The sequence below is a fragment of the Ceratotherium simum genome, chromosome 9, assembly GCF_057802395.1.
Source record: "Ceratotherium simum simum isolate JZ-2026a chromosome 9, ASM5780239v1, whole genome shotgun sequence".
Taxonomy (NCBI): domain Eukaryota; kingdom Metazoa; phylum Chordata; class Mammalia; order Perissodactyla; family Rhinocerotidae; genus Ceratotherium; species Ceratotherium simum.
This window is the reverse complement of record NC_141908.1, coordinates 31,743,300-32,031,657: the sequence shown is the minus strand read 5'-3', so window position 1 is coordinate 32,031,657 and position 288,358 is coordinate 31,743,300. Positions and strand designations below refer to the sequence as shown.

General features: G+C 39.2%; 2 protein-coding genes across 10 annotated transcripts; one reads left to right on the top strand and one right to left on the bottom strand.

The window, feature by feature from the left end:
• Positions 1-82,284: 82,284 nt before the first annotated feature.
• MMADHC (metabolism of cobalamin associated D) lies at positions 82,285-99,622 on the top strand. 5 transcript variants are annotated; one of them, XM_087435181.1, is made up of 9 exons: positions 82,285-82,413; positions 82,909-82,968; positions 85,702-85,741; positions 87,488-87,632; positions 89,987-90,204; positions 93,245-93,350; positions 93,946-94,076; positions 98,086-98,172; positions 99,100-99,622. In XM_087435181.1, coding segments are annotated over exons 2-9 (924 nt in total). In that variant the 5' UTR covers positions 82,285-82,413; positions 82,909-82,966; the 3' UTR covers positions 99,295-99,622. The 5 variants fall into 5 exon arrangements, with proteins under 5 accessions (XP_087291307.1, XP_087291309.1, XP_087291308.1 ...); XM_087435182.1 differs by having other exon boundaries at positions 82,350-82,476; XM_087435183.1 differs by lacking the exon at positions 85,702-85,741.
• A 66,959-nt stretch (positions 99,623-166,581) lies between these two features.
• LYPD6 (LY6/PLAUR domain containing 6) lies at positions 166,582-287,662 on the bottom strand. 5 transcript variants are annotated; one of them, XM_087435177.1, is made up of 7 exons: positions 287,477-287,662; positions 272,372-272,462; positions 261,560-261,613; positions 197,742-197,930; positions 190,177-190,275; positions 170,869-170,999; positions 166,582-169,540 (listed from the first exon to the last, which is right to left on the bottom strand). In XM_087435177.1, the coding sequence occupies exons 4-7, from the start codon at positions 197,857-197,859 to the stop codon at positions 169,373-169,375; spliced, it is 516 nt and encodes a 171-aa protein (XP_087291303.1). In that variant the 5' UTR covers positions 197,860-197,930; positions 261,560-261,613; positions 272,372-272,462; positions 287,477-287,662; the 3' UTR covers positions 166,582-169,372. The 5 variants fall into 5 exon arrangements, with proteins under 5 accessions (XP_087291303.1, XP_087291305.1, XP_087291304.1 ...); XM_087435179.1 differs by lacking the exon at positions 261,560-261,613; XM_087435178.1 differs by lacking the exon at positions 272,372-272,462.
• Positions 287,663-288,358: the final 696 nt, after the last annotated feature.

Sequence of the window (288,358 nt, the reverse complement as noted above, 5' to 3'; positions counted from 1 at the left end):
GTAACAGCACTCGTAAGACGTGTTGACCCTCTCTTCACCTGCCCAGCTTTTCCTTACAATCCAACATCAAATGGGATGCCAATTCTTTAAACAGCCCTTCCCTGACCTACATTCCAAATTAAATCTCCATTACACCCTCTCCTAGAAACAAGTACTCTTCCAACTCAGCTTTTAATACCAGGCATGATTACATACTTCTTAATGTATTTCTTTAAAGTCAGACCTCCCATTGGACTATTAGCCCCAGGTAGGAAGTGACTACCACACCCAGAATGTGCCCAGGATCCGACACTTAGTAGAGATTCAATATATCTCTGCCGAGGAAACAAATAGGAACTGAAGAACAGGAAAGTGGAACATGTGATTTTAAATTTCAAAACTAAAAATAACACCTAGCATCTCTTGAGAACTTTATAAGAAAGTAGTTTTACCACTTTTTTTCATTTATTCCTGATAAACTCATGTACAGTAGGTTATCATTATCCATTACTTATGAAAAGATTAAGAGAGTAAGTATCAAAAAATAAAGATAGTAAGTAAGTTTTCTAAAATATACAAATAATAAAAATGTAGATGCAAGTCTCAAAACCAAGTCTTCAGCTCTAAATCCAGGCCCAACTGTACTGCCTCCTTTAAGAAACTGGTTGAAAATGGATAATCTTACCTGAATCTGAGGACAAGAGAGTGCCAGACGGAGGGACAAGTTTCATATTCAAGCCCACAAGGAGGGTTTATGATAAATGACCTTTCTGACTAGATTTTCAGATGACTAACTAGCTAAGCAGAAAGCCTACATATTGAAACATTTGAGAAAACACTCTATAATCTTTGATAAATGTTTTTAACTTGCATACAAAAGTTCATAATTCAGATGATTTGGCCATCAACCTGGCAGACATTAAACATCAATAAATAAAAATTAAATTTTCCACTTCTGGGTTTTAGCCGATGGAAATTGCACACACATGCAATACACACATGCACATGTACGCACACACACATTACACACATACATACACACACCATAGAATGTATCAGAATTACTTTTCTATGAATTATCTTCTACAGAGCCACAAACAATATTCATCTAGCAAGAAGAATAGTTATAGCAAACAATTCCCAGAACCATGTAAGTAATAAAATTTTGTAAGCAAGCTTAAAATCATGTAGTGGGTGCCTCTAAAAAAGAGAAACCATTCAAAAAGCCAAAGAAGAGTCAACTCTGCTAAAGAAAAGTTAAGAACACAAAAAAATAACAAGCTGCCTATTTGTCCTCCTCTATTTTTTTCCTCCTTTATGTCCCAATTGATAATGATGATAATGATATATAGTCTGAGCAAAACTCAGAACTCTAGGGGCCCAGAAATACTGGGCAAATATGTTTTAATATTCTATGTTTGAACAAGAACAGCAACTATTTATTCCAAATAATATTTAGTCTCTTCACTCTCAGATGGGCTTTATTCTGATTTTACTTTAGATTAAAAAAGAGCTGCTCTTCACAAATAGAGAATGGGGAATCTCTCATGGCAACAGAAAAATTCCAAAGGAAAGTTTTTATCATTTAATTTCTGACAGAAGTAGTTGCAAGTTGACAACCATTATATTATTCCAGTATGAAACAATTTATCATGTGATTGATTTTCCCCAAAACACCTAAGAAATATCTGAGAAATTAAAAATTTTCATTGGAAACATCTTTCGAACACCCTAGGTACTGAATTTTCCATTTCCATTACTTAAATATAGTGTGTGTGTGTGTGTGTGTGTGTGTGTGTGTGTCTACTCATAAATGTAATAAAATGAGCTGCAACTCTAGAAGCTACAGAAAGAAATTATTTCTCTGGAGATGAGACATATCTCAAAAATGTTTCAATTAATACCAGACATAGTCTTATCATCTTTAATATTCCACAGATAGTCTATTTCATTCCTTATGGACTGGCATCTCTTCATAAGTGATATTTCCCATATGTCAGAGAGAAAAGCTCACGATGAAATGTTCATTGTTAGACTAGAGTTTCAACCATTTCTAGCTTCTTTTCTGGAAAAAAGGGGGGGCAGCACCAAGCTGAGGTCATTTGTGCAGAAGCCTTCTTTTTTCTAAGGTTTGATTGTTTTGCTTGCACTCAGTGTCGGCTGTGAACATCAGCAAAGTTTGGGGTCACTGAATTCTTAATATTTGAGAAATATTCAAGATTTTCAAAAATTTCATGGTGGTTACAATTGTACACAGTGAGAGATCAAAGGCCTTTGGGATTATTTTTCTTCTTAAAGGATTACTGTAAATTTAGATTCTCATTTGGTCCTGGAGAGAAGATTTTCTAGCAATCTCCATAGACTTCAATTTTGCCCCCAGGCTGCTGGGACCTCCAGGGAGATCAAGCAGAGTCAAATGAGACCTGTAGCTCTTCGATTAATTTTGAACTCAACATTACAGCTGCCCCCACCCTCACCCAAATCCCCTCAGCCCTAGGGAGCCAGGACACATTGACGAAGAGCCTATGAGGAATGGCAATCTTTCTCTTATGACATAGTTACATAAGGATGCTGTCTCATATCTGTGTGCCTCCAAAAATAAAAGGCACGAGATACTTGAACCACTAGGACATTCCCAAACTTGTATATCTAACTGGCCTAATATAGCCTTCCCTGTCCTGATAGTGAAATCATGTAGTACAGTCACAGGCTGTGGAAAAATGCCTTATCCCTTTTCATGCTGGGGCATTCCTTGAGGAAATCTCATCTAAAGAGGTTGTAGCTGGTTGTGTCTGGGGCAGATTCAGCCACATAACATTTCGGAGAGCCTGTCCTGGGGTGAGAGGCCAATTGGGGTCCTGTCCTGGGGTGAGAGGCCCATTCCCAGACAGGCTTTGCTCTCACCACTTCTCTGCCAGAACCTCTTAGGCTGTCCCAGCAGATCAGGTTATTCACCTCTAGAGGTAGTTTTGTAGGAGGGGAGGCCCAAATTGCAAAATAGGAACATTTTTTAATCTCTTCATGGTAAGAGTATGAAAAGAATGGAATAAAAGGATTTTCCTTAAAAACACTTATCAAAGAGTAGAAAATGATGGCATTGGCTCAAACCCAACTCTGAATAAAGACAACCCTCCATTTCCACTAACTGTCTCTAGGAAATGACAATCATCTGCTAGATACTCTGAAAATGATTGTACCTGGAGGATAAAGAAATATCAAATTAATTAAATAACTAAGAAATTATTATGAGATGTGACAAAGACAGATTTGAAGGGAAATTGAAAAAACACTCTTTATGTGGCATTGTACTACCCAGAAGTACAGTAAAAGTACATTTAGATATTTTGAAATTACACATTAATTAGCATATGTCTCTACCACTAAACTGTTAACGTGATGAATTCAGGGACTATGGCTACTGGGCTCACCACTGTACTACCAGTGTCAAGCAAAGTGGCACATAGTGGGCACTCAATAAACATTTGCTGAATAAATAAATAAATAAATCTATGTTACAAAAAGACTTGGTGTTCATAACAAGCACTGTAAGAATATAAATATTAAATATGTTTTATATTGCTTTTAGCATCAAACCCATTTTATTTCTTTATACTTATTTGAAAATTATTACGTATTGTGGCCGAGAGTTCTCTTCTTCTGGCCCCACTGTCAAACTATATCTCCCAGCCCCTCCTGCAGTTAGAAGAAATCTTTAGACTGAGTTCCAGCCAATGAAACGTAAGTAGAAGTGACCTTCTGGGGCAATGTAGTTAAGAGTGGATGTGCTTTCTCTACTTTCTCTTACTTTCCCTATATGTGTAGCTGAATGTGTAGGAGAATAAGGTCCTAGAAGATAGTGGAGCCACACAGGGGAATGAGCCTGGTTACCTGAGTGACCATGTGGAGCAGAGCCCAACACTGATTCACATCAGACTATAAAACAAAAGAAAAATAAACTATTATGTTAAGTCATTTAAACTTTGGGGCTGTTATAGCCATTAGCCTTTACTAACTAATATACATGGACTAGGAAGAGAAAGCTAATATTTACTAGGATGTTACATTCCCCCAAATATTCTAAAAAAAAAAAAAAAATTAATGTATTTAGTATAGAGCAGAAAGCAGAGAATATGAGTAATCTTAGAAAAGATGAAACCCAAGTATTTCTCTTCCTCAGCACTTGCCCCTACTTCAACCTCTTCCATTTTTACAGAATAAGTAAAAGGAATAAAATATTCTGAGAAAACGGAAGGATAAAAATTGTGGCAGTCTCAAATTTTCTCACTACAGATTTATACCATTGGGTTTTCTCATTATCTTCTAAGGCAAAATAGAATTCCTTTGCCTGAAAGTTTCTCTCACACCATTGCATTCATCAACCTGCCTTCATACTGACTTCACACCTGTAGTTAGAAATGGAAAGAATTTTCTTTTCTTTCAGGGTTTGTCCCATAAGAGCAAATATTTAATCAGCCCAAAGTTGAATTTGCGGCTCATGTGCCATTTTCAAATTCTAAGCACCATGCAAAATAGTTAAATTAGTTCCTTAAAATTGTCCTTACTCCAAAACTTGCCTTAAATTCCTTAAAGCTGTTCATGAAATAACATCTCCACAAACTAAGTAAGCTAAGAAATAAAAATTATACAGTTACATAATGTTGGAGACAAAATAGGATTACTCTAACATTACACAAATTATTACCTATCTTCTGTTTTCCCATCATTATAGGTTGATGACTTAAGAAAAAAATTAACATAAACCCAGATTTTGAAAATCCTTAGGCTGAAAAAGATTTAGTTTGGCTCAGGCATAGATACACCCGTATTCCCTTAGCCCCTTGGCACTATTCTCCTTATAAAGTAACCATCCTTCTCACTTTCCCTGTGGAAAACCAGATCTACAGTTCAGAAGCCACAAGCATATGGCTTGTGTATAAAGCCCCCGTATAATAAGTCATCTCCCACACTCAATACCTTAGGAAATAAAAAAAGAGAAAGTTATCACTCTCTTTTGTTTTGGGCCTATAGCTTGATTTAATTAAGTTTAATTGTCTTATTTTATTTTATTCTGGTCATGTGGCTAAGTATATATTATGACAGGAGTTGTATGCCACTATTTAGAAGATACCCTTAAATATCTTAAATAAAAGATTGACCAGTAATGGGCCCATTCTGTTAATGAAGTGATTATTATGGTCTAAAGCTATACTTGGGATTTAGAAAAATCTGAAAGATAAAATTTAAAGCTGAAAAGTAAATACAGTTGGCATACATGTCAAAATAATTAAACATCAACTTAAGAAATATAACAAGTTGAGAATATTCTTAGATATTCTCATATTTTGCTGATAATTCAATAGGACCAAATTCCTACCATTTTGGGGCAAAACAACATATTACCTGATAGACTAGCAAAATAACCATAATGTTTTCTCCCTAAATAAACCTTTCTATTTCAATCTCCATCCACAGTGTGCTCTGCTTTGGACCAGTGACCTTAAAAGGAAGCAGTATCTGCTGAGTTTTCCATTGCTGCTTCAGTTCATGGATAAATCACTCCAAGAATGGCATGAATATGTAGAGAATTCCTGGCATGTAACTTGCTGTATACACTTTTAAAACTTTTGGAAGGCTGGACCCAGAAGGCACATAAAATACCCTGAGAGCAGTGTTCTATTTGCTGTGGCCTAGAATTCACCCAAAATGTGATCATTATTTAGACACCACAGAAATTATGGTTAGTGAAACTGTATATAGATATTACCATTTCCCCTGGGAGTACAAACCATCCCCACTCCACTCCCTGCACACCCACACCCATCTTGAAAACATTCATGAGGATAAATTCCTCAGCCACTTAGATCAGGATTTAGTTCCCCCAGGTCAAGAATCCCTCAGCTAAAGAGATTATTGCATCTTCACCATTAGAGTACAGCACCATGGTGGGCTGGTTTTACTTGAAGGAGCAGAAAGTCAGAGGAATTCCTAAAGTATCAAAGCTACTGAAGTCTTCATATGTGTTTGGTTATTTGTTTGATCTTGTTTTTCCTAAAAACTTAACAACGAAGTACCTGTTCAGTCAGTGCTTATGTTGTGGTATTACATATGCACGTGGAGTATGAGGGAAATTTTTTTTCCTTGTTGAGTAAAATTCTGTGCTGGTGTCTAGAGGACTGCAGGAGTAAACCTATAAGGGGACACTCTGAGTCCAAGCCTGCTATGCTAGCCCCAATGTTGGTCCATTTCCCATAACTGGAACTATTCCATGACTTCTACTGCTTCCCAGATCCAATCTTGACCTGAAGAAAGGGGACTTAAGCAGCTCCGGTGCCACGTTCCACATTCCTGTCCACCATGTGGAAATACCCTTGTTTAAAATACCCTTGTTTAAAAAACCTAAAGAGATGTTCATGACATGTTGTTAAGCAAACAAAGCATATCATAAAACAACTTGTACAATATGATCCCATACCTGTAGACCAGATGTATTAGTTTGCTAGGGCTGCCGCAACAAAGTACCACAAATTGAGTGGTGTAAACAACAGAAATTTATTGTCTCGTAGCTCTGGAGGCTGGAAGTCCAAGACCAAGGTGTCGGCAGGGTTGGTTCCTTCTGAGAACTGTATGAGAGACTCTGTTCCGTGCCTCTTGCCTATCTTCCAGTTGTTTTCTGGCCATCTTCAGCATTCCTTGGCTTGTAAAAGCATCACCCTTATCTCTGCCTTTACCTTGCCAGAGTATTCTCCCTGTGTGCACGTCTCTGTGTTCAAATTTCCCCTTTTTCTGTGGACACCAGTTATATTGGATTAGGGCCCACTCTAATACCTTATCTTAACTATTACATCTGCAATGACTATTTCCAAATAAGGTCACATCCTGAGGTACTGAGAGTTAGGACTTCAACATATGAATTTTGAAAGGATACAATTCAACCCATTAAAACAAATGAAAACAAAAAGGTTCTATGTATTTGTATATGGTTATATGAGCACAGAGAAAGAGGTGGAAAGATACATAGGATACACAACTGTTAACTTTCATTAACCAGGTGTGGGATTAGCTGGGGTTAAGGAGCAGTTATTACTTACTTCATTATACATTTAATGTTGCATTATTGTTAGAATGAGTAGGTATTAATTTTGTAATTAAAAATCTAATAAATATTAAAATGAAAACAAAATAAGTAATAAAATATATTACTGGAAAGCAGAAAGTTTCTCAAATTGTTGCATATCTCCTCTTTCTTTTAATCCTTTTTTATAAAGCCTTAAAATAATGATTCTCTCTAAGAGCCCAGGATGCAGAAGCCATACACTGATGAAAATAGGGAAAATTTGGATATTAACAAAACCAACTGATAAAAAAGTAGGGACAAAAGCTAAACATAACTGATATGAGAATGATAGTTGTAATAACAGATTGTGTAAGTATAAAAATCATTGGTTTGAAGGGAAAGGAGAGAAAAAATTGAAATAAAGAAAAGGTATTCATGCATGAAAAGAGGAGTGCATTATAAAGATTGTTGCATGGAAACAAAGATCTGTTGATATGTTGGATGTGCTGGGGATAGAAAATGAAACAGAGAATGAGAACTCCAAGATAAAAATTAAAAGGCCTGGGGGCCGGCTGGGTGGCACAAGCGGTTAAGCGCCCGCACTCTGCTGTGGTGGCCCAGGCTTCACCAGTTCTGATCCCAGGCGCACACCGACGCACTGCTTGGCAAGCCATGCTGTGGCGGCATCCCATATAAAGTAGAGGAAGATGGGCACGGATGTTAGCCCAGGGCCAGTATTCCTCAGCAAAAAAAACAGGAGGATTGGCAGATGTTAGCGCAGGGTTGATCTCCTCACAAAAAAAAAAAAAAAAAAAAAAATTAAAAGGCCTGATCATAATGTGCTTTCCTTAATGTGAAAAGATAAATTTTGGAAGCACAATAAGGCCCCACCCCCCCAAGATATCCACGCCCTAATCACTCAAAACCTGTGAATATGTTACCTTTGTAGCAAAAGGACCTCGTGAGTGTCATTAGGAGTATAGACCTTGAGATAGGGAGATTATACTGGATTATCTGGGTGGGTCCAATCTAATCTCATCAGTACTCAAAGCAGAGAGTTTTTCTAAACTGAGTTAAAGGGAAGAGACAGAAGAAGGAAGGGAGATTCCAAGCAGGAGGACTCGACTCACAATTGCTGGCTTTGAAGATGGAGAAAGGGAGCCAAGAGCCAGGGAATATAAGTAGCCTCTAAAAGCTGGGAACGGCCCTCAACTGACGGCCCACAAGGAAAAGAGGATTTCATTCCTACAACCACAGGGAACTGAATTCTGCCAATAACTCAAATGAACGGAAAACAGATCCTCCTCTAGAATCTCCAGGAAGAACACAGCAACCTATCAACACCATGATTTTAGCCTGGTGAGACCCATATTGGACTTCCAATGTACAGAAATATAGGATAATGCACTTGTGTTGTTTAAGGCCAATAAGTTTACGGTAATTTGTTACGGTAGCAATAACAAACTAATACAATAAGAATTATAGGATCTATGATTATAAACATTTAAATGATGCCTTTTGAGTTTCCCCTCTGTTTAGTACATTATGTACTGTATCCCATTCAGCTCTTACTACAGGATTTCCTCCGTAGATTGTGTAATCCAACTGTCTCATCTTAAATATCAGTGAATTAAGGTCAGGGGAAGAAAAATATCTGTTAAATGTCATATGGCTCTTTGAAATCACAGGATTTTGATCTGGTACTATCAGTGGAGCAACAAGTGATATTTTTCTAGCAGTGGAGCCCTGCCTGATTCCCATCTCTCCTCCTGCTTTCAGGGAGGGACTGCTAGGAGTCAGCGGTGCTATCAGGGAATAAAGGAAAGTTATCAGGCCTCATGAAGATGGAGTCTGCCCCCTGAAAAGCCAGAGTGCAGGCTCTAACTGAAGGTTAACCAAAACAGAAAGGGAAGCCAAATTTTGAGGCAGGGCTGAGAAAACCCAAGTCAAATGGCACCTCCTTCTTGAAGTGGCTCCCCATCCTCTTCCCAGAGACTCCTTCCTCTGAATTCATACAGCACTTTCCCTCTAGCTCTGATGGCCTTACTAGTTGCTAGCTGGTGTTATAGTTGCTTGTGCACAGACCTAATCTCTGAATGTGGTTACTATTTAAACAATACCATGTGCCAGATACTTAGCTAAATGCTTCACCTGCATTATCTCATTTAATCTCCATAAACATCAATGTGATGGGTACTATAATTATTGACAATTTTGTAGACAAAGAGTTTGAAGTCAAACAGATCTCACAACTTACTCAAGGCCTCACAATTAATAAGTGGCAGAGCCAATATCCAAGACCTGCTGTCTGTCTCCAAGCCTGGACTCTTAACTTACAATAAAGCTCTTCAGGGATGAAATGGAGACTCCTATGTTTATTCACTGATTTATTCATTGCATCCCTGAAGCATAGCAAAGACTCAATAAATATTTGGAGAGTGGAAGAAAAGAGGCTATGAGTGGGAAAATGTCAGAAAGAAAAGTTTGACTAAGGAAGGTCACCACCTCCTTAAAATCTGGCTCACAGTCTCTCTCAAATACTAATTAGGAATAATTAGAGGTAAATGTTCCTGCACTTACATACCATTTACTGGGAAGTGCATTTACATGTTTATATTAATATATTCTAATTTTTATTTTTTTACTGCCAATGAACCAATCCGAAGGGCAAAAACAGAATAAGATGTGGAGTACTGTGACTTAGTAAAACGGCCAGAAGAAAGCGCATAGCCCTGAGTGCCTGCCGGCCAGTCTCCTCTCATTATCCCACAGCTCTGTCTCTGAAGCCCAGCAACCACTGCAGTCTGATCACAGGGAGACCAGACTGTCATGGCCTCAGCTGTGACTATAAGCACCTCGCCCAGGATACATCCTGAAGAGGAAGATGCTGATGCTGCAGGCAAAGTCATCATTGAATCCACAGGGTATTTTGCTCTAACTACACGTGTTCAACATGTCTACTTCCTGCTGGATTATAAATTCCATGACAGTAGGAGCAATATTGATTTGCGTCATCCTCAGTGTTTGGTTCAGAGCAAAGGCTCAATAACCTTTATTGAATGAATCCATAAATGAGTGAATATCTCTAGACCAGTGTCCAATGGATTAATTAGCAAGAAAACAGACCAGTGATTACATACAAAGGTTTCTGATTTGACTCAAACAATGAAACATATAATTTTCTACAATGATACTATATCAGTTTTGACTAAAAGATGAAGAAAATCCAAATAAAAGTCAGTTTAAGAAGTCAGGAAACTTATTATCTGATGTCACAAGAAGCTGGGAGGTAGTGTGGTTATGGGGTTGGTTATTTTGGCTCCTCAGTGATATCCTCAAGGTATCAGCTTCTTTCTGTTTGTGCACTCTGCCATCTTCAACTTGCTGCCTGGTCCTTTGGCTGGCTCCTCTGGTAATTACAAGACAGGTTCAGAGGATCCAGTGTCACCTGCTTACCCACCTTCAACCAGAGACAGATAAGCAACTGAACTTTCTCCTGCATCGATTCTAAAGATCAAAAACTCTTTCTCCCAAGCCCCTTCAGCTGAAGTACCCCCACTGGTCAGAATTACATCACATGTCCCATTCCTAACGTAACCACTGGTGAGGTGGAGGGACTTATCATGACAGGATTAGACTTATCAAGATCCACTCCCTGGGGATTGGACTGGGCTCAGCCTCTTCTGGTGGCCATGGCCATCTGACTGCTAAACCAAATTAATTCACCATGGCAAGAAAGAAGTAAAGGAAGTAGATGTTGAATACATTGCCATGAAGAGTTCCAGATTTAGGTAAGGACAAGTCTACATGGCCACCTTTCTGCATAGACATCTAATTGCCAGGTGGATTCCCCAAACCTTCCCTCACCATTCTGAAGGTCAGCAGCCACGTTTATAGCAGATACCTTCTTTTTTCTGGCATAAATTGTGTCATCAACAGAACTAGGAAACTGTGATTTCTTCTACTATAGGCTTCTCTCCTTTTTTAAGCATCAGATTCCAACCCTCCCTGGGCTCCATATTCCTGACCATTTAAGATCTAGTCTTGAATTCTGACCCATCATATATTTTGATGGGTAAAAATAAGCTTTAACTTACAAAAAAAAAAAAAACCTGGGTGACCCAGGAAACCTGTTGCAACAAACTGAATATTTGTGTCCCCCCAAAATTCATATGTTGAAATCGTAACCCCCAAAGTGATGGTATTAAGTATTAGATGAAGCCCTCATGAACAGAATTAGTGCCATTATAAAAGGACCCCAGAGATATCCTTCACCCTTCCACCACGTGAGGTTACATAGCAAAGACAGAGTCTAAGAAGCAGGCTCTCACCTGACTCCAAATCTGCCAGCACCTTGATCTTGGACTTCCCAGTCTCCAGAATTGAGAAATAAACTTCTGTTGTTTGTAAACTATCTAGTCTGTGGTATTTGTTATAGCAGCCTGAATGGCCTAATACACCTGTCTTTCCCAGAATTCATTGAACTAACCCCACAGAATGGGATTTGGAGGGGGGGATAAAGAGGTTCAATCCCATGTGACCTGCCCGCTGCTACTGGGATAAATAACATTATTCTTTACCCAGACTATTCCCTCTGAAAAATCATTCTTCTTGTTTATTTTTGAAGTCTTATATCCTCATCTTTGAGTAGATTACATGGCCCCAGCTAACTCCAAAGTTTGAAGTCTGCCCTTCTCACTTAGCAGCCGGCATAGCAATAACAGCAGCCAAAAACATCGATTGTGAATGATCCCTCAAAGACACTCAATCGTACTTTCACCTCTTCAGCTCTAATCGAGTTTGGATTTCTGCATGTTTTTCCTGCCTTGATGGTTTAGGATGAACTGTAACACAAGAGAAAAAAACTCAAGACGATTTCCATGCCATTTCTCAGGTCACAAATCCAGAGAAAGAGTGGATTGAGAAACTTGTGCCAAAAATTTAAAAATTAAATAATAATAATAATGAAAGTTTCAGAATTTCAACAGAGAGAGAGCAAAAATGTGTGTGCTCAGACTCGTATAGGATATATTAAATTTGGCGGTGTGTTGCAGAGACGTCTATGGGATAGGCAAACAGTCTGTCAGTCCCAATTACCTCTCGGGGCCTTGTTTTTGTTACTCCAGGCCCTCTGCTGTCTGGCATCGGCGCCCTGCATCAGCCAAGATCCTAGCCAGCCAAAGAAGATCGAGCGGCACGCCTTGCACTTGAGCTTGGGAACTGTCACTCTGTTTCTCTTTAGACTTGTGACAGGGTACGCCTCTCCAATGGGCTGTCAGTTTGATTCCTGACTTGCCAGAACAGCTGTGTGCGCAGAGGTCTTTAAAAAATCATAGAAGAGGATGTGATCTAGTCCAATAAGTGATGACAAAAGACAGCCATTGACCTAGGGAAAAAAAAAGAAAAGTTAGCAACCATTAAGTGACAAAATTAATTAAATCACATTGTGACCATAAACTGTGATGCAAAAAAGGAAAAAAAAAAAAGCATTCACAATCCAAACTCACAGATTAAAACTGTAAATGATCCATGCAGAAATGAACTTGAAATTAATTCTACTGGCTGAGTTAATGTGTTGAAAAAGCACGTTGAGTTGGTAGGTTCCTTTGGCTTTCATTACATCGAACACTATTGAAAACAAAAAGCTCTAATTGGTACCAACTCATCCTGTGAGCTGCAAAGCCAAGAATGTTTTGCTGTCCATGACATTTTTTCCAGGGATATCCTTTTACTTCAATTAAAGAGACATTTAAAAGATCAATCCAAGGATTAGCACCTGAGCATATTATTCTTACTGTTTTAATGTCAGGAGTGGAGAGCAAAGAGTTTACTTCACTATAACTATAAAGCTTTTTAAAACTCTGAGAGGAAAGGGAATAATTCCCATCATCGGACAGGGCAGTGATGAAGGTGTGGCCACAAACTCAACATCGTTTGATATGACCATGGCTTTGTTTTTCTGACCCACACACCAAAGGAGTTATTTCTTCAGTCTCCTCTCCCGAAATGGACATCACAACTCCCACTCCTCAGCCTTAAGTAATTCCCCACCCTGAAACGTGGGGCCCATTTGAGAATGCACAGAAAGAAACATGCCCTTCCATAAGAAATAGATAGTAATCTGTACAGTATGTCTGGGATGTCAGCTCCAAATTGTCAGGAAAAAAAGAGTAAGGCTGGAGACTATGCAGCCCCAGGATTCTCCAGAGAAAGTGGTCTGACTGCCAACAGTATGGCATAGAACTACCCAGAAACCCAGAACTCGGTTTGAGAGATCTGTAGTCTGTTTTGGCTTCTTGTAACAGCTACCATTATAACTGTTTGTATCCTTGTTGTGTGACTTTGGGCTAATTATGTTTAGGCTCTCTCTGACTCAGTGTCCTCATCTATAAAATGAGAAAAAGTAATAATACCTACATCAAAGGATTTTTGTGAAGAGTATGAGTTAATATACGTAAACCACTTATAACAGAGCCAGGTAAGCACTATGTAAGTATTAGCTTTTATTTTTAATCTGACAACATATAACTAGCTTAATCTTCTATTTTTTTACTCATTATTTATTTCCTGTTGTAAATGATGAAGAAATTTCTATCATTGCATCTCCTTATAACTGCCCTCTTTTCCCTTTGATCTTGGTTATTACATTCTTTATACCTTTAAATAATATACTTTTATAACACTGTGTAATATATTTGCATTTATAACATGATTTATCAGCTTTAAACAATACACACTGACCTCCCCAAAAGAAACTCAGAAAATATCTGTAGGATAATTTCAGACTCACTGGGCCCACTGTTAGATGGACTTGGGTCAACAGTCCATTTATCACCATGTGGTCCATATGTCCATATGGTCTCACTTTGCGTGGGGTACCACACTGGCATTCTGGGTCCTTCAGAGAATAGTATTACCTCAGAGCTGGCATCCAATAATCTCTTAATAATTTGAGCATCTCTGTTTATCATATGCATATTTATCCTGTTAAAGACAGGAGTTTTCTTTACGGGACTACAAAGTGGGGAGGGCCTTTCACAATAGCTACTTGTTTTCGGTATCTATGGCTATGTAATAAAAAAAAGCAAAATTTAGAAGCTTAAAAGAATAAATAGTTATTATCACTCACATTTCTGTAGTTTGAGTGGGCTCCAGTGGGTAGTTCTTGCTTAAACTCTCTCATGCATTGTAGTCAGATTGGGGTAGGGCTGGAGTTACCTAAAAGCTTGACTGGGTAGACCTCCACAATGGCTTTTTCATTCAGAGGCCTGAAACCTTGGTGGTCCTTGATCTTTTTCTCTCTCTTTGTGTTGCTTGGTTTTCATAGCATGGTGGTCTCAGTCACATTTCTTAATGTGGAAGTGGCTGGCTTCCAAGAGACAAGAAACAGAAGCTGCTAGGCCAGTTGAGAGAGATACCTGGAACTGGCACAGAGACACTTCTACCATATTCTATTGATCAAAGCAGTCACAGAGCCCAGATTTAAGGGGGCTGAGAAATAAACTCCATTTCTTTTCTTTTTTTTTTTTTTTTGTTGTTGTTGAGGAAGATTCACCCTGAGCTAAAATCTGTTGCAAATCCTTCTCTATTTTGTATGTGGGCCACTGCCGCAGCATGGCCACTGGCCAGCAGTGTAGGCCCTCACCCAGGAACTGAACCTGGGCCACTTAAGTGGAGAGTGCAGAACTTAACCACTAGGCCACCGAAGCTGGTCCTAAACTCCATTTCTTTATAGGGGAGTGTTCCCTTGATGGGGGGCACATCCCCTTGATGGGAGAAGTCACATTTCAGAAGACCATGTGGATTGGGAGATGTCTATAGTATCAAGCCTCTCCTTCATTCTAGGGGCTCTGGATTTGTGAACTTCCTCAGGAATGTGAATGGGCAAAGAAGCTATGACTCTTTTGGAGGCTAAATTCAAGCCTCAGCTGACCATATCTAAGGAGTTTTGAATCATACAAATAGGTTCTTAGTGGTTGCCATATCCAAGAATAATAAAATAGACAATGTTTTGGCAAGATTGATTAAGAATAAAAGACATGAGGGGCGGGCCTGGTGGCATAGCGGTTAAGTTCGCATGCTCCACTTCGGGGGCCCGGGGTTTGCAGGTTCGGATCCTGGGCACGGACCTACACACCACTTACCAAGCCATGCTATGGCAGTGCCCCACATAAAGTAGAGGAAGATGGGCACAGATGTTAGCCCAGGGCCACTTTTCCTCAGCAAAAAGAGGAGGATTGGCAACAGGTGTTAGCTCAAGGCTAATCTTCCTCACCAAAAAAGAAAAAAATAAAAGAGAAAAGACACATCAATGTTAGGAATAGAAAAGGGAGAATAATGACAGATGTAGTAAAGCTTTTTCAAATCACAAAGGGAATGCTATGAAAAAATTTCTGCCAATAAATTTGAAAACAGATAAAATAGAAAATTAACTGAAAAGCTATAACTTACTATTGCTAATTCAATAATAAAGAGAAAATCTTAATAGCCTTATAACCACTTAACAAATAGAATCAGTAATTAAAAATCTCCACTATTATCTCCCCCAAAACCTTGCCCCTTCTAGGCAAGTTCTACCACAACTTCAAAGAATAGATCGTTTTAATATTATACAAAATGTTTCAAAGAAATAGGAAGCAAAAAAAAAGGAAAGTTCCCAACTCATTCCATAAAGTTAAAAGCCTTGATATCAACAAGGTGTAAGACAATTCATGAAAGGAAAATCATGTACAAATCTCATTGTTGAATATAGATGTAAAACCCTGAATGGAATATTAGAAAACAATGCCAACAATGTCATAAAAAGCAATATATCATAACTAAATATTGTTCTAGGAATACATGGATTATTAAACTTTAGAAATTGTACTAATGTAATTTTCCACATTGACAGATTAAAAGAGAAAAATTATATAAGCCTCTCAAAAGGTGCAGAAAAGCATTCAATAAAATCTAATCAATCTCTTAGAAAACTAGGATTAGGGGACGCTTCCTCAATCTGATAAAGGGTACTTACTGCAAACCAGCAACACACACTGCATAAAGTACTCTCTTTACAGTTAGGAAATATATAAGTATTCTCTCTGTTACCATGCTGCCTCCACATTGAACTGGGTGCCCTGGCCAATACAGTAAAAGGAGAAAAAGAAATAAAATATATAAAATTGCAACAGAAGGAAAAAAACTGTCACTACTCACAGAAAATATAATTGACAACATAGAAAAAAACACAGATAATTAGAATTAATAACAAAGTTTAGCAAAGCAATGAGATGGCTATAAGATCAATATATAAAATTTTCCATAATTATATAGAACTTAAAATGTACATAATTTATAATCTAGTAATTAAACTTCTAGGTAACTCCCCTAAAGAAACTCTCACAAATATGTACAAGGGATCCATAAAGGATATTCAAAGTTCTGTCTATCAAGAGGGGAATAAACTATGACATTCATATAATGGAATATTATACAGCAGTTAAAATGAATAACTAGAGCCATATGCATCAACATGGATAAATCTCAAAACACGGCATTGCATGATAAAAGCAAGTTAGAAAAAAGTAGAGGTATGACCTTTGGCAAGTTAATCAACTTCTCTGTGACTCAGTTTCCTTGTCTGTAAAATGAGGATAATAATAGCAACCACCTTCTAAGGTTAAAGTGCGTAATATGCTTTAGAATAGTGCCTGAAAGACAGTAAGTGTTTGATAAGTGTTCACCGTTATGATGATGATAATGATGACAATGATGATGATGATAACATTTATATACTTTTTAAACATAAAAACAATTCTGTATATTGTTTATGGATGATACACTGTAAAATTACAAAATAGAAATGTCACAAAAATAGTTAATTCTGGAAAAAGGTGGGAGGAGAAAGAAGTGAAGTATCTATCTATATCAATATATTTATTTGTGAATAAGAGACATCTGAAGTAAATATAGCAAAAAGTTAACATATTTAAATCTGGGTGGTGGATGTGTGTGGTTTTGTTATATCATTTTCTGTATTTCTATATATATGAAATATTTCATGACAAAAATTCAAAGGAAAGGATTGGAATGAGATATCTCAAGATGTTGGTAGTAATACATCTGGGTTGTAGGATGGTGAGTGTCCTTTGTTTTCTTGCATAGAGTTTTCTTAATATTCCAAATTTTCTACAATGAGAATGTATCACTTTTTATAATCAGACAAAAAAAACAGAATCTTTTTAAAGCAAAGATATCATCCTTTTAACATTGAAGTCACCAGAGGTCTGCTTCATCTAAATTAATCTTCATTTAGATGTCCTCTAATCCAAACCAAATCTCTCTATATTAAAAATTGCATAACTTTAATAGTAGAGCATTTGATTTATTACATCAAAATTAATATTTACAAAATAAGCATCCCTTTCTTGCCTTTAGCCCTTAGAGTTATAATTCACAAATAATTTATGGATTTTTTCACCATCTTTCTTGTAATATAATGTCATTCTCTATAAATTTTACATTCCTGATACAAGAGTGGAAGAGGTGCTAAGATCTCTGGACGTATTTCTTAGAAAACCCACATAATGACACCACCACAGATCTTCTCTAACCTCCCCTATTTGATGTTTCATGTCTAAAATTGCATCTAATCTGAAAACAGAACTGATCTGCAGAGACCTTGTAATTTATCTTTTCCCATGATTACAATTTCTAATCTAACCAGCAGCAGTTCAAATTGAACTCTGATACAAATGATCAATAGCTGTGTGCAAACCATTAGATGTGCGAATATTAAATCATTTTTGGATAAGGGCTGTCCAAATGAAAAGCATATAATTACCATCTATTAACATACATTGAAGCAAGTAACGCAAAATGTAAAATGTGTCACATACAACCTATCAGAATTCCAATGACTATGATGCTAAGGTTATATCTTATATTTTATATATGGATTAATATCAAATTATGATTTATGTCTTGAGGTGTTTATTATCAATAATGTTGACCTTAGGCCACAAAACAGATAAATTTGTGAATAAACTACATTTAATTTCTGATTCCGTCCTTCTTTTTTTGTGTGTGTGTGCTCCTTACCATAAAAGTTTCCCTACCTACTTGTAGGAAGTAGCCATGGTCAGTCAGTGAAAGGATAATTAAATCAGTTTGATAGGAAAATAATTCCAAATATCCAGCTTACTTTTCATGTTTTCCTTGCAAATAAAAAGCCCATACAGTTGCAAAAGCATAAAATTATATAAAGAGTAGGACTCATAGAAAAATGAGTCCAACCTCCCACCTTTAGTGTCAGAGAGAACAGCAATGTATTTCTGCAAACATCCCGTGCTAACTCCTTCCAATATTAACAATGCCATCTTTGGAAATTTTTCTTTCTGAAAACCTAAATCCCTAGTGTTCTAAGGTAAACCTAGATAAGTAACCTTTTATGGCATGTTTCCCAGCCTCCCTTGCAGTTGGTTCTGTGACTGCACCCAGGACAGTGGATATAAGAAAGATGATGTAATCTACTTCCAGATCTGTCCTTCAAAACATTTCATGCAATCCTCCAGGCATCTCCTCATTGCTGTGGTGAGGCCACATGTTCCAGACGCCATAGCTAAGACGAAAGAGTATCACTCAGCTGCATGGACACTGCATGAACCAAAACTAAACTTTTATTATAGCAAGCCCCTGAGGTTTCTTAGTTTGCTTGTGACTACATCACAGCCTAGGCTATTCAGGTTCCGACACTTACTAAAGGTCTTTTCAGGTATGAGCATAATGAGAAAAAATTTCCAACATTCACTCCCGTTTCTGCCCCCTCCCACCCCCAGCCCAGGCCCTTCTTCTCATACAACAGTGCTATAATTCAGCATCAGCACCCTGTCTTCATGGTCCCTAGATTTTTTTCCTCCCTCCATACTTACACAGATTTAGCCCTTAGTCCTTCCTCATTTGTACTTATATCTCTCTGTTTTCTCAGGATCCTAAATTTTAGCTCTCAAACCCGGTTATCTCTCTTGGGCCAGAAGAAGTAGATTTGGGCTAGCTGTCCTCAGATGTCTGTGCATCTTTGCGTGGAGGGGACAATTCCCTCTTCCCATCATGCCCTGGGGATACGAACCCATCTTGTGAGAGGCATTATGTGTCTGTTTTTAACCTGGGCAGGACCTGAGGGTCAGAGAAGTTAGATCTTCTGCTTCAAAGAATTTCAGTCTTGTTGGGAAGCTCTCTTTTCTGGTCTTTTCAGGGCAGGGCTAAGGCTCTTATTTAAAGTCACTGCCTTTGCTTCTCCTATGATTGTTTCCCTGGCGAAGATGTTTCTAATGAAGCCCATTAAAAACACAGGGAAATCTAAATAATGTCACCTTCCAGTCCCCATTTTAGTGCTTTAACGCTCTGAGTGATTGTTTGATGAGATTTCCCCATTTCCTTTGCATTAGGGCTCCTTTCACTAACCTTTTTCTGAGTGATCATTTGATGAGATTTCCCCCGCTTTCTTTGCATTAAGCCTCCACTTCTTTTTTTTTTTTTTTTTATCTTTTTACACAGGAACCATTTCAACAAACCTGCCATGTAGAACTAGAGTCTTTCAAGCAAGATAAAGATTAGCCTGACCTTTCTTACATCAATTAATCAATATGGTTACACCACAGATTTACCTTTTAACCTTGGTGTTTCCACAGTGCAATATTAAAGCATGATTTGTGAGGTTGTTCCATTTTACACATGGTTAAGAACAACCCTCTGTCCGTGTACTTTGATAAAGTGTCAGAGCATAATGCAACACAGGAGGGAAAGGAGGCTTTGATTGTCTTCATCGAAAATGGCTTTGTAAATCTAAGATTGCAGCAGTAATACTAGCAAAGCTGGCTGATCGAAATTAACTGCTGGGCTCTGTTTGCAGATTCATGCTGCTGGAAAGGCTATTGTTGAGGAATGCTCTGAAGGGTGGAATCATTTGATCTGAATTTCAGATTGGAATATGACATCTGTTGCCAGTATCAACACCCTCTTCCCCATTGTTGAAGCTTATCCCCAAGAGAAATAAGAAGGGTTTCTTGCAGGACAATTGGTCCTGTCCAAAACATCCATAAGACGTTTGGTCCACACCAAAAGGTCCTTGATATTTGGCCCTGTCCAAAACCATCTGGCAAGGACCAAATATGCTCACACATTTTGGACAGGAGCAAATGTCAAGGACCTTTTGGAGTAGACCAAATGTCTTATGGACCAAATGTCTTATGGACATTTTAGTCACGACCAAACGTCTGCTAATTGAAGGGTTTGCTCCACTCTATCCTGAACCTACAACTGCCACTTTCCTTTCTGCCTTAGCCTGTTTCACAGGTGAGGAATTTAGAGAAGGCAAAGATGCTGAAGTATCTCTAAATATGATCAAGACCTTTCATTGAATCCACTTAACAGCAGAGAATACCATCATTGTGTCCTCTGTGAGGTCTTTATAGACAGAAAGATTTCCCCACTAGACCACAATGTGCTTAAGTGTGTGTCTCATAAAAGAACTGAAGAATCTCTTTTTGAACATGTCATCCATCCCTTTTGTTTTACAAAAGAGGAAATTGAGCCCCAGAAAATAACATGTTTTGACCCAGGTTCCACAGATATTTAGTGGTAGATTCAGACCTTAGAAGCCAGTACAGTTTCTCCCCCAAATGCCAAGTGCCACATTAGTTCTTAAGAATGCATTTAATTCCGTGATGATATTTGCAAACTTACCTCTTCCTCAGAAGCCAATAATAAAACTTCCTGTGGAGGTTGTACATTTCCTTGGGGCTGGCTGGCAGTGCTCTGTTTTCACCTGGCCATCTAGGTGTACCATCTTGAATTAGAAGAAAATTCAAATTACAGCTCTACCACTTACCATCTGTGTGACCTTTGGCAAGATATTTAACCTCTCTGTGCCCTAACATTCTCTTCAATAAAATAAAATACCTCATGGGGCTATTTGTAGGGTTGAAAAAATGAATATATATAAAGCACCTAAAACAGTATTCGGCACATAATAAACACCATATAGGTGTTAGCTCATATTATTCCTTCCATTCCTTTCTCAGATTCTTCAGTGAATCTAGGGCATCACTCTGTGGCTTTATGATATTTTGTTCCCTCATAAATCCTGTGTTTTACAATTCTTGACTCCCTTACAGTGAACATATTGTAGAGTTCCTTCAGTTCATTTTGAACACTCATATAGGGATTTTGAACATTCACATAGGGGGCATTTGGAAGAGGTGCCTTTTTTATATATATTAAAAGAAAAAACAAACCACCACCATCTATCATCGCATTCACATTCTGATTCTTTTGGGTGAGTCACAAAGACTTAAGCTATCTCATTACTGGGGCATGGTGCCAAAGGTTGTTGAATGAATTTCACTTTGCTTTCAACTTTTGAAGTATGGGAAGCACCATGGAAGGCCAAGTACCCTGTGATCAGTGCACAAAGTGAACTTTATTATGGATTCTGTGATGTTCCCAATGGCAACTCAATCATTGTTTCCTTTTAATAACAGAGCAGTACCTTTCTCTTGAACCTGGTTTGACCAATCATTAAAATGTGTCAGGTTTAGTCAAGAAATGCTCTTAGATAATGGGAGATCCCAGGCTCTCATCACAGATTTACGTTGACTATCTCTGTTTCCTTACATTTAGCTGAATGAAACTTCCTATTTTAAGGAAATCTCTTTAAACAGCATGCGCCTCTTAATAAAGTGCTGTTGATTCAAACATAAATTAATTTTTGATATGAAATTTGACATTATATGATGGTTTAAATATTACAGAAGAAGGGTAAAATTAAGTGTAAAATCATGTGGAGCCAAACATAGTTTAGACTTGCTCAGTTTCCAAGTTGAGGATAATTGTTCAAGGAATTAGCAGACCCTAAAGACATTACCTTCTCAGCAATGCCTGGACGCCATTATTTTTGGCAGGTGAGATGTGTATGAGTGTTTGTGTATGTGTTTGTGTGTGTGTGTGTGTGTAAATGGTGTAACCCAGATGGCAGAGCATAAATAATCATTTTGCAAACTGGTATAGAGTATATGGAAAGATAATACTACTCCATTGCTTTTCTTTGTGAGAAAATATGACAAGAATTTTGTTCAAAACAAAGCAGTAGCTGTGCATTGTTTAGGTAGTTTTTTTCAATAGTGACACACATTCATGAAGGGTTAGACTATCAATTCTGTTCAACATTCCCCAAGACAAACCTATCAAACATATTTTGCATAGTTTTCCCTATTTCGCACTGAGCCTTGAGGAGACATTGGCATTACACCCTGGCTACTCTGGCACTGACCATAGAGGGACAAAGACTGAAGGAGACAGAGGTCCAAGCTAGATACAAAAGTCAGGTGATGCCAAGCTTAGCTGCCATAACCTCTCCTGTGCTTTGTTTGGGATTCTGCCTAGAGGAGTGGTTTCACTCTTAGTTGAGATGAGGTTATCTTAGCAGAGGAGTTCTGAGAACAATGAGCTTCAGGTTTAAAAACAAAATTCAAGGATATTCTTATCAAGGTGATACACTGTTAATCCATTGGTTTTCTGCCAAATAGTGTCTCAAATGCCTCTTTGGGGATTTATTCTATTTTAGGAAGATGGCAGATATAAATATTTAAGTATGTGGAAACTTTGTCTTTGACCTGAGGAAGTTTACATTTTGTTTAGATAAGAGTCTTAGAAATGTGATTATTTTATAGAATGGATAGACACAGGAATGCAAAGAAAAGCTATAAAGTCACTTTTTTTCTTTAGTCTAATGGAGTTCTCAAAGATTAAAAGGCATGATAACCATTAGTGTGGGAGTGTGGAAATGGGCATTCTTATATATTGCTAGAGGGAGTATAAATTGGTCCTTTCCTTAAGGGAGGGAATTTGGCAATATATATTAAGAGCCAGAGAAGTGTATAAACACCAACCCATACATTCCACTTCTAAGGAATTCTACAAAGATATCATTGGCCAAGAGCACAAAGAGGTATATGTAAGACTCTACAGTTTATAAAAGTAAAAAATCGGAAACGATATAAGTATCCAATAATAACAGTTATTTTAATCAGGTACTTTTATACAATGGAATGCTATGTAGCTGATAGAAATGATTATGTAAACCTACATTTACCAATTTGGAAAGATATTTTTGAATGGTCATTGATTAAAAACAGCATATTATAAACCAAATTGTAACATGATACTCCTATATGATGAAAAAATAGAATATGGATAGGTATGAATTGAATATATGCAACAAAATGTAACTTGTGGTTGTCTTTGAATATTGACTATTCAGGCAATTTATTTTTATTTATAATTCCTGTTTCTACAATTAATATGCATTACTTGAGTATATGTTTTTTTAAAAAATAAAGAATGGGATATATTTTTGAAAGGAATTAATGGCATTTGAAGATGTAATGATGTCATCATATTTACTTCAATTTAGTGCAATGAAAATATTGTTTCATTCCATCTGATTTGTATGCCATCGTTATGAACTTTTTAAAACAAAGACTCTATCTTGGAGAAGGGAGCACTGCAGGGAGAAGGAGAGGGGGATGGAGAGATGAGAAGAGAGAGGGAGGGAATGACTGAATTTAATGCAACGGTGTTTTGCAGCTTCAAGCTGTCAGGTCTAAGTTGAACTCCCGGCTATTACTCTTAGATTTGCTTAAACCTGTAAAAACCAGTTTACTCCCTTAAGTTTCAAGATTTTTATCTGTAAATTGAGAGTTATAATAATATTCACAGGACTGTTATGAGAATTAAGTAAGAGGTGTAAGTCAAAGTGCCTTGCTCATAAAGGGTATGTGGTAAATGCCTACAGTGAGTGGGTATAGGTACTAGACACAGAGCTATGCACTTTATGTACATGATCACATTTGATCGTCACAACAACCCTATCTCACAGGCATTTTATCTCAATTTTTCAGAAGAGGAAATAGAGTTGTAGAGAATTTAGGGAACTTGTCCAAAGCCAGAGGGCTGGAAAGAGGCAGGTGGGGACTGCCATGAAACTGCCCCAAATGGATGCTCAATATTAGATAGCGACAAACCAACCCATCAGTCCTTCCGTCCCTCCCTTTCTTCCTCCCTCTTTCCCTCCCTTCTCTACTCCCTCACCCCTCTCTCTCTCCAGAAAAGAGAAAAGCAGATCACAAACTCAAAACGTATCCTGAAAAATACTGAGTTGTTCGAATTCTCCATGAAACTCATTCCACTCTATACGCTAGTCTTGAAAACATTCAGGTCCAGAGGAAAGAGGGCTGAAAGACAATATATGCTATCTCCTGTATATTCTTGTATAAACTTCCCTTTTTGAAGTTAATTTTTATGTTTTATTTTTCATCGCAAATTTAATCTGATCCTTATACCCACATACCTACTATATTTCCCTACAAACATATTCTCTAATACAGCCCAAAAGGATAACTTTCTGATTTTTCTTGTGTTTTTCTTTTTCAACTCAGCCTGTGCTATATTACAGTAGAATATCTCAAGTCTGTTTGGAAATAACGATACTTCTAGAATATAGAAATCTTAACTCCAAAATAACATGACTTAAAATAAAAGAATTGATTCAGATCAAATATTCTGTATGTGGTCTATCAACTTTTCGTTCCATTATAAATACTATGTAAATATATACATGCATATTCATAATTCAGTGCTTCAAAAGGGTTGTTATACATCAGACAAATGACCAAGAACAATCACAACTAGCAATGTACCCTGAACTATGGTTGTGCGATTACTGTGATAGTCCATTAGGATCAAAGTCATTCCATAAGAATTAAAAGAATCCATCTGGTCAACATGGTGCTATCAAACAGTTCTTCCCAGCCTACAAAGCCCACCATCACATGAACCACGGCAATGTGTGTTATTATAAAGATCAATTAAAATCCTTTTAGCACAATCTGTAGTTAGGTTGCTTCTGATATTTAAGCTTCTGGAGAAATATATTCTATTTTTCTTCTGTTACTTTACTCATGCCCTTTTTGCCACCTATAGATCCCACCCTACAATCCCTTAGAATTCCTGCACGTTAAAATTATACTCATCCTCTTCGCACATGCCATTCTTTCATGGAGCCTGTCCTGTTGTCTCATGAACCAGATTTCTTCCTCATCTGTACTCACATAGCAGCTTCTATCTCTTATGCCACTCATCGTATTCTACTTGCCTTATAGGACCACAATCCCTTAGCCGGAAATTTGGGAACTTTACAAAAATAATACCATAGCATGAACTGTCTATTACCCTGCTGAGCTCTACGTATTGCACAGTTTACATCCAGCACTGAGATGCTCAGTGGTTAAGAAATGACCTTATCAATAACACCATCTCCTTAACTGTACCCTCAGAAGGTTGCATTTTCACCTATGGCAAAAAGGAGCCTTCTTTATCCCAAAGCCAAAATCTCCAGTGTGAGGATAAAAGGCTTCTCCAGAGAAACTGCAATATGCTCAGAGGCCTGGAGTCAACCGCTTCTTCCAGCTAAACACTTGAGAAGAGCTTGTCTAAGTTGTGCATCAGGGGGCTATGAAATCCCTTAGATCATACGACTTCATACAACAAAATAAACATGAGGCAAAGAGCTCTGTTAAGTACCTAGATTAAGTCTTGCAACAATTGGCAAATCACTAATAACAGGCCTTTTATTTCTTTTGCAAGCGGTCAAAAATAGTGAATAATAGAATGCTAGGCTAAGTCTACTAACATCAAGTTCACGTGAGATCATTTAAAACAGGAGAAAATGATGCTTGAAAAGGTCCCTGATGAGATTTTGCTTTTTCCTAAGAGACTCTAGACAGCATTCTGCTGTAGCATTTTAAAAACCACTTTCCAAAATTGGGCATCCTCATTATCATGCATTACATTTGCACTCTCCACTTAGGTTGCTTTGAAAAAGAATGGCACCCTAGTTGTGTTTTTTACATTAAATGCACCTTCTCTTGCATTTGATCTCTCCCTTTGTGACAGTCATTTCATTTCATAGCAACTAAATTTCTTTGTCTCTATTTTACTGAATGTGTAGTTTTCAAATTATGCAGAGACAGCTGCCTTGGGTATTGTGGACAGAGAGAAACAGAGGGGCCTACTGCAGGGCCCAGCTTCACTGGCCCCCTCAACTAGCACCAAAGTATGTAAATAAGCACAGGGGCTTTGAGTTGGGTCATTTCCATCCAGGGCAAAACAGAGACACTGGAGAGTAGAGCCTGTTGGTGTTTATATTTACATTCTGGTTGTTTGCTTGTTTTAATTGAGCGAGATTATGTTGCAGACAGTATATTAATTTTGCCAGAGCTAAAAGGAGTGAGGTCATTCTATAAGCTCCTGTCTAATGTCACCTTTAGACAGGAGATGGTGGTACCTAAGAGTCAACTTCAGAGGCCAAAAACTAGACAGGAATTGGTGAATAAACACTGCACTCTGAGGAAACATAATTGTGACTAAAACATCTAATTCATAGTAATATGGGGCTATCTTAGAGTTTCAAACTCCTCTGTAACCAGCTTTATCGCGGGCCACAAAAAAATAGGCCTGTTTCATTGGCTCATCTAGAGCAAGAATTCATAGGAGAGAGGGGAAAATATATATGGAAGTCTTGTGTATATAGTAGTCCATTCAAATATGTTATATTAATATATTAAATAAAAATATCAAATGTACTACTATAATGGCACAATACTTTATAGTATTCATAAATAATATAACAGTGCCAACATATTTAGTAAACAAATATGGATGCAAATAGTTGGGATTGTGTTGGTATGCAAATATTCAGAAGTTAATTATCATTTATACCATAACTCATTCTAGAATATGAACTATAGTGACATTCCTCACCTACTTATGTCACCTTGTAAGAAAAGTCCAACAACATTAAAAAAAAAGCCACAAAGAAAGGAAACCGGCATTATCAACATATGTGGACAATTCATCTACTTGCATTAGCAGGCTCTGAGTTGCTGTGTTCTATAACATAGTACAGCAGTTGATTCATAAGTAATCAAGAAAAATTTAAATTATCCACTTTATATAAACACAGCTAAGAAGTCAAAAAAATGTCTAATACAACTTATGATCATTTCTATGAAATTATGAAAGCAAAACACAGCAAGGGGCCAATTTCACCTGGAAAATCCATTATTGTAGAACACCTCATTCTTCAATGATGTGTCATCATACTTATATTATTTTACATGTTTAAGATAAGTCAGGGGAATTCTGAGAGGCTAAGAGAAATGATCAGTGTAAGAAATTCTTAAGGAGAAGTGGAGTTTCAGGTTTTCAAATTAGGAAAGTGAAATCCTAAGAGTGCCCTTGAGGTGGATTTGAAGCAGGCACTTGGGTGTCGTCCACAGGCCTCTGAACCACTGGAGTCAACACGATCTTCCCTTTGAGAGACAGGCATCTGGGAGAGCGCTGATGCATGAGCCCCCCCTCCATCCTTGCTCTGGAACTGGAGGCAGGTGATTCCTTTCGTAACCAAAACACAGCTGACTGCTCCCCACCAGTGCCACACAGAGCTCCGGTCATCCATCACTTCTGCAGCAGAGCTCCAGACCAGAGAATCAGTAGGAAGAAAACTAGAGGCCCTGAGAGCATGTCCTGCTTTCTCCACTAGTTACTGCAGGAAAGAGGCAATTCCATGGTGAATTTACTAATTCATCCAGGTATTAGAAAATGGATCTCATACTATTCCCAAGTGGGAAGGAGAAAAAGAAAGGAATTAACAATGTTGTACTGAGTGTATACTATAATAACATTTATAATAATGGTTTTGACCATTCTCAGGTACTTTACATGGTTCTTTAAACTCATCATCTAATTTAATCTTTAAAATAACCCTCCAGGTAGGTATTATTTGTATCCACTTGACATAAGAAAACGGACACTTAGAGAGGTTAAGAATTTTTGCCCAAGATCACATAGCTAGTAAACAGGAAAATTAGGATGCAAACTAATTCGATCTGCCTGCAAAAGCCAGTGATAGTGAAATTACTCAGTAAATGGCAAGGTGAAGATGTGAGTCTCCAGTTTTCAGGTGTCTGCATTGCTCTCTTTCTTTGATACTTCAATGCCAGTATACTAGCTCCATTTCCTACAGGGCAGGCCTAGGAGTCCAACAATATTAGAATGGGAAGGACTCCTAAAGAGAAACAAGGGATCTCACCCTTTGAGGAGATCACAGTCCCCATTGAGAATCTGATGGGCATTATGGTCGCTGCCTCAGAAAAACATATGTAGATCAGTTCTGGTTATTCATTGTAGTTATGTTCTGTAAAGTCACCAGGAACACTGAATAAGTGAATACTGATAAGTGAATTCCTTGGGGAAATACAGGGTTATGTTCCTGTGAGCCTCTGGAAACATTATCAGCAACCAATCAATACATAACCTTGTTTACGTGTGTTTCTGTTTAAAGACACCTTATTTAATATCTATTGTTGATTCATTAACATTGAACTCACAGCCAGCAGCACTATAACTTATGCCAGATGAAGCTTTCTAACATACTTATTTTCTCCATAAGGCATATCACAGCCTTCTTGAACTTAGGAATACTAGACAACACTTTAGCACTATGGTTGGGGGCCATTTCAAACAGCTAAATCATCAATAAAAAGCACAAATATGTGAAAAACGTGGCACCAAAAAGACTGTGAAAAGGACACTTGTTTACAGTACAACAGCTGAAACAAGAAGGCAGAGTGATACCTTAATGACCTCAGCTGGGAGTGTGTTGGGCAGCTTCGAATTTTTCACTGTTCTGTGCATGTCTGAAAATGATTGTGAAAGCACTGTGAGTATTGATTTGGGGGTTACAAAAAATTTTACTGAGTAGGCAAATTCACGTATACAGAATTGATGAATAATGAGAATTGGCTGCTTGTATGTAAGGTTTCATATAATTCCATAGGATATATGGACTGTACCAAGGCCTCCCATCATCCCTTTCTAAATGCCAGATCTAGATCAATTCATTTTACATATAGGTTCCTGAATTTTGGGAGAACACTTGAGAATGAAAATGAGCTATAGTTTTGAATAATAAAGAAAATGTCAACAAGATTCCTAAAACAAGTGACCCATGAATATATATTAGTAAAATTGATTTGAAAAAAAAAAATGGACAAATAAGTTAAATTTTACTCTTATATGAAAGTCCAGGGAATGTACGATGTTTGCTTATTACTGTATTAACTCTTTAAAATCATAAACCTTACCTTCTCTTTATTGCTGCTCAGAGAAACCGAACTAGGTTCTGAATAATAGTTGATTTTGGTGATATGAGAAAGCAGAAACAACTGAATGCTTTTAACCTTGGTCTCTCAAACAATGCATTATTATACCAGTTAGCTGCTTATAATGGCGGCTTATAATCACTTATAACGGCAAACAGAACAAGTTTGCCATTATAAGTTCCAGAAACCTGACCATGAGCACATACTGACAAAGGACAATGTAGAATGCAAAGATGAAATTACTCACCCCAGGGTTCTCCAATCTCAGCAGACATAGGAATAGAGCGATAGAGGGTGCAGACACAGGTAAAAATAATTTTTAAATTTTTCTTGGGCCACATGTCTCTCTTTTTTGCCCCATTCCTCTTCTTCTCTCCATTCAAGTGTGCAAATGTATGCACACATACACATACAGTCATGCACTGCATAATGATATTTCTGTCAGCAATGGACTGAATATACAATGGTGGCATCAAAAGGTTAGTACCATACAGCCTAGGTGTGTAGTAGGCTATACCATCTAGGTTTGTGTAAGTACACTCTATGATGTCCGTACAACGATGAAATTGCCTAACGACCCATTTCTCAGAACGTATCACGTCATTAAGTGACGCATGACTGTACACACATGCACCCTATTCGTGCAGCACTAAGGAGGTCTGTCACCAATTTTACCTTCTGAAATCCTACCTATCCTTGAGTCCTAGCTGCCTCTGTGAAGCCTCTTTTACCCCTTAGCAATGCATAATTTCACCCTACTCTGACCATTTTAGTCTCCACATTATTGACCTTACTTTGTAAATGTTTTTGTGCTTGCCTTAAACCAAATACAGAACAGCAAGACTAAGGAGGGCAAGGCCAGTGTCTCATGCATCCTAATATATCTCAGAGGCCTGATATACTCACCACTGTACTTTAACTCCTAGCATAATGCCAATCACAGACAAAGTAGTCAATAAAGATCTTTTGGATGAATGAATAAGCGAATGAACAGGAATAAATAGACTACATAGTATGGTTATTCAGAAGGCATAAACAAGGCCAATAATAAAGACGAAAAGTTCCAGTCTGGTATAAATTCACTTGCATTTACAGCATCTTAGACTTATGTTTATAATCAAATTTCAATTGATGTGAACCTTAATTCATTCATTCAACATGTATTCAATATTTACTGAGTACCTGGTCTGGGCAAGGCTCTATGCTAGGAGTCACGATACAACAGTGAACAAAACAGGTATCAGGGCCCCTGCTTAAAATGTGGAGATGAACATGAAAACAGGCTTCAATCGGTGAGTATCAATGAATTCAAAACCACCTTCTTTGGGCTAGTCAAGAAACATTTTGATAAAACAGCGAGGAAATAAGTATCATGAAATAAAGTTATTTCACACTGGCTTTCCCTCAAGCCTTATCTGTAAGACACTGTGTAACACAGTACATGCCAGAGGGGAAATGAGAACACTCCACCTGAGAAATTTTCTGTGCCATTCTTTCAGCCTGAGCACTGTTTATCTTGAAAACTTACTGCTACTGGCCCTGCTCCAAGGCAAGCAATCCAATGATTCATTGAGGTTTTACTCTTTGGAGATCAGTTTTAAGCAGCAATGGCAAACATGCTGTCCCAATAAAAACATGTCTTAAGGAAAGAAAATTCCATATTTTTCTCCTAATAGACAGAAGTCTCATAAATTTTGGAGTCAAGAAATTCCTCTATTCAAGTGGCACTGTCCAGATTTCTTATAAACATGTTGTCTGAGATGGAAAACACAGACCTGCTCTTTAAAACTAAAATGTTATCCTAAATCTAGATTTCGATTTATGCTTAAAATATAATTTTGGAGTGAACAGAGAAAAAGAGCATTAATATTCCCATATTGAAGGCGACTGAGATAAATCAGGACAAGTGATGATTCGAGCTTCACTAGTCTTCCCTTAATGAGAATTTTCACAACTCTTCTCTGCCCTTATGCCCTTCCCTTGCAAACTGCATCGGCTGCTTAAGTTATAGGGTAAGACTCAAATGAATGGGCTGCCATAACCTAGTCTTCAAAAAATTAACAAATTGGATAGATTGAATCTTTTTATAGCAAGATAAAACAGATAAAATGTCAGACATAGACCTTCTTATAGTAAAGAGAGAAATGCCTTGTATTACCTATCACACTAAACCAAAGTACCAGTCTAAATAGTTCCATTTAATGGCAAAATGTTATCCAAACTTCCCTTATAAAAAAAATAATAAAATGAACAAAGTTCTATTAGATGTGGGATATAACAACAATTTTTTTAAAGTTTGATTTCCTTGTATAACATAAAAAATAAATTTTTTCCTCAATTAAATGAATTATAATATTTTAAGATTAAATTCCTTGGCATCATTTACATTCTAAAACTGAGTAAGAAATAGATGAAATAAAAATTTTCTGATTATTAATTTACTATTGTAAAATATGATCTATTTACATATTAAAGATCAATATTGTTGCATTTAATCACTTGAACCTATGAATCTACCAATGTATTTAGTTCAGACAGTCCTTTAGAGATAAATACCAGTCTATTTTCACTTACCTCGAAAATACGTATCCTACTTACATTGATAGTATGCATAATACGATCAAAGCTACATACATATTATGTAGTTATGGAAAATATTAGGAAAAATCAAGTTATTTGACTAAGAAAAGTATAAGATATAAGCTTTACTGGCAACTTTCAAGAACTCAAAATATTACTACACATAAAACAATGGTTCCCAAGCTCAAATATAAAATATTCTAGAAAGTTTCAACTTATCTCAAACACTATCCTAATATTCTCAAATCCAATCAAGATTAATGCATTTAACTTAAAGAAAAATATAAAGTCAGATGACACTTAATGCTGATGACAGAAAGGAAGAGAAAAGGAGAATAAAACAAAATCTCCTAAATGAATATAGATGTTAAAATGGTCTGAAGAAAGCCAAGAATCTCAAAGATACTTGGACTAGCTATCATGCATTTTTGTGGTGAACAGAACCAGAAAATGGGCCTGTTTGAAATGGAAGTTATTTATGAAAGTTTTCCTGACTGTGAGATTTGCCAAACTCACTACAAGTAAGGTGACAGAAGGAAGATTTTGCTAGAGAAAATTCAAAATTGGGTAATATCTCACTGGTATGAACTAACTGATACAGGATTCTGCTTGAAGGATAGGAAATGAATGAGATAGTCATTCAGGTTTCCTTTTAACTCTGCAAGTATATAGTAACACGTTCTTTGAGACAGCACAGAATGGCTGGCCATTCAGCTTTTTCAAGAATGGGTATACATAGGAATTGGGAAAAAATGCATTGAATTTCAGTTCTAAGATCTCCCTGATACTACTGTGTATTGTTTATTTAGGTTTTCCAGACACTATCTTTTTTACCACTCCATTTATATAAAAAGGGGGAAACCTGGTATCCAGATCTGAGGATTTCCTTTCAAAATTATATGGCCCAATTTTGGAAGATTTAAGATAATTTACTACTTTATGTGGCTAATATATGCTCAAAGATTCTAACTCCTTTTAGTAACAAGTTTAAAAATCATGTTTAAAGCAATGGGACCTTGCTCTCTTGTATTTTTGCCCCTATCTCTACTATTATGGCAACCGGTCATCTAATGATACTTGAACTGGTTTTCACTTAAACTGATCACACTTTAGGGATGGAGCATATGACAGATTATTGCTCACTACATAATGTTTATTCTTAGTAACATTCAATACTGTTTCATGCCCTCTCTGTAAACTTTGCTCCATTTTTCATCAATTTATTTTGATAAAATATAGAAAACTGTCCCAATGATTCATGTTATTCATTACCTTTATAAATTATTCAACAGAGAAATAACAAAAACTCTATGAAATTTAATCTAAATTGAACTAAACACATCAAAATTAATGAATAGTTCATCCTTGATTTTTATTGCGTTTATTCAATTGCTGCTTAATTAGAAAAATGCCATTATTCAGACTACAGATCCCTATCACTGTAAAAATCCATGAGACTCTACTATAAAACTATTATTAACTTTAGACCCAGTGATTGCTTTCCTCAAGCCAACAATAATGAAGACTAAATGAGTATTTCAATAAAATTGAAAGTTGGGTTATCCAAGATACAAACTTCAATGGGGCTACCAATAAATAAGCAAATGGTTTCCAAATTTTTCAGCCTTTAACTCCTTTCAGAACGACTCATTTTACATTGGTGGTTATTTGAAGGAAGATGATAGAAATTCAATTTAGTTACATATAAATTCCAAAGAGAAGAAAACGTATTAGGTCTGAGTTCCATTTCTGCCTGGGACTATAGAGAGAAACAAATGATGCAGGACCAAATCATTCAGTCATCATTATTTTGTGCAGACCATCTTAAAATTGCTTGGGCCATAGAACCCATAAGAACTTTGAGAAATAGGGCCATAGGAAGAATAGTATCAATAGAAATTAAGTTCACTTTTATACAGCTTGATTCATTTGCTCAGTCACATCAGCATGACTTATGCCCATTAAACTCAACAAATCAATTTTGTTCAGTTTACCCCATAACTTTGTAATCCTAGCAAAATTATAAAGTGTCATCTTAATGATAAGATCCCAATAAGAGTAGGTCACAAACCCCATATTCATATACTCATTCATATGATTATAATCTATTCTTAATAGAATGATTAAGCTCTTCTTCCTTGAAGTTCAGCAAATATTGTGCAGAAGCACAAGAAATTGGGACACTGGTATGGAATAGACCAAGTGAAGTATAAATCATATATGAAAATGTCAAATGTAGTCAGATCCATGTTTGGGGCCCATCTTTATAATAAGTACAGCAGGACCAGTCCCTATAACTCTGAAGTGTGTTGTGCAGCTATAACGCATTCTGCTGCATACCAGGCAGAACCTAAAATTTTGAGCCTCATACAATTTAAGTAAAGTCAACCAAAAGCACTTGTAAGCTACTATTACATCTAAGGCCAAAGAAGAGGCAAAAGCCAAACCAAGAAGATTTATCCAACCATGGTCTAGCTAAAATACCTGTTAACAACATACGAACAACCTGTAATTGTATATGTGAGAATCTACCCAAGGAGTGATCTCCCCTCTAGAAGTCTTGGGTGTCATTGACTGAAAAAAAAAGCATAATTTCAGGGCCGGCCCTGTGGCTTGGTGGTTAAGTGCGTGCGCTGCGATGCTGGTGGCCCGGGTTCGGATCCCGGGTGCGCATCGAGGCACCATTTCTCCGTTCATCCTGAGGCCGAGTCCCACATACAGCAACTAGAAGGATGTGCAGCTATGACACACAACTATCCACTGGGGCTTTGGGGGGAAAAAATAAAATAAATAAAATCTTTAAAAAAAAAAAAAAAAGCATAATTTCATTATTTCCCTTGTTTGGCTTTTGTTTGTTTTTCCTCTGTCATGGAGGCAGCAAAAACAAATAATTTGGGGGAGCCAGTTTGGCTTCCATAGCAGCTGCACCAGTCAGACACACCATGGCACATGATGAGATTGCCAAATGTTCATTGTTTAAATACGGCCCAATTTACTCGAGTCCAAGTTATAATTAGGTTTCTTCTTTGAATTTTAAAAGGAAAAAAGTGAAGACACAAACTCCTAATACATATAATTAAGACTAGCAGCCTTAACCTAACAGGTTTTTAGAGACACTCTCACTGTCACTCTAAACACAGGTTTCCCGCTGAGAGCATAATTACAGTTTTTGTTTCACTTCATACTGTCTACCTCCTAGAGAGCTAACACTGTTTGTTATTAAAAGAAGACCTTGTCATATCATGTTCACCTCTGCATATAATGTCTCTTGTTGTTGCTGCTTACCTTTTATCTACTCTTTTGGTGTAAAGAGGGGGAAAAAAAGGCTAATGAACTACAGAGACTTGGTAAATTTTAACAAGTTGGAGTTAATAGGATGTTTTTTCCCCTCTCCTTCTACCGAAAGGAGGCCTGTCTTCTCAATTTGACACACTTGCATTCTGTCCCCATGGCTGCCTTTTCTTTATTATGCCTATAAACCAGGCTGGAATGAAAAGCAAACCCACAGAATCCTAACCACCTAAGCTAGGAGGGTGGAAATTCCATTTCAAATTAAATAGCACAGTTTTAATCCATTAAACCTTTAGACTACATTTATATGTAACACCAAAGTGGTAGCCAAATCTTTTCTACTGATTGACAGCAAGTGCTTTGAACAGGTCTTGGGTAGCAAAGTGCAGTCAGTTTACAGAGATTCTATAAAACCGTACTGGTTTTTTTTTTTAAAAGAACTTGACCTACAGGGGACATTTATTGGTGCTCTGATAACTACATATTTCCAGACATTTAAATAGAATGGTAGCAAATGGATTTCTTCTTCCGCATATTTACCATCCTCAGTATTAAAGTCACTGTGCAGTATTGGCAGTTTTTTAAACCCACTTTGCATGTCTCACTAGGCTGTGACATCTCATTATGTGTTGTAACCTGCTCTGACAAGTCTGCATCAAAAAAGACTGCTTTGCAAGGTGGGATTTTTTTCACTATCATTTTTTAATCTATTAAAGCTATAATCTGAGAACGGAACACACAGTTGGTCACAAAACCATAAGACTTAAAAAGAAAAATATCACAAATAAGAATCTTGGATCAGACAGGATTCATTAATATCATTTTCTCCAAGGCACATTCAGCTATAATCATTGACTTGAGAGAAATAAAGTATTTTCAATGATGATCATATAGAGTTAAATTTGAGGGTTTTTTTAATATCCTGAAGCACGAACTTGACTATGCTTTTCGACCAGCTATGTTTCCTCTCTATAAGCCAGAAAGGTAAACTTCAACATTTTAATATATAGTAATGTAGTGGAATGGTAATGTAAATTATGAAAGACCCATAGAATGGAAAAATCAGAGAGTATTGAAAGGAAGGAAGTACATTAATATATACTAATTAAAAGAGTTCCAAGACAGTGAAAAGTGAAAAAAGCAAATTGCAGAATAATATATGCAGTGAAATTTTTTTTTTTTTTGGTGAGATCAGCCCTGTGCTAACATCTGCCAATCCTCCTCTTTTTTTTTTTTTTTTTTGCTGAGGAAGACTGGCCTTGGGCTAACATCCATGCCCATCTTCCTCCACTTTATATGGGATGCCGCCACAGCATGGCTTGCCAAGCAGTGCATCAGTGCGTGCCTGGGATCCGAACCGGTGAACCCCAGGCTGCCGCAGTGGAGCACACACACTTAACCACTTGCGCCACCGGGCCAGCCTATGTAGTGAAATTTTTAAAACACTCAAAACTACACTATTTACACACACAGCTATGTATGTTAATGCATATGTAAAAGAAGGTCTGGAAAGATACACACCATATTGATAACATTGGTTACCTCTGGTAGAGTGCATGAGATGAAGAGGCTGTATTAGTTTCCTGCTAACAAATTACCACAAACTTAATGGCTTTAAAAAACCATGAACTTATTATCTTATAGTTCTAGAGGTCAGAAGAATAGAAGAAAAAAGTCATACTTCCTCTGAATATTTTGTTCTTCTCTTTATTTTTTCTTACCCCTCCAAATTCCTATTCTTTCCCTTTCTACAGTCTTATTTCCTAGTTCTGCACCTGCATTACAAGATTCCATGCCCATATTACAAAGTTCAAGATCATATTTCAGGGGCCAGCCAGGTGGCATAGTGGTTAAGTTCATGCTCTCTGCTTCGGTGGCCCAGGGTTCACAGGTTCGGATCTTGGGCGCAGACCTAGGCACCGCTCATCAAGCCATGCTTTGGTAGGCGTCCCACATATAAAGTAGAGGAAGATGGGCACAGATCTCAGCCCAGGGCCAATCTTCCTCAGCAAAAAAAATATATATATCATATTTCATATCCTCCCCTGAAAATATTACCACAATTAGAATTGTGGCACAATTAGGCCAAGTATAACTGCACACAGGATAAAGAATATGTCTTAACACATCAAACAAATGTTAATTGAGCCCTTACTATGTGGAAGGAAATATGCAGAAAACCAGGGATATTGATATTAAAAGCCCACCTCTTGGAAATTTCACAATCTAGTGAAAAAGATAAATATGCAAAGAAATAATTACCATATCAGATGGGGTGGCATTACAGAAGTATGCACAATCGGCTATGAGAACTTGACAGAGAGAGAAATTAGTTCTACTTGAAGTGCCAGGTGATAATGGGGCAGGAGGAGGTGGTTAAAGAAGAATTCGTGGAGGAAGGCCTCTCTGACCTGGACCCCTCTGAATGTCTCCACATTTTCCATCCCATCCCATGGCCTGGGTTGTCAGCCCTCAGCTCTGCTGAAGGGTCACTCATCCCTGTAACCCTAGTCAACATGGCATGTCTGCTGATATTCAACTCATCTGCCTTCCAAACCCTCTCCACTCAGGATCATACAGGAATTTCTAGTTCTCATACACATAATACACAGAGACTCAGTGTCTTAGAAATGCTTAACTCCAGCAGTCTATCTATCCACGCTGCCCTACTGAGTTTACCAGGTGATAGAGGAACCTGACAGAAATTGAATCCCCGATTCCTAATCAAGAAGGGGGCAAAAGACCCCTTCTGTTCTTAGGCTTCCTCCCATTTATCTGGATGATTCTAATGGTGGAGGAAAAAAATAAGAATTCTGACATCTATCTTCCTCTACCTCTCTCTATCTGACTCCTCCTCTCTCTCTGTCTTTCCACCATAACTGTCTTCTATATTGGGCAGCAAGCATTTTGGCCAAGCTTTAATAGGCTTTAATCTTCTCCAGACTTTGGCAGAAACTATATCATCTGTCTTCTTGAATTGATTCTTAATACTATGCTAAAATTTTAAAGAATGTCTAAGGCTGGCAAGTAGGCCTTAGTAGCCTATTGCTTTGCTAAATACATCAAGTACCAGCTCCCTCCTGCTTTGTCTGTGGTGTAAAGCTTCCTGTATCCTTCTGAGGCAGAGAGCTGTAAGGCAACATGCTTTACTGGATGACGGATTGGTTCATGCAACCCTCATTTCAAATGCCTTCTAACTACGTTAGGTGTTGAAAAACTAAAATTCACATTTCCCAGACTCCCTTGCAGCTAGGGTTCTAGGTGAGATCTAGGGTCTGCCTATCTAATGCACTGGCACGCAAGTTTGTTACACACTGAGCTACATGGGGAGGGAGGTAGAGTGCAAGGCTGACAGGAACCATGGCAAAGAAAGCATGTTCTGGCACTGGCAGTTGTCAAAGTAGCTCTCTGATTTGGCAACTTCTTGATGGTAAACTACCAGAAGTGGTAGCCAGGCTAGGGTCAGCTTCCTAACGAAGCAAGGGCAGCAGCTCCCTGAGCAGCCAGAGGATTTTGAAATCATTCTTGAGAGTTGATTCACCCTGCCCAACAATCCTCTATGCTATCTTCTCACTTAAATCATTTGTGCTTAAACTAGGTAGACTGGATTCTATTTTCTACAACTAAGAATCCTGACGTGTGTGTGTGTGTGTGTGTGTGTGTGTGTGTGTGTGTGTGTGTGAAGTGGGGGGAATGTCAAATGCTTCAATTCAATATTGGAAAATATTGCCCTCCATCATGTCTAATTTGAGAGACTAGAGTGAGCCCAATATGCATTGGGTGATTGATGTTCTACTTCTGGGTAAGGTTAACAGTAAAAGATCATTCCTCAGGCACAGCATAATTTCTTTTTTCCAGCTTTTTCTTCTACCTGCCTCTATTCAAGTTTTACAGACTTTGTACTTACAGTCTCCATGAAGGGCCTCCTCACCTTATCAACTTTAGCCTGTTTTTTTGGGGGGTGGGGGGGGAGGTCGAGGGAGAAGACGGGAAGTAAGGCTAAGAGAATAGTTCTTGAGGCCTTTAATAGTTCTTGAGGCCTTTAGAAAGAGACACAAAGCCCTTCACTGCTCCCCAATTCTAGCCATTATCAGAGAGTTCTGAATAAACCTGACATTTTGTTTCCATTTGGGTCCTCGTGACTCTCCTCATGACTTAGAACTACAGGATGGACGGCTGAAGTGATTGATATCCACAAACTTCCACCACTCAAAGCTGGAACTCACCTTACAGATCATTTATTTCAAGGCCATGGTTTGTTGATGAAGATACTGATGTCCAAGGTTATAGAACCAACAACTGGAAGAGCCCAAACTAAAACTCAAATTTGCAGACTCTGAGTCCATTGTTTTTACCGCACCAGCTAAAGACTTGGGTAAATGAATTTAAGAAACTAAGTTCTAGCCAGTGGATTGAATTCTCTAGTTCTCCATCCAACCCACTTTACTCTTCTGTATATCCCTCCTGACTCTGGTAAGCACTTGGGTTTGTGAGTCTTGATTTAAAAGATTTCTACATAAAATATTTCAGTCAACAAAAACTTCCTTGGTCAAGCGAATCACTCATTCTCTATAATTAAATTTTGTAGTTTGATATTCCTAAAAGCAGAACCCACCTAGAAAGGGAGCTTGGAACAATGTAGAAAGGGTCTAAAAATATTTTTTAACATAATCTTGTATCTTTACCTATCCCAGCTTATAGTTTAAAAATGTACTGAGTTTGTTCTTATGGATAGACCACAACAAGAGCTCTCTAGAGCTGACATGCTTTTCCTACTGAACTGGGTGGGTAATGCCCCCCACTAGCAGAACTTGCCTTGTCTTCCATCTGGAATAGCACCACCAGTTTTGTCATCCCCAAAGGCACTATTCTGACACATCTCATTAATTTTTACAGGGCCTTGACCCATAAGAATAAATGGTCTATGCTTCAATGTCTAAGTATGCACATAAAGAGAATAGAGTTTAACTTAAGTGCTATATATGTAATATTGGGTCCAAGAAAATATATATATGCTGAAAAGATATAAATTTCTTGAGGTGGTTCTTTATTAAGCCTTCAAGCAAATACAGTGGAGCATAAGACACTCCAAATCTATTTGGAAGTAAAGTATAATACACTATCAAGTATTACTGCTAGTTTCTCATGCAGAGGGTCATTATTCCAGCCCATTTCGTGCTAGTGTATTTCTAGTTTATTTTAACTGTACTCATCTGTGGATGGGAAGCTCAAAAAGCAAGTGGATAAATAATTCAAAATCCTCTGCTCTATGAGAACATCAAATCCTAAAAATTTCCAAAAGTCAGAATACAATAAAGTTGGTTCTGTGGCCATAATTAAATAACTGTTCATGAGGGAAAATATAGCCAAACCACAATGATTCATATTAAAAACAGACACCAAAATTGAAAAAGAAAATACAGATATATTCATGAATCAGATCCTAGCTCCAAAATATTAACCATTTTTCCAAATAATCTCTTTTAACAAACTCTAACAACTATGCAAATCATTAGCACTTAGTACCTACACCCTTTCAGAATTTCACTTCTGGTAGAAGTGGTCAAGGAAAAAGTGAAATATAAAAGCTAACATTTATTGAGTTTTTGCTAAATGCTAAGTGCTTTACCTGAGGTATCAAATTTCATCATTATAAGAGCTATAATCATACCCATTTTGCTGATGATGGAAACAAGGCTTGGGATATTTAAGTGAACTGTCCAAGTCCACTCAGATAGTAAACAGTGAACCAAGTCTATCTTCTCCAGAGCCAACCTTGGAATCACTACTCTTGACTGCCACACTTGGGAGCAGCTTCATTCAATAGCATTCTTCCAAAAAATCCACTGTTTTAAGAAACATTCTGGTTTGCGGATTATCAGATTTGTCAGGAAAGACTAATGAAGTCTGAGTATTTTTGTATAGATAAACTACCAATGGGCATGCAAAATTCTTATTGTTTGTCTTCACTGAAAAAGGCACATAATAAGAGGCCTATGGGAGCAAAAGATGCTAGAAAAAGAGCTATAGAAGCCTGAGCCACTCCTCACACACCCAATATATTATTTATGAACCTCCAGAAAAACCAAGTGAAAAAGAGAAAGCAGGTATTTTTTCTACTGAAATTTTACTTAAGTTATCCATTTCCATATTTTACTTAAAAATAATGGACTAATAAGCATCAGTAAACATAGAATGCATTGCAGTCTATCTAGACATTTCCTCTCATGAGTGAAACTGACATGACAGGCCATAAGTCACAAAAACATGTTGAATTATAAAACAATTACCTCCATATCAACTTGTACCTCAGTAGAATAAATACACAACCACCATATTAGTCTTCTTCAGTTTGAGAAGACAGAAAGCCAGAAGTAAAGTAAATGAAGTAAAGAAGTGATGGTGAGGATTAGACAACGGCCTTGTCAGAGCCATCAGTCCTTCATAAAGCTTCATATGGGATATGGGACTATCCGTGGAGCAGGCCTAGATCTAGAGGTGTGTGATAACACAGAATATACTTGTGTCTGGGTCCAGACATGGGTAGTCATGATGGGAATCCAGGGAAGAAGTGAAGAATCGACACTAAGAAAGCAAAGATTGGGCCGGCCCCGTGGCTTAGCAGTTAAGTGCGTGCGCTCCGCTACTGGCGGCCCGGGTTCGGATCCGGGGCGCGCACCGACGCACCGCTTCTCCTGCCATGCTGAGGCCGCGTCCCACATGCAGCAACTAGAAGGATGTGCAACTGTGACATACAACTATCTACTGGGGCTTTGGGGGAAAAAAAAAGAGGAGGATTGGCAATAGATGTTAGCTCAGAGCCAGTCTTCCTCAGCAAAAAGAGGAGGATTAGCAGGGATGTTAGCTCAGGGCTGATCTTCCTCCCAAAAAAAAAAAAAAAAAAAGCAAAGATTAAGTAAGAGAAAAGCCCAAAGAATGTAAAGGGACATCCTGAGGTTAGGAGGCAAATCCCTTCATCTCCCACCATTCATGCTTTTTTAATCACTAATCTGGGTGTCCTAGTGCAGTGATTCTCAGAGCTGGCTACCCATTGGAACGACCTGGAGAGCTTTCTAAAATTATTGATCCTGTTCCCATACCCAAAACTTCTAACTTAATTGGTCTAGAGTGGGGAAATACCATCCTAGTACAATACCACCCTAGTAGATTCTCAACCCTGGCTGCACATTTGAAAGTTCTAGAGCTTTTACAAACGACCGTGCCTAAGGGCCGGCCCGGTGGCGCAAGTGGGTAAGTGCGCGCGCTCCGCTGCGGCGGCCCATGGTTCGCCGGTTCCGATCCTGGGCGCGCACCAACGCACCACTTGTCAAGCCACGCTGTGGCGGCGTCCCATATAAAGTGGAGGAGGATGGGCACGGACGTTAGCCCAGGGCCAATCTTCCTCAGCAAAAAGAGGAGGATTGGCAAGGCAAATGTTAGCTCAGGGCAGATCTTCCTCACAAAAAAAAAAAAAAACAAAAAACAAAACTACCGTGCCTAGGTCCCACCTCTCAGAGATTCCAATTAATTAATCTAAGGTGAGGTCCTGGCATCAGGTGTGTTTAACACTCCTAGCTGATTCTAATGTGAAGCCAGAGTTCAAAACCACTACCAATCCTCCAAAGCAGAGAGGTTCTATACTTTCTCTACTTTTTTCAAAACTACTTCCCCCAAAGCCACCCTTAACTATAACCATGTCTTTTACCCTACTTAGACTATGGGAGTCTGATATAAGCTCCATCATTTTTTCTCTTCTTCTTCCACTCTTCTATCACTTTGATTTTTCATCCAGAAATGTCTCTATCGTCTTAATCTCACCACCATCCTCATTTGGATTACTGAAGATAAAGATGATAAAACTATCTCCTCTTCTTTAGAGGACCTTTTCTTTCTGATCACAATCATGTGAAGTCTCTCTCACTTTAAAAGTAAAAACAAAAGACAAACAAAACAACCTTTCAGAAACTGTTAACTCTTGAGGCATCTCTCCATTGCTTTCCTTCCCTTGAAAGCCAAACTTCTTTTATAATAAGGTCTCCCTACGACCAGGATTGGTGTAGTGATTCCTGATGATCTCTAATAACTTTGAAAAGTGGGAAAATATGGAGGGAAATATTCTGTTCCAGAAACTCTAGTCAGATCCCAGAAGAAGGTCCCTCTAATTTGTATCAAGCAGAGTCAGAGGAGGAAATCCAACATTTTTGTACAAAAGGAGGGACTTTCGTGTATTATATAAGGACCAAGAATTGATATGAAAAGAAGATAAATTCTTGTAATAGTAAATTATAAAAGATTAGAAAGCAAATTTCAGGTATTTTTACACTACTAATATTGTATTATTTTGTCAAACTTGTTGCAATAACTCTAGTGTAAAACATGTACTCCAAGCTTGTAAATTTGGTTCAACAATAGCTAGGCACAAATGAGAGCGTAAATAAGGTAAGGGTTGAATTATTGGCCATTGTATAATACGACTTCAGAATGACTTTACTGGTAATTAAAGTAATTATATGACACAATTCAATAGTTTATGGGGGCACTAAAAATGACACACGTGTAAGTAGCCATATGGGTAAAAATGTCCATCACATGGGCTCAAAGTAAATAGGAGCAATGCCAAGGACTGGAGAAAGGATCTCACAAAGAAGTCCCCTCATCTCTCTTGAAAGAGGTAGCAATATCTCTGGTTCACTTGACTTGAATGTTAAATCAATGGACTTAAGAGAAGAAAGATACAAGATTGGCAATGCTTTAGTGACATTACTCTGCCCTATCTCATGCTGGCATTTAGAAAAAATTCAAGGTGTTACACCCTTTCTACCACCATTGTCATCAGCACTCTCAACACACTTACAGACAATTTCACTTCCAACAAGTAGAGCTCCAACAAGGGTCCAAGAGTGCGGAGGATCAAGTAAATCTTTGTCTGGAAAATGAAGAAAGTAAAAGTAACTCTTTCTCAAATATCTTTCCCTTTTCCTTTGGAAAGTTGATGGAAAAACTGAAGGGAATCCATAAGAAGAATAAAGAGAGCGGCTTAGGTGGCTCCACATTAGTCTGAGGGAAGGATTCCTTGAGGGCTCCTGCATGGTCCAATCCAGTTCACCAGGATAAAGAAGCAGACAGACTTGGCTAAACAGCAAGATTTGGGCACTTGCCTGAAGCAGACATGAATATACCACCCTGAAATCAAATGATTCCAATGGTTATTTTCAAGATTTATATATGTGAGGTATTATATATCTAAGTTATCAAGTAACAATTACCATTATCCCTTGAAGGCCAACATAATTCCTTGCTTATTAATTGCTTAATAATAATCTGTTGAAATGGAAGTTTTTGGCATTAGTTTGCTTGGTATGCCATAATTAGTAAAACCTGCTTTAAAAATTTGTGGAAGAATAAATGAAAATGCCCTTTGAATACTGCATAAATGCAAGATATTCCTACTTTATCTGGAATATGATAGTATAACAGCCCTACTGTACATCTCACCAGGTAGTGTGCCTGTCAATTCACCAAGCTTCATTAAGAAACTAACAGATGAGCAATGTAAAAAAACTGACATTTGGAAGATCTTGATCTTTGCCCTTTGGCTCCCTGCCCTCAGGCCCAAAGTGTGGCCCTTAAATCCATCTCCCCAAGAGACTACAGGAAATGCCTGTGTGGTCAAACTGGCTCTGCCATTGGTCTCATTCCAACCAAAGCTCATTAGTTTTACTTTTCCCTTTAGATTTGGGGGTTAGAGTTTTATTTGTTGCATAATAGAAGGCACTAGCAGCTTGTATTTTTCTTTACCCCTTGGCATTGAATCAGCAATTTATCCACCACATTTTCTTTAATGAGATTAAGTGGTGGTTCACTGTATGTCCTTAGACTTGGTTGTCATTCTAAACATTTATTAATTACTCTAATCATAATAACATACTGGCCAAGTATGTCTATGTCTCTATGTCTCCCATCAAGATAAAATAAAAATGAACTAGTGCTCTATCTTTAACTTTAAAATCTAGACCTGCACTGTCCAATATGGTAGCCTCTAGACACATGGCTATTGAGCACTTGAATTTGAGATGTGCTGTAAGTATAAGGTACACACCAGATTTCAAAGATTTAGTACCAAAAGGGAATTCAAAATACCTCAATAATTTTTTAAATTGATTAAGTGTTGAAAGATAATATTTTGGTTGTATTAAATAAAATAAAATATATTCTTAATAGTAATGCCAACTGTTTCTTTTTATTTTTTAATGTGATAACTAGAAAATTTAAAATTATATATGTGGTTTACATTATATTTCTACTGGACAGCATTGATCTAGATGCTCAAAGAATCCTTCTAGAGATTTTCATTCTTAATGATCCTGAATAATCTTGCTAATTTAATTAAGTCTAATTCACTCTTTTACAGGCTTGTTTAAAATGTGTATATTATCTTACTTCTAGAGTTGACAAGAATATAAAGGGTAAATTTTAAAAACTAATTAATGACCATTAATCACATTTAAATGGCACTGACCTTGGTCTTCCAAGAGCTTGGGAAGTCCTTTAAACACCTGCATTAATGGCTTTGTGTCATGCCGAGTGATACCAAGTGCTGAACCAGAAATGTTCTAATGCTATGCTAACCTAGAGGTGACTGCCTCGACCCGGAGCCCTACTGAGTAAAATAAACAGCGAGTGACACATAATAGCCCACACACTGATGTATGTATTGGGAAAATGTCATACCACTTTTTCCAAAACAATATCGTGAAATAGAATATAAGAAATTAGAAAAGAAGATCTCCTCCTATACTTGTGATTTATTCTCAAACTCAGCTTTCAATATGTCTACGTAGTGTAATGTATGCATGATGTATGACCACCTATTCACACATTAGAAGTATTTTTACAAACGGATGACCACTATATTTGTGGCCTATAAAAAGAAAATTTTCTTAAGGAAACTAAGAGAAATGAGAGATGAAAAGGCCTAGCATTAAAAAAAAGTTCATCAAGCACTGCTTTGTGTCACTGGTTTCATCCACTGAATTGAAAAGCAAGAATCATAAGAAAACAGCTTAACCACGAGAGAATAGCAATGCCCTTCTGATCTAGAATATACAGCAAGGGCTTTATTAAATATCATAGTCCAAAGGAAGTATAGGCCTAAGATGAGCCTTTGTGCAAAGGAAATAGAAGCCTGCAAAATGTCAGAGAGCGTGTGAGAGAGAGAGAGAGCTGATAAAGACTCAAAAAAAGAATAGCCGCATTAGGAAATTGTTCTGTATAATTTTTCTGCCCTTCACTAAGGAAGGACACTCTATAGCTGTGACAGGATACTCAAAAAGAGAGAAAATTATTTTTCTCCAAGACAGGCTTCTAATAACAGGAAATTTAATAAGACATCGTTTGATGGATTTAATAATGCAAAGATAGTAAAATAACTTAAAGATACACACGTTAAAAGAAAAAACTCACAAAGAAGGAAATGAAGAGATAACTAAAGACTCCTCAGCATTTATGTACAGAAGCACTTAGTATTATTCTATTTTAATTCATCTTTAAGCTTCCCATTTTCCAGATAGACAAACCAAAGCATTGAAATTAGTTGACTTGTCAAAATTAAAAATAGCCTGTGGAAGGACCAGAAATAGAAGCAACTTAATTTCCAATTGATTTTTTTTTTACTAATTTCCCAGGCAGTTCTTTCTCCCCACATCCTGACTATAAAATTGCTATTCTTAGAACAATATGAATGGCTTTTAAGAGTTCTAACATGAAGAAAATAATCTTAATAGAGAGTTCACTATATAGATGGTCCTTGAATCGAGTTCAATTTTTAAGACATTGCTCCACAAAATCATGCTAAACTCTTCTCTCAAACTGTGACTACTATTAAATAGTTAATGATACATCCTTTAAAACGTTTTATAAAATGTAAACAATCATATCCTACTGTAAAATAAAAATGGCATAGGGCTATATATAATATATTAAAGTTTTCTTTTTTTGGTATATCATAAACATTTCCTTTTCAGTACTTTTTTAATCTACATAGTTTGTCACTCTATGAATGTCCCACAGTTTCCTCAACCACCACATCAATGGCTATTTATTTAGGTTACATACAATTCTCACTATTACAAACAATACTACACTGCTATTCTTTAGCTTATATTTTGCAACTTATAAAGGAAATTCAGAAGAATAAATTCCTAGAGGTGGAATTTCTGAGTCAAAGATTATTACATTTTGGGGCCTTTTAGCATATGTTGCAGAAATTATTCTCCAAATCACTTGGACCAATTAATATTCTCACCAGAATTAAATGAGAGGGCCTGTTTTCCCATACCCTCACCAACACTGAGTGTTAATAATGGTCTTATTATTAACAAGACAATATTATTATTCCTGCTAAGAGAGGAAGAATATATTTCAATTTTTACTCCACTTGGATTTTTTTGACAAATCAAAGTGGAGAGTTTTTTTTTCTTTTTAAGTTTATCTTTTATTCTCCACCCTCTTGTTTAATTCATCTTTCCTGATGCTATCTGCGAAAAAGAGAATAATAATAGCAGTTCTCTGTCTTGAGACTTACTGGATATATTTGAAAACATTCATCTGATTCCAGGTATTGGTAAATATAATTCAATGCTGAATATACTGTGAATTCCAGCATTTTTTCTAACATCTTTGGTTTAGCTTTTCATCAAACAAAGAAGAAATCAGTCTTATTCTATATAATGTTCCCTACAAATAGGAAACATTTTAATTTGGCCTGTATTCAGCAAAAATGCAAAACTTTCAATATTATCCAATTTAAAATTTCAAATCACTATTTATATGATTTTCTCTTCAAACAATTTGTCTTTCATGAACATAAACTCAAACCCAAAGAGATTATTTTCGTAAATGTATACTTCAAAAAGAAATAAACAAAAAACAAGAGAAGTCCTTCAAGATTGCCATGGAAACTGACATTTCTACTGTGCATCTTAAGGGCAACATGTGAGAGCTTTAGTGAAGACTTTGAAGATTTAAAATGCATCAAATTAAAAACCACATCCATAAAAAAAAAAGAACTCCTCTGGCATCAATTCTGTCAACATTTCTTGGGAGAAGAAAATGATTTTTTTAAATATATGAATGCAGTTGGGGATAAAGATGTCTTCTTTTTAGAGACTATCTAGATATCTCACTGTTGGATGTTCATGTTAAGATAAAAGTAAAGCAAATTTGTGCCAGGGCACATGACAGGGAAGTGAGCTACAAACAGAAAATTTCCAAATTGCAAGAAATTGGAGTGCTCACCAAGTGTCATCAAGTCTTGAGGACTTGAAGGCAACTTAAAAGATATCTAGTTCAACCATTTATCCATCTAATACTTAAATCTTCCCCCTGGGAGACTGGTCAAATGTTCATTCACTCAATGTTTAAATACATGCAGTGATTTAAACATGCCCCTATTGGGGCAGCCCATTTAACTTCTAGGTAGCCATGATGATTTTTAAGTCCTTCTCAGCATGTCCTGCTGAAATCTTATACTTAATATTTATTGATCCTACGTATACACTGGCATTACATGGGAACTCTTGGTTGGCTAATTCTACATCCATTCCCAACCCCCTCTTCCTTTCACCTTCCACCATACAGGCAGTAAAACTAAATACTCGCTTTTTCTTGATAAAGCTACAACTGCTACTTGCAACCAAGAACCACAGACACTGGCCCTCACATTCCTGAACCGCTCAACAGTAGCAACCACCAACTTTCAGACTTCTTGTTACTTAAGAAAAGCAAACTCCATCAATCCTGAGGGATTTTAACTCAGGACTTCTGATGCTTGCTCCTGAAGACACGCTAATTTAACACACATACCATAGGGTCACAATGAAAGGTCAAATATTTATTCCACTTGATAACACCTCATATATTAACAGGAGAAAAATATTTTAATAAACTGGTACAGCTAGCCAGATTGAATATACTCTCACCTTCAAGCGTCAACAATCTAGAGTATATTATAATATTACAACAATTTAAAACTATTAAGTAGAATATATCCAAAAGTAAAAGAATTTAGTAAATGGAAGTTAGAGACCTTTGAATCCTGATGGAAGACCACTGAAGCAATTTATTCATTATTCCTGGTCAATTCCTTCTCTTTTCTATGTTCTCTTTCTATTCCCGTCTTACTTCACCTACAAGTTCACACTAAATCAAGATTTCCAAGCCCTGGAGAAGCCTGATAGAATGATCCAATTTGTTTTCTCTTCCTTTTTTTTTTCAAGTCTATCAACATATCAGTTTTCTGCAAATTACTTGCAGCCATAGCTTAATCTCAAAAAGGAGCACTGAATTTCCGCTTTCCCAGAATCACCAAATTTGAGCCTGAAGTTGCAATGTGATTTAGAGATACTGATCTGCTATAATCTTTTTAGGCTAATAGCAAAATGCCCCACCAGAAATATGTCTAAAACTTCAACCTATTTTTATAGCTTTACTTAATGCATATTACCAATAATGCTATAAAAGAATTAATATGAGTAATCTCTTGCAAGAATTAAAAAATACAATAGGATAAATCTGAATTTCTCCCATAATTTACACCCAACTCAACCCTTTTTAAGAAAAATATGATGATATTATTATAGAATTTTGATTTTATCAATTGCATTTCTGAATCAGTCAACAGGATCAATCATATATCTCCCATCTACTTCAAAGAAAACTTCTAAGGATGATTGTAGAGTAGTTAAGAAAATGAACTTTGGCAAAAGTAAGACCTGGGTTTGAATTTGGATTTTGCCCCTTATAAACTAACTGACTTGAGGCAAATTACTTAACCCACTTATAATCATCATCAGTAAAAGGAGAATAATTATACCTACCTCATAGGTTTATTATGGGGATAAATTTTAGATGTGTGTGTATGTGTGTATAAGCCACATATATATACGGCTTAGCATCACCACTAGCACAGTGTTCAATAAATGGTTAGCTATTATCATTCCTAAAAATGTATTGGTACCCTTTGGTATCCCTTAGACCGCAACCATACTACTCTCTTTTATACTATCCTTGTTCTCCCAAATTCTTTCTTTTGATTTGGTGGAATGATTCAAAATCATGAAATATCTAACATGAATATAAATTATTTTCATATTTATATAACTTCATTTTTTTTATCTCTGAACCATTTCCGATTCTTTTGTAGAAATAGAATCTATGTGGTTTGGCAAGAGGTTTTAAAAAGACAGAAAAGGTAAGGGGGTAGAAATAGAGCCCCCTAAAGTTAGATGCATGCTTAAGTTTGTTTTCTTCCAGGAGGATACCCTGAGACAAGGATTTGAGTGCAAATAGCTTTTTGGGGAAATGCTGGGAATAATGGTGTGGAAGTAAGGAAGGGATAACAAAGAAGGGTGCCTTATCAATCCAACTGCTACTGTAGGTGACTTGAGCTTAATCTCACTGAGGAAACTCTAGGAGCCAGTGCGAAACATACACCTTCAAATTATGGCACCCAAGGGGCAAGGGAGCTGGGGTATTTATACCCCAACTCCTGAGATCATTAGTTGAGGGCTGTTAATTCCCTGGCACTCTGGCCTACTGATCATAAATCACAGGCACAGTGGTTTTCTGTGGTGCTAAGGTAGAAGAAATTAGATGCTGAGATGCAAATACTGGGAGATGGAAGTCAGGAGGAGTCGACTGAATGAAGAGAAGGACAGGAGGAAGAGGGCACTGATGGTGTGTGCTTCAGGGCACCAAGCACCAAGTCAAACCAGAGGAACAGGAGCTAAAACCAAGTCATGTCTTGTGACAGGATCAATTCCAGAAGTAAAAATATTACACAAAAGGAATCTGAGAAGAGGAAGCAAAAGGCTAAAATTTTTGTGGGATAGAAAACCTGGCAGCCAAAAGAAAGCTGGAATTTTGGCTTTGTGGGTATGGTACACATCTTAGCCCAAATAATTTCATTTTGGTGTATCCTAGCAAGAAACTCATGGTGCTGTAAGTCCTTCTCTTAGCTACAAGGGCACACCTGGGCCTCTGGGTACACCTTTTTGATCTGGCTGGCCATTGTATAGAGCATGTGTACTTCTCAAAGCACATTCAGCCACACATTTCAGAGCCTTTGAAGAGGGAGTCCATTTTGGAACTCCTCCTCAGGCCCGATCTTTCCTCTCCGAGGGAAATTCAGAATCTCCAGACTCCAGAAGTCCTTTGGTGCCTGAAACTTACCTCACTGGCATGGCATTTTCTGCATTTTCCTGGCCTGCTGCACAGAATTTGTTGGGTGCTATCCTGCTCTGCAGTGGAGATCCAGAGAGAAGCCTGGGGCTGTGTGGGCTGAGGCCCAGAGTTTAGGTGGAAGTAGATCTAAAATTGTGAGGAAACCTGCAACATCTGACCTTTCCTTTCCTGACTTCTTCAGCAAACATTTATTAAGCACCTACTTTTCTTTCACTTCTATCTCTGGCAAAGCTACCATGGCAAGCGAGTCAGGAGCTGAAACCCCCTCTTATTGGGTCTGTCATATGGACTAAGGAGATCAAAGCGGTAGATTAGATTGTCATGATTAGATTGACACCTATTTTCCAATGTCTGAATACCACACTCTATCTCCACCCTACCACTGCCCCATTCCTGAGCAGCTTACCACAGGGGAATCTCAGTCAAATCCACCTGTGAGACAAGAGACGATGTGTACTCCTGGCAGCAAACATCAGTAGGGTCCTTCTCAGACACAAGGGATGTCATTATCATTAGAGGGGCTTTTTGATAGTTTATGTTGGGCTTCTTTGAGGTATGATTACACTTAGAGAATTTTAAGAACTTATTAAGACTTTTTGATATAAGAACTATGGGATTTGCTTATTCAGAGAAACTTTTCCTTGGGAGTTATGATCATTTATTCCATTAATGTTTCATTTTTTATAAAGTCCTGTTGATTTGATGTGTTAGAATAAAGATATCTCTCAAGGAGGCAATTCTCACTTCAAAAAAAAACAAAAAACAAAAAAATGGCTGCTGATCAATGTGGAGTGGTCCTTACAGATTAGCGTAAGAAAGAAATATGTTTGAAAGGCTATTTGAAATTAATCTGAGATCATTTTGAAAGGAAAATCAATTAAATAATATGTTTCTAGATACTTCCCTAAAATATATGAACTTTCCATTCTGTATAGTGGGATTTTTTTTTAAACTAGTTATATGAATGAACATCTTTGGAAATATAATTGAATCTTTACCCCTTTGGGGGTATCATTACCCTTGAAATATAAAGATAAAGCTGAGGATGGTTTTATTAACAAAAACTCAACTCTAAACTATCCACACTAATGAAGGAAAACACTGATTGAATGACTTTTTAAGTACACAAAGAAAAAAATAACTTACAGGTATTTCCAAGTGAGAACATGGAAACAAAGTAAGAAGGAAGGAAATAAACTAGGATGCTCAACTTTGCCTTCATTACATCAAGGAAACTAGTGCTATTTTAAAAAGGCAAATGATAGTCCCTTCTCAGGGCCTATTTGCTTCTAACTGCTTTCTAGGTTTACTCCCACTGGTTGCTTATGGGAAATTCAAAGTGGGTAGAATACAGTGAGCTTTTTTTTTTAATACTTTTAGGCAGGCCTTTACTTTCCTTACATTGGTAAGTTACCAATGACTCCATCATCCCCTATTATTCATAACCCCACCCTGATTTAAACGTTTATTTATTCAGCCTGGTCTCGGCAGGCATGTGATTGGGGACTCCTGTCCAACATTTCCCCCACCCAACCAAGCTATCGCTATCCCAGAACACTATCCCTCCATAATTCCACTCTCAAATAGCCCCCCTCATTTTCTCTCTGCCTCTCTAAATTCCACCTCTCCATAAAATCCATTCATATGACAACCCCTTCATGAAGGGGTTATCACATTTATTATTTATAAGCAGTAGTTTACTGGTAAGTGTTTAATAACTGGCTCTCCCTGGAAAAGAGGGGATCCTAGATTTGTAGTATTTGCCAATTTCTGTGGTGTAAATTCTCCTACCATAGCATGGCAAATTTCAAAACTTGGAGTTGAAAAGATGCCCACAATTTACTCCTGAGAGCTGACGAGAGCTGGCTCCAGCACACAATCATTTTATCAGACTAAAGGGTCCAATACTTTGTAACATTGTATCAAGGTATTGTGTTTTGAAGAGAGGTGGGATATTGTACTAGAAGCAGCACTGAGCAGAAGTAAAGAGAACTGGGGTCTAGCTCTAGCTCTGCCATTACCTAACTAGATGACTCTAAATCCCCTTAACCACTCCAGGCCTCAATTTTCTCATCTATAAAATAACAAGAGCACACTGAATAACCTTCTAATGCTAACAGGTCTATGATTCTATGTAACCCTTCATACGATCACGTCTTTTATCACCCACCTCAACTGAAATCTCCTTGAGAGTAGGCTATGCCATAACATATTATGTCCTCAACACACCAAGCACAGTGCCTTGCACTTAGCGGGTGCTTCACAAATAGTTTTTGAATAAATGATTTGCCTGGGTGACCCTGGAGGTAGCCTGGGTATATGATGGATTAAATGAAGAGAATGGGATATGGGATTGTATTAGCACAAGGAAAAAATAATCAAGTGATTCATTTGAAGAATAATTTTCTCGGTGAATACAGATATTTTCCAGCTTAGTAATAGATGCATGGGAAGTGCCATATTTAGCTGCACCCCATGTCTGCTCCTTTTCTCCCCTTCAGGGACCACCCTAAACAGGCATCAAGCTGTCCTGATCTGACAGTGCCTCCTAGTAGAAACTTCCTTTCTCCACCATCATTTTTCTACTCTCAAGATCACACTAGACTGTGTTTTTACCATTTTTCTTGCCATTTGTATTTCTCCTGTCATATATCTCTGACAGATTTATCTCAGAGAAAAGAGTCTTTTTTACCAATTTATTTCTTTCCATTTTTCTCAAAATACTACTTTGTGTGCATAAAGAACTTGGATTGGAGCACTATTATTAAGACTCATATAGCAAAATACAAGAAGACTAGACGTTTTGAAGTAAAATTGGACATTCAACAGAATGATAAATGAGATTCTATCTCAGCTTTGGCCAAGGCCCCCAAGACCTAGGTCTTATGTAACAGAGAGGTAAGAAGAGCCCTGTGCAGAATTGCTAAGATTATAGAACCACTTCTGCCAGCATGAATAATCTCCAACCAGTAAAATCTCTTGAATTGGAAGAACTGGAGAAGAAGAATCCTTTGGAGAGAGTTATTGGCAGTATGGTTGCCCCAAGAGAGAAAGACTACTTTTTTGCTTTAAGCCAAGTAAGAGCAAATTCAAGGGGATACTTGGCGAGTTTGACAAGTAACTTGCAGAGTTTAAGGGAGTTTAACTGATGGTATAAGATGCTGTGGCTAGACTGGCCTGAAGTAGCAATGCAGAGAGAAAGACAGGACTCAGGTTTTCTGTAGACTAGATGTGGGCCACACAGGAGGGGGCAAACCTAGATGCCTCTTGAAAGGACTGCTTGGAAGAAGAAAGTGACTCAAGAGATGGGTGGCCACCAGAAGTCCAGGACCTGACGACAATGTCGAAAGCAACCAGCTGCTTGAGGCCTCACCTATTTCACAGGAATTAGAGTTGTGGTTGAGGGTCCCAGAAGGGGAATCACCCTAAAAACACTCCATGAAAGAGTCAGCTTTGAACATCTATGAAGTCAAATCCAACCCACATCAGTAAGATCTTTGCTGCCCCTTTATCTCTCCTCTTCCATCCCACTCCAGCGCTGGAGGGGCCAGAAACCATAGCTAGAGACCGGCAGAGGAGGTGCCACTTCCTACACACACACACACACACACACAGTCCAGGCTTTCTAATCCTGGGTCAGACCTTGGTGTAGGATGGGAGAAAGTTTAAAAGGACAATAGGTTTAGATTATTATACTGAACTGTACTTTCTGAAACTTTAGAGTGACTAGAGAACCATTAATTATTAGAGAGTAACTTAAAAAGCTGTAAGTTTTCCTCGAATTTCATCCAAGAGCCAGGGGAAAAGCTATTCAACAGTATGTTAAAGAGACAGTGAAAAAAAAATAATGTTGCTTTAGGTGCAGACTCATTTTTCTAATGAGTCCAGCTTTCTTACTGTAATGTTGGCAGACTCAACAGTAAAGACTGCCCTCCAACTCTTAAACTCTTAAATGTTTCCAAAGCCACTCTAGAACACCTGGAGGCATTGGCTCACCTGCCCCTAACTAAACCATAAGCACCAGCTTTCCAAGAAAAGCAAAAGCTATTTCTTCTTCAATTCTGTTGTTCCTTTATTTTACCTAATTGCTAGTATTAAAACCGTTTTTTAATTGTTTTTCATTGAAAATACACATTGTATTTCTACTCCCCGACAGATTTTTAAGTCGGCTAGTCCTAGGATCTGAAACACTACTTATAGCATTCTTGATAAAGGAAAATGTGTGCATCGTTCCAAAATCGACGGTTGGGACCCCACCCATTTGGGGATTGAGTTTTCCCGCAATATGTCCATACTCCAGTAGGGACCGTCCATGTAAGAGTAAAATAAAAATCTTTATTCAAAATGATAATCTCTGCATAGCCCACATATACCCATCTCAAGTCTCTCAAAGGATGTAGATGTTTCCCCAGCAGGTCTGGCACGAGGATAAGAGAAACTCATTATTCTATCTGTATTAATTTGTCACAGTGTGTATGGTCATGTACCCAGCATAGAAATGGCACAAGGAAAGACTTCCAGGCTGACTGTCTCTTGGGGACCCCAGACATCATAAGTTGACAGAGTGAATGAAGATATATTCTAAAAATTATGAACGTGCCCATTATTTTCCTAGGAATAGCAGCCAAAACCAATAGCAAAAAAATGACCCAAAGCTGCCAGGATAGCAGGCATTCTTTACTACATTTCATACCAATTATTTCTTCTCACATGACAAGCAGGCATTAATTTCTAACCCCTGACCTATATTTCACATATCTGGGTTTCAGACCAAAAGAAACACTAACTATCATAAAAATGCTACGACAGCCTGCCACACAATGAGGAATCCCTTTAGGCTTCCAGCCAACAAGTTTGGATTGAATCTGCAAAACATTTATAAGGTGGAAAGGTGAGGTAGCAAAAAAAAGGATAATTGTCCTCCCTTCCTTGAGAGGTCTTATTTATCACAATATCTACCACATTCAGAGCGGTAGAAAGAAATGATGGAAATAATAATCTAGCATCTACTTGTCTCCTTGATGTCTCAGAAGCCAGTGTCCTTGGCTGCTTCCCCTCTTTTAAGCACATACTAATCACGCAAGTAAAACCTCCAAAAAAAAGATCTCCTGCCTCTTGAAATATCCCGAAGGCATGAGACGAGAACAGAGAATACTCCAGACAAAACTTTATGACAGAGTGTGGTTTTTGTGAATGGGATGTCATTGCCAAAAGCACTTATAGTTGCTGAGCAGGGATTTGAGTATGATGGTGCACATCCATTAAATGGTTCCCCAGGGACCCTAAAAAAGAAAATATCCAAAAGTGCCCAACATCTTCCCAGGGGTAGCTAACTACTACCCCTGTGAAAGTAGGGGAAAAATCTAACTCTGTGAAGACTCACAATGTGTTAAACTGAAAAAATGTAATGAAGATACATTCCCAGACCCCTAAAGCAAACCCCCAAATGCAAAGAAAAAACCAGATCACAAAACATTCTCAGATTACAGCCAAGTTCTCGATGGATATCAAGACCCAGAGAGATTAATTTAACTTTCTAGGGTAAGAGTAAGTCATGAAACAGGGGTTTTAAATGAAATTCTTTTTACCTCACAACCATACCAAGTGCTTAAACAATAAGTCATTGTCAAACTCCACTTGACAATGTTTCAGATTACAATTTTTGTTCCTGCACATAACACGAGAAACACAGGGAAAGGGGACAGGAGGCATAACTGCATTGTTATTCAAAGTAGAACTTCAGCATCTCTCTGTGCTTCATTCATTCCCTTCGTTCAATTATTCATTCACTCACAAATATGTATTGAGTAACTGTTACATTCCAGGTACAGTGCAAGTTGCCTAGGGCTGAAATTGTGAACAAGATAGACAAGACTCCTGTTTTCATGAAGAGGCAGAAGAGAGAGGACAATTGTACTTTGGGCAACAGACAAGCTCTAGCTGAGCCGAAGTCCAGAACCCACCCTCTGACATACTTGGTCAAGGCAGCCAACCTTTGTAAAAAGCAAGAATTCTAGTCTTGGCTCTGCCACTAACCTAATGTGTGACCTCAAACAAGTCATGAATGCTTTCTGGCCCCCAATTTGCCATCTGTAAAATGGAAACAATAGCACCTGTTTTAACATTTACTGTCTGTAGCTGAGATGCAAAGAAGATAAGTTTTACAAAGCACTGTACAAATCAAGTATCTAATTACAAATATTAGACAACACATGTAGCAAAAATACTCATTAAGAGTTAGCATTCTACTTGTGACCTAATTCAAGTCTAACAAAAAATACTGCTGTCAGAAATGAGAGCCAAAAGAGAGAAGTAAGTGGTGATTGTAAATAAACATTGACACAATGCATCCTGAACAACATACAATACTGAGTTCTGTACCACATCACAAGTTAGAACATAACAATGTTTCGCACAGTTTTATTTGAATTATTCACAATGTAAGAAAAATAATATGCATATTTTCCATCTAATACCTTCCAGAATTAAAGAAAAATAAGAGAAATAGACAAACAGGCTTTTTTTAAATAGATAAGTGTGTTTTCTTTAATGAACAAATAGGTTTATTTCAGTTAATATTCAATGACTCCAGGGAAATGAGTTAGAAGAATAGCCCAAGAGGTTGTTTTTGAGTTTTGGTGGGGTTTTTCCCCTTCTCCCTCACCTCTCCACCAAAAGAAAGGAGCAAGAAGAATCGTGAGCTGGGGTTTCATTTTCCTTTTCCCATAATTCAAACATATTTTTTCCAACTGAAAAGGGGGCAAGTACTTCTTCAGCTATGATCCAGAATGATCACTTTCAGCTTTAGAGAGGATGATTAAAAGCAAATAAATATACAGCGAATGTACAATTGTAGTCACATTGAGGGATTTTTTTTCTACATCTAAAACACAAAAATGAATCTAAATATTTTGAGCGGCTTTACCTCTAGACAGAAAACATATTTTTTTAATACAGGGAATATGCAAAAACTAACTCATAGATGGGTCTACTGGGTTCCTTATGGCAATGAGTACCTATAGGGGTGCCTATTTTTAGACAGTGAGGACAATAGGTTTGAATCCAAATCCACAGAGGATTCAAAAACTGCCATTGTGGGAGCAGTCAGTCAAAAAGATTGCCATGGAATGTTGAGTACAAGAGGCGTGGAAAATACACCGTAGCTTGTCAAGACCAGTTTCCCTGTCCGTGAGTCCTGGCACACATATATGGGAAAGCTCTGTCCCTTCTGCTAACAGATAGCTTGATGCCCCCACCTTTGGTGTGGTGGGGCCCACCTCGCCCAATAGCACACTTCCCATCAAGCAGAATATTAACTTGGCATGAGCTGATTTATCACCTAGTTATTGTAGGCATGGCATGGTAGCTACAAGGAGCAAACATTCTAATGCACTCTCACTCCAGGAAAGCATAGACAAGGCAGAAAGGGCAATTCCATTATAAGATTAAATACTTAATAACTTAGTGGGGTAAAGACTTAATACCAGCTCCTTGCTGGCAGAAGTAAAAGAAGGGCAGAAAAAACCCCAAAGAAGCAATGGGAAAACCACACAGCAAAAAAAAAAAACAGAATTTTGCCCGTTACAGAATGCAACTCTATACATCGGAAGAAAAACTGCAAATGAATAAGTTTTCAGTAAACGTCAAAAATCAAAAGCATCACTATAAAAATACTATAAAAACACAAGAAAAAGGAAGACTCTAGGCAGTTGGGCAATCACCAACTCACAGAAAATGTCTTATAGAAACATCGGCATGAAGAGAAACTACATCCTAACCAAAACCATCTGATGACTGAACTCTAGACGCCTTGTAAACAGGATCTTTGCCTTTATTTTTCTCTCCCAGCAGCTGACTGCAATTTTGATGGTTTAAATGAAAGCTGATATTTTTTTGTACAGATGAAACCTATATATTTGGTGTTCGCATTTCTGAAATCTTTCTTTAGCCGTATAAGGCTCCGATGGATATGGATACAAGTAACACTACACACACACACACACACACAAAACATTGATATACACTCATATATCCAGATCTTGAAGTAGAAACATACTTTCCCATGATACATAGCATAGAAGTCTCCTGTTATCCGCGAGGGATATATTCCAGTACCCCCCAGTAGATGCCTGAAACTGCAGATAGTACCAAACCCTATATATACCATGCTATTTTCTATACATATGTACCCATGATAAAGTTTAATTTATACATAAGGCACAGTAAGAGATTAACAACAATAATGAATAATAAAATACAACTATAACAATATACTGTAATAAAAATTATGTGAAAGTGGTCTCTCTCTCTCTCAAAATATCTTATTGTACTGTACTCATCATCCTTCTTGTGATGATATGAGATGATACAATGCACAGGTGATGAGATGAAGAAAAGTGAATGGTGTAGGCATTATGACGCAGCATTATTTTTGGACCTCGGTTGACCGAGGGTAACTGAAACCATGAAAGTGAAACCGCCAATAAGGGGGGACTACCAGATAATCCTTCACAGGGAGAATTATTTTTTTCCTTTTGGTTTATAAATATGGCACAGTCTTGTCAGATGTCTTATCTTCTTCAGCTGGTATCTCAGCTAAACAAAAAGGGAAGTTAAACATGATGTATCTGCACAAAATTTTAAATCTGCTGAATTCACCAAAGTTTACCCTGAGCCCAGCAGAGTGCATGACGCATAATAGGCACTGAGTACATTTTTGTTAAATGAATTAATTAAGATAGTAAGACCAATCAGCAAACCCATGATTTAATCGGTTTTAGTTTAATCATTTCTATAAACTAAAATAATTTCCATTTTAATATTTCTAGTTGTGAGCAAATAAAGAAAGATCCGTTTAGATTTCATAAATGTGTTAGGATTCCACACCTTTCTCTTCCCCAGCAGCAGCCAAGCCTCGGTCAATAATTGTATAGTGACATCTCAAGTCCTCATGTCTCAAGCTAACAAGTAAAACCAGCAGGGTAAGAAGCAAATTTATTAAGCATTATTTGAAGAATACTTAAAATATCATCTAAAAGTATTTTTCCTTCACCAATTTACCATTGGTGTGATCTGAAATTGCCACTATCAATCTGCTTATTGGACTCTAAGCATTCAAAGGCTCTTGTTAAAATGCAAATATGTTACAGGCACAACCTGAATTTTCTTACACCTTAACACAAGTGGGTTAAAATGCAGTTCTATTTAAAAGAATAATTTAAATGCTTCCGGCTTGTACACACACTTGTGTTAGGCCCTCAGGCCTTCAGCAACCCCCACCCCACTGCCTCATCCCCTACCCCCTGCAAATCCCTTTCCAATGTTTCTGGGTCTTCAGAGAGTATCTCAGACCTGCTCCTAAATAACCATATTCCTGCTGGTTCCTGAAACGACCTTAGATGGGGTCAGCCACCATTTCTGCAAGTACTCCAGTACTTTAATAGAGACCTCCAGAAATCAAATCTACACAAGGAAGTGTGTCACAGCAAAGAACATCTCACTTCCATTTTGATCCCAGGACTACAGAGTGTTCTTTTCTCTTTTTATCTATCTACCTGTCTATCTATCTATCTATCATCTATCTATCTATGTATGTATCTTTCCTCCCTCTCTGACTTCCCTTAAAATGTTAGTTAGGGTCCCTCTGCTCTCCACAGAGCTCACATACGTTCCCAGCAGGTCTGGGAGACAATTCTAGGCGACTTAAACCATAGTGCACACTGACCCGGCCCAGCCCTTGACAGCCAAGGCTCTCTGCCAAGAGCTCATCCAGCCTGACTCATCCAAGCTGGCTCCCAAGACATTCTTCAGTGTTTTTGCAAACGTGCTTCTGGCAAATGCAAGATAAAAATTTTGCCAAATGTGCCTGAGTTTCAGTCTCAGTTGAGACCACATCCTCATACGGAAAGATGAAGAGATAAATATTAACACTCTATCATCCACAAACATCTTCATGAGAATTAGATTCTTTTTCTCCAGCTTTATTGACATATAATTGACAAATAAAAATTGTATATGTTTAGGGGCCGGCCCAGTGGCGCAAGTGGTTAAGTGCGCGTGCTCCGCTGCAGCGGCCCGGGGTTCGCCGGTTCAGATCCCGGGCGCACACCGACGCACTGCTTGGCAAGCCATGCTGTGGCGGCGTCCCATATAAAGTGGAGGAAGATGGGCATGGATGTTAGTCCAGGGCCAGTCTTTCTCAGCAGAAAAAGAGGAGGATTGGCAGATGTTAGCACAGGGCTGACCTCCTCACAAAAAAAAAAAAAAAATTGTATATATTTAAGGTATACAACGTGATGATATATGTATACATTATGAAATGACTACCACAATCAAGTTAATTAACATATCCGTCACCTCACATACTTAGTATGTTTTGTGTGTGGCAAGAATACCTAAGATCTACTCTTAGCAACTTTCAATTATACCATATGGCATTATTAACTATAATCACCATGCTGCACATTAGATTCTCAGAATTAATTCTTCTTATTACTGAAAGTTTATACCCTTTGACCAACATCTCCTTATTTCCCTCACTCCCCAGCCCCTGGCAACCACCATTCTTTTCTCTGCTTCTATGAGTTTGACTTTTTTAGATTCCACATATAAGTGAGATTATATAGTATTTGTCTTTCTGTGTCTGGCTTATTTCACTTAGCATAGTGTTCTCTAGATTCTGAGACCAGCTGACCACTCAGCAGAGAACAGATCTCTGAATGATAGGACAAAGGAGATTCGATGAGAGGAGCAAAAGGGGACAGGGACATAAAGCCTAAAAAACTGAGAAGTTCTGCCCAGGGAGAAAAGTCCCAGAGCCAGGGGCCTTAGGGGCGCATGGCCATGGCAGCCTGAGAATATTGGGTACACAGCAGACAACACCTGAGTGCAAGGAGCTAAAATGGGAATGGAGGGACACCAGAGATCAACTAAATCAGGTCTCAGTGTTTCTGAGAGTCAGTCTTAGAATTAAATAATTATCTTTTCCAATGAAATTCCACGCAAAAGTTTTGTTTCACATATTTGTTATTGGTCTTCCCTGCATCTGGCTCTGTTCCATCTGCAGCCAGTCATAACATCAGTCTCTATGACACCAAACATCCAGCCATTTCAGCCACAATCAAAACTCCAGTCAACCAGCCAGCTGTTTTCTGTACATAACACCAAGCAATCAACTGGTCTAACTTCACACCAGAATGATGGAAAAGACCAGATGTTTTGGCATTATGTAAATGTTAAGTGCCAATTGAAAACAGGAGTGTTGGCTGTCATTTTACATACAATCTTAAAATGACCCACCTTACACTTTTCTCATGACTAGGCTATATACTCAACAAAGATCTAAGATGCACATATATAAACATGTGCATATGCACTGAAAATGCTAGTGAGTGAACATGTTACAGAACATGTCAGAGGGATGGGGGCAATAAATTATTTTACACAATCTAAATTTTATAAACTTTATTAAATGTGCCTGTTTCCTGCCAGTTTGTGCTCTTCCCTGGCCTGCCCTGCTCTGCCCTTGATCTCAGGGAACCACTCTTACAGCTCTTTGCTCTCTGGTTTCAGCATAAGGGAGACACCACTGGAAGATGATGGCAGGAAGAAGGGAATAACTAGGTAATTTTTCCCCTTCTTGCTCTGTCTCCAGAAGCTGCAGCTCTTGCTGGGTAGCCCCTCCTTCCACAGTTCTTGTTCCCATCGGAAGCCCCGTCTGTGGTCCCTCAAGCTCCTTCTGCATCATCTGCATAATCTCTTCTCTGGACTAAACTTCATCTACTGAGAGACCTAGAGTGACTTTTATTTTTCTGGCTGGACTCTGACTGATACACAGGATAATCTAGAAAAGTAAAGTATCTTCTCATCCTGGGGTTTCAAGGACAGCCTGAGGCCTATTAAAAAGCAGCCCAGGTGCTGAGTTCTACTCCTTTTCCTCTCCTCTCTCTGTCAAGCGTTCCAATTGGGAGGAAAAATAAGTAAATAAAAGTGATTTATCAAAGCTCAGCCCCACTCAAAGTCTCCTCCAGCGGTTCTTATGAGAACCCCCAAATCAAATGTTTGCAACACTTTCCAAAATCAGCGAACAATCCTTTCTGCTTGCCTCCACTCGCTCTATGTCTGCAAATATCTCCTTTTTTTAATTTTATTTTACTGTGGTACGAACACTTAACATGAAATTTGCTTTCTTAAAATTTTAAGTGTACAATACAGTACTGTTAACTATAGGCACAGCGTTGTACAGCAGCTCTCTAGAACTTATTCTTCTTGCATAAATGAAACTTTATGCCTGTTGATTAGTAATTTGCAATTTCCCCCTCCACCCTGCCCGAGCACCCAATAGTTCTCTCTCTGATTCTATGATTTTTTTTTTTTTTTGGTGAGGAATATTGGCCCTGAGCTAACATCTGTCACCAATCCTCCTCTTTTTGCTTCAGGAAGACTAGCCCTGAGCTAACATCTGTGCTAGTCTTCCCCAACTTTGTATGTGGGATGCCGCCACAGCCTGGCTTGATGAGCCATGTGTAGGTCCATGCCTGGGATCCAAACACACAAACGGCAGGCCACTGAAGCAGAGCACACAAACTCAACCACTATGCCATCAGGCCAGGCCCTCTGATTCTATGATTTTGACTACTAGATGCCTCACATAAGTGGAATCATGCAATATTTGTCCTTCTGTGACTGGTATTTCACATAGCATAATGTCCAATATTCATCCATGTTGTTGTATTTTTCAGAATTTCTTCTTTTTTTAAAGCTGACTAATTGTATGTATATATCACATTTTCTTTATCCATTCATGCATCAATGACATTTAGGTAGTTTCCACATCATGGCTATTGTGTAGTGCTTCAATGAATATGGGTGTGCTAATACCTCTTCAAGATCTTAATTTCAATTCTTTTGGATAAATACTCAGAAGTGGGATTGCTGGATCATATGGTAGTTCTATTTTTAATTTTTTGAGGAACTTCCATAGTGTTTTCCATAGCAGCTGCACCAGTTTTCATTCCCAACAGCCTAAAAGGGTTCCAATTTCTCTACATGCTCGCCAACACTTGTTGTCTTTTGCTTTTTTGATAACAGCCATCCTAACATGTGTGAGGTGTTATCTCATGGTTTTGATTTGCATTTCCCTGATGATAAGTGATATTGAGCATCTTTTCATATACTTGTTGGCCATTTGCATGTCTTCATTGGAGAAATGCCTATTCAAATCTTTAGCCCATTTTTAATTGGGCTGTTAAGGGGTTTTTTTCCTTTTGAGTTGTAGGAGTTCCTTATCTATTTTGGAAATTAACCCCTTGTCCAATAGACGATTTGCAAATATTTTCTCCCACTCTATAGGCTGCCTTTTCACTCTGTTGATTCTTTCCTTTGCTATACAGAAACTTTTTAGTTTTTTGTAGTCCCATTTGTCTATTTTGGCTTTTGTTGCCTGTGTTGTTGGTATCATGTCCAAAAAATCATTGCCAAGGCCAATGTCATCAAGCTTTCCCCCGATATATTCTTCTAGGAGTTTTACAGTTTCAGGTCTTACTTTTAAGTCATTAATCCATTATGAGTTGATTTTTGTATATGGTGTAAGATACGGGTCCAATTTCATTCTTTTGCATGTGGATATTCAGTTTTCCCAACACCATTTGCTGAAGAGATTATCCTTTCCTCATTGTGTATTTATCACACTCTTGTCAAAAGTTAGCTGATATATGCATGGATTTATTTCTGGAATCTATTCTCTTCCATTGGTCTACATGTCTTTCTTTATGCCAGTACTATACTGTTTTAATTACTGTAATTTTGTATTATATTATGAAATCAGGAAGTATGATATCTCCAGCTTTGTTCTTCTTTCTCAAGTTTGATTTGGTCAATCAGGGTCCTATATGGTTTCATAGGAATGTTTAAATTGTGTTTTTTATATATCTATAAAAGATGCCATTGGGATTCTGATAGGGATTGCATTGAATCTGAGCATCACTTTGGGTAATACAGACATTTTAACAATATTAAGTCTTCCAATCCATGAACATAGGATGTCTTTCCATTAGTTTGGCCTATTTTAATTTCTTTCATCAAATTTTTGCAGTTTTCAGTGTATAAGCCTTTCATCTCCCTAGTTAAGTTTATTCCTAAGTATTTTATTCTTTTTGTTGCTATTTTAAAGGGATTGTTTTCCTAGTTTCCTATTCAGATAGTTTGTTGTTGGTGTACAGAAATGCAACTGATTTTTGTATGTTGATTTTGTATCTTGAAACTTTACTAAATTTGTTTATAAGTTCTAACAATTTTTCTAATGGAGTCTTTAGAGTTTTATATATATAAGATCATGCCATTTGCAAACAGGGACAATTTAACTTCTTCCTTTCTGATTTGGATGCCTTTTATTCCTTTTTCTTGCCTAACTTCTCTGGCTAGGACTTCCAGTACTATGTTGAATAGAAGTGGTAAGAGTGGGCAACCTTGCCTTGTTCCTGGTCTTAGAGGAAAAACTTTCAGCTTTTCACTATTGAGTATGATGTTAGCTGTGGGCTTTTCATATACAGTCTTTATTATGTTTAGGTAATTTCCTTTTATTCCTAGTTTGTTGAGAGTTTTTATCATGAAAGGGTGTTGAAACACCCTGAAAGGCTTGGTCAAACACATTTTCTGCATCTATTGAGATGATCATGTGATTTTTAGCCTTTATTCTGTTAATATGGTGTATCACATTAATTGATTTTCATATGTTGAAATATCCTTGCTATTCAGAGATAAATCCCACTTGATCACGGTGTATGATCACTGTAATTTACTGTTGAATTCATTTTGGTAGTATTTTTTGAGGATTTTTGCATCTACATTTATTAGGGATATTGGCCTGTAGTTTTCTTTTCTTGTGATGTCTTTATCTAATTTTGGTATCAGAGTTATGCTGGTCTCATAAAATGAGGTTGGAAGTATTTCCCCCTCTTCAATATTTTGGAAGAGTTTGAGAAGCATTGGCATTAATTCTTCTTTAAACGTTTGGTAGAATTCACCAATGAGGCCACCAGGTCCTGGGTTTTTCTTTCTTGGAAGGTTTTTGACTACTGATTCAACCTCCATACTTGTTATTGATCTGTCCAGACCTTCTGTTTCTTCACGATTCAGCCTTGGTAGGTTTTATGTTTCTAGGAATTTATCCACTTTTCTAGGTTATCCAATTTGTTGGTGTATAAATTGTTCATAATAGTCTTTTAAAATCCTTTCTTCTGTGGCATGAGTTGTAATGTCTCTTCTTTCATTTCTGATTTTACTTATTTGAGCCTTCTCTCTTTTTTCTTAGGTAGTGTAGCTAAAGCTTTGTCAATTTTGTTCATCTTTTCCAAAAACTAGCTTACTTTCATTAATGTTTTCTATTTCTATTATTTTTCTATTCTCTATTTCATTTATTTGTGCTCAAATTTTTATTATCTCCTTCCTTCTGCTAACTTTGGGATTCGTTTGTTCTTCTTCTTCTACTTCCTTGACATGTAAAGTTAGGTTGTTTATTTGAGATCTTTCTTTTTGTTTAATGTAGGCTTATCACAATAGCTTCCCTTAGTACTGCTTTTGCTGCAACCCATAGGCTTCGGTATGTTGTGTTTTTGTTTGTCTCTAGATATTTTCTAATTTCCCTTTTGATCTCTTCTTTGACCTGTTGGTGGTTCAGGAGTATGTTGTTTAATTTCCAAATTTTTGTGAATTTTCCAAATTATATGCTTATATTTGAAGTGTCCAGAATATGCATATTCATAGAGATAAAAAGTTTATTAGTGGTTGTCGTGGGTTTTGGGGAAGAAATAATGGGGAGTGACTGGTAACAGGTATGTGGTTTGTTTTGGGGTTGATGAAAATGTTCTAAAACTAGATGATGATGATTGCACAACTTTGTGTATACACAATGAACACTGAATTATACAGTTTAAAAGGGTGAACTTCATGGTATGTGGACTATAGCTCAATAAAGCTGCTATGAAAAAAAATAAAATCCTCTGGGGGTTAATAAGAAAAGAGAAGGAGGTTTGGGTTAAATTGCTGAGACAATCTTATTTTTTAAAAATTTAATAGAGGAGGAAAAGCCATTAGAAGATACTGAATAGGATCAACCAGTGAAGTAGAAGAAAAAACAAAATAGTGTGGTATCATTGAGGCTGAGAGAAGAAAGTAAGTGTTTCAAGAATTAGGCAATGGTCAACTATGTCAAATGCTGCTGAGCAACTGAGTAAGATGAAGATAATAAAGTGACCATTAGGGCCGGCCCTGTGGCTTAGCGGTTGAGTGCGCGAGCTCCGCTGCTGGCGGCCCGGGTTCGGATCCCAGGCACGCACCGACGCACCACTTCGCATGGCCACATCCCACATACAGCAACTAGAAGGATGTGCAGCTATGACATACAACTATTTACTGGGGCTTTGGGGGGAAGTAAAATAAATAAATAAAATCTAAAAAATTAAAATAAAAAAATAAAAAAAATAAAGTGACCATTAGATTTGACAAGCAATATCAGTAAAAAATATACTTGACTTCTCTTTATGGTCTTTATTAATTTAGCCTATTATTTCAAACTACCAACAAATATTGCAATATATGGCAAAAAATATTGCCTTTAATTTGTCAGCTTCTTAAAATTTATAATTTTCTTGATCTAAATAAATATTTATTGTCATGCCTATAAAAAACTTAATAAAGGTTAGAAGAAAAATTGGGGATATATTCCAAAAATAGGACAAAAAGATAAATAATGGAAATAGGAAAGAAAAATAATAAAATTAGAAGAACAATACAAGGGGTCAAACATTTGAATAATAGGCATTCAGTAAGAAGAAAGGGAAAATGGAAAGGAGAAAGTAATCAAAGAAAGAATTCAAGAAAATTAACCAGAGTTGAAGGACATGAGTTTCCAGATTGAAAGGGCCCAGTGAGTGCTAAGCATAATAAATGAAATTAGGCCACATAACAAATGCCATCACTGTGAAATTTTAGCACACAGTGAGGAAAAGAACCAAACAATCCAATAAGGGTCCAGAAAGGAGGGAGAAAGGAATTTCACACAAATTTTCACAAATCACAATGACAGAGATCTTTTCAATTGCAACAGTGAAATAAGAGGAAAATGGAAGCATATCTTCAAAATTTTGAGGGGAAATTATTTGCAACCTGGAATTCTATATGAAGTAAAAATAACAACAGTATGTGAAGGTAGAATAAGGACACTTTTAGAAGTACAAAAATATGAGAAATTTTACTTGCCATGCAAGCCTTCTCAAAAAGCTACTAGAAAACAGGCTCTTCTGATAAAAGAGAGGAAACTAAGAAAGAGGAAGACATGGAAATCAGGAAACAAGAGATATAATACAGGAAAGAGAGGCTCATGAAGGAAAATCCCAGGATGACAGCTGTGCAACGGAGCCAGAGAGCCAACGGTCTAAGATCAGAGCAGGTGAAAGGTATCAGGAGACAATTCTTTAGGAAGATGAATCTGATAGAAACCTAAAGTGCCTGAAACTTTTGAGATAGTATTCCCATAATTGGGAGAAGAGTTTGGTTAGGATAACGATAGGATCACAGAAAACTAAAAGAATAAAAACAACAATAAAACTTGACACTTATTAACTTCAGGAAGAACAAAATGTTGTTCAGGAAAAGAAAATTGATCATGGTACACTACTTCACTCATCCATGAGTAACAATTACATAGTCACAAAAATATAAACCTTGATTACTGGCCTAATCAAACAGCCATCTTGGCAAGTGGGTGAGACCAGAAGTGGACTGAGTATGGTGAAGGCAAGTAGTTGAAAAGCATTAAATCGATATCTTCCAGAGTGGAAAGTCATAGTGTTAAAAATAATTTCCACTTAGGGGCCAGCCCGGTGGCGTAGCAGTTAAGTTCACACGCTCTACTTCAGCAGCCCAGGGTTCGCCAGTTCAGATCCCAGGCATGTACCTATGCACCGCTTGTCAAGCCATGCTGTGGTGGCATCCCATAAAAAGCAGAGGAAGATGGGCACGGATGTTAGCCCAGGGTCAATCTTCCTCAGCACAAAGAGGAGGATTGGCATCAAACGTTAGCTCAGGGCTAATCTTCCTCACACACACACACAAAAAATTATAAAATAAAAATAATAATTTCCACTTAAATGTCTCTTTTTATTGACTTTGTAAACGCTAATACTTTCTCTGTATCCTACAGTTACAGCACAATGGTGAGCATACAATAGATGCTAAAGAAAACATTTCATAGTAACGCAGTTGCCTAAGTGTTTATTTCCAGAGGGATTATATATTGACAGGCAGGCAATATGAAAATATTTGACCTTAATTTTATGTAGAAGTTTCAGAAGTAATTTAGGAGTGAAGAAAGTATTTTAAAAGTGTATGTTAAAAATTTGACTACGTTTTGCAATTCAGCTTATGGCATTCTCCTCGCAGAAGAACTATTCTCTAATATCATATATAAGAAAACATAAGATTTAAATATAATTAAAAGATTATATCACCTGTCCATGTTTTCTGGTGAGTGTTCAAGTAAAGTACATAAAGAAAAACAAGTCAGTATTAAAGCTATTGAAAATCTGGCTGTTCTTTCCATTTATGAGTATTTTTTTTTTATTAAACACACTAACATCTTCATGTTTACCTACATGCAAGCCTAGAATCCGACACTTAAGCATCAGGACCAGCTCACGGTAAGACTCTGTAGGAGCAGAGCCCACACACTGGAATTGAGTCCAATGGCTATCTGAGCCATTCCTGTTTCTCTATCATCAAATCTTTTGGAAACCTTTAGCTGTTCTCTCTCACTGCCCCTGTAGATTTCTAATTTGCTCCTTAGCAAACGAAAAGTCTTCAGAAATTTGAGAGAAAGAAAGTATAAGCCTAATCAAAAGAAGACTGATTACCTTCTTGACATTCTGTAAAAGAAGCAATAACATCTTAAGGAGCTAAAAAGCTTTCCTTATTCATGCATTTTTAAAATAAACCTGTAACTGAATCATTTGATTTTAACAGCTTCTTTGATTTAGAGGAGCAGATTCATTATAATTAGTATTTAGAGATTCACATCAAAGAGAAATTTATTAGGAATCACAGTTAAAATTTGCAATTAGCCAATATAAGAAAATTTTTCTATTAATCCTGAGATTTTTTTCTTTTGCAGAACATTTCAAAATGTTTATTTAACACTAATATATTGTAACTGGGGATTTGAACCATTTTTTAAAGACAGTTAAAACTGCCACAAAACAGAAAAATCTTCCCAAAATAATATTCCATGTAACATTGGAAAATCATAGCAAACTGAAGAAGCAAAGAATTTACATATTATTGGCTGGAAAAAATAGCTCAAAATGCACAATAATAGACAGTAATTTTATTTGAAAATTCAAGACACTTTAAAAGACTAATAAAAAGAAAATGTTAAAATTATAATCCTTTATAGAGTTTGAAGCTATATACATATATTCATGTGTGTGTACATTTATATCACTTCTGAATGATATTACTATGCTTGTAAAACTGCTGTGCTCTTTTTAAGGGAGATTTAGATATTAAATTTTGCACTGAATCTTTAGGGATTTATGCCAAAGCTGAAGCAACATACCAAAGCAAAATTCTAGGAGGACCTATTTCTAAAAAAAAATGAATTGAAAGGCAATAAAGTATTTATCCAGCAGGAAGTTAAGCAAATCTTCTAATTTGAAGTCAGAAGATTAAAGTTGCTTTTCATTTACCTATGCCAACACACAAATTATTAAGGCAGTTGGTATATTAGTTCTACTTTGGCCCTTACTGCCAATTGTCTGCCAGAGAGAAAGACCTCTTTGGACTTCAATTACTCCATCTGAAATAGGAACAGCAATACTTTCTAAAATTCTAAGACTTTGCAGACTTTGCAGAGACTGTAGAAGAAAAGGACTCTAAACGTCATGATATTGTTCCACTATACTTGATGCACAATTCAAAGAACTTTCTAATTCAGAGGATCTCTGTGATCCTTTTATTTATCATTGTTTGAGAATTACTGGACTACTCATATATGTGCTAGTCTAATGCATTTACTGGCTATTCTCTTCTATCATAAACTCTGGGGTGTTCATTTGGTCTTTAGCAGCAGTATGTCAGGAAGTAAGAATCACCTTCAAGCTCCATTAGTATATCCACAGACACTTTGCTTTAAGCCAAAATGGATTTAGCACCACTACCACCCCCTGTATTATAAACAACTGGAATCAGACAAAATATAGGAAACAATGGCTTACGGACATTAGAGCAAAGGCATTATAAGATCATGACCTTTGAGAGAAAGAAAACAGACAATGGGATCTCAAGAATCACCAGCTTACTTTCTAGAGGCAGCTTTAATGCAATAACACAGAGTGAAGCAGTCTCTCTGAGCTGAAGAAGCAGAGATTAGAATTTAGGTAAACCAAGAAAGGTAGAACTTGTGGAACATAGTACCACAGAGAAAGGAGCTGCATAAAGAAAGAACTCCAGAGATGTGCAGTGGGGTCCTCTTGAGACTTTGGCTTCTTATTTGTGCATGCATGAGAGGAAATGGCCCAAGGCTTGGGAAAGAACCACAAGAAAGAAGTAGCCAGAAAAACCCCTGTGGCTCACAGAAGGGTAAGAACAGTTTGTCTTCTTTCAAGCCAGAATGGAAAAAAAAAATACAGAGTATCAAGTAGAACCCTCAAAAGGATACTGCATATCAAAGCACAACATAATCGGATGCTGAAAACTAAGATAAAAAGAAAATCTTAAAACATCCAGGAAAATAAGATACATTGTGACACATTACGTACAGAACAATAAAGAGAATGACAGCATACTCTTCATCAAAAACTATGCAAGCCAAATGTATTGAAAAAATAAAACTGCCTACCTACAGCTCTTTACCAAGGGAAAATATCTTTCAGAAATAAATAAATATGCACTTCCAGATGAACAAAACTGAGAGTATTTATCGCCAACAGAACTGCACTCCAAAAATTTTAAAGGAAGTTTCTTACGCAGAGCTAAAATAAGACCAGATAGAAAGTTAAACTTTCACAGAGGATTGAGGAAAGCCAGAAATGATAAATATGTAGAAGAATGTAAAAGAAAATTTTCTCATTTTCTAAACTATCTTCAAAGTATAATTAGCTGTTTAAAGCAAAAATAATAACAGTATAGTTTGTGATTTATAGTATATATAGAAGTAAAACATATGACAACAATAGCACAAAAGATAAAGAGACAGAAGTGTACTGTTGTAAGGTTCTTATACTACACATGAAAATGTACAACATTTTTTGAAGGCAGACTGTGATAAGCTAAAGTTACGTATTGTCAACCCAAGAGAAACTAATAAAAAACAAAACAAGGAGGTAAAATCCAATAACGTAAATACAATGTATTTATAAAAAATAGTTCATTAATCTCAATAAAAGGAAGGATAACTGGAAAAAGGAACAAAGAAGAGGCAAGGCAAATAGAAAATAAACATCAAGGTGGCAGGTTTAAATCCAACCATATGAATAATGACATTAAATATAAATAGTCTAAACATTCCAATTAAAGGCAGATATTGCCATATTGAACCAAAATAATGATCATAAGAAACACTTTTTAAATATAAAGATATAGGTAGCTTAAAAGTAAAAGGATGGGAAAATATACACCATACTAACACTAATCAGAAGAAAAATCTGAATGGCAATATTAATATTAGACAAAGTATACTTCATAACATGGAATATTATCATGAATAAAGATAAATAAAGATCATAATAATAAAAGGAGTTAATTCATCAAGAAGACAGAACAATCCTAAATGTGTATGTACCTACTAAAAGAACTTCAAAATACAAAATGTAAAACTGACAGAACTGAAAGGATACATACACAAGTCTCAGTTACACTTGGAGATTGACACTCTCTTCCAGTTATTAATAGCATAAGGAGTCAGAAAGTCTGAAGGATATAGAAAATTTGAACAAAGCTACCAACTAACTTGCCTTAATTGATATTTATAAAACACTACACTCAACAACAGCAAAATACTCAAATTTTCCAAGCACACATTGAACACTAAAATAGATTATATTCAGGGCCATAAAATAACTTAATAAATTTAGGAGAACTGAAATCATATAATCAAAAGTATGTTCTACATCTACAAAAGAGTTCAACTAGAAATCAACAGGAAATATTTGGGAAATCCCGAAGTATTTGAACACTAAATATCACACTTCTAAATAACTCATGAATAAAGAAGAAATGACAAGGGAAAATAGAAAATATTTTGAACTGAGTAAAAATTAAAACACAACATATCAAAATTTATGGACTGCAGCTAAAGCAGAGTTTAGAGAGAGAATTAGAAAATGCTTATACTAGAAAAGAAGAAAGGTCTAAAATCAATCATCTAAGCTTCTACCTTGAGAAACTAGAAAAAGAATGGAAAATTAAACTCAAAGCAAGCATGGGGAAGGATATAATAAAGAGCAGAAATCAATGGTATTGAAAATAGAAAAACAATACAAAAACAATGAAACCAAAAACTATTACTAGGAGAAAAATCAATAAAATTGATGAATCTCTAGTCAGACTGATCAGAAAAAAAAAGAGAAGACCCATATTACCAATATTTGGAATGAAAAGGGACATCATTACAGATCCTAAAATATTAAAAGGAAGATGCCTGCCCCTGAAGAGTTTATAATCTAGTTGATAGGACAGGCTCTATGCACAGAAAACAATGAACAATCTTACACTAATATCAATCAATCACTTATCATATGCCAGGAAAAGTTCTAAGTACTCTATATAAATTAAGTTATTTAATATTCACAACCCTAATAGGTAAACACCATTATTAACCTCATTCTACAGAAATGAACCTTAGGCACTTGCCCAATGTAGATATGATAAAGGTAAATATGATAAGATAATTTAGTAATTCAGAATCGGAAGAAGAAATCAAGACCAGGAGGAGAAATAGGGATTGTACCGGCCCTGGGAATTTGTCATGGAAGACATAAGGCTCGAGCTAATTCTTGCAAGGTCTATGCTGAAGACTACCAAGTTTTTCACACTAGATGTCACAATCTAATACTATCAGAGATCTAGTACTTCAGCAGAGTAGTTTAAATCAATTCTTCAGCTGTTTCAATAAACATTATTGAACACCTACTATGTTCTAGGTGCTGGGATCACAGAGACAGACAAAAGATCAATATCTATTGAGTATGTATATACAATATGCAACAGACTGCCAGATGTCATTGGAGTATAGTTCTTACCCTCAGAAAGCTCACAATCTAGTGGTGTGTGTGTGTGTGTGTGTGTGTGTATGCGTGTGCATGTGTGTAAACCAACTAGAAAGAAACTGAGACTAGATTATAATCATGAGCTAACCCGAGCCATATTATACAAGTTTAGGAAAGCAGGAGATTAGTGTGAACTACTCAGCGACAGCTTCATGGAAGAGCTGCCTTGGAGCTGAATACTGAAAAACCAGTTGCATACGTATAGATAAAGGAGGCAGAAGGGGCAAACCAGCTGGTGATAACAAGAGAGAAGGACTCAGATGGGAATAAGCACAGTCTGCTTAGCTAAAGGTAGGTAATGCGAGAAGATAAAGCTGAGCATGTAAAGGGGACAAGAGTGATACCAACTGGGGCACGATTGTTGTTGTTGAGAACACAGGCCTGTTAAGTTTCATCCCCAAATTCTATCAAAATCATTCTGCTTTACTCAGGCAGGAGAAGGGGCAGAAATACAAGAGGGAATATACAGAATTCCCAAAACAATACAGAAAACGGTTTCAAAGATCCTTTGATACACATGTAACTTCTTTGGAACTGAAAAATGTCAACAAAAAATAAAATAGAGAAAAACTTTACCTGATCTAAGATTCTACTTATTTTTTAAAGTCAGAAGCTTCTTTAATAAGCAATTAATAAATATGCATCACTGAAGCCACCAAACATCATCAAACAGTATAGAAAATAGGAACCTTAGATCAAAGAGCAGTATAATCACTGATACTACTGTGGGCTGGGGAAGTGCCTGCTCTGCTCAAATGATAGTGCACTGGGCCTTCAGTGTGTCCAGGGGATATTCCCATTGCAATTTGTCAGCTGATTAGCAAATGTTCTTAGTGACAGGAACACACAGCCCAGGAATATAGCCTTACCCTCATGCATGGCTCTAATCACCTCAGTGCAATGTCCATCTCCTCTTCTGGCTCCCTCTAACGGCCCCAAACGCCAGTTAAACACCTTCACCCTCTCTGTACCTAAATTTGGACACAGGATCAAGTTTGGATGCCTGATCAGACTAATTAAGTACTTTGCAGAAGTGTGAAGTAATCAGTCCTAGAATGGAAGAAAAAAGAAGGAAATCCCTCGTGGTGAATCTGACATGGTTCCTGTCCCTATTGAAGTTTCATAAAATCACAGCCGAAAGAACATTCTACCATAAATTGAAGGGCTCTGTTAACAGCAGGAAACAAAACCTCATCTCACAACTCTTCCCCCACTAATTCAGCATATCCACCACAAATTCTAAAATTGTCACATGGCTGTATATCACCACCTAGTGTCCAGAGGCAGGACAACGTTAGCTGAGCCCACAGGTGACATTTTTCTGCACTTCCCATCCAAGGGCTTCCTGTCAGACTTGGCCCTTCACTGCATCAGGATTCCCAGTGTGATTCCTCATTCTACTTCAGGACATAACCATGAAAGTGTAACTAGAGATTTATTTTATTGTAGTTACACTCCCATTTTGTGGATTATCCTCAAGTACTCTGAAATTGCAAACTGTTCCGCAGGATCACTCTTTCTCCACACAGCATCCATCTGACTCCTACCTTTCCTTCTCCCTACTCTCCTCCATGATTGGGGTGTGGACTCTCTCTCTATAGTCTATACATTTTAATAGCATTAGTTGCTGCATGAAATATAATTGGGAAGAGAGGGCTGTACCAGAAATGCATCCGAATTGTTCACAACACCAACATCTGAGAGACTTTGGAACCATTTCATTTTGGAGATTCACCCTTTCCCTCCTTCTAGTTCCACAACCACACAGTGCAAGAAAGAGATGTTAATGAATAGGCAAAAATCAACTGAATAAGAGAATATAACAGAAACAAAATATAATTCTGAGGATTAATTACATAAGGGCCCATTTCCTTCCACGCAATCTTTAGAGTGTAAGCCCAAGTGAGCCACTTCTAGTCAGGAAGTGTGACAATTTTTGAAGATGTGAGCTTTCAGATAGCAACAATTCTCTCAAAGCATTTTTAGACCTACGTTCCTGTCTTTGCGTCAGACTTTCTCCACACCAGGCAAAATTGAAGATTTGACCAATTAGATGAGGTTGGGATGTAGAAACAAGAATATAGGACACTTTCTTAGTCTGCCTTGGACTTAGATTTGCCATATTGCCATACAATATTTAGGACATACTTATACTAAAAAAATATTCATTGTTTATCTGAAACTCCAATTTACCTGAGTGTTGTATATTTTATCGGGCAACCCTACTTGAGGTGGAACAAAAGACTTAGTTGGAAAAAATAACTAGGCTCCCAGCAGAACGTGAGTCATTTTGATAGACATGGAGCTTTGGTCAGGTTCCAAAGATCAATATCAAAGCAAAGGCCCAACATGGAAGCATTCAAATAGTACTTTGCATTTATTTAACACTTTAAAATTTATAAAGCATTTCACGTTTATTATATTATCTGGATCCTCCTCATGACAACCCTGATGTGGGTATTTTTATGACCACTCCAAGGCTCACAGATGTTAAGGAATTGTCATCATGATCCACAGGGAGCTGCATGGGAAAGCCACAATTTGAATTCAAGTCTCCAAATGTAGTGCAGTGTCTACAAATAAAGAAAATTTTCATGTGGACACTACATAAGACTTTCCATCCCCGAGCTGCAGATGGAAGTTAAATACCTGGCAAACCCGATATAAAACTAACATCAGGACACAAGGCCAGGAAAATGAAGATATTCTCAGAAAGAGTTGCTGAGCTGCCTTACATACTTTCAGACTGCAGAATCCAGTTTGATTTTTAACCACAAATATTCATTTTATTTCCCCAAGTACAGTGAGACATTACAACACTGTCATAGGTTTATACAAGTGTACCCCAAATCTCTAAATCTCCAACCACTGCTCTTTGTAAGCCCTTAATACGTCCTAGAGATCTTTAATAAAATCACAGGATAATCCAAATCTGTTTAACTTGGAGTTCATTTTCCCTGGATCTTTACATTTCAAATTTAGAAAATGTTCTCGTATTAATTCCTTTGGCTACCTATCAGGGTCGTTTTTAAACTATAGAGTAGTGACAGCTGGTGTTCACAGAGTGTATTGCACTTCTATCTAACACAGTTGCTATCTTTTACCTGTGGTTCTCAAATTCTAGTGTTCATAAAAATTCTCTGAGAAGCATGTTAAAATACAGATTCCTAAGCCCCTCATAGATTCTGATTCTATATATGTGGTGTACATTATGCCATCCCCTCTACTGCCGTACTTTTTCTATCTCCCGGTCAATCTCATTCAAAAGAACTTTATTGTGCATGTGGATCACTAGGGATCTTGTTAAAATAGAGATTCCGGGACAGTAGTTTTGGGATGGAGCCAGAGATTATGTATTTCTAACAAGCTCCCAAGTAGCTTTAAACCCTCATGTTAAACCTAAGCATTTCCACTTCTTTCTGCAGTTAGATCACCACAGGCTGAATCTTGAGTTTACAAAATGTGATTTGCAGATACTTCTCGCTCAGTGGTTAAATTGCTTTTGCCTAAATTTTCTCCTCACCCTGTTTTCTGCTCTATCTACATGTGTTGAGTTCCAAAAGATAGCCACAGTCACCTCGAGGAGAAATAGCTTAGAACAAAGCAGGCCAACATCTTCATGGTAGTCACGCCTATAAGAATGGAGTTCAGAGGAGTTCATTGATGATGATAATGATAATGTTGATGAAGATGATGAAGATGATATCACCTGACATTTATTGGACACCTTCTAAATGTGCTAAATCCATTGTGCTAAATTCTTTACATGGATTATCTCATATAATCCTCAAAATATCTATGAGGTAGATAATATTATTGTCTCCATTGTAACGATGAGGAGAGAGACAGAGAGAAGAGCAGATAGGTAATAGTTATACCTAGTATCATAATTAAAGTCCACTAATACACTGTATGAATCATATTCAAGCTAAAACCCAAAATATTAAATTGAGGGCTCCTCATTATGCCCTACAGACATATAACATTCACTCTACAACATTTCTCTATAACATTCACATATTGTCATCTAGCAACGGATAGCTAGGATATACAAGGGGTTTCCAGGAAAATCTTGAGTTTTCTAGAAATGACCAGAACATATGCCTAGTTTAACATATCAAATACTAAAAAGCTATTGCAGCATTGATACAGGCAACTTAAAAAGACGTATTCTCAACAGTTGAGTTATGTGACCAAGTCAAAGAATAAAAACCAAGTGTTCACATACTTTTATCCACATCCTTTACTTCTATTATCATCTTTCTTTTAAATGTTATTTTCTTGCAACCAGGTAACAGTTCCATGTAATAGTTCCATTTCTTAAAATAACACAGAATATTGCTTCCAAACTTCTAATTGTGCTTTAGATATGCTTGCCTGAGCAGAAAATAGCCCCTCTTGTCTCTTTTGGTTTTATAATCCTATTGTCTTTACAGAAAGAGCTAGCTGCAATACTTAGTGATGACTATATATTCCTCAATGTGCTTAAGTACGCATCCTTTGTCACTGAGAGTTAGTTTTTTCTAGAATAAAAGGAAGCCATATGTTTATCAAAAAGCATAATGTAGGTAGCTGTGAGAGTGAGATGAGAAAGAAAGCCCCAAGGATTACATATTAGCCTCTGAACAATCTCATAATCTGTTACTTTGATCAATCTTTATAGGTCTATGAAGGCTCTGCTTTGTCTCTGAAGAATAAAAACATCCAAGAGAGAGTGAAAGGAGGAAGGCAAAAGATAAGGGAAAACTGGATTAACAGTTGAGACAGCTACTCACCTCTCTCTCTTCTCCTTAGTTTTGTTGTCATGGAAGGAACAGAGATTTTGGAGCCAGACAAATCTGAGTTTGAATCTCATATTCATCACTACACGAAGCTGTGTGGCATCAGGCAGTTTACTTAGCCTCTATGAGTCCCAGTTTCTTCATTTATGAAGTGCAGACGCTACTACTCCCTCAGCTGAGTTGTTGAGTAGATAGATGTTATGGAGGTATGGAGCCTGGAAATAGAACAAAGAGCAGCTGTTACTAATGGTAGCTGGTTATTAAGGTCACCACTTCTTCATCTGTTCAACTTTCAATAAATATTTATTGATCACCTCTCCGTGGCAGAAATACAGTGAAGTCCCAGGCACGCAGTGAACAAATAGATAAAGTCTCTGTCCACAAGAGGTATATGTTTCATTCTTTGAATATCTACGGTAATCAAAACTCTGTTCCCCCACTACTCCAGTGAAACTCCTCTGGCAAAGTCACCATTGCCCTATTTATCAAATATGATGGACTGGTTTTGGTCCTCAATAAGACCTTTTAGTAGCATCTAAGTAATATTGAGCAATTATCTTCTTGATGTCTAGAATACTTCTCTCTCTCTCCAGATTTCCTTCCACCCTTTGCCTGAAACCTCTCAGTCTCCATTGCTAGTTTTTCTTCTTCTGTTACCCCTTTAATTAATATTTCCTAGTATTCTGACTTTTGCTCTTTTTCTTTTATACTTGACACTAGTGGTTCTTGATCTTTTCAGAGTCATGAACTCCTTTAAGAATCTGAAGAAGCTATGCACCCTCTCCCTAGGGGAAAAAAATGGATTTACTTACAAATATACAAAAATTTACATACATTTTCAGGAGTTGACCTTCCTCCCTTCTTGTAAAACCCATTGTTGACTCCAGGTTAAGGGGTTCCTATGGCTTTAACTATTACCCATATGTCACTGACCCTCAAATCTCTGTCTCCCACATAAACCACTTTCCTGAACAATAAGCCTACTTTCAAACAACTTGGTGACAACTCCATATGAATGTCCCTCAGGCATCTTAAAACTCAAGATATCCCAAGCCAAACACATTATCTAAAACCTGTTCTCCTCCTAGGAGACAATATCTACGGGAAAGAGAACACTATTTTCGATCCTAACAGACCTAGATTTAAATCCAGCCCTGGAAGCTTCAGTAATATATTTAACCTCTTTGTGCTTTAATTTCTTCATATTGAACCTGAGGAAAATAATACCTCCATTTTGTGGATTGTTATGAGAATTAAAATAGATAATGTGAAAATCTCTATCCAAGTGCTGCCACAGAGCGTACATTCCACAAACATTCATATTACTGGATTCCCAATCTCAGCACAAGCAACTCCTTTCACCAAGTATGCTATATCAAAAATTTAGGAGTCTTCTTTAATTTATCCCCTTTATCTCACATGCAACCAATAGACAGCTAAGCCATGTTGATTCCTAAACTTCCCTCTGCCCTTAGTTCAGGCTCTCATGTTCTTTCTCATGGATACAGCAATGTCTCCAATCCAGTTGATCCAGTTCCAGTCCCATACCCTTCCAACCTATCCTCTACACTGCAGCCAGAGGATCTTCCCAAGACACAAATCTGATAATGCCATGACTCTGCTTAAACCTGCCCAGTTGCTTCTCTTTGCTTGTGGGATTACATCTACCCTATTATTGCACTGAAGGCTGACTCTGATCTGGCTCGTGTCTACCTCCAACTTAATCCCTTGATTGCTTGTGGATCTCTCCAACTGCTCATAGTGTTTTGGATTCCATACCTCTATTCACACTGCTTCCTTTGCCTGCGACGTCCTCACCCCTCTACATCTTTTCTTGGCATTCAGGCAAACACCTACTCATCTTTCAAAACATAGTTGAAGCATCATATCGTCTGTGAAGTTATTCCTGACAGCCTCCTGCCACACCATTGATCACTGACTCCCTTTATTTCCCACCAGTTCCTGACAGATGATTTTCTATCATGGCAAAGATGAATAACATATGGTTCCTGGTCTCAAAAAGCTTACAGTCATCATTCAACTAGAAATCCTGTTATATAACCTGGACAAGTAAGCCAAATCTAAAGAGAAATTATGAAGCATGAAAAAATAATGAGTTGTAAGTAACTGCAAAAATCAACTAAGTGGTCCCTTCTCAGAAGCCTTCTGTGACTCCCAAGCTCTGAGCTCTGTGTGTATGTGTGTGTATTGCTATATAAGTGTTAGCTATATATACTCATTTAATCTTCACAAATAGTCTATGAGATGGGCACTATTATTATTCCCGTTTTAGAAGTGAGGAAACTAAAGCATAAAGAAACTAAGTAACCTGCCCAATATGACCCAACTATAAATAACAGTATGAATAAAGTATGAACTTCAGTAAATTTAAAAAATACAATTGATAAATAAAAATGATATACTATTTATAAATAAGTCTTTTGAAATATATATTTATTGAGCCTACTAAGGGCCTGGTACACAAAGAGAAAAACCTAAGTGCCCTATGCTCAAAAACAGTGATTCATGAAACATAAACAACTATGATACAAAGAACAGATTTTATCTCTTCGGGTGGGAGGAATCTATCAAATGGATCAACCAGTTAAAGAACGAAACGAAATGACCCGCCTAACCCAGCTCAGGAGCCCTCCTCTCTCCCCACTTCACCTTTTCTCCTCCCACATCGTGTGCCCAGGAGTATCCAATGGAAGGTCGGCTCTACGTAGCCTACTGTGCGCATGCGCATCATTGGTTCGGCACTCCTTCGCATCGATGCGCTCGGAAGCAACATCTTCAGCCTGGTCGCTGCCAGCTTTGTCGGTAGCCCCGCTACCGTCGCCGCCGCCATTTTGACGGCGGGAAGAGTCAGGGTCTGGGACAACTGGAGGCCGTGGGGGTGACTGGTACGATGGTTTCCGCCCGCATTAGCCCTTCCAATTTCGCCCGTCTTCGGGCCACAGCTCTCGGTATTGCCGCTATTCCCACAGGGCCCCTGTCGCTATCCCTAGTCGTTCTATCATTCTGTCTTGAGGCACTTTTTCGCTTCCTCATCCTTCAGCTCGGCTCCAACTTTTGCCTGGAGCTGTTGTCAGGCAGCCCTGACCTGTGTTAAAATACTTGCTTCGACCTCAGGCCTGTATCCTGGCCGCCGGCTCCCCTGTCCCCGCCGGGATCTGGGCCGAGCTGTCAGCGGGCACCGACCGGGGAGGGCTCGGAGCGTCACGGCCTCCTCGGGAGGGGTCTGCGGCCGGCGGCGAAATCGGGCCTCCGTGGGTGCGGGGGAGCGCGGACCTTGGCCCGTCGTGGGGGAGGAACACAGTAGCAGACGGTGGACGCCGCCCGAGCTGTCTGTTAGAGCTTAATCCGTCACCAGCCCGTTTTGTTCTCTCCTTTCCCAGGAATAACTTTGCAGAAGGAAAGATCTTTTGCGTCTGCCCTCTCCGCTAGCAATGGCCAATGTAAGTAAATTCGCCTCTTAAGAAGCAGTCTAGTGAAATAGTTTGGGAACTTATTAGGAAATGGAGGGACTGGCTTAATTATGATGGCGTTGGTGGTTTAATGTTTCTCGTGATTAGACTTAGTGTGTCAAAAATGTCAAGGGAAGCAGAGGGTGTGAAATTGTGTAGGTCTACCTTGAAGATAGTTTGAACACAAACGTTCGTTTCAGTACACTGTACTCATTTCTAGAAATTCAATTTTTAGAAATAAGTTCAGTGCCAGCATCCTTTCAATATTTTTAAAAGGCATTCTGTCAGTAAATACTTAGAATCTATTTCTAAGCCATTTTTTATTTCTTTGGTTAGCTAAACGGAAGGTTTTGTATCAGTTTGGGTATAAGAAGTAACGTTCCATATCCTACAAAATGGGAGCAAGAAATATTATTCACATAGACCAGAGATATTTATTGACTGTAACTGTCCACTGATTAGTAAGACATATCCTACCATAAGAAGTTCATATAATAGGGGACATAAGACATATATGAAAACAGCTACAATACAAGTTGAAAGTCATAATTTTTTTAAAGCTGCACAAAGGTGCAATGCAGATTCAGAGCTTTGTGGAGAGGGGAAAGTAGGGGTTTGGGATCATTTAATTGGAGAAGCATTTAACTTGAGTTTTGAAAAATGGATGGGATTTCAATAATCTGAGGTTTGGGTGGGAAGACCTGGAAGTATATTAAAAGACACCCTGCCTGAATGTAAGATGTGTGAAAGAGATTCCCGGGAGATAAGGTTGGTGGTGGAGTTGAGATCAAGTAATAGAAAGCCTTGAATGCCAAACTCAGTAATGTAGACTTTATTCTTTAAATTGTGGTGATTTAATCAGAGCTGTGTGTTAGGAAAATTAACATAGCAACAATTAGCCAGGATAGTATTCCTGCAGTTGAACATGATATAGTAACTAAGAATCTAATGATGTGACTATAGGGACAAGTCATAAAAGTAGACCACTAGTCTTGGCCACGTTTTAAGGTGAATTTTTCCCTAGCCATAACCTGCACAGAAAAATAATGTTGTAAAAGAAGTATGTGGTACTCTCAAAGTAGTGTTCTATTAATTAAATTAGAATGCTTATATTTGACCTGGCTTTGTTTTCATTTAAATCAATAAATTAGCTCAGTAGGGTGAATATTTTGAAAGGTACTTTATAAATCCTTTTATTGTTAGAAGTTCCTATGGTTAGAAATAAATTTTAATTTTAATATTCAAATATATTTTAAAAATTTTATGGTTATATGCACTGTAAATTCAGAATGGATGTTAGCAATGAAGTATGCAGATACGTGTGTCTTCAGCAGTTTCGTTAGCGTAGCAGAAATGTCCATGCTTCAGAGGCTAGATAGGTAAATTAAGAGGTGTTAGTGGGGACTTGGACAAAGTGGAATACTCATTTCTTATATAAAGGGAGCAGCCTTTCCTTAGCTACCGTGATTTATTGCTAACTAATGCCATTTAGGAATGTGAATCCAGTGCTGCCAGATCTTCTGAGGTTTCAGGAGCAGCCAAAAAACTGGACCTTTTGTGTGAAATCTCACAATTTCTCAATGTTGATATCCAATTCACATTTCTTGTAACACTGTATACCACACAAAAATGTCTGGATGGATATGGATGCATTTTGTATACGACCAGCTTTCGGTCTCTGGTATAGACCATATTTTTTCCTCACATGGCCAAAAGCAGGGCTTAGTCCTGAGACAGCACCTGAAAGACTGTTTCTCTTTATATACCAGTAAGAATTTCACAGTTAAATCTTAATAACCTGTCATCTTCCCAAGTCTAGAATTCTAGGTTTGTTTGAAATTAGCCATATATAAAATACTTATCCTCAAACGAAAATAAACTGGGTATTCTAATTTTTGCCTATTTATTAGCCGTTACTTTTAATTATTATATTCACCAGCTAACCCAATGTAGTAAAATCTGTCAAGTTTCCACAAAATATTCTACTTCCACAGTAAAGAATTTGAGAATCGTATAGGTTAAAGGGTAAAGTTTGAAACAAATTAGTACTGTCATCAGCTATCCCTTTCAGTGGGCAAATTAGATAATGGTTTATTTTGCCACTAAAATGAAACTTGGTAATTAGATTTTCCTAGACTGAAAACAAACTCGCATTTTATTATATAACTTTCGGTAAAAGTTTTACTATTAAGAAAAAATATCAAAATAGAATCTGGCACCCTTGGTTCTCAGAGTCTGAAATAATCATTAATAATACTAGGCAATTTCTAAAATAATTTGAATAATCTACTTTTCCTTCCGTTTTTGCTTGTGAAGTAATGTAAATGTGAAGGATCACAAATCATGTTTTAATAATCATACTTCAAATAATGTTAATAATGGTATATTGAATTATTATGCAAATTAACTAAAAATAATGCACATAAAGCACTTAGCCCAGGACCTGGGCCATCGTCACTAACATCTCTTGCTTATTTAATATTGTATACTTTGAATGAATATTGTCCGCTTCAGATAATCTGTTACTGAACCTCTTATTATTCTGAGCCTTTGCTCAAAATATTTTTGGAATTTAAAATTTTAAATTGCCTTTAGATCCTGAGGTGTATTCTGTTAAATGTCCTCAATTGCAAAGGTAAATTTATATTATAGAAACACCCAAAAGTCTGAGTTTGTCTAGAAGGTAAAAATCCTAGTAATTACCATTCTTGTCTTTTTGGGCAGGTTGGGTACAAACCCCAAGGGAAGATGCTTAAATATTCAGGTAGGCAAAATGTTCTGGAGACAGGCCTTGCACTTTGGAGACACGTGAAGGATGTTCTGTTTATCCAGGTCTTGAAGAAAGGGTTGGAATTTGCCAGCCCTAGAAGGAGAGAGAAAAGGGCATTTCAGCAGAAGAAATCTTGTGGCAGTATAAAAGAAGGCAGAGAAAGATGGGAAATGTTGGGTAGATATTTTTATGTGACTAAAGAGTAGAGGAAGGGAAGAGAAGCTAAAATTAGTAAGAAATTATGTCAGAAAGATAGAAAGACCAGTTAGGATGTTCTCTCATTCTTATAATGAGCAAGAAAGTCAGAAAGAACACATGAGTTGGATTTCAGATTACCATGTGAAAGGGATAAAGAGATTCAGAAGTATCAAATGGCTAGGCTATTTCAACATTCTGGTGACTAGTTTTCATACCACCTCTCTGACCCACTCCAGTCCATTCTCTACACTACCTTTAGCAGTACATTCCTTGAAACATTCCTTATCTTTATCAGTTTACTCTATTCCTCCCTGCCTATAGATTAAAATTCTGGCTTATTATCTTAATGTAACAGGCCCTTTACTGTCTGTGTAAATATAAAGCCTTTTATAGTTGCCCGTAAGTTAACTTTCAAGCCTGTTTTTTACTGTACTCCCTTAATATCCATCCTCACTGAACTGTCTCTCTTCTGAATATACCTTTTATGACTCTATACCTTTGTTCCTGAAAGTCAGTCATTGAAATGCCCCTTTCTCCAGCAAATTTATGCTTTTTCTTCAAAACCTAGTATATCCTCCATGAAACTTTTCACTACTCCCCCAAGGATTCCTTAATTGTTCAGATCTTTTAATAGCATTTCTCAGATGCTATAGTCTATGTTCTTATATCTTCTCCACTAAATTAGAGTTGGAATTTTTTTTTTAAACTAAAAGGTCAGATAGTAAGTATTTTAGGCTTTGTGGGCCATAGAGTCAATGTGCAACTACTTGACTCTGCCGTTACGGCGTGAAAGCAGCTGTAAACAAATATAAGCAAGTAGGTGCAGCTATGTTACAATAAAACTTCATTTACCAAAACAGAATGCAGGCTGTATTCAGCTGTAGTTTGCCAACCTCTGCATTAAATTATTCTGATCCAAGTATTTTGCTAAAAGCTTATGCATGAAAAATCGTTACACATTCATCCATTGTAACTGACTTCAAAATCTAGGAAAGGAGCATAGAAGCAGAAAATGTATCATAAATGTGTGTGCTAAAATGAAAAGTGGACATTGCTGTAAAACCAAGCAGAAAGATAAAGATGGCATGGGAGATCTAACTTAGCACAGTTTATAACAGTAAAAAAAGAGAAGAGTTAGAAAGTAAACAAGTTTTAGTCCTAGGAGAAGTTTTAAAATTTCTTTATTTTGAGGATAGAAGAATCTTACTAGTTGTGCTACCTTTTTAGTGTTATTGCTAAATAGGGCAACTTTTAGACATTCTTGTTCTCTCTAGTGTGGCACTCCTGATTTTAGCCTTTATTGGAAAAAGCATACGCTTTTACCAAAAGTAACTTATTGCTTATTTGTTTTTTTAATATTTGTGTTTATTTTTAAAATTATAAATATACGTAATGCTGGTCATATAGTAGGTGCTCAATAATAGTAGAACAAGTGTTAGTTTTAAAAGATACATTGCAGTGTGAAGATTTGACAGAGATTGTCTATGTACATGTAACATTTATATCCGAAACAAATGATTTTAATTTTTGTGTCATTCTTAGGTGCTCTGTAACAGAGCCAGACTGGTTTCCTATCTCCCAGGATTTTGCTCTTTAGTTAGAAGGGTTGTCAATCCCAAAGCCTTTTCAACTGCAGGATCTTCAGGTTCTGATGAGTCTCATGTGGCCACTACACCTCCAGATATATGTAAGTAAAAGCTATTGTATATAATTGTTTCAAAATATTTTGAGTTGTGTTTCCTGTGATAGTTCTTCTTGAGGTTTTACAGATTTTCTAAAGTTATGGTTATCCCGTTGAAAATAAAATCGGAGCTTTGCCTAAATATTTATATCAGAAAGCTTCAATATAAACAAGAATGAATGAATATTGGCTTCTAAAACTTATTTTCTTGAATTTTAGTTTCTTTCTGTCTTCAAATATACACAGTCCTCCCTGAAACAGATCTTCTTTTGATTCTATTAAACTGTGTTACTACTTCTTGCCATTCTTTGCTGAATTTCTTAAATGTAGCTGGCACCTTTTATTGTTAGTGTTTATTGAATCAGTAACAACATATAGCAGGTAATCTGCTTGTACTTTGTACTTTTGTACTTTGTAGTACTTATCTGTCAAGTCTGCTTCTTCTAGTCCATTTTACACACAACTATTGCGGTATGGTGTGTATGATTTTAGTATTGATCATACTAAAATATTTTAATCATGTCACTTCCTTGATAAACTTGGTTTATCAAGTTATCTTAGGTATCTCTCAGTGCTTTCAGTAGCAGTTCCCAAACTGTCCTCAAGCTATGAATCATTGTTAAAGCTCTAAAATTTTTTTTAAGTTCTATGGTTAGATAAGTTTGAGGAATGCCTTGTGCCATATTCCTATCTTGGAGGTTTATAATGCACACTGAAATATTAAGAGAGTGCTCTTAGAAACTTAACCTAATGTGTCCTAAAAGGATTACACATGGAATCCTTTTTTCATGCAACACATTACTTACAATGTAATGGAACTAAGTTCATTTGGGCATTCAAAGCCTTCCGTCTTGCCCTGGTTTTCTTTTACAATTCCGTCTCTGATTACTTCCCAGTTTACATCATCTGAAGGGTAAACATATATGTATCATAAATGAAAGATTTGTCATTCAGAATATGTAAATAGTTTGTGTCCTGAATATATGAAGAATTTTTGTAGATTGATAGGAAAAAGGCAACCCAGTAGAAAACCAAACAAAAGATTTTAAAATGGGTATTAACAGGCCATTCATGGCAGAGAAAACCTAAATGACCAGTAAACGTGAAAATGTGCTCAAATTCACTATTAATAAGGGATATTTATTTTCTTTAAAGACACTGTTAAATCTGAGTAGTCTTTAAAACTCATCTTGTTCAAAAATAGCTAATATGTTTTAGCTTATAACTCCAGTCAGTCATTAGTGGCTGTCTAGAGCCCTGTTACTCAATATGATCTGCAAACCAGTAGCATCAGCATCATGTGGGAGCTTGGTAGAAACGAAGAATCTTGAGCCCCACTCCGGACTTACTAAATCAGAATCTCAGATGATTATTAAATACTTAAGATTTAAGAAGTATTGGGCTAGAGTGTTTGGGTTGAGAATTATGAGTCAGTGTCTGGGTTCAGCAGGAAAGAGTTCCGTGATTGATGGGTGATGTCTGTCATAGTTGTGGAAAAGGGATACAGTGGCACTTAACGGTGTAGTGATGAGACAGCCTTATTGATTGACATGGCTCTTTTCAGTTGCTCAGTTCTGGCAGGGTATTAAAAATATTTATTTTTATTGCCAACTAATGTGTGCAACAGTTGTCCCTTCCTTTCTCTAAACCAAACTCCTACTCTTCGTATTTCTTTGCTTAATTTTCTACTTTATTTTTTTCTGGATCTTTTTAAATTTTTCACAAGTTAGGACATTTTTTAAGTTTTAAGTGAATAAAGTAATATGCTCTGTTCTTCTGTAAGTGTTTAATCCATATTAACTCATGTGGCTGATAAATAGGACTTTATGTCGCATTGGTTCATACAAGAATTTTTCCCAGACCATTAATGTTTTGTGCCACCAGGTAACAGCAGCTGAATGCCTCTCCCCAAGGGTAACCACTATTAAGTTTGTCTTCCCTTTTAGATCTTTTTTCTGTATTGAAAAACATAAATATAAGGATGTAAAATAAATGTTATACATGCTCTTCTTTGACTTAGCTTTTTCTTTTAATGTAATATGTCCTGGACTTCATCAGTATTAGTACATAAAGATTTACTATATTATTTTTACTGACTATCAAGTATTTGCGTAGTATGGATTCCAGTACTTTATTGAATACTTCCCCTAATTATGGACTTGTTTCTGAGCTGACAGCTGGTTGCAATGATTAGTGTTTTGGAAATGACATGAAACTAATTTATATTCACACAGGACAGCAAATCTGAAGATCTATCATTTGGGTAAAAAAATACATAATTGTAAGAAGAGTATTCTTTCACTCAACTAGTGCACTTAACTATTAAGGAGAAAATAATTTATTTTGTTGTACTTCTTCAGGTTCTCGAACAGTATGGCCTGATGAAACTATGGGACCATTTGGACCTCAAGATCAGAGATTCCAGCTTCCCGGAAACATAGGTTTTGATTGTCATCTCAATGGGACCGTGTCACAGAAGAAAAGCCAGGTTCATAAAACTTTGCCTGATGTTCTAGCAGAACCTTTATCAAGTGAAAGACATGAGTTTGTGATGGCACAATATGTGAATGAATTTCAGGTAAATTGTTAATATCATTTATTCTGTTTTTCTAATTATTAATGCTATATTAATTTCTGATTACTGTGAGCATATTACTTTCATTGAAAAAGTAAAAAAAAAAATATTTTAGTGCAATATATACAAAAACTACATATATAGCTTTTAAAAACTTGGCATCTTGCTATACATAGTCTTTGCCATATAATTTTTTTTACTTAACTTCAGATTACAGTCTCTTAGGTAATTAAATAATTCTTCAAAAATATTTTTTTAATAACTGGTTATTTCAAATATAGATAATTAAGTAATTTCTGTATTACTGGAAATTTGGACTCCCTGTTTTTTCATTTTTATAAATGGTAATCATAGTTTATATATGGACCAAATTCCGACTAGTTTTATACTCCTCTAGCGATTTAAAAACTTAAAATTTTGAGATCTCTGAAATTCCTCAGATACATTAAAAAAGGAAGACACGTAAATAGGTTTTTTAACCAAAAAGGAAGACTTAGAAGTAGGTTTTTTTAACAAGTTCTGAGAGATTTTTTTTAATGAATTTTTAAACTGGTATTGCATCATTGCTCACTCAAGTGAAAAGTTACATGTAATTTAGACCCCTTATCCTTATCATTTTTCACATTTCTACATAGTTTCAGGCTGAGTTTTTGATCAAAGCCATATTGTTAAAATCAACAACTTCTCGAAATTATTATGGGTTATGTCGGATAACCTAATGTTGGGACGCAGTTGACCTCCCCTGACTTTTTATCTCGGATAATTCCTTGTCAGTCTTTTTGGCTCCTCTTCTGTCTACCAATTACATGATATTTCCCATACATTTTTGTCCTTTACCTTCTCATTTGAATTACTCCCTGGTCACTTAATCCCTTGGCTTCCTCCCTGGGCTATTTTTTTTTTTTGGTAAGGAAGATGGCCCTGAGCTAACATCTGTTGCCAGTCCTCCTCTTTTTGCTTGAGGAAGATTGTCCCTGAGCTAACATCTGTGCCCACTTTCCTCTATTTTGTATGTGGGATGCCACCACAGCTTGGCTTGATGAACAGTGTGTAGTTCCGCACCCGGGATCTGAACCCTTGAACCCCGGGCCGCCGAAACAGAGCATGTGAACTTAACCACCGCACCACTGGGCTGGCCCCACATAGGCTATGTTTTTATAATTCCTAATTTAGTATTTCTGTTTCTGAGATTTCTGGTTCTATATTTCTGTCTGCCTGCTGAACATCTTTATCTGGATGTCTCACAAGTCCCCAGATTTTACATGTCTAATACTAAATTAGTCCTTTTTTCTCTCAAAACCTGTCCTTACTCCCATATTATCACTAGTACCAATGACTTAGTAATCCTCCCACTATCCCAAGATAAAAATTATCTTGCCAACCTTGACCACTTGCTCCATCATACTTCCGTAAGTAGTGACAAAATTGCATTGCTTCCATCTCTGAAGTAGCTGTTAAATTATTTGTGTCCTTTCAGTTCTCACTAATACTGCCAGTTGAAGGCCTCTTTCTCTTAACTGGATTCTTAGAGGCGTAGTATGATGGACTATGGAGATAGGATGAATCTGGGTTCAAAAGTTACCTCTGCCATTTACCTAATTTTGTGACCTTGAGAAAGTTACTTAACCTTTCTGACTGTTTCTTTATATGTAAAATGGGGGTAATAGTAATCCCTAGCCCACAAAGTTGCTATGAGGATTAAATGTGAAAATGTATAGAAAGCACTTAAATACACTAAGTAATCAATAACTGTCGGCTGTTACTGGTCTGTCATCTGCTCCTCCTCATTAGCATACATCCTCCACAGTAAGCCTAGCATTAGCTTTTTATTTCTGATCTGGCTATTCCTCATTGCTTATAGACTCAAGTCAAAAATTTTTAATGTGACATAAATGGCTTCCCACAATTTTGATCTTTTATCTTTCCCACCATAGCTCCCACTACTTCCTATTCCCTCTGCACTCTAATCACAGCATACTTTTCATTTTTTTAAATACACTATTCTCTTTGACCTTTGCATGCCTTTGCACTGTGATCTCTTGCTGGACTGTTTTTCGTCCTGAATTCCTAACCTATATTCCACCTCTTCTTTACCTATCAAACATACACATTAATTAACAGGTAAGTCAAATATGATTTCAACCTTTTCCTGATTTCTGCCAGTAAAGCATGTTTTTTCCCCATTTATACTGTCAGAAGACTTTCTTCATAACTCTGTAGCACTTTTCATGTTGGATTACATTTGTGCTATTTTTCTTCTACCAGCTGATATACCTAAGAATGACGACTGGGCTTTTTTTTTTTTTTTTTTTTTTTTTTTTGGTGAGGAAGATCAGCCCTGAGTCTTTTTGCTGAGGAAGATTGGCCCTGGGCTAACATCCGTGCCCATCTTCTTCTACTTTATATGGGACGCCGCCACAGCGTGGCTTGACAAGCAGTGCATCAGTGCCCGCTTGGGATCCCAACCTGCGAACCCCTGGCTGCCGCATCGGAGCACATGCACTTAACTGCTACGCCACCAGGCCAGCCCCGAGGAGTGGATATTTTTTACCATTATAGTGCCTGCTCTTGTCATAATATCTGATGTATAGTAGGTGGCTAGTAAATTTCAGTTGAATAAAAAGCCTCTAAGATCTTCCTGTAGGAGACTATATATTTAATCGTATTATTTTGTAAGTTAGTGTTATTATCCCCCTTTTACAGGTTACAGAACAAAAGAAAGGATACTTAGATATCACAAAATATCAGAAGAGGTAACATTGTAAGCACAATTATGGCAGTTTCCTTAGTTTCTTAGCCAACTTGTATCCGTGTCAAGTCTTAGACATTCATGGTTTTATTATTCTACTTTTTTTTAGAAGTTTCAAATCTCATATTCATCATAGAGAAAAGTTTGAGTATTAAAAAAACACTGACTGTTATCCCCACTGCCAGTTAGATTAGGATTATTAAAAAAACTTTCTAGGGAAGACAAGTTCATAACAGGCAAGACATTTTATTTGAACTCCAGATTATGTTTACTTATAATTCTTATTTCCCTTAGGGTAATGATGCACCTGTTGAACAAGAAATTAACAGGGCAGAAACTTACTTTGAAAGTGCCAAAGTAGAGTGTGCGATCCAAACATGTCCAGAATTGCTGCGAAGAGGTATGTTATGCTTTATACATTTTACAGTAATGCATATTAGATAATGTCACTAATTTTTTAATGTGTTTAATGTACTCCATAGGAATCATAATGCTTTTGTAACTTAATATTGTAATGTGTCTGGCTGGAAATGATTGCATGGCCAAGATAAAGGCTTTCAAATGTCTCCTGACATCTAACCTCAAGCTGCCATTAGACAAGAATAGTAGAATTTTTAATAACTTTTTCCCTAAAGTCCTTCCACTCCTGAGTGATTATTATAGATATAATTTGAGCTGATGTAGTTCTGAGAAAAATCGTACTAATAATAATCTTTTTTTTTCTTTGAAAGATACAAGACCAATAACATGTAATTCTCCTTACTCTTCAGAATTGTTGGCAGTAATATTTCAGTTCATCCAACAAGAGCAGGAGTAAACCAAAACTAAGTTCATTTCATCCTTTTCAAAAATAATAAGCATTTATAAACCTAACTCGGTACCACAATAATTTAATTTAATCATCATTTTTCTAAAGAAGTATTTTTATGCACTGTTTCTTCTTTAAAAAACAAATTATTTTCTCCCTGGAATTTTTATTCTTATTTCATTTATAGATTTTGAATCACTGTTTCCAGAAGTGGCCACCAACAAACTAATGATTCTGACTGTAACACAGAAAACTAAGAATGATATGACTGTTTGGAGTGAGGAGGTAGAAAATGAAAGAGAAATGCTCTTAGAAAAGGTAATTCTTTCAGTTGCTGACAATTTAATTTTATAATCTTATTTAAATACCAGTGAACCAGTGTTTTAAAATGATGGGTGTCTTTTCTAGCCTTTATTAATTCTCTGCTAACATATTTCAGTAGTAAAGGAGTTACATCTTTTCTGAGAATAAAAATGCCACAATTTTTTTTTTTAGTATCTTTGAAAAACTGAGACTCTTTCTGGTAATATCGCCTTTTTTTAAATTTATGTCTGTTTTAGGAAATTTGGAAAGTAGAGTAAAAAACAACAAAAAAGTAAAATTGTCTCTTCATAGCCATCTCTCTCTCTCCCTCTCTCTGATCCTCTTCTCTCCCTCCATATCTCTTTCTCTCTCTGTCTTTAAAGCATGTCAAGTAAAAAGTGAAAATTACCCCAACCTTCTTCAAGGAGTGAACCGTAACAGAGTACACAGTACAATAATAATATAATACTGTGTACTCACATTTTTTTTCCTGTCCTTTGCTTTTAACCAAAAGATATGTTTTGACACCTTTCCATAGCGTTACACATGGATATAGTTCATTCTTTATAAAGTTTGCATAGTATTACATTGCATGGGCAAACCACAGATTTTTTAAAGTATTTTAAAATTTCCTTAGTAATTTATAAGTTGAAAATCAAACTTCTGCTATTACAGGCTGTGAATTTTTATGCACACCCTCATATCTGTAGATTCCTATATAGGGCATTGCTGAGTCAAGGGATATATACATTTTATATTTTGATACATGTTGCCAATTTGCCCACCAAAAAAATTGTCCTAATGTAAATACTATCACCCTAGCCTACCCTGGATATTAGCATTTCTTTTCATATTTACCAACCTAAGCAATGAAAAGTGGTAACTTCAAGTCTTATATTTAAAAGTTATATAATTATTTCTGTTAGAGTTTGATATTGGGTTATATCAATTTCTTTGTCTACAAGATAGAAAGGAATATTCCTTTGCCTGTATGACAGGTTAAGATTACCTCACTTGGGCATCTTAGCTAACTATAGTTGAAAACATTCCTTTTACTAATTTCCATGCAGGATAATATTAGGAATTATTTTATATTTTCTTTAGGGTTAGCTGTATGGTTCTCTCCATTTGTAAAAAATAACTTATCGGGGCTGGCCCTGTGCCTAGTGGTTAAATTCGGCCTGCTCTGCTTCAGCGGCTTGAGTTTGGTTCCCAGGCCGGACATATACCACTCGTCAGCAGCCATGCTGTGGCGGCAACCCACATATAAAACAGAGGAAGATTGGCACAGATGTTAGCTCAGGGCGAATCTTCCTCAAGCAAAAAGAGGAAGATTGGCAACAGATGTTAGCTCAGGGCGAATCTTCCACAACAAAAAAAAAAATATATATATATATATATATATAATAATTTACATACTAAACAGTATTTTATGATAATGACTTCATGCTTAAATGTCCCACATATAGCTTTGCTAATAAATTTCATGTAGTAGTTAACAGTCATGAGCAAGTTATATACTAATTAACAAGGAACTTACAGAGAGGCATAAGACGTTGTCTCTGATTTTAAAGAGATCTGAATTTAGAGAGTTGAAATTTAAATAGGCAATAACTCGATAAACATTCTATTTACATATGAAGACATTGCTTAGGAAATATACACTTATCATCACTATCATTTAGTCACTAGACACTCACATGTGTGTTGCATTAGTGGTCCTAATTTTTGATCAATTAAAGATTCTGAGCCTCATTTGATCCTGACCTCAGTATAGTTGTAAGTCAGTTTTCTGAAATCAACTTCAGGGTTTTGAAATGTCCCAGCATGCCTTCTCATGTGATTTTTAATTTTATAATCACTGAAACTATTTTATTTTTTATGGAAAAATAACAGATTTTTCTATTTTAAATATGTTAGTGAATATTTTAGAACCATATGTATCTTACTGTTCAAGTAGATATTTTGTTTTATGGTTTAAATCTATTCTAGTTTTTTCCAGTAGATGTCAGTGTTTGCTGTTGATGAACAGAAATCTTAAGAGAAATACTTAAACTGATTTTTTTGTGTAATAATTTGGGATTCTTTTAGTTAATCTTTGCAAATATTTGATTGCATTATTTTCTTTTCCTTGTACTTTTTGTGTATGGCGCATCTGTTCATTAAATTGATATATATTCTAATGACTTTTCTAGGCTGTATTCAGTCATTTTCTTATTTTTAAGAGTTATGAGGATTAATGAAATACAGCAATTAAGTGTAATTTTGAGTATGAAGATAACCTAAAGAATACAGTATTATCTTAATGTTTTTCATTAGTTTACAGGAAAGTATTGGGAGAAAATAAGTTAGCTTAAGTTGTGTCCCTCTATAGCAGGGATCAGCAAACTTTCTGTAAAGAGCCAAATAGTAAATTTTCAGACTTTGTAGGTCGTACAGTCTCAACTATTCAGTTCGACCCTAAACAGGCATGCCTGTGTTCCAATGAAACTGTATTTACACAAACAGACAGCCAGCCAGATTTGGCCCTCGGGCTGTATGTAGCGGGCACACTCTGCTAGGCCTCGTGGAATCTTACCTTGTGTGTGAACAGTTCAGTCCTTGACTACCAAACCAGGGCAAATTGCTCTGTAGCCTAGTCAGGAGCCCCCTTTGTGCATCTTCCTCTTCTGCAGTACCTGGCCCCATAAATTCCAGATGCTTTGGCTATCCGGAACTCTTGCTTTCTACTTGCTCAGCTCAATGACACCATCACTTTGCTTGGGCTCTTCTTTGCCCTGCGACAAGAAGGTGTCTCCAGACAGAAAGCTGGAGCAAATAAGGGTATCGCCTCATTTGTTTCCCTTCTCTCAGAGATTACTGTTGTGTCTAACTGTTGTTTGGGTTCTAAAAACAGTTGCCTCATATATTTTGGTCAGTGTTATAGTTTTCAGCAGATGGCAAATTTGGTACTTGTTATGGCTGAAAGTGCCCTTTTTTTTTTTAAATTTATGGTCTGTCCTTTTTTTTAACATTCTAATCTGGTCTTAATATTTGTTACTGTCTTTTTCACTGCTTAGAGACTTCCAATAAAGCTAATAAAGACATCATAGGAATTAGGTTGATAAGGCAAGATTTCGAATAGGTGATACATGCATGTAGATGCAGTGTGTAATGATTATACACTATGCTAAAGATACAAAGGGATATATAGTGAAAAGTAAGTATCCCGTCCAGCCCTGTACCCCATCTGTCCAATTTTCTATTATTTTTATGTGCTTTTTCAGAAATATTTCATGACTATGTGAGTTGATAGATGTTTTTGAAGGATATACAAACAAGTATATGTTTTTAAACAACTTTCATTCAAACTAATGAATGGTTCAAATCTTTGCATTATGAATATTTTTTCTTACTGTATTTCTAATATCTCCATAATGATACCAAATAGCAACTAAAGTTTATAATTTGTGACAAATTTGGGAGTTAATAGCACAGAACCAATTAGAAATAGTTCCTAAAATAGGAAATAATTTAGAAGAAAAAATACACAATTTAGACTTCTTGAAAGAAATAAAAGTGTTATATGAACCATTAGTCTTTTGGACTAGTGAAAATAATCTTATGACTCTATGGTCTAATTTATCATCAGTTTTTTTGTTTTTTTTTTTTTTGGTGAGGAAGGTTGGCTGTGAGCTAACATCTGTTGCCAATCTTCCTCTTTTTGCTTGAGGAGGATTGTTCCTGAGCTAACATCTGTGCCAGTCTTCCTCTATTTTGTATGTGGGACACTGCCACAGCATGGCTTGATGAGCAGTGTGTAGGTCCACACCCAGGATCTGAATCCACGAACCCCGGGCCAGTGAAGCGGAGTGTGTGAACTTAACCACTATGCTACTGGGCTGGCCCCCGTTTTAATTTTTTATTGATCTTTATTGAGTTCTCTATCTGAAGCAAAAGATATTTATTCAAAAATTTATTAAAAAATAAAGCAATCTGTAGTACTGCTATCTTTAGCATATTATTTGTGTCTTTTTCTATGCAGTTCATCAGTGGTGCTAAGGAAATTTGCTACGCTCTTCGAGCTGAAGGCTATTGGGCTGACTTTATAGACCCATCATCTGGTTTGGCAGTGAGTAATTAAATACATTTTGAAAGCCAGATTATATAATTTGAAGTAGGAATGGCTTTTATTATAAAATTGTTTACAATTATAACCTTGGTAAAAATACATCATTTAAGACTTTTTTAAAACTTCACAATTTTACCCAGAGAAGTACCACTATGAGTCAGTTGCGTTTACAATTTCGAGGGACCTCTGTCACTCATAGTTAAGTTTCTCTGCCACTTTAAATTTTTTTTATTGAAAATAATAAAAACAGTTATTGTTTGCCACCCTCACTAGTAGACATTATTTGGTTTACATTGAATTAGTGTGTTTATTATTTATTAGTTAAAAATTAGAAACAATGGTTTGTTTAAGGACGAAACAGTTATTTTTAGAATTAAGAAAATATGGATGGTAAAAGAAATACTTAGAAAAGTAACTTTTTAGAAATCACATTTATAAAGTTACACTTTGAAGAAAACTGAACCACTGTTGTGGTCACACTTTAAATTCTGGCTGTATCTTTCAGTTACAAATAGTAATAAAATTTTGAATCTTAAGATAGGAATGTAAACTATTTCTTCTCAAAGTCAAGTAAGATAGAGTGTAGACTAGAAATAAAAAACTTACTCTTGGCTTTAGTTTCCTTATCTTGAAAATGATGAAGGTGAACCATAGATAATTGTCTGAGGTTTGTTCCATCTTTAAAGGTCGTTTAATGTTATGCATTTGGTTCTAAATAACATGAAATTTGCTAGATCGTTTCACTTGTGTTGGGGGAGAGGAGGTGTTAGGGCAGTTTAGGTGTTGCATGTGACCTTTGTATTTCTTCTTTGATTTTTTCAATATTTGGAGTTTTAGAATAGATATGTGCTCATGTTTGCATAGAAATTATTATTCCATTGTCTTTCTTACTAATGAAAATATGACTTCATTTTTTATTTTCTCCAGTTTTTTGGACCATATACAAACAGCACTCTTTTTGAAACAGATGAACGCTATCGACATTTAGGATTTTCTGTCGATGATCTTGGCTGCTGTAAAGTGATTCGTCATAGTCTCTGGGGTACTCATGTGGTTGTAGGAAGTATCTTCACTAATGCAACACCGGACAGTCATATTATGAAGAAATTAAGTGGAAACTAGCAGTAATGTCAATTTATTTGCTGTACTATTTGTACATAACATTTGGGTTGATCTATAAACACTGTCAAAAGGTTTAGTTTTTAAAATTGACTTATTTCTAGGTATTTATTCCACCTTTATGAATTAACAACTGGCAAGTGGTTTGTGATTTTAAATCTCAAATGTTCATTCATATTATTGAATGCATGTTGAACACATCCACATTGTACAGAATGTGGTAATTAACATGTAACCAGGGTATGATCTCATATTGTTATTTCTCCCCTTTATTGGAAAAACCTCAGTTTTAATTATTTTCTCCAAAAATAAATCACACATTTGGTTATGATGATATGTGTTTTTTCATTGCAGTATTTTTTTTTTTTTTTTAAAGATTTTATTTATTTATTTTCCCCCCAAAGCCCCAGTAGATAGTTGTATGTCATAGGTGCACATCCTTCTAGTTGCTGTATGTGGGACGCGGCCTCAGCACGGCCGGAGAAGCGGTGCGCCGGTGCACGCCGGGGATCCGAACCCGGCCCGCCAGCAGCAGAGCGCGCGCACTTAACCGCTAAGCCACGGGGCCGGCCCCATTGCAGTATTTTTAAAATCGTTCTTAAAGATTCCTAAAAAGCTACAACATTAATCTTTTTAAATTGCTTTTTTTTTTAAATAAGTGCCACTGAGAATTCTAGATTCAGTGTAGATTTAACTTTTAATTTTCTTTTTCTACATTACCTGTTAAGTGTTCTGGTACCAATTAAGTATTATTTTGAAATAATGTATGTGCAGGAAGAATACGAATAATACTACATCTTTCTGTATAAAAGCATATGAATTTCATCCTTATACATACTAAAAAAATAATTCTTAACTCCTGGGTTGAGACAGATAAAGGTTTATTTTCAGAAAAAACTGTGCCTCAGCTGCTAAATCATATTTCTCTGGTTTTAGCAATAGATGGAAATTGTATTCTGTGATACTTTACAGAAATGCTCATTTGTGACAGAGCTTGTTTTTACAGCACTTTAAAATTAAAAAGAATCATCTTTGATTTGTGAGGCTTTTGCCAATAGGAATAGAGACAAATTTCAAGAGAACAAGTAACTTCTACCAAATGAATTAATTGAAATGGATTTTTTCTGTATTTTTTTAATTAAGTGCATATTTTTAAAAGGAACACATGGAGATAACCAACTTTTTTGTTTAGTTCACAATTTGATTTAAAACTCTTTGCTTAGTTAACATGTAGCTTGATAATAAGTGATTCAAAGAGGAAGAGCTACAAAGTTTTCATTCATTATGAAAAAGATGAAGTAGTGATTTCCATAGCATTTTGAAAAAAATTTATTGAAGTATATATGCAGAAAAGTGCACATATCATAAGTGCTCAATAAATTTTCATCTCTGTAACCAGCACCCAGATCAAGACAGAACATTACTGGCCCTGCAGAGGCTCATCCTGCTCCCCTTCCAGGCACTTCCTCCCCTTGCTCCTCCCAAGGGCGACTGCTATCCTGATTTTCTACAGCATAAATTGGTTTTGTCTGTTTTGATGCTTTACATATATGAAACCATATATAATGTGTTCACTTTTGTGTCTGGCTTATTTCACTCAACAGTGTGAAATTAACCGTTTTTGTGCATAATTATAGATCACCTGTTTGCATAGCTTTTGCCTTCTCAATGATTCTGAACTAGGGCAGTTTTGCCCCTCAGGGGAAACTGGCAATGTCTGGAGATATTTTTTGATTGTCACAACTTGAGGGAGCGTGCTATAGGCATCAAGTAGATAGAGGCCAGGGAACCTGCTAAACATCCTACAATGCAAAAGACAGCTCCCACAAAAAAAGTTATTTGGTCCACTTCCTTGCATCACCCTCATTGTTTCTAATGTGCATATTGCTTATTCAGGCATTTCCTACCTTGCACCATTCTTTGAGCCAAGTTCCCTTAAAATTTCAACTTTTGGTTTAACAATTTTGAAGTGCCATCTACTGGTTGAAAAGGATACTTATGGCTGTGTATACTGTCTATGACTGTGTACTGTATTGTATGAGGGGTGGGGTACATGGTGGTGGGACTCCTTTTATCATCTTGCATTGTAACAGGATTTCCAGAAACAAAGAGCATGAGAAGCAGTAACTGCCAGTTGAAAATTTTTTTCTGAAATATTATAGCAAGATTCAGGTTTGGAAAATATAACCCAAGGGACTGTTGTTGATAATAGTAGAAAGAGGTGGACTATTATGTACTGCAGTAAGAAAACATTGCAGGTATCAATTTCATCATATTCACTTGATCAGGACCCTGTAAAGAAAGAATTTGTAAAATTTTCATCTTAAACATAGATTTGCTACCTTTTAAAATAAGGCTGATCCATTGAAATCGATATTATACCTGTCACTGAAAAATGTTTTTGTTGTGAAATTTGTATTTTGACAAGAACTTTAGGAATTATTGTGTAGAAGTTAAATACTGGAAAGGATCTTTCAGATCTTGTGACCCACATCCCTTGTTTTATAGTAGACAAACGGGAAGCATAGGAACCTGCCTCAGATCACACAGCTAGTGTTAAGACCCAGCGCTGGAACTTGGCTATGATTCCAATATATGTATATATTTCTATATTGGCTCTTCATGGTCATTATCAAGTTTATTAAGTGATTAAAAATATCAAAGAGTCACAGAATTTAAGCTGCAAGAACTTTTGAGTTAACTAATAGTGCTGCCACATTTCGTAGATTAAGAAACTTCAGAATTCATTCCATTGAACTCCGCATGTTCTGAATTTCTTTGAAAATTTACTGAAACATGCATCTAAAAGTTCAATTATAGATGCTATACTTCAAATAGTAGTTCTCTGGCTTAAAATTTAAAACCTTCACTTAGGCTTCTGTTACTTGTAACATCAATATAATCTTACATTTGAACAAAATTCTACTTTTAGTTCCAACTCTCTTTTCTCTTCTTATGACTGCTTCTTTTGTTGCTCCAAAGCAGGATTTATCCACTTTGACACTATTGACATTTTGAACCAGATAATTCTTTGTTGTGGGAGCTGTCCTGTGCATTGTAGGATCTTTAGCAGCATCATTGGCCTTTACTCTCTAGATGCCAATAGCAACCCCTGGTCATGATAAAAATATTCCCAGACATTGCCAAATCTCCCCTAGGGAACAAAATGTTTATCTGAAAAAAAGTTTAACCACGTGTCTTGTATTTTATCTGACAACCCTCTCCCTAGTTGAGAACCAGTGATTGAAGGCACCTTCTAACTCAGTGATCCTCAACATTGGCTGTACATTTGAATCACCTGGAAGGACATTTAAACATACTGATGATCAGGCCTCACACTCACAGGTTGATTTCATTAGTCTGATGAGGCTTGGGCATCAGTATTTTTTAAGTTTCCCAGGTGCTTCAGATGTGCATTTAGGGTTAAAACCATTAGTCACTTTGAAACTCAGTATATTAAAGAGGCATCTAAAGAAATGAGAGCAGGATATGATAGTGGATTTAATATATTAAGGAGATAAACAAATACGAAGGCTCTAATGTTCTGCATTAAGAAATGACCTAATTGGGCCCAAATCAATTCAAGGAGTCTTTCAAGGCCCACTTCCTCTGTGAAGCCTTTCCTAACTATTCCATCCCTCACTGATCTTTCCTTTCCCTTCATTTGTATAGCACTTGGTTTATACCACACAAGTTTACACTTAATTGTATACTTGTACACAATTCTTTTGTATTTTTTGTTGTCTTAAATTGTGCCTCCCATACCCGGAAAGTAGAAATCCAGTTCCCTACTAAACTTAAACACAGCACTAAACATACAGCAATAATCTTTGTTCTCATCTTCTCATTACTAGCCAGGATATTTTAAACTTTTTCATAAGTTTTCTTTGCCCTCCCCCCTTTATGTCAATAGAATATATACAAACTATAACTTACTTATCCAGAAGATTCAAATTCAGGCTTTGAGCATTTGACTTCCAATCATATTATTGAAAGTTATAATCACTTAAAACCATGTTGCTACTATAAAGCTATCATAAATTAAAACAGAGTAGTATTGGCACAAGGACAGACAAACTGACCAATGAACAGAAAAAGTCTAAGAAACAGACTTGCACATAAATGGTCACTTGATTTATGACAAATTTGACATGCAGTGCAGTGAGAAAAGGATGATCTTTTCAATATATATTGCTGGGTCAATGGATATTCATATAGGAAAAGAATATATTTTTACTTTTACCTTCCACCACACACAAAAATCACTTCCAAATTGGTTGCAAATCTAAATGTGAAAGATTAAACAAAGCTTTTAGGGGAAAAAAAGATCTTTGTGACTTTGGAGTAGGCAAGAATTTTTTTTAAATAGGACACAACACTGGGCATACAAGGGGGGGAATTGATTAACTGTATAATATTAAAATTAATAATTTTCAGTTCATCAAAAGGTGTCATGAGGGAGAAGGCAACCAACCGAGTTGAAGACATACATATCCAAAAATCCAGCAATATGCATATATGTATCCAATATATGCAAAGGACATGTATCCAAAATATATAAAGAACTTATAAAATCAGTAAGCAAAAAAACCGACAGAAAAATAAAAACGACAAACATGTACAAAGAAAGATATCTAAATGGCCAAAAAACACAGAAAGGTGCTCTACTTTCTTAATCATGAGAGATGCAAATTAAACCTACAATACCACAGCACTACATGTCCCTAGAATGGCTAAAATGAAAGAGAAGATACCAAGTGTTGACAGAGACATAGAGCAACTACAACTGTTGTGATGGAAAATGTAATGGTATAAATACTTTAGGAAACTTTGGCAGTTCTAAAGCTTAACATACCCTAGGACCTAGCAATTCCTCTCTGAGATATAGACTCAACAGAACTGCATATATCTGTTCGCCAAGGAACATGTACTCCTATAAGAGTCTATACTGGCACTATATATAAGAGCCAAAAGTAGGATACTACTAAAATGCTCATCAACACTAGAGTGGATATATCAATTGTGGCATACTCACATAATAGGATGCTATATAATAATGAAAATGAATGCTTTATGACTACTTGCAACAAAATGATGACACTAATAAACATAATGTTGTATGAAAGAAGCCAGACAGTTAAAAGAGTACACACTATAATTCCATTAATATGAAGTACAAAAACAAAACTGCTGGTGGAAGTCAGAATGATGCTTACCCTTGGGAGGGGAAAGGTAGTGACTGGAAGGACGGACAAGGGGGCTTCTGAGGTGTTGGTAACGTTCTTTTTTCTGGATTTGGGTGTTGGCTACATGGGTAATTTGGTTGTGTAAACTCAAGTTGTACACTTATGTGCACTGTTTTGTATGTATATTATACTTACATAAAAAGTTTTTAAAATACAACCAAATCTACTCTTAAAATAGTGATAGAATCTATTCAAAGATAACTGGGACCATGAAAAGACCCTTAAAAATGAATCTACTTTTTAAAAAAGGAAAAATTTATAGTTAACTCTGAGAAAATTTTTAGACCCTTAAAACTGAATCTGCTTTTTAAAAAAGGAATTAAAATTTATAGTTAACTCAGAAAATTTTTAAAGAAAATTATGGTTTTTCTTTTTAAATGTTTAGGTATGATTTCAACTGTAAATTAATTCTTAGATTAAACAAAGCATCAAGTTTGGAAAGCATTTCATTTTTCCTGTTGTATTAGACATATTTTACATTTTTTCTAACGTGATCTGTTTTGCCAAGAGCTTAAGGAGTTTTCCAAAAACCTCTTAATCCTTGGATATTTAAATCATTCTCTTTTAGAGTTCCTAGCGTTGAGTCATCCTTGTAGATTTTCTCTCTTTAATTATTAGTTGATCTAACAGTTTAATCATATTCAATTATTTCGTGAAATGTTTTATTTTTGTCACATTTGCAATTTTACTTAAGTGTATTTACATGAAATGCCGTAGTCATTAAATTTGCTTCCTTAAAATGAAAACAGGCTAAACAGATAAGGTTGCAATGCTGTAGTCTGCTTTGATCTTACTGTCCCATATAAAAATAGAGGCTCTAATTGTTTTAATTTTGTGTAAGATTATATTTAAGTTACAACTTCTTACATATTCTAATATAAAGAGCAATATTCCTGTATTTAAAATGAGTGGCAACTAATGATACAAAAATAAGCATTAAACTTTTTAAACACTGGTTTGTACTTTTAGCCTAGGCTGTTTTGCTATAAATTGAATTTTTAGTAGTTTTTGAATAGTAAAAAGCCATCCTTGTCACAAATTTCATGAAAAAGTGCCTGCCGAAGGTCCAGTTTTGCTATCGGAAGAATGCTTCAGCACGGTGCCTATAATACAGATGGTCAGTAATAGATGTTGTGAAATAAATGCTGACTAATTTAATGATGGTTCAGAACCATAATCCAGATTTGATGGGGTAAAACTGGAACTTGGTCTTTGTGTCCATTTTAATCCAAAATCCTTGTGTAGAGAGAGATCCTCAATTAGTTTCACATGAGTTCAACCTACTTTACAATTGCAGCACAATGGGAACAGTGTATTTAATGAAATATGCTTCTTATCTCCCAAATATTGCATGTTACATACTTATACTAAAGAGTTACTTGCTTTTTCAATCTGAAAAGTCAAATTTATCTGAGTGTCCTCTATTTTTATTTGCTAAATCTGGTGACCCTATGTGAATGACAACATTGCTATCAAACAATAGTTATTTTTAATGGTGAAATTGTAGAAGGACTTGAATACAATACCAAACTAAAAATTTTTAAACAAACATACTTACTAAAGTTGAAAAGAGTATACAAGCTTTGAGCACCCTGAAAAATCAGCATTTTTAGGATTAAACCAATGCCTCTGTGACTCATCATCCTTTTATTATTTCAGGTTTTTGCCTTTGAATGTTCGTGGTACTGTTCACTGATTGCTATTTTTTTTTTTATTTCTCCTATTTGTTTTAAAACTGGGATTAAATTATATCCTTAACATTAGAATCAACATTTTTTAGAAGAATTTTATTCTCCACATTCCTGTTTGATTACAGGACATGAGATCCATTTGTCATTTGCTTACAGAGCATATGATTCCGTTTACCCTTATTTAAAGTTATTTTTAAATAATACGAATTACATCTCTAATGTCACACAATCTGAATTGTAAATTACCAGGTTGGGAACTGGTCAAACTGAGTTAAATCACTAGTAGGGTCAAAAGGAAGACTTAGTTCTGGCCCTGAGTAAACAAGCTGGGAAAGAGAAAGGAAAACTATGTTTATTGCAGTGTAACTAAGTTAGAGTAATAAGATTTGTCCTGTGTTAAGCCCGGGTGAGTTAAAATACCTTCTCAGAGTCAGGTGGTCACTCATGGGAAATAAAGTAACTCTCTTGGGACACTGGGGTATGAATTAGTGACCTGGAAGAGGCAATTAATCTCAAATGGATGAGCACTTGGCTTTTAGATTGCTCTCTATTTATAGTTCCCTTAGAATCAAATGTAGATGAACCCACAGTGTAGTTTTATGCAGATAAGCCCAAAGCTCTACAGTGATTCAAGACGATAATGGGTCCAGGTGGCAAAAATCATTTTAGCATATTGAAAAAAACCGGAAAGTTGGTTAAAGAATCTACAATGGAGATACAGCTAATATTAAAATTGGGACTATCGAAAGCTTGATGGATTTTGTTATGGAAGTTTTGTTTATAACAGTTAACACAAGTTCCTCCAAGCAAGTTAGAAGTATGGCAATGAAGTGAAAAAGATGTAATATGCTATTTAGGGCTTTTAGAACTCCTGGCCTGCTTCTCAGATTAATCCTGTTTTCCATTTTAAAATTAAGTTTATTTTCACTGGCAAGTTAAAGGCTCTGTAGAAGCTTACTATAGCCACTTTTCTGACATTGTGATTATTATGAAGGATGACTGAAAAGCACTGAGATTAATTAATTCCATAAGTTATATGTAAAAATCAATCTCATTACTTTACAATCATTTCTGAAAGCAGATGTCTACCGTTGTTGGTACTGGACACTTTGGTCCCAACCAGCAGAAGGAGCTGTTGGAAATCCAGGATTGCCTTTAGCTGTTGGCCTTTCCACTATGCCCCTCCATTTCATAGTGCATATAACAAGCTGATGCTAATAATGAGTGTCCTTTCACATTCATACATACGAGCGCACACACACACACACGTATTTACACCGGTGAACAAAACAACTTCTAAGAGCAAAATAGCGATATATGTGAAGAACATTTATCTAATTTAAAATATTACATTAAAATTTATCCGCGATGTGAATATCTCAAATGGATAAGCATCCCTAATTTTGCACTTGAGACTGCCAACTTGATTCAACCCTCTGCTCAGAGATGTTTGAAAAGATAGACTGTAATGATACATTTGGCCAATAGGTGTCACCATCTCATTACCTAGAAATTCCTCAAATTTGGAACTTTGGTTTTGCAAAAAATTTGGGGCTTCTGATTTTGTAGAGAATATCCTACCTTATCAATTCTTCCAGTCTGAAATTTAAACTATTCTGTTTAGAAAGAAAGGTTGCTGTATATTGCTAAATGACTTTTTTCCTTCCCTTTTTTGTTTTTTTCTAATGCTATTACCCAGGTGCCATTATTTGGTCTATGAAACTAATTATATTATCTTTAAAATAGAAAGTGAATCTTCAGTGCAGTAAGTCTAATTGTTCAATAGTTATACACATCTTTTTTTTTTTCATTTTTTAAATTGTGAATTTCTGTGTAAAAGTATCAGTTTGTCACAGTGCAATCTAGTGGCTTGAAACACAAAAGATGGATGGGAAGAAGGACTCCTAGCTATTAATACTTAAAGAAAGGGGCAGCAGTGAGACCTGGTGTAAAGTGGTCAAATTTATCCTCACCAGCAAGAAAAGCCAAGAAATCCTGGAATTATCGGAATGCTGGGTATAGCCAAAAGATCTGATATGGCCTCAGATTTCAAATTAATTTCCAGTTTTCCTGCTCATTTTAAAAGTTCCAACCTGTTTAGGCTTCTGAAATTCTCAACATTACAACATGCCATGAAATATCATTGAGTTCAGATATCCAGACACTCATCAGGAAATCAAAGAGTGGTATGGCATCGTGGTTAGAAAATAATTGGCTTTGGAAAACACCTGGGTTTGGATCTTAGTTCTGCCATTTACAAGTTTTCCAACCTTGTACAAGTTATTTCCTGTCTCTGATAACACCCATCTCGTGGGAAGGTTGTCAGGGTTAGGGGAGATGACACATGCAAGTCATTTGTTACCATTTCCTACGGAAAAGATCAGTTAATTTTAGCTGCTATTATTATTTGATCTCTGAATGTATACAAATTTTATGGACATCTAAACAGTAAAAATTACCCCAAATATGTATTTCCCTGAAGATATATATAATACAGACCACTTCAAGAGGAGATATATTTGGCAGAACACTTTACTACTTAATAAAACCACAACTTTGGAGAAGAAAAAATAATAACAAAACAAACAATTCATAACATCCAAAACAAATATGTGGAATACTCCCACTAGCTGTTAATACATAGATAGTGTGTGAACTTAGGCAATCATGGGATTCACTGCTTGGGATTTAATCAGCCATTACACGCCCAGAGACATTTGCCAGAAAGTTTTATTGGCATTTTAAATAGTTTTCCTTTAGTTAGGCAGGCAGTACCTCAAAACCAGACATGCAAACCATGGATCCAACAGAATTCCACCTCAAAAATTTAGAAAGGTACGTACATACATAAACTGTGAGAAAAACAGATTTTTTAAGTATTAATATTTATAGTAACAGATGCTGTGCGTTTATAGAGCCAAGTGTTAAAATATCCTGCCCTGGTACAAAATTATTCCCTGTGTGGAGATTTTGCTAAGCCATTATAAAGGTCAAACTGTTCACATCTATTGTGATGACTTGATACATCAGGAAGAGATTAGAATTGACCGTTTTTTGCACAGACATTATCTCTTGAAATTTACGTAAGTATCTCATTTAATATTCACAGAAACAGTATGAGGTAAGTGATGGTATCTCCAATTCACAAGGAGGAAATTGAAACTCAGAAAAACATAAGAAATGATTTAAGGTCACAAAGCCTTAAGTAATGGACTAGGAACCCAAACTTAGTCTTTTTCATATGCAAGTCCCAATCTTTCATACCACATCGCCTTGTGAAAGTCATTGGTCAAGCTTCTCACTTTTGGAAATAGGTTTTGGGTATTTTGCTGGAGGAAGGGCTATTGATTATGAGGAAGTGATTTAAAGTGATTTTGAGAAATGATTATTTTTAGGTACCGAGAAGCATAAATGGAAAGACATGATGGTACAAGATTATATGGCAGGTGATTCAGAGTATGTTCTCCTGTCTTTGGAAACTAAGAGTTCAAGACACCTTTGAGCTCTGGTTTTAGAAAAAGAGCACTATTTTTAGACTGACTACTAAAATTTAGATGAAATTAAAATTGTTAATAAAGCAGTACCCAGCTTGATTCATGAATAAAGTGGAATATTTTTATTCATATATTATTTGATACAAGCATTTGCTTGTATGGTTTAGTGAGGATCAAGAATGTAGTAAATACCTTAACCAGAATTTTACTATTTATAAAATGATCATATGAGTGAATTAGAAAGAAAGAAAATTAGAAAGAAAAATAAAATACATATATTATTAAAATTTGATTATTTTGAAAAATATTTATCAAAATTTTTTTAAAATTTGTGATAGAATATATGTGCTTTTTATTAATGCTTTAAATTAATGCAGCAAGTATAATAGCTACTGTAATTTTGAATTAGTGATAACTATAAATGGTATTATGAGATGTCTGCAACAACCATAATGTGATAGGAAAAGATCTGTGTTTTCTATTGGTGACAAGTCACAGAAAGTGCTACTAACACTTGATTTGTTCCCTATATGTTCATAATGAAAAGAAATTCTAAATTTCAATTGAATGTTAGTGAAAATAAAAATGTAATTTTTCCCCAACCAAATTTATACTATGCATAGAACCCTTGGGGAATCCATGGACCCCCACGTTAAGAAAGGCTGTAACTAATGTTTTCTAAAAGTTTGTATCATTGATGATTATTCACTGTTACTGCATGCTTTGGTGCTTCTACTGTAATAATCCTTATTATATTTAAAGTAGGCTAAACTGCTGTAACAGATTGAGCTCATATGCATTTTGGTGTCTAACACCATGGAAGTCTTATTTCTCAGCCATATAACACTAAGGCAGGTGGCTCTCCTCCATAGGTAATTCAGGGACCCAGACTCCTTCCATCTGTGGCTGCATAGCTCCTAGGACCTTGCTGTTATCTAAATCCACTGATGGAAGGGGAAGAGAGTTTGAAGGAAGCACACCAGCTTCTTAAAAAGCTTTGGCCCAGAGGTGGCACAGATCATCACCACTCACATTGCTTTATTTTATCCTTTATTTTAACCAGTCACATGGCCCCATCTGGGCACCACTTCCTAGTAACAACTCTATACAAGGAATGGGAAACACAAAATTTGGGTGGACAGTTTGCTGTATCTACTACAATCATGTTTTCTCTTAGAGCTTTTATGAGATAGATTTGGAAGACAGTTTTCCTAATATTATACCATTCTTCACATTCCTGAGATGAATCCTACTTGGCTTTGGTGGATGGCTGTTTGTCTAAATTGTTGAGCTGGGTGAAAGGAAAGAAAAACCAACCAGCAGCTCTTGGTGTGTGAATGGGAGCGCCTAAGCCACAAAACTAGGAGTCATCTTTGAAGTGTCCTTCTCTTTCCTCCTCAAAGGTGATCTATCAATTACTGCCCCCTATTTATTTTACATCCTAAATGCCACTTAAATCAGGGCTGCCACTGCCTCTGCCTCTGCCTCACCTCAGCTCCTCGTAAATTCTCTCCCGGAAGACTTCTATAATAGCCTCCTAACTGAACGTCTGCCTCCAGTTTTGTCCCCCTCCCAAGGCCGTTGACCAATAGTCTCAAACTTCTAAAACTTCACACCCCTATGACTAAAAAAATTAAGCACACACCTCAGTACATGCACATTGATTTATTTATAAGTTCTGTATACTTAATTCTTTCACCATTATATGTATATCATAAAATAGTATAATATGGAGAGATTAAAACATAAATATAAATAGGAATTCTAAAATGATCTTTCCCATCCAATGGATTATGTATCACTCTGGGTTCTGTCAGGATAAGAGACACTACAAGTATTACAGGACTAAGGGGTTTAACATAAAAAATATGGCTTACCTAAATGAGGGAGAAGCTAAGTGAAGGCCTGTCTGCAAGAGGGTAGTCAGAAGATTGGGGAAATAGTCACCGCTTCACCTTCAAGTGGAAAAGCTGGAGTTCGCAGAAGTCTAAGCAGCAACAGGTCAGCAACAGTCTGACCACAAAAGAGGACTGTGAAATGGGAGCTCCTGCAGAGGTCTCAGGAAACTGCCGTGTGGGATCATCCCACGGACACCCACAACCTGCTGAGTATAACGGGTTTGCTTCACCTCTGCCTGATAAATTTCCGCAAGTTCCTCTCATCAGAAAACAAATGCATAACTACTGGGAAGGTAATTAAAGGGAAAGCCATTTCCCAGCCTTAGAAGAAACTAGACGTGGTGGTGCCAGTTGCAACAACCAATCCATCACATTGTACTTGGAACACAGCCACCTCAGGTTGGAGATTAATACCCTATTCTGGATTCAGAGTGATTTTTCTAAAATGCACCTGATTTTGTCTTACTCAAAAATCCTTCTGTAGCTTCCTTTTCATCCAGTAGTTTTTAATCATTTTAGCCTTTGTTCACATACTTATGTAGAAGCGTAAACAAATAAAATATAATTCTTAGGTTAAGCCTTGGTTGCACAGCGGGAAAGTTTTGGAAGCCTCTTCTGTTCCCTCATAATGCTGCACAGTGCCCCCTTAGTAGGGGAACTTCCAGAGCTCCATAGAACCTGTTTAGAAATCATTGCCCTAAACAGTGACATCCGAAGTAATTAGCACGGTGTATAAGGCCCTCCATCACCTACCTCTTACCTGCCTTTTCAGTTTAATCTTCTAATAGCCTTCAGGCCACCCTGCATGCTGGCATTCCCGATTTAATTCTTCATACCGTAAAGCTTTTCCTTGGCATATCTGCTCCCCTTTATTGGAATGCTTCTCCCACCTTGTCCATTAGGTATATTCTTATTCACAAATCATCACTACCTCCAGATAATTTTTCCTGACCCTAACAACCCCCTCCTTTGAGTACAACACAATACAAAGCAGGGCTCCAGAGTTGTTGTTTCCATGAACTGAGGAGGCATGGGTTGAGCTATCTCAGAAGAGCTTCTCTAAAATATACAATATTCATTATCCCCACTCCTCATTTCTGAATTCTGTAGGGACTTAGAAAAATATGGAGATAGTATACAGTTTTATTTTTGATGTACATTTAATAGTGTATAATTTTATGTGTGTATTTGTGTGTGTGTGTGTGATTTTCTCAAAACCAAGAGCCTTTCTGAAATTTCTCAGTGAACGTAAGATATTTTGCTTTTGCTGGAGAACAACCATTCCTTGACTGGTATTCATAAATTCAAACTACAGCCCTCAGAGTTCACTAACTGTCCTATGCTCTCCATCCAACTTTGTCGTCCACCATTTCCCTCTACAAATCTTTCTCTCCAGGCTGGACAGTCTTCTTACTGTCTCCCCAAACAACATGTTAGCTTTAACTTCCAGGCCTTTGCTCATACTGTTTCCTTTCTGGGAGCACCCTGTCCTCCTCCTCTGCATTTCCTATCTGCATCCTTTCCAATAAAGATCCAGCTCACAAACCACCTCTTCTAAATAGTCCATATTTTTCTCTTTAGCTGAACATCAGTACCAACATTTGACTGAACCATTTCATTTAGCAACTAATCCCACATTGCCTTGAATTATGATGTAATTCTTTAAAGTATTGTCTCTCTCTCCCACACAAACAAAAGAATCATGAGTCCTGAATTATCAAAGGTACAGCATTTTATATTTATGCACATGCTCTTCTGTAACTAGCCCATTGTTATACACATGACAGGTGCTCTACAAACACTTATTAAAAGGTAGTACATTTCAAAGCATGTTCAAGAACCAGGGAATAATGCAGTTTTGTTTTGATTGATTCATTCATTCAACCAAAAAAATTGATTTTTTATCTATTTGTCTGAATAAATGAACATTACTTTAAATAATGGGTTACAACACACATGAAACCAAGATTTGAATGTTAAACATAAGAATAGAATGGTAGTGGATCTGAACTGAATCGTAGCAGCCATTATGGCTACTGTGTAGGCAAGAACATTGGGTTGAAGGTTAGGAAACGTAGGTTTCAGCCCTGGATATCTCACAGGTGTCTTTGGGCAAATTGTGTTACCTCTCTGGGCTTCATTTTATACATTTCTAAAAGAACAGTGTTGAACTTGGTCATTTTTGTTATCCATTCCAGCCCTAAAAATTCATGTCATTTGTCTTTGGGGGAGGAGATGGAGATAAGAAAAAAATTCACAAGAATGACAAGAGGCATTGATGAAAATCTTTCCCCCTCCTCATATTAAGCAGAATAATGGTCCTGCCAAGATGTCCACATCCCAATCCCAGAATCTGCAAATTTGTTACACGGCAAGGGGGATTTACGGTTGCAGATGGAATTAAGGTCGCTAACCGGCTGACTTAAAATAAGGAGATTATCCTAGTGGGCCCAATGGAATCATAAGTGGCCTTTAAATGTGGAAGAAGGCGGTGGAAGAGTTGATGTCACATGATGCAGAGTCAGAAAGATTCAACCCCCTATTGCTGGCTTTGAACATGGAAGGCGGCCACGAGCCGAGGAATGCATTCAGCCTCTAGAAACCAGAAAAGGCAAGGAAGCAGATTGTCCCCCAGAGCCTCCAGAAGGAACCAGCCCTGCAGATGCCTTGATTTTAGTCCAGTGAGACCCATTTTGGACTTCTGACCTCCGGAATTGTAAGATAATAAAGCTGTATTGTTTTAAGCCACCAGGTTTGTGGTAATTTCTTGCAACAGCAATAGGAAACTATTGCACCTCCCTCCCAACAAAAAAGATGTTTAATAAGATAAAAAACTGTAAACTTTTCTGGTAAAGTAATATGTCAAAAAATAAATCCACGTGGCATATATGAAGTAGCAGCAGTCACTTTAGGGACCATCTGAAATCTTTATTTATTAAAAAGAAAGCAGAATGATTCAGCCACTTCTATACTTTATGAAGCACTCACTTTCATCTTCCTGGTCTCAGAAGATGTATTTGTTGGAGCATAATAAATTGTTACAGCGTAGCATTACCAACATGTATTTTTTTGTTGTTGTCTAGCAGTTTTAAAAATGATTCCTACTAATAATCTCCTGGTTGTAGAGACAAGTGACTTAGAAACCCTGAGGGTAATTAAATTAAGGGACCATTTACAACCATTTAGTCTACTCTCTTCATTTTAGAGATAAGTGATTGAGTCCCAGAAGTAAAGAGACTTGTCCAAAGTTACACAGTTTTTAGCAGAACGGAAAGTAAAACACAACTCCACCTGGTACTCTAGGCCAGTGACGCTGGCAGATGGTGAGCTCTAGGGAGAATGGGAGGGGATGAGAACCTCGAGAGGATGGGGTCCAGGCACACGTAGGAGTTTGGATTCAACCTAAGTGCAATAGGAAGCCATAAATCTGATGTATATTTTTAAATGCATAAATTTAATAATATTAATATACAAATTTAGTCTTGCAGGGATATAAGAGAGAAAGTAAAGAGACCAGTTGCAAGGTTGTTGCAGTAGTTGAGGTCAGAGGTGATGGCAGCTTGGATAAGGGTGGTAGCCCAGGTGATAAAGAAAAATGGAGGAATTCTGGACCTACTTTGGAGCTATAATCAATAGAACTTGCTGGTAGGTTGGATGTGTGGGTAAGGAAAAGAAAGGACTCAAAGATTATTCCCAAGTTTTGGCTTAATGGTATCATATACTGAAATGGGAAAACTCAAGGTGAAAAAAGCAGGAGTTCTACTGTATCCTCTTAAATTCAACCAATCAATTAAAAATCAATAAACTATTTCCTGATTCAGTCCTTAAGTATCTACTCAAGTGTGAAGCATTCTACTAGGAATAATGTGTATCCCCTCCTCTTATGTAACTTATGACTGAGGAAAGGGCTAGTTGGGGGAGGTGCTGGATAAGAGGAGTTCAAAGCCTTCCATGAGGGAAGGCAGGATAGGATTTTTCAAGAGAGAGTTACTTTGTAAAGTGCAAAAGAGTGTAAGTGAGAGGACTAAGGGAGAAAAAAAAAGTATAATAGAGGAAGTGTTATTTGACATAGGTCTTTTAGGAGAGAGAGATGGCATTCCAGGCAGAAGGAATTGTGTTCTCAAAGACAAGGCAGTGAGAAAGTTCAAAGCATGTCCAAATACTAGGGAATAGTACAGTTTGGTTCTGATTGATTGATTCAGTCATTCAACAAGTATTTTTTGAAAATTAGTATATACCAAGTATTATGTTACCATGAGGATTCAAAGATGTCTGAGATATAGCCCTCTCCCTCAGGAAGTTTACTGGCTGATAAGTGGTGTTGAATGAATTCAATGAACACGCGGGAAAGAGATATGAAAGAAAGAAGAGAGAGAAAGAAAACAAATACTTATTCATTCATACATTTTCTCATTCATTCAATACATATTTATCAAGGACCTACCACATGCATTGTTCTAGGACTTGCACATTGTCCTAGGACTTACATCCTGGCACAAAGGGATGTGCTTATGGAAGCACTAGGAAAAGATTAGTAAAGTCCATCTAGTTTTAATTTGAGGTGTGGTTGGGATTGTTCAGGGAAGACTTTACAAATAAGTCAACTTTTGCACTAGAGTAGTTGGAGTTCAGACCAAAATATTAGGCAATGACCGTACTATGGATGGTCCCTAATGTCCATCCAAGGAGTCTGGCTTAATTCATTTGGCATTGGGAAGTCCCTGTGGGATTTTTGACCACTCGAGTGACAGAATTAGAACTTTAATTTGGCTCTTATTAATTTGATGCAGGAAGAGCTACAATAAGGAGAAACAGGAAGAGACGGAGACGTTTTGAAAGACCCAGCAATTCCACTCTGAGGAATATACTCAAGAAAATTTAAAAAATATGTCCACACGAAAACCTGTACAGGAATGTTCACAGCAGCATCATTCATAATAGCCCAAAGTGGAAACAACTCAAATATCCATCCACTGGTGAATGGATAGAGAAATGTGGTATATCCATATAATGGAATATTAATCACCTGTAAAAAGGAATAAAGCACTAATTTATGCTACAACAAGGATGAACCTTGAAAATGTTATTCTAAATGAAAGAAGCCAGACACAAAAGGCTACATCTTACATGATTCTATGTATTTGAAGTGTATAGAATAGGCAAATCTGTAGAAACAGATGGTAGATTAATGGTTTCCAGGGGCTGAGGGGAGGGAGGAGTGGGGAGTGACTGTTAATTGGTTTGGGGTTTCTTTTTGGAACAATGAAATTGTTCTGAAATTAGACAGCGATGATGATTGCACAACTCTGTGAATATACCAATACCCACCGAATTGCACACTTTAAAAGCACAAATTTTATGGTATGTGAATTATATCTCAATAAATATGTTATTTTAAAAAGTGAGTGGCTTTAAGACTGGTGATACTGTTACCGGGATATAGAGGAGGAGCAGATTTGGGGGGAAGGTGAGTTTGGGACATTTTGAAAACATTTATAAAACATTTAGGTATAAATATCCATTATTGAAAATGTTCATTTCCAACTTTAAAAGAGGTATATTTGGGTATTGTCTGCACAGAAATGATTACTGGAATCCTACGAGTGGATAAATACTCTGAGTGAGAAAGTAAAAAGAAAAGAGTCCAAGAGAAAATCTTGAGAAATGTTATAGGAAGTCAGCAAGGGAGAGACTAGAATTCCAGAAAGATAAACTACTTGGAAAAAGTCCTGAGGAAAGAAGGAGCCGGGAACAAGTGAAGAACTGAAATATAAGGCCGGTGTGACAGAGCCCAGAGGTAACTCAGGAGAAAACATGAGACTGGCTGTCTGAGACATGAGTCGTCAGAGGTGAGTTTATATAAACCTTGTTTGCAGGACTAAGAATGCTTGGTCCTTAACCTACCAACAATATGGAAGCTATTAAACAGGGAGAGTCATGATAAGATTTGCATTTAAAAAAAATTACTCCAGCTATAGTGTGGAGAATGATTTGCAGAGGATTCAATCAAAATAATCCTGGTGGAAAATAAAAACTTGGACTAGGATGGTGATAGTGTAGTTAGAGAGATTTCAGAGAGATTTCTGAGATAAAATGATGACTTGGTGATGATTGAATATGGATGGTGAGGGAGAAGCAGGTGTCAAGGGATATGCCTTATTTTCTGGCTTGCTTTTATTGAATTGTGATGCCTTTAAATAAGATAGAAGAGGAATCCATTGTGAGAGGGAAATGGTGTTTGTCAAAATCCAAGCAGAGTTATTGAGAAGAAAGTTGTATATACAAGACTGCTGCCCAGTAGAGAGCTCTGAGCTGAAGAGAATAACTTAGGAGTCTTTATCGTATAGACAGTCACTGAAGTCAGGGAGTGAATGAGGTTGATCAGGGAGAGAATCGAGTAAGAAACAAACAGAACCAGTTTAGGACTACGAGACTGATGACCACAACGAACTTGTAGAACACCAACATTTAACGGTCAGATTGAAGAGAATGAGCCACTAAAAGAGAAAGCGAGATGGGTTGGTCAGAGAAACAGAAGGAACACCAGGATAATCCCATACCATGGAAACCAAGGAAAGAAGAGTGTTTCTAAGAGAAAGGGATGATCAGCAGACATGGATGGTTTGGATGCTGCTGAGAGATCAGTAAGGATAAGAACTGAGAAACGTTTATTGTGAAAATCTGATAAAATTCCATGGTGAAAATGTACCACAAATAAATTAAATTACAAAACCCAAATCTGGACCCAACCTTGGAATGAGGAGATGTGATCAGGTTGAACAGGGTTTGTAAATGTTAAAAGGAGTTCCTAATGATGATTAAGGAACGGAGACTTGGTGGCTTTCCAAGAAGTTCAGTAATTAGGCATGACTCAGCCACCCGGAGGGTGTTCCAGAGACGTACTTTCCAAACCTGTAGTCCCCTGGGTCCTCCCTCTCCAGAACCTCCATCCAAAGAGGACCAGGAATGTTGAAACAAGTTGAGAATTCCCCAAAATTTCTGGTAGTCCCTAAAATCAGGGAGGGAAAACACCACATCTGACTCACCAAATCCTTTGGTCGTGCAAAAAAACATACATATTTCTTAAATAGGTTTATCTTTCCCTTTCTCATATACCTCACTCCCACTCCCAGGACCTAAAATCTCATGCTCTAATTCCTGTTTGCTGAAGATACAATTGGTCAGTTTAGGGGGGTTTATCCAAAGATATGGCTAACAATACTAGCAATGAAAATTACAGGATTGTCCAACCATTTCTGCAAAATTTTCATAATCCAGTAATGACTTCAGTGTTGATGGTTATCAGTGACGTAGGATGGTGATTTTCTGTTATTTAAGGTAATTCAATCCAAGCAGAACATAAGCATTATAAAAATTTATACTTTCAGCTAGATCTATTTTACATGTATTTGAAAGCTAGCTATATTTAATCACTTTTTATTACATAAGCTAATGATGTGGATAATGTTGTTGACTTTTTATTCATCTCTTAATGGGTAGTTTCAGAGCTAAACCACGTAAGTGCCCTCCTACAGTGCTGCTAAATGATATGGTCAAAATCCTATAGGGAGATGACAAATCACTCATCAAGATCCACAACCCTAAGTTACAGGGAAGATAAAATGGAACTGAAAAGTATTTATGGGATCTCTTGCAATTGCTCAAGAAATATTAAAGTATCTTTCTTGTTGATTGCATGCAGCTTAAAAATATACTTTGGGTAAAAGCTAGGCTGCCTTCTTTTTCCAAGTGTCATTAACAACATTTAATTTTTGGGGTGTGTGTGCTTTCAGATTAATGTGCAGTCAGCCCTTCCTTTTTCAGAGGCCATAGCTTGGCTATCAGGTTTTTGGATTATACAGGCCCTCTGGTTCTCTTTCTCTTTTTCTTCTCTTCTTGTTTTCTGTTGCCTATTTCTCAGATGTGTCATCCTTGTTAGTAATTCCACTTGGCAAGGGAGCAGAGAAAGGAGCCAAAACTTGATCCCATTCATTTCACCTTTTGCTAACAGCAATGATAGAAGATTTATTACGAGAAGAGGTTGGAAGTATTGGCTGAAATGAAGTTCAGGGAATATGGTGTATTTCAATTACTTCTTCTCTCACTCTGATCTTTAGCCAAATAATCCAGTCCTGGGCATGCAGTCAGCTGTTCAAGTCTAATTATCTCAAGTGAGGGGATCCACATACCCTGCTCTCCCTCCTTTACCTGCTCTATCCACCCACCTTTGTCAGCAGGCCTACACATTGCTAACTCTACCTGAAGAAAGACAGCAGAGGCAAAGCCTGGCTGCCCGGTGCATTCACAGTGCTCTAAGAAGAGTAAGAAATTACAGCATCGAAGACACAGTATTTAGAAATGCCTTAGAATCACCCAGGGAGGGACTTGTTAAAATGCAGATTTTGACTCAGTAGGTCTGGAATGGGGCCTGAGATTCTGCATTTCTAACCAGCTCCCAGTGATGCTGCTGTTGCTGGTTCACAGACCCACAGATTTGAGTAGAAAAAGCTTAGAAAAACTGTGGTAGACCTTGATAAGCAATAAATAAGAATTCATTCTACTTTTACGTAAAGTTCAGGGTATAGGTAATAAAGATCCTCCATGGTGCATTTTTAATTAAATACAGAAAAATGTATTTTTTGTTATAAATCAGTGGGTTTCAAACATGTTTCCAGTTTAAAAAAATTTTATTTTATTGTAATGGGAACACTTAACATGAGATCTACCTCCTTAACAAATTTTTAAGTGTACAATGCAGTATTGTTAACTGTAGGTACAGTGTTGTACAGCTGATTTCTAGAACTTATTCATCTTCCTTAATTGAAACTGTATGCCCATTGATTAATAACTCCCTATCTCCCTCCCCTGGCCCCTGGCCACCACCATTCCACTCTTTGATTCTACAGTTTGACTATTTTAGATACTTCATGTAAGTGGAATTATGCAGACTTTGTCTTTCTGTGACTGGCTTATTTCACTTAGCATCATGTCCTCAAGGTTCATCCATGTCGTTACATATTCCAGAATTTCCTTCTTTTTTAAGGCTGAGTAGTATTCCATTGTATGTATATATCACTTCCAGCTTCACCTAGGGGAAGGAAGGTATTGGTTTATGAGTCTAACACCCCAACTTTTCCAAGGGGCTCCCCAGAGGACTGGCTTCTGTCTTGCCCATATTGGAGTTCTGACAGGTTCAGCAGAGTCTATCCACCTGGGAGAAAATGGAAATGGTGGCTTGGGCTGGTAGAGGCCATAGATCCTCATCCCTGCTCAGCACAGAGCTAGCAGACAAAAAATCTCAGCTCTCAGTTTCCCCCTGGGGAGAGAAAGAGTTGAGTGAAACATGTTTCCTTAAAAGCAGTAGAACTCCATTCTCAAAAGAAATATTCGATAAAACTTCGGTATATAAAACAGAGAAAGTGGCTGTATGAAGGGAGGATCCCCTAAACCCTGCCATTTAGCCTCTCTTTCAGTTTCCCTCAGCCATAAATATCTCGGTGGAACTCTACTTTCCAAAGGACACAGACAAAATACCATTTCTTTAGGCTACAATTTATATCTCCCGGCCAGTGCCCCAAGGTAGTATTCATTCATTCAGCACAGATTTATTGAATGCCTCCTATATGCCAGGCACAGAGTGGGGCTTATATTCTAGGGGGAAAGACCAACAATAAACAGGATGAATAAATATGTTATATAATACATTCAAAGGAGGTAAGAACTACAGAAGAAAATGGAGAGCAGAGTAGGAGGAATCAGGAGTCCTGGTGTGGGAGGGGCAGGTGCAAGTGTAAACAGGGTGATCAGAGGGGGCCTCATGGAGAAGGTGATATTCAAGCAAAGACTTCAGGGTGACCCAGTGCTACACTGATGGTGCATGAACTCATGGTAAAAGGTTGCTGCTGAGACCCATTCTCTGTGAGGCTGGCCTAGCGGCTATCTAAAAGCAATTCATGATGGGTAGCTGATCTAGCAGACCACTTGGCCTGGCCTGCATCTCAGATCACAAGGAGGCAGGAAGTCACACACTGGGTTTTGCACCCTATCGTCTTGCAGAGATCAATCAAGATTTTGGAGTCAGTATGAATTATTTATTCATTCATTTGTCAAACCACCACGTTGGGGACTCTGTACCAGGTACCCAGAATGCAGAGCTCAATCAGCTGAGGTCCTACCTGCTCCTCAAGATGCTTGCAATCTAGCCAGAGATGCACGTGCATGAGATGGCAATCCAAAACAATGTGCTAAGTGCAAGGTAAAGTTATGCACCTAGGCAATGAGAATTCAGAGGGCGTCAACCCAGGCCTGGGGTCACCGCAGGCTATCTGACATAAAGGATGAGCAGGCATTCAGTGATGGCAGCCCCCTCCTTCCTAACAAACCCACTGACTGAATAACTGCCTTCCACAAGTCTGAAACCCTTTATAAATATCAAGTTTTGATTCATGGGGTTTTTTTCCCAAATCGTTGTTAAGTGAAGTAAATTGTTACCTTCAGATATTCCTGGACTCCGCATTACTGAAATGTTTTTCTTCATTTATGGAGTAATTTATTTTGCTATACATTCATTGTTCATGACACTTCATCATGCTGAAATGCATTTTCTTGATTGTCTGTGGAGTTACCCAGGGGTAATAAATGTGTTGCTACGTTTTGTAGACTGAAAAATGTCTGCCGTGAACGAGCAATAGATAGAGGGCAGGCAGAAGGGGAGGGAGGGAAAAAGAGACACAGGTGCACAGAGAGAAAGGCGGCAAACAAACAGAAATAAGCCCGAGAGCAGGAAGAGGAAAAGCACATCTGTCCACATGATATAGCATGCAAGTGATGCTTATGTCCAAGTGATACGGCATCGCTCCTGCCGGGAAGGCCCGGGGCTCAGCCTGCTGGAGTCACCGCCAACACCTTTGTCCGAGACAAGGTGCCCAGAAGAGGAGCGGGATAAATGGCACAGTATCCCAGCACAGGGGGGGTTTTGCATTGTGGGGACCAGACTTTTCAACTCTGAGATCAAAGAGGAAATCTCAGAACGGAAACCAGATTTCAAAGATGTCACCAGAGCTCTGCAGATAGGCCAGCTCGATTCCCTTATTCTCACAGTCTCACCCTGGCTTCCAGGATGCCATGCAGACCTCCTCTGGCTGGGATCCTCCAGCATCGAGGTGCATGTGCTCCCAGGGGCTCAAGTGCGTTTTCCTGCTTGTAGGAAATGGCAACACTTTGCCCCAAGGGGCTAGCCCTCCGGCACAAAATCTTGGAGTGCTGGAGGGGGAGGGCTCCATGTGCCTTTTGCTCCCCTTTTCTCTCTACCTCCTGCTTCCTTCCCCACTCAGCCCTCTACTCCAAAAAGACACAGCAACCAAAAATAACTAGTGCACTTACGCTCAATCTTCTGAACATTAATTAATCACCACCCACCCCCTCAGGCTGGAGAAGCTTCATCACGATTATTCCAGGACTATCTTGTGACACAGATGGGCACACAGACAGTTCTTGAGCGCCACCCCCCCCTCCATTATCATAGATGTCTTTTTAGATCGGTGGTCATCAATCACAGAGCACTCCTCGGCATCTCCAAGCAGGCAGGCTCAAGCCAGGAATGCTGAAGAGAAACAATTGCCAGTTTTTAGGTCTGGCTCTACTTTAAATGCTTGTGGTTATAAAGGAACAAGCATAGTGGGCACAAGGGTCGCTCATCTCATTATTCTCTTTCTGATGGTAACATTGAGGGACAATTTGTAGAAAGGTATAGTTTGGAGAACTTTCCCCGGGTTACGTTACATTTTAGCAGCAGTCTCAAAAGATAACCCTCAAACATCCCTTGCTTCCCTTAATAGCCATTAGTGACATATTATCCATGAATTTATTCATACACTCTCAGTCCTACTAATTTTCTTGTAAGGAAACAAGTTCCTTGGGTTTACTATTGTGCAAAGTACTTCTTCCTTTTTTGTGAGTGTGCTAAATTGCTCTCTTTAATCCCTGCTTCCAGTATGTGGTGAATACATCTATGTACTATACCCTATAGGATTTGATTCATGTAAGTATTTATTTAATAAACATTTATTGAGCACTTTCTATTGAAGACTAAAAAGTTCTACTTTCTTTTGTTGTAGTTTACCTTCCCAGAGCTATATTTTTCTCTCCTTACCTACTTGTCCTTAACTGTGCCATCCTAGGTGGCATTACGTCTTTCTCAACGATCAGCAGCCAGCACCTCCCACAGGACCCCAGCTGTGGACTTCCATACTTTGATGCAAAGATAGGGTAATACTGTATGTTTTTTCCCACTGCTCCTGCTAATGATGGCCTACATTTTTTTGGTCTTTTGTTGCAACTCTATCTGTTTACTATATATTGTCACTAGTTGTTATTGGAATTGTTTGAAATTAACACCTTAGTATGTAGGTCTATATAACTCCTTTGAAGTACTTTTCCCCAGTGCCATTACCTTCCTCTTGCTCATACTGAAATGCATTTGACATTTTACAAACCACGTGCAAAATCTAGAAAGATCTCTCAGATTAGCATCTCACTGTCCTGAAGATTTCATCCTATTCTGCCATCTAAATTCAGGTCAACTCAAAACCAGCTACACTTTGTTCTTGATTTACCTATTAAGTATTGTATCAAATAAAAATTTAGCCTTACCAATAAGTTTTCAACCCCCATCAATAATCCATGATCATAGAAAACAAAGAAAGCTATGTTATCATTAAACCCATAAATAATTTATCAGCCTCATTCAAGCCCATAATTATAAGATCCTTCACTATTGAACTTTCTCATATTTATAATTTTTCATCTTCTTTGTCCCCGTCCTTTATCTTTCTATCAAAAGCACTGATAAAAATAGTAGAGATGTGAATAGCTGCCCGACTAAAGCCAAATCCTTTATAAGCAAAGCAGTTGAAGGTATCATTTTCTATTTTGGATGATTTCCGAGAGTGAAAGAGACTGCTAGCTACCCACCAAAATCCTTTTTCCTGGCACACACCTAGACTTCATTTTGCAGCATCCCTTCGGGTTCGGAGTGGCCACGTGACTGAGCTCTAGCTAACTTCTGTTGTATTGAGCCATTGAATGTTTGGGTCTATTTCTTATCTCAACTTAGTCTAACCTTACTAATAAGAGGCATTATCTCCCTTAGAGGCAGGTCTCTCTCAGCCAAAAGGGATGATATCCATGATCTAATAAGCAGATGTCCAGGCTGCCAAGTCATGAGCAGATTCCTAGAGAGAAAAGGACACTGCTACTTTACTATCGCCATCCCTAAGAGTCTGTGATTTTAAGAGATGGGAAGGAGTTTTATGTGGAAGCACAGGACTGTCTTCTGGTGGGTATTTCCCTGTGTCTAATTCACTGATTTTTCTCCCCAGGCTGCTTCCTTAATGGTTTCTATAACATACCAAGCTTCTGCTGAAGGAGAAACATCCAGGAAGTCAAGGCCACAATTCTGTGAGTTTTGGTAAATGCAAAGAGTCGTGTAACCATCATCACAATCAAGATATAGAACATTTCTATCTCCCCAAAAATTTCCCCCATGACTTTTTTTTTTTTTTTTTGAGGAAGATGAGCCCTGCGCTAACATCCGATGCCAATTCTCCTCTTTTTGCTGAGGAAAATTGGCCCTGGGCTAACATCCATGCCCATCTCCCTCTATTTTATATGGGATGCTGCCACGGCATGGCTTGACAAGCTGTGCGTCAGTGCACACCCGGGATCTAAACCTGTGAACCCAGGGCCACCCAAGCCAAGCGCGCGCACTTAACCACTACACCACCGGGCTGGTCCTGCCCCTATGACTTTTGTAACAATCTCCTCCCTGCACCCTCAGCCTCTTGCAGCCATTCTGTTTTTTCTAGAATGTCATGTAAGTGTAATCATTGAGTATGCATGTAGCCTTTTGGATATGGTGTCTTTCATTAACATAAAGCATGTAAACTTCACCCATCTTATGGCATGTATCGGTAATCTGTTCCTTCTTTATTACTGAATTATGTTCCGTCATATTGGCATATCACAGTTTGATTATCCATTCCCCAGTTGAGGGACATTGGGTTGTTGTCAGGTTTTGGCTATTATAAATAAAACTACTCTAAACATGTGTGTAGAGGATTTTGTGTGAAAAGAGGTTTCAATTCACTTGGGTAAATAACAAGGTGTGAGATTGCTGGATTGTGTGGGAAGTGTGTGTTTAACTTCATAAGAAATTGTCAAACTGTTTTCCAAAATGATTGTTCCATTTTGCATTCCGACCAGAGTTCTTGATTTTTAAAAATAATTTATCCATTCTAATAGTGCCATAGATTAAATTTGCCTGTTCCAAAACATCATATAAATGGAATCATTTGCCTGGCTTCTTTTGCTTAGCATAATATATACAAAATTCATCCGTGTTATTACAAGTACCAGCAGTTATTCTTTTTTACTGCTGAGTCATATTCCATTGTACGATATAGCTTGTTTGTTTATGCATTCTCCTGTTGATGGACATTAGGCTTGTTTCCAGTTTGGGGCTATTATGAATAAAGCTGCTATGGATATTCTTGTATTAGTCTTTTTATGGACATAAAGAGAAGGCTAACCTTCTCTTGGGTACATCTAGGAATGAAATTGCTAGGTTACAGAGTTTACCTTTATCAGAAACTTCTTCACCCAATTTTGTATTCTTTTTCTTAAAGAGATTCCTTGAAATTGTATATGCTTCAGGTCCCATAATGCTGAATCTGCCCTGCAAACAAGATTTCAATCAAGAGGCCAACATCACAGACAAATCCCCTTCAGTGAGTTAAGTCAGATAACATACGGCGATTGTAATAGTCATCAATCTTGTTTTCCCCTGGATGCAGCATCCTGCTTCCAGCGATAGCCAGCTCTCTCACAAGGACCTCAGGATGGACCTGGCTAGGCAGCTTAGGACCTGTGCCCTGCAGTCAGCACGTCTGTACATCCTCAGAGAAGGGGCAGTTGCCCAGGTAACTCAGGACCGTGATCCATCTTGGCTAACTCGCAGCTAATCAGATATCGCAATTAATAGATTTTGGGGCTTTGGTATATTTGGATCATGGCATTAGTTCTCCTACTTGATGTGTGTTGACAGAGGCCTGACAAATCATTAACATACGATTTGTGACCCAAGTTCTCTCAGTTGCCAGGAAATCCAGTGCCCTCCTGTTTGTCCATGGCAGTGGAAGATGCACTAAGCAAGGAATATGAGTACATGCTGAAAGGCCTACCTGTGCTGGCAAGCCTGTCCCCACCACCTCTGGGTGGAGAAGACTGGTCAACAGCTTAGCCTCAGCTAGAGGGTTCCTGCGCTTACCAGACACTAAACACTTCCCCATCCCTGGCCATGGTCTAACCCATAGCTCAGCTTATTTCCCAGCTTTCCTGGATCACTTTGCACACGGGTCATTTCAGAAAATGATCCAGTGATGAAAGACATGAAGTTCGCCTAGGGTTATTGCTGCCCCCTCTGCACAAAGAGAGCACTCACCCCACCGTGCTCTCTAAAGAACACACCTCTTATGCTCGGGGACCTGATTATAGTGGTCTGATTAACCCATCAGGGGCTCACATGGATTTTAGTCAATGCAGAGGTACCTGGGCACTAGCCTTTCAGCTAATCCTATCAAAGGTTGTAGGCTGGGGGTGGGATGAGATTACAAATCCAAACATATTTACTCAGATGTCTTTTTTAGCCCTGCACACGGCCAGGATTGCATTTGCATCTTGTAACAAAATCATAATTATCACAGGCCAACTTAGTTAGAAACCTAAGACCAGGATATTGAGAGAGAGAGAATGAAAGACAAAGAAAATGGATGGAGATTAAGTGAAAAAAAAAAACTCATGGGGAAAGCCTTCCAGCAGCAATCAGCTGAGAACAGCAGGTTTGTGTTCAGCCTATGTGGTTATTTTCTGATTAGGCTGGGTTGTCTGTCTAATCAGATTTTCTGCTCCCCTGTTATCCATCTTATTAGGCTCTTGCCACATGTGCAGCTGAGGGTTCCCCAGCAGTCACAAGATGGTTCAAAATAACGACCAACAAAGCCACTTTCTGTGGGATAGTATTTATTAGGTTTACTCTAAGTCAGGCCTTTCTGACTCTGAATAAGTAAAAGGATAGATTTTCTTTCTCTGGCATTTAAGTCTCATGAGGAGTCTAGTTTTCATACAAATCTAATAATGGAAATAGTTTCTTGATTAATCAAAAATCTCCTCTGGGTAGAACCTGATCTAGTAGGAGTCCCTCAACATAAATAAATATTACTCAAGGCCTGCTATGTGCCAACCACCAGGCCAGGCAGCGGACATAGAGTGTACAGAATATGTACAGTCTGTAATTGTTAGTGTTCATAGTCTGGGAGACTGTGACACAGAGGAGAAAATGATTTTCTTTCAGTGAAAAGTGCACAGGCCGAAGAGAGACAGGAAGTAATCTTTTCTGCTGTCCTTGCTCTGCCAGGGTGAAGTGACATTAGGGAAAATGGTTTTTTCCTAACAGCTAAGCAGGCATGGTGATCCCTGCCTGCCCAGTACCCGGATCAGAATACCTTGTGAAGTGTTTATGTAAAGAACTTTTGAAGATAAATTAAAATAACAAAAAGTCTTTATACAATCCTTCTATACTTTTATATTTGACTATTTGGGGCCATAGGAATGATGGGAACAATCTGTAAAACTAGCGTTTTAAAGAAAATGTATTAAAGTTTAAGACAACTGCATTACACAGTCATACACAGAGCAATCTTATTTCAGATTCCACGACAAGCAAAATATGGCTATTTAGCAGGGAAGGCAAAGTCTGCCCTATGGCTAAGAAGAATTGAAGTCCAAATCAAATGTGAGAAGAAGATTCACCTTCTCTTTTTTTTTTTTTGGTGAGGAAGATCAGCCCTGAGCTAACATCCATGCCAATCCCCTTCTTTTTTTGCTGAGGAAGACCGGCTCTGAGCTAACATCTATTGCCAATCCTCCTCCTTTTTTTTCCCCAAAGCCCCAGTAGATAGTTGTATGTCATAGTTGCACATCCTTCTAGTTGCTGTATGTGGGACGCGGCCTCAGCATGGCCGGAGAAGCGGTGCATCAGTGCTCGCCCGGGATCCGAACCCGGGCCGCCAGTAGCGGAGCGTGCACACTTAACCGCTAAGCCACAGGGCCGGCCCCCACCTTCTCTTTAAATGCCATCTACAGATGGTTTCTAGCGTGCCTTCAGCTGTTTTACAAAGTCGTATACTACACAAGGACTTTTTGAAGACCATGTATATGTCAAAGTGTTTAGAGACCCTTCTAAGAGGGATGATATACAAATATCCTCTACTTGCTACTAAATCTAACTATTACTATGACAAAATTTCTCATGATTAAAAAAGAAAAAAAATTCCTGTTTACACATGGGATTTTTTTGTTTCAGAATCTATGCTTCAGGCATAGAAATTTGCCTTATGTCCAGCATTTAAGAATGTGGACTCCAGGTCTGTTTAAAGTAGAATGGGAAAGGGACAGGCAGAGATGGCCAGAAGGTAATCTGCTTTGGAAATCAACCTTCCAGGAACGGCAAGTTCACGCACAGCAAAAAAGAATTCCGTAAGAGAGGGAGCGGTGGTCCCTGAAGCCAGGTTTCTGTTCCAGTATTTACACAGGTCAAGAGTTCAGAGAGTACTCTGCAAACTGGCAGGAAGTGGGCCTCACCTTCCTGTTGTGTAGAAACTGAGGGTGAGAGTCGGGGTGCAATGGGAAGATGAGTCCTAGAGGCATCCTCCTCTCACCACGCCTTCTCTTCTTGCCTGCATGACATGCAAACTGGCCTTCCAACCCCTGCCTTCTTAATTCTCATTGTCTCTGATTGCTGTCCCAGTCCCAAACTCTCCTGCCACCTGCTCCGGGACTCTCAGGCTTTCCAATTCAGGCAACACTTCCACTTCAGATCTCTCCACCCTCTCTCACTACTTCCTGTTTCTCTATTCTACTGCAAACAGCCTCCCGGGTTATCAAACTTTCTTCCATATATATTTTATACTAAAATCTGCCTTTCCCTTCATCCTCCATAACAGTAGAGAATCTCTCCAGTGGTACCACTCTCTCCATTTCTCCCGTTCTATACTCCATCACCAAGCCCTGAGCAGGGGTCAGCAAATTCCTTACAGCCACTTTAGGATAATCATCCCATTGCCTTTCCTCCTCAACTGTCTCCTTTGGTGGTCCCACCATCTAATTATGGGATCCTCTCACCAGCTGCTCCTCTAAGCCCCACCAGCTGCTCCACTAAGCATGGTGGTTCCCCCCATGCTTAGTGATGTCAGTCTAGGAATTAAAAATACCAAACTCAAACTGCCTATCAGATACTTGAACTCCTAGGCCAAACCCCCAGTGAGTGATCAGTCCATACTTGAACACCCTGGCCATAGGAAACACTGCAGCAGGAGTCATGCTTTCCATTCTTAAACAACTCTAGCTATGTGAAAATTCTTTAATAAGCTGAAATCTATATGTCTATAATTAATGTTACTGGTTCTAGTCCTGCCTTTTGAAGCTCTATAAAGGAAATTAAATTGCTTTTCTCATATGACAGCCCTTGGACCACTTAGAAACTTTTATCATATTCCTGCTAAGACTTCTCTACTCTAGGCTAACCAACTCCAGTGCCTTTAAATTTTCTGAATATAACACATTTTTTAGGTTTCTTCTCACATATAATTTCTCTCCCCCTGAACATTCCCCAGACTGTGCATGTGGCACACAGAACTGTACACATTGCTTTAAGTGTGATGAGATTGGTGGAACTACCTCCTCCCCTCCAGAGACAGTCTTTCCATGAATACAACCTAAAAGCTCATTAAGTTGTGTTGTAATGGTGGTGAGGATGACGGTGGTGATGGTGGTTGAGGTGGTGGTGGTGGTGGTGGTGGTGGTGGTGAGAATGATGGTGGTGGTGATGCTGGTGGTGGTGAGGATGATGGTGGTGGTGGTGGTGAGGATAATGGTGGTGATGGTGGTTGAGGCAGTGGTGGTAGTGGTGGTGGTGGTGATGGTGGTGGTGGTGAGGATGATGGTGGTGGTGATGCTGGTGGTGGTGAGGATGATGGTGATGGTGGTGGTGGTGGTGAGGATAATGGTGGTGATGGTGGTTGAGGTGATGGTGGTAGTGGTGGTGGTGGTGATGGTGGTGGTGGTGAGGATGATGGTGGTGGTGATGCTGGTGGTGGTGAGGATGATGGGGGTGGTGGTGGTGGTGGTGGTGAGGATGACGGTGGTGATGGTGGTTGAGGTGGTGGTGGTAGTGGTGGTGGTGGTGATGGTGGTGGTGGTGAGGATGATGGTGGTGGTGATGCTGGTGGTGGTGAGGATGATGGTGATGGTGGTGGTGGTGGTGGTGGTGAGGATGATGGTGAGGGTGATGGTGATGGTGGTGATAATGATGGTGGTGATGGTTTCAGTGATCATGTAATACTGTTGACTCATCACAATCAACTAATTAAAACTAGAAGCTTGTTTTGCTGCTACTAAGTCATATCTCTACCACCTTTTTTATGAGCTTTTGGCTTTTTGGACCAAGATGAAGACTACTGAGCTTTATCTTGGTAGATTTAAACCATCATTTCAACCCAATGAAGATCATTTTAGATCCTTTGTCAGTTTGTTTGCCATTCTTCCCAGCTCCAGTTCATCTGAAGATTAATGAACATGTCTTCTATATTTTTATGCAAGTTTCTGTTTAAATATGAATCAAACAGTGTTTTTAAGTTAGAGGCCTATGAAAAGACACTAAAGAGTGTCTTTCAGGGTAACATCTAGCTATTAACCAGCATCCTTTGGATACAATTGTTCAAGTCATCAATTTTAATGTACCTCATTTTTCTTCTATTTTGTCCCCAAAGCTATGCTGAAATTCAGCTGCTTTATATATATCATATTTCTCATTTTTATCAATTTAATAATCAGGACTCACACAAAAAAAGATTAATGTGATATGATTTCTTCAATAATATTTAGTAATCACCAGATTCTTTTCATATATAAGCTCTCCTCACCATCCTATTAATAAGTAATCCTAGAATCTTACTTAAAAATCTATGAAATTTCCACTGATCTGCAGAGAGGAGAATGCCTTATCCTCTTCATTTTGAGAACCAGAATCACACTTGCCCATCTCCAGTCTGTCAGCACCTCTCCTCCTCTCCACAATTCCCTCACTGGGGAAACAATCCATTCTTCCTTGGAACCTCAGGATTCATTGAAACCTCATGAAACAGATTTTACCCTGCCTTCTATTAGGGTTATTTATATACACATCTTATTCCCTCCACCCCCATACCCAAGATACTCATCTTTGATTATGAACTACTTGGCAACAAGGGATGTTGCTTATCTTTCTTGCTATCCCCTGAAGTGCCTTGCACTGTATATTTAAAGGTTGGAATTGAACTGAATTGCACAAAGGAAGAAAATTAGTTTGATCTATGCAGTCTCAAAATCATTTTTTGGTCAAATTGGATTCTTTTTATCTATCTTAATATCTGGTTTGTGCATAGTCGAATCAGTCTTGCAGTTAATCTGATGTGGTTGTTAAGATTACTGAAGACAGTAAATTCATTTTCCTGATCTGGTAATTTTTAATCATAGTCACAGCTACTCACACAGAAAAATAACACAGCAGATTAAATAGCAAACTAATAACAGAATGATGAATGGAATTATCCCTAGCTACAAAGGCTATTACAGATACTCTACAGTTTCTGCTAAATCATTCATTCAGTTTTGATCCAACACCCTTTTGTTAAGCAATAATAGTCACCAATTACTGAGTGCTTCCTATGGGCAACACACTTAACTAAGACAGAATAACATGGTGGGCTAAGAACATGGGGATGGGCTTGTCTCCTGGCCACACCAGGTACTGCTTGTGTGACCCTAAGTCAATTACTTCAACTGTAAAACAAGGTATAATAAGGGTTACTTATATCATTATTATTTAAACGTATCATCTCATCTCATCCTCACAACAACCCTGTGAGCCATTATTTTCTCCTACTTTACAAATTTGCATGGTACTGGGTGCTGGATGCTGTAGGATTTGTAGAAATGGCGATGTCGGAATCAGACATGGTCTAGCCTTGAAGGACTTCACAAGCCAGCAAAGAGGACTGAATTTTAAATAATTAACTATAATCAAAAGCAGAATAAAATATTTGCCATAGCAACATGAACGCAAAATGCTTGAGATCACAGAGGATTTAATGGCTTTATATGAAAGAGAGAATTTTTATTTGAAACTGGAGGGATGAAAATTATCTCCAAAATCATAGCAGAGGTTAAGGGCAATCCAGAATGAGGGAGCCACATAAGCAAAGAACGGCAGAATGAAAGAGCATTAGGGGGACAGCACGAGCCAGAGTGTTTCTCAACCTGCTGGAGGGAAGAATCATTTCTGAGTGGCCTGACCAGAATTATTTTGCAATATGCAATATATCAGCTAGAAAATATTAGAGTACACTGCATGTAGAAAAATGAAGATGTATTTTGTGAAACTTTTTTCAGTGCTATGTATCAATATTGGGTTACAATATAAAATTTATTTCTTATTATGGGTTATGGTCTAAGAAGTTTGAAGCCCCCCCATCTAGAGAGGTTGGGAGCTAAGTTGTGGAGAGAGATGTAGTGTGAGTATGAGGCTGGTATTCTAGGAAAATAGCGAGCAGCATGTATTTGTCTGAGGTGAGAGAGGTGAGAGATGGAAGAACAGAGGCAAGTTGGAGAAGCCACAGCAGTACACTGCAGCACATCCCAACTTGATGTTAAGTAAGCCTATTCCGGGGGTTATTAGTAGGTAGAGGGAGAGAAAAGTCTTCTCATGTGCAAATATAGTCATTTAACATGTAGACAGAGGTGGGTTTACTATAAGGTTATTAAAACCAGAGCTTCAGAGACTTTTATTTTCACTAATTCCTTCCAAGCTTCTGTTCTGATTTTGCATTCATAATTTTGGGTTCTTTTTCTTAAAGAAGTCCTTCAAATTGTATAAGCTTCAGGATCCACCAAACCTAGATCTTCCATAGCTTGTATAAAAATTTGAACAGGCATCTTTTTAATAAAACAGGGCTCCTTAGAGACTTTAAGATACTAATGTGCATTTTGAATCCCCCTGAGATAATTTTATATCTTCTCCTCTTTTCTCACACTCCCACGTCTCTTTCTTAACTCTCACTCTCAGCACTCACACTTCATATTTCATGGGCAAAATGGAAGCCATTTGATGCAAACTCACTCGTCTTTGCATCAACAAACCTACCAAATTGCTGTCAAAATATATACTACTGACCCTGTTTGGGGAAAATGTGACTTTTTGTTTTCTCTAATTGACTTCATCTTTCTCTGGTGATCCTATTTCCATGGGGAAAATGAAAACAAATTTATTAAAAGTAACTTAGTTTCTTTTAATTTAAAAGAGGCTTTGGTTAAATACTCTCTTTGGAGTAAATCATCTTTCTACGGAAAAGGTGTTTTCTGTTTCCTGTTGTCTTTCTCTTCCCCCTGGGTAGCATCTGGACATAGTGGAAGCTCATGTGCATTTACAGCAGTGGGGGAGAAGTTTCTGGTCCACTAGCTGTCCTTTGAGCCTTCACCAATCACTGCTAGGGACTGGCTCATTCTAGTTGGCTCCTGGCTGTCCTGTGGCATCCACAGATGATGCCCTGGTCTCTTGCACATCACAGGCTCCTCAGCCTCAGGCTTATTCTGAGCCTCTGTTCCTCTCAGCACCTCCATTCCTCCAGGGAGCTGGAAATGGCTGCTGTCTCAGACCCGCAGGAGTGGGTGTGTGTTGGTGGGGAGGCTCTGTGTGGCAGCTCTCAAGCATCTCTTTCATCCTGATTTCTCTCCCACTCTCGTGCCTTGCAGGATGTGACGCCATGTCAAATGCAGGGCTTATTGGAGAGGATTTCAGCCACCCCAGGCGATCCCCCAGGAAAGCAAGTATCTGCTGTCCAGATTCTGTTTCCTGCAAATCTATCTGGAACTTACCAACATAACATACCCTCGGGTTAGACCTCAAGAGGGTTTGTGTGGCTCCTCTCTGATATCTCTTTTCTTTGAACTTCCCTCGTCTGCCTGGCAGGAACTCCCTCATGTCTTTTTCTTCTCCTCTTCTGTTCTTTGTACTTTATCCAAAGCCTTATCCTCTGTCTTCCCTGGGGCAATAAGATTTGTGATTTAGCCTTATAGTAGAAGGTCAGCAAGGGAAGAAAAACTCCAATGAAAGAGAAGAAAAAACATATCAAGATACGTTTTTTAAGTGTTCGATTTACTACATTACAAATATATCTGTTAATCCACGTATCTTTCTTTTCCCCTTACCACTGAGACCAGTCATAACAAAGGCCAATCCTCCACTTGTCCTATGACAGTGTGGGAGATCAAGATTTGGCCACCCTGAAATACATCTCTTTACCTTGATTGTTTTCTCTGAGGTACAGTTGACCTCCCCCACTAACTGCCTAAAGAATTTGACATGGTGGCTCCTTCCTGGAATAGATCTTCTATCATGATGGTTGTAAAGATAATGCAGGATAGAGGTTACAATAGGAAAGGCACCAAGCCCCTTTTATCAAAAACTCTGTCTCTCCTTGACCACATTATCTATAGATGACCCTGAAGAGAATTGTCTTCCTGCCCTCTGAAGTCCCAGACCACTACCCACCCCCAACACGCTCCTCGCCTTTAGCTGCAATACTTAAGCAAGCAGCTTAGACAGAGGGACGAGTTGTTCATTTCTGAGTTTCTCCCATGTATACATGTTATTAAACTTGGTATTATTTTCTCCTGCTAACCTGTCTTGTTGATTATTTCGCCAGCCATAAGAACCTTAAGGAAAAGGGCAGAGGGAGATTCTCCCTCTCTCCCGACAACACCAACATTTGTCACCCTTAAGGATTTCTCTGTTTAGGTTATTCCCCTTCACTCTGCCTCATCAGTCTCTTCTTCTGAGATTCCTGCATACGAACAGATTTCAATACCATTCATCTTAAAACAACTCATTCTTGACCCCAAATGCTCTTCCAACTCTGCTGCCATCTCTCCTACCATGCAGGGCAAACCTCTCAAAAGCATTGTCACATACCACATTTCCATTTCCTTGAATCTCTTTAACTACTTAATCCACTAAGAGGTGGTTTCTTCCCCAGCCATTCCACTGAATTTAATGTTGTCAAGATCAACCAATGACTTCCTTATTGACAAACCAATGCACATTTAGATTCTCATGTTTGTCTTCTCAACAATATTTGATATAACCAATTATTTCTGCCATCCTGAAGCATGCTTCTCTCTTAGTTCTGTGGTAGAGCTTTTGCTTTTCTGGTTTTTCTCCTACCTCACTGGCCTCTTCTTTTCAAGCTCTTTTGCTAGGTCTGTCTCCTCTTCCTGGCATCTGATTGTTGGAGTTGCTACGGGTCAGTCCTAGATGTTCTCCCTTCCTCAACTCTTCTCTATGTTCATGACTTTCAAATTTGTGTTGCCAGCCCAGATTTCTGCTTTGAGTTTACTCCCATATCCATGTTCCTACTTAATATCTCCTCTTAAAATATATATATACATTTATCTTAGGCTTGACATGTTTGAAAAATAATGATTGATTCTTCTCAGCACATTGCATCCTCAACCCCAATTCCTTTCTACTTAGTAAAGGACACCATGTGTCAATCAGTTTCTTAAGCTAGAAACCAAGGAGGACTCCCAGGTTTCTACTTTTGCCTCACTTCCCACATGCAATCCAAGAGAAAGTGATTTCAACTCTCCAAATGCCTTCTTTTTCACTCCACTGCCAGCCGCTTAAGTCACGCCACGATCATCTCTCACCCGTCTTGTGTAGTAGCTTTTCAACAGGTCTTCCGGCTTCAGTTCCTGCCCTCTCCAATACCTACTCCATATAATAATAAGGGATATTGGCTTAAAATATACTGTGGTTCTTCCTCTTTCTCTTTCTTTTCTTTGCTTCCCTACTCTTCCTCAACAATTCAGTCCTAAAGCCATTCATTGGTGCTAAACAAGGTAGGCATCCATGTGGTGGGGTATCAGCCACAATAATCCAGAACTAGGGATCAAAACCTAACTGAGGAGGGCATCCATGTGGGGAGATGGCTTGCCACAAATTGCCTAAGTTTGGATGGGTGAGAAGAATATCCACTCAGGGGGTGATGGAGCTGGTAATAGCCTAGCATGGCTGTTGGAGCCTGAGTGGGGTGAGGAGATCATCCATGCTGGAAGCTGGGGGAGGGAGGATTTGTAGCAGAGATGGGAGTTTGACTGCATTCAGAGACACTGATCAAACAAGCAAATATATTAAAAATAATGGAAGCTCGGTTTCTCACTGTGGGAGAAGGGGGTTACAAATACAGAAAGTTAGAAAAATAGAATTTACCATGTGGTGCTGCATTGGAATTGGAAAGAGTAGCGCGAATTCATGGTTTCCAATATATATCAGTAGACGTAAAAGTAAACATAGATGTATATGTGTGAAAACCCATATGTATATGCATACATACCTTCCTAGCTCTGTCCATTGAGAAAGCATAGGGGCAGTGACACCCCAATAGCAATAAGCACATATTTTTATTTCTAATTACCGCTTTCCTAACAGGAACCAGGGTTCCTTAATGAAATGGATAATCCCGAGGATGGGGTAAGGGAAGTACAAGAGGGGCCATGGAACATGTTTTGTGTCAGAAACTAATGAAGTGTTCAAAAAATGGTGGAGACATGTCAAAAGAACATAGAAGCCAGCTTGAAGGGGCTCCCACTGGTCAAATCTGGAAATATTTAGCATCAAAATAAATAGTGATAATAACAAATAATTATCCATTGAATAAAATGAAAATCTATCAGTCCATACTGATATAAATCAATCAATGAATAGATTGGATGTTTCATTAGAAATGGGAAATTTACATAGTTTTAAAGTAACTCTCCACAAAATATTTGTTAATTACAAAGGAGGCGGAAAGGTAACTTTACAACAGAGAAGCCTAGCTGACATCCCCTTAATTCGGTGATCAAAGGTAAATCACCAGCAATGAATGGGTTGATCAAAACTGTGTGCCACCTGATAGGTACAATGCACCACTTCTATGATATTCCTGCCGAAGATGCATCACCTGAATCCAACCATCAGAAAGCAGCATCAGAAAACCCCAAACTGAGAGACTGTCTACAAAATAACTAGCTTGCAATCTTCGAAGTGTCAAGATCATGACTATCAAGGAAATATTGAGGAACTATAGCAGATTGAAGGAAACTAAAGGGACATGACAACTAAAAGCAAAACATGATTCTGGACTGGATCCTTTTGCTATAAAGGATCTTATTGTGACACTTGGCAAAACTTGAATAGGGTCAGAGGATTAGATAATAGTAATGTATCAATTTGATTTCCTAATTTTGGTGATTGCATTGTGGTTGGTAGATCTTCCTTGTTGGAAAGTGTTTGGGGTGATGGGTCATGTGGTAGTGGCCTCTAAGATGGTTTCCATGATCCTCACTTCTTGATATTCATGCCTTTGTATAATCCCCTCCTGTTGAGTGTGGTCTATTCCTAGGGATTCACTTCTAATTAATAGAATATGGCAAAAGTGATAGCGCAGCACTTGTGAGATTAGGTTATAAAAGGATTGTGGCTCCCATCTTGGGTGCTCTTTCTCCTTTTCTTGTTCACTCGCTCTGAGAGAAGTCAGCTGCCATATTGTGAGCTGTCCTATGGAGAGAATTACCTGGCAAGGAACTGAGGGAGGCCTCCCCCCAACAGCCTGTGAGGAACTGAATCCTTAGCAAGGAACTGCAGGCCTTGAGTCAAAGGCGTGTGAGGAACCAACCACTTGAGTGAGCTTGGAAGTGAATCCTCCTACACTAGACTGTTCAGACGAGATTTCACTTCCAGCCAACACCTTGTTTGCAGCCTGTGAGAAACTGTGAGGCAGAGAAGCCAGGTAAGCCATGCCCAGATTCTGACCCACAGAAACTCGGAGATAATAATGGTTGTGATAAGCCATTAAATTTGGGGGTAATATATTACACAGCAATACAGAACTAACACGGGATATCATATTGCAACTTACTTTCAAATGGTTCTGAAGGAAAAGCTATACTTTAAGTTTGTGATTGTTTTAAAAACGTGTGTGTGTGTTGTGGATTATTCCATTTCCCTGCTTAAAACTCTGGATTGGTTTCCCATCACACTGAGACCAAAATCCAAACTCCTTGCCATGCCCTTCATGTTCTGCCCTTGATCATTTCTCCAGCCACCTTTGACCCCTCTCACCCTTCCTAACTCTGCCACACTGGTTCTCTTTCAGTTCCTTGAACAAATCATACTCCTTCCTATGACAGGGCTTTTGAGTTTGCTCTTCCTTCCACCTGGTTGCTGTACCCCATTCCTCTCATGACTATCTCCTTTGCATCCTTTGAATCTCACCTTAAAGGTCCACATAAGAAGTCCTCTCCCCTCATTCACATTCTCTTTCTCAGCCCCTCACTGGTTTCCTTCTTATATTTGCCAGATTTTGTAATGATTTTATTTGCATACTTCTTTTTTCAGTCTCTGCCTTTGATAAAGATAAGCCCCGTGGGAATCATCCTTCTCCTCTACACCATTGCATACTCAGTACCTAACACAGAGTAAATACCCTTTAAATATTTGTTGAATGAATTGATTAATATAATGCTTGATGACCTGGGTAGAATTTTCAAAAGCAAAATGTCATTTCTCCTCACTCCCAAAAAGAAATTTTAAAGTTATACAGAGATAGTTGAATTTCATTAATATAGGCAATCAAGCCTGATCATAATAGAGTCTTAATCTTCCAACATCAAAATTGATTGTGTATAATACTGAACTGAATAACCAGGTCATTGTATCCTTTTTCTGTATTACTTTGTTGTTATCTTGGTTATCACATTTACTTGTGTCCACAAAGTTGGTTTCGTTTTTTCTATTCTTTCAGTCCCTATTTTGCAGATATCCCATCCCAGAGCTTTATTCAATGTTTAGTAAAATGCCACATGCAGATAACAGCGTCATCTTCCGAGAATCCCAGGAACGGCCTCCACGTGGATTTAATGGGCCACAGAGCTAGCTTTGATGGTGGGGCTAGGAACTCTCTTCTGACAGCTACATGGCCCCCACCCCTTCAATAGTTCAATGCCATCAGGGAGGAGAGAAAAAGGCAAACAGAAAGAAGCTGAACTCTCCCAGCTTGTTTCTGCCAGAACACATCAGTTCCAGGTTATGTTTCTGCAGCACACATGTCATGGAGCGAGCACAAGCTGTCAGCATGGAGAACAGAGAAGCTCTTTTGACAGATCCCACATCTACATTCCAGACCCATTACAACAGGAGAACTTGTTCCCCTTGAATGAGCTGCCTTTCCCTCAGCTGGGTCCCCCAGCTGCAGAAATGCACCCACTGCTGGGGAAATCCTCAGTGCCAAGCCCTGGAAAGGCCACGTCTCTGCTTGTCATATATATCTATAGGACTGAGCTGCTATATTTGTAGTTGGGGGTAGGGATGAGGAGGGACAAACAGGCAGAAACACAGCCCCTCTCCCCAGAAGATGCCACCTGTCATTTCACATTCTCACCATGTAGTGTGTTCAGTTCAAACCTAGAATCATAACAAAAGTGAGCTTCAGAACTAACTTGCTTTTACTGCAAACCTTTAGTAAAACCTTCTGAAAGCAGCTTTCAAGAAGTGGGTAAACAAACACTTTAATGAAAATCATGAACTCTGCCTAATTACTCATTACCTTTGAGTCCTAGTTTCCAGATATGAGGAGAGTGGGGCGGAAGGCAAAGAATATTCATTGACTGGAGCTACACATTGTAAACTAAAGGGAGATGGGAAGTTTCATCTGACAACAGAATGTGATTTGAAGACCCTGATGTGTTCTCTCTCAACTTTCCATCAAAATCCCAGAAAACCCAGAAAGAGATATAAAATGTTTACACTAGCCAGAGCTAGGACTGATAGTCAAGCTATTGCCAGAATCTAGGAGGAATTTCCATGAACTACAAGGGTGGTAGATTTGGATTGAGAAACACCCTTTGCAATCTTCTAATTCTTTACCTCTATAAAGAGAGTAAATCTGGCGTTCCCTCTACCATCCCCACTGGTTGTCCCTGGCCCAGCAGGTAAGGGCTGAACCAGCCAGAGAACTGTGGAACTCTCTCCATACCATAAAAGTGGTGGGAGGGAGAAGGCTGGTGGTGACAAATGGTGATGACAGCAGGGTATGAATGGATGAGGGCAAGAAGAGTATTGCATGCTGGGAGTGGTAGACTTTCACCTATTCTAGAGGTTCAGACTGTCAGAGCGCCCTGCCACAGTCCAACAGAGCTGCACCGGATGGAAACATGTGGGGTATGAGGAACTGGTCTTGGAGCTATGCATAAAATCCTTACACCCTTCAAGGGTAAAAATCATTCATTCATTCAGCCAATGTTTATTGAGTAGCTACCATACGTCAGACACTATTTTTGGTACTGAGTAAACAACCTGCCCTCAAGGAGCTTACTTGTAAGTGGGAAATAAAAAACAAATGTTGCTATTTAGTGTTAAGTGCTATGAAGAAAATTAAATGTGAGTAAGGAAGTGGCGATGGGATCTAGAAAGGCCTGAGGAGGTGACATCTGAGGAAAGACTTGAAAGAAGTGAGGTAGGAGGCCAATGTGAAGGTCAGGGGAGAGAGTATAGAGACCAGGAAAATCAAAAGATTTGAAACAGAAATGTACTCAGAGGCCAGTGTGGGTGGAGCAGAATAATCAAGGGAGCAACGGTACAAGAAGAGAGAAGACAGGCAGCCAAGGAGCAGATAATGGAGGGTCTGGATTTTATTCTAAGTGTGATATTGTAACTGAACTCAAAGAGTTCATCTCTTGGTGAGTGCAGAGCTGAAAAGCACAACCAATGCTGAAGTGGGTGAAGAAAAGTTTATTGCTTGCACAAGCAATGAAGAACACGGAGGATAGCTCCCAAAGCAGTGTCCCCCTAGTTCTGTGCTGGTGGAGACTTTATACAAAAGAGTGCAGGAGATAACAGGTTTATTTGTTACAACTGTGTAACAACTGTGCTTTATCAGGGTGCATGTGTAGTGGATAAGCAGACCATTACAGAACCAGTTCAAGGTAACTTTTGGATACTGGGGGCTGGAGCCCTTTGCAGGGTTTTTACTGCAAGCATGCAAGTTTCTTCTGCAAGATGGCAATATCTGTGAAATGGGGACATTAACTTCTGAAAAACAGAACATTTAGTTTTTCCTTGTCTGGAAAACATTTGACAGGCCATGTTAATTATTGATCAGATTCTCAGTAACCCTATCCTTGCCTCGTTCTCTGGTCACAACATGAGTTTTGGAGGGTTTTGAAAAGGAGAATGATATGATCGGGTTTACATCATTTAGGATTGTTGTGGCTATTGCGTTGAAAACTTATGGAAAGGGGACAAAAGTAGAAGAGGGAAACCTGTTAGAGGCTATTGCAGCGGTCCAGGCAGGAGATGGAGGTGCGTGGAGTAGGGATGCAGCTATGGAGATGGTTCGAAGTAGTCATATTCAGGATATATTTTGAAGGCAGAGGTGATGAGATTTGCTGATGAATTGGATGTGGCATGTGAGAAAAGTACTAAAGATGATACTTTGATTCTGGACCAAAGCAACTGGACGAGTGGTGGTGCCGTTTACCGAGATGGGAAAACCAGAGGAGAAGACAGTTGAGAAGGTAGAAATGTGGATTCTAGTTTGGATACATTTAATTTGAGCTATCCTTCAGGCATCCAGTCCAAGGGGTATGTGCATGTGTGTGCACGTGCGTGTGTGTGTGTGTGTGTAGCTCAGGGGAAAGATTTCGTCAGGAAACATGAATTCAATGGTTGTGAGCATAGGGCTGGAATTTAAAGCCATGCGACTGGGTGAGATCATTAGAGAATGAGGGTAGATGGAGAGGAGAAGACAACCAAGGCCTGAGCCTACGGCACCCCAACTTTTAGTCAAGGAAAGAACCTGGAGCAGGCAAGGAGGTAAGGACAGTGTTTCAGAAGACCCGTGAAGAGAAGGTTCCAAATGCTGCCAAAAGATTAAGGTGAGGACTGGGACTCGGCCTTGGGAGTTGGCAAGATGGAGGCTGCTGACTTTGGAAAGAATGGCTTCATATAAGAGGAGACCAAAAACAGTGGTAGGAGCGGGTTCAAGAAAGAAAGGGAAGAGAGGATGTGGGGGCAGCAACTCCGGACCAGCTTCTAGGAAGTTTTGTTCTAGAGGGAAGCAGAGAAGTGAGGCAGTAGCTAGAGACGGACACAGGTCTAGGTTCATGTTTTTTTCTTTTCTTTTCTTTTTGAATCACAAGTAGAAAGGAGAATCAGTTCTCCTCACTCTTTTCACAAAGCACTTTCCATTTGCCACTATAGGGGAAGAGGGAGAATCTCCCTCTGCCCTTTCCCTTAATTTTCTTATGGCTGGCCAAATAATTGACAAGACAGGTTAGCAGGAGAAAATAATACCAAGTTTAACAGCATGTATACATGGGAGAAACTCAGACATGAGCAACTCGCCCCTCTGTCTAAGCTGCTTGCTTAAGTATTGCAGCTAAAGGCGAGGAGTGTTTTGGGGGTGGGTAGTGGTCTGGGACTTCAGAGGGCAGGAGGACAATTCTTTTCAGGGTCATCTATAGATAATGTGGTCAGGGACAGACAGAGTTTTTGATAAAAGGGGCTTGGTGCCTTGCCTATTGTAACCTCTATCCTACATTATCTTTACAGCCATCATGATAGAAGATCTGTTCCAGGAAGGAGCCACCATGTCAAATTCTTTAGGCAGTTAGTGGGGGAGGTCAAATGTCCCTCAGAGAAAACAATCAAGGTAAAGAGATATATTTCAGGGTGGCCAAATCTTGATCTCCCACACCACCTAGATTCTCACTGCATTTTAGCTCAGATGAGAGATTATGACAAGCTCCGTGGTTGAAAGAACCTTCATTAGGAGGGGTGGTACTACAGCTTCCTTGTAAAGAGAAGGGGAAAACTCCAGTGGAGCTGGAGAAATTATTGCTGATTTAGGACTGGGATAGACAAACTATTGTTGCTGGCCAAGTCAGACTTCTGCTTGTCTTTTAAATAAAGTTTCATAGGAACACAGTGACAGATATCATAAGGCCCATAAAGCCTAAAATACTTACTATATCTGATCCTTTACAGAAAAAGTGTGCTGACCCCTGATATAGGAGATAAGGGGGAAATTGGAAGCACAACAGACTTGAAAAGATGACAGAAATGGGATCCAGGTTACAAGGAGAGGCACTAGAGTTAAGTAGGAGCGGGGACATTTTCCCTTTGAACTGGAGTAAAGGCAGGTGGAATATACAAACAGTAGGACATTAGTAAATCTGGAGGTGGTATACCAGGTTGTGCTTTTCTGATTATTTCATTTTCTCCAAGAAAAAAGAAGTGAAGTCATCCATAAAGAGTGTGGAGGGGAAAGAGTGTTGGATCTGAGGATATGAGAAACAAATTCAATAAAACCAAAGGGAACGGGTGGTGAGGAGGGGCATATCCAATCATTTGATGAAGGCTATATCTGCATAGAAATTCACTCATCTGAGAAATTACAAATTAAATTAAATTAACATGGGACCTTCAAACAAACACTGACGATCAAGAGAAAAGGAATATCCTCATCAAGACTTTAAGAAGAAAATAATTAGAAACTAATAATTTATTTTAAGAGATACTAATGTCTAGTAAAATTTAAAATGTGTGTTCTCAATGACCCAGCAACTGTGTTTTCAGGTAATCCCCAAGTGAAATATATAGATAAATATAAATGAATAAATAAACTTCATAAAAAGGCTTTTACTGCATTCCTCTTGGTAAGAGAAAAAAATCAAAGCCAACTTATATGTTTACAGCAGTGGCACAGCCAAATTTATTTTGGTATATTTATGTGATCCACTTCATTAGTATAGAAGTAATCTTGAAAACATAACGTTGAGAAACGTTCCAGTTGCAGAAATTATTTATAGTACAGTTAATCATTTACATAAAATTTACATACACATCAAACAATCTATGTGGTTTATTAATATATATTTAGAAAACATAAAAACAAGGATTAGACTCACAAAACTCATGATAGCAGTTAACTCTGAGGAAAAGGATGAAGAGAAATGTGACCAGGGAAAGGTTTATGGGGGACTTCAACTTTATTGGTAATAGATTTCTTAAAAGATTAGATAAAATATGACATAATATTTGTTAATTCTTGGCTGTAGCTGCATGAGTATTTATCTTATTATCTTATGGTCCATTTAAAAAAAACTTTTTGGTGTTTAAATTATTTTTTCAAAATAAAAATAAATTACAGCAGTTTACAAGTATTTTTTAAAAACACTAAAACTGGAGCTGAATAGGGTTTTTTTTGGAGGGGAGGAAGATTAGCCCTGAGCTAACATCTGTTACCAATCTTCCTCTTTTTGCTGAGGAAGAGTAGCCCTGGGCTAACATCCGTGCCCATCTTCCTCTACTGTATATGTGGGATGCCGCCACAGCATGGCTTGACAAGCAGTGCGTCGGTCCACGCCCAGGATTGGAACCCGAGAACCCCAGGCTACTGAAGCAAAGCGCACGAACTTAACCACTATGCCACCAGGCCAGCCCCTGAATAGGATGTTTTAAAGACTGTTAAGAAGGTGGCAGTCACCAATATAAAAAGCTCAGTACAGCCGTGCAGTGGGCAGGGACCACAGGCACTGAACTATAAGGCCCCCCTGCTTAGGTGTCTGCAGTCAGGGCCCCAGAATGAATTTCTGCTCCTCTCCATCCAGCCAACGTGGCTGGTTCCACTTTATCCTTCATTTCTCCCTTTACATATCATTCTCTCAAGCAAGTCTCTTATTTTGCACTAGCGAGGTACACTTTTCTCCTTTGTACTTGGAAAGTTCTCCGTGTGTACCTCAACCTTGCAGCATTTATCACACTAGTATAATTCTGTGTTTCCTCGTTTGTCTCCCCTCTGAGATTGCTGGCTCCTTAGGGAGGGGCTGTGTGGAATCATTATGAGAGCTTCTGCTGGCACAGTTCCCAGCCCTGAGGACATGCTTCCTACATTTTTGCTGAATTTTGTAGATTCTTGGTCCAGACGATGTGCTGCAGTGGGTGGGTGGGGCTCTGTGCTGGCAAAGGGCAGAATGAGGCTGCTGCATGCCTGAAGATGCCATTACGAGATATTCAAGACAAACCATCTACTGAAAACCTTGCCTGCAGCTGGAATTGCATTTCAGAATCACTAATGTCTGAAGCTGATTTTCATGGGGGAAAAAAAGGGAAACTCAACTTTGTAAAAACAGCTGATCTTCAGGCTTGCCTTTCCTCCTTGTTTTATCTAAACACACAAGTAGGGAAAATTCGCTCAGAAATCATTCAAAATTGGATTTTTCTTTTACAGCCTCCACTCCAAATCTCCCATGTAACAGTTTTCCACATAAAAAAGCCAAGCCTCAGCCCTATGGAAAACATCCTATAGACATTTTCCTGTTTTTGCCATCTTGTCCAATTTTGGAAAATGTAGGACCCACACCAGAACTACCCATTGTAAATAATGAGGGAAAGATGGGTGGTGAAAAGCACACTCCTGTGAAGCTTGACCTTAACCCATTCCTAGTTTTAAAATCATAATGTAATATTGATGCCCCCTGCTTTGAGAACTACTGGTTAGAATGTGTCAAAAGGCATGAAATCCACCCTGATTTTTGAGAAACAATGTTTCGAGGACCCACGGACACAGCTACGTTTCAGACCCTGTGGTAGGTTGCGTAGCCCTTCCCGAGCGCCCACTGCCCCTTCCCACACTCCACCTGCGCCTGTCACGTGACTTGCAGAGCCTCGGTAGGAGGAGTGTACTGCCCTCCCCTATGGGCAGCAGCTTGGTCACATGACTTGCTTTGGCCAATGAAATGTGAGTGGAAGTGAAAGTGTGCGGATCCCAGCGCGAAGCTCATAGAGGCATTGCGGCTGTCTTCCGGCAGGCCTGCTCGTCTTTCCCGTTAGCAAGAGAACGGCGTTTCCCAGAAAGAGGCTGCCCTTGCCGCAGGAATTCCAGAATAAAGAAGATCCGTGGAGCCAACATGCAGCGGGATATATGAGTAGGAGGAAAAACAAAACTAAAATAAAAATGCTTTGTTTTTGAAGCCACTAAGATTTTAGGGTTGTTGCTTACCATGAGATGATCGATGGTGAATTAAAAAATTAGAGTAAATTAAAAATACGCCCTAGACGGTAGGCACAAGGCTGCTGGTCAGCCTCCTCTCTGCCGCCAGCACCAGGTGCTCTGTAGAAGGTGAGATGGAACTTTGCCGTAGGCTGGCCTCCTCTTCTGCAATGCCAGTTGTAGCCAGTATTCTGTTTTTGGTATACAAGTTGCCAAGCAGCCTCTTGGGTCTTTTCCTTTTCTAATTCCTCTCAAAGATCCAGAATTTTCTGAGTCCAGAACAAGCTCCAGTGTTCCACCGAACTTCCCGGGGAGATCTTTAAGAAATTGCTCAGTAGTTGCCAGTGACCACTGCTGTTTTAGCAGAGTAGATTGTTTCCTATCTTTTCTGTATCACTGGTTGAAAAAACTAGAATTTCCAAAATTAGAGTAATTTTTTTTTCTATTTATTTTGCCATTAGTGACCCTCAGCGGTCTCTCCAGGAAGATAGAAAGTCTTTCTTTAAGTATTCCTTGAATGTGGATGTAGCCCAGAGCCTGCCTGTGGTCATCCTATTGCACAGGAGCAAGACGAGTTTCATAGAGAGAGAGAGAAAAAAAAGCAGTTTCATGGAAACATGGTGCTTGGCAGGGGTGCTTTTCTGGAGGAAACAGAAACCGACTAGGGAAGGTGATAAAAATGCTCTATAAACACTGGAAATGTGGAATGTGCTGGGTGTTGTATCCATTTAATTTTAGGAGAATCAGTACATTATTTTATTTGGCACACATAGGAACATTGTGTATATCAAAATAACTTTTTCAATACCAAGCATGTTTATGCTGCTGAGAACTTAACATGCCATTCTTATTTGCTATCATCCTAGGTACATATTTTAAACAAAAAATGAACATAATTACAATGGTTGCTTTTAATTTTTGAATACTAGTTAATATTATTAAAATATTAGTAACAAACAGCATCTCAGCTTCCTTAGAAATTAAGGTAGGACGTGCTCTTTGACAGTAGATCATCTGCCTTTGGTATCAACTCTCTCTCTTTGGCTTCCCCTACCTGAGTCATTTGCTCCCCCCCCTTTTCTTCTTTCCTTTCCGTTTCTCCTGTCCCCCTCCCCCCCTTTGCTCTGGACAGCTGCAATCTTCTTTGCCTGGTGTCCGTTTCCATTTCCATCATCCAGCTGATCTCTTCAATGCTAAGAGGGGCAGTGGTACAGTGGAAGGGGCACTGATCTTAGAATCGTGGAGATTAGGGTTGAGTCCTAGTGCTGCCACCAACATACTGTGTGACTTGGGGTAAGTCACATAACCTCTCTGTGAATCCATGACATCATCTGTATAATGAACTGAGGATGTTTGGTTTAATTATTTCTGGGGCCCATTGCAACTTTTCAATAATATGGATCTTCCTACTTCTGTATGTCAATTGGTGATTTGAATCTGCTCTAGCTTTCTTAAGCCATTTTTGCTACTTCTTTTTATTATTATTACTGACATTTGGGCTTTGAAAATAGATATTCTGTCTTAGCCAATAGTTGCTCTTTTATATTTAAACGTAACGTCAGTTGTCACTACAGTGATATTCCTACTTTGTAGATTAAAATAAAAAGCCCAAAATACAGGGATACAAGGTTACGGACTTCCAGGGTGTGTGTGTTGGCAGGGTGGGGGGTGGGGATTTTTTCCTCCAGAAAATGGCAAGTGGGGTAATCTTAGTTGTCAGAGGACCATAAGCTACTCTTAACAAAATTTCAACGTCTGTTCTGCGAAAGCAAGAGTGTTGATTTCCATTTGTGCTCCCAAAGTTCTTTTCTTTGTAAGCCAAGTCCTAAGCAACAAAAGGTGATTGTGTTATATTTACCTCTCAGCTGGTGGAATAAAGAGGAGGAAGTAAAATCAGTCACATCAGAGTCAACATAGCTCATGTTTGGCGGAGCTGACACATGGCATCTGGGCTTGTTTTATGCCATTTAACTCACGATCTGACACATGGTGGGTGCCTCTAGCCTTCAGAAAACAGTGTGTCCTGCAGGTAGTCAATAGCCAGTCAGATCTCTCCTGGAAGGTAAAGCGAGTTGTCCCATGAAAAGCTCACCCCCCAAATTACTCCAGGACTAGCAAAGTCATTAATCCCTCTTACCCATATATCTCCTACTTTCCTTCACTGAATTAAACATTCTTGTTAATATTTCCTAATGAGAAAAAGATGAGAGATCACAAAGATAAAATACCGATAACACCAAGTTTAGAGAGGGTGTAGAGATACAGACACTGTCATCCACTGTTGGTATAAGCCTAAATTGGCATAACTTTCTGGAGGGAAATTGGCGATATGGATCAAAATCTTAAATGCATAAAAACATTCCACTTCTATTAGTTGTCCTAGAGTTATCTCAAGAGGGTGCAGAGGTGTTCACTGCGTAATTGTTTATGAGAACAAAATCTAGAAACAATTTTTAGGATATGTGGAATGTGGATCAGTAGGGGATGGGTTAAATAAATTATGGCCCCTCTGTACAATGGAATGCATACAGACACTTAAAGAATGAAGTAGATCTGCACGTGCTGACAAGAGATATCCCAAATGTACTAATTTTAAAAGGTATATTGCAGAAATTATTTTCTACATGTATGTAAGACACCACTCACATAATTATATAAATATTTTTAAAATTGCTTGTGTGTGCATTAGATATATAAAAGCATACTCAAGAAATTATTAATAGAGGTTACTGTGGAGAATGGGAAGAAGTGGGAGTAGAAAGGAGGATTTTACTTTTCTAATTAAAAACTTCTCTACTTAACTACTTCATTTTTCAATGCTCATGCGTTATCTTTACAAAAAAATTTTTCAAAGTAAAAAACTAGAAACATCTTTTAAAAAGGAGGAAATGGTGAGATAAATTATGATAAACCATAAAATGTAATACTAACCAACCATTAAAAATTATCTCCTACAACTCTACTTGCCAACAGAGAAATGTTTGAGATGTATTGCTAAATTTAAAAAACAGTTTACAAACAAAAAAGAGCAAGAGTGAAGGAGAGAACCATTGTAGTCACTCAAGGACACATTCTGGATTTGTAACACCAGTGCCAGCAGGTGCCTAGCACACCCTTCTCGGAAGTACCATTTATTTGATGCTCACAGCGTGCCTGCACTGTGCTACGGGCTTACATAGTTTATGGTTGATCCTCACAACAGCCTCATTTATCCCCATGTTACAAGCAAGGAGACAGAAGATTAAAGAGTGTGTTTAACCAGTGAAGCTTGGATTCAAACCCAGATTTGTCTTCCCAAACCAAAAGGTTTGTGGAGTAAATTATTCAACAAATCAAAAAACGACAGAATGAATCACAGAAAGATTAAAGGACTACATCAGATTCAATCAGTACAACAGTGAATAAGGAACTCATAATTCAGGGAGAAAGCCTTACTCTAACACAATACCTGAGCAGAGAGGGGGAGTGGGCTCTAGACCAGGCATTGAGTCCTGATTTCTTCACTTCAGGTATACAGCAGGAAATAAACACTGGAAGGATCATGAATGATCACATAGTTCACTGTTTTTCAAACTGTAAGGTGTAACCCATAAGAGGGTCCTAAGATCAATATAGTGGGTCACCATCCAGATTTTTTTTAATAGTGAACTGGAATAGAGTGGAATATAGAAAATATTAGATATAGTGCATGTTGAGAAGGTCCATATATTTTTATGAAACATATTTCAGTTATATTTTCATACACATAGAAATACGTGCATTGAATTGCACTGCAAAGTATTAGTATAGATGGCAGCCAGCAAGGTTTTAAAACCACCAATTCAATTTCAACTCCTTCATCAGATGACAACTCTCAGGTCCAGAGGGGTTGGATGGTTTTTTTAAGACCATAATGGCTTTCTCTGTGGAACCTGACCCCATCTTGTGTTTCCCCACTTACATCCTTTGTGTTTTAATATTCCCATCTTTCCAATGGAGCTAATGTTATTGAGCTCACCTTCCTGACAGGACCATTAGGGAAGATAATGTAGGTATAAATATGGAAGCTACACTCCTTAGGACTTACCATGTTATTAGTACTGGATGAGCTGGTGGGCTCTGCCAGGACCCAAGTCATTGCCTTGGCATCAGGTGAACAAAGCATGTTTCCTGCCTTGGAGAGTGAGAATTCCATGTTCGTATATGCTGATGCCTAATAAGAATGTTTCCAAGTCATAAATGACCCCCAGGTAGGGAGAGAGCATCTGGCGAGGCATCAGCAATATGCAATATGACATGAGCAGTAGTGGAGCATCCAGCCTCACTGTCCTCCAAACACCTAAAAGTAATTCCCTTTTCAACTCCAATTCTTTTTTTTTCAATTATTTTATTGAGGTCATATTGGTTTATAACATTGTGTAATTTCAGGTGTACATTATTATATATCAGTTTCTGTATAGACTACATCGTGCTCACCACCAAGAGTCTAATTTATCCATCACCATACATATGTGCCCCTTTACCCCTTTTGCCCACCCCCCCAACCCGTTCCCCTCTGGTAACCACTAATCTGTTCTCTTTGTCCATGTGTTTGTTTATCTTCCATATATGAGTGAAATCATACAGTGTTCGTCTTTCTTTGGCTTATTTTGCTTAACATAATACCCTCAGGGTCCATCCATCTTGTTGCAAATGGGACCATTTTGTCTTTTTTCATAGTTGAGTAGTATTCCATTGTATATATATACCACATCTTCATTATCTATTCATCAGTTGATGGGCACTTGGGTTGCTTCCATGTCTTGGCTATTGTGAATAATGCTGTGGTGAACATAGGAGTGCATAAAGCTCTTTGAATTGTTGATTTCATGTTCTTTGGATAAATCACCAATAGTGGGATAGCTGGGTCATATGGTATTTCTATTTTTAATTTTTTGAAAAATCTCCATACTGTTTTCCATAGTGGCTGCACAAGTTTGCATTCCTACCAGCAGTGTATGAGGATTTCCTTTTCTCCACGTCCTCTCCAACCTTTGTTATTTTTTGTCTTGGTAATTATAGCCATTCTGACAGGTGTAAGGTGATATCACATTGTAGTTTTGATTTGCATTTCCCTAATAATTAGTGATGTTGAACATCTTTTCATGTGCCTGTTGGCCATCTGTATATCTTCTTTGGAAAAATGTCTGTTCATTTCCTCTGCCCATTTTTTGATCAGATTGTTTGTTTTTTTGTCGTTGAGTTGTATGAGTTCTTTATATGCTTTGGAAATTAACCCCTTGTCAGAAATATGATTTGCAAATATTTTCTCCCAGTTGGTGGGTTGTCTTTTTGTTTTGTTCATGGTTTCCTTTGCCTTGCAGAAGCTTTTTAGTCTGATATAGTCTCATTTGTTTATTTTTTATTTTGTTTCCCTTGCCTGAGTAGATTTGGTATTCGAAAAGATGCTGCTAAGACTGAGGTCAAAGAGTGTACTACCTATATTTTCTTCTAGGAGTTTTATGGTTTCAGGTCTTACATTCAAGAGTCTTTAATCCATTTTGAGTTAATTTTTGTGTAAGATAATGGTCTATTTTCATTCTTTTGCATGTGGCTGTCCAGTTTTCCCAGCACCATTTATTGAAGAGACTTTTCTTTCTCCATAGTGTGTTCTTGGCTCCTTTGTCAAAGTTTAGCTGTCCACAGATGTGTGGTTTTATTTCTGGGCTTTCAATTCTGTTCCATTGATCTGTGTGTCTATTTTTTGTGCCTGTACCATGTTGTTTTAATTACTATAGCTTTGTAGTATATTTTGAAGTCAGGGATTGTGATGCCTCCAGCTTTGTTCTTTTTTCTTAGGATTGCTTTAGCTATTCAGGGTCTTTTATTGTTCCACATAAATTTTAGGATTCTTTGTTCTGTTTCCATGAAGAATGTCATTGGGATTCTGATTGGGATTGCACTGAGTCTGTAGATTGCTTTAGGTAATATGGACATTTTAACTATGTTTATTGTTCCAATCCATGAGCATGGAATATCTTTCCATTTCTTTATGCCTTCTCCAATTTCTTTCAATAATATTTTATAGTTTTCAGTGTATAGATCTTTCACCTCCTTGGTTAAATTTATTCCTAGATATTTTGTTATTTTTGTTGCAGTTGTAAAAGGGGATTGTATTCTTGACTTCTTCTGATAGTTCATTATTAGTGTATAGAAATGCAACTGACTTTTGTAAATTGATTTTGTACCCTGCAACTTTGCTGCAGTTGTTGATTATTTAATAGTTTAGTTTAATTTAATTAAACTATTAGTTTTCTGGTGAATTCTTTAGGGTTTTCTATATATAGAATCATATTGTCTGCAAACAGTGAGAGTTTCACTTCTTCCTTTCCAATTTTGATACCTTTTATTTCTTTTTCTTGCCTAATTGCTCTGACCAAAACCTCCAGTACTGTGTTGAATATGAGTGGTGAGAGTGGGCACTCTTGTCTTGTTCCTGTTGTCTGAGGGATGACTTTCAGTTTTTCACTGTTAAGATGTTGGCTATGAGTTTGTCATATATGGCCTTTATTATGTTGAGGTAATTTCCTTCTATGCCCATTTTATTGAGAGTTTTTATCATAAATGGATGTTGGATTTTGTCAAATGCTTTCACTGCATCTATTGAGATGATCACGTGGTTTTTAGTTCTCATTTTGTTAATGTGGTGTATTACATTGATTCATTTGTGGATGTTGAACCATCCCTGTATCCCTGGTATAAATCCCACTTGATCATGATGTCTGGTCCTTTTAATGTATTGGATATTCAGTTTGGCAATACTTTGGTGAGGATTTTTGCATCTATATTCATCAGTGATATTGGCCTGCAATTTTCCTTCTTTGTGTTGTCCTTGTCTGCTTTTGGTATCAGGGTGATGTTGGCCTCACAGAATGAGTTAGGAAGCGTTCCATCTTCTTCAATTTTTTGGAATAGTTTGAGAAGGATAGGTGTTAAATCTTCTTTGAATGTTTGGTAGAATTCGCTGGAGAAGCCATCTGGTCCTGGACTTTTGTTTTGGGGCAGTTTTTTGATTACTCTTTCAATTTCTTTACTTGTGATTGGTCAGATTCTCTATTTCTTCTTGATTCAGTTTTGGGAGGTTGTATGAGTCTAAGAATTTATCTATTTTTTCTAGGTTATCTAATTTGTTGGCATATAGTTTTTCATAGTATTCTCTTATAATCCTTTGTATTTCTGTGGTATCTGTTGTAATTTCTCCTCTTTCATTTCTAATTTTATTTATTTGAGCCCTCTCTCTTTTTTTCTTAGTGAGTCTGGCTAAAGGTTTGTCAATTTTGTTTATCTTCTCAAAGAACCAGCTCTTAGTTTCATTGATCCTTTCTACTGTTTTTTTAGTCTCTATTTCATTTATTTCTGCTCTAATTTTTATTATTTCCCTCCTTCTGCTGACTTTGGGGCTTTGTTTTTTTTCTAGTTCTGTTAGGTGTAGTTTAAGATTACTTATTTGAGATTTTTCTTGTTTGTTGAGGTGGGCCTGTATTGCTATAAATTTCCCTCTTAGAAATAGTTTTGTTGCATCCCATAGGATCATCTTCAATTCTTGCTCTAACTGTACATATTTCATCTCAACAAGTGTATTAAATACATAAGAAAGTGGTAATTGTGATCCAATTGAATGCTTTGTCCAGTGTATTACTCTACTGTTTTGTGCTAAGTGAAAACTCTTGCTTTTCTTTAGTCTAACACTGCATCATTTCATTAAGAATTACAAGTTTTTCTCTCTTCAGGAGCATAAGGAATGTCCTCCTCTTCTCCAGCTTAAGGTGCAAACATTTCCTTTCTCCCTGGCCCTTGGCTATGATTGCTTGTGCTATGAGTCCTTTTAATTTGAGCTGATGGGCCCAGTGGAGGCCAATTAGTAGGACTCTTTTCTATACATCTGATACCAGGCACAGTTGAATACTTGTGTTGGAAAACCCAGAGCTGGTGTGTGAAGAATATGCAGATTATTAGTTGCTGAATAAGGAGGCACAAGCCACCCACACATGGTCAGCACATAGCTCCCTCAGCATCCAAGCTCCCACTTTGGAAAAGTGAAATCTCCAGGGCCATTGATTGAAGGCGTAGTTTCAATACACTCACACAAGGGAAGTAAAGTCACAAGGTTTATTACTTAGAGATCCCAGAGTGAGGGCGCAATGAGCCCAGGGAAGGGCAATCTTCCACCCCGGGTCACAAGCAAGAAGGAGATAGAGAGCAGGGTAGCAAACATCTGTTACTTATAAGGTGGTTTAGGTAGCAGTCACTAATTTTTCATGGGCTCAACTCTGACTGGTCATTTTAAAAGATGCCCCAGGAAAAGTAAGACAGGAACTTGTGGCGGGAGTCCTAAGCTCATGTCTTGATCTAAATGTCCAGACTCTGGATGTGAGCAGGGTTGTCATATTGTAAAATGCCTAGGCAACAACTCAGAATGCCCTTTTTCTCATCATGACACTGTGGCCAGATATTGAATATCCTAAGACAATGTGCCCTCACCCAAAACCAGAACAAGACTGAGAAACTAACCAGGTTTATATTATATTTTATTTATGTTATATTTCCAACTTTTGCTTTTTATCACCATGGGCCCAGACATGTGTGTTCTGGGCACTGGCAGTGCTAAAGACATCCTTAGAGGGACATAAGGAAATAATAATGCTAAAAATGCAGTACTTTGTGCAGTTTACTACTTTTTTTCACATAAATTACTAATTTGTTCATTGTAACTGGTTTGGTTCAGAGATGCTTCTCCTTATCCTACCTTGTTCTGATCCCACTAGGATTGTCTTGAGCTAGAATGTCCATTTTTAATCCCATTTTAAATCTTTGTTTATCCATTTGATCAAAGAACAACCTGAAAGCTTTGATCCACTGATTTTCAAGGAAGGCTTTGTCATGTTCTGCAGGGCTGGTGTGCATGGATTGTGCTCAGGATCTACTGAGGCTCTGTGTTTCCATCTGATTTTTCTCAGCCTTTTATGGTCTTTCCATGAGATCCAAGCTTTTGGCTCTCTGTTCTCATGAAAGGCATTTTAGACCTCTGTTTGGTGTCTGGTCTGAAAATAGAGTTCTCATTGGGCAGAAACCCTGACATCATGATTCTTGTGTAACATTAAACATTCCCCAGCCCTGTCTCCAATGCAGTCTACCACCACTGATACTAGGTCACCTCTTTTGCAATAAGATGAAGGTTAGGGATGATCAATCAACACTAGAAAAGCCAGGCTGGGTTCCCTTCTATTCTAATCCATTCACCTACTATGAAATAAGTCAAACAGTTTATGACCTTCAAACCTAAATCAGATGATGCTACTATAGGTTTTTTCAGTTCAAGTCAACAAAACTTTAATAAGTAATTACTATGTGTAAAACATGTGCTACACGCAGGAGGTTCAAAGGTGGCGTTCTGTGTCTTCAAGAAGCCAGCTAGGAGAGATCAACACATACACAAATCTATTAACTTCTGTTGTGAGCTCACTGTGTGCTAGGTTCAGCACTAAGAGCTTTCCATGGTCTCTTTTGATTCTCAAAATAATGTGAAGAACTTTGCCTGAGGTCACTTAGCTTTTTGGTTGCTGAGCATTGACTTGAGTTCAAGCCTGTTGAGCCACGGCTGATGCTCCTTCCATTTCACAATTCTTCCTTTCACTGCAACATATACTGTGTTTTCTGGATTTGTAGCAATGATTGTAAGATGCACCACTGGTTTAACAACATTTAAATAGCACACATTTACCCTCTCAATTACCTTCTATTTGCAATCAGAGTTGAGTCTAAGCCTTCTTTCTATTTAATGAGTCTTCTGGATGTTCTTGACCAGTGGTTTGCAAACTTTTGAGAGAGAGAGGAGATCCAGGAGGAAGAGAGGAGGGAGAAACCTCCTAATGCTGTAGAATTCAATGGGAACATGAAAACCTCCCTTCCTTCCTAGCACCACATTCCTACACATTTAACCAACAGAGGTTGGAGAGTGAGAAGCAAGAGGCAAGAAATGCATTTTTCAGCATCTTTCTTCCTCCAGGGAAATATGCAGCTCACAACTCCTGAAGCTGAGCAGACATGCTGAGACAGAAGTTCCCTGGGCCTAAGTCCCGGTATCACAGAGCAGCAGGAGTCCTGCACCTGAATGTCTGAATGCTGGAATGCCAGACGAAGGCAGGCTCCTGACATCCCTCCTGGAGGCCAGTGTCCCCTAGGCCCAGAGACACCACTTTCCCCCCAACTCAGACCTGCGGGGGTGTCAGTGACGGGCCCAGACTTGACAAGTCTCTGCTGGGCTCCCATCTGGTAGGCTCTCCAGGCACAGGGAACTGATGCAGTGCACTTTCAAGTTCCTGTGTCTGGAAGAGGTCCTGGGCCATGGCTCTTTCAGGGGTTGGGAGAAGCAGGCTTTCAGCCATGCTTTCTGCTCAGAGCCCCAGCCTGTCAGGGTTTTTCTTAAGTCAGGGTTTGATCCCTGGAGCTCTGGTCAGATGTGATCTCCTGTGGGTAGGTAGAACACCTGTCTTCCACCAGTTTCTTATCATGGAGCATTTTGTGTTCTAAAAACGGAGAGGGAGAAATGTCTTTGAACAGCCCAGAAAGGCCTAAAGAAACTGAGAAAGGACTCAAGTATTCTATAAATAGTCCCAGCTCTACTCCTCTGGACCACCAGGATTCCTAGGTGGCAAGCAACAGAAATTGATCTCAGCTAACTTAAGGAATTTATTGAAATAAAAGGGGATTGGTTAGAAGGATACAGGGGAGCTCACAGAATTCAAAGGAGGGTGAAAAAAACACGAGAAAGGACAGGGGTGGCTCCTGGTATAAGGGCCAGTTCCTGCTGCTTTGTAGCTTTTGGCTTTTGTGCCATCGTTACAATTAGAAGGCAGCCAATTCCTCCATAAGAACTGCTTTCTTTGTCAAATCCTCATTTTAGAATTAGAACATGGATTATAAAGTATTATATCAATGTTAAATTTCGTGACTTTGATAGCTGCACTATGGTTATGGTAGAGAATATCTTTGTCTTAGGAAATGCTGAAATATTAAGGGGTAAGGAGGCATGATGTTTGCAACCTTCCTTAAAATGGTTTGAAGATAAAAAATAATTATTACATTATTATAAAGAGAATGATAACTCAAATGTGACACTTAAAACTTAATGAATCTTCTCGAAATTTTTCTGTAAGTTTGGAATTATTTTTAAATGAACAGCTAAAAACAAAGAATTAAAAAAAATCATGCTCTCCAGATCTTCTCACATAAGATCAGTACAATCCAAACCTCTAGGGGTAGGACCCCAGCATCGGTATATTTTAAGCGCCCCAGGGACTTCAGTGGGCAGGCAGGGCTGAGAAGCAGGCTAGGGCTCTGAAGCCTGCCCAGGGTTAACAGGACACCGAAGAGGAGCCTCCAAATTAATAACAACCATTACTTTAACCATATATAGTCTTAACTGTTTATTATATTTATGGTTTTCATTACAAAAGTAACATAACCACATTGTGTAGAAATTGGACAAAAAATTTTTTTTACAAAAAAGGAAAAGAAAAAATTATTACCATAACATATGCAATGAGAGTATTTTGGTTTATTTCCTCCAAGTATTTTTTAATGTATAGATTCACTTCCTAGATAGTATAAGACATTGAACATACGACTTTAGTGCTGCTATTTTCATTTGACATTGAAAACGTCTTCAGAGCAATCATTTTTGATGATACTGTAGGAAGTGGATGTGCTGTTGTTGACTTAACTATTCCCTTACTCTTGCACATTTAGTTGTCCTGAATTTTTATTTTTATTTTTTGAATTACAAATAATGCTGCAAGGAACAAATTTGTTCATAGCAGTGTTTCCATACTTCAAGCCATTTACAGAAGTAGGATTATTGGGTCAGGATATGTCCATTCTCATAGCCCTCAATACATACTGCCAAATTGCTTTGCAAAAGAGCTTTAACAATTATGCTGTAACCATCAAGAGATGCTAGTTTTGCAGCATTTGACATTATAAAATTTTTGTTGCAAATTTAATATGTGAAAATGTGCCAGATGTAGGCCAGGCCTGGCAGAAGGGAAGCCTTGATTTTAACTCTTATTCTGTCACTCACCAGCTGTGATGCTTTGAGAGTATCCTTTAATCTTTTTTTCATCGTTTCATATATCTATTAAACAAATGCTAACTGAGTACCTACGGGGCTCCAGGCACCGTGCTCAGTGCTGGAATATGGTAGTGTTGGAGGTTGGGATCCCTGGGAAGCAGACTCTGAAATGGAGATTAGTGTGCAAGAGATTGATTAGGGAGTGCTTTTGGGATCAATACCAATGGAGGGGAGATGATGAATGTTAGATTGGGCAGAGGAGAAGGTAGCTGCAACAAAGTCTCAATGAAGGTGCAGCTGACCCCATGCACAGCTGGGGATATGATTTCAAAGGTATCTCAAGTTGGGGTGAGGGGGCTGGTCCTTTCTGTCCCCACTTTGGTCAGTGACTGGATGCAGGCTGCCCTGGGAAGTGGGCATAACCTTGGGTGAGGCAACTCTCTTCAGCCCCATCAATTCATGAGGGGGACTGCTGGCTGAGGGCTATGGGTAGCAGTGCTGCCAGTGGTTGAGGATCTAAGCCTTTCATTCCTGAAGGGAGATCTGGGTGGTGTGTCAGAACACTACTGTAAGTGGTGAGCAAACTGACAATTGTTCCTGCTCCATGAAGGGGAGATAAATAGACACTGATGTTACAGTCACACACACACACACACAATGACAAACTGAAAAGTACTAGGAAAGAACAGTTCTGGACGCCGTGAGTGTGGAGAGCAAGGGGACCTGATCGAATCTGGAGGCTTTAAGGAAGTGATATGTGAGCTGAGATATGGAGGATAAAAAGGAGGTAACCAGGTGAAAGGTGAGGAGAAGTGAAGAGTACATCTGGCAGAGGAAAGAACGTGTGCAAAGAGCTGAGCCTGGAGGGAGCAGAGGGCTCAAAGAATTAAAAGAAAAGCGGAGTGGCTGGTGTGCTGAGAGCCAAAGGGAGTATGACAGGAATGAGGCCGGGGGAAGGCTATGACCAGCTCAGGGGCACTTCTTATGCCATGGAGAGGACATCATTTTTCCACCCAGTAAACAACATGAAACCTTTGAAAAGTATTAAGCAGATGGGTGACATAATCCGATTTGCATTTTTAAAACTATTTCTGGCTGTGAAAGATGGATTTAAATGGGGCAAGAAAGGATGAGAGAGACCGATTGGGATGCTAGGAAACATGTGATCATAGCTTAGGCCAGAGTGGTGAAAGTGGACATGGAGAGAAGTGGATGGACTTGGAAGAAATAAAATAGATAGGACTTGGTAATGCAATAAGTTTGAGAGGCGAGGTAGAAGGAGTGTCAAGAAAGACCCCACATTTCTAGTCTGCACTGCCCGATGGTGTCGATGCTGTTCACTGAGATGGGGACACTGGAGGGAGGTTAGCTTCAGAGTAGATAACACGTTTGGCTTTGGTCGCTCTTGAGTTAAGGTAACAAACAAATGACATGTTGGGAGGGTAACTTGGGGAGAGCACTCTAGAATTCACAGGAGTCTGAAGAGGAGACAGATATTTGGCAGCTACTGGCAAATATGGCTGGCATTATAAATGATGGGCAGAGGGAATCACCTAGGAGAGATTGCAGAATGAGAAGGAGGCTTAGTGTCAAACCTTGAGGAGTTCTGACATTTAAATTTGTGTAGAGGAGGACAGTCCAGCATAGGAGATTTAGAAAACAAGGGTAGTAGGAAAGCTCCTGGGAGAGGGTGGTTCATGGAAGCCAAGATAAATGATTCAACAAGGAAGGGAGCAGCGGAAATGTTGAATGATGCTGAGAAGTCAGGTGAGAAGAGGGCTGAGAAGTGACACTGGGCTGAGCAGCTTGTCCTCCATTAGTGAATTCCCTGCGGGGTCAGAAGACAGATTGGAGTGGGGTGAGGAGTGAGCGGGTGGTGAGGAAATGAAGACAAAGAGCATAGTCATTTTTCAAGTTCGGCTGTGGAGAGGAGTAAAGAGAGGCGGGTAGCTGGAGGGGGAAGTAGGGTTCAAGCAGATTCTACTTTGCTTTGCTTTTATGGTATTGGAATGTGGATGAGAGAGAGACAGTTCGGTGGAAGAAGCTGAAGCTGTGGGGGTGGAGGCTAATCTACACAGCGAGGTCCCTGAGGAGGGTGGAGGGAAGGGGGTCCTGTGCACAGAAAGAGGGATTAACCTCGTCCACGTCCCTAGAGAGACAGAAAGAGCATCAATGCAGGCGGAAGGAGGTACCTGGTTTGGTGGCAGTAAGTTGAAGTGTTCTCTATTGCTTATTTCTATTTTCTGTGCAAAGTAGGAGGAGTGCCATCTGTGGAGAATGAGGGGAAAGTTGGAAGGTTGAAGACAGCAGACAGAGGGGTTGGACTAAGTACTTTGTAAAGTCCTCCAGCCTCAAGTGCCTGCAATTTCCAAGTTCAAGGCATCGATAAAGCATCCTGTTGGTGGAAGTTGAGGACTGACGTGGGTTCTACAGATGGGTCCTGCTAAGGCAAGGACCTCTTGGTCAAGATCTTTGCACTTGACGGAAATAAACCTCTCTAATCCCCCCAGCCTACATCTTAGATCTATTGCTCCTCGTTTAAGTGAATTACTTCTTCCTTCTGGGCTAGGTTGGGGTCATCACCGGCCAGGATCAGCTAGCGGAAGCTAACCCTCCTACTCTTATCTATACACTTGGCCAAGATCAGTTTTTTTTGGAGGAACTACAGCCACAGGGAATATTATATAGGCAAGGCCCTATTATATCAGTTTGGCCTGGTAAATTAATAAGTGTCTATTCTGTGTCCTCTGTGTACCAGATACTTGGAATGGAGCAGAGAATAAAAGGGAAATACTACCCATCTTCGTGAAGCTTACAGTATAATGGGGAGTCATAATAATAACTAATTAAATAATTATAAGTGAGTAAAGTGTCATGAGGGAGAAGTTTATAGAGTTCCATAACAGTTAATATAAGGAGGGCTCCACTTTATTTTAGAGGTGAGAGAAGACTCCCCAGGGAAAACGAATTTAAGACATGAAAAATGAGCAGGTGTTTGGCTGGTGAAAGGACTTAGCTTGTAGGGATGGGATGGGTCATCAAAGGGTCATGCACACTGAGTTTTAGGAAAGCTACAAGGTCAATCTTGGGAGAAGTTGGTAATTAGCTGTAGATGACCATAACTTGAAAATTGGGTGCCAATAGACCGTCCATGATTTACTTTTCTAGATTGGTCTTCACTAAGGCTGCTTCTGTGATTATTATTGATCAACCCTGATGGGTGTTTAGCTTTTCATGTCTTTAGCTAATGGCTGCCCACTGGAGTCACCGGGGACAGAAGGAGCTTTCATAACTGTCTGCTGTTTTAAAGGATCCCAGACCAACTAGATTAGAATTACTGGACATGGAGCCTGGTCATTATAACTTTTAGAAAGCCTCCAGGTGATTCTAATGTGTAGTCGGCATTGAGACCCACTGTTACGGGACTCCGGGAGACATGGATGCACTTAGATTTGGTCTCAGGTTATCAAATCCCAGGCCTCAGAGTGAGGATGCAGTATTAGGGCAGGAGCATCTGCTTCGCTCAATTCCACCCTCTTCCCTCAAATACCGCCAGGCATTCCTGCTTCTCCCAGCTCTGAGACATTTAATTCTTGCATACATTTTGTGTGTGTGTGTGTGTGTGTGTGTGTGTGTGTATGTGAGGAAGATCAGCCCTGAGCTAACATCCATGCCAATCCTCCTCTTTTTGCTGAGGAAGACCGGCCCTGAGCTAACATCTTAATTCTTGCATATGTTTGAGTTTCAACAGGCTCTCGTGCTTTCTTTTTCTGAAATCTGCACTAATCTCAGTAATGTTGGCCTTCTATCCTTGCATAGTTCAGATATGAGAACTCCAGCCACCAGCCACCCTTGCCCTCCCTGCAGAGGCTTTAGTCACTGTTCTCCAGCAGAGAACCGGGCGGCAGGTGGTGCGTCCTCAGCTGCTGTCACACTGCTCTCTCTACCACTCCCAAAGTCGGAAGAGTATTGTTAAACGCAGTCATCTACAATCTTTCGTGCTTGCTCTCTTAGGCCTTGCAAACTTTGCCCTGGTCTTTCAACTTTATCATGCCCTTTATGTAAGTACCAGGAACAAAGTGCCCCAGGTACCAGGCTGAAAAGATTAAAGTGAAGGTGTCCACAGTCATGTTCAAAAGAAGCATTTCCCGGCTGAGTCCAGTGTTCACCTCTGTATGCCAAAGGGTGAATTCCCTTTGTCTCCAAGTCTTCTGAGAATTGAGGTGGTATTTGTCTATGCTATTTGTTCACTGGATAGGACCACTGAAGGGGAGATGTGGGGACCCTAATGCAAAGCAGATTCCTAGTAGGCTGCCTGGGTAGCTTGTAGCTCCTGAGATGGGTACACAGAGGAGTCCTCTCCCTATAAAATGAAGGTGGCAATGGGCCAGCTAATTTGACTAGATACTCACGTCAGCTATTCTCAATATGTTCAACCCTTGCCTGGCCTAAACACACCAGCTATGCTTTTCTCCCAGACTTTTAATACTCCAAATAGACCTCTCAGTTCTTTAGATTACCTGACTTTGAAGAACGAGAGTTCCTGGGAGGTCTGATTGCACATTTCACATTGGTCTCGGGCTGTCTCACATCAAGGAGGGTGCGTCTCTACACAATACACTTGGTATTTAGGTCAGTGGCAAAACATACAGAGGGTCATTAATTATTTAAAGATGATATTAAAGTCAGGGATGGGCCCAACCCTTTGAGTGTTTAGAAAGACTTTAAAGGAAGGGATAAGCCCAGTTCTGACATGTGCCAGGGCCAAGCCAGGCTGAGAGAGTCATGAGTCAGCCCAAACATATTCTCAGACCACTGACGTCTACTCAGCACCTTTTCACCCAAAGCACCTCAAGCATGATCCCTGTCTTCAAACCACTCATCTTCACACGCCACTGTATGATGCGGGCCCCTGGTTCTTTTATTGCTGGGAGAGGCTGGGGTGGAGGCAAAGCCACGCTGGTGGGCAGTCATGAAGCTGGGGCAGTAGTCATCACCCAGGGAACACCTGGGAGAGGGCAGACAGGGCGCGGGGTGTGCTCAGACTCTGGGCGCAGACTCCCCGTGACCTAAACAGTCACGCTCCTCTGTAGAGAGACTAGGCGTCAGACAGTAAGTCGATTCTGAATTCTTCTCAAAGATGAATGGCTTTATTGAGGGTATGACTTATTTTTAGCCTTCTTTTTGCATCATGGCTATATTCTGGTGCTATTTTGTTCACTTTGCTTAAACTCAACAGAGTTGCTTTCATACACACTTTCTCCACTTTGACAAAATGATCCCTGTCACCTCCATGGGAGGACTTCAGCGGCAGCCTGAATTCCAGGCCCAAATATAGCTTTTGAGGCCAGTTTCTGACACTGGACATACCATAAACCCTGAGAAAATCATTTCTGAATAACTGATAATCTCTAATTTAGACAAATCTTTCTGCTTTTTTAGGCCATGACTCTGAAAATGATTATTTCCACTGAATATTTTTCTTCTCAAGTTAGAATGAACAACTTTGTTTCCATCAGCCTAGCTTGCTTCTTGGCTAAAGTTTGTCCTCTCCAAATTTATCCTCTGCCCTTCCCTCTGCTGATGGTCTGGTGGTACTGCCAATCCGACAGTGAGTGTGAAGGAAGAGGAAACCTCTGAACTGTTGTCCACAACCTGTGACTTAATTACATTGAGCAACAAAGCAAGGACATTTTGATGAGTTTTATCTTTTCTTTAACACAAGCAATGTGGCTTTCTCAGAGACAAACGGTCTGGGTTGTCTGTGGTTCTCTTTCCTCCTATATAAAATAAAAAGAGTAGACTAGAAATTTTCCAAGGTCCCATTCACCTCTAACTTTGTGACCTGAGAAATGGCTTTTTAGTAAAAGTGCCAAGAAGGGTGAAGCCATCATGCATGTCATTCTGGTGATAATTGTGTGTGAAACAGAGTCCTGGATCAGGAATCAAAGTCCTTGTAGTATAAACTACCAGTGGGACCTCCCTTAACCATTTCAAAGCTTTAGTTGTGAAAGCTGTAAATGGCAACATGTTGATCAACTGAAGCCACGCAAATAAAAGTGCTCTGAAAATAAAATCATACACAAGAATCAGAAGTTACTATTAGGAGAGTAGCAAAGAGCCTCCCTCAGAAAGCAGTTCTCAGCCTCTGGATTTTAGGTTTCCAGTGAGCTTAAAATACAGCTACATAGAGATTTTCCCCCATCCAATTACAGCAAATACCATGGAGTTAAAATCTGCCAAAGGTAATAGCAAGACAATAGTAATTTGCTAATGGGAAAAGCCGTAATTTTAAAACTAGCTAAAGAGAGTAACTGCTGAAAATGAAGTCTTGATTTGAAAGACATTTTGGAAATCTGCATTTGTTTTGTAACACCAAAAGATATTAATACTTATTATATTAAAAAAAATCAGAGACCTGTTTTCCAGTAGATTCCAGTGGAGACACTCCAGGCTGAAGCCATGATGCTTCATAGTCGTGCCTTAGTCCTGCTCCCAAGTTGCTACGCAAGCTTAGAAACATGGCTGACTCTCTAATGTCAAGTTTTCCCAATTACAATGTGGATTAGTAACAGATGCTCAAGGAGTTTTCACATATTTCACTCCTAGTGGGTAAATTAAAAGTAGTTTATTAAAAACATTTGTGAAAGCGCTTTAAGCATTTTAGATAAAAGTTACCATGATGTATCCAAGGTACTACATCTGGCTTTACATACCTGGTATGTCCTAAATGTTGTTTATAAATAAAATCCTATAAGTGTCTTAGAAAAGAGATATAAAATGCCTTTATAAAGTGAAAGATCCTTTTAAACCCCCAAATTGGGTTACTGTGTAAGTCTATGTTTTCAAGATCAGATTTTCTAAAAGTACATTCTACCCACAGTACTGTCTACATTAAACGTGAACCACACAGAGCTATTCACTGAGGTTAGATCTTCATTATGTTTGACACGTTAAGGAGCACTAAGTATGTCACTGATCCAGATCCTAAAGAAAACCTCTCATTTCAAAATATAGGAAATTTCAAAATATAGGGCATTAAATAACCAGGAATCACAAACAAGCTGGAGTTTTTCAAGGTCACTTTCAATGTCTATCATTTTACTAAGAAAAACACAATACATTTCATCTATGCAATGAAATGATGATTCATTGCATAGATGAAAATGACATTTATACTATTCAAATATTTGTTTCCTGTTGCAGGAGAAACCATCAAGGGAAAATGCTTCCTAATGTATCATCACTAACATAACTCACCCCAAGAATAGAATAAGATGTAAAAATAAAGAGCTAATGGGGTGGTATTTGGATATACAGATATATACACACACATCTTTTTATATTTCCTGATTTAACAAAGAAAATGTTCTAGCAAAACTGCATACCTGATTGAAATGTCTAGTAAACTTTCCTTCTTTGATTTTCTGCAGCACTTACTGTCTCCATGAATCATTTGGCATGGGTGAACTGTCCCGTATCTTTTCATGCATATATTTCTTGTCTGTACAACTAGAAAGTGAACTTGTGGAAGGAAGTTTCCTGAGATGCTAAGCCTAGTGCTTTGGACATAACTGGATGCCTTAATCATTGACTGACATGTGCATTTGCAGGGAGGAGGCTGGTGAGATACACTTAAAATCTTTATTCACTGATTTACAAAATGTACAATATTTACAAAATTTAGGCATTAATCCCATATTGACATGGATGCTGTGAGGAGTCTAAAAATAAATAAGTGGCACATAGGTTAATATACACATCACGGCTCTTTGCACTTCAAGCCACGTCACCAATGGTGGGATGTAATGGAAAGTTTAATGTGGTAGAAAAGTCAGATAGAGACCAGCACTGGGCCTTCCACCTGAATGGCCCTTCCTTGGCTCCTTGAGGCTGCGGATGCTGAACAAACCACTTTCTTTCAAGACAATGAAACACTAGTCATTCTGACAGGCACACGGGGTGCACATACCACATCTGCGTGGAGTGTGCAGTGACCCCTTGGGTGGCAGATGAGTCCACACCATTGCAGACCTGGTCCCTGCACACCAGCCAGGGAGGCTTTAGAGTAGTTATTTTTTCATTAAGAACCATCATTTGGACTTTGTCTCTTACGCAAATCGCATGCAGGACTTGGAAGGTGTCAGTGGAGAGTGACCATGCACAAAAACGGTACTTGTAGATATGTACAACACCAAATTTTCATTGTCTTATAGCATCTTTTGATGTAGGATTAACCTGTCTCCTCTTTTAGCAAGAGGAATGAATGAGGAAGCCATACCTCCACCCCACAAAGAAAAAACACCATCTGGGGACACATGAAAACGGCATCCTGCAGAGGCAGGACTAGACAAACTCCACATGATAAGATGGACAAATTCCCATGGTCAGGCTTGGAAGTTTTCCTAGAGGTGGTAATTCTACCTTCCCTTCCTCTTCACCTCATCCTATATAACCTAAATCGGAAGGAAAAGGCTTCACTTTACCGAGCTTCTTAGAGCCTCAGTACCTTCATCTGTATACTAGTGATATTCTTTACAGGGTGCCTGCAGGGATTATATGACCTAACTTACGTAAAGTGCTTAGCCGAGTGCCTGGCACATAGGAGGTGCTTAATAAATGTCTTGCTTTCTCTCTCACTACTTCCCCCACTCCAATTATAAGCAACATATTGATAAGCCTACCAAACTCTGATTTAAGGCCATTTGATGCAATTTGGATTATTTTGTAGCAGAGTTACCACTGTCAGTTCATATTTGATCCCTGAAGGGGTCTCATTTTATGAGCCAGAGACATTTTCCTGTGCAGGGCAGATGGACCCTGACAACATTCTCCTCTTTATCAGCAATGGCTCCATCACATTTCATGCAAATATGCCCCATAACCTCGCAGAGAAACTCACAGCAGTGATGGTCACCCCCCGAAATCTGCTGGGACAACACCACTGAGGCAACCATAAGCAAAAACCTTGAGGCCAACACATTACTCTTGCTCACAACATAAGTTAACTTTTTCCAACACTGGTGCAAGTATTACAGATAACTTTCAACAAACATATATTACAAGCTCTACCACTGTTGAAAAATAAGTATTCTAATTTGATCATTTTGTTCAGAATAAAGAATTTTTTACAATATATTTTAGTTACGCCATACAAAAATAAATATTGTATAAATGGTTTACAAGGAGGAAGAAAAAATTGTAACTTGGGGTGCCCAAAATATAGGAAGAATGGTGAAAATTCTACTATCTACTTCAAAAGCAATCACCTAAAAGAATAAAAACTTCCCACTAGGTCTCCTTACTAGTCTCACCATCACTCCACTGGTCCACTTACTTCTCATCCTAGGATATTATGTCTTCTTTCCCTATCAATCTTGAGACAACCTAACGCAGAATCTTCCCCCTAAAGTCACTGGGGATTTGAAAGAGGAGGAACAGGTGGGCTCTTGGCAGTATGAATTGCAGATGGAAGACCTGGCTAAGCTACTTACTGCGCCCTCACAATGAACTAGGATCAACCTGCACACATCTCTTTCCTTTCATTCTGAAACCCAATTGGTCGAGATTAGTTATGCCTGAAAAGAACCCCACAACTGAAGAAAATAACCCCAGTCTGCTTTGGGACTCTTTGGACACACACCGGTCCAGGTAAAATCCAGGATCTCACGGAGCACAGTTAGGTGCCAAATCAAGGCCAATCTCACCAACTATATGAAGAGATAAGCAGCTAGTTTATGGATGCTAGCTCCATTAAGTTGGGAAAAATCCTTCTCCGGCCACCCCTCCCCCCCATACAACAAACTTTTATGATTGCCTTTTTATGTCCCACACAGAGCAGAGGGAATATGATACCCACTACCGCGAGAAGAATGTTGGGAAAATTCAATTGGACAATTGTTTACTACTTTTTCAGGGACTCAGAATATCTCAGGAAATAGTCCATTCATTTTGGAAGCAAAATCTAAAATTCTAAAGCTATTAAGGAATTCATGATTATATTTAAACCAGTGGTCCGTTACCTTTCTCTTGAAAAACACAAATCTACGCATATCTATGTAACATATTGCCTAACATCTCAGAGGGTCCCAGGACCTCCTGTGGCTCATGCATGTATTCCAAATTAAGAGCCCCAGAGCTCAATAAATGCAGAACTATTTCCCAGAGTGAAAACAAAGGTTTGTGGTATACAACTCAGAGTCTGTTTTAGGGGGAGGTTGGCTGCAATGAGGTCTTGGACTTGAAATGACTACACTGAAGCAATGCTTGTTCCTCATGATAAGTGGAAATGCTTGGCTGTGAAGACATCTGTGAGTGGTGTGATTTCACATGTGTAACTATTGGCAGGCCAATGACTCATGCATGACTATGGACCATCGAGATCCCCAGGGATCACTACTACACATGACGCCTTTGAGCTGCTATAATGTGAGTCCCAACCACACCCACAAGCAGGACACTATCACTGACATGCAGTGTGGGTGCCCATTTGTCTGATTTATGGGTGACGTTGTGGCAAATGTGGCTTCAGTTTCATTTCGGGGGAGCGGCAAGTTACAGATATTTCCTTCACAACAGGAAGTGCAGACCTGAAAGAAAGGAAGAAAAAAAAGGTGATGAGCAGCTGGCAAGTCTTGGAAGGAGGCAGGAATTTCTGAAGGAACTGTCTCCCTCACAGCAAGACTCAAATGAGAAGTACCTGTTCTACAAAAGCGACACCAACCCTGCATTTAAGGAGGTGAGATGGAATTTCATCTGGAAGCAATGTGGTCAAAATGAGACCCCCCTGGACTAAGCTTCAAGGGACACGGGTTCTGCTTTTGACATCCCACCATGTGGTTAATACAGTTTTCCAACCTTTCTAGGTCTCAGCTATTCCATCTGTGAAATGAGGATTATAATACCTTACCTTTCTTCAAAGAGGCTCTTTCCAACTACTCGAGGAAGCTGTTAAGAGGATAAACTTTCACTTGCCAAGTTTTCATACAGAAAGCGAAATGGCAACAACCCAGCTAATTTAAACTTAAATATTTACTGTCATTAGAACTATCTGCAAAATTATCTCCGTTCTTGTGGACGAGTTAAAGTTTGAAGGGTTTTCATTCTAGAGCAATTACTCTTACTCTATACTGTTTTATTCATGGATCACAAGAAAGACAGAAACACAAAGGATTATTGACAGATATTATTTTAGGCGGTGGCTACATGAAGTACAGATCGGCAGCTTCTGCATCAACTGGGAGCTCATTAGAAATGCAGAACCTCAAACCTCACCCCAAACTTAGGAATTAGAATCTGCATTTTAACAAGATCCCCCCTTTCTCTGCTTCTTTATATTCTTCTTCAAGGCTGCCCTCGAAGTTCCGTTTACACTGAGTGCTTCTATACAGGCACCAGATGGAGTTTAAGGGAAGCAAACCCACAAGGAGATGGTACTCTCCTCACCTACTCAAATGACTCAGGAGCCAAGAGACACCTTCCCCAAGTCAGCATCCCAATAAAGACACGAGCTTCACTTTACCGACAGTTATCAAAGCTAAATTGCCACGGCCATCCCCCGCTGAATGAATTGTTGGTACATCTGCAATGCTTTACCATGAGAACATAACTGGTCCCTTGCTCCTCTTCCTTCTGGTAGATCTATTACTTTCTTCTGAGTGAGGAAAGGGCTTATTATAATTTTCAATACCTTCTTGGTGTTGTGTTTACATAATTTATAATAGTTGTCCTATGCCCTGCTATAAATTTTTATTCTTTTAGAGTAAACAGGAAAGGAAGCATCTTCTCATAATGGTATAAAGACAGTCAAAAGCCAGCCTACATGGGGGAGTAAGAATTTGCTCATGAGCACTGGCAGGCGTCAGAAGCGGAGGAAGGCTGACTATGTTGTACTGGTCACTTGCTTTGTTGCCCAGACCTTGTGGCCTTCATGCTCGGAGTCTCTGCAGCCAGTGGACAAGCAATCTTCCAGTGGAACGCAGCGTTTGGTGACAGAGATGCTGTTTCCTGTGACTTCCATTGTGTGCTGAGTGTAGCAGTATCTGGTCTCTGTCAACAGATAAAATGTTTTAATTGAGATGGGAAATGTTAGCCCAATCTGCCTGAAGGGGAAACAACAGGAGTGTCAACATCACAGTGCTGAAAAGATCAAACAGCACACGGGATGTACACTGTGTTGAGTTCATGTTCAATCCCAAAGATATCCTTGGAGAGATCCACTTCACCATGGCAGGAGGAGGGCCTCTGTAGAACATTGGTCTCTCTCCCTGTCCTAATCCCCATAAACCAAGATACAGTGGTATCACTCTTTTTGCCTTTCAACATATTTTGCCACTGTATTGATTTTTATGTTTAGGGGAGGAGAGGTTTGGAGGGATAACTTAGTATGTGAGAGTCCTAGCAATTTTCAGGTGAGGAGGTGACAAAGTTGGAAGAACACAGGGTTAAAAGAAAAGAAGTTAGCGTGGGAGATCAAGATTTGGCCACCCTGAAATATATCTCTTTACCTTGATTGTTTTCTCTGAGGGACATTTGACCTCCCCCACTAACTGCCTAAAGAATTTGACATGGTGGCTCCTTCCTGGAACAGATCTTCTATCATTATGGCTGTAATGATAATGTAAAATAAATGTTACAATGGGAGGGGCACCAAGCCCCTTTTATCAAAAAACTCTATCTCTCCCTGACCACATTATCTATAGGTGACCCTGAAAAGAATTGTCTTCTTGCCCTCTGAAGTCCCAGACCACTACCCACCCCCAAAAGCTTTCTCGCCTTTAGCTACAATATTTAAGGAAGCAGCTTAGACAGAGGGACGAGTTGCTCATTTCTGAGTTTCTCCCATGTATACATATTATTAAACTTGGTATTATTTTCTCCTGCTAACCTGTCTTGTTGATTATTTGGCCAGCCATAAGAACCTTAAGGGAAAGGGCAGAGGGGGATTCTCCCTCTCTCCTCACATTAGGCAGGTAACAATGACCTTCAAGGAGATAAAAGACTATAGCAGAGGCTAGTGTGTGTGTGTGTGTGTGTGTGTGTGTGTGTGTTGGAAACAGCTATTCCCAAGTAAGGGCAGAACAATTAAAAATCGATTCATTTTATCTGGAGAAAATGACTTTATCCAAAAGAAAGAACTTCTTGTCAATGAGCACAGCTGGTTCCTAGAATTCATTACAGAAGAAAAATAACCCAATAATGAATGTGTTCCAAAATTGAGGAGCATCATCTCTCCCGAGCATGATTTCAGTGTCTTTCTAGGATGGCAGATGAAGATCAGGATGTGAGTTTCTAGGGTCCATATAAGTCTTAGGAATCTGAAAGGGTGAGTTTTCTTTCAAAATTCCACAGAGAATTTTTTTATTTGTAACTTAAAGACTAAAGAAAAATGGCTTTGTCAATGTAATTCTTTAAGGCCTCAAGGTGGTGTTCAGCTTTCTAAGCTTGGGATTTAGGAGAATGTTCCTGTTCCACTTTCAGATTGAAAAAGAAAATGAATAATTCTTAAGAAATGTCACTGAGCTGTTTTTCATCCATATCTTGGACTCAATTTTGTATGCTTTACAGATTCTGGATATTTAGCGGCTAATATGGAATTATGACCTTCTATGATATTATTTATTAGGCAATAAAAACTCCCCCCACCAGATTCTGTCATAATTTTGGCAGCTTTTAACCAAAGTACTAACGTCCAAAGAAAAAGGCTTAAGAATTTTAGGCTCCGAGACTGGGCTAATACAGACCACATCGACATATCTAGGGAGTCATGAAAATTCAGGAGTTTTAATAATCTTCCTAGACACCCCCCCACCTGACAGGAACCCGAGTGGCCTCTGACTGAGTCTTGCTAAAGGCAGCGACTTTTCCGTGGTTGCACTACTGGTGGGTGTACCTGGGCTGAGTCTGTGTCAATGCCCTCTCCCAAATGCTGTCTCTACACTACACTCCGACCAGAATTTTGTCAGTTGGGGTCAGAACAAGGCAGTCCTTAGCTCACTCAGGATCCTAGAGAGCTCTTTGGGAGTGGGGTGAGTAAGGTCACCCTATGCGCTCACAAGAAAAGTTGAAAGTTTTGCACCTGGCAACGATTCTCCAAAAGCTCTAAAATACTTTAAAATTGGAGTGATTGTTTTTCTGATGAAGAGGAGGTGGCAGCTCTCCTCTGATTTTTTTACTTTTTTAAGCCTTTGGCAGGTTTTAACAAATGGAGGTTAGTGCCTAGAGATATTTACCACATCTCTGTAGAGGAATGGTTTACTTTTTTAGTATCAGACTCAGACGTTTATGGCCATGATAGGTACACCATTTCCACCCCCCTCCCAACTTCAGATGCTCAAGAAAGCAATAAAAACAGGAATGTCCTTATCTCCTGTCTCCTCTTGATGCAGACGACCAGGAGCAGCTGCCTGAGGCTTTATTGCTCCAAATGTAAATCTAAGCAGATAAGATCATACGTTTATGGAATAAGTAAACCATTACATGGTTTCAGTTTTGGAAATTAGGTTTGTCCCCCAAGTATTGAATTCTCTTGTTTTAAGTAAGCCTTAAAATAACAATTGCTGAACTTGATACAACTACTTTGTGTTTGTAGTTTTATGTCCATAACAAACTCTTTTAATTTATTAATTGGAAGCTTATTCCATTGAATGAAAGTAGAGACAACTATGAACCTTGTTTTTAGGAAAATAGGCATAAGCCCAGTACCTAATAAGTCAATTCTTGCCACTCTAGGGGGAGAAGGGCGATCACTGATGAGGCTGGATAAGAATTTTTTCTTACACTTCACAAAGTCCAATCCATAAACAAAGATATATTGAGAATACCCCATTACTTCCAGCAGTAGAGACCTCAGATCTGAAGCATCAATCCCTTAAAAGGATCCATTCCACTTCTCATCTTACAAAGCTCCTAGGTGAGTTATGAAATGTTAATGTGGAAAAAGGTTCTGTGGTTAAATAAGTTTTGAAAATGCTCAAAGTTGAACAGGTTTCTTTAGTGCACAACTCATGAGAGCCTTGAATTTGTATTGTGATCGCCAAGGGGGTGGGGGCAAGCAGGCAGAACGAGGTGGACCACAGGTGGCTTATCACTGGACTGTAGAATTGATAAACCTGAGTTTCAGCCACAGAACCTTGCTCTCCATGCATTTTGAATAATCCTTGGGTTAATGAGGTTATATGAGAATCAAGCCTGCTGATAACTTCACACTAAAAGGATTTCAAAGGCTTTTATCGAAAAGATAAAAGATGGATTTGAATTTCTACCAGGTTAGTTTCGGCCTCTAAAATCTCATATTCTGCAACTGCATGGTATTCCCAGAGGTTGTGAAACAAAAGTCTTTTACTATGAGATTCACAGGCATTCAACTAAAATCAGAACTAAGAGAGTTTAATTGACTATTGGAAAATACAAAATATAATTTTCATGAAATTCACACACACACACACACACACACACACACACAGAAATATCATAACCTAGTTCTGAAATCAAAAAAAGGTTCAAAGCTGTAAATTTCCATTTACCCACCAATATTTATTTTCCAATAACAGAAACTATATTTAAACAAAATATACATAAAATGATTTGAATTAAAAATGACCAACTCTCTGAAAAAGGCTTTCTCGACACTCAGTTATTCTCTGTGGTCCCACTAGTTTTGGTTTCTTTACAAACACTTATAATGATTAAAATGATGCTAAAGAACAATTTACCAGGTGCAAGAAAAGTAATGGAAGGAAAATAACTTTAATCATAAGATTACAGATTATATTGAAAAATAAAAGACTAGTGGCAACTGCCAGCACACTGTCTGTCTGATTCCTTACTGTGCGCTCAGCCCTTCACATCCTGCCATGCTCCTTCCAGGTCATCCTCTGCAATGACTGTTTGCCTAAGTGTCCATTCGATGCCCTTCTGATGTCTGATCCTGCAAGATTCCTTTGCAGCTCTGGGCTCTACTACATATAACCTTCTCTGTGGGATTCTCCACCCTGGACTTCAGAATTTCGTCTTCTGTATCTCTGGTCTCTTCTCTTCAACACTTTCCCTAACCTGAATGTCGATATTCTCCCATGTTCTGTTCTTGAATCTCTTCTCACTCAAGTGACCTCATCCAACCTCCAATGAAATATCTTCAGTCTGATTCTCTCTGCTGAACTACAGAACCCAATTTCCAACGGTCTCCTGGACATTGCCAGCAGCACCCTGAGGATACCTCATGTGTCTCAAACCAATCACATTACCTCCCTCTCCCTCCCATCTGTTTATCTTCCTGTGTTTCTATCTCAGGAAGGGATATCTGAGATGTGGCACCTCCGTCTTCAACTAGAAACTTCAGAATCAGCTGAGACTTCTCTTCCCAAGCTGAGTGTCTCCAAGTCCTCTGAAATGTCTCCATTATCCATCTAATCTTTTCTCTTCCATTTTCCATTTCCTCACTGCAGGACCTCATCATTTCCTGTCTTCTTTGTCTCTGACCTCTCTGCTTTCTAATGCAGGTGCCCACAACCACCAGATAGATGACTGAAACCAAAGTCAGATGATGCCACTCACTCACTGTCTATGAAAGCATGAATAACACCGAACTGCATACTGCTAGGTTTATTTGGCCTACCAGAGTGGCCAATAGGTGATCCGTTGTTTTCTCTCTGCCCCTGAAGCTGTTTGTCAAGAGAATGGGAGTAACAGTGCTTCCCTGCTGGAAGCATCAATAACATTTATAACTCAAAGCTTGGCATTTGAAACTCAGCACTTATTATTACTCAAGGTTCTCCTTGATCTAGGTCCCAGACTACCTCATCATTGCCTACTAGACACCTTGAGACACCATGTCACAACTTCTGACCATTCTTTACAACAAAAAATATTTTCCTATCTTCTGCTCCTAGAAACTTGATATTCTTCAAGGCTCAATCCAAATGTGATAAATTTTGTGAAACCTTCGATTTTCCTCCCAACAAGGTTCACGGCCCTTCTTAGCTTCCTAATTTGTATTTCCTTCTAGATCAGGGTTGCTCAACCTTGGCACAATTGGCATATATCTTTTATTAGTTGATTTTGTTTGTTTTTTAATTAAAATTTTTATCTTGAGAAAATTATAGATTCACATGCATTTGTAAGAAATAAGACAGAAAAATCCCATGTATCCTTTACCCAGCTTCCCCAAATGGTAACATATTGCAAAACTCTAGTACAATATCACAATCAGGATATTGACATTTTATGCTCACATCCTCTTCCCTCCTGCCCCCACTCCCTCCTTAACCCTTAAGATAACCATTAATCTGTGCACCATTTCTATAATTTTGTCATGTCAAGGATGTTATATAAATGGAATCATATAGTATGTAAACTTTTGGGATTGCTCATTTTCACTCAGCCTAATTCACCTGCGAGTTATCCAGGTTGTTATGTGCATCAACAGTTTGTAAATTTTTACTGCTGAGGAGTATTCCATGGTATGGAGGTACCATAGCTGGTTTAATCATTCACCCACTGAAAGGATATCTAGGTTGGAAATATTATTAATAAAGCTGCTATCAACATTTGTATAGAGGTTTTTGTGTGAACATGTTTTCATTTCTCTGGGATAAATGCTCAGAATTGGAATTACTGGGTTATATGGTAGTGGCATCTTTAGTTGTTTAAGAAACCGTCATGCTGTTTTCCAGAGTAGCTGTATCATTTCACACTCCCACCAGCAATGTATCAGTAATCTGGTTTTTCCTAATTCTTACCAACATTTGGTGGTGTTGCTGGTGTTGCTATTTCTTATTTTAGCCATTCTGATAGATGTATAGTGACATCTCATGTTTTTAAATTTGCATTTTTCTAATGGCTAACGATGGTGAATATCTTTTCATGTACTTATTTGCCATCAATTTATCTTCTTTGGTGAAGTATGTTTGTTTTTTTGCCCTTTTCCTAATTTTTTTTTTTTTTTACTGTTCAGTTTTGAGAATTCTTTATATATTTTAGATATGAGGCCTTTGTCAGATATGTGATTTGCAAATATTCTCTCTCAGTTTGTAGTTCGTGTTTTCATTCTCTCAACAAGGTCTTATGCAGCACAAAAGTTATTAATTTTGATGAAGTCCAATTTATCAGTTTTTCCTTTTATGCATCGTGCTTTTTATATCAAGCCTAAGAACTCTTGGTTTAGCCCTAGATCCCAAAGATTTTCTCCTGTTTTTTTCTAAATCTTACATAGTTTTGTATGTAACATTGAAGGCTGTGATTCATTTTGAGTTAACTTTTGAAAAAGGCGTAAGACTTAGGTCAAGGTTCATTTTTTTCCCCTGGATGTCCAATTTCTCTAGCACCATTTGTTGAAAAGGCTATCTGTCCTCGTTGGATTGCGTTTGTGTCCTTGTCAAAAATAAATCGGGCATATTTTTGAGGATCTCTTTTTGAGTTCTCTATTCTGTATACTACTGATTTATGTTTCTATCTCTTTGCTAATACCAGTCTTGTCTCCTGTAGCCATATGATAAATCTTGGAAAAGAGCAGACTGATTCCTCCCACTTTATTCCTCTTTTTTCAAAATTGTTTCGGCTATTCTAGTTTCTCACCTTTCCATATGAATTGTACAATAATCTTGTCTATATCTACAAACAATCTTGCTGAGACTTTGACAGGAATTGTGTTAAACCTGTATATCAATTTGGAGAGAACTCACATCTTTACTACATTGAGTCTTTCAATTCATGAACATGGTAAATCTCTCCAATTATTAGGTTTTCTCTGATTTCTTTTATTAGCATTTGTAGTTTTCAGCATATAAGTCCTGTACATGTTTTGCTAGATTTACTTATAAGTATTTAATTTTTCTGAACAATTATAAATGGTATTATATTTTAACTTCAGGGCACCAGGTTAATTGATAATATATATATAAATACAATTGAGTTTTGTGAGTTTATCTTAATATCTTGTGACCTTGCTGAACTTATTAGTTTTAGGAGTTTTTTGTAGATTTGTTGGGATTTTCTACATAGAAAATCATGTCATCTGTAATAAAGGGCAGTTTTATTTCATTGTTTCCAGTCTGTATGCCTTTTATTTCCTTTTCTTGCTTTATTGCACTGGGTAGAACTTTCAGCACTACATTGGCTTAGAGTGGCCAAAGTGACATCCTTGCCTGGTTCTCTAACTTAAAAGGAAAGCATTCAGTTTTTCACTATTAAGTATGATGTTAGGTATAGGTTTTTCATTGTTCTCTGTAAAGTTGAGGAAGTTCTTCTCTATTCCTATTTTGCTGAGAGTTTTTAATCAGGAATGGTGTTGAATTTTGCCAAATGCTTTTTCTGAATCAGTTGATAAGAACATATGATTTTTCATCTTTAATATTGTGGATTACATTGATTGATTTTCAAATATTGAACAGGCCTTGCATCCCTAGAATAAGCCCCACTTTGTGCATGATTATTTTTATATATTGCTGAATTCTATTTTATAATATTTTATTAAGGATGTTTGTGATTGTAGGGTTTTTTCTATACTGTCTTTGTCTGGTTTTGGATTCAAATAATTTCAGATTCATAAAACGAACTGAAAAATGTTCCCTTCTCTTCTATTTTCTGGAAGAGATTGTGTAGAACTGGTGTTAATTCTTCTTTAAAAATTGGATAGAATTCTCCAGTGAAATCATCTGGGCCTGGTAATTTCTTTTTTGGGAGATTTTAAATTACAAATCTAATTTTCTTAATAGTTATAGGGCTATTCAAATTTATCTACTTAATGTTGGCTGAATTTTGGTAGTCTGTGTTTTTTGAGGTATGGTCCATTTCATCTAGGTTGTCAAACTTATGTTTGTAGAGTTATTCATAGTATTCCTTTATTACCCTCTCTATTTTTTTCCTATTGATTTTTACACTTATCTTTATTTCCTTCCTTCTGCTTAGTTTAGTTGTATTTATTTCAGATGTTCTTTTTACTAAAAACTTAGAAAAAAGTTAAATTATTAGGGATTATTGGATTATTAGGGAGCTTAGATTATTGATTTACCTCTTTTCTAATGTGTGCAAATGTGTGCATTTAGTGCTGTAAGTTTCTCTCTCAGCATGGCTTTCACTGTCTCCCACAAATTTTGATATGTTGTACTCTCATTTTCATTCAGTTCACTGTCTTTTTATATTTCCATAAAGACTTCATCTTTGATTCATAGATTATTTAAGTGTGTTGTTTAGTTTCCAAGTGTTTGATCCTCTTCCTGTTATCTTTCTGTTTTTGATTTCTAGTTTGATCCCATTGTGTCAGAGAGCACACTCTGTATGATTTCAATTTTTAAAACTTTGTTGAGGTTTGAGGTTTGCTTTATGGCCCAAGATGTGGTTTATCTTGGCATATGTTCCATGGACACTTGAAAAGAACATGTATTCTGCTGTCATTGGGTGGAGTATTCTATAAATGTCGATTAGATCTTGTTGGTTGATTATATCGTTGAGTTCTTTTATCTCCTTGCTGGTTTTCTGTCTAGTTGTCTAATTGTTGAGAGAGTTTTGCTGAAACCTCCAACTAAAATTGCAGATTTATCTGTTTCTCCTTTCATTTTTATCATTCTGTTTCACATATTTTTCAGCTCTGTTACTTGGTGCATACACATTTAAGATTGCTATGTCTTCTTGGTGGATTGATCCTTTTATCATTATATAATGTTCCTCTCTGCCTCTAGTAATTTTTTTTATTATGAAGTCTTTTGATGAATGTTTACAAGATATATTTTTTCCATCCTTTTTACTTTCAATTTGCCTATACCATTACATTTGAAGTGAGTTTCTTGCAGATAGCATATAGTTGGGTCATGTGTTTTAATATACTCTGCCAATCCATTTCTTTTAATTTTATGTTTAATGTAATTATTTATATGGTAAGGCTTAATTCTACCATTTTAATTTTTGTTTTCTGTTTTTTCTGTTTTTTTGCCTGTTTTCTTTTTCTTGCATTCCTGTGGGTTACTTGAATATCTCTTAGAATTCCATTTTGATTTATCTGTAGTGTTTTTGCGTGTATCTCCTTGTAAGAATTCTTTCAGTGGTTGCTCTGGGTATTAAATTATATGCATAACTTATCATGCTCTGTTGAAATCATCATTTTATCAGTTCAAGGCAAGTGTAGAAATCTTACCTCTCTTTATGCCCTATTACCCTCTCTTGTTTATAATAATGTTATTTTAAATAATCCCCTATATACATTTAGAACCATATGACACAGCATTATAATTTTTGCTTCAACCATCAAACGTAGTTTAGAAAACTCAAGAGGAGAAGGACAGCAGTATCATATTGTAAAAGACATATTTTTGCTTACTGTGTTCTTTTTTCCTTTCTGATGTTCCAAGATTCCTTCTTTTATCATTTCTTTTCTGCATAGAGAACTTACTTTAGCCATTCTTTCAGGGTAGGTCTGCTGGTGACAAATTCTCTTAGTTTTCTTTCACCCAAGAATGTCTTAATTTCCCCCTTCATTCCTAAAGGATATTTTCCCTGGATATGGGATTCTACATTGACTTTTTTTCCTCCAACACCTGAAAAATGTGCCATTTCCTTCTCTCCTCCATGGTTTCTGATAAGAACTTTTCTGTCATTCAAATAATTTTTCTCTTATAAGCTGTTTTTTCTCTCGTTTCAATATTTTTTCTTTGTTTTTAGTTTCAGAAGTTTGACTATTATGTGTCTTTGTGTCGATTTCTTTAGTTAGTTTTATCCTCTTTGGGGTTCACACAGCTTCTTGAATCTGCAGGATTTTATCTTTTGCCAAATTTGGAAAGTTTCATCCATAGTATCTTTGAGTACTTATTTCAGCTCTGCCTTCTTTCTACTCTTGAGACTCTGATGACACTATATTAAATCTTTTGTTATATTCCTATGGATCCCTGAGGCTCTGTTCATTTTTTTTTTGTCTATTTTCTCTCTGTTTTTCAGATTTGGTAATTTCTATTGTTCTACCTTCCACTTCACTGATTCTTTCCTCCATCTCTTCCGTTCTGCTATAGAGCACATCTATTGAGTTTTTATTTCAGTTACTGTATTTTACAGTTCTGAAATTTCTATATGGTTCTTCTTATATTTTCTATTTCTTTGCTGAGACTTTATTGTTTCATTTGTTTCAAGTGTATTTGTAATTACTTGTTGAAACATTTTTATATGGTTGCTTTAAATCCTTGTTAGGTAATTCTAGCATCTTTGTTATCTCAGTGTTGGTATCTATTAATTGCCATTTTTCATTTGGTTTGAGAGCTTCCTAGTATGACAAATGATTTTTGATTTAACCTGGACATTTTGGTATTATGTTATAGCATTCTGGATCTTATTTAAACTTTCTGTTTTAGCTGACTTCCTCTGACACAGCCCCAGCAGGGGAAGGAGGGGGTGTTGTCTCATTACTGCTAGGTTGAGGTAGAAGTCCAGGTTCCCTGGTCTGTCTCCTTTCACACCTGAGAGGGATCTCCTCATTACTTCTGGGTGGAGGCAGGATTTCCAGCTCCCCACTAGGTCTCCTATGATACCTTCCTGGCTGAGAGTGTTAGAAACTCTTTGTTAATGATCCCCACATGGCCTCTACTGATACCACAAGAGATGTGTGTGGCCCCATCACCACTGGGCACTGGTGAAGTTCTGACTTCACGGGGCCTCCTCCAACACCACCCCAGTAGCAACGGGAGAAAGTACCTAATTATTGCTGGATAAGGGTAGAAGTCCATGCCCCCAACATGGTCTCTACTGACACCTTTGGGGCAGGCTTCATTACCTCCAAGAGGGGAAAAAAAGTCTCTCCTATTCATCCTTCTCTGACACCATCCCAGGGGAGGTCGGTGTGTTCTATTACAGACTGTTGAGGGTAGAAGTCTAGGCTCTCTATTAAGCTTTTGCTGGCATGGGTGGGACTACAATTTTTTTCTGTGGTGTTTGGCTGGAGTTGGGTGCTTATTGTCTAAAAGTTTTCTATCTTTCTAGGCTGCACCCTTCTTGGTCTTTTGGCTACAGAAGAGCAAACTTTTGTTGGAGTTTATTTTGTTGGTGCCTGTGGCATTTCCGGGTTGCCAGTGTCTTCATCTCCAAGTCTGGAATATCTGAAGCAAAAGGAAAACCCAGAGAACTCACCACTGTATCATTCCTTGGATCTTGAGGTCCTTAGCTGATCTGGCCTTTTTCTCTCCATCCTTCAGAGTCTTTTTTTTTTTTTATTTTAATCTACATAATGTTCAGGATTTTCAGTGGCACTTAGCAGGAAGAATAGAAAAGTACATCTACTTCATCATTCCAGAAGCCCTCCGCACTTCTGACGTTTTGGGCTAGATAATTCTGTTTTCCAGGACTGATCCATGCAATGAAGGATATTTAGCAGCATTTGTGGTCTCTTCCCACTAGACGCCAGTAACACCCCCAATTGTGACAATGAAAAATGTCCCCAGACGTCTCCTGGGGGAAAAAAATCACTCTCAGTTAAGATCTACTGTTCTAGATTATAATCCTCTTGAGAATAAGGTCCATTCTTGTTCATGTCTGCCTTCTCCTCAGTATATAGCACAGGGCTTTGCACAATATAGCAGGCACTTAATGTATTAAGAACAGAGATGGGTAGGTGGGAAGGATTCATTTATCTGAGCTCTTCAACTCAAAGTTGAACCAAATTAAAACATTTTAATTTAGTTCTATGATATCTATAACATCTCTTCCATTTCTGTATTTTGAATGGTCTCATCAAATTGGAAAGTGAAATACTACTATATTTCAACCAGAAGTGCAACTTTCACACAGTATAACTACTTTGGAAAATTGTTTGCCAGGATCTACTAAATATAAACCTACACATATTCTACAGCAATTCTACCCCTAAATATATATCCAACAGAAACTATCAGTACTAGAATGTTCATAGAAGAACTACTTATACAAAAAAACCCTGGAAACTACAAAAATGCCCAATTGTAGAATGAATAAATAAATTATGGCATATATTCACATAGCAATGAGAAAGAATGGACTACAAGTAGATCTAACAAAATGGATACATCTCCCATAACACTGAGTGAAAGAAGTCAGATACAAAATAGTATATACTGTATGATTCCATTTCTATTAAGAGTCCAAAAAGAGATGAAACTAATCTATGCTATTGGAAATCACAAGGATAATCATATTAGTTGGCTAGGGCTGCCTTAACAAAGTAGCACAGACTGTGTGACTTAAACAGCAAAAAAATTTTTTTTCACAGTTCTGGAGGCTGAAGTCCAAAATCAAGGTGTCAGCAGGGTTAATTTCTTCTGAGGACTCTCCTTGGCTTACAGATGGACATGTTCTCCCTGTATCTTTACATGGTCTTTCCTCTGTGCATGTCTGTGTCCTAATCTCCCCTTCTCATAAGGACACCAGTCATATTGGATTACAGCCCACTCTAGTGACATAATTTAACCTGAATTATCTCTTTAAAGCCCCTATCTTCACGTACAGTCATATTTGGTGATACTGAGGTTAGGACTTCAACATATGAATTTGGGGTAGGGGCGACACAATTCAGTCCATAACAAGGTAGGGACAGTGACTAAAAACAGACACGTGAGAAGCTTCTGGGCTGCTGAAAATGGTCAATTTCTTAATCTGAGTACTGCTTACACAGTATGCTCAATTTGTGAAAATTCATCACGCTGTTCACTATTCTGTATGTATATCTCAATTATAAGTTCAGTTAAATGAAAGTGAAAGAAAAAAGAATCCAAGGTGAAAGAAAATAGACTTATGAAAAGGATGAACTACAAAATGAGTTGCAGATAAGCTGAATTATTTAAAGTGTACCCTAATTAGGAATTATCACATGGTCTCTGGTATCCAGGCATCAGACTAATCTCTTGGCTTTCCTAGTCCTATCAATTACTCTCCACAGACCCCTAAAAAAGATACTTTTTTTTTCTTGCCCCAAGTAAGAAATTCCTCAATGCAGATATTAAAAATAAATACTTATCATCCTGATTGAGTCATAACTGCTCTCTTTTATCCTGCAGTCAGCACCTCTTGAGGAAATTGCTAAACAGATACTTCCCTCTTAAAAAAAAAAAAATCATGCACACCTCTTAAGGACAGGTGACACACTTGAGAAATCTCTCTTTTAAAGCAAATCACTGAAATTCAGAAAGTAAAATGCTTATCACCAGGCAAAGGCCAAAAAGGTGGTTGGGAAAGTATGGAAACATAGTGAGTGTAAACTGGACTTTACAGTGGACAGCAGTTACAAGCGAAAAGGCAAAAGCATCAGATGGATGCTTGCTAACTGAGGCAACTGTGTTAAGAGAAAATACTTGGACAAATACACTGTGAATTGGAGTAGGTTAGATGCTCTTGGGGTACAAAAAAAGTCTTGTTTAGGCTGATAGGTACTCTTGGTACTTTTGGTTAAAAAATTGCTGGAAAAATTCTATATTAAAGAGTAAATCTGAGAATTACAATGCCAGCTGAGATGGACTAGCTTGTACCTTCTTACCAAGAAACAGTAGAATAAAATTAAAATAGCCGGATAAAATAAAAATAACAACAAAAATCTGTGTGAAAGCATAGGCGAGCTACCATGGCAGATAGGATTTGCAAAGCAAGATACCAGCAAAAAGAACAGTGCCCTGAGTTGAGCCCAACATTCTCTACCTGTTCTCCCCTCAAGGCACTTGTTGATTCAAAAGCTGCACAGGTGAGAGGCTCAGAGCCAAGCAGAAAGCCCTGCTAAGGGGCAGAGAAGCTGAGCAGAGCTGCTGTCAGTCTCTAGGGAACTGAGAGGCACAAAGAGGAATTCAGAGCTCGCAGAGCAGCCGGGAGAGGAGGGAAGTACACAGAAGCGAGGCTGACAGTCTCAGGATAGAATTCTAGGCTGGCAGTTATTTACTTTCAGCGCTTTAAAAACGTCATGCCATTAACTTCTAGCTTCTATTGTTTCTGTCAATACTAAGTGTTGACAAGGTTGTGCAGTAACTGGCACTCTCAGGCACTGCTGGGGAGAGTGTACATTGGCACAGCAACTCTGGAAAACAGGTAGGCAGGATCCGGTAAAGCCAAAACGTACATGCCACACGTCTGGCAACCCCGCTCCCTGGGATAGACCTAGCATACATACGCGGACCAAAAGACATGCACAAGGATGCTCACAGCATTCAAAATCTGGAAACAATCCAAATGTTCATCAACAGTGGAATGGATGAATTTTAGTACATTCACATAATGGTCTACTATACATCTGTGAGAAAGAATGACTTTGCTGCTCACAAAGACGTGGCTGAATTTCACACATAGAATGTGGGAAAGAAAGGCGTACCCTCTATATGGTTCCATGTATATAAAACTCAATGACACTAGTCACAATTGTCTTACCTTTGGGAGGTGGGGTGTAATGACTGGGGGACCCCAGTGGCTTTCTGGGGTTCTATGGCCTAACATGGATGACAGACACAAAGCATGTACACTTTGTGAAAATTCAACAAGCTGTGCACTCATGATGTGTTCATGTTCTGGTATGTATGATAAACTTTAACAAACTTTACTTTAAAAAAGGAGGAAGTCTAAGACTTCCACTTAGCAATATCATCTGACACCATCTCATTTCACAGCAGCTAGAAGCGTTGAATGACATATAACCAAAACCTTTTGTAAATGTACAAATGAACTCTCCAGAAAGTAAGGGAAATCCCAGGGGTCGACACTGAGTAAGGTATTGATTTCTTTACCCTGGGAAGGTGGTGTTAATAGATAAACTATAAGAAGATGCAAGGCTTTGGGTCCTTATGGGGTTTAGAGCTAGAGCAGGGACCCCCGTACAGTGGCAGAAACCTTGGAGGGCTATATCCTAAGGGTAAGATTGCCTTAAAGAGAAAAAAAATCCAGCTTTAGGTAAAGTAAAACAAAAAGGTTGTCTGTCTCAGCCTGGGCTCTGTCTGAAAAAAAGTCAACAATAAAGAAGTGTTTCTGACAATTTGTAACCATGGGGCTTGTCTTCAGTTGAGCTGGGGATCACATTTATATTCCGTGCTTACACCAGATAACGCTATAGAAAGAGCCGGGACATGCTCAGCTTTTTCTTCACTTGCACAGAAAAACAGTGAGCAACACAGAAGCTGGAACCAAAAGGATACGTGTTCCTCTATCTCAAGATTTCTCTTGGTCTGATTTTATATCAGCAATAATTTTTGAATGAAGATTTTGCCTCAGAGGGAGGCATCTGCACTTCATAATTAAGAAGGAACATAAAATCCTTGGCGGCTCAGGTATCCTCCACAGAACAAGCCTTTTAAAAAACTGTAATGTTTTTGACTTGACATTTAATTCCATAGACTCTTAATAAACACTTACACAGTCCCTCTCTCAAGGAGCTCTTCATCTCACAGCAGAGAAAAGTCACAGGCAAAACCACATGGATCTGAGCACGTGACACTTAACTCTTGTTTTCCTTCACCAGTTCCTTCAACTGGTCTCTCATATAACATACTTTCAAGATCCTTTCCCATTCTGGTTCACAAAGTCAAGAAAATTACACAGGTTTATAAAAAGTGGTTGATGAAATTAAGGATATTGCAAAGGAAGTGCTCAGGGACCAAAGATTAAAGGGAAGCCAGCAAGTGAAGCAGAGTCCATTACGGAGGGCATTGTAAATTCTCATTTCTAGGGAGAGAGTATGGTACCATGACTCTGTCAGCACCAGAGGCAATAACAATGTAATAGAGGAGAAAGTACTCACATAACACACATTTTGAAAGTGAGAGTGACAGGGAACCCGAGTTAGCTAGAGGTGGCTGGCTAATGCCCCCCCTGCCCCTCAGAGCAATTCTAGTTAGGGCAAGGCTTTCTTGATGCTTCTTTGACCAAATGATGATTCACAACAAGGCTGTTGAACCTGTAAGCAAGCTTAGCCTCAGCCACTAAGATACACTGAGTCTCTGTGCACATCCACACGACTGAGATTAGCTTTCAAAAATACTTGAAATACAAGCAATCCCCTAAGCAATTTGGGATGTGAGCTTATTCCACAGAGACAAGATTAAACACACACATGAAATGATTTTTTCACTTTCGACAAGTTATTTTCACATCATGTGATAATTAAAACCAAGTTAAACATGTCACAAAATAAACAAACAAAAAACCAGGAATGTCCCAGAAAGCCAGGATGTCTTTCCATAGCAGGTACTGAGCTGCCCTTACTAAGCCTGTTGGTAATCCTATACCTGCTTCAAACAAATAATCAACAGAAAAAACAAATCTAGGGTTAGTCAGTAGTTTTCAGTAGTTAGACACATTTTATATTTTAACCTAATAATGTTGGCATTATTTTCTTTGTTAGAAACATCTGGAGAAACCTAGAGCAAAGGTGAGATGGCTCATGGGAAATGTGGCTGGTCAGGAAGACAGCTGAGGGAGACCTCACCTTGTCTTGCTCTAGTCCTCACTCCTTACCTGATGTCTGAGACCCCGTAAAACAACCTGGCTCCACTATCCTGCCCCTACTGTTATCCGACATAAACTAGTTGCTTCAACTAGTTCCGGTCTCTCCTGGTCCACTGAGCACACTTGGGGAAGCCTGTCTCCACGCCTTTGCTCTGAGTGACTTCCTGGAAGACACGCCCTCTTCAACCTTCCACCCCCACTGCCCACTTGTTGGGCTGCTGCTATCTTCCCAGCCCATGACGCTGTCACTGGCCACCTCAGCCCCCAAGTAGCAATTCTTCCCTTAAAGTCCCACAGCATTTAATGCCATATTTCATTTGGCACTTGCCTTTGTCCTGCTATTTCTGACACTTGATATGTTCAGATCTTATCTCCCCAGCTAAACTGCCTGCTCATTGAAAGAAGAAACCAGATTCTGATCTTTCACTGCATAATCCCCCAAAGGGCCTGGCATTGTTGTTCTGTGTGTGAACCTCAGGGCATCACTTTCCATTTATCCCTAAAAATTTAAGGACAAAAAGGTAAAAGTGGGAGGAAAATAAAAGGGAACAGGAGAAATTGTGTAACGACCTCTGATACTTCAGGTATCTGTACTTTAGAAGGATAATTTTGACCTTGAAAGAAAGGATCAAGATGGAACTTCCACAAAAAAAAAAAAAGAAGATGGAACTTCTTTTCCTGAGAGGAATTCAAGCAGAGTGCTATTGATCTCTGTTTTCTCTTTGTGACAGGGACATACCTGTGCACCAGCAGACTTGGACTGGGCATCTAAGAATTATGGCCCAAAGCCCAAGAGAGCACCAGTTTACAACCCCTGCTTTTCCTCTGCATCATCTCTGCTAGGGCAATACTGAGAGAAGCACTGTTGTGTTTTCTGTATAGGAGCTCTGGCCAGTGGCAACAGTATCAAAAGCTAATATGTCAGCTTTGTCCCAGCAGGAACCAGCGCAAAAGTTATTGGCTACACAAGCAAATCATCCTGTTTTTGTCCAGAATCACTGTTTACAGGGGTTTTCAAATTTTGCTGCATATTAGAACTACCTGGGGAGCTTTTAAAAATCCTTATGCCCAGCTGTACCCCATACCATTTAAATACGAATCTCCGGGAATGGACCCAGGCATCAGATGTTTTAAAATTTTACCCTGTGATTTCAACGTGCCATGAAGTTTGAGAAGCAGTGATTTAACCAGGTCCATCAGCAATCTACCCAACCGTTCATTCTGCAGTGGTGATGTTAGAAAACTCCGGCTCATTCCAAAATGAGCATGCGACTGCAGAAGGCAATGTGGGCAAGACTCATCTTTGATTACTTGGATGGCTGGATATCCAGCTTGTGACTAAGCCAATCTTCAGTGTCTCCATATTTTTCTCTTGCCTGTGGTCTTTCCCATTAGCGTCTCTACCTCAAAGTAAACGAGAGGAATCTAGCAATGACAACACTACATTTCGCTTTCTATTAGTGGGGAGAGGAGCTTCCAGTGGTTCTTGCCTGTGACAGTTCATTAGATCACCTGGGATATTTAAACACATCCATGCAGGGCCCACATCTCAGAGATGTGGGCTCAATTTGTGTGGAGCTGTGGTTCTTAACATGTGGTCTCCAGACCAGCAGCATCTGCGTCACCTGGGAATGCTTCAGAAATGCAAATTCTTAGGCTCCATCTCAGACTTACTGAATCAGAAACTTCGAAGGAGGGAGGGCAGAGGGAGGCAGAAATCTGTGTTTTAATAAGCCCTCCAAGGAATGATGATCATGCTGAAGTCTGAGTACCACTGGTTTAGGCAGGCACGGGTTCCAGTGATTCTGAAAAGACCCACAGATGTTCCTACTGGGCAACCTAGGTGGGGACTCATAGGGTTAAACAGTACTGGCTTAGGTGGTGACATTTGTTTCTTAATTGCAGTTTCCACACTCTCCCAATGTCCAATCCTCCAGGAGAGACAAAGCGCCTTTCACTGGGGTGAGTATGAGAGCTCTTGCATTCTGTTGAAAAAAAATACATTCGGTGTTGGTGTGTTCAGTCATTTTAACAACTGAATTAGATCAGCAGCAAAGCCCATCTAACTACTCGCTCAAACATTTGTCAATAAAATGACCCATCCAAATCATCTCCCCATTAAATGAATAGACTTTCCTCCAAAAATAAAACAGCCAATTAACAGTGACTCCATAGCCAAATATAACCATCTTTTTAATTCAACAGGATAAAAGAGATATGAATATGAATACGAGGCATCTCCTTCATTTTGAAATGGGCCTTTGGGTCAAAATTTCGTGCTTTGATTGGGCATCCATCTCATCCTTCAAAGAGAACTTAATAGTTTAAAAAGCTCAGGGTTTTTATTTGTGCAGTGATGACATTCAGAATTCTAGCTTTCATGCAGTCTCAGGATAGAAGCCTCTGGCAAGCTATGTAATAAATAGAATCTTTATATGAACATCGATTCATACTTTACATAAAGGAAGTTACTGTGCAGTGACTAAAGCTTCCAAGAGTGGATTACAGGCTGGCTGTTCTCTTCTTGTCCTGCATTTGGCTGGGCCTGGGGGTGGGAAGTATCCCTCAGCTCTTTTGGAGCTCCAACAAAGCTTCACGAGAAAGGGGGCAATCCTATGGGTCAGTTTATATCTCTGAGTCTCTGATGATAAGTTACTGGTGTAGTATGAAAGATCTACTATTAGCCTTAGACAAGAGAAGCGGCTGAGATGGCAAGCATGCCTCTCTCTCTACACGCATCAAAGTCAACAGGGCTGTTCACTCATGGACAGCTCTGGGGACCCCAATCTGTCTACTGAGAGTTTACCTCGAGGACAGTAGATGTCTGGAGCCCATCGGTTGCACTCATAATTGTCTGCTGCCTTTTCACAGGTGAAACACTTAAATCCACCAGGATATGGTGTGGCTACAAAAAAGATCAAGAGAAAAGACTGTTTTAGACTGAGCACAGAATCTTGCATTGTGAAGTTAGACATTTTCATTTTTTAAAAAGGATTCTCAAAACAGCCTGGCAGTTTCTTAAAAAACTAAACATGCAACTACTATATGACTCAGCAATTGTACTCTTGGGCATTTATCCCTAAGAAATGAAAAGTTACATTTGCACAAAAATCTGTATGTAAATGTTTACAGCAACTTTATTCATAATAGCCAAAACTAGAAGCAACCCAGATATCCTTCAATGGGTGGATGGTTAAACAAACTGTGCTATATCCATACTATGAAATAACAGTCAGCAATAAAAATGAACTATTAATACATTCAATAACCTGGATGAATTTCCAGGGAATTATGCTGAGTGAAAAAAGTCAATCCCAAAAGGTTATATACTATATGATTCCATTTATGTAACATTTTTTAAATGAGAAAATTTTAGAAATGGGGAAAAGATTAGTGGTTGCCAGGGGTTAGGGATGGGAGTCGTAGCAGGGAGGGTTAGAGTGAGGTGGGTGTGAGGCCGACAGGAGGAGTCCTTGTGCGATTAAAACTGTTCAGTATCTTGACTTGCTGGTGAAGACACAAACGTACACATTCGATAAAATCATGAAGAACTAAATACACACACACACACAAACACACGCACAAATGAACACAAATAAAACTAAGGAGGTCTTAATAAGACCAGTGGATTGATGTATAATGTCAATAACCTGGTTGTGATATTATTCTACAGTTTTCCAAAATGTTCCCATTGGGGGAAACTGGATAAAGTATAGATGGACTCTCTCTATATTATTTCTTACGACTGCTTATGAATCTACAATTATCACAATAAAAATTTCAATTAAAAATGGTACTCTGGCTTTCCAATGATTTACTTTTGTGTCAACTTATGTAGACACGTCAACATGTAATATAAATATTAGGTTCAATCATTAAAAATTTTCTGATGTTTGACCATTTTTTACCTACAAAAGTGGCAATTTCTTTGGTTCAATCTAATACTTTTATCAGTCGGATGTGACATGGTTAAGAATACCTGGGGATGGTAAGTATCAGCTAAGAGGAGGGTCTTCATGGCTAAAATACATGGTGCCTATGCAGAGGTGACCCTCCTAAGGGGCCTCTTGGGCCCGTGTCCAACGTCCACTGGGCAGCACGCTGAGGGCACGTGGGGAGGCGAATGCACTACAGGCTCCCAGCTCCAGCTGGAGGGATGTGTAATTCCAGGAAGCCCTTCCTATGGATCCCCTTCTCATCCCACCCCCGAACTGCCTCTTCCTGCCTTTCCACGAGACTGTCCTCCAGGTACCTGTATTCCCTGCTCTGCATTTATGCTCAGGCGAGAGGCGTCCCATGAGAGTCATACTCTAGAGAGTGCCCAGCACACCGGGGCCTCGTTGGCATTTAAGGACGGATCCACAGGGAATGTCAGGCGAGATTGTCCCTGTCCTTCTCACTGCTGGGCTTTTACCGTCTGCTTAGCTCTAACCATTTGCTTGCTTTGCTGCTTTGAGTTTTGCTTTTCATAAACAGAACTTGTGTGTGTGTGTATTTTTAATTTGTAAAATTACCTGGCCTGTTTGAAAGCTGCCAACACTCAGACACTTCATCTGCAGGAGCCAACTGTTCTCCCTCGCAGATGGCTGAGCCTGCATATCCCACTGGCGGAAATAATCATCTCAGGGTAAATTGCTTTGCCCACATGGAACCAATTAAGTATGTTATCAAAAATAAATGAAGGAGGCAGCAGCTTAAGACCAGAATTATGGGCCAGATATAACTTTGATTTTCACCTTGCCTAGAATAGCTGCCCATCCTTGCACTTGCAATATTTCACAGAGCCGACTCTGACCATATCCAATAACCTAACATGATCAAAAGTCATAAAGCCTAAAAAAGACAGGTAACTGGACCTTTTTATGGGCCCATTTGAGAGTTCCATGTTCCTCCAAGTAGTTGGTGACTCAAACTCATAAATAGAATGGTAAGTACATGGATTGTCTTAGAAAACAAGGGATGAAAAGCAGCTTAGACATAGCCGTCCAACCACTTCATTTCCAATGAGGAAATTTCCCTATGGCTAAACATGCTCTCCTTATCATGTAATTACAATAAAACAGAATTAAACTATTTTGTAAAACTACACACAAATAATTTTTTTTTAAAGATTTTATTTATTTATTTTTTCCCCCCAAAGCCCCAGTAGATAGTTGTATGTCACAGCTGCACATCCTTCTAGTTGCTGTATGTGGGATGCGGCCTCAGCATGGCCAGAGAAGCGGTGCGTCGGTGCGCGCCTGGGATCTGAACCCTGGGCCGCCAGCAGCAGAGGGCGCGCACTTAACCGCTAAGCCACGGGGCCGGCCCCACAAATAATTTTTATATCTCCACATCCCACCACCCAGATAGGTGGGTTAACATTTGAGTTGAAAGAGTCTAGTTTAGGTCAGTACATGCCTGAAGAATTTTAAAAAAAGAGGTTCTTCTATTCTAAAGCCATTCAATATTCTTATGGACATTTTAATTAGCTTATTTGTACAAATACTGTTGTGAAAAAAACCACGCAATATAATTATTGTGATTGGATACATTAAAAAATAGTTTCACTATCAACTTTAAAATAGTTAATATATAAATATGTTTAAAAGATAGAATTTTAAAATAATTTGTAGAACTTGAAGTAGAATTATCAAAGTAGGAGTTTTGTAAAAAAGATGTAAACGATTCGTCAAAGAACAGCATTTCTCAAAAAATGATCATATTCACCAAGGTTTATGACTGCAAGCTAGCCGTACCACTTCAGCTTGCATGATTAATTCACCAGAGTATCCAATTTTATCTGTCTGTCACTGCAGCCAGTAAAACTTTTAGCTGGAATGTTGGATTAGTTATTCCTGGAAACTTTCCCATCAAAGAGATAAATTAAGAACTTTGAATGAATACTGACGATCCAGCCGTTCCAAGAATAAACTTATTGAGAATCTAGCACTAATAAGTTCTAGTGTTCCCAAATTTGGATTATTTAATAGACTCTTCAAAATTATCTTTTGCAAGACTAGTGACATATTAAATTAAACACTGTCATTTCTTACACAAGTAGGCTGGACTCTGAAATTAACTCAAAGTATATCAAAATTGAAATGGGAATATGAGCTAAAACACTATGGTAGCAAGATAAAGCTTTGTTTCAAATCATTTATCTCTGAGTACGTTTATCAGCACATATCACTGACAATTAACCAAATGATCTCCGTCTTGGTGAGTTTTATTTTTAAATCTACAACTTCATATCTGTGTACGCCCTCAACGATGACAGTCTCATATTTTCCTATGGGAACTTGTATTTACATCTTGGCAGATAGCACTGATCAGTGAATAATTAAACCCTTTTCACTGACAAATCTCTGCAAACAGACTCAGCTCTGAGTCAACAATTATAGCAGAATACCAAATAATGGTTAAATTCGTCCCCTGGAAATATTTAGCCAACAATAAGGCTACAGATGAACAACTATCTGCAGTAACTTGCTAACTGACACTGCATCTGATAAAGAAGTTTTTTAAAAAGACAGAAAGAGATTTCTAAGAGATGTGCTATTTTCCTCTTTGTTACTTCAAAGCATTACAGAGCAAGTTAGAGTTTCAAATCGGTGTGGCCCCAGCTGTGAATGAATCTAATTTGGCTCTTGATCACAGAGTTAATAAGCTTAGGACTCTGTATTTCAGGGCATAAGTCCTTGGTCCCTCAAGAGAAGGTGATTGCAAAGAAAAAAAGAAATGCCAAAGTGCCCAGTTACTTCCTGTAACATAATCTGTCCATTAGCTCTCATGGTCAGCCGTAGTTCAACTAACCGTAATTCATTTGTAAGGCATCGGAAAAGATTCCTCTTTGTTTCCATCTCTTGGAACTTTTGCCTGGACAAAGGCCTTCAGTTGCCACAACCGTGGTGAGAAGAGAATCTTATTTTGAAATGTATGCTGATGTGTAATGCATCCAAACTTTTTTCATTCTTGCCAAATTAATTTCCATTGTTTTTGGAAACTGGATGCAAATATAAACTTTCTAGAAATCTAATAAATTGATCTTCCTTCTCAGTCCACTTGGCAACAAAATATTGTCAGTGTAATTTTATTACCTTGAACATATTTCTGATAGAAATGCATTTCTTAGTACTTTCCTAGAAAGTCCCCTTACTCCCTAAGACTTACGTAGTATAGAATTGTGAAAAAATTTCAGTGGCTCTCTATGTGGGCACAAGCAACCTCCCTGCCCCCGCAGGGATATAGCTCTTTGGTCCACATGATTAAGGAAAGACTCAGAATAAGCAACCAGAGACAAACTGGATTTTCAGGAAAGGTTTCTATTACAAGGAAAGAAATGGAGACCAAGAACAGGCTGCATCCAGTTAGGACGTTCAATTCCGCTCTCTCGCATGATGTCTAACAACCAAATAAGTAGCTCCATTTCTTGTAATACTAACTCCTGTTTTGAAGGTTTTCATTAGGCTTTGGTACTTTAATCATGGCTAGGAAGAAATTCATCATTTTTCACATGAAAAAAGAAAAACAATACAAATTACAGAAAATAATGTTATTGAGGACAGTGCCTCAAGTTTGAAAGCCATAAAGTTTATTTCTTTTAAAGGCTTAGAAACTTCAAAGATCAGGGAACCAGAGCACAAAGAAGATTAGTCATGGGAGGCTGAACTTTCCCAACCCGGGTTCCAATCTCACCCCACTTATTATCTCTGAGGGCTGTCTGGGGCCCAGGAGAAATGAGTTTACGTTCATCTGGTGTAGAAAACTTTGTGTGTCTTCTCCCATCTCTGCCATCACTGCATCTTTCCTTGGGCAGGTTCCGAGCTGCATCTAACATTAAAGGCATCTGGCTTACTTGCTGACCCCAAGAAACCTGTTTGTGCCTCCATCTACAAAGTGAGGCGATTATATTAATAATTCAAAATCAGAATAATTCCACGTTTCCCTCATATATTTTTTATGGTCTATGTTCTACAGAAACTTGCTTATTTGTAGAAAGATCGCTCCATCTAAACATGGCCTAGTGGGTGTCACTCAGGGGCAGAAGACCAAGACTGTTAAAAAATCAAATGTAAAAACAAGCAAGCAAACACCAAAAACTTCTGAAATACTGCAGAGAAATGTGAAGTGAACTCTGCTTTAAAGTGGGCAGCGTAAACAAAGTTCTGGCCAAGTAGGAACCACGGATAGTAACTTCAGTCCAGCAAGAACTTATACTCCTCAAGACCAGTTATGGAGACCATGCCAAAGAACTCAGCCCAGACCTGCTGGTGAATTGTCCACATACAATCTAGCCCAGGAACCACTCTTCTCTCCTTCTCCCTATGTCAAAATCGTATCAGAAAACTCCACCAATTCTTTCCACATGGAGAGTTCTTTTTAATCGAGCCATGGCTCTATTTAATTAACATAGGTCACATGAGCGGAACTTTTCCACTAACTTCTAAAGAGCAGAAGTGATTGCCCCTCTGCCCTGGCAGAGCTCATCCTTCAAAGATCCCATTCTGAAATGGAGTTTCCAGCGACGGGCCCCCACTCAACCCGGGCACTGACCCGGCACAGGACTAAGGCACAAGTGGTGTGTGTGTTTGTTTTGTTCTTGTTCACGTCAATCCAATCCCCTCGATTTCCCTCCTACCCTGTGTATACAATCATAGCCTCAGAGAAGGCCACGTGGGGCCCATTTTGCAGCCTGGTAACTAGTGAGTCTGTTACTGAAGAGGACAAAGAATCCCACAGAAGCCGGAAGTCCTGGCAATCAAACCTATGAGACTGAAATCCAGGTTTGTGTTCACCATGTCTGATAAAAAAGCAGTGTTGTTTGAAGAAAAGAACAATGTGATCCTAGGAAACAGGCAAGTATCAAAACACCTTGTTTTCATGAATATTACTCAAAGTAAACAGACCTGCAAAAACAAGCAGCCAGATAATCTTCTCACACAATTAGCCAGTAGGCACCAGCCTATCCTGGTGAGCATGTACAATAGCAATAAGTCTAAAGGAGCTATTGCTACCTGTCAAAAGGATATTTGAGTGAAAAAATTAGAGCAATGTGTTTTCAGCACCCTCAATTTACTGTCTGAGCCAATTACAACAACATAATAAACAACAAGCATCCGATTACCTATTATGTATGTACCTAGTATTTTATGGATGTTATTTCTAGCCCACAAAATAATGCTACAGGGAATGTATGATTTTATCTACTTTAGAAATGTGGAATTTCACATTTCTAAATTAACACTTAGAAAGATTCCCCTCACATTTATTGAGCATTTACTATGGCTCACACTCAGCGCTAAGTGCTTTGCTTGCATTATTTTATTTAATCTTCACGACGTTAGGGAATTGATTTCAAGTCAAAAGGCTATGAAGCAGCTGAGCTAGCTGCTGACCCGAGGTCAGGTGGATGCCAAACCCCTGTGCATTCCTTGGACCACCTCTCCTCTAACCCACAACTTTTAGACGTTAAATATTCTAACAGTATGGCATGGAAGGAGTCCAAGTGGCTGCCTCTGCTTTGTAGACTGTAAGATCCTCAAAACCAAGGGCTATGTTTTATTTGCCTTTATACCATTCGTGTCTGTCACAAGGCTTGACACACAGTAGACACTCAAACAATGTTTGTTGCACAGAACATTTCAAGAGAGTCATGCACCTCAGGGCCAATGCCAAAGGTCAGCAAATACACAGTACACCCCGCTCTCGCTGCCACGGGGCAATCCAGAGGATCCAAAGACAAATAAAGAGGATGAGATAAACACAGAGATGGTAACCAAGAGGAAGTAAAACTGCTGTGTTTTCCAAAGTGTGATCCTTAGAATATTGACAAAGGCACCTGAAATTCTTGCTGAAAGCAAAAATCCATGGGGACAGCCCAAGTTGTATGCAATCAGACACTCTAGGAAAGGGATCTGGGCATCTACATTATTATGCACTCCCTAGATAATTCCTAAACACAGGAAACCCGAAGGGATAGAGAATAGGAAGGTGCAGAAGGCAATTATGTTGAAACTCAGAATTAGAGGCACAGACAGGAAGACCAGCTATTATCTTGCCTATAAAGGATTGATCTTTTACACCTTCCTCCTGGGACATGGTGGTTCATTTTGATAACTGCCTGGCTGGCACAAGTCAAAGGGAAGGGTGTTCAGAATCAGAGCAAGTGTGTAGGGAACAGAGAAAACAAGCCTAATAATTTGGCTTAAAATAAACACGCTATAAAAAGGTGAAGGTAAAATATACAGCATCTTTGGTAGCACCTGCACCTCTAATTAAATCACCAGAGGTTTCCCCTGCAGGGAAGGCTGCCGTCTCCTGGCCATTTTTCAACTCATGTCTTATTCAAAGTAAAGTGACATTTCTGCAGCAAAGAGAACAGAGTCTTACTTGAAGGGTGGAGGTAGATAATGTCTTTCACTGTGAAGTCTCGGGACTGAGCAGCTTTCAGACAATCAGCCAGCAGGCTCAGGAGCAGGAGCCAGGCCAGGGCAGGGCCAGGTTCCATGGCAGACCCAGGCGTCACTCATACAGGGCACCCAGGAGCGGGGACTCAGGATGACAGGAGAGAACTCGTACCTGAAATATGAAGCAAGATTCATCTCAGTGTCTAACTCGAGAAAGCTATGGGAGACTTGGCTGAGTTCTTCTGTTGGTGGGATGGGCTGGGGAGGCACACGGAGCTGAGGGCACAAGGAAGTGGCTCAACATGGAGAGAAACTTTATAAATGGTAATTTTAGAGCACTTAGAAAATTCCAGCCCAAATCTATTCTTAATCAGGTCGCTAAAGCTCCATTGGTAGCAGTCCCCTCTAATATCCAGCAGAGATGGTATCAAGAGAGATTGAATTTTAATGAAATCCAGCTATTTTTGCCAGGAGGCCATGGAATGGCTGCCAGAATGCAACAATAAATAAGTCAGGTATGAAAGCTCATAGGCATTTCCTTGATAATGGTGAAGGCCAGGTATGCGAGTGCAGCCTTCCGGGGTCATGTTGCCCAGGCAGACCTGTACAGGGTAGACTTTCAGATTTGTAAAAAAAGAAATGTAGGGAAATTGGCTTCTCCCAAACCAAAAAGTGCCTTTATAGCTCAAAATCTCCTTAACATAAGTAACATTATTGGCCTGGTACTGTTGAAGTGCTTTGCATATATCACTCTGTCCTCCTGAGGACACATGCAGGTGAAACACATGCAACGTGGGCACTATTATCATCCCCTTTTGAGCAAACTGAAGTCCAGCAAATAAGTAGAGGAGCTGATTCAAACCCTGGCTGTCTGGCCACGTTTTTAAACACTAGGTGATACTGTGTTCTTCCAAAGACTGTGTTGAGGTGTATACAGAAAAACTGATGAAATAAGATTGAGGTGTCACTGTAGCAGTAAGCAATCATCATTCTATCCTCTATTCTGATTCTGCCCTTTTCAATTAAAATTGAGGGCAGTAAAATCTTTTACTGGGGTTGAATTGTCCAGTTTACTTAGCATGTAGATATATATCTTCATCTCTATGTGCTATTCGCTTGCCCTCTTACTGCTTTTCTATAGAGTCTGTTCCTCGTTTTCTACTGTGTTCCAAATACCATCATTCTATTGCCCATGCAACAGGTCAAGTTAGATATTCACTTTATTTTAAACTGGCTGAAAAACCATAATTTGGACATTTTGTTTACAAATTTTAACACAAATATTCAGTGGGATTTTTTAAACAGCAGAACTAATTCTAAAATTATTTTGTCAAAACAAAAAGGCCAAGAGTAAATATATTACAAAGAAATATCAATAGAGAAAATCAATATGGACTAATCAGATATTAGAATATACTACAGAGTAATATTAATCAAAACAGAATGATGGAAAAGACAGAAAATAGAACAGTCTAAGGAGCTCAGAAATAGACTCAATTATTTACAAGATACAAGCAATTTTTCAAAATTACAGAACAGGAAAATATTAAATGAATAGTATTATGATAACTTGATTAAAAATTGTGAAAAAGATTAACTGAAACCAAACAATGCACGATACACTAAAATTAACTCCAGATGGATTGGTGTGTTCATTATTTTAAAAAATTAGACAAACTATTAGAAAATAGAGTAGAACTCTTATCGCCCTGTAACAGCTTGATGATGCCAGCCTTGCCAATTTCATGCTCACTACACCATCTTCTGTTTACAATTTGGTTCCTCCAAGCAAATTTGTATTCAGGAAGAGAATGAGCTGCTTGTTCACTTAATAGATGTGACTGCCAGGCACTGTGCTGGGCAGCTAGTTGAACAATATGATGAGAAAATAAACAAGTTATCAATGATATCTTTCCCTCGCTGAGTGGCAGACAAACATTGTCTCATCTTAAACGAATGCAATAGTGCTTTGCTGTACATTCATCTGGTCAGGTGAGGCTGCAGTGAGGAACCGATCTGCACACACAGCGCTCTGTGGAGACCTGAGAGATTGTATCAACACTCCCATCTCCTCACAACCTGCGGGAGGGCTCAGTTTGAGGGAGTGGTGAGGAAAGCTATCTGGTTTTATTTTGATATAATTTATCAAACATTAAATATCAACTAGTTGCCAACCTAAGTTCTCTTTAATGTGAAACTCAATACCAACACCAGTGCTTCACATGCATCAAATAATGCAAGTGGCATGTCTTCATTAAAGCATGTCTCATCCACAGTATTCCTTCCAGTCATTGATTTAAAGGTCTCCCTCTGCACAGTACTTGCACTAAGCATTATGCATTATTTAATGTCATCTGAAATTAACCTTACTGCAACTTCTGCGGCGTGGCTACCCAGCCACAAGCCTTCATTTTCACAGCCTGTGTTGATTTATGTGAATAACATACAGAGGTGAAGAGCTAGAAGCTTGAGTTTGAAGCCTTGCTCCAACACTTTCTTGCTATGCAATCTTAAGCCAGTTACTTAACCACTTGGAGCCCCAGTTTTCTTATCTGAAAAATGGGGATCATAATACTACCTACCTCAAAAGTATATTATGAGAATTAAATGACTTAACATATGTAAAGCACTAAAACAGTGTCTGTCACACAGTAAATGCCTTGTAATGTTTCCCAATATTTTTACTAGTCATGCGTCACTTAATGACAGAGATACCTTCTGAGAAAAGCGTCATTAGGTGATTTCACCACTGTGCAAATATCATAGAGTATACTTACACAAACCTAGGTGATCTAGCTACCCACACACCTAGGCTTTATGGTACTAATCTTATGGGACCACTGTCGTACATGCAGTCTGTGGTTGACCAAAACATCGTTAGGCAGTACACGACTATATTATTGTTTTGTTCACAATCAGTCAATATAGTTTCTTAAGTGAAAGTAAACATGGTGCAGTTAACTTTGGTTCCACACACAGGTCACTTTCCTTAAATCAGAAAAATAGAACAATTCCCAAAACTAGTAAGTATGACAAATCATGATGTATACGTCTCCTCCACCCCAACATCTGCCCCATGGCCAGCCAGGCAGGCACAAAGTCGGGGGGAGACAGGAGGAGGGTTCCTCCTGCCACCAGCATTTTAATATTGCTGAGGCTCATGCAGGCCCAGCCCACTTCCTGCCATCCCTCGTCAATGAAGCAAACAGGTGGGTGCTGCCCTTCTGCGCTCTCCCCATATCCTCCCAGGCTACCCTATAAGGCGTATGTTCCAGCCCACGATCCTTACATAACTGCTTTAGTTAGATTTTACTCGTCTAAAAGATGTTGAGAGGGCACAGGTCACGAGCACATCACCTTGTATCCCTTCCAAGCACCTGTCTCCGTGTGTGCATTCTCACACACCCTACTCACGGTGAAGAATCATGGATTAAGTTAAAGCAGCCATTTCATTCATTAAAAGAGATCAGCTCTACTTACTATGGCAAAGGGCAAGGCTGATTCTTTAGGCCTGACTTGTTTAGTGCAAGTTTTCAAATTTGGGGGTGGGGGGTTCAACTACTTTTTAATCATGAATTTTATGTGTTTAATGAAGAATTTCCAAATTCTTAAAGTCGTTGAAACTTTATTATCCCAACACATTTTACTCATGAAATTATTCTTCCTTTAGGGGAAAAAACAAAAAAGTATGTATTTCTGGGCTTATGTATGATTAGAAAAAAGGACTGAAAGGATAAACACCGAAATGATGTGGAAGTTAAGATAATTTTAATGTTCTTCCTTTTGCTCAATTTGCATGCTCAAAATTTTTTGATGAGTGTGTGTTACTTTTATAAAGAGGGGAACGGTTTTTTGAAAAATAATGCTTTTCAAGCAGTGAGTTTGACAGAATAATTTTACTTTATATGCACAAATAAAAGCCAGCTCTTCACCTAAGGCCAGTGAAGATAGCCTCAAAAATGTCCATGTCTCTTCTAAAATAATAGAATCAACATTTGACAGAATGTTCTCTCTCACCTTCTCTTACCATGCCCTTCCCTTAGTGTCATAGTCCAGGTTCTTCATAGCAGAATCTGGGGCAAGGACTAAAGGTGCTAAGATTTTACTTGGGAGGAGCAAGCCCAAGACAATGAGGGTAAAGATAGGGAGAAAGAGAAAGAGAGAGAGGCAGAATGAAGCTAGAAGACATAGAGCAATGTGATCCTAGGTTACTATGCTACTCACCACTTCACAAAAAGCCACAATGAGACACAGGATTCCAAGGAGGACCTGCACCTTAGTGCAGTCCATGCAAGGAGAAAGGAGGGAGAATTTATCAGCCTGGTGCCTTCCTGTCTCTTGTTTCCCATTGATCAAGGTTCACTCCACAAAGAACTCAGTCCCCTCCATTTCAGCAGCCACAGTGGAGAGTCAACCCAGTATGGCTGGACCTCTGACCAAGAAAGAGAAAAAAGGCACCCATCACAGGAATCTGAGAAAACACTCGAGGTCTGTCTCCAGTGCATGTGTTATTAATCCTTGTAAACACCACACTGCCTTTTTTTTTTTTAAGATTTATTATTTTTATCTTACTTAAAAAAAAATTATATTGAGATAAAATTCATATAACATAAAATCCATCACTTTAAAATAACACAGTTCAGGGGCCGGCCCAGTGACGGAGTGCTTAAGTTCATGTGCTCCACTTCAGGGGCCCAGGGTTCCTGGGTTTGGATTCTGGGCGTGGACATAACACACCACTCATCAAGCCATGCTGTGGCAGCATCCCATATACAAAATAGAAGTAGACTGCCACAGATGTTAGCTCAGAGACAATCTTCCTCAAGCAGAAAGAAGAGGAGTGACAACAGATGTTAGCTCAGGACCAATCTTCTTCACCAAAAAAATAAATAAATAAAATAACACAATTCAGTGTTTTTTTGTATATTCATAATATTGTACAACCATCACCTAGTCCAGAACATTTCCATCACCCCAAAAAGAAATCTTGTACCCATTAGCAGTCACTCCCAATTCCCTCCTCTCCCTACTCCCTGGCAACCACTGATCTACTTCTCTCTCTATGGATTTGCCTATTGAGGAACATTTCGTGTCAATGGAATCATACAAAATATAGCCTTTTGTGTCTGGCTTCTTTTACTTAGTATAAGGTTTTCAAGGTTCATTCATGCTGTAGCATGAATCAGTATATCATTCTTCTTTATGGCTGAATAATATTTCATTGTATGGACACACCACATTTGTTTATTCATTCATCAGCTGGTAGACATTTGGGTGGTTTCCACTTTTTTGGCTATTGTGAATAATGCTGCTATTAACATTCACGTACACATTTCTGTGTGGATATATGTTTTCAGTTTTCTTGGGTATATCCCTAAGAGTGGAATTGCCTAGCCTTTTGTTAACTTGATGTTTAACTTTTTGAGGAAATGCCAAATAGTTTTCCACTGTGGCTGCACCATTTTACATTCCCATCAGCAAAATATCAGTGTTCCAATTTCTCCACATCCTCACCAACACTTATTTTCATTAAAAAATTTTTTTATTAGAGCCATCCTAGGGCCGGCCCTGTGGCTTAGCGGTTGAGTGTGCGCGCTCTGCTACTGGCGGCCCGGGTTTGGACCCTGGGCGCGCACCGACGCAACACTTCTCCAGCCATGCTGAGGCCGCGTCCCACATACAGCAACTAGAAGGATGTGCAACTACGACATACAACTATCTACTGGGGCTTTGGGGAATAAAAAGGAGGAGGATTGGCAATAGAGGTTAGCTCAGAGCCGGTCTTCCTCAGCAAAAAGAGGAGGATTAGCATGGATGTTAGCTCAGGGCTGATCTTCCTCACACACACACAAAAATAATAATAATAATAATAATAAATTAATTAATTAATTAAAAATTAAAAAAACAGAGCCATCCTAGTGAGTGTGAAGTGGTATCTCACTGTGAGTTTGATTTGCACTTCCCAAGTGACTAGTGATGTTGAACATCTTTTCATGTGCTTACTGGCTATTTGTACATCTTCTTTGGAGTAAAGTCTACTCAGCTCCTTCACTCATTTTTTAACTGGGTTATTGTCTTTTTATTGCTGAGTTATAAGAGCGTTTTCTATATCCTGGACCCTGGACCCTTTTCAGATCTATGATTTGCAAATGTTCTCTCCCTTTCTCTGTGTTGACTTCTCACTTTCTTGATGGTGTCCTTTCACACACAAGTTTTTAATTTTGATGAAGCCCACACATTTCTTTTTATAAATATAGATTTAGTTCCCTTATACAAGTCAAGCCCAAAGAGCACTAAATAAAAAGATCTGCATACAATGCAGAGTAAAAGAACTTGTCTACTTGGTAATAGCCAGGGCTACATTTTCCACCTCTCTTTTCCATGAGAAAAACAGGATGGGCAGGACTATTTATTAATATCACCAACTGCTTACATTCCTGCAGTAAATCATGAAGCTCCACTCACTCCTCTATTAGCATTTTCTGGGACCTGAAAAATGAAAGATAAGTGACATGCATTCACAATTAAACTAACCATTACTGAAATACAGGCTCTACCGAGAGAGATGTATCTTTTCTGTACAGATTCTCAGTAGCTGATGGAGCTTTAATCCCTAAACCCCAGAAATATGATGCTGGACATGCTTAGATAATATGAAGGGTCTTTTTTAGGACTTTGATGCTTTTCCTTAGAGTCCACTGTGCCTTTGGACTGTTCTAGACATTTAGAAAAGATGTTGCATTTCCATTTTATGCACCGCTATTTGAATAGGCACTGAGGATTCCGTCCCCAACTATGGCTCTCTTTATGAAGAAGTACACTCTCATTTTCACAGCTCTGTGACCTTTCATTTGCTATTTATGAGCTTTTGAAAATCTAATACCACTCTGACAGATTTAATTTGTGCTCTAAATTACCTCTGCATGAGTTACTCAACTGCTGGTTTTATTCCAATGGATTACTTGCTACATTCTGAAACAGCAAAAAAAAAATTAGTTCGAGATCTATTAGACTTCCTCCACTTGGGAGAATGTTGCAAAGAGTTGCATTCTTATTTTCACTCCATGGTACTAGATTAGTATAAGGGAGGATTTCTACACTAGTCAGAGAGGCAAGTGATAGGACTACAACCCAGGTCAACTTTTATAAATCCACATCCTAATTGCTATTTCATACAGAGTCCATAAAATAAGATACTCCCAACTCCTTAAACTGGTCACTGGAAGACAGTTAAGCAATTCTGGATGCTACATTGACTAAGGTACCAAGTACTAAATGACAAACAACACCTCACTACTAAATCAATATATAAGCAATTGTGAAGTAGAGAACTAATGCAAAGCTAAATATTTTTCAATGCTATTCATAGTGAAATTTGAAATGCCTAATATGAGAGCAAAATGGAATTCTGAAGCCTAAAAGATCATGATAAATCTTGATTTAATTTTCAATATGTATAGACTAGGTGTGGTGGTGCTTTAATGACCTGAAAAAGTTAATTCAGCTCTCAAAAGTATAAACTAAAGGCATGTCCACACAACTAAATGTACTTAAATATATCATTCTGACCACAGTACCTTTCTCACAATTGGAGAATTGCTCATAATATGTGGTGGTTTTAAAACATGTCTGCAAATTCGTTGACATGTCTCCATTGAGAGGTGGGGTCTACATTCTCTCCTCTTGATTTTGGGCCAAGCTAATTGACCAGCTGACCAGAGTATGGAGGAAATAACACTGTGTGACTTTCAAAGCCAGGTCATAGAAGGTGACTCAACTTACAGCTAGTGCTCTGGAACATTCACGCTGAAGCCATACAAGCAGTCTGAGTGCTCTGAGGGCCATGCTGTGAGGAAGCCCAAATGATCCACACAGAGCTACAGAGACTTCATGAAGAGAGAGAGCTGCCCTGCCAGCCCCTAGCTGCTCCAGCTCCCTTCCCTCCCCTCAGTTCCAGCTCCAGCGAATGTCTGATGGCAACTGCATGGAGACTCCAAGCGAGAACCACCTAGCCAAGACCTTTCCACGTGCCTGACCCACAGAAACCAGGAGAGAGAAATAAAATGACTGTTACTGCTTTATGCCACTCCGTTTTGCGGTGATTTGTTATGCAACAATAAATATCTGGAACATAAGGAACTGGAACATGAGAGTTAACTAGGAATTATAGTTCCACTAATGAAGATAATTCCATTTTTCACATTGGTTGCAAGGTACTGAAATCCAAATCAAACAGCCTTGTAACCAAAACTGAGGGGAAAGGGAGGGGGCAGAATTTTACTGTCTCACCTGACTGTCAAATTTGGACAGGGCTGGACTTTTAACCCCATTATCAGGAATTTCCATCCCTCAACTCTGCTTTGTCCCTTCTCTTGCCTTTATTCTCATTCAGGTTTTCCCAAACAATGGCCACCAGCAGCTTCAGAAGCATTCCCAGGGAGTCCCTTTCCCAACCGTTCCCAAAAAAGCCCTTAAAAAGGAGGGAGGTCCATCCTTGGACCATAATTGTCCAAGGGAATGTGGCATTTCAATTGGCCAGGGCTGGGTCACTAGCATGTCACTGGAACAAGCACAGAGTGTCAATTTCATGGAACTCACATGGTTTGAGAACAGGGAAGGTATTGGTTTCCCAAAGGAAAATCTAGCTGTTGTCACTTGAAAAAGAAAAACTGGATGCTGGGCTAGCAAAATCACACAGATATCCACCACAATAAACAACACTGAGTTTGAAATAACCTCGGTAACCTGGAAGTGTAAACGAAACTAACTTGTAGCTCTCGTAAATATTTCTGCAAATGCCAGAAGGTGGGGAACTTACCTGTTGACATGATTCTCTTCTCTAAAAAGGGAATATACTCCATTACAACTTCACAAATCAAAATATAAGGTTTAAACAATGAAAACATAGTTCCAGTCGGTATTTAGAATCACTTCCGCCCCATACTCCTCCCTTGTTATGGGAATGGATCTCTACTGACGCCCATCATGTGTTACTATTGGGGAACACCATGTTCTTACACATCCATCTTATAGACCACTGTTGTTTGGGCCAAGGTTGGACATCTGATCCAACCAAGCCAACCAGAGTTCTTCCTGGATATTTTTCAAGCCAGAATTGGAAAAAGACAATCAGTCCTCTCTGGTACAGAAGCCACCAAGATGTGAAACTCAGGGAGAGTGTTTGCCATGTCCTTCCCCATGTGAAGGAAGAAGAAGAGAATGAAGCTTGCTGGCTGAGAGAGACAGAGATGAGAGATGGTGAGAAGGGTCTCAGCTACGTGCTACTCTTGCCTTTTTGGCGAATTTTAACTCTTCCCTCAGAAGCCTCAGGCTCCATCTAATAAATACCCCTTTTGCCCAAGCTAGTTTGAGTTGGCTTTCTGTCCCTTGCAACCAAGAGCTCTGACTAATTCAAGAGCCTTCCAAAAGGGTCCAGCCACCAGCTTAAATTTTCCTTTGTAACAAATATGCTTTTTACATTAATACTTCTTTATCAACTAAAAGGTTAGAGTTGGTTTTAAAAATGTCAATAACAGAGAACTAGTCAAAGATTACCTCTTCTAGACTTCGTGGACACAGATGTTTCATGTCCATAACCTACAGAGAGAGAGATGTCCACATATTCCCAATCTGAACTGAGGAGCTGTTTGCATAAAAATCAATGCTTTAAAAAAAATATGTATTTCTTTTTTGAACCCCTTGGCAAGGCGAGAGTTATAGAGAAAATCTGCCTTTCTACCTTGCACCAATCTGATTTAAAGGTCAATTGCATCAAAAATGCTTCAATTCCTGAAGGATAAATGATGTCTAGCTGAGTATGTCTAGCAATATATTCACATTTCTAAAAGATGTTGTATTAACTATTCTGCTTGTTGGCTGTATGCTCGTTTGCTTCCTCTATCAATTGGAAGGTTCCAGAGAACTGATGAGAAGGCATTTTGAAGTGCAAACAGCCGTAAGGGGATGGAGTCAAAGAACTCTCCAGGCAGGAATGGAACACTGGGTACATTTCGGTTACAGCCTGCCATTTTTTATTTACTTGGAAGGGAGTGGTGGTTTGGAGAAATTTTTGCTTTTGTGTCTTTTATTAAACTCTTCTATAGGTTTAAGAATGTCATGTTTTCATTTTATTTTTTCTAGGAATTTTCATCCTAGAGACCTTCCAAAAATGTAGAAGTACAAAATGTACTCAGAAACATTATGATAGTTCTAAGTACATTAAATCGTAAACAGATTTGCTCTTATGTTCAAAATAATCGGGTTCCAAATCCAACATTTAGATTATTAGGCATATGCTTTCTATCTCTTGATCAAAGAAGAGTTACCTTGGTACTATACAAAGGTAATCTTCTCTGTATTTGGAGGGGTGCATTCATCTTCCCTCTGCTAATTTAGAGTGTTTCCAAAATTCAGAAACAAGAGAAAAGTGCTATTAATAATCAATTATACTTTAATCATAAGCAGACACTGCCTGCTGTGAATCCATGGAGATATTCTGCACTTTATGAACCAAGTTTAATCAGCAGGGACCATTGCACATGTTTTGGTCCACTGTTTTGGTTTGAGAGACCTGGTGTGAAGATTCTTTTCGAGGCCTTGAGGCTTATTAATTCTTCCAAGTCACCCCTCCCGGTCGCCTCTGGCCACTGCTATGCTCACTCAGGTTCTTAAGTGCTCTCTCCCCCTCCTGCCTCGCTTCACCACATTTTCTGAAAGCCAGATGTAAATAAATGACCCTGACATCTCTAATTTCTTCATGAAATACTCCTTCCATCGCTTTGCGTGTTGACTGCGGCCCAGCTCACAGTGAAAACGCCACTTCCCTTTGGACTGTCTACAGTGGAAGGTGCTCATTCTCCCAAACCCCATGGATCCTGGGGCCAAGAGGAGGCCAGAATTCCTTTCCCTCCCACTGCAGCTTACAAACCATTGCTCTCCCTCTTCAAACAATTCTCCTCCTCACCTCAAAGGTAACCACCTGCCTTTGTGGCTGTCAGGAAGTGGCTGGAGAATATGAAGAATATGGCCCACCTTTAACTATTAACAATCACTTAACCTAATCTTGATTCTCACCCAGGACTGAGAAGAATCAATCCACATTAAACATTATTTCCTATCTTGCATGGAGTAGAGTTTTGCCCACAGTTCCAAGGATCCTATTCAAGTTTTTGTCAAAAGGCCTTGAAGGTTGTTTCCACTTAGCCATTCATAATGCGAGAGTTCAAGAAAACTCTAATTGGTAGTTTCATAAGGTATGAAGAGCCCTTTCAGAATTTCAGGTTAGAAGAGCCAGCTTGTGCTCTTTCTTCTTGTGGGAAACGTGAAAAAAAAAAAAAAATCAAATAGCCAGTATCAAAACAATTGCCTGTGTAAAAACTCTATGGCTGTATTTTCTCAAATTACTGGGTTGTACTACTACTTAGTAGTAGCTAACTACTAAATCTTAACCAATGTTTCTCATTTAATAAAGAATATATTTTTAAAAACAAATTTATCCATGCACTCTCTTCTAAATTTCTGATCAACCAATACCTTGAGTTATACACAATATGTCTCCCGATAGCTCAAAGACCATCACAGCTGCATTTTTGTGAAAGGCTTTTGGGGTCTGCTAAAACTCACAGTCTAAACTGTAACTTCACTTTTCAAGCACTTGTAACAAATTAGCATAATTATTTTGAGGAAGGAAGGATTTCCTCACCCTGGGTTTGAAGGCAAAGAAATGTATCAGACAACCTCCTAACTCTGCATCATTGAGGTAGGAATTCTTGCTTTGTAATGCACCATCTTCATTTACAAGTCTCCATAAATAATGGTTATTAAAGAAGACTATTATTATAGCAAAACAGAATATAATAAGATTTTACATAGCATTCATTCAGGCAGAAAAAGAGGTAGGAGTTATTAATAAAAGAAGATTGTCCTTGGTAATAGAAACTTTTTGTTTTCACATCTAAATCAATTCCCTTCTCAGGGAAAGAAAATACTGAGTAGCCTTTTGTGGATAAGAAAATTTCGGTATCTAAACTGACTTCTAACTGCTGACACTGAAGGAGCCTCGTGAGATGCCTCTCTCCTCCTCCTTATTACGCACTTTTCCTATTTCTGTTCCTCAACTGCCCCCCTTGTTTTCTATGTCACTTGTTCACTCATTCATCCATTCATTTATTCATCATTCTCCGTGAGGTAGATACAGATAACGTTATCTGTTACGTTATTGTTAATAGTTCCAGCTTAATACCCAAATTCTTGAACTCTATTAGTAAAACCATAATTCTATCTAATAACATAATTCTTAAAAATCCCCACAAAGGCTGCTAAGTACATTGCAGGCAACGCTGACTTGCCTAGTCTACACGGGAGAGATGATACATCTTTGAGTCATTTAGTCAAGAGCGATCATGGTGTGAGGTTCACCTGCTGTCCTTACAACCAAGGCCACGTATTTGCAAGACGCCAGGTAGAGGAGCCAGGTAACACAATGACTGCACCAATCCTACACAGGCCCTCTGGGGAGGAGATCACAGGGCATGATCAATGAAACCCACTAGAGTCCATATTCCTTCCTATAACCAGGGCAGCTTATCTGGAAGAAGGAAGACAGAGAGAAATGGAGACAGGGATGCCCCATTACATTTTATAAAGATTGAGATAAACGTCTAGGTTCATAAGAATAATTAAATAAGTATACTAGTAATAGGACACTGGAAATAAGAGGGACTAGAGAAAACAAGAGACGTTAAAATTCCAAAGTGTCACAGCCAGAGGTATATTTATCATGAAGTTAGTGAAGGGAAGCCTCAGGGTTGCTGATTGTGTGGGCCCCTGCCAAGGCCCTGTTCCAAATTTTAGGATGGTAATTCATGTACTCTTTTCGTTAAGGAGAGCTCCTCTCTAAAAACCTGGATCAGCCACCCCTGGCCATAGTAATGCAAAAACAATTTTTATTATTAGTGATAATAATGTTGCTTTTTCTTGAGAGAGGTTAGGTTAATAAATAAAAATACATGTTACCATTCTAGTCTCATGGAAAGGAAAAAAAAAAAATGAGGGAAAGTCAGCACACTAACAAAGGCAGGCCTTCTCAAAATCAGCAAAGTGGAATTAGAGCTGGAGAAAACAACCAACCAAGCAAACAACTCCATCCCTCTGGACCCTCCTCCAGCACTGCCTGTGGGCAAATTACTCAGGACCACTCAAAGAATGCCAAGGTGCCCCTAGGGCAATTACGGTCAGGAGAAAGGCCCTAGCTTTACATAACATGTGTTTTTAACTATGTTAAGAAGGGTCAGAGAAACCACTTCATCTTATCACCCAAAAGAGAGGTGAATGCACTGGGACTGGAAAGAGACCACTCTAAGGTGAGCAAGGAGATCACACCCAGCAGGGCTGACCAGGCCCCAGGGAACAGAGCAGAGAGGGCATTAAGTGCCGGCTCCAGAGCCAGGCAGACCCCAGACCCTTTACCTACCATCTCCTAGGATGGTTGTGAGGACAGAGAATGCCTGGAAAGCAGTGTGGTGCAGTTGCTGAGAGCACAGGCTCTGGAGCTAGCCCAGGTTAGGATTCGACTGCTACTGATAGCTGATTAACCTTGAGCAGGTTTCTTAATCTCTCTGTGCCTCAGTTTCCTCATCTGCAAAATGCGGGAAATCACCTAGCACATGCCTGCCAGCTAATATAATTCTCAAAATCAGCCCTGAGTGGCCTAGCAAGGCATCTGTTACTCATTTGGGTCAAGACGCTGGTTCAGAAGCATCTGCTCTCCAGTCCGGAAAAGAGGTGGGAAAGGTCTTCAAGAAGGCACCTCTGGAGCGCCATGTTCTGTTAGGAAAAATAAAAAGCCCAGGTTGCTTGTCAGATTTTCCAGCTGATCCCCAACTAAGATCAGCCTCCCGCAGTGAGGATAAAAACACAAGGCAGGGGGATTAGGTGAAGCAGACTGGGAAAGGTCTAGGGCAGGATTTCTCAAATTTGAAAAGTTCTTTCTCCTTTAGAGAGAAATATTTTCACAGACAGAACCTCTCCTACCCCCACTATCAACTAATTAATCCTAATTATAATAATTATAACACTACTACATATACACAGAAAACTAGGATTAAGTTCCTTGCTTAAAGCCCATGTAACAGCTTTAAAGCCAAAGATTACAAAATATAAATAAAATTACATTCAAATTAAATAAGTCATGTGCTACATAACGATGCTTCAGTCAACCACAGACTGCATAAATGACGGTGGTCCCATTAGATTAGTACTATACAGCCTAGGTGTGCAGTAGGCTATACCATCTTGGTTTGTGTAAGTGTACTCTGTGATGTTCGCATGACGACAAAATCGCCTAATGACACATTTCTAAGAACACATCCCCATCATGAAGAGACGCATGACCATCCATTAATTAAATAAAACGGAAAAAGCAATAATGACTAACACTTATTGAGCACTTACAAAAGGACTGAACCATATGAAATTGCCACTATTCGATCATTATGAATTATAAAAACAGCAATTTCAAATGGTTCAATGCAACATGTGCGAGGCTCTCTCTAAGTACTTTCTTCAATCCCCACAACACTATGAAGTAGGCATTATCATTACCCTATTTTACAGATGAGGATACTGGGGCACCAAGAAATGGAGACACAGTTTTAAATCTCCTACAGAACTGGCAGGTGCCAGCGGACTCATTTGCAGATGCCCCAGGAGCAGCAGACACACTTTGGGAAGCCCTGACATAGGCAGCAGATAGCATCCCAAGGATGGGGTGATGGACGACGAGCCAGAAAAGAGTTTAGGGCAGTCAGCGAGCACTAGAAGGACACCAAGATGGGGACAGTGTCTCCTGCTGGAGGGAAGGGGCGACAAAGACCATCTTGGCTTGGTGTCTTTTGTTTTTGTTCTGGGCCGGACAGAAAGAGGGCTTCACCGGTACTTCCCAGGAAGACAGGCTGGCCCTCCGTGGGGAACAACAGTTCAGGTGAAAACCTGGAGAGAGGAGGAGCAGGGGAAAGGATGATAAAAGGAGAGAAGGTAAGTAAGAGAGCGAAGGGGGTTGTCAAAAAAGGTCCAGGTTTCCCAATTTGCTGCACATTAGAATCATCAGGGATCCTTACAAACTACTGATGCCAGCTCTCACCCATTACGATTTCATTGGTATGGGGTGTGACCTTGGTACTGGGATTTAAAAAACTCTACAGGTGACTCTAATTTGCAACAAAGTTTGGGAAACTTTATGATGCTTCTGCAAGTTGCTGGTGGAAGGAAACAGCCCTGAAATGCATTCTCTTCATCCACAGCCACCAGCAAATTGTGCTGAAAAATTCCCCATAGCACTCAATAAAAGGACTATGAAGCAGTCCAACGCAATCAGTGTAATTTATTCTGCCAAGTCTCCTCTGTCCATCCTTCCTGGGCTCCTCAGAGTACTGGCAAAAGGAAGTGGGCAATGCATGACCTATAAAATGACCATAGCTTCACCTGGTTTCTATGCTGCTCCCACTCCAACCCGACAGCTTCTTTGTAATAACTTCCCAAAAGTGGTTTTCATCCTCTTGATGAAGTGATTGTCCCATGTTGCCCTTGAAATGCTCCAGGGTGAGGTGCACTCTACCTTTCCAACCTAGCACACTTAATTTTTACAACAACAAAAGAGAAAATCTCTTGAGGCCTCTCCTGGGACAAACACACACTAACAACCATTACTCTGAAGGTAGCCAGAAAGATGGGTGAGTTTTTGAGAAAGGAAACAAATAACACCGACATTTTCAGAGGTAGCATGGAGTGACAGGAAGAGAACGGCTTTTGCAGACTGCAGACTTGAGCTTAAACTGCTCTGCTACAAAAACCCACGTGAACTTGAGCAACAAAATTCTCCTGCAATTCAGTCTCCTCATCTGCACAGACACACTGAGATTTCTTCAATTCGTTGGGACCCCACACAATCGTTTCCACCGTGAGTGACTATGACTGCGAGGCTAAGCCTTGATTTTGAAGTGATCTCCATCTCTTTAGAGGTGGCAACGTTTCCATCTTCTCTGACTTTTAGTCACTCGTTCTTATGTTATTCATAGAAGGAAAGCAGGACTGAGGATAAAGTGAAAGGAAAAAAGTACAAGTAACGTAGTCAGGAATAAATAGGAAGGGTAATAATACATTCATCCTGATTTCAATTCATAGAATTAGGATAACATAGTTCCAACATCAAAACCATACAATTTATGCAGTTGCATTGTATCCTGCCAGATATTTTTTCATATGGGTGGCAAAAAAAAAGAAAAACTAAGCATATATTGTAGAAAATTATCCTATAAGAGGCAAAGGAACTGGATCAAAGATTTTAAAAGGATTGGGATTTGATATAGGATGACTGGTTGCTCCAGTGCCTGTTTTCATGCTTATAAATAAGGATCTGAAGTTTCTAGCCAGCCTGTTTATGCACAGGAGTATAGTAAGTAGTGATGATAAACGCTATGTAAATTCTATGTAACAGCAAGGGTCTGAGTCAGCATTGTCCAATAGGACTTTCTGCAATGAGAGAAATGTTCTATATTGTGCTGTCCAATTCAGGAGCCACTAGCCACATGTGGCTACTGAGCAACAGAAATGCGTGACTGAGGAACTGAATTTACTTTAATTGTAATTTAAACTAAATTAGCCACACGTGAAAAATGTCTACAGTATCGGATAGTGGAGTTCTAAATTAATGATAAATAAATGAAAAATAGTCATTTGACGTTGTGACCTCAGAAGCAATTAGGGTTAAGGTGAAGCAAAATGATTATTACCGAGCTAAATACCAAAACATCCATGTTAACTAAATCAAAACAGAAATTATCACACAACTGCTTCTATCAAAGACACTCTTGGCCTGATCATTGGTGCTGGCTGAACGGGGATAAAAAGGAAACGAAAAAGACCTAGCCATCATATTTTCAGGAGTACCACCAAGAACCACTCTACTACCTTTATTTTGTTTTTAGTTGATGGCTGAAAATGTTAGCTTATTATGTGACAAGAATCTTTCTATGTGCTCTACATTTGATTCTGTCAACTATCTTACAAGATAAGTATTTTTTTTTAATCTGTTTTTATAGATGAGTAAACTAAGGAAGAGAAGGGATAAGTCAATTGCTCCAAGGTCACCCGAGTGGCAAGTGTAGGAGTGGACATTTGGATTCAGGCAGTCTGGCTCCATATGCCATGCTCCAAACAGCCATCAGTAATTTAGAAGTTACAGTGAATAAAAGAACTGCCTTTGAGAGGAGGCTGGCTTGCTTAAATGTATCCTGGACATACTAAGACTGTGTCACTTTAAGGGAAAGTCATTTCAACTTTAAGAATTACAAAGGAAGTATGTGAACACTGGACCCTGAAGGAGGAGGGTGAAGAGACAGCAGACATGGACACGAGGCGCTCTGGAAGACTCACTTGGCCAACCAGCCATTTTTCCTAAGCCTTCTCCGAATCTACTGGTTTCCTTTGAAGGCATTAAAGTCAATGGCAAGATTGGAGATGGAGAGGTGAAAAATAGCGGAAGTCTTGAGAGAATTAGAAGAAAGAAGTGTTTCTCTTGAGAGAATTAGAGGAAAGAAGACAGACCAATGAGAGCTGGTCTGTCTTCTATTCTATGTTGAGAGTTGGTCTCTGTCTAACTCAGTTGGCTTTAACTGTAAAATCTTATAAGATCAAAATACATAAATATAAGGGGTTATGTTCCCCTCTTTCAATTCTTCATTATTACCAATTTCAGAGGGTTCCAAATTTTTGAATTCTAAATAATGCTGTGTGTAGCATCCTTGCTACTACATCACGTGGTCTATTCCTCATTTTTTTTTTTTTGTTTTTTTTTGAATAAACTCCTAGATATGGGGAAAAAGGAAATGAAAGGACCACGGCTTGCACGGGTTGGAAGATTGCTGAAGGTTTCCCTTCCCTGGAATTGTGTCACAAAGTGATGAGGTAATTATTTCCCAGGATCTTTTGTTTTCTCCTGCTTGCAATCAAGAGGGAAAGAGAAGAATCTCTCTTTGTTCTTTCCTCCTGTAGGATTTGATGAAGCCAAAATATCAAGTCTAGGTAAGATGAGGAAACATCTGAGTTTCACATGACTTAACACAACCCATCTCCACTTATCATGAGACTTGTGAACAAGGTATGTCTTTTCCAATCTTCATTTACACTGCAAGTTCAACATCTCCCACTAACAACTCATGCTCTAAATATGGCAAAAAAAAGAAAAGAAAAACCATCATAAACTCCAAGTTAATTATTGGTTTAGTTGGGAGAATTCATTCTAATAAATATTTACTGTGTCTAATATGTATTGGGTATTGTTCTAGGTTCTGGGGTTATAGAGTAAATAAAACAGATGAAAACAATATTTGATACTCTGGCTCAGTATATTTCTGGTTTATCCCAGCTCAGTATTTTTGGAAGAAAAAATTGATTGAACAAAAATTAATACTGAGGGTCAGTTCAAGATTCAGCTGATTAAATGTAGCTCATTAACATTTTTGGCTCAGCACAGTTCAAGTTTCTTTCAGTGGTATAGTCCTTGGGGGCTCTTTACTCTAAAATGCAACAACAAAAATGTAACACATGAAAATCTTTTTTGGTTACTCAGCAGATCCCCAAACCCCAGAATTGTTCTAAACATTTTTTTCCTCCCGACATGAGATTTCCCCCAGTTTTACTGATGCTACTTCCTAATACTTTTCATAAATGCATTGTTGTCATCAGGCCTATGGCCAGAACTTCAGTCCAGGTCCTTAATTTTTGCTTGGACTATTACAATAGCTTCAAAACTGGTCTGCCTTCCTCCAGTTTCTTTTCCTTCCAATTTTTCTGTCTTACAGTTTTCAAAAACAGAGATCTGATCATATAGCTCTACAGTTAGAAAGTGTGAGTGGTTCCCACTGCTTGCGGGATATAGTTTACATTCTTTACTGGTATGTACAAGGCATTATAGAGTTACGGCAAGCCCCAGTGGGAGAATGAGAAAATCAGGCACTGGGATTCCAGATCAAGGCCATGTCATCTGCAGTAGAGAAGTATAACACTTTTGAGAAACAGCCCCTGGCATTTTACTGAGTCCTACTAAAGACAGAATGCTTGCTCATGTGATAATAAGTCATCATGCATCCAGAACTGCCCATTATGAGGTGGGTTCTATTGTACCTACTCATTCATATAGGCATTCATACCCAGAAGAGCCACAGTCAGCACTGTTACCTGGGGGCTTACGGAATGTCTGATCCACAGGCATGGAATCCTGTACAGTACAGTATCTGATCAGGACCCACTTCACAGAAAGGAGGTGCAGCACTGGGCCCAAGACCACAGGATCCACTGTTGTATCACATACTGCACCACTCGGAACCAGTCGGCCTCACCAAATGCTGGAAGAGCCTTCTGGAGGTGCAGCTGAAGCATGAGCCCAGAGGCACTGCTTTGAAAACATGGGGTACCACCCTTCAGGATGCAGCAGATGCCTTAGATCAGAGTCCTCCTTATGACGCTGTGTCCTCAACAGGAAGAACACATGGGTCCAAAAACCAAGAGGTGGAAGCAGGAGTGGACCCTCTCACTGTCACTCCCAACGACCCATGCAACTCTGAGCTCTGTAATGTTGGAGGTCCTGGTCTCCAAGGGGGCACACGCTTGCCAAAGGACATGGCAAGGGTCCCACTGAACTACAACTTTCAGCTGCCACCAGGGCACCTTGGACTCTTCGTGCCCAAAGACCAACAGAATGCCATACTGGCAGGGATAACTGGCCCTAAATAGGAGGAAGAGGCAGGGCTGCTTTTACACAATGAAGGCAGGGAGGAATCCATAGGAAAGCTAGGTGATCCTCATGGGTGCTCCCTGGGACTCCCTCGCACCACTGTGACTGTGATCAGACACACGCAGTGATCCCAACCTGAGAGGGGCATGATTACCAAGATTCCAGACACCCAGGAGAGAAGATTTGAGTCAAACCATTAGATAAACCATCAAGACCTACCAAGGAGATAACCAAGGATGTGAGGAACCCAGAATGGATACTGTAGGAAAGAGAGGATGAGTACCAGTTGCAGCCCCAAATCAATTGCAGCAAGGACGGGATAGTTTTTCCCACTAAGCTTCATCTTCTGAGTTCTCTCTCAGGAAGAGCAGCCCACAGGAACCACACAGGTGCTGCTCCTTGAACTTGTGTGGAGAAGGTGGTCTGTGTGGCACAAAGGGCAGACTGTAGCAGCCATGAAAGCCTCATGACTTCTGACTGTGGGTAGCACAGTTAACCAAGGGCCCTACTTACTGTCTTCAAAATCCATTACCACATTCATACCAAGGCCACATGTCCAAAAGGCTGCTCCTAGCCAATGACTGAGCATGGCAAGGATACTAAAGCAGGCTCATTCTCGGAATATATGGGCCTCCTCTAACAGATGACTTTGTCTCAAGGACTCTCCAACATCCTTGCTAAACTTTCTTGGAATTGTACTGTAGTCTAAGAGCGATCCTTCCTTCCTCCCTCCCTCCCTTCACAAGGGTCACGCCTGTATTGCATCTGACAGCTCTCCCAGCCTCCCCCAGCTCCACCCCCGTTTTCCTCACAGGTGTGCAATAAATCTCTTGTACGTCTAATCCCGTCTCAGCATCTGCTTCACAGTCCTTCATAATCTGCCTCTACCATCTCTCTAGGCTCATCCCCTCCTTCCTCCCAGCAACCCTCTGCCTGCCGTGTGCTCCACAGACACCACATTAACGAGCATGCTCCTTTCTGCATCCAAGCCTAGGGAAATCTACACTACTCCCTCTGTCTAGAATGCCCTCCCCCACTGCTTTCTCTCTAGGGACTGAGGTTTGGCAGCCAATATAAGCACCAGACTTTGGCCTGGCCCTATTTTCACTATTCCTGTTTTTGCATGACCAGTTCAAGGAAATCTGCTTGGCTACGGAGTGTGGATTCCTCCATATCCTATAACGAGTTGTAAGGTTCCATACATTTATCCCATACGACATGCATCCCACAAAGCGTCACTTTCCCACTAGACACTGACAGAGTCTAGTGTGTGTCCATCTAGAAGGAACAGCCACTACCCAGCTCCAGCTGAATGCTGCCATGAGGGCTAGTGAGGGGAGATCTGCCGAATTTTTAAGAAACCTCAGAGATCCAGATTTTTATTGTGAGATTGCTGCATTGTAAAAGTTATAAACCGATTCAAATTTAAAACAAAACCCAACAGGAGGGCACACAAAGCAAACCCACTGACTGCTGTGGTTCACGCCTGCCAGCTTGTGTCCACCACTCTAAGACACTTCAGTGACCTCAACCATGACCCCCACGGAACCCACCAGCAGGGCTGAATGCTGGAGGCTCAGCACACAATGATGCTTCTCAGAGGCTCATTGCTCCCCTTTAAGAAACTAAATCATTACATTTTGGATTCTGTCCTCTCACTTCACGGGGTATTTCATAACTGCATGCTAACGCAGACTGCATTAACCTCACCACATCGGCTACTAAGTCATTGTCTCCTTCAACAAATACTTACCGAGGACCTAACGTGGGCCAAGCTCTGTGCTAAGTATGGAGGTTCAGATTTAAATATGAGCCAACCTTACCTGCAAGAAAATCCTAATTAAGTAGGAAAGGCAGAAATGTAAAAAGTACAATGTTTTATTATTTGAGGGGAAGTAGATTTTATTCATACATTTATTCTCTACTAAAGGCAAACATCTTGATTTCTCAAAGAATATTAACATCTTTTAAATGAACAAAAAAATACAATTTCAAGAAACCCTTAAACCATAACTTGGCTATTTGAAAGATTTTAATGGATGAGAAATCTTTTTATTATAAAATTATAGAAAGTAAATGAGGGCTTAGGAAATATGAATAATGAGCTTTTTTTTAAGTATTAATAATATTTAGTAAATGTCTTAGTAAATGCCTTAATAAAATCACTTTAAAATTGTACCTCACGTCCACATTCTGAGATTTCTTTTTCTTAATAGTGGCATAAAACACAACTTGGGGAAAGAAAACAAAAAGTCTAATACAATTTTCTTAACTGAACATCTACCCTATCAAAGTTCCATTGCTTTTTAAGTCCCATTTCTAGTGATATAAATTTGTAAAGATACACAAATACACCACCAGCTAGTTCTAGGGAAACTTGGCCATAGATTCTGGGATTGCTGAAAACCCATCTATACACTGTAAAGATACAACTAGCCACCCCTTGGCCCCTGTCCCTAACTTATGCACATCTGCACTAACCTGGTCCCAAGTGTGTCTCATTGTGCTGTAAGGTGTGGCATGTGGATGGAGCCAGCATTAGAGTGGACTTGGTGATTGTTCCAAATACCTCTTCCTGTCTTCCCCTCCAAGCCCACAACCACATTGCAAGTCAATTGCCTGGTACTAGTCCACTTCCAAAAGCAGGTATGTGAACTTCACTGTCCTAATAACCCTGGCCAACACTTTAAAACACACAAATTGAAACTGCTCTGTTTCAGTGAGTATTGGGAGAATTTTAACAACTGGATTAAAAGGCCAATCAATTGGTAAAGTCCCAGGGGAAGCCCTGATGCCAGGGAATAGATTAATTGTTAACTGATTTCAAGAACAAATGGAAAGTGCAAATTTCAGAGAAATGAGATGAGAAAGGAGAATAAAATAGCGTGGGAGATGAGCAACTGAAAGAATACGGGCCATAGAAACTGTGGTTTGGTAGGTTTGTAACACAATAAAAAGATGAAACTCCTCTTTTTTTCTAATCCTTTTTTTTTTCCTAATCAAGTTTCATTTCTCTTTACACATGAGAAAGTTTGGGCTGGTTTGTTCTCTTCATCTGTTCTCCCGTATAATGTTGTGATAAATGAGAAGGTAGAAAACGTATCCAGTAACTCACAAATTCAATCTCCTCTTTCCCCCACGCCAGTCTTGCCTGGGCAAGGAAAGGTAAGGATGTTGTGGTTCAGGATTACTAAGTAATGGGGGATATCTGGAGGACCCAGCTAGAGAGTTCTAAATATCCTCAACTTGCCTTGTGTGAGGATAAGGCCAAATGGTGGACGACGCTTAATGATAAGTTAATCCTTTACAAAGTCTGGGAAAAGGGAAAATGCCAGCCATGGAGAGATTTTCTGAGATGAGTGTGACAATGACAAAAACAAAAGAAATGCAGGGGAAATTAAAAATGCCAGAAACCTAGCAAAATATTGTTCCTGTGATTGGTCTTAAAATACAGCTCTGAGCTTCCCGGCTCAAGGAGCAGTATGGGGAGCATAATGAGTTAACGATTATGAAAGAAGCAAACTTCAGTGGCACATTATTCACAAATAGAAATTCTCCTGGAAATATTTATTCTCTATCTTCCATTTTCATTCCCACCACAAAAGACAGTTTGTATCCTAATATGAAGATCACTTTTCTTTTTGGTGAGGAAGATCAGCCCTGAGCTAACATCCGATGCCAATCCTCCTCTTTTTTTTTTTTTTTTTTGCTAAGGAAGATTGGCCCTGGGATAACATCTGTGCCCATCTTCCTCTACTTTATATGGGACGCTGCCACAGCATGGCTTGACAAGCAGTGCATCAGTGCACGCACAGGATCTGAACCTGTGAACCCTCAGGCTGCCAAAGCGGAGCTTGCGCACTTAACCATGCCCCCGGGCTGGCCCCTGAAGATCACTTTTTACATACAATTTTTTAGCTTAAAAAAGGAAAAGTAGATAGAATATTTTGGCTCCCAATTATAATAGTGCCCACAATGCAATGCTGAATACTTATTTCCTGTTAACTGGATAAAAGAGCAGAGACGCTGCTGGTGTGAGAGACCTCTCCTGGACACTGTGTTTACTGCCTTCAGAGACCACAGTCCAACCTGACTGATCACCAACATTAGCTCAAAAAATGGACCATTAGAAACAGACTCAGGAAGTCTAAGGTAGAATCAGAAAATCTATAGTTAAAAAAAAAAAAACAAGCTTCTCTGGTGATTGTAAGGATTTCCAGGTATGGAAACTTCAGGATTACTAGGTCAAGAAAAACATGGATAAAGTCATCTCTAATCAGCAGTTCACAAAAAAGGAAATAAAGTTGGCTAATAAATCTTTTTTAAATGCTCAACTTTATCAAAGTTAAAGAAAGGTGAATCAACACAATGACTCAAAACAATATTATTTGCTCACCTATAAAATTGGCAAAAATGTTTTCATTTGATAATACCCTATGTTAGTGAGAGTCTGGGAAAAGAGACAATCTTATTTGAGAAGTAAATTAGTTTATTATTTTTGGAAGGTAATTAAGCAGTATCTATCAATTTTTTTACTGTGCATACTCTTTAATCCAAAAATTCCATTTCCAACAATTTACCTAGCAGATATATTTCACAAGTGTGCCAAGATAATATAGGCAAGAATGTTCATGATAACCTAATTATCTAGTAATAAGAGGTAGGTTTATAAATTAAAGTACAATCATACAAAGGAATATTGTGTAGCTTTTAAAAAGAAAGGAGATCCATATGACATATTATGAAGGAAGAGAAAGCAAGATTCAGATGAGAATGTACTCTATGGTACTTTTTGTGTTTTTTAAAAGGGAAATACATAAATACATGTACATATATATGTGGGCTCTATGCATAACCTTTATTTTCTGAAAAGATAGCCAAGAAATTGTTAACGATTATCTTTGGGGAGAGGCCCCTCGGTGAGAGAAACTTTTATTTTCATTTTATATCTTTCTGTACTGTTTGCATTTTCTTACCATGTATAAGTATTCAAGGGCGTGCATGGTGTTTTCCACAAATATGTTTAATTCCATGCTAGCTTCCCCTACTATCTGGTTCCTTTCTTAGTCAAATACTTCTGTCAATCACTATGTGAGTGAGTCAATTTATTTCAAATTATATCCCACCCACGCTGCCAACACACTTACTAGCAAAATGGATTTGAGAAGGCCTATAATAAAAGACTCATAGTAAAGCTGTTAAATAAAAGAAGCAAATAAAATTCATAGAAAGGAAGGAAATAAAAAGCCCAGGCAAATGTATTGACTATGACTGAGCAAGTAGCACAGCTCCAAGTTTCCTGAAGGAAAAGGCAAAAAAGGAAACATGAAGTTTGATGTCATTCTCGTTGTCTGGAACAAGATTTCATGCCTGTTTATTACAGGAGACTTCTTTACCTGGTACTGGATTCTGAGAGACACGATGCAAAACACTTTGAAAACATCTTGATTTTATGGGCTTAGGCTCTCAAATTTGACCTTGCATCAGAATCACACCAGAAGGCTTGGTAAAACACAGATTGTTGGGCCCACTCCCAGAGTTTCTGATTGAGTAGGTCTGCGGTGGGGTCCAAAACTTTGCATTTCTAACAGGTTCCTGGGTGATGCTGCTGGTCCAGGACCACACTTTGGGACACTGGGATCTTAGACCAACCATTCATTTGTTAACCCTTAATGGTTAATGACTTCATCACTAGTTCTGCTGAAGATCTGGAGATACTCTTCACATAAGCATTTCAGTAAAACATTGAAATGTAACCCTGCGAAAGCACTTATAAAGCTGCTGAGGCCCATATATAGCTTTCTTATAACCTAATCAGAAAACGACAGATGGAGCTTGAGACAGCCATAGATATAAATGTATCACACATGCCTCTGCCCTTCTTAATACAAATGCATTCCACATCACCTGCCCCTGATAGGGCTTAGATGGGAGCTGATAATGCAAATTCATGAAATACTGACTAGAGTTAACAATAGCCTCATTTTACTCACACAGGAGGCTGGTCTCCTGCGAACATCCAAAATGCACTATCATTCAATCCCAAAATCAAGAATCAACAACCTTTAGACAATCTGCACTCTTTATTTTTTTTCCCTATTGACACAGGGAATAGAGGATTAACTGACCAGGAATTAATACAGGACCTTTCTCCTGGAGAGGTAAGAGTTCAAAACACTATTCAGATAAACAGACTCATTTGTCTTCCATCATCCCTGAGAGGTAAGCTGCACCTTCACCACAACATGGAATTCTATGTCTGAGACTGTCTCTAATCCCTACTTGGTTCATAGTTGTGAAAGCACTTGGTACCCTAGGAAATAATTGGTGTATTTAACAACTGCACCCAGATGCAGATCATACACACACACATACATATACACAAATACCCACACACACTGGCACCAACAACCAGTATGTTTTACAAGACTAAAAACATCTAAAAACGAATCCAATAGATGCACTTGAAACCGGGGGCCCACTTGCTTTAACTATACTCAGTTAGTTGTCTGTTTGCAAAAGTAGTTAGATAATGCATTACTAAAGCCCACCCTATAGATAACATCTCTGACACTTGGGTCACCATGGTAACGAGTACTTAAGTTTTTTTTCAGGAACTGAGAGTCAACTCCTTGTCCAGTTCAGGCCAGTTGAGACCGGCAACTCATCCACTGGGCCTGCACAGATGACCAATAAGTGACTCTTTGACATTAGTGAGACGAAAACTTGACCCTCAGATCACGGTAACCCCACCATTTTGTGAACATGCGTCCTATGAAGAGCCACGAAGCTTGACTATGCTTGTGCAAATCATCAATTACCTCACTTCTCCTCACCTCCAATCATCTATTCCCACTTTAGACCACCTGCCCCCTTATCCCATAAATATCCCTAATCCTCATTTTTGGGGAGGCGGATGTGAGATTGGTTCTCCCGTATTCTTGCTTGGCTGCCTTGTGACTAAATCCTTTCTCTTTGCAAACTTGTGTTCTCAGCGATTGGCAGAATCACGCCACAGGCAAAACGAACCTGGTTTGGTAACATACTTATAAATGTAGATACAGTGTACTTCAAAAAAGGGGAAAATAAAAAAGAATTTTAAAAAAACTAAAAGTGCTCTGAGATCCTTGAATTTCATTAAGGTTAACTCATCTTCAACAGTTCAGTTCAACAAACTTTAACTAAGCACCTACTGTGTGCCAAGTACTGTTTTAGGAGCTGGGAGTAAAAGTTAGACAAACCTTTCTGCTGGCACTTACAAGTGTAAGGAGGTATTTATATAAAGCAGATAGTTCTAGATGACATGGATAAGTTAGGTGTTATGTTAACTGTATGGCTAAAGGGTGTTATCAACACTCAAAGAATGGCCACTTAACCCCTCGGGGCTCCCGAGGGTTTCCTGGAGAAGACACAGACAGAGACCTCACAGATGAGCAGGAAACAGCTGGAATGAAGACAGAGGGGTATGGTCAAGGATGCTGTGCTGGCCTGCTGGTTGCAGATCCAAAATCCAATCGCTCCTTCTATATTACAAATAGAAACTCAAGTTTGCTCAAGGTGGGATCCGGCCTGACTCAAAATATCCTTCCCAGAATTCCCTACACTAGGGTAATCAGGTGACACATTCCTGGCTAATGAGATGTAAGTGGAAGCCACAGTAGAGCTTCTAGGCATGCAAGAGACTCACATTTGGCTTTTACTTTTCCTTCCTTGCCCTTCACCCTTCTCGCTGCCTACAATATAGACAAGAAGCTCGGAGGTGTGGCTGTCCTTTGGGGGAGCATGAGGCGTAGAAAGACAGAACAAGACTGGTCTCAGGGCTCTCACGTCTGCCCTGGACTGCCTACTTCCCGTCTCCTTGTTATTGAGAAAAGCAAATCTCTGTTTAGTTAAGCCCCTGAGTGAGGATGCCTCCAGATGTACGCCAACAGAAACTCATCTCATACACGTAGACAGCGTTATTTACACCTTACTGTTTATTTATTTTATTTGTTTGTTTGCATATTCTGGGGAAGGCCCCAAATTTTAGAGCAGATGCCGACATCCAAAAGCAAACTCTCTTATCAAAACATGAAATTAAGGATGCCTTGATACTTTTTAAAAATGGTGTTATAATTAAGTGGCAAACACTATTAACAATTGTGTTACCAGAAAGTTTAAATATGAAATTTAATCAAGAGCTAATAAAATAAGATTACAATGGCCAGTTTCCTCCAAAAAAGTTCACATGAATACATAATCGTAGGGTTTAAATAAGATTTGTTTAAACAAGATTTGTTCCTCTCTCATCCTCCAGAAAGAGAATTATGAACTATCACACACACACACACACACACACACACACATAGCCTTGTGTTGTTTCCTTACACACCATCAGTATCTCATGCAGATGTTGCTCTCCTTTTGCTACATAAACAGCATCTGAGACTTAACAATCAGCAGGACATCATGCAAGAGTTTTAAAATCGGTTTGTTACCCCAGTAAAAATGTTAAGAGCCAGGTATCCCTGAGGGTGGAGTAAACAGCAAGAAGCGCTTAGGCAGAGGGCATGCTGCTCTGCCCGCTGCAGGGACGCATCACTGAGTGTTCTTTCAGGTATAAAAGCATCAGGCATTGTCCTGGGACCTCCCTACCAGCACTCCCAGAGTCTCCTTCAGCAGAGGTGGGCTAGGAACTGTCTGGAGACACAGGGCGAGGATGCACCAGTCCTGGCTCCTGCCCTAACTAGCTGTCCTCCATGGACAATCGTGCTGGCTTCTCCACCTGTACAATGAAGGGTTTAACCGGCATCAGTGATTCTGAGACTAGGGGGTTTTGTGGACCAGTAAAATTCAACTTGAAAACAAGACCTGTGGTCCAACAAAGCTTTGCCAATGTCGCGTTTCTCTTTAAAAGGAAATACAAATAAAGCAACAACAAAGCCAAAATAGACATAATGTTCCCAACCACGCTTTATTGAGAAGATTTGTCCTTTCATGATGAAGAATTCTATTCTGCCTATTTTGAAAGTGTCAGACTGTCCTCCAAGTCTCTTAACGTCCCTCTAATGATTTTGACCTTTTATTTATTTATATATTTTTGCTCTGTATTTTGAAAGATTTTTTCCACTTGATCTTCCAGGCCAGCGGTTCAATCCCACAGTCCCCATATCCCGTAGGTTCCTGATCTCTTTTGGGGCATGGATCCCCCCTCCGCAGTCTAGTGAAACCTACAGACCCTCTCCCAAAACAGTATTTTTAAATGCATAAAGTGAAATACACAGGATTACAAAGGAAACCAATTATATAAATACCAATATGAAAATACTAAAATACACAAACTCATGATATAGCAATATATGCTTCCTTATTATGATATTAAATATCAAGCTCTAGTGCTGATACTAATAACAATGATAATTTCAAGCAGAGATGAGCACAAATGATATTTCAAGATGTCTGCAACAACTCTAATGTTATGTGAAAATATTTTTCATTTCTATTGATGACAAAGTCTCAGGTGCCACTAATACTCTTGTGGTTTCATTAGAAGATAATGAAAATAAAAATACATTTTTCATTCCAAATTAAATGTTATATTCTCCTATAATTCAGAAACAGAAAATTTCCACCCTATCCTAACACCACTACCTGAGTTTTTTATAGCCCATTCCATTCTGCATTCAATTGCATAACTGCATATATATGTGATGTGTCATTTTGACACAGGGGCGAAAATCAATGAAGAAGTCATCTTTCACCCCGGTCTCCCAGCCATCCCCTTGCTCCCTCTCTGGAGGCAATCACTGCTAGCAATTTCTTGGTATCCTTCCCATCTACTGAATATTAAAAACCACTTTGTTTAAATTCTAGAAAACTTTTTTTTTTTGCAATGGGATTAGTTTTATTTATTTTTTTAGAATTATCATCTTTCTCATCTATCCATTCTATTTGACCAGAACCACTTATCTTCTGCTTACTATCCTCTGGTGGGTGCATCTCCTTATCTTGGTTTCTGTGGCTTACTCATTGCTTTACTCACGCTTAGAGTTCAGGTCTAGCAATTGCGACACTTGGAACAGCAACAACGCTATGAGCCTGTGGCAGGCGAAGCTGGCCACCTCTCTGGCCTCTGTTGACGTCCCCAGGGAAACCTCTCTGTACCACCCCCAGCCTCCTCAGTAGCAAAAGAGAGTGTTCTGATGAGAAGAAGGCAGACTCCCTCTGAAACCCCACTGGAAGCACTCCCAGGTCAGCCATAAGACAAAACCGCATACACAGCCACCTTCTGCCATCCCCGTCATATCATAAAATAAAGGACAACCTTCCAAAATAGGAAAATTAGAACCTCATAATAAAAGGGCAAATCTTCCCAAGAAAAGGGAGTTGGCATATCACAGTCATACAAATAACAAGAATATACAGAGAAAAGGGAGCAGATGGAGGAGAGGCAAAAACTGAAGAAATAATAGAGGAAAGTTTCCCGACTTTGCAAAAAGACTTCAGTTGGCAGGCTGAACGAGCTTGTCCAGTTCCAAGTTAAGAATGATTATAAAAGACACATATCAATGCAAACTCTGGTACTTGCTAGAATAGACAAAAGCTATCATTTTTATGTGTTTATCTTGTAATTGCTCATCTTACCATATTTCCTCCTTCATTCTAGTTAGGTTTTTTTTTCCCCTTAATACAGTCTCCTGGATTTTCTAAAAACAATCATAAGCAAAATTTTGTCTTTTCTTTTTCAATATTTATTCCTTTCTTTTCTTATATTTTCTAGAACATCCAAAAGTCTGTTCAGAAGTGGTAATAGCTATCTATTTTCTGATTTTAATTAAAAATCCTGAAAGCCTCTAGACAAAAATAACAAGTTACCTATAAAGGAAAAAGAATTAGACTGGTATCAGACTCCATCTGTGCATCACTGACAGAAAAGAACTGCATTCCCAGAATTCTGAAATATCGAAGGTAATTTAATAACAACAATGGTATCGTTGAGTTAATACTTATACAGCAGTTATTCAGTGCCAGGTTCTATTCTATGCATTTCACTTATTGTGACAGTTTGTCTATGAAGGTGGCTACAATTAGTTCCTTCCCTCCCTCTCTATTCATGTCACTCCTCCAACTCAAGATGCAGTCCAGTCTCCTACCTCACAGAATCTGGCAACAGTGTCACTGTACCAGTTCTATGTCAAGACATTATGAAGACTGTCAATTTTCTGCCTCTTGGAGCTCTGAGTTCCCATGTAAGGAATCCAGGCTACCCTAATGGAGAGAGAGGCTACATGGAGGAGAACTGAGACATGTGAGTGAAAAAGCCATCCTGGACATCCAGCCTAGCTGAACTTTCAAATGATTCCAGCCCCCCCTGTTATGTGACTCCAACAAGAACTGTTTGAGAGCCCCCAAATAAGAACTGCCCAGCTAAGCCCAAGCAACACACAGAACCATGAGAGAGAATAATAAATTGTTGTTTACACTGTTGTTTGGGGGTAGTTCATTACATAGCCATAGATAACCAGAATGCTTATACTAATTCATTTAGTCTTCATAACATTTGTATTATTATTATCCCCATTTTACAGATAAGGACACTGAGGCCCAGAGAAGTTAAATAATTTTCCCAAGTTTATACAGCTAGAAAAAAAATCCTTGGAGTAATGCAAAGATTCAAAATAAACAAACATCATGCTTATTATAAACCACATGTAATAATAAACCACACGTAAAAAATATTGAGAAAGACTCTAATGCAACAAAAATGAATCAGAGCAGAGACCTCAAAATAGAGGACAAGGGAAAGGAGAAAAAACAATGGTGAGAAGCGTATTTTGCAAATATATTGTGAAATCTAAATGGATAAAGATACATGACTGAGAACATATAAATTAAATGTTAAAGATTTCCGAAATAGAAAAACTGCAAGAGTACAGTAATAGTCAAGAACTAAAGAAAACATAGGAGTTGGGAAGGAGCAAGGCTGGAGGCAGGAGGCAGAAAAAGAAGTAGAAGCATTCTAAAGTTCTTGGTATGAATTCCTGCAAGATATAAATGAACAAAACTGACTCAACACGCAGAAAATTGAATAGCCCAATTACCATTGGAGAGATTGGGAAAGTGGTTAAATTCTTATTAAAAAAGAGCAGAAAGAGATGATTTTACAGTGAGTTCCATATAACTTACAAAGAATAGAAATATGTTATTTGAATTATTCAAGTCTATAGAAACATAGAGTAAAGCCCCTAAGTCCACTTTATAAAACTGGTTTAGCCTTAAAACCAAATCTGATACAGGGAGTACAATAAAAGAAAATGACAGAGCAATTCCACTTATAAATTTTGCAAGAATTCTAAATTAAATATTAGCAAGTAAAATCCAAAAGTAGATGAAATGAATATTGCCAATAATCAAGTGGGGTTTACTCCAGAAAGGCAGTTTCCACACCAGCAAATCCATTAACATCATCCATGATAGCAACAAATGCATGGAGGAAAAGTGGTTGGTTATAGCAATAGGTTCTAAAAGAGCATTTGGTAACATTCAACAGCCATTTTTAATAAAACTCCAAGTAAAACAGAAATAGAAAGAAACCTCTTGAATGTGAAAATATCTATTTATCGAAAATCAATTGCAAACAATCAAATACCAGAAATAAGATGGGATGCCTGCTATTATCATTACAATTGAACAGTGAACTGAGGAAAGGAAAATAGTTAATATAAATAGAGCAAATGAGAAGATAAAATTCTCCCTTTTTGCTAATGATACATTTATATACCTAGAAATTCCAACTCCAGTTTAAAGACAAAAACTATTAGATCAATGAAGAAGTTTAATTAGGGGGCTGGAAAAGTTTAGAGCTTTTCTCCATATTTGCAACAGAAAATTAAAAAAATATAATAGCATCAAAAATGAAAAGAAAACTTTGAGGTAAGCATATAAATTCAAAATTCATACATACGCTTACTGCAAAGCCAATCAGAATCCCAAATTTTTTAAGTGGATGTAATAAATGTTTAGGCAAGATTAACTGTCCAAAAATTGGCAAGAAATTTTTGAAAAAGAGTAATGAGGGGAGGGCCATACCAGACTTAAATCCATTAGAATCTAAACAGCATGGGAATAAATAATAGAATACACTGAGAGCCCAGGAATGAATCCCAGTATCATTTCTGGAGTAAAACCCACTTACTTGATCAGTGGCAATATTCACAGGATAGATGCTTCTATCTGACAAAGTGAGTGCTGTGATCCACTGCTGAGAGAACAGCTCATTGATAAACGGCACATGCACATCTGACTATGCATACGGAAAAAGAAATAGGTGGGGCTCCTAACCCCAGATCCCATTACGAAGTCATTAAAGAGAGCGAGTTAGCTCTGTGCCATCTCAAAAAGGGAAGTCTGTGATGGACTTGCTCAGTAAGAAAAGTAAGATTCAAAGAATACAGGTTACAATAATCCCCCTATTTTTGGAATGTCTTGGCCACCATTTAGAATTGTGAATAATGGATCCTGAGCACATGACTAACGCTGCTTTAGAGGATGGATGGCTTTTTTGTACAAAACAAAACAGAAAGCCATATATTTGCAGGTAGTTACATAATACATGGAGAGAAACGTGGAGATATATATACTAGATTGTTCAACACTAGTTGACAATGGGTGAGTTGTGGATGTGAAGGGAGGGAAGGAAGAAACAGTGTAATTTTCAAAAGGTATCACAATAAATACAGAATGTATAATGTCATCTAATGTGTGAAGAATTATTTGCACACACATATAACAGACACCAGTGTGTCTGTGTAGAAAAAGAGAGAGAGAAAGAGAGATGAAAGGATGAGAACCAAAATGCTATTTGTGGTTATCACAGAGGCATGAATTTCAGATGATTTTTATTTTATATAATCAGGAAAAAAATAAATTTCATTACCAAAGAGTTCAAAATTATGAAATACAAATTTATGGATATAAATTTAGATTTAAAATATATTTTAAATGGATGCCAAGTCAGAGGGTCTTCATATTCTTTTTTGTGAAGTTTAAATAAGGTGGAGAATGAAAGCTTATAGCACACGTCTGACACATAATGATCACTATTAACATTCCTTCCAGAAGTTCAGAGGTCACCTGTTGACAACTCTGTCTAGTTGCAGCAAAAGTATAACCTTAGGGACCCAGAGTGAAGAGAAGTTCATAGAATCACTAATGGCTTTAAAGCTACCTTCATGCAGAGGAAAAAGAATATCAGCTGACTTTCTCAGTGCAACTGTACAGTGAGAAGAGATGACCTCACCGTGAACTAAGAGGTGAAGCAAAAACATTTGCTTCTGACTTTCCAAACAGGTCTTAAGTACTCTTGTCATCCTGATAAAAACGTGACAGTGTAAGCTGATTACCGTACTTTTTATTCTAGACTGTCAAGGCACTCGATTTGTAGGCAGGCTGTATGTAATATCTCCCTACCTCCATCATCAGGTCTGGAGAAGCCTTTCCAGTCTCATTTAGCACCTTGCTAATCAAACTCCACCACAAAGGAAAGCAAATCACCATTACTGCTATGTCTTGAGCAGTCAGTACTTCAAAGCCCCAGGAGCTAATAGATGGTAATAGATTCCAGGAGAACTTAGAAATCCCTGTGGTTAAAATACTCTTTAAAATGTATCCAGTCTTTCTAGCTGGGGAAAGCTAATCTCATCTTCTCTCACGGTACAGTGCAACCCAGACCCCTTAATCTTCCTCAGATTTGCACATAATATCCTCTGATGTTCAAGTAACGCTGTGTCCAAAAATGCAGCTCCCTAACGCACTCCTGGGTCTCCAGCCAGCCAGCTGCCCGCACAATGCGAGTGGGACCACACTTGGCTCCAACCCCTTCCTGGGAAGGCTGCTCTGCCCACCCTCCATCCCCTATGCCCAAGAACTCAGTGGGCCTTCATTCTTGATAAACTAGTTATTTAGTACCTTCTAATATCCTGAAGGAGCAAGGCTCCTGAAGGCTATTTATTTTGAAAATTTATGCTTTTGTAGTTGTGAGGAGGAGATAACATCACAGTGAGGAGCTTTGAATTCATCTACTCACCGAAGTCATCTATGACCAGACAGACCACTATCCTTGCTGCTGAAAATGCTAGAAACACAAGAATGGGTTTTAAATGGACGCTCTTCAAGCCAAATCACCCCTCAATATACTTCTGATGGCATCTATTTAAGTGTAAAGCTGAAGAGCTATAGATGCATAAATGTACTCAGAACTCTGATTATAATTGCCATGAAAAAGGGCTTTTATAGTTATCACTGAGTCATCCTAACTTCAGAAGTAAGAAAAGCCTTATGCAAGGCTATACCTGAATCAGGTGGGTTTATCTAAAGAATACAAGACCATACAGTTTTCATCACGTACTTGAGCCAATGTGCAAAGATTATTTTTTCTAGTGGCATCCTACATAAAGCAATATCCTTTCAATTGACAGGGAACTTTCCCAGGAGGTCAAATTTGGACCTAAAGGATTTCAAAACATTCAAGACCTTTGTGTAGCCTCAAAAAAACAAACAAACAAAAAAAACACCTCTGTATGGCAGCATCCTGCTTACATAGAGGAGAATAACACTCACTACTATGTGATTACAGCTTCCCTCTTCCTCAGGGGGACTGATAATCACCAGGTGAATTTCTGAGATGTTGAGAGAAAGGCTGAGGTATGCAGAGCACTCACAAATTCCACCATCCTCTTACTTTCAGTTCAAAGGGCCATTGAGAAATTGTATCCTATAACTACGCTAACACGCTCACACACTGTGCCCTGACTGTCCCAGAGGGAGCTCTTCCTCTATAAGTTCTAACACCTCCACCATCACACCTGCTGCTATGGACTGAATTGTGTCCCCCCCAAATTCAGTGTTGAAGCCCTAACCCCCAAAGTGATGGTATTTGGAGACGGGGCCTTTGGGAAGTAATTAGGTTTAGATGAGGTCATGAGGGTAGGGCCCTCTGATGGGATTAATGTCCTTATAAGAAGAGACACCACAGAGCTTGCTCTCCTCTCTCTCCCATGTGCTGATACAGTGAGAAGGTGGCCATCTACAAGCTAGGAAGAGGGCTTTCACCAAGAACCAAGTCAGCTGGCTCTTGATCTTGGATTTCCCAGCCTCAAGAACTTTGAGAAACGTTACTTCTGTTGTTTACTTCACCCAGTCTGGGTATCTTGTTATGCCAGCCTGAACTGACTAAGACATCTCCTTCTATGGCTTGCCTCTGCTCAGTTCCTGACTCTAGTCAGCCAAACCATTTACCCTGCTGAAGGCACAGCCCTTGTTCTCAACTTCCTCACAAACAAGTCAGGATATTTATAGCACGTTTCCTTCTATTACCTACACCTCTCTGCTTTCATAAAGCTCCATTCCACCAGCAACACCTCTTCCTGCCACTGAAAACATGGTGTGTCACAGGCAGAGAACACAGGGTTGCATCTGACTCATCACACACTCATGAGTGGCCTCTGAGAGTCATCCTGTGAAAGAGGAATCAAATATCTGCTCTTATAAAGATTAAATCAAATAATGTACCTGGAAAGCATTTTATAGGTCGTGAGGTGCCATATAAATGTAAAATATAATCATGTTATCTTAGCCCCTTTTGTGGAACCTAACCTCAGTGCAAAAGCCAGTAACAGCTCCAGTAACAAAATTAACTTTTTTTAAAAGGCCCCATACAAACATACAAAGATACATAATAGTCTACGCCATCCCCTAAGTCAAGTTACTTTAGGGCAAGAACTTTTCTCCATAATAAGGAAAAAAAAGTTTGGAATAAGAGAAAGCTCAAAGATGGTTTTAAGCACTTTCTACAGCAGACACTAATTGAGGGACATTGAAGAAGAGGTTCTCCCACTGGTCTGTGAGAGTCTCAGGGGCAAGGGCAAGTTTTAGTCACCTTTAAAACTCCAGGGGCCGGCCCGGTGGCGCAAGTGGTTAAGTGCACGCGCTCCGCTGCGGCGGCCGGGGGTTCGCCAGTTCGGATCCCGGGCGCGCACAGAGGCACTGCTTGGCAAGCCATGCTGTGGCAGTGTCCCATATAAAGTGGAGGAAGATGGGCACAGATGTTAGCCTAGGGCCAGTCTTCCTCAGCAAAAAAAAAGAGGAGGCTTGGCAGATGTTAGCACAGGGCTGATCTCCTCACAAAAAAAATAAATAAATAAATAAACAAACAAAACTCCAGAGTCCATTTCAGTTCTTAGCACATAGCAAGAAAGAATCAATCAATCAATCATTCAATGAACAAATGTGGTGCCACATTCAAGAGAATGCTCAAAAATGTTGTCTCCTGCTGAGAGTGGGTTACTAATGGATTCTTCTTTGTAAATGCATAGCAGCATAGCATAAGGGAAAGCTTTGGCTTTGAAGTCAGACTTACTTGCACAATGACACTGATTCTTCCACTCACCTTGGGCAAGTTTCATCTGTAAAATGAGGATACCAATGCTCACCATAAAGGCTTGTTGTGAATGTTAGAGGAAATACACATAAAGCACTTAGAGCATTGTCCAATACAGCACATGTTTTCAATAAATGAAGGTTTTTATTATTGATGAATATCTCCAAAGAAGAGTCTACGCATGAACCCAATTATACTCACTAAATCATATTGCACCTGTGCATCATCTATAAACTACATCTAGCAATACTTCCATTCAGTTACTGTCTATGCTATTCTGTGACTTAACGGATTGTAATATTTTGTGCTGGACATCATTGATCCACAGTTCTTAGAAGAAGATAGAACTGGCTATCATAGACCTTAGATCTTGAGATTTAAAACATAGCTAGGATATGTATCTGTATGTCTTGGGCCAAGCAATAGGGACAAGGCCTATATGGCTAAGGGGGTGGGCAGTGCAGCAACAATTCCAAGTAGCAATGTCCCAAGGAACTTTCCAGAAAGTGAAAAAAGTAGGCTGTTTCTAAGTAGGGCAGAGGACCACCTAAGCAAGTCAAGAATGAGCCAACATGAAAATCTGCAATGAAATGGAACCAGAGGAAGAACTGGATGAGTAGAAGATACAAATACAGGACAAGCCAGCCTCCCTAAATTTCCTAAACCAGTGAGGAGTCAGCACACAGCTTCACAGCTACAACACATGTGTGGGTCTCCCCTGAGGAACAAGAATACCTGCCCCTCCTTCCAAAGAATGGACAAGAGATTATTCAAAGTAGAGATAAAGTAAGAAGGTGCTGACCAGAAAGCCCAACTAAACAGTGCAGCTGCAAGGCTAAAGATTTTCAAAACTGGCCACAGCTTCTTTCAGGTCTTCAATATAGAACATTTTGAAAATTACTCAAGGTCCAAAATATAGGTGAACTACCTGGATAGAATGTCTAATGACAAGGAATTCAAAGCAAAATAATATAATCGATTGCATTTAATTAACAAGCAGCATATAATGCTTTTCAAAGTGTTTACACATATATTATTCCATCTGGGAAAATGCCAGGAGACTGAATGCTAAACAGTCAAGAGCCAGGGATAAGCAGGGGTTCCGCTGTCACAATCCCAAGAGAAGGCACCACCATGCTAGCCACACGAATGTACCAGTCCAGTACTGGAGCTCATCCCCTGCACCACAGCTCAGACACAGGGCTTGGGGCTCCTGTCCTAATAGGACAGGGGTAGTCCGGAGCAGGGGGAGGGACTAATTGGAAATATGACGCTGGTCTACCTCCACTCCAGGCCTGGCTCAGGGAGAGATCAATTTTGCATTGAACAAAAGACTTTATAGACCAAAAATAAAGATACCAAACCGAAGCCCCAATGCAGTGACAGGTCAAAACCCTTAATTTGGGCGACCTTCACTGCTATTCAAACAGAGCCATTGTGATGAAAATGTGCCTGGGTTCAGTTTGTAAGCCAAGAAGCAGAGAAGCACAGATGTTCCCTCTGGCCATTCATTAACGCATGGGGCCATTTTGGCTTCTCTGTTTCTAATTTTCATATTTCTCTAATTCGGTTCTCATCCTCTAAATGCCTAACTCGGTCATTCTCCCTGAAGCCAGTTCCATGCTTAGCTGTGACTATAACACTTTTATGTCTTGAAATTTTAACTTCTTCAGGTGTCTCGATTTCAGTGAAACCCAGGAAAACACGAGCAAATCAACTCAAAGAGACAGGGGTAGGGCCCATAGTCCCCCACTCTGTATAAGTGTCCCATCTCTCTCAGGCATACACAGGACAGTGTTTCTGCCATGAAAGAGCTTCAAGGAAAAGGTTAAGGAGATTGTTATCAGAATGGAAGTTAAGAAAAGTGATAGATCAAATGTCACAAAGCAAGTACAATTTCATAAGTCTTTAAAAGCTAAGGCTTAGGGTATTTTTTACATCCCAGCCACTCTCCCCTTCCCCCTAAAATCATGGCATAATTGACCTTTAAGTCTTATGCTATAACTTGATCTGACAATGCCCACTGTAAAGCTTAACAATGTGTGCAGTACAGTACTAACCCTTTCTGTTGGACAAGGAACTTTCTGGAACTCTTCCAGTCCTTCCAGGAAAGGAGAGATAGCATGTCTAGCATTCGGAAGGGTTAAGTTCACCAGGTTGTTGAGAATTTTTAATCTTCCTTTTAATGTAAGTCATAGTAACATTAACTTGAATGTTATTGAAAACTGGTTTGGTTGAACAGCTCATAAAATAACAACATAGAGAACGGCAAAAAGTATTTGACTTCAGTGAAGCTAAGAATATCTGAAGAACAGATTTCAAATATAGCTATTCATCTTGTAAAAAGAAACCCAAGCACTCAGGCAAGAATTACATGATTCTCCCTCCCTTCGCCCTCCTCCCTCCCATCACACCAGTGACTCCTCTACCTTCCCACCCCCTCACCCCTGCTGTTGAGTTGTGAGAATTCCATGGGCATTAACTAATCCCCAGATATGTTCTCCTGACACATCATTTTTGCATGAGGACTTCACTGTGTGTGGTTTTCCTTAACTCAGGAAGACAGAGCCCAGTACTTCCAACCTTCTCCTCTTAACTGTCCCCAACTAGAGAGTAGAGCAAATGCCTATTCAAGGCGGCTTGAGATTCAGCCCAAAGTGGAAAGCAGAAATTTCCTTGATGACTCATATTTTATTTTTTTTTAAGTTATCAACTGCATTCTACTCCACAATACATTCATCTGTTTGCAGATAAAACAATATGTTTTCTGAAATCATGTGAAATGATTCACATTCAGGAAGCTGCACCAGGTTAATCCTATAGTTTTGTGTACCTGGTACACTATAAGTATCAATTTACACTATCCTCCATTTCCACAGAAATTCACTCAAATCTTTAATCCCCTTTGTTTTTGTAGATCAGCTTGAGAAAAAATAAGGTGAGAGAAAGGTAGTCCGGCATCCTTAATTATTTAAATAAAATTGAAGTCATTATTAGGAACTTTTAGAAGAAAGAGAGTATTTCAATTTTACTCTTTTCCCTGTGTTCTCCTCCATCCTTCCTCCATACTGTGGTAGAACGGGGTAGCTAGAATTTGTGTTACTTTCCCATTACCTTTTTTGTGGCTGACAGAACACTGGGCCAAGTGGAAAGCCTATCCCAAGTAGTTTAGGGAGGTTAATTCCCCTACACCTGTAAAGCGGGTGGCATCTGACCCTGACCTAAATGGAAGTATCTCCTTAGCTTCCAAGATTGGTTCAGAAATGGGCATATGGTCAACCAAAGCCAACCAGGCACTTCGCCCCAAAGCTCTTTGCCCTATATTGCTACCATATATATACATGTATATACATATAACTTAAGAAGTCAGTGGGCATCTTTGTTAACCCATGAAGAAAGCCTCCTAAGAATAAAACCAATTCATATAAAAAAAGTGCTGAAAGAGAATCTAGAGGAAAAATGACACAGAGACTTGCAGAGAGAAAGGCTCAGAGAGACAGAGAGACATATATAAAGGGAGGGAGTAAGACACAAAGAGTTAGAGAGAACAGGGTCCCGATGACATCACTTTAACCTCTAGATTCCACTGTACCTGAAGCCAGAAAACCCCCTAGACCTCCCACTTATGTGAGAGGGAAAAAAATCCTCTTTTGGCATAAAGTAGTTTAAGTTAGCTTCAGTCATTTATAACTGAACACTTTCTAAAATAAAAATATGGACATGCGATTCTCAACTACAAATCCTTCAACGCTCCCTATCAAATATTCAGAGGGAATCCAGACTCCTTAGTGGAGCACCAAGGACCTCTGCAATCTCGACCCCACCTTATATGGGCCAAGGGCCACCAATGGATGAACCTTGGTTTTGTGCACCACATGCAAAGACAAGTGGGAGGTTACTCCACATCTTGATAAAGGATGTCTTCCCATTTTCTCAGTTTAGTTCATTATTTATACTTACAGCTCCCTCTACATTCTCTTATTTACCCACTATTCCCTGTTTCCCTTGCTGGGAGTGTCTCATCCTCATTATCTGCCCAGTGAATGTTCATCCCTCCATCTCAGCTCAAGCAGGGTCCCCACTGAGAACTCTTCCCAAGTCTTTTCCCACTGAGTTGCTCACTTCTTCCCAGCTTCCTTAGTACTACTGTCAGAGCGTGCAGGGCTGTGGTTATTGTCAGCAGACCCGCCTCTATGAACAGGAGCTCCTCCAGCGTGCAACTTGTCCTATTTATCTTTGTATAACCAGCATGTAACATATTGCCTCCCATGTAGTAAATCTTATGTGACTATTTATTAAATAAATGAAAGAAAGAATCAGTGAGATTAACTTATACTGGTCAGTGCTACTTTAATAAATAGCAAGGTGAGGGCCAGCCCCATGGCTTAGCGGTTAAGCGCGCGTGCTCTGCTACTGGCGGCCCGGGTTCGGATCCCGGGCACGCACGGATGCACCGCTTCTCTGGCCATGCTGAGGCTGCGTCCCACATACGGCAACTAGAAGGATGTGCAACTATGACATACAAGTATCTACTGGGGCTTTGGGGAAAATAAAAGGAGGAGGATTGGCAATAGACGTTAGCTCAGAGCCGGTCTTCCTCAGCAAAAAGAAGAGGACTAGCACGGATGTTAGCTCAGGGCTGATCTTCCTCACAAAAAAAAAAAAAAAAAAAACCAAGGTGAGACAGGGAATGGAATTAGATGCCAGTTTGCTTCCTTCCACCTGCAACCCAACCAAGGACCTCTATGACTCAAAATGATTTGGCTTCTGCATAAAGAGGACTACATTCACAGAACTAGAAGCATTAAAACATTTTCTTCCCTCTCCTACTTTCCACACTCAATTCCTACATCTGTCCTTGATTCTACTCATTTGGAAGAAACATTTTGTTTAGATGTTCATATGGGAACTGAGAATTAACACAAAAATAGAGAATCTCAAACTAAGGAAGGAGTTGACTTTCTGGAAGAGCACCTCAATGTTGCTGGAGGGACAGTGTCACTGTCACTGAGTGCACTGAGATTTCTCCATTTGGTCTCATCAACTACCACTGCAGTCCCTAGTCTTTCCAGGAAACACACGAACCTATGGTTATGATGGTGGTGAGGGTAGAGGGCTATGTTTCTATAACTGGGAAGCAGGATGGCTGGTAGATAAGCCTTGATTTTGTGCACTGCATGCAAAGGTGAATGGAAGATACTCCATGTCTTGATAAAACACATCTTCCCATGTTCTCAATTTATTTCATTGTTTATACTCAACAGGTAGCCAGTGTGCGTGAGGATCGCATGCAGCCATCTGCTGCTTGGCTGCAAAGCTGCCACACAGAGAGGGGACATTAGTTTTGGTCTGCCAGAACCTCCCATTCAGTGCTGACTACAATGCACCTTACTTCCCTCTCTCCCTTTCCAGAAATTCCATTAACCTTCAGATTAGATCTAAAATGTCTATTTTCTGAGTCATTGCTCTTTGCTGAATGAGAAGTCATGGTTCTTCACTGCCAGTATCATCCTGCGCTAACCACTTCCTTGCTCTCAGCAGCTGGGAACATGTCTGTAAGCAAGGCCTGCGGTCTCTATCTGGGAAGCAGGTATTCAGGTCCCCGCTCTGGGTCTGGTAATAAAGGACATGTTTCCACCCTCACTGTTGAAGGCTATGCCCTGCAGTCAGGCTTTATTTTTGGAGAGAAGAGTTTCTAGCAGCTGAAGGCAAGAGGATGAGTTCAGTGAGAAGCAGAAAATCAGGACCTTCCATGTCAGTAAGCATTATTAAAATTTAAAGCACATGGTAGATGAGAAATCGGAAAAGCATCTTACAAAGGGGGGGAAATTCCTAGGCAGCTGTAATGGAAACAAAAAAACTCTACATCTAAGCGCAACAGGAAGCAAAACTTATTACCCTGCCATTACTGTTCTGAAGAGTCTCCTTTCCTTATAATTATAACTCAGTTCAGGTTAGTCTTCATTCTTCAAGAAAGGGTATCTTCCCCTACATGCTATTTATCTTTTTACAGAAGATTCCAAAGGTTAAAACATATGGTTTACATTTTAAGGACATTTTCATTTTGGAAAACATAGGCAATTATAATGGTTAAATACAGGTTTGTAGGGTGAAATTTTTTATCTTTTCCCAAGATGTATTCATTTAGCAGCACCCAGGGAAGAGTGGCTTGAGGAACAGTGGTGATGTTCTAGACCCAACAGCTGCCTCAATTGTCCAACTCCTGGAAACGGAGCTCCAATCCCACCCCACTCGCCAAAGCAGGTAGTTCTGTCTCTTTCTGTAGATGTAAAGACAGATGTGCATTTTTTTTAGTGCCAAAGAAAAGTTAACCCTCTCCCCCTCCTCCTTTGCCATAGCTGTTCTGTTCTGGAAAGAGCACAAACAAGGCTTGATTTCTCTCTTTGCTAATCATGGGAAAGGCAAAATTTTAGTAAAAATGTACAGAGCCAGTCTAATTGCTTTCACTGAATTCACTGGTCATTTCAGTCCAAGAAAATAAATCTCCCCAATTGCCTGGCTGAGAAGACCACCTTCTCAGCAGCCCCTGAATTTTTAACAAAAAGGTCACCAATGTAGCCCTACGCAGACATGACTTATAATAGGACTCTGTTGCTAGTTATCCAAATTGCCGGTTTCTTCTGCAAACTAGGGCTTGTCTCTGGCTAATACTGGTCAACTCAGATAAATCCAGTATGTCCTTGCTGGGTTTGTTCTCTTGGGGGCTTAGTGAATGAAATGAGTCTTTCAGATGCTTCCGCTCTGAAGGCTGCATGCAGAGAGAGCCTGTGAGTTTATGTACAGTGAATAAGATGAGGCACTTACGAATACCCATCCTCACTTATTCACACTTTGCCACCTAGAACTTCATGAGCTCTCCTTCAGAGAAAAGGAGGGATCAAAAGAAAAGCAGGGGGCTGGCCCCGTGGGGTAGCGGTTAAATGCGCACGCTCTGCTGCTGGTGGCCCAGGTTTGGATCCCGGGCGCACACCGACGCACCGCTTGTCAGGCCATGCTGTGGCAGTGTCCCACATAAAGTGGAGGAAGATGGGCACAGATTTTAGCCCAGGGCCAGTCTTCCTCAGCAAAAAAAAGAGGAGGATTGGCATGGATGTTAGCTCAGGGCTGAGCTTCCTCACAAAAAAAAAGAAGAAGAAAAAAAGAAAAGCAAAGGGAAGAGAGAGAAAATGAAAGGACGGGCCCCATGAACCCACGTGCAGGTAGAAGGACCCTGTATTTGCACCTGGACAGAGCCTCATGAGAGTGAGGGAAGTCTAGTCACAGAGATCCATGGCGACACCTTGAAACAGACTGTTCCCTTTGTGCTATTTCCTCTGTAAACGAGCACCCAACTGGGCAAGTGCCACATCAAGTGGAATGTTTCCCTGACCAGTGTCCGTGAGTGGGACCAGTGCTGGGGCCTTAACACAGGAACAAACCAGATGATGGAGATTTCACTCGCCATAGAGACTTGCAGGAGACACGTCCCCCAATAGTGCCTCTCAATTCTCATGACAAACACACACAATCATCCAGGAATATCTATAGAGGGTGCCATTTTGAGTTTTCTACAGTCATGGGCAAATATCCGGGAAGTTTGTGATCAGAATACTTTGTCTTCATTTTATCTCACAAATGGAAATGTATGCTTATCTCAACATACAAGTTTGGACCCCATATATATTTTGCCGGTTGCCTTAATAAATAAAATATGAACATCTTATAACTGAGATGCTATGAAAAATGAAAACTCCAGTATAGATGCTTAGATTGATTAGTTCATGCATTCACTCAGTCAGTCAACAAATATTTAACAGGTTTCTACTGTGTGCCAGGAACTGCACTGGGAATACAAGTAGGAATAAGACACAGCCCCTACTCCTGAGAAGCTGATAGTGGTGAGAAAATGAGAAGCTAATGTGATGTTTGCTACAATATGGATCTTTTGCAGAGTACTATTGGACCATAAAGGAAGATTCAATGACTGTCTGTGGGAACTGGGGAAGGCTTCACAAAAGAAATGGCATTTAATTTAGATCCTTAAGGATGAATATATGTTTTATAGGTGAAGAAAGAAGTGTAGGTCATAATAAACATACTGTAAGTGGAGAAACTCAGTTGTATTATTTACCGGTCTATATCATCAGTTACTAGGAAATCATCACCACTGTTATCTCAAAGTAAATGCATCAATACTCTAAATTAAAAAGTTATAAATTTACTCAAAGTCTACTCCATTCGTTGCAATTTACCAGACTGATTCCTTTCTATGGTATTTATATAGTTCATGGAAGGCTTTGAACCATAATGACTGAGTGAGATAAATGTTTTTCTCATTCTAGTTTCCATGTACTGGTTCCTTTAGTCATCTGTTATTTGGGGTCCCTTTAAACTGAAGTGACTTTAATCTTTGGACTGTACATGTGACAACACACATGATCGTCCAATCTCTTTGATGTTAAACTAATAGATGTCAAGTTTAATTCTGTGGTACTTTCATAAAAGGATTAACGGAAGGCTCATGAAAGCAATCACATTACCTGAAAACCTAAATTTTAACAATAACCAACAAGACCAAAGATGTGGTTGAGCTCAGCCCAGAAAGAAATGAGCATATCACAAAATGAACACTCATACTGGATAGTTTTTGACCCAAAACGCATTTACTGACCCATTAAAACTTGAGGCATTATTCAAGGTGAGTGAGCTGGTACAGAAAACTTTCAATATTTTCCTGTAATTTAAAAAGCACTTATTGGGCTTGGGATAATGGAAAAGTTTTGGAAGTAGCATAGTAGTGATGGTTGTAATTAATTAAAGTAGAGCAGATATAATTAATGCTACTGAATTGTATGCTTTAAAATGGTCAATTTTATGTTATATATATTTTACCACAATAAAAAAATTCCCCAAAAAGCACTCATTGGAATATTTCCTTTATAAACTGGATATTGACATTTGAAGTTTTTTATTCTTATCATTTTCCTTGGAGAATATTTTAAAGATCATCAGAGATCCAGCCCTGACGGCCTAGCGGTTGAAGTTCGGCACGCTCCACTTCTGCAGCCCAGGTTCGGTTCCTGGACGTGGAACCACACCACTTGTCTGTCAGTAGGCATGCTGTGGCAGTGGCCAACATAGAAGAACTAGAAGGACTTACAACTAGAATATACAACTGTATACTGGGGCTTTGGGAAGAAAAAAAAAGATCATCAGAGACTCTAGTGAAAGCTTAATGCCTTGTATTCAGACAAAACCATATGTAAAGTATTAATAAAACAAGAAAACCTAGTCTATCTTACAGAATTCTAGAGGAGCTCAGTCCACAATCTTTCCATAATTTTCTCAAATTAGTGAAGTAACGGCATTATAACAGGCTATCAATTTGAGTATGTACTACTCTTCTATAGACATTCTGAAATGATTACAATTCCTATAGTTTTTATGCATGACCAAAATTTGTGCATAGTTAAGTTGTTCTGACACTAACTAAATCTTATACAAGATTTGAATCAAGCTAGTGAAAGATTTAGAAACTCCAGTAATTTATGGTATAGCCAATAACACTGAACTGACATGCTGACGGATGTCAATGTGAGTTTCACAAACATGATTTAGGGCCACAGAAGCAGATCTAAAAGAGGGTAAAAAGAAGTGAACACATCTTCAGAAGGTGGAGTGTGTTGAAGAGTTTGTTTTAAGAGTCAGCATTTTGAGGAGGAGACGTAGCAGTTGAAATTGATTAAACCACTTCTAATACAATAGGAAAATAATCAATTCTATCTTAGAAATTCTAACCATAACTAAAGGAAAACGAGAGCTATTTTACCCCAATATTGCTTATGCATGTGGCACAATTAACATCATATGAAATATCACAGCCGAGTAAGAATAATTTCATACCTCAGTCCTACTTATAATAATACTTTGCACTTAAGGAAATTATAACTTCCTATGTTAACCAAAGTTTTTCTAAAAATGTATGTATGATCTGGAAAGCAACCAGAATTCCCATTATCAAGGCTATGTTTTTCCTATTAAGTTAAGTAAGTTTCATTTTAAACTCTGCAACGATTTTCTCACCATTAAACTTGGTATACACTGGACCACAACTGAAGATGATGAAACTCAACACTTAACAGTAGTGGACAAAGAATGTTTAATCTGATCTTTCCTCTCTGGGACTATTCAGAGCAATAAAACACAGAAGGATAGATAGGGATCCTGTGAAGAATTTTCATACCTGGAAATCAGCACTAATCAACACTCACTAAAAAAGAGAAGCTTATCAGAGCAAAAGAATTCTAGACTGCAATTCAAAAGACCTGGATTTGAGTCCCACACTTGGACTTCAAGCTGTGTCATTTTAGAACACCCAACTCTCTCTGCCACCTCATGGGGTTGTTGGGACCATCAGCACATGGGAAAGCACTTGGTAAATGGAACAGCACTGACAAATGTATGTTAATACTAATAATACAAACCACCAGCATTATAAATTAGTCCAGAATATTAGACATCAGTTCATTCATGCTCCTATTCTCCCGGATAACAATGTTATATCTCCCTCCTTTTTTCTCCTCAAACTTCTGCCATTCTCTACCCAAGCATCACTCTCTATCAGTGACCTGCTTCCAACTTCACTGAGATACTTGAAGAAATCAGAAAAGAACTTCCATATGCTCTTGCTACCACCTCTCCCCACCTGCCACAATCTGTGCCCATACACTTTGCTTCCCTATTGCCACAGGAATGAAATGTCCACGCTCCTAAAACAGGGCAACCTCTCCAGTAGATCCTATCTCTTCCCACCGACTCAACGACACTCCAGTAATTCTCTCCTTGATATCACTGTAATTTTTTGCTCCCTAACAGATCAGTACTAGCAACAGATCGAGTCTTCTTGACTCTAGTTCCCCTGTGAGCACCGGCCTATTTCTTTTCTTCCTTTTGCAGCAAAACTCTTTAAGAGTTGTTTATACTTGTCTCCAGTTCCTTTCCCTCCATTCTGTCTTAAACTCCCTCCAAACAAGCATTAGCCCCATCATTCCACCAAAACAGTTCTCATCAAGGCCACCAGTGACCTTGAGAGTGCTGCATCTAATAGTCAATTCTCAGTTGTCATTTTACCTGACCTATTCGCAGCATCTGACACAAAGCATCACATCTTCTTCATAACCTTTCCTTCTCTTGGCTGCTGGGACACCTCTCAGTCTTGGTTGTCTTTCTTTTTCAGTGGTAGTTTTTTCTCACTTTCCTTCTCTGTTTTCCTCCTCATTGTCCCAGACTCACAGGATACTGAATTTCCCAAAGGTTAGTCCTTGAACCTCTTCTCTTTTCTAATTCTCACTCACTCCTTGGTGATCTCTTCTAGGCTGACGGCTTTAAATATCATCTATATGCTCATGACTCAAAACGATATTTTCAGCCCAGATCTCTCCACTGAGCTGCATACTTCTGTATCCAACTGTCTACTCAACATTTAGTGTCCAACATGGAACTACTGATCTGTCTCCAACAGTCTGCTGTACTCAGAGTGCCGACCTAAGGTGAGGACAACTCGATCTATCTAGTCATTCAGGCCAAAATGCTTGGAGTATGCTTGACTCCGTTCTTGGTCTCAATTTTACACCTTATCCATCCACAGATCTTCAAAATATATCCAGATTCTGACCTCTTCTCACCACTCCACTGCCACCATCACCTCTTATCTGGAGTATTACAACAGCCTCCCATCTGGTCTCTCTGCTTCCACCCTTTGCCCCTCTACAGTTTCTTCTCAGCACAGCAGGCAGTGATTCTTTTAAAAGATACATCAGTTAACATCCTCCCTCTGCTTAGAACCCTCCCATGACTCTCTCTGTCACTCAGAGTAAAACCCAAAGGTATTACAGAGGCTTCCAAGGCACTGTATAATCCAGTCCCCAGTACCCTCCTGATCTCATCTCCTCCTACTCTCACCTGATCACTCCACTGCTTGCTATTCCTCAAACTTGCCAACGAGCTCCTGCCTCAGGCCATTTGCACTTGCTCCTTCCTTCATCAGGAATGCTCTTTTCCCAGAGATCCACACAGTTTGCTTCCTTACCTCCATCAAGTTTTTGTTCAAAGCCACTTTTTCAGCGTAGCCTTCCCTGACCTTATTTAAAACTGCAAATTTCTCCCCACACCCCTGCTCTGCTCTATTTCTCGGTAGTTCTCTATAGTACTTACTTTTTGCCTTCTAATATGCAATATCATTTACTGATTTATTTTGCTTACTGTCTCCCCTGATCCTGCAGATGTAAGCTTCCCAAAGGGAGGGATTCTGTTTGTTTCCTGTTGTAAACCTGGTACTTAGAACAGTGCCTGGCACTCAGCAGATTATGCTTGAGAAATATTTGTTGAATAATGAATTAAATTATAAAATCACAGCTATTAGCCCTAAAGGATTTCAGATATCTAGTCAACTCCCTTACTCTGAGTAGGTAAGAAGACAGCATTCCTGTTTTTAAAAGACATAACCCATCTCGAGAGGGCCATGGCATACCTAAACCTAAAGGAGTCGGTCTGCCGTGGGACAGAGCAGAGCTCAGGGCAGGGGCCCTTCCGCCCCAGGCCTCTAGCGAAACAGAGAAGACACAGACCCACAGCACAGATACGCTTAACCATGAGCATGAGAATAAATTCCCCTGCTGCTGATTTTGGTTGAAACTGATACGAGGGTGATCCAGAATTTTTTCAAATATCAATTTTTAAACAGAAGTCCATTCCACTTCACTAGGCATTGGGCATCCTTTGGTAAGATATTTTTTTATTTCTATAATTTTGCCATTAAACTTTTAAGGTGAGCGGTGTGTAGAGACTGGGCTTCTGATGATTTACCAGTTTTGTACAAAAGGCCCGAGGCTAATGTTGATACACAGGTCTCAGTGGTCTCTGACAGTGTCTGCTTCATCTATCTTTCTCTTCCTCTTCGGCTCCAGGCCTCCAGTTCCCACTGGCTCCCAATTTACAGCTGCTCATCTGATACCAAACCAGCTGCAGCCTACTTTTCTCTCTGAGGACATCCCTTCTACCCTCGAGTTGAGAGAGCGCCCCCACCACAGATGCTCGCCATCTTGCCTCAACCCAACACAAACTCCGGCTTATAAAACCCCAAGGGTCCCCTACCAAGCAGGTTTCAGTCAATTCAGTGAATGAGTATGTTCTTCAAAAAGCCCAAGATGATCACAAAAATGTTCGCTAATATTCAGTATCCTCAAATAAAATCACTCTCTATCAAAAATCATTTAATCACGCAACCAGTACTTTTTGTACTTTGTGTCTATATTCTCTGCAAGACACTTTGCTAGCCACTGTGAGAAAACAAAGATATAGGCACAAGATTCCTGGATGGGACAGTAAGACACACATTGCAAGACAAACCAATAGTGCAAACGTTGGGGAGAAGTGCCCCGTAAATGGAGGAAGAGCATGCCTGAGTGATGAAGACGGCAGCATTACTCTCTGCGGGGCTGGTCAGAGAAGGTTTCATGTGACAACTGCAGGGTAAGCTAAAGGGCTATGTTACAGGAGGGACGAAATAAGGTGGCCGGCTCATTAAATGCAAGGCAAATTGCTGAGTGCCGGGCTTCCCTTTGAACTTCTGCAAACTCTCATTTAAAAGATCTGTGCACATCAAAATCACCACTCATCAAAAAACAGGAATCATATTGTACCTTGCAGATAACAGGCATTCAAAATATATTTGTTAAAAAAAATTTGTTAATAAATTAATGAATATTAGAAGTTAAAATATTTCTGCTAAATTAACCACTTAAAAACAAGAGAACTAAAGTGAAATAACAGGACAAGTATGATTATTAAAAGTTTGATCATATCAGCTCCCTTGACTGTTACTATGAGTTAGATATAGCTAGGAGAGTCGTTCCCAAGAATGGGTAAAACAAGGCATCACCAGCTTTAGCGGGCACACAGAAAAAAGAAGAAAAGACAAAATGTAGACATGAACTGTGTCTACTGGGTCCCCAGGGTCCGGCCCAGGGCCTGGCGCAAGGCAGACTCAGTGCATGTGTGATGAATGAACGGAGAGGCCAAGTGAGGTTCCAGGGGGAAAAGAACACAAAGCCAGCAAACAAAGACGCTGACAACACAAAGACTGGCAGGACCAGAGGAGCCCTAACACAGTTTCCCTTGCTTTGCTGTTCTACACTTAACATCATTACTGGCCCCGTGAGAGCCACTGTGCCTTCAAAAGGTTAGAGCCCCCGTCTGGGAGAAGTGCTCTTGTCGCCTGCAGCACCCCTTAAAGTCTGATAAAGCACTTCCTGTGCACAGTGCCCACTGCAACCCAGGACCTGTTAGCAACTGTGGTTTTCTCAGGTCATTAAGCAAAGCAGGCAGATTTCTGCATAGTCTCCTTGCACCAAAACCTGCCAACAGGCCCCAGAGATCACATTATTCAGCACATTTTCCAAAAAAGGAAGACAGAAAAGAAAATAAAGACAGTCAAGTCATCTACTTTGCTATAGAAAAATCACTTGCCTAATTCAAAGTAGAATAGACGCTTCATCTTTCTTGTTAGACAATGCTCTAAACCAGGGGCCATCAATTTCCTTAGCAGCAGGGGCCTTAACCCCAGTTAAGACAGTAGAATCCTGGACTGCATGGCTCATATATGATAACCATGTACAGCAGAAGTCTGATTTAAGGGCATCTCCTGGCACCAGTGTGACAAAAGAGATGGGAAGGTACGGTGTTTGGGGACTGCACTGTGGACAGGTATGTATGAAACCAGGAGAGAACACACAAGCTTTGGACTGCCCTCTATTTAATTAAATGAATTTACTCAGTACTGTAGCTATCAAATACCAGATTCCAAATGAGGGGACAGTAGCAATGGTTACATGGGGTTCTGCTGTCAGTTCTAAGGGTGTCAAATCTCAGTTCTGCTCCTAATGAGCAGTATGATCTTGGATTTAGTTTCTTATCCCAAATGAGATATTGCATATAAAGCCAGCAGGACAGTGGGTAGGGTAGGACACAGTGAGCACCTGCTAATGTATTATTATCAGACCCTTTAAATATGTATGGCATCTAATGATAATATATTTTTAGATTATATTTAAATAATAGGATTAATTGCATTTAATTCTCATAACAGCCCTGCCAAGTAGTTATTAGTAGCATTTTACAGATTGGGGTTCAGGTTCATCTGACTCAAGCCTGTGTTCTTTAACCGTTACTCTCGTGGCTTTTCCAGATTGGAAGGGCCTCACCTACTCAGCAAAAGAGTTCAGAGGCAATGGAGAAAAAAGTGCTGGGGTCACTGTGGGGTGAGGGACCACTCTCTCTATTTATTTTAAGAGTATTCAGATGAAATGCAGGCACACAAAGAGATTGCATAATGTGAGTTAACAGCCAGAAAGCTCTTCAATATTGCCAAGTTAGAGAGAGCTGTTTCTTTTATACAGGTTTTGGATTGCAAATCTGCAGAGTTTATCTGCAGGGCTGTTTTCCCAAGGCCTCCAAAACAGACTCAGGGCAAACCACACATCCCAGGCGGACACTGTTAACTTCAGCTTCTGTTGTTTCAGCCCTCCGGTGGTTTCCATGCCAGCACGCAGCCCTTTTGTGTTTCTGCAGCTCCATCCCGGGCCACATTTGTTTAGGTGTGTTCACTATCTCCAGTTCAGCTGCCTCCTCTCGGCTAAAATAACACTTGGCTTATGTACTAAGAAAATGCTGCTATTGTAATTTTGCAGTGGTAGCGTTTTTGAAACCAGATGCCCCGTTCTGTACGCTTTGCATATTTATGGCATTGTTCTCAGTAGTGATATCCTGTATAACTCGCTCATATCTCAGTCCTAGGGCTGCGCCCTGCATCCCAGCCACACTGTCTTGTTGGAGTCACCCCTTCCACCTGTCAAACCCAATTCCTTGCCTTTCTGAAATAATAGTAATAGTAATCATAAGAATAACAGCAGCAATAATAATTAAAAAATGGTCCCTTCATGGCACTTGGGAGGGAATTTCAAGTGTTTTGGTATCAGTTATAGCAATGGGGCTACAAGAAAGCGTAGCAGAAGAAGCAGGGAAACAAAAGAGTAGACCAAGAACAAGAGCAGAACTTCACTTTCCTGATTCTGTTCAGAAAAGACATGTCCTAAATCTTGTTTTAGGTGGTTGGCGTCCCAGCGTCAAAGAACACATACGAATTTTCTGGGCTTTATTTTTATCACACCAAGACGGAGAACAGGATCACATCTTTAGCAAGGGATCAAAACACAGTAGGCATCATTCTCATCATCAACTAATCTTCAGAGGAAAAGAAACCTCTCGCTCAAGTTTCTCCCCACTTGCACCACATCTGCCTCCAACAGCTCCATGAAGCCTCACATATCCCAGAACAATTTAATTTGATACCATTTGTTAGTCAAAAATACACAAAAATACACATAGGCACTTACATGGTAATGAAAATCCTCAAGAAATCAAAGTAAGTCCTGTTTAGGCCACCTCCAAAATGAATTCACAAATACCCCACCTCCATCTAAGAAAGATGTGAAAGGCCCTGTGATTCTAATCTAAAGTAAACCCTGAGGTCTGTGAAACAGCACTTCTGATGGGTCATGGACGTTCCCCTAAAGTCTCTCTAGATCCTTGAAGACTCAAGTTCACCTGGACCAAGATGGACATTCAACCTCCCCAAACGTTGGCACAGTGCCAAAACCAATTCAGCTGTTTACTACTTCTCTCCTGGGTCATCCCAGCACATGGAAAAAAGAAAAAACAAATACATACACACATAATATTTTTTAAATATGCCGATGTTGTAAAATCAAATTCCATCCTAAAAATGTTAACCACCCATAGTAAAAGCTTACTATGTGCCACCTTCCCATTAAGCAGGATGTTAAGTCTCTCTCCCTTGACACCAGTATATAAAGAACCTCACTACAGATTTGACCTTGCAATTCTCAGCAGAACCTCCTAAGTGGAATAAGAATATGAAATTTAATACAGATCATTTCTCTTAAGAGCCTGAGACTCAGAAGGAAAGCAAGAGAAAGGAGATCGTCAGGGATGGATTTTCCATTCAGTGTAATATTATTCAACATTTAATATCCCTTGGGCATCCACCACTTGCTGGGCTCTAAGTAATACTCAAATGGTTGCCTTCATTCCCAATAATGCGGAGCACTCAGGTCCAAGGTCAGGTGTCACCATGACTCTCCAGGATGTAAGAGTCATACTTCTACTCTGCACTTTTCAATGTTATTGACCAAAACAATATGACACATCAAATTCACAAAATAATTCCTACACTGAAGACCTGGGCATAATAATTTTTTTCTTTTTTCTTCTTTTTTCTCAACCTATGTATTTAAGTGAACAAAACGGTATGTTTGACTTTTGAAATAATGTGAGATGAGCACCGACTGTCCTGGTTTCTTTCCATTACCGGGTCTTCTGTAATAGGTTTAAGAAGAGACTGGTCATTTAGCCAAGGGGGATATTGAGCCTCAATATCACCTAAAGAAATTCTAAATTTCCAAAGAAAGTTCACTCAATACTTTGCTCTTTAAGGCAACATGAATCAAGTATCATGCAGTTCATTTCTGTGCTTGGGCAGGAACGGGCCATGAAAATGATCTCTCTAAAAATCCTACTGAGTAAATATATGGACTTGAAAATAATTTCCCACAGTATTTTCTAAATTCAATTTCTTTGACTAAAACAACTAAGAAACTGGGACCCCAATTAATCCCTTTTACATTGTGCTCTAGAATTAAACTTCAATTTAAATGTTGTTACACAATTAAATGTTACATAAAGGATTGATATTTTAAACACACAGCTAAAGTGATAAATATCCTTTGGGGAAAACAAAATCCGTCTTTGCCTCACTCTAGTGTGGCTTCTACCACCCCACCTCCACATAAACCATTCTTGCTGAGGTGACCAATGGCCTCCATGCTACTAAATCCAACTGAGGATTTCAGTCCTCAACTTACCTGACTTTCACCAGCATTCACCACAGTTGACCATTCCATGCTTCTAGAAACACTCCTCTCTTGGATGCCACGGCATCGCAGTCTCCTTGCTGTCCTCCTACCTCTCTGGCACTCCTTTTTAGCCTCCTGTTCCAACTCCTCCCCTGTCTGACCTCTAAATGCGGCAATTCCCCAGGGCAGAGGCCTGGAATCTCTTTTCTTCCGACGCTATGCTCTCGCCCAAAGTGATCTCATGCATTCTCACTGCTTTAAATACCAGGCCAGCAACTTCCAAATTTATAACTCATTTATTTAATTACCTACTTATCATCCCTAAGGCTGGCATCTGAAACTTAACATGTCTCCAGCCAAATTCTTGATCTCCAGGCAATGGCCCCTCCATCCACACCACTGTTCTAGAACCTTGGGTGTCATCCTCAACACCTCCTTCTCCCAAACCCCATCTATCCCTCCATCTCCTTTTCTGCCCCACCACCATCTAATCCAAGGCCCACTGTCTCTAACCGCATCAGCCTCCGAAGCCACTGTCACTGCTTTCACTCTTGTCCCCTCCCCTCCTTTCTCCAGCAATAACCAGAGAGAGTTTGTCAAGTACAAATCTGATCACGTACCTCCCTATGCAATCTTACAACCCTCCAAAGTCTACACTGAGGATCTATAACAAACTCTGTGACCTCGGAGAACGATGGTATAAACTCCTAGATGAGAATATTTTTTCTTTTTCACTGAGGTATAGTTCTATGAATTTTTACGTATGCATGTCCCTGTGTAACTCCCACTCAGAGCAAGATATGGAACGCACTCCAGAACGCTCATGGCCCCGCCCTGTCCCCACCCTCTTCAGAGGCAACCACTATTATGGCCTTTACCACAACGGATTAGTTTTGCCTGTTCTTGAACTTCATACAAATTGGCTTATCAAGACAAAAAAAAATTTTAATTAAGTTAAACCGTTCAAATTAATGATTAGACCAGCTTTAAGAAAATAACATCCTGGAGTCACCTAAAGTCAGGTGTTCAGTTCTAGAGTCTCAACTCCCCAGAAGAGTTTGTTAATTAGCAAGTGAGAATGAAATCCACAAGCACTCCAGATTAAGTTGTTCCCATGAATTGTCTCTCAGTATTTAAGACAACACAGGGACTATTACTTCTACTCACAGGCTTTGAGCCAATCTGGATAACTGATCTGCCAGGCAAATTCAATCAGAATACTCTTTCGATTCAGACTTCAAAGTAACAAAAATGTGACAGCATGAGCCAAGTGTATAGTTACAGTCTTAACAGAGGAACGGGACTTTATCAGGCTTAAGGTCTTACCAGGAGAGTTGTGGTACAAGTATTAGGAATTAAAGAGGCTGGGCTATGGCGGGGCAGCTTAAAGCTGGATTAAGCCTCACCGGCACCCATTCAACATTATAACTTCACCCTGGAGGAAGGCTATCAAATTTCTACTTTCAAGGCTCAGTCCCTGATTTTGTCCCTCTGTCCAGAACAAGCACCAATTCCAATAAACAGCCCAGGAAGCCAAGTCCCCAGAATACATTAGCCCCTCTGGAGAGCTTATTCTGCCACCTGAAATCCAAAGAGAGATCTCCCTCAGGGTTTGGAATTTCTGAAGCCTTTTGGGGTGGGGGGGGGGGGAGGCGGGCAGAAGCAGAGGTCCAGGGACTTGTTTTTGCTCCCTTGATGGTCCAATATCCCTCCCCAGGATCAAGAAGAGAAATCTTAAACTTCAAATCCTAAAATCCTAAACCTAAAATTAGGGAGTATTTTGGAGACTTTACCAAAGTCTGGAACAATTGACAAAACAAGTCTTACCAAGCATCCCTGCTGCTAGAAGAATCTTGGGCTCTGTGCCCTTTGGCACCACAGTTAAACATCTGTTAAGTGTATCAGCTCGTGAGACCTGCCAATGCTGGCTAGGTGACAGGCAGGGGTTTTGATGGCACAATTCCTGACACATGGAAGGCACTCAAAAAAACGTTGGTGACTGCTCCTGTGAAGGAACTCCCACAAACCATAGTTTTGCTTCCTAAACATCAAAGAGAAAAAGAATTGCTCACTCTTCAGTCTGAAGTGTTGGGAGGGTGGAGGGAAGCAGAGGATAGGAAAGTAATTTGGGTTAAATCACCATCATCCCATCCTCTTTTTGATGAACTAAACCAGAACACTTCCTAGAGGGAAAAAATACATATTCCTTTAAAGTATTTAATGACATATAACATAAGTCTACTTTGTCTTCTTTTCTCTACCTAAATTTCCCTTGAACCCCTATTTTAGTAAATTTCACGTCGCCTGGCTTAAGAAGCATAGGAAAACCCTTCCAGATCCTCTGGTACATGAAGCGATAGGTGGGAGGGCAAGTCCCAGGCAGGGCCAGACATCTTCAGCTATGCTCCTTGACAGTGACTGCTGTGGAACTTGGGAGCAAGCCCATCTAAGACAGGATCCGAACCCTGCACTGTTCTCATGCAACCAAGAGGCAGCCCCATGAGGAGGAAAAGCACAGGGAGGAGATAGGAGAAAGATAAACTTCAAGTTTTTTAACTTGTACAGTGGCAACCAGCCCTTGACCCATTTTTTCTTTAGCTGTACTCCCATTTTTATGTTTGCTCTTCTGAGATACTCGTGGGCTTACTTAGGAATGTAGAGGTGTTAGCATTGGACAGGGACACCGGTCCAACTGGGGACTCCTACAGGGACCCCCAGTCCTGGCTGTAGCTCTCCGTGTCAATCCCCTGGTGTTTGAAATACCAAATACTTTTGTCAGCAAAGACATTCAATCTATTTAAGGAGCCAGAGAAGAAGCTGGGGTTTTGTAGAGTGTGAATAATTCCTGGTATGGGGACCTGGACTTAATTTCTTGGCAGCCTTTCCTTTCCCTCCCACCATCCAAATCATCCACATTGTACCCCTCTTGCCCTCCTACCTAGGTGAGAGCAATGGCCTCCTTCCTGTCTGGGCTCATCCCTCCACCTGCGTCCCCTCCCATTTCCTCAAGAACCTCATCCCTCAATAATGCTCTCTTTTGTATCTTCTCAATCCCAGTTTAACGGCTTTCTTCCTCTTCTTCCACAGAGAAGTATATTTATGCCTTCCCCATCTAAATAAAAACCAACCAGACAACAAAATATTTCCCTCTTATTTTTACAGATGTAGCTATTCAAAGGCATTCCTCTTCCTCATCTCTCTCTGTGGGGTCGGTGGCATCTAACTCTGTGGACTACTTCCTCCTTTTTGGAACTCTCTCCTTGTCTGGCCCTCCTGACCCCACCCCCTACTAGTTGTCTTCCTGTCTTTTGGACAGATCACAGTACATCTGATTCTTACCAAAGCCCTTTTTCTCTGAAGGCTGATTCTGGCAAGAGTGGGCCCTTGTTAGCCATGTTAGCATGGCCTCATGGGCACCTTCCCAAGATAGAAAAACTAGATTAACTATTCCAGAAAACTGAAACTGGGGTTGAGGGGCAGCCAATCGGACTGGTGATCTCCTCTTTGGGGGAGGTTTAGTAAACTTGGGAGCTATGGATTTGTCACTTGCACAGAGCAGCAAAGGAAGATGGTGTTTAGATGGAAAAAAGAAACAGGCTTGCTGAGATATGAGAAACTGTGTGTGATAGAGTCCTGCTGTGCTCCTAGCGACTTTGCGGTCCCTAGTTCCAGAACCCCGAGTGTCTCAGATGCTTCATTAGCCTTCTAATAAATTCTAAAAACATTTTTTGCTTGAGCTCACTTGTGTTGGTTTCTGTGGCCTGGAACCACAGGAACTTTGATTATCACACCACTCCTTCCCCTCTACTCTTATAGTTTTCCTCCTCCCCCTCACTGAAAGTATCACTGGACCCCATCCTTAGCTCTTTTCTCTTCTGGGTCTGTATACTCTCTCGGTCATCTCCACACTCCCAGCTTTAACTACCACCTCTGGGGGAATAACTCTGAAATCTAAGTCACCCAGCCAGATCTCTTTTTTGAGCTCCTGAGCTGTATATCCTGGAACACTGCTCATCTCTGCTTGGCTGTCCCACAAGCCCCTTATAGCAAATCATACAAAACTGAACTCAAAACCATTGCTTTTCCCATGCTTTCTAGACCGATGAATCACCCCACCATCCACCCAGTCACCTAAGTCAGAAATCTGAAGCAAGCGTCACTTCTCCTTCTGCTTCACCCTCCACAATCAGTTCAATCCCCGCGTCTTAATGATTCTGCACCCTTAGTATTTCTTGAATACACCCTCTCCTCTCCATTCTGACTTCATTGTATTTTAGACCCCCATCACTTCACCCTATTCGGCCTTCTTGTCTCCTAACACTTCTCCCATCCTCTCTAATTCTAAAACACAAGTCTGGTTAGATTATCTCCTGATTCTTTCAAGGTAAAATCCAAAGTCCTTGGAAGAACATCCAAGAACTCTGATGATGATTAAGACTCCTGACTACCTTGCCAGCCCCATCTTTTACCACTTCCCAGTGGGCCTGTAAATTCCAACCACACTGAACAACTTGCAGTTTCCTGAGGTCCCAAACGTCCCCCTGCCTCTGAACCACCAAAACTGATGCCCACCCCCTCCCTGCAAAGCCTGTCCACATTTATTCAAAGGCTAATTCAACTAATTCAGTTCAGCATCACCCCTTCCAGGAAGGCTTCCCTGAATGTCGCCTAATACCCACCCACCTGCACCTTGAGATTAGGTTTACAGCCTCTGTGCTCCCAGCCCCTTCTGCATAACTTTTTCACAGGCCTTTGATGCCATTTGATAATTGTCCACTTCCATCTGTGTCTTGTCCACAAGACTCTAAGTTTCTGAAGGGAAGAGATGATGTCTTTCTTATACTTGTATTCACAGGGCCTGTCATTCAAAGCAGGCTTTCTGGATATCCTGTCCTGGAGCACCCCACAGGAAATCAATGAGAGAAAAAAACAGAATCTCCAGAACCAGAATACATCCTCATCCTTCTGTTACAGCTTTGAAACTGAGAAGGAAAAGAGGAGGGTGTGTTTTCTGCCGTTGTTTTCATAGAGCTCTGGGGCTTTTCTTTCTCTTGCTTAAGATACCTCAAGGAGGTGGTCCTCTACGTGCATTTATTTACTGAGTGGTCTTGTTGTGCCCTGCATAGTGCTAGCCCAGGACTACAGAACCTGGTTCAGCAGACAGGGCTGGCCACCACCTGGCAAAGGCTCTGTAAATATTTTAACTGAGAAAAGACAAGCTGCCTTCCCTCAAAGAACCCAAGACCCTAAAGTCTTGTTGGAATGGAGCCATGTATCTCTTTGGCATAGAAATCCAAGGTGGCCCCATCCAGTATTAATGCTCACACTAAAGGGTAGGCTTGCCTAGTGACTTGTTTCTAACCAACAGAATATAGCAAAGGCGATGGGATGTCTTTATAGCAGACTGTCTGTCTTGCTGGCTTTGATGAAGCAAGTTGCAAAGTTAGGGAGGCCCACATAATAAGGAACTGAGGACGGCCTCCAAAGCAGCTAGGAACTGAGGCCCCCAGTCCAAAAGCCCTTGAGAAACTGAATTAGGCAACAAGCATGTGAGCTTGGAAGTGGATCCTTCCTCAGCTGAGCCCTCAGATAAGATCCCAGCCCTGGTTAACAATTGACTGCAGCCTTGTAAGAGACCCTGACACAAAAACCTATCCAAGCCATACCTCACAGGAAATATGAGATAATAAATATTTGTTGTTTTAAGCCACCCACTTGTAGCAGTTTGTTATGCAACAAAAAATAACTAATACAATCTCCTTTATCCCTATTGAAAGTCCATCTACCTGAAAAAAAAAAAATTGCATTTTTCAACAAGTTAAATAGAAAGCGATCATCAAGTAAATGTTTAACTGAAAATGAAATTCCTTCTAAAGACAAGCTTTTAAATCATTTTAGTCTTCTAAATGTTGAGGCTAAAAGAATCCACACAAGACACTGTGTAAAATGAAGGGGACAAAAAGGAAACAAGGTTGGAACTTGTAAAGGGGCTCTGGAGAAAACTGCAGGCTCCACTGGTTTATTTAACTTTTAAATCTTATTAAATTTGCGGGATGCATGTTAGCATTCATGGTTCATTTACTTTTATTCTGACTTCTATAAATAGGCACTCCATGAGCCCTGATAAAGGACTTAAAATCTTGCTTGACTTCAATAAAGAAATTAGTATGTTAATCTTAAAAACTCTACCCATTGAAATGAATGAAAGCCTCATTTTCCAACATCCTCTACTCGCTGCAAGTACACCTCCCCAATTCCTGGGCCCCTTCCCGCCATCCTTGTTCTTTTCTTTGGCTCTGTGTTTATAAAATCTGGCATCCTCTCACATCACTGAGATCTGGCTCTCTTGCAAAAACAAACAGAAGCTACCTGGAGCCCTTGATTCCCGCTTATTTACATTCTTTCCGTGCCAAGGGTCAGAGATGTCAGAGTTGGTGGCAGCCAGTCAAACCCAGCATGGGACGGCCGTAATCTACCAATGCAGTGTTTTTCTGACTCCGAACACGCCAGCATTTATTTCTCTAAAATTATAAATGGAAGCATATGTAACTACCACTAATCTGAAACTAACAAATCTACAAGTTCAGCCCAGAGCTGTGACAACAAGTAGACAAGAGCCCATACAAAGCTCAAAACAAAGCAGGTGGTGGGTGGAGTGGGAAGACATGATCTACATGACCTATACAGTACATGGAAAACAAAGGCAAGTTTGAAATTCCAGGTGGTTTGATCATGTGGAATGCATATTTAAATAATTAGCAATTCACACTGCTTCTTTGTAAGTAATTAGTTGGTTGATAGGTTTCTTTTTTTTTTTTTAAAGATTTTATTTATTTTATTTTTTTCCCCCCAAAGCCCCAGTGGATAGTTGTATGTCGTAGCTGCATATCCTTCTAGTTGCTGTATGCGGGACTCGGCCTCAGGATGAACGGAGAAGTGGTGCCTCAATGCGCACCCGGGATCCGAACCCGGGCCACCAGCATCGCAGCGCGCGCACTTAACCACCAAGCCACAGGCCGGTCCCAGGTTGATAGGTTTCTAAACAGCCTTCAGCTAAAGAGTAATATCAGTTTCATCTGTGTCCCACTAGCTACACATATATGCCAGTTCCATCCGTAATAGGTTTAAGAAGAGACTGGTCATTTAGCCAAGGGGGATATTGAGCCTCAATATCACCTAAAGAAATTCTAAATTTCCAAAGAAAGTTCACTCAATACTTTGCTCTTTAAGGCAACATGAATCAAGTATCATGCAGTTCATTTCTGTGCTTGGGCAGGAACGGGCCATGAAAATGATCTCTCTAAAAATCCTACTGAGTAAATATATGGACTTGAAAATAATTTCCCACAGTATTTTAATGAGACTGATCTACTCTATTTTAAGGGGATAGTGAGAGATATTCAAACTACAAAGAAGTGATGAGAGAAAATCTCCTTTCTTATCTTTCTCCCATCAACTAAACCAGCAGTTCTCAGCTGCCTACATTTCGAATCACCTGGGGCACTTTTGAAAACTTGAAAAATGTCTGAACCTGGAAGATGTTGCGAACTCCATAAATATTTATTGAATAAGTGAACACTGACAAGTTTGCAGTGATGTAAGGATTCTCACACACATACCAGTGGGAGTGTAAACTAGTACAGTCTTTAAAGAAAGCAATCTGTTAATTCGTATTAAAATTGTTTTTGTTTTGTTCGATTTTAATTTTGTTTTTGTTTTAAGTTTACACCCTTGGTCGAATAATTCTATGTCTAAGAACCCCTCCCAAGGAAATAATTAAAGAGAAGAACAAAAACATATCCATAAGGATGACTATCACAGTATCATTCTATGTTTGGATGTTATATCCTTCAGGATAGCTTGACTTGCTTTGAACACGCATAAAACACTTGTGCTCTGCAGACCCTATGTTATGGGCGGGAATATCTGACAAGTAAACAAAAGAAACAATAAATCAAAACAAGATGCTACAAAAAGTTTGGTGTCATCTCAACCAAAACCAGCCATCTTGCAGCTCATTAATACTTCAAAACGTTGAGAACCTGCCAATCTCTTCAGGTCTGGTCAGGTCAGGTCTTAGCCTTCCATCATCCTGGTGATCTCAATTAATCTCAAAATCAAATGGCAAACAATTAGCAATTAAAGCATCTTAAAGGAACAAGTCACGTTGCAGGCTAAGGCAGCACAGGGAGAAAGAGAATAAAATTCACTTCACTGGCTCTCTTTTTAAACTCCCAATCTTCTTGAGTCCGGACTCCCCAGGATTTGCAACCCATCACCAGCCTAAGATTCTCCACCACAAGTGACTAGCATTCTCTAGGGATTAATTGTTCTCTTCTCCAAAAAAAAACCCACTGAAAAGCTGCTGAAATCACTGCAAATCTTCTGTAAGTCCTACATTCCCTGGGCTACAACATACAAATATTCTCTCAGGAGTGCAATGAGCAAGATCCATTTAAAGAAGAAAAAAAAGTGAAGTTCTAGCAGGAGACTAAACTATAAGCTCTCAGGTATCAATGATCCAAAATATAACAATGATAACCAAAAGGGCAAAAGAGCTTTTTTTATCAAATGCATTTATCAAGTACTATTAAGCATCTACTTACCAAATGAGTCAGACATCATAGCTAATCAGCCAGGTAACCCTGGGACAGGGGAATCTGTGGACGATACACAAGCAACCAAATACATCATGACAAATAGCATACGTGTAGTGCCTGATACTTCTCAAAGCACTTTCATACATGGTTTATCATTCAATCCTCACATTGACCCCAGAAGGTAAGCAGAAAAGGAAAGATTTGACAAAGACGGGCACACAGATCTAGGCTAGCTGACATGCCCACGCTTACAGAGCCAATTGATTACTGAAGACATCAATATTCAAATCTAGCTCTTCCAGTTTTCTTCACGCCGTATCAGGCTAGGATAGCATGCCTAGATTCTAGATATGAGGACATGATAAGACAAGAGAGTGGTGTAACCAAGACCCAGGAGCCACACTGCTCACTCCAAGTCCCAGTGCTATCACCTATGGCAGTGTAATTTGGGGCACATTATTAGAACACTCTGTGCATCAGTTTCCTCATTGACTAAATGGGGATAATAACAGCACTTAGCCTTAGAGTGATTATGAGGATCATGTATAAAGTGCTGAGCACAGTGACCAGCACATAGCAACAGGTTCACAAATTGTTAGCCACTATAGTTATGAGGGTCACTGATTGAGGATCAGGAATAATCTTCTGGTTAATCAGATAAGATGCAGATATACTGAGTCCTTCTGCATGTCAGGTGTGTGTTAAGTGCTATGTTAGTTTCCTGTGACTGCTATAACAAATTACCACAAACTTAGTAGGGTAAAATGACACAAATGTATTATCTCACAGTTCTGGAAGTCAGGAGTGTGAAATGGGTCTTACTGGGTTAAAATCAAGTGTCAGCAGAGCTGCATTCCTTCTGGAGGCTCTAAGGGAGAATCCGTTTCCTTGCCTTTTCTAGCTTCTAAGTGGCCACCTGCATTCCTCGGCTCATGGCCCCTTCCTCCATTTTCAAAGTACATCATTCCAACCTCTGCTTCTACTGATTATCTCCTCTCTCCCCCTGCTTCTCTCATCACATCACCTTCTCTGCACCTAATTCTTCTGCCTCCCTCTTATAAAGACCCTGTGATTACACTGGGTCCACCAGCATAACCAGATAATCGCCCCATCTCAGGATCCTTAATCACATCTACAAAATCCCTTTTGCCATGTAAGGTAATATTCACAGATTCCAGGGATTAGGATGTGGACATTTTGGGGGGACCATTATTTAGTCTACCACAGGTGCCAAGGATACCAGAATGAATTTGACAAAATTGCTGAGCTCAAGGAGTTCACAGACTATTGAATAAAACAGATATATTTTAAAAAAAAGAAAACAAATTCTAGTGCACATCGGACTACACCACTTAAGGCTATTAGAGAAGTATAAACAAAGTGCTCTGAGGTAACAGAGGATGGATCCATTTATCTCAATGGAGAAAGGAAGGTAAGGCCTCACGGAGAAAGTGATACATGCATAGAATTGGGCATCGATATGTGCATAAACTTGTAGTATGAAGGGCATCCCAGGAAAGCACATGGAAAAGTTGGGAATACTGAATGGGCTCATGTGATTACAGCCTGGGAGATGAAGGGAGGAGAAAATGGACAGAAGAAAATGTTGAAGAGAGACATTAAGGCCATATCGTGATGGGAGAGGGCCTTTACAGATGAAAAGCCATTGAAGGCTACTGAACGTGTCATTCAGATTTATGTTTTACCAGGAAAACTCCAGAGGCAGGGAGGAGAGTGGATTGCAGAAGGCAGAATCCAATTTAAAAGCTACTTCAATAGTGCAGAGAAAAAAGGAAAAAAGACCAAATTAAGGAAGGAATGCAGGAAATGAAAGCAAAGATGGGTTTGAGACACATTTCCAAAGTGAAACCAACAGGACCAAGTGATCAGCTGAATACAAGAGAGAGACAGAAGTGATGCTGAAATGACTAGCTCAGGCAACTGGTGGATACTGATACCACTAAGAAAGAGGGGATAGTTTATGGAGGGATATGTCTCAGATACACTCATTAGAACCTCTAATAGAGCTAACTCTGATGGTTTAGCAAAGAGGAAAAGCATCAAGAAATGACATTGACATGTCTGAGAGACTGGAAGGATCTAATATTGAGGGGCTGGGCTCTGGTCCTTCTCTGACATTTATTAGCTTTGTGACTTTTGGACAAGTTGTTCAATCTCTCAGGGCTTGGTTTCCCCATCTGTGAAGTGAGAGGTTGGGAGTATTAAATTCCCCTCCCATACTAACATTAATCTGAGTCATTATTTTCTTCTCAGTTTCAACCCCTTCTCCCAGTCACTCTCAACATTAACCACTAACAGAAAATCGGATGAGTCTCAATTTTCAAAGGAGGGCTGGAGCTTGAAAGGGGAGGACAGGGCACTGACAAGCATCAGTAGACAATCAGTAGGCATGCCTACTGTGTACCAGGCACTATGCCTGCCATACTCTCCCCTCCACTACTCTCCCACTTGGCCTGGGCATCCCCATGGAGTCCTAGAAAAGACTTGCATCATGAAAATCAAAGATGTGAAGCTACTAATAATAGCTTCCATTTTCTGTTCCGTCTTCTGTTTGATGTTCTGTCCCCATATACTTCTTTTCTATTAGTCTTTAAAATGTGTTTGTGCCAACAGGAAAACAAATGAGTTTTCTTATTGGGTATTGAAAATTACACGGGGGATCATGAAAGCCTAGAGACGGAGGAGGCAAGTAAGTAATTTTTAAAGTATTTTATTTAAAGAATAATAAATTGAGATAGTAGTCTTATGAGGTCACTGATATTAAAGACAATGTAAGCCCCCACTTAAAACTCTTCAGTGGCATCCGTTGCCTTTAGCTGTAATTCTCAATGGGGTGGATGTAGAGGCTTAGCACAATCACCTTGTGGGTTTTGCAACTTATTAATGCACCCTTTTCCTCCACCCCACAAGATTCTTATACTTCCCCACATTGAATCACAGGAGTATTCATACTCCTCTTAAATTTAGGAACAGATTTAAAAAAGACTGAAAAATACTAATATCTAAAATAAAATCCATATTCCTTAGTTGGATACACACACACACACATAAATACATGTATATTTATGTGCATATATGTACATGCATGTATATATGTATATGTATGTACATACATATACACATACATGTGTGTATGTGTCCAACTAAGATACATTATGGTATATCCATATATGTTTATATATAAGGTGTGTATATATATATATATGTGTGTGTGTGTATATATATATATATATATATATATATATATATGGTTAGGTCTCTATCCTACCTTTTTGTGTCTCACTTGTAGCTACACACATCCTTATACCCTTCAGCCTAAACTTATTCACACACATGAATTCCTCCAATTGACCATGCTGCTTTACGCTCTGTATCTTGGTTCACATTCTTCCCTCTTCTTTCCTCTCCTCCCCAGGTACACACATCTGGCTGAGCTGGCCCACTTCAGCTGTCATCTTCTAGTGTAAGCTTTCCTGATCTGAAATGACCACTCCCTCCTTTGTGTCCCATTGCACATTCGATCATGATTTTTATACTCTTCATTGTAAATTTGTTATACGTCTATATCCCTCTTCTAAGTTTTAACTTTCCAGAGGTAGAACAGGTCAGGTATATGTAACCAATGTGTGTTGGCTGAATGAATGAATATGATAATAGAAGAAGAAACATCAAAGGCATTATTTGGTCTCTGTAAGGTAAAGATAAATTCCTTTCTTCAAAATCCATTATAGGTCCAGAAACCAATTTTTGCTTATTTATTATCAATAATTAAAGGTACGAACTTCTAAAGGTGGTGCCATCTTTGAAATATAATAGATTCCATAATTTAGGGGGCAAAGAATGAACCATGCACACAGTATGGTCAGCAAAACTTGCCTGATTAAAATTTATTTTTAATTCTATTTATTCTGCCACCAAGTCAAAAAAAAGAAAGAGTAGAAATTGAACTATCACCACCTTAAATTTCGTGCTGCAGTGGGATTATAATATGTAATACTAAAACAGTGGGACATTTGTTTTTGTTTCATCCGTGCTGAAGCAGCTACAGTTTTACCCTTCAGGGATGTATTTACGGCCATATCAGTCAACAAGCCCAGAGAAACAGCTCTCAGAGAATATGATCACCACTGACGGCAGAAATAAAGTAAGCATGTTAACATGTGCCAGGTGAGATTTTTATTAATGTGTTCACCTATAGAGCCACGCAGAAGCACACTAAATTGAACTCTGAAAGAAAGTGTCAGGTAACTGTGTGTCCAAATCCTCTCTCAATCCTAGGAGACAATGCCTTTTCCAGCAAAAAGTGCTTACTCAGTGTCAATCATAATGCAAACATCACATTGTGATACAAGCACTTGAAGTTAAAGCTCATAAAGCTCTCTTTAGTGGGAGAAAAATCTAATTCAATGGTTAAATGCCAATCAGAATGCGATAACTAGGCAGTAGCAGAAAATACAAGATTTAGAAATCAACTGCGTCTCCTTTGGGAATGCATCACGACTGAATGGCTGTCAGAAGCAGAACAAGAGTGAGTTAGCACCATTAACTTGGGGAAAAAAGAAGGATTCCTATTTAACTAAACACACATAGAATCCTAGTGAATTTTTAAAGAGTTTCATGTTAAATGGGTTTGGAAAACATTTTTAGCCTAAAAAGTATGTGCAAAGGAATTTGGATAATGAAAACAAAATAGGAAATAAAAATCAAAAGTATATTTTCTCCAGCTATTATACATATGTTATACATACATAAAGGATCAAATGTCTCCTAAGGTAATCACGAAATTTTGGACTCATGACTGATCCATTCATCCTGAGAAAACATTTAGCCTTTAGAAAAGGGCATTATCCCCTGGGCCAAAAGCAGACTGCGAGCTTCATCATTTGACCTTTTCATTTCCCTTCTCTGGAGCTGCAACTTCTCCCCAAATTATGAAAAGGAAGATGAGCATCACTAGGGCCCAAGGGAAAAGACCAGAAGAGACCTGCTCTAAATCACCAACACAGGAACTCTCCTCGTGTCTGCACTACGTCTTGCCCCAAATTCTTTACCAAATCATGAAAAGCAATGGCATGCAACATAGAAGTGATGGGGAAAAAGAAGGTATCTGGAAGAAGCCAAGTAGTCATGATTGGGAAGAGAGAGGTGCTATGTCTATGTATGAGGAAGGAAAAATCTCATGTGTACCAAGTTTCTCTAGCCTATATTGATTCTCCTTTTACCAATACACAGGAAAGGGGCCACCAAGGACTAGTACAATGTGGTCCTACCCCCAGCCACAGCTGATTGGTCCAGGTGGATATCTGTCCCAGGTTGGGCCAATTAGCTCTCTTCCCCAGGACTGTTGACGCTGGGACCAGAGAGAGAATGAGTAAGTCCTATGTAGTGGCATAAACTATGAGATGTGTACAACTCAGGAGCATTTCAGGTCATCCTTCCCACTTTGTCTACACCTGGTCTGCAGTAAGAAAGCATGAAGCCAACAAGCTGAAAGAAACCAAGAGATGGGGAGAGAGTATTGGATGAATTCAAGTCTGCTAGTGAGGCACAGCTACAGCCCTGGTCTTCCAGCAGTTTCACTGTCTGACTCTTCCTTCAATTATTCTACACTTAACCATGTGTAGAATGGTTAAGGGGTGGCACAGCCCATACCATAAAAACCTACTCTTAGTTAAGCACATAGACCCAGAGTGCAAGGGCAATCCTTATGGAATCCAAAAAGAATAAGTTAGGGGCAAGAAAAAGATCCATTCTGTTCCACACATGAGATAATCCTTTAAAAATAAATCTTCCTAAGTTAATTTGAGTTGAGTTTTTGCTGCTTATAAATAAGAATCTAAATACTTGATAAAAAAAATAAAAAGAGTTTATGCCTGAGTACCTTCAAATATAATAGAAGACTTAGAGGGATGACTAGTTTGAGAAGTAAAGACCTCCATGACATTCAGCCATCTAAGTGTGCACAAGTCCTCTGCCTTGTGGATAGTGGGGTTCTTTGGGAACTTATTACTCATTTGTATGGATATATGTACGTACATATGTATGTAGGTGTATGACTATCAGGTCTTTTCTTAGTACCAAAGGTTAAAGTCAACATCTTCTCTCCCTGATTCAGTGCAATCTTGAGATAATGCAAGATTACCGTGGGAGAATAACAAAAACAATTTTGCAGCCTTCAGAGAAGTTTTTAAAGTTTACAATTTTCTAAAACTATATGCAAGACTTTGAGAAAGCATATAAAATGCCAATGTGATAAGCACTATATGTGAAAGCATATAAAATGTTTATGTGATAAGATTAATTAGAAGAGCAGGTCTCACGCAAACAACTAGAACTGACACTTGAAGGCAGATTTAATTCTTATCATATGTAAACTACGTACCTTAGCAAAAAGATGATGTCAACAAAGATGTATAATGATATTAACAAGTTTTGATATTTAGAGAGAGAACACTGAGATTCATGCTAGTTTTCATGGTCACACCCAGGTAGACTACGCAACCAGCCGGAAATATTTAAAACAATGAATTAACGTTCAATATAACTTTGAAAAGATTAAGCCATTTACCAGGAACAAGTTTTGTCCCACAGGAAAAAATATAATTAATTTAGGCAACTTTAAATTAAGTAAATTCTAGTTCTCTTCACAACAGCATCTCAATGGCTACTTTACAACAGGCAAGTACTCTATTCCTACACATCCATGCTTCCTCAAACCTCTCAAATGCCTCAATTCTCAGGGCTCAAGAGTTCCCAAGGCAAACAAACCTGCACACTGTGAGGGAGCGAGCGCAAGAGGCAGAATTTTCGGCTGGCGGTGCCATTATATAAGCCAATACCATCACGGTTAGCTTCTTCACATTTTGCAGATCACTAATATTCCTGAACTTCTATTCAAACTTGAAGCAGATTGACTTTTTCATACAGTAAAAGGTCAATTTCTCTCCCAGGCCCCTTACAACACAAAGTGGAGAGAGAAGGTGACCACAGGTGTTGAGGGAATCACTTCATGGTTTTCCAACAACATAGATGCATTCCTTAATACAAACTGGACAAAGGGACCACAGAGAGCCAGCTGTAGCCCCATGTAGTCTCTTGTTCCTCCAGGTGCTGATCCTCTGTGCCTCTAGTTTAAATGGCTTTGCCTTTCTCTCTTAAAATGCTATAGGGAAGAAGTTACCTAAATGGCCTGAGCTACCAGAAGCAGCCTCCACAGCCACCATCATCACCATTCCCACCTCTTAGCTGCCTTAAGCACCAGTGCAACCAGTCCATAAAAATGCTGCACCAAGTGTGTGTGTGTGTGTGTGTGTGTGTGTGTGTGTGTGTGAGACAGGGTTTGGGGGTGCGGGCAGGGGAGGAAAGAAGCACAGGATCTTCTGTTTGCATCTTTCTAACACCAGTTCCCTATCCCTAGTTATACCTTTTCACACCAGACTTCAGGATAGAACTCCTTTAAAAAAATAGCAAAATACACTGCTGAAGTGGCATTCTGTTTGCTAAGCGAAGCTTCAGCCCCCTGCATGCAAGGCAGACCCACTATGCCTGGTTCCTCATTAGGCAGCATCTTTATCACAAGCCCCACTGTTTTTACCATCATCTGACTGCTGCCAGAAAGTTCTGATTTACAAGCTTAAAAAGGTTTCAAGGTAGAGAATTTTTTTTAAGGAGCATAGTTAGATTGTTATGAGTCAAGTTCAAAATTCAAGTCACATATGAACAATTTTCATAGAGGGAGGAGTAACCTGATGTTCAAATTCATTTGCCTCCCATTTTGAAGTAATTCATCTTTAAAATTTCTGTGAAAATTCTACAGAGTTGCCCAGAAAATAGTACCAACCATCTGTAAGTAAAAACAAAAGCTCTCTGTAGCATATATCACAGGTTCAAAGCACTCTGGCATTGGCAGATTGAACACGTTATTAAAAGAATTTCACTGCAAGAAGAGCTACCATAATTACACAGCAGCTGGTCTAATGTTGACAAAACAACTTTTAAAGGCTTTCAGAAGCCTTAAAGGCTAATCAATTAAAAAGGCATGAATAGTAATGTGCATCCTATCCTTAACACTGCATCTCCTGCAAATACAGTGAGGTTTTCGTTTTGGAACAATCATTTCTTACATCCTACAATTAAACCAAACACATGAATAAATTCTAAGTTGTGTCTAGGTGAGACCATTACACTTAAAATAAAATAACCCCATAAAACTCAATTATAAACACTGAACTTAATGAGCATTCCCATACTAGCAAAGTTATTATCAAAATGTCAACAGCTCATGCCAGAATTTGCACTTACTTTATCAAAAGCAGGCAGAGAAGTGTTTTAGATTATTGTCTACATTGGCCAACGATATGCCAGAGGCATAAAGAATGAATTAATTAATTAATTAATTAATTAATTAATTAATGTTGGAATGAGTTTGTATACTGCATCCAAGGAACACTGACTTAAGCCTCTTGAGATCTTTCCAAGTGGTCACGTGGAATGGCCTCCTCTGCCAGGACCAGGCAGAGTTTCCTTGAAGGGCCAACTGAAAGTGCATCTCTCACAGGAACCCTTCCCCACACTTCCCACAGGGCTTGTTCCTTTTTGGAATCCCTTACATTCAGAGAATTAGAAAGGATTTTACATATCACTGCATCCAATCCTCTTTTGGGCCCAGCAAACTTTTTCTATAAAGGGCCAGATAGTAAATAAGTTAGGCTTTGTGGGCCACAAGGTCTCATCATAACTACTCACCTCTACCATCTCTACCATTGGAATGTGAAAGCTGCCATGCACACGAGTTAAACAAATGGGCATGCCTGTGTTCTAATAAAACTTTATTTACAAAAGAAGGCAGGAAGCCAGATTTGGCCCATGGTCAGTAGTTTGCTGACCCCTGCTCTACCAGTATGAGTCTCCTCTTTCCCATTCAGGGTCTAGGGAGTCTCACTGGGGACACCTCCAGTGAAGGGAGCTAATCCTCTCACAGCAGCCTCTTCTACTTTCTAAGCTTTCTCTTCTATTGACTGAAACGAATCTCCCCACAACTTGCAGCCACTGTCACATCTTCATCTTCTGCTCATCCTGTTCTCTCCTAAATCACTCTCCCTCCCCAGAGTGCTCTGCATAAACAGGCCTTCAAAAATCATTTCTTTAATTAAAGGAAATACCACCAGTTTTGCCTTCTAGAGCCCCAGAGAGTATGTCTAAAACCTCTTCCACCTGACGGCCCTTTATGTATTTGAAGACAACTATGGGATATGGCATTTACTGTCTGCACCACTCATTAGGGATCTATCTCGCAGCATTTTTTATCGTTAGTTTTCTTCTTCCATGTACACATTTTTTTCCTCCTCATTTAGATGGCAAGTGAAGCATAGTCCCTGGCACATAAGCCCCATTTAGTTTTACGAGTGAGAGCGGCAGAAGGACCACAGAAATATCAACGAACAAATCTTTTTAAACACCTTTCTCCACAAATTCAGTGGGGACTGCTCCTGATACAGGAAGTGGACGGCTCATCACAGCAGCAGTAAGTCTGCTAGCATGTGGAATTCTTCAGATGTAAAAACTGATTGTTGAGAGGCAAAGGCCTCCTTTCTCTATCTTCTACCACCCACCAGGAGCCTGGAGTGTAATTTTAATGTGGCACACTCGACAACACCAACATTCCAACTGAGAATTCTGAGGCTGGGCCCGTGTCTGTCCTGGTCACACTCTCAACCATTCTTCCTTGCCTTACAGCGGTCCTATCTTAGTCATTTTAATATCCTGTGCTATTTATCCCTCTCCTTAATAATCCTCACCACAGAGGATACACACTCTGTTGGTATTTATGCATAAGCACATAGCAGGCCTTCAATAATCCACTCTTAAATTTAAGAAATCAATAAAAACCTTAAGAGTGCTCCTTATAAACAAGCAATCCTCCTCAGGGTAAGAAATTGGGTCCCTCACAGAATTCCTACTTTTAAGACACTAGTAAAATGGTCATCTCATAATGTTACCTCTAAAATCCACTCCCTAGGATAATTTTCTTTCGTAAACAGTAATCAACATTCAAATATTTAAACAGGCTATATTTTAATACCAAGCGTCTTTAAGACCATAACAATTACCTCATCTCATTTAACAACACTCTACCTTTTCATATTCCTTCTCCCCACTCCCGTGAAGGACAGGAGGGAGGTATTTCACAAAGTCCTGTACTATCTCCAGTCACTAGAAGTAACTGTGGGTGCTGTGTCCATACCTGAAAGATCTGCTTGTGGACACTCACCAGGGTGGTAGAGACGCATCCCCAGCAAGGGCAGGGTGGACATCTGCCCCACTCCATGCTCCAGAAATCCCAAGACGAGCTGTTAGCTTAGGCTGCACTGTCCAATACAGTAGACACTAGGCACAAGTGGCCACTTAAATTTAAGTAAATTAAAATTAAATAAAATTAAAAATCCAGTTCCTCGGCTACACTAGCTACATTTCAAGAGCTCAGCAGCCACATGTAGTTAGTGCCTACTATATTGACCAGTGCAGATACAGAATATTTCTGTCACCACAGAAGAGACTAGAAATTCTACTGGACAGGGCTAGAGGGCCCACCGTGCTTGCTGTTCTGCAGCCAATACCTAGGGGGCTTGACCGATAAACTGTCAAGGCCTTCTGGAGTTGTACTCTGTACCTGCTTGAAACCCAAAGAAAAAAACGGGGATATGGAAATGTGACACCTGGTTATGCCAAACAATACCACATCATTTTAAAGGCATTATTTAAGTAAAATGAACAAAGAAAAACATCATTTGCTCTTACCTCAGGGAGTTCTGCCAAAGTCCTCAGCTTTTACAGGTCCATGAGAAACTTTTATACAGAATAAAAATGAGAGTGGATTCTCATCTAGATTCTAGTAAAAAGTAGGGGGAGAGAGAACACAAGGCAAAATTTCTCTAACCATTTGTTCTGAAGTCGGCATCCTTTGTATTATTTTATGAAGTTCATTTTTGCTTTAATTTTCACTTTGCATCAAAAAAGAATGTGGGGGTTTTTTTCCTTTATAAAATATGACTCCAAAGTTCCAGGGAAAGCATTAAAATACTTACATGCCTTAGATTTATCACCAGGCAAGTAAAGTTACTCAATAATCTGCCTCTACGTAGCCCAACATATAATTTTTTTTTCAGGTTTACTGAAATTGCCATTTCACTAAAATCCAAGAACAAGAAAAAGTTGCTAATAAATTTTAAATTTCCCACATAGTTACTTTGGAGAACATAAAATTATGAGAGGAACTAAATTCAAATTCCAGGCTGCCTTCTGAAAGATGAGATGACCTCCTCTATAAAGTCTGTGAAACATCTGTTTTGATAACATATGTACTTAAAATTCCCCACATGTCAGTTTCAAGTTACTGCAAAATATAAGGCGGCACCAGCTGCAAGAATAAGGAAGAAAAGCTGTTAGCTAAGTGTCGGGAAATGTTCAAGATTTTAATGGGACCCAAGCCTCACTACGTTTGCATATCATCCTAGCAAAGAGACGGAACAGAAACTGGAAGTCCTACCTCCTCTGCATGTGAGAAAATTCTACTGTGATCTTGGAATGTTTTCCCTCACTCCTTCCTACTAAGGGACTGCAGTATGTTTAATTCTGGTGCCTTTTAACCAAAATGCCTCCCCACCATTATTTCTACCCCTCCATAGATTACCCATCTGCAAACACCCGTTCACAATTCTCACACTTTCCATGAAGGATGGAAGGAAGGGGGGCAGGGAGGACGCGAGGAAGGAAGGAAGGAAGCATCTTTACCATAACCTCTAAGGCCCTGTGCAATGCACGGCCTGCCCCCTTACATCTTTAACCTCTTACTCCTCTCCGCCTGGCTTACTCCACTCCCGTCACTGGTCTCCTTGCTGCTTTGAGAGCACGCATGACATGTTGCCACTGCAGCACCTTTGCATTCCTGCCTCTAAGGTGCTTCCTGCAGACATTCCCATGGCTCTTTCCCTTACCTGGTCCAGATGCTCACATGACACCTTCACAGTGGGGTCTCCAGGACCACCATATTTAAAGTTACCAACTGCCTCCCATCCAGCTCTGACATTCCCTCTCCCTCTTCCCCACTTTAGTTTCTCCATAGCATTTATCACCATCTAATACACTGCATACCGTCTTATTTACTTCCTTATTTTCTGCCTCCTCTCCTTTGGAATGTAGGCTCTATGAGGACAGGGATTTTTGTGAGTCTTACTCACTGCTGTATTCCCAGAGACTTTTGCCTCCTTCATTCATCACTGTGTTTCCACCTTGAACTGTGATTGGCACAAGTTAGTCTTCAAATATTTAAAGAGAGAGACAGAGAGAGAAGCCAATTCCAAGTTCCATGAAGACAGTTGCCATGTCTTACCCTTCCTTTTTATATCCCTGGATAGGGCCTGATTATTGCTATGTTTGCATTGGCAAATGTAAAATATTAGGTCATTCAAATTGTTGGGTATGTTAAATGTAGACACTGTTGATGCAATATCAAAAGATGTAACTATTTTTAAAGGATTTCAAAGCTATTTAAACTGAAGCTCATAATCTCTATTCAAGTATGAACAATCCTCAAAGTCACCAATAAGAAAGAGTTGATCAAGTGCTGCCAAAAAAATGACACAAAAACTTGCCTAAAAAAGCTGGGAAAGGAAATCTCAATACTGTCATTTATTGGGTAAATTACAGGAAAAAAAATCAATTTCAATGCTAAACCCCCAAACAAGTCATTTGACTTCTTTTGCCATTAGGCTGATTATTAAAATGGACAGGTGTTTTTAATAAATCAGCTCCACACTGTTCAACAATGATGTTGGTGATGACCATGACAAATTGGGAGGAAATTACAGGAATGCAACAGGAAAAGGAGGAGCCTTTTCCCTCCCCTGTCTGAAAAGAGAAGGGTATATACCCTGTCATCTCCCCAACAACTAGTCTTTAGCAAGGACGACTTACTAGTCAATAAGTCTGCAAAACGGCTGAGAAGTCTCGATCTTTCTACACATCCAGAGTGTTGCCTATAAAACAACAACAAGTACAGCCAAATGCCAACTAGATTCACATAAGATGACTTGAAGGTTATGCAGAAAACTTTATGGAAATCCTTCATCCATAAAATGACTGAGCGTTCCAAAGGGGGAATGCTGTAACATGCCTAAACAAATCCTGCCTAGTGGTTTTACAGCACTTAGGTTCATTCCCATAGAGAGCATCTCAGTCCTATGTGAGAGGACTCAGGTCTATTCAAAAAGTTTATTGAGCTGCTGCAGTACAGAACCAATCACATGGATCATCTGTTCTGTTCTGTAAAATCTGTACAAAAATGTCTAAGTAGAATTCTTTTATCTGTGTATCTTTAAAAATAGGAAAATAAACATTGAACGCTAATTAGCATTGTGTGCGGGTTATAAAAAATTTACTTTTAATTGTTAAGAAAAATAGTCTTGTATGCCAGGTAATGGCATGACAGTGGTGACAATTATCGGAAGTACTGCTCATTAATTAATCTGTTCATTTACTCAGCAAACACTGATTGAGGAGGGAGAGTCTGCTCATCAAATATCTACTGAGCATCTACTCTGCGCCAGGGCTGGCAATGAGTGAGGAACAAAGGCACCGTTCATGTGTTGAAGGAAATAGGGAAGGTGGCCTCTAAAAATGAGAGAGCTGAATTCAAAAACTGGAGCACAGCGTGGCTGGGAACCCTCGCCAAGACGACTCAGGGAGGTGAGGAACCACATGACCTCCAAATCAAGCCAATATTACAATACATCTTTTATCTCTTAGGAAAAATATAGTTATGAATTGTTCACCAAATTCAAAAATTCAATTTAGAGTTTAAAAAATTAAATGTATACAACTAACTCCAATTTTTTAACAAGACAAGAAAAACTAAATAGGAATTGATGTTTCATCAAAGATAAGCTTGAACTCAAATAACAGAATATTTGACAAAGATTCTTAAAAATTTTAAATAGGGGTGGAGGATAGACAAACCTTAGCAATAGTGCAAGATGTAAATTTAATTTAATTGTAAGAGGGAAATAATTATTATAATAATTATAATAATAATATAATAAAATATTAAAAATAATTATTATTATATTTTGGCTTTTGTATCTTCACATTAACTAATAAATTATTTCTTTAAAAAGATATAAAGAAAACCAAACTCATAGCCCGCTGCAATTTGTCTGCTGTAGTCACCTGTAGAGACTTAGATTACTCTAATTTCAGAGAATTCACAAAGTGCTATGCCAATAATATGAAAAACAGCCAGTGTGAATCCTTTCTCTCTCTTTCTAACCTAAGAGATTACAGATGACTACCCTGTATTCAAACAGAAAATCCAAGATTGATGTTGGTGGCACAAGGTGTGATAAACATCTTCTGTAATCCTGAAGATGAAGACAAGAACGTGCACATTTTCTACATATTCAGTATTCGTCTTTTCATCATGTTACAGCTCTTGATTAATTGCGCTGCTTTGCTCAGAAATGCCTCTGTCAGAATAAAACCTGGGTCATTTATAAATTGTTCTTTTCTGAAATATTATCCCCTCTATTAACATAAATGTTTCAATATTTTTGTTGGGGGGGGTGTGTGTTTGTTTGGTGAATTCGTTATTTGTGTTTTGACTGCCTGTGACCTGACGTAGTCTAAAATACAAGAATAAAGGAGAAAATGCACAGCTTGCAGGTTTGCAGTATCTCAATGCGCTCTTCTCTTAAAGTAGATGCAGAGATTTTCTAACAGAGGACATCTTTTTTCTTCTCCCCAAAGCCCCAGTGCATGGTTGTATATCCTAGCTGTAAGTCCTTCTAGTTCTTCTATGTGAGCCACCGCCACAGCATGGCAACTGACAGATGAGTGGTGTGGTTCTGAGACAGGGAAAGGAACCCTGGCAGACGAGGCAGAAAGTGCAGAACTTTAACCACTAGACCATCAGGGCTGGCCCCTAACAGAGTACATTTTTGATCAAAAGGTTTATATACAACACAAAAGCTTCTAGATAAGAAGTAAAGGGCTAGCTAGAAAAGAAACAGTAAGAGAGACCGATTATCTGATTGTAGATTCACAGAATTGAAAACCCAGAAGGACCTCAGACATCAGCTAGTCCAATATTCTGTGCACAGAACACTGACCCTCAAGACGCATCTTCAAAGTGAGTTTTATTGTCAGATAGGTTTGTGATTCACTGAATAGTACACCTCCTCACAGATATTTAGAATGAACATTCAGTTACTAAAAGTTCTGAAAAGTCCTGCAATTTAAAAAAAATACATTATTATTTAACTTATTGTCTCCCAAACATATGTGACCATTATACACTTTTTCCTGCCTTCAACATCCACAGAACCAGCGGCTCTTCTCGCAGATCCTGCTCTAGAAGTGCTGATTTTGTACAACCGTTTTACACATGAGGAAGTTGACATTCAAAAACGTTAACTGACTTGGCCCAAATCCAGTAATTAACTGGTGGCTGATAATTCAGCAAGTAGCATGATAAGAGTTCACACTAAAAGTGGGATATAAGCAAAGATCCCAACATCTTTCTTTTCCACCCATACCTCACCACAAAATAGTTGCCTCTTCCGTGTGCCTGTCTCAATCCCCTTGGACTCTTATCTTCCCTCAACTTTTTCTTGCCTACTTGACCAACATGCAGCTGTTAACCAGCTTGGATTCATTCATTAGTGAGCATGTCCATCCTCCTTAGGGAAGCTTTTCAACAACGATCTAGAGATGAGACAATGACTTACCAAGGGAGTGGCTATAATGGAGGCCATGGCAAGAACAGGGCAGGTAATTTAAGGTAGATAGAGCTTTGTGGTTCTCCTCAAATTTATTTTTGTTTATTTTAGGGCTTCCCCAGATAGGATCAGAATCAGATAGGATTGGAAATTTTTCTTAAATTGATTATAAAGTAAGTGATCCTTTCCTTATTTAAGTCTTTCTTTTCTGTACTCTTTTCCTTTCCATTTTCCATGTTGAACCTTATTCAGTACACTGCTTCTCCTGGAGAGATCTGAAACCCTCATGCAATGTCAGAACTGCCCAGAAGCTATAGGAAATGAGTTTACCTGCATGTCTGCAATGTCTTCTAGGTCTTATAGCACTCTTCATTTCTTGAATTTGCTTGGCCTGGCTGAAAATTAACCTTCTAGCAAAGGTCCCTCCTAGATGGTTCGCAAGCCGAGAAGAAAATTCCATTACAAACAGTGCCTTTCTTTAAACGCTATTCCATTACATGATACGTATTGTCCTTCATTTAGAAAGTTGAGCCACTGAATAGCTTTGGTGGGAGAAATAACTTTAGCATCCTGCTGATTTTCACTTGCCTGGTTTGCCTATCCCAAAGAATAACAACATTGGCAACAGTAGAAGATGAACCCTGAGTTATTTCTCAGAATTGGGTGGAGTGGATGCTGATCCAGCCACATCTCACCTGGTGCTCCTTAAAACACATTTTAAGTCAGCTGGCTGTGATTCCAATCTATGACAACAGAGCAGGAAGAAGAACATTGCCTGTTAGAGATGAAACAGATCTACCCTTGTCTAGTTCTCTGCCTAAAAAGCGCCAGCCCTAACTAGTATGTGTTATTCTCTTCGACTAGAAGGGGGCCATATGGGAGATGGTTCCTGAAAGAGTTTTTCAATGTCATAGAAAGACTTTGTATATCTTTCTCTCTCTATACAGCAAGTTTGATATACAGTCCTCTATTTTATTCTATTAGGATAAGGATCAAACACCCTGAACATAAGCTATATACATAGCTAGGTGGCCACCATGTAACCTAGAGAAAAAGAATACTATCAATGCAGTAAAGAAATTACTTAAGAATAATTAAATCTGAGTGATGAGCTGGGGAATAATTATTTTCTTCCTTGAACTTTTCTGTTATTATTTTTATAATTTTATTTATTTATTTTTCCCCCAAAGCCCCAGTAGATAGTTGTATGTCATAGCTGCACATCCTTCTAGTTGCTGTATGTGGGACGCGGCCTCAGCATGGCCGGACAAGCGGTGCGTCGGTGCGCACCTGGGATCCGAACCCGGGCCGCCAGCAGCGGAGCACACGCACTTAACCGCCAAGCCACGGGGCCGGCCCTGTTATTTTTTTTAATAGAAATTATCTATACACTTTTAGAAGCACAGTACAGCTTAGTAGGAAAGTGTGAAGCAGCCAGCTTTTTACTTCCACCTGTGAAGATGGCAGACCTAACTTTCCCAAGGCCTAGGTCATGGTGATCAACGGCTTAGGGTCTGTTCTATTAAGACCCTCAATACCTAGAAGGTATTCCTAGGAAACAAAAGCAGAGAAGTGTCTCTAGGGAAAACAGTCACAGCTTGTGGTATCTGTTTGTTCTTTGTGGACATCCAAAGACTAAAATCAGGTGGCAGTTGTCATAAAATACAAAACTTATCCCCTCCAACTAAACCAATCTTTTGTGGTTTTTCCCCCCTTCTCCCCAATCTTTACAGATTTTCTCTATGAAAGTTGTAATTCTGTTCAATATATTTATTGAGAGCTTACTCTGTGCAAGATAACATGCTCGTGCTACCATTCAAGAGAAATATGACATTGTGTAAATAAGCTAGGATGTAAAAAACAATATGTCAGTACAAAATACAGGTATAAGCAAAAGAGTAAAATTTACACTGATGGGGGAATCAGGAGAAAAGGCTTCTTTGGGGAGGCTGCATTTGAAGTAAGCCTTGAAGGATAAAAAGGATTGTCAATTGGGAAATAATGGATGGAAGGACACTCCTGACCAAGGACACGTCTGACCAAGAACGAGTCAGAACTGCTACAAAAGTTTCTGTGAATTCACTCGGTTGGGTGATTGGGAATGTGAATTAAAAGAATTCCATAAAAGAAAATTCTTCTATGAAGTTATACATAAAAGAAAAACCATGTACTTCTAATACTATTCCTTTGATCTTGTACAGAAAGACACTACATAAAAGCAGAATATTATTTCCATTCAAGTCAGTATTTTTAAATGGTAATATTTTTAGAACACTTGAAAGTGGATTTTTTTTTCTCTTCAAGACAGAAAAATTCTAAGAAATTAAATGTATTCCGCATGGATAATCAAGTCAAAGAACAGTGAAAATCTACATGGCAAGATTCCAGGGGGATGTGCTTGATCTTTTCAATTATTCATTATGGCTCTCATGCTATTAGAAGCCAAGAACCCTGTCTATTTAACTTAGTTTGGTCTAAATACCAACATTATGGCAAACTTTCAGTTGCTCAAAACTATTTTATTAGATCAGCATTTAATGGATAGTTTTAAATGTCAAAAAATATACATTGGTTCCTACTCATCTGGGAATTTAAAGTTTAATTACTGCAGCCTCTTGATTTTATGGCGGAAGCAAATGAAGCTCAGACAGTGGGTGACTAATTTGCTAAAGGTCAGCCAACTGGTTAATGGTAACCAGTTAAACTGGAGGAAAGTAAATAACTTGCCCAAGGTCACACACTTGGCAATTGGTGGGGCCAGGATTACAACACCAGAGATCCCAGGCCTCTATCCTTTACTCCACATGGCCTCTCTGCCAATGGAAAATTGACATAATCCTTCCCAAGCAGGTAGAGTCCTGTAGATGAAAAGTCATACAAATAAAAAGCAGAGAGTAATAAATGCTACCATTATAAGTGCAAGTAAGTGTATACATTATCTAAACTGCTTTAATGGCATAAAGAAACTAGTTTTTCTAGACGTCGTGATGGAAACTTAATGTGCACATTTGCTAATTTATTATACTATTGGGTACTGAAAAAGGAAAAGAATTAGATGAGAATAATGTGATCTTTATTTCTCCTGCCTTTTAGGGCATAAAACTATTAAGAAATATATTTTTGAAAATGTTCACCCCAAATCCTGCCACTCAAACACATTAACCATATTGTTTTTTAATCATTTAGAATGCTTAAAGATACTTGTTTTGATAATTCCAGTAACAATCATGATTTCAAAAAAATGGCAGAGATAGTAGGATAATCCTGGGTTTATGAATTCTTACATCTATGGCTTCTAAAAGGTCTATCAAAAGATGAAGATTTCACACCCCATACTTTCATTTCACCTAACAACCCATTATGTAGTAATCATTCATGTATACACCAGAATGTTTTCTGAACCTATTTTTAATTTTAGCCTGCATCCTCTCTTAGCAAAAAAGAGAGTAAGGAGGAGCAGGTGGGAATGCAGGGCAGGAGACAGGGGTTTTACATAGTCTTTGAGCTTATACTTTGTCTAAAATCCCTTGCTTTTCAAACATCAACAGATGTGCTCTAGTTCTAGTTTTTTATTTTCATGAAAAATAATCCAAGTTCACTCTATTTGTAACTGTGTGCATGAGAATTTGATTTCCAGTATCTGTCTAGCTCTTCTTCTGTAGCAAGCTGATAAGGGTAAAAATGTCAACTAGGTTACTAGTTACAGTAACTAGTCACCAGTTATAACTATGACCCCTAACTGGTAGACTGAGAGAAAACTAAAATTACCTGATGGGGACATCATTCTCAGGGCTTCTCTGAGGGTCATGACTCTGGAAACCGGGCACATCCGTTATGGGATCCTGGAAGCTTTGTCTACAGAGTTGTTAAAAGAGATATCAGCTTCTAGGGGCATGAGGTTTCTAAGCCAGGATGGCTCCCGCACCTGTCCAGTGTGGCTCTCGCCTCCTCACACCTGAGCTGTGCTACAAGGACTCCTACATAGGATGGCAAGCAGTGGTTCCTGTCCTATAGCCTTCTGGTTACACTGGTGCCACAGGTGACCAATAGTAGTCTTGGAGTCAGATTCATTGAATTCAAGAAGATCCTCTAGTAGGCACTGCAGTAACCTTCACAATGGATAGACAAGGGTCCTATCCCCTTGAGCTTTTGTTTTTCCAAACCAGACTTCTTTTCTTTATATTCTGTCATCAGATAATGGCCACCTCCCCCAAGTCCTCGTTCACAATCCTAAGCATTGACTTAATCATTTGAGTGCTCCTATCTGGGTCCTTCATGTCATTCCTTTTTAGAGGAATGACAATAAGAGTTGCATGCAGTCACATATATACCAGATTTTATATAATAACAAGATAAAATCATCCGGCCTTCTGCTAAGATTCTTTCTGACAATACTAGGTATATTATTGCATATTTTAACCACAGAACCCTATTAAGCTGATGTTGGAGGACAATATACAAGGAGTCTCTGGTTTCTTCTAGAGATCTGGTGCTAATAGTCAATTTTTAATAGTTTGGGTATATATTTTTATCTTGAAAAGATTCTAGCTTACCAGGAGGGGCCAGAGCTCACTGGGATCATGTGCGCTGGGGTCCAAAGCAGGAAAGGAAGGTGGTGAACGCAAGCCCAGACCTGAGAGAGAGATAAGGTCCAGAGCCAAGGAAAGAAACAAAACCCCAGTCTAAAAACATAGGATCAAAATGAAATAAGAGATGGATGCAAGTGGCAGGAGCTGGATCAAAAGTCGAGAATAAGTCAGGGATCCTAGATGACCAACACAAACCACTTTTATGGCCCAGGGGTTACATGGAACAAGGAATGTCAGGATGACTTACACATCACAATAAAGACTTGGGTGAATCATTCGACCTCAGAGGACAAAATGGGCCCTAGGATCTCTTCTTATTTCAAGTTCTGTGAGTCTATGGGAGCTTTCAGCCCTCTCATTCCATTCAAAACATTCAACAGTAAGTATTGGGACACTACGTGCCAGGCACCAAGGCAAGCATTGGGGAGTCAGAAAGAAAAAAAACAGACCTGGTCCCTGTCCTCATGGGGCTTACACACTGGGAAGGACTCAGCAATGCTTCCATTAACTTGGTTCTTCATATCCTGATAGTTACGGCAAAAACGAAATCTCTTTCCATTTCCCAGTTCCTACTATTTAAGAAAGCACAAGTGTTCGTCTTCAGCCACACTTTTTCCTAATACCAAATACAAAAAAATTATTTAAACATGCTGCCTTTTATATACAGAGAAGTCAGGGGAAAAAACAGGCAAAATTTTCAACTACAGATTTGTAGAAGACACAGAAATGGTATCAAAAGAGCCTTTCTCATAGTAAGACTACATGACATGAGGTTATAATACTGCATCTTACTTCCATAACACTTTTTTTATAAGAGCAATACATGTTCATTGTAGAAAATTTGGAAAATACTGAACTAAAAGAAGACAATAAAAACATGTGCAATCCCATAATACCCAGAGATAGTTACGGTCAATACGTTGATACATTTCTTTCTATAAAGACAGATGAACAGATAAATAGAGAGGATTTATATAAATTTACTCAACCACACATTTTTAAAATGGTATCATACTAATACAGAATTTTATACCCTACTCCTTTCTTAATATTGACTTTAACTTGGTGGATACACATTTTTTAGAGAACTGAGAGAATATTATCCAGCTATGTTGACTGCTGAGAAGAGAATTTAAAACCATGTCCTATAAATGTGCTTGGCATGGTTTTTCCCAAAGACACTTATCTTCCATCTTCGATTTTGACTTTAATCTTCTATTATTTTTCTTCCCATTTGGGTTGTCTTTTATTCCTATGGTTCAACTTTAACAGCTTGGTTTTCACTTACCCATAAGAACTGCATACCATCTGTAAACATTTATAAAAGTTTAAATAAAACCATCCTCAAACTACTACCCAAACAGCCTATTTGTCCGCTTGGAGAAATGTCTATTTATCTCCACTCTTTCTTTCTTGGCCAAACAAAAAGGTCATAAATAAGGAGGGAACTTGGATTTGAAACCCGGTCAAGCTTTTTGAAAGTTTAAAAACAACACATCTTCTGCAACACTGTAGCCACACATATACCTCTGCCTTTAACTGTAATACATGATTCCCCCTTTCTACAGAATAAGTTGTATTTGAGGTAATTTCTGTTTGATTTGAATAATGATCTCCTAATTGTCCATAAGGACATGGATCTGGTTTGATGGCTCCAGGGTCCTCCCTGAAACCCTTTCCCTGACAGATGCCCCCCAAGGCTGCCAGCCACGCCCCAGAGAGCTGTCACTTACACACTAAGGTTCTTCAACACACTTGGGTAATTGCCATCTGGTCTTAGCGATTTAGTATCTAGCCTGTTGATTAGGTCTGGAATATCCTGAGTAGTTGCTATTTCTTGATCTATTACCTCCAATGTGTTTATTGCTTGAGAAAGCCGGGGTGTAGGAACATTACTCAGCAAAAGCAGGAGCAAGAATTTATTTACACTATGTTCTCTTTTTATCTCTGAGAATATATTTGGTACAATGTAAGCCAAGTGCTTCCACAATTCTCATTTCACAGTATTTAAGAGTCTATCAACATGGGTTTGGGAATCCATTGCAAGGATTTTTTCATATTCATCTTTGGCTAGCTCATTTTCAGTGTGCCTAGGATCTGTCAACCTTCATTGGCTCAATTTAACAACCTGACCCTTCCAATATTCCTTTTCCATTACATGTATCTAAGTAAGTATTCTTTTTTTCTTTCCTTTATTTTTTTCTTGTGTATTTACTCTTTCAAAGAGCTTGAATACAAGATCTTTCTTTTTCTTAACATAAGTTCCCATCAGTGGGAAATACTCCTCACTTTTTAAGTATTTCTTTCCATTTTTTTCCCTAACATGTCTACATTGAATTCTCTTTTAGAGAACTGACTATGTACTTGTCTTTCGTTGGAGTTCCCTCTCCCATTGGAATATTTAATTGAATTGAAAAATGTATCATTCATCATTATATGCTCCAATCTGCATTGCTTCTGCTAGGCACGTAAGTGAACATTCCCTGAATGAATGTATGATACCAACAGCTAACAATCATGGGGCATTTACAAGGTGTCATGTTCTATGCTAAGCACTTTACACGCAGCATATCATTAACTCTCAGGCACTAGACTGTAAACTCCATTGGCAAGGAGTTTTTCCATGCATCCCTAGCACCTAGAACAGGGCTGGCACATAGTAGGTGCTTACTAAATATCACTGCATTGATAAACTGAAATACTGTATGAGGTAGGTGTCATTATTATCCATGCTTTACACATAAGGAAACTGAAGCACAGAGAGGTACAATCACTTTCTGAAATGTCACAGTTAGTATATGTGAAGCCAAAACTTGAACCCAAAACCCACGTACTTCACAAAGATTTATTCCTAGTGAACTCAATACCTACCTATGTTAATGCAAATAAAATTAATTCTATTCATCTTAATAAATATTATGCAATGTCACAAATAAATATTGTGGACAATTTTCCAAAAATAGATGTGCAAATGATGGATTTTTAATATATAATCAGATAGGCAGATACCTGTAAGCTCCTTATTGCTAGCTATGCAAGTAAAAACATTCTTTCTCTTTCATCAGTGTCTTCTGCTGCATCTGGACACTAGCTAACGAGGATTTCAGGCCTTTTGATAAGTGGGTGTTTTTTTTTCAGAGTGGTTCTGGGTTTATTTAAGTAATCAGTTTTGTCAATTCTTTTTAAAATAAGAATGGCTTAATGAAATAATCATTTATTAGGGCTTCAATGTAATTGTCTACAGAGTTTATGAGGAGTTTCTGCTTATAAAGTGGGAGACTTACTATTTCTCAAACATCTCTGCCACTACTGGTCACTTGATTTTCCTGAAACGCTATCATTAGGACCTCATTCTTGAGGGTTTCAATTACTTGTATATTTAACAACTCGTTAATAAAAATAATATACCCCTTTGAAAAGGGTAGTTCCTTAAAACCGTTATTAGCTTTCTCCTTAAATCTTTATCAGCCCACACCTTAGTGGGAGCTAAGTGATACTTAGCAGAGAGCAAAGATTTTTGGGAATGGTACATAATGGTCCTGAAGCCGTGGGTTGATAGTAAAAAGAGGTGCAGAAATTAGAAGTAGGAAAACACCAAAGATGTAGCCCGGCAATAAGGAATGAAGGGAGGGAGGGAGAAGCGAGGGAAGGAATTGGAACAAAACTTGAAATCTATTATTCACCTTGGAAAAGTCACAATCTCTTAAAGCCTCAGTTGTTCCATCTGTAAAATGGGGGTGATAAAAATCTGACTTCCTCACAGACACTTTAATAACAGATGTAATAGCAGTTTAATGTGCCATGTAAACTGTACAGCATGATGCAATATATGGTATGGTTTTTTACTTGGCATTATCTGCCTGTAATCAGTGCCACTTATGCATTCTGTGATATAAACATTACTCTTACAAAGACTCTCAACAGCATCAAAATGTAGGCCCATGAATCGTATCTACCTTTTTTAGTCTGGAAGCATTTCTGATATTTTTAACCTGAGAAACCAATTCACAATTTTTAACAGTCTTTGTGTGCCTACAAGCTCAGAAAACTTACTGTCTGCTCTCAGGACTAGAGTTCTGTAAAACCTCTGTTTAAACAAGGACTCTTTTAAGTCCTGTTTCAGTCTGGTGCCTTTGGTCAAGGTGGAAACTAAAATTGAAAACAGATAGATATTTTACATTTAAATGGGTTTAACATAAATGTGCATTAAGCCATTTCATGGACTATTGCACAAATATCTTTTGCAAACTTGACACACGTGAGCACATATACAGTAACCATTAATGCCTTCCAGAGAAATAAGGTGCAGACTCAAAATTTTAAGCAGCTACCTCGAGTCCTCTCACTCCAAAAAAAAACGTAATGGCTTTAAGGGAACTGCTCTAATAATATCATGGCATCTGCAATGGCTGCCCAGAGCAGAGCAGAACAGAGTGTATGTCACGTAAGTCAATTTAACAAGAAATAAGCTTCCCCCTGGAGAATCTAAACTCCCTAGCCTCCCACAAAGAAAACTGAATTTTGGAGGTCACACCTTGGGTAGGTTACCAGAGGGAGAAGCTTAACATCCTTTTTGTCTTCCGCTCTGGGAGGTCAATGCTCTTCTAACAACAAATTGCTACCAAAGGTCTGCTTCCCCCCACCCCCCAAATTATAACGAGTCCTTGTAGTCCCCTAGGAAATGGCAAACGATTGTGACACTTAAGATGCCAGGGACCACGCCGGATGCAATCATGTTCAAACATCAAGTTTTGAACCGCGCAGTGAGTAGGGTCGATACTGGGGGCGGGGGATGGAGAGGAGCGGAGAGCTGGTGAGACTGTGATGGGGGTCAGAGTGAGTCAGACAGACCCACAGATAGAGTTTTAGGCTAAAATTGACTGTTTAGCCAAATGTAAATCAACCGAACTGCTGTTACCGGAGAGAACAGTAGGTCGCCAAGTCAAGCCCAGACGAAGCCCTGGCTGGGTGGGTGGACGGCTCCCTTGCCGAGTCGCTCGGGTGGGTGGTCGGAGGGCCTGGCGCGTTCTCGCAATGACTGGAGGCGCCCCAGCCCACTGCACCTTGGGCAGCGGCTCTGGGCGGGCGCAGCCAGGCCACCACCGCCGCCCACCCCCCCGCGTGCCCCGCAGCAACATGTGGGGCGCTGCCACTCCGCCGCCCAGGAACTCCCTCAGGCTGGAGTTCCTGGTGGACGCACGCCTGGCCCTGGGGAGGTGCTGAATTACTCTGGGGAAAGGTTCCTCCAGCGTTGAACTTGGTAGCTCGTGACATTTCCATCCCACCCCCTGCGCGCCAGCGCTACACTCACGCACACACACGCCCCTCTGGACCTGCCCAGGCTGCGCGCAGTGCCGGCTGCCCACTCCGAGGCAAAACACCGGAGCAGGATGCAGAGGCGAGGACGCCAGCTCCGCTCGCCCCGGGGGCTGTCCAAACACTGGGTAGTTCCAGGGACTCAGCCCAGGCCCCGCAGGAGTTCGGGCCGCTGGCACCAACCCAGTCTCCTTTTGTGCTCTCCTGGGAAGCCCGCCTCTACTCACCCCGGCTGCGCGCGGATTCCGGCCGCCAGCGGCAGCCCGCTGCCCCATCCCACGAACACTGCGGCGCCCCCAGAGTGTGCAATGCGGAGCCCCGCCAGCGCGCGCCGGAGCTGGGGAGTGCGGGAGGGAGCGAGGGAGCTAGAAGGAGCGGGGGGAGGACGCGGCGGGCGAGGGAGGGGGGCGGTGGGGGGCGCGCGCGCCACTCCCACTCGCGCCGGGCGCTCGCCGCCGCCTGCAGCCGCGGCCGGCCAGCCCGGCCTCGCGGGCCGCGGGACCAATCAGCGCGCGCGGGGGGAGCCGAGCCCTCCGCGGGGCGCGCTCATTGGCCCGGCGCGCACGACCCAACTCCGGGAGAGTAGGCCTGAGCGCCAAGTCTGCAAACTCTGGTCCGCTGGAGCGGACCGCCCGGCTCCAGGTGGGGCGCCTGGCTCCGCGCTCGGGCCAGGGTGAGTCAGCCGAGTCCGGCGGGGAACGGGGGGGATCTGAGACCTGCCCTTGAAGCTCGTTCCCAGCGAGCGTTCAAAACGCGCAGTGTTTGCTCAGGTTGCTGCGATTCCTTCCTGTGAGCGACCCCCTGCGCCGCTCGCCTCACCTCGGCTAACAGCCGAGTGATGGAAAGCCTGGCAGTGTGAAATGGCCCCGGTCACATCCCACACTCCGCCACCCCCAGGGCCGCGCGAAACTCGCGCACTTAAGAACAGCAGCTGAAAAGCAGGGCAAGCTCGGAAGCCGGGGCAGACCCGGATCACCTGGCGTTTGCAACAGGAGGCTCAGACTGCGGGGCAGACGATGGAGCGGGGAGAGCCCGGGAGGCAGGGCGTCGTGAGCAAGTGAGAATCTGGATGTGGGTTTCTGGTGGGCATAATTCTCCCACCCTCTGCC

Coding starts and splice junctions, on each gene's coding strand:
- LYPD6 (XM_087435177.1), bottom strand. CDS start 197,859: ATGGAACCTGGCCCTGCCCTGGCCTGGCTCCTGCTCCTGAGCCTGCTG. Junction 171,000..190,176: donor AGACATCTACTGTCCTCGAG/GTAAACTCTCAG, acceptor ATCTGTTGACAG/AGACCAGATACTGCTACACT. Junction 169,541..170,868: donor CCGAGCATGAAGGCCACAAG/GTCTGGGCAACA, acceptor CCTTTCTTTCAG/GTCTGCACTTCCTGTTGTGA.
- MMADHC (XM_087435185.1), top strand. CDS start 86,018: ATGTTCTCTCATTCTTATAATGAGCAAGAAAGTCAGAAAGAACACATG. Junction 90,205..93,244: donor AATATGTGAATGAATTTCAG/GTAAATTGTTAA, acceptor TATTTCCCTTAG/GGTAATGATGCACCTGTTGA. Junction 98,173..99,099: donor ACCCATCATCTGGTTTGGCA/GTGAGTAATTAA, acceptor TATTTTCTCCAG/TTTTTTGGACCATATACAAA.